This window comes from Lithobates pipiens, unplaced genomic scaffold (assembly GCF_037356315.1).
Source record: "Lithobates pipiens isolate NorthernLeopardFrog02 unplaced genomic scaffold, aLitPip1_a1.2 Scaffold_16, whole genome shotgun sequence".
In the NCBI taxonomy this organism is placed as follows: Eukaryota; Metazoa; Chordata; class Amphibia; order Anura; family Ranidae; genus Lithobates; species Lithobates pipiens.
In genome coordinates, this window is record NW_027507748.1 from 362,230,913 (window position 1) to 362,519,270 (window position 288,358).

At 44.0% G+C, this 288,358-nt stretch overlaps 1 protein-coding gene across 1 annotated transcript; it reads right to left on the reverse strand.

Moving 5' to 3' along the window:
- Window positions 1-4,249: 4,249 nt before the first annotated feature.
- Window positions 4,250-239,758, reverse strand: SPOCD1 (SPOC domain containing 1). Its single transcript, XM_077481969.1, has 14 exons — window positions 239,677-239,758; window positions 225,695-225,963; window positions 182,922-183,035; window positions 150,787-150,922; window positions 96,098-96,248; window positions 90,810-90,963; window positions 89,977-90,093; window positions 89,766-89,894; window positions 83,427-83,535; window positions 81,924-82,056; window positions 78,000-78,150; window positions 73,531-73,620; window positions 30,474-30,660; window positions 4,250-5,652 (listed from the first exon to the last, which is right to left on the reverse strand). The coding sequence occupies exons 2-14, from the start codon at window positions 225,941-225,943 to the stop codon at window positions 5,168-5,170; spliced, it is 2,205 nt and encodes a 734-aa protein (XP_077338095.1). The 5' UTR covers window positions 225,944-225,963; window positions 239,677-239,758; the 3' UTR covers window positions 4,250-5,167.
- Window positions 239,759-288,358: the final 48,600 nt, after the last annotated feature.

Sequence of the window (288,358 nt, forward strand, 5' to 3'; positions counted from 1 at the left end):
GCAAATTTTGTTTGGGTACAACATTGCATGACCGCGCAATTACCAGTTAAAGCAGCGCAGTGCCAAATTGTAAAAAGACCTCTGGTCATTGACCAGCAAAATGGTCCGGTCTGAAAGTGGTTAAATAGATGTTTTCCATAATAATGTACATACCTATGATAAACTACCAGCCATTTTGGGCATGTATTGATAGTTGGGCCTGATTTAATAAAGTCACCCCACCTGGTGGCAGGACTCATTACTGATGACAGATTTCAGTTACAAATCTAACAATTTCACTGTAATTTTGTTGCACTTCTTAGCCAGTTCCCATCAAATGACAAATGACAGCTGGGTGGGACATTTACCATTCTGGGTGGACATAATTTCACGTTCTCCAGGAACATGTCTTGCGTCCGCGCCATACTGTGTCACAATCTTTTTTTTTATAAATGTAATAAAAAAGAAAGAAAAATGGAAAATAAATATATTTTTTTACATACTGTTACATACAGTCAGTATCCCTGATCACCAGTTATATGATGACACTGTACTGCACTGGTGACAGCATGTACAAAAAAAAATATTAGAATTTCTGAATTTTCCAAAGCCTTGTGACAAAAAATTACAACTTCAAAAAACTTGCCTTGGGGGACATTTGTACTGTCCTGTCATTTTCTGGCCTCAAGAAATTAGATAGGTCCTCAGTACATCAGGAATAAGCATTTTTTTTAGGTATATATACCATAGCTTGTGAACTCTATAACCTTCCTATAGATTAAATAATAAACACTGATTTAGGTTATTTTCACCACAGAAATGCAGCAGAATACAGTTTGGCCTAAATTTTTGGAAAAAACATTATTTATTTGCAAAAGTTTATAACAGAAACGAAGAAAGATGCTTTTTTCCCCCCAAAAATTGTTGCCCTTTTTTAATGTATTTATAGCAAGCAATAAAAAAAAAAAAAACGCCCAAAAAAAAAAGCTTTATTTGTGTAAAAAAAATGATAAACATTTAATTTGGGTACAGTGTTGTTGTGTGTTGTATGACCGAGCAATTGTAATTCAAATTGCAACAGCACTAAAAGCTGAAAACTGGCCTGGGCAAGGAAAGGTGCCCACTCTTGAAGTGGTTAAAAAAGTTAGTAGTTGAGTCAGAAATTAAAGTGTTTGTTACCCCAACATTTCATATTCCTGATATGTGCCTTCTGTACCGTGTACTTGTATGTCTCCTGTTCACTTAGTATTGCTTCCTTTATGTGAAATCCTTGGTGTTCCTGCCAGTCTCTCTGCTTTCCTATTTAAACTGACCTCATTCAGCAGGACAACACACCGTGGTCAGTTCTCTAGCTATCCTGGGAACTCAGTGTACTCTCTTTCAATGATGACACTTGTCCTGACACCCACCCACTGGGAAGCTCTGCTTCTCCTCCCACCAGCTGAGAAGACATGAAGGTAGGTTAATTGGCTTCTATCCAAAATTGTCCCTAGTATATGAATGAGGACCTTGGATTGTGGGCTCCTTGAGGGCAGGGACCAATGTAAGTGTGCAATGTACAGGGATAGGGACAATTGTAGACACTCACTCAGGTTGAACTGGATGGACTGGTGTCTTTATTCAACCTTACTAACTATGTAACTAAGTAAGAACAGAGGGAATGTGATCACTTATAAAAAATGGAAAAAAAGTATTTATAAAGTTTTTTTTTTATATCTATTAAAAATGTTTTGCCTTCCATGTATTTTAAACTGAATGGTTTGTTTTACAAGGTGATCGTTTACAATCAATTTAACTTTCATTGGTCCAAAGTCTGAAATATGATTTGTCCATTATTAAAAATGTAATAAAAGAATAATGTTTATTTTTGCTATTGATGAGATAACACAATTAAGGACAACCTAAAGTTGCTAAAGCAGGACTAAAAGAATATATAAGCTAAAATTAACCTGTTAAAAAATAAAATTACAAAAATCAGCTTTTGCTCAAATTCAATCCAGAATTTTTTAGGCCCATGTCCCCTGAGCCCAGGTCCTGGACCCGCCCCAGTCTATGACTAGTGAAATAGAGAAGAAGCATAAGAGCTCCACTCTCTGTCACTCTGCTTTCTCCTCCTATCAGTACACTTCTTGTCAGTATGTGAACTGCTACTTATGATACTGCTTCCTCTCACACTCCAATATGATGCAATACTTTCTAACATTCATTGTTTTCCCTGCATCCCCGCTATTATTTTCCAAATCCTAATAATGATTCTTTCATATTTATTGCACGCATGGAGTACAAAATTGTAACACCGCATTACTAAATACGTAAAAAAAAAAAAAAATTAATTTCTGTTAAAGCCATTGCCTCTCCTACGAAAAGCAACAAAACTCAATTATTTACCATTCAACAAGGAAATCAGACAATTTTAAAAGCAACTGGTGACAATGATCTTCATTCATAAATGCAGGTTATTGATGTATTAAACTATTTATTAAAAGATTACTGCATTCAGTTTATGTTAGGTCTGTGCCCATGCACCAAAAAAAATTATGTTTAACCCTTTCAATACTGGGCACTTTTATCTCTTTCCTGCCCAGGCCAATTTTCAGCTTTCAGTGTTGTCACACTTTGAATGACTATTACGTGGTCACTGTACCCATATGAAATTGTTATCATTTTTGGTATGTATTAGCCACTGGATTATTAATTTTTGCCTAAACAAATGAAAAAAGACCGAAACATTTTTCTTGTTTCTGTTATAAAATTTTGCAAACAAGTTGTTATTCTCCTTCACTGATGTACGCTACTGAGGCTGCACTGATGAGGTAGCATTGATGGGCACTGATGAGGTGGCACTGATGAGTCTGCACTGATAGGCAGCACTGATGGGCACTGATAGGGGACACTATTGGGCATTAATAGGCAGCACTGATAGGCACTAGTAGGGGGAACCCTGACCGGTTTGTGGCTATGCAGCCCCATACACAAACTGCAATACACAGTGGGGTTGATTTACTAAAACAGGAGTACAAAATCTGGTACAGCTCTGCATAGAAACTAATCAGTTTCCATTTTTTTTTCTTTTGTCAAAGCTTAATTGAACAAGCTGAAGTTAGAAAGCTACCATGCACAGCTGCACTCTCCAGTTTTAGTTAATCAACCCCTAGTGTGTTCTGACACTTTTCTATTGAAACCAGCATTAATTTTTTCAGCAATTTGAGCTATAGTAGCTCTTTAAATGGATCAGACTATGTGGGACAGACTTCACTCCCTATCTGCATCAATGGTTGTCCATTACCCTGTCACTGGCTCACCAGTTTTCCGTCCTTGAACCACTTTTGGTACGTCCTGACTATTGCAGACTGGGAACATCCCCCAAAAAAAACTGCCGTTTTGGAGATGCTCTGACCCAGTATTCTAGCCATTAAAATTTCGCCCTTGCCAAAGTCACCTAAATCCTTATGCTGGTCATTTTTTTTTATTTCAATACATACATTTCAGGGAAGTTTTACTTGCCACCTAATAAACCCCATGCACTTTCAGATGCCAATGTAACAAGATAATCAAGGTTATTCACTTTATCTGTCAGTGGTCATATTGTTATGGCTGATCAGTGTAAATATAATGTCACATTAGCATAAGAAATGCTCTTATTATTGGAATTGTCTGTATTTGCTCCAGTATAAAACACATATTTATGGCTGCCCTAGCAGGTTGAATGAAAAAAAAAAAAACCTTACAGATCCCCACATCCTGTAATGTGGATGTAGGGATCTCTCCAGCTGCACTACTGTATTCTGACACTGGGGACTCTCCCCCCCACAGAATACACAGATCGAATGCTGGCTTTCCAGCAGGGCCATTTGACGGAAGGTCATCAGACTGGCTTCTGTTGAACAGAGAGGATTACAAACTTACCGAAATCCAATACGTGTATACCCAGATTAACACAGGATTCACTAAGGAGCCTGATTCCCATAAAAAAAATGAGCTGCTGAGAAGCTGCATAATCCCTTTAGCATTCTCTCAACTTTCAATTAGGCATTAGAAAATAGAAAAATATTGTTAAATCCCTGCAGTGAAAATTAGCAAACCTCTGTTTCACACACATTAAAACTGTCTGAATTCAGTTTAGCATCTGGAAGGGAAAACTATTGGAGAGAGATTTTAGCTTCCATTATTTTAAGTAACTGTTTATTTCTTTATTACTTAAATATGAATTATTACAAACAGGTGTAAAACTGAAATGTACATTTATGGAAAACAAATCACAAAACCGTGAACAAAGATATACAAAGTAAGAACATTTTCCAAACTTTTAATATAGTTGTTTTAAAACATGCATTAAAAAGCTTTTGTATTTGAGTCAAGATGAAAGGATCTTGAGTCAAGATGAATGGATCTTTTCATGTATGAATTAGGCAAGATCAAAAAGGTATAGAAACATTAAAGTGTATGTATAGGCAAAACATTTTTTGTAGTTTTGGATAAAGTGGTGAAGAATTAAAACCAATTTCAAGTTTTTATTGTGCTCTGTGTACTCCAATGGAGAGAATCACTCTATTTGTCCTGGATCCACAAACAAATACAGAGTCGGCACTAGCGGCATGATCTCCATGTTAAAGGTGCTTGCCCAGTCACAGCTGTGATCAATATAATATAACCAATATAAAAAAAAAAAAGTCTAGATGTCTGGACTCACAGTGTGATATTTAAAAAAAAAGCCTTCATGTAATATTTTCTAACCTTCAAACTGTCTAGAAAATCCCCAATAAAAAAAAAAGCCTTCATTCAATAATACCATAAAAAGCACACAGATGTACAAACAAGGGAGGGGGTTAACCCATTTCACACTTAAACTGTGCTTTATCAAGTAACTCTGCACTACTCCCGCCCCCCCCTGTACATCGGTGTGCTTTTAATGGTTTTTTAAAATGAAGGCTTTGCTTTTGGATTTCACAGGCATCCAGACTTTTTATCTTGACTCTATTTGTCCTACTGACCATGGTCACCAAACCTGAAAGAGAAAACATTTTTTTTAAATTGTGAGCTATCACTACAAAAACAAAGAAAACTTGGAAAGTGTACATTGTTTCCAGTAACAGGTAAGAAAGGAAATCCACTCACATTGTAGATACTTTCTGTCAATTACTGCAAGTCTTGAAATTTAAAGCATACCCCTCAGAATGTATAAAATCTGTTATTGTTGGAAAGGACAAAAGTTTGGTGGGCCATACATAGCTAATGGATCAAACATGGCAGGAAGATTACCACCAAAAGTATTGGAAGGTTGAAGGTTTGGTGCAATATTAAAGGTTGGCCAAAAGTGGTTAATTTCTGGTGTAAAATTTTGCTGGCCAGGAAATATATTTGGATTGTTATTCTGATCCTCCCCTGTCATGTTTTGAAAGTTATTATTTAACCTTACACCAAGGATGCTTATCAGTTCTTGCATGCCTATTTCCCCCATATCTGGGGTTTCCCCAATGTGCGGAAGTGCTCTAGGTGACAACTCCTCTTCTGCCATGTCCTCATTGTCCACATCTTCTAATAAAGATGAGAAGATGTCATCAGGGATATCAAATTCTTTTTGAATGGGATTGACCTTTTTAGGCACAGATGTCCATGATGGGTGGTTTGGAAGAAGAAGAGCCAGAAGCAAATGGGGATGGTCATCTGCAAGACCTATGAAAAATAAAAAATACATACAAATAAACAAGAGCAAGACCGCTATTACCAATATAGACTATGGTATGAATTGTAGACATACTAATAACAAGCAAATGCAGTAATTGGATATAAACTAACAATTACTTGCTATTTCTGCTGATCTGGAAATATATACCGTATATACTCGAGTATAAGCCGAGATTTTCAGCCTCTTTTTTGAGGCTGAAAGTGCCCCCCTCGGCTTATACTCGAGTCATCGCTGTCTGCCCGCTCGATCAGCGTGTCGAGCAGACAGACAGCGGCCATTCTATAATTCAAAAGCCGCGCCTCCGGCTCCGCCTTCGCCTGTGATAGGCGGAACACTGAATTTCCCAGCAGCCTGTGTTCCGCCTATCACGGACATCGTCTCATCCTCGTACTACGGACGAGGATGAAAGGATGTCCGTGATAGGCGGAACACAGACTGCTGGGAAATTGTGTTCCGCCTATCACAGACAGGGAGGCGCGGCATTTGAACAGGGGAATGGGCGCCGACGAAGAGCAGTGATCCTGGGACGGGACCGGACGGAGGCTCGGCTCGGGACGGGACGGGACCGGACGGAGTCTCGGGACGGGACCGGACGGAGGCTCGGGACGGGACGGGACCGGACGGAGGCTCGGCTCGGGACGGGACGGGACCGGACGGAGGCTCGGGACACAGGTAGGCTGGACACACAAGGACACACACACACACACACACACACACAGAGGGATGGATGGATGGATGAACACACACACAGAGGGATGGATGGATGGATGGACACACACACAGGGATGGATGGATGGATGGACACACACACACACAGGGATGGATGGATGGATGGACACACACACAGGGATGGATGGATGGATGGACACACACACACACAGGGATGGATGGACACACACACACACAGGGATGGATGGATGGATGGACACACACACAGGGATGGACAGGCATATCTCACCCTCGGCTTATACACGAGTCAATAGGTTTCCCAGTTTTTTGGGGGTAAATTGGGGGCCTCGGCTTATACTCGGGTCGGCCTATACTCGAGTATATACGGTAAGTAAAGTATTTATCGGCGTATAACAATTTTTTCCCCTTAAAATCAGGGGAAAATCGTGTTATGCGCTGATCCCCCGCCGATTGCGAGCCTCTGGGGCATTCTCGCAGACCCGCGTGAGCCACTGAGAATGGCCTTTTTTAAACTGCACCATTTTTAAACGGCAAGACTACACTGACATGTCTGAAAATGACACTGACAAGACTGCAATGACAAGGCTGCAAATGACACTGACAAGACTGCAATGACAAGACTGCAAATGACACTGACAAGGCTGCAGATGGACACTGAAAAGGCTGCAGATGGACACTGACAAGGCTGCAATGATGGATAAGGCTGCAGATGGACACTGATAAGGCTGCAACTTGGGGTGCGTGTTATAAGCCGATAAATACGGTAGCCCCTTATAGTCATGTTTAAACAGGATATATTGGAGAATATATATTCCCTTTCTCCTTATATTGCTGAGTAATTTGTGCCTGGAATATATATTTGTCTGTGAAAAAGAGGGGGGTGGGGGCACCACGTATAAAGAAAAGTTAAGCTGTTCTAGTAGGTCTTTCCTAACATTTTCTTAGTCACATCCTACAGCAAAAGCCATGGTCCACAGAGAGCTTCCAAAGCATCAGGGATCTATCTCACTGTTAAAAGGTATCAGTCAGGAGGAGGGTACAAAAGAATTTCCAAGGCATTCGATATACCATGAAACACAGTGAAGACAGTCATTAAGTGGAGAAAATATGGCACAATAATGACATTTCCAAGAACTGGACGCCCCTCCAAAATTGATGAAAAGACGAGAAGAAAACTGGTCAGGGAGGCTGCCAAGAGGCCTACAGCAACATTAAATGAGCACGTACTGGCTATATGGTAAACGTGACAACAATCGCCTGTATTCTTCATTCTGTGTGTATATATATATATATATATATATATATATATATATATATATATATATATACACAGTGCCTTGCGAAAGTATTCGGCCCCCTTGAACTTTTCAACTTTTTGCCACATTTCAGGCTTCAAACATAAAGATATAAAATTTTAATTTTTTGTGAAGAATCACCAACAAGTGGGACACAATTGTGAAGTGGAACGAAATCTATTGGATATTTGAAACTTTTTTAGCAAATAAAAAACTGAAAAGTGGTGCGTGCAAAATTATTCGGCCCCTTTACTTTCAGTGCAGAAAACTCACTCCAGAAGTTCAGCGAGGATCTCTGAATGATCCAATGTTGTCCTAAATGACTGATGGTGATAAATAGAATCCACCTGTGTGTAATCAAGTCTCTGTATAAATTCACCTGCTCTGTGATAGTCTCAGGGTTCTGTTGAAAGCGCAGAGAGCATCATGAAGACCAAGGAACACACCAGGCAGGTTCGTAATACTGTTATGGAGAAGTTTAAAGCCGGATTTGGATACAAAAAGATTTCCCAAGCTTTAAACATCCCAAGGAGCACTGTGCAAGCGATCATTTTGAAATGGAGGGAGTATCAGAGCACTGCAAATCTACCAAGACCTGGCCATCCCTCTAAACTTTCAGTTCAGACAAGGAGAAGACTGATCAGAGATGCAGCCAAGAGGCCCATGATCACTCTGGATGAACTGCAGAGAACTACAGCTGAGGTGGGAGAGTCTGTCCATAGGACAACAATCAGTCGTAAACTGCACAAATCTTCTCAAAGATATCCATAAAAAGTCTCGTCTAAAGTTTGCCACAAGCCACCTGGGAGACACACCAAACATGTGGAAGAAGGTGCTCTGGTCAGATGAAACCAAAATCGAACTTTTTGCCCACAATGCAAAACGATATGTTTGGTGTAAAAGCAACACAGCTCATCACCCTCAACACACCATCCCCACTGTCAAACATGGTGGTGGCAGCATCATGGTTTGGGCCTGCTTTTCTTCAGCAGGGACAGGGAAGATGGTTAAAATTGAGGGGAAGATGGATGCAGCCAAATACAGGACCATTCTGGATGAAAACCTGTTGGAGTCTGCAAAAGACCTGAAACTGGGACGGAGATTTATCTTCCAACAAGACAATGATACCAAACATACAGCAAAATCTACAAAGGAATGGTTCACAAATAAATGTATCCAGGTGTTAGAATGGCCAAGTTAAAGTCCAGACCTGAATCCAATCGAGAATCTGTGGAAAGAGCTGAAAACTGCTGTTCACAAACACTCTCCATCCAACCTCACTGAGCTCGAGCTGTTTTGCAAGGAAGAATGGGCAAGAATTTCAGTCTCTCGATGTGCAAAACTGATAGAGACATACCCCAAGCGACTTGCAGCTGCAATCGCAGCAAAAGGTGGCTCTACAAAGTATTAACGCAAGGGGGCCGAATAATTTTGCACGCCCCACTTTTCATTTTTTTTATTAGTTAAAAAAGTTTCAAAAATCCAATAGATTTCATTCCACTTCACAATTGTGTCCCACTTGTTGGTGATTCTTCACAAAAAATAAAATTTTTATATCTTTTATGTTTGAAGCCTAAAATGTGGCAAAAGGTTGAAAAGTTCAAGGGAGCCGAATACTTTCGCAAGGCACTGTATGTATATATATATATATATATATATATATATATATATATATATATACACATATACAGTGTGGATATGCTATATACATTACCTAATTAGTATACTTACATGCACCTATGTGTGTGTGTATATATATATATATATATATATATATATATATATATATATATGCATAGGTTTTTAACACCATATGTCCCTAATAATATATATGCCTTGGTTCCCACCATTTCACCTTTTTTATATAGTTCTTTTCATACATTTTCTATATAGTTTTCTCTTTTTGAGCCATACATACTCTCAACACTCTCAATCTTTGGTCTTCTGTTTGACACTTTGTATTTTTAACACTGGGTACAGTGTTGTATGGCCGCACAATTGTGATTCAAAGTGCATCAGCGCTGAGAGCTGAAAATTGGTCTGGGCAGGAGGGGGGTTTAAGTGCCCAGTAAGCAAGTGGTTAAGTGAGTTAGCAGTTGAGACCCTAACAACATCCTGGGGATAGGCATCAGTTAGACAAGACTTGATTCTAGATTTATTAAAGCTCATAGTTGAGAATAATTTTTCACACAGGTACGCACTCAGCCCCCCTCACATGTATATATGACACACACACATGTACACACATACAAACAGACACACATGTAGACAGACATGTATACACACATGTACAGACATGTACACACATACACACAGACATGTATACAATCCCCCCCCCCTTTTCACTTGTATAATAGCCCTTAGAATCACAATGTAACTCCATCATGTCAGCTTGTCAAATGTCCAATCTGAGGAGATTCAATACAGTGAGCCCAATCTACAGCACAGCAGCACACTGCTGCACAAACACTAACTTGGTGATTTACCCTCCATGCTGCTCTCTCGCATCTGTATGCACCTGAGTGGGCTGGGTCCACCCCCACCACTGATGAGGCTGATCACACCCCTCCCCAAGTCCCGCCCAATCACATTACTAACCAGTAACTGAGCAGCATGTTCCACCTCAGCAGGGTAGGATCACCTGCGGCCACGGGTGGGGGAGGGAAAATCATGCACCTGAGAGGGCTGGGTCCACTCCCACCATTGACTAGGCTAACCACACCCCCTTCCCGAGTCTCACCTGCGGCTTGTGTGATTTTCTATTGCGGGTCCCTCTCGCGCCACCAGCTGCCTGCTAAAGGGCAAGTGCTGCGGACGGTACAAGGGTCTCACTGGCCGGTACTTTGAGAACCCTGGTCTATAATTTTTATCATGGGTGTATTTTAAATGATAGAGACAGAATATCAACCAAAAATTCAATAAAAACACATGATACAAATGTTCAAAAGTTCAGTGAGTGAAAAAAGTATTTGATCCCTAAGCAAAACATGATTTAGTACATAGTGGAGAAACCCTTATTGGCAAGCACAGCGGTAAGACAATTCTTGTAGTTGGTAACCAGGTTTGCACACATCTCAGGAGGGATTTTGGTCCACTGTTCTTTACAGATCTTCCCTAAATCCTTAAGGTTTCTTGGCTGTCGCTTGGAAACTCTAAGTTCCTTCCATAAATTTTCTATAGGATTAACGTCTGGAGACTGGCTAGGCCACTTCATGACCTTAATGTGCTTCTTCTTGAGCATCTCCTTTGTTGCCTTGGCGGTATGTTTTTGGTCATTGTCATGCTGGGAGACCCATCCACGACCCATCTTCAGTCTTCTGGCTGAGGGAAGATAGTTATCATCCAAGATTTTACAATATATGGCCCCGTCCATTGGCACCTCAATGCGGCAAAGTCATCCTGTACCTTTAGCAGAGAAACAGCCCCAAAGCATAATGTTTCAATCCCCGTGCTTCACTGTAGGGGTGTTGTTCTTAGGCTTATAGTCAGCATTTTTCTTCCTCCAAACACAGCGAGTCGAGTTAATGCCAAAGAGCTAAATTTTTTCTCATCTGACCACAGCACTTTTCCCCAATACTCTGAATCATTTAGGTCAGGGGTCTCACACTAGTGGCCCTCCAGCTGTTTCTAAACTACAAGTCCCATCATGCCTCTGCCTGTGGGACTTGTAACTGTTAGTCTTGCAATGTCTCATGGGACTTGTAGTTTAGCAACAGCCGGAGGGCTGACTGTGGTCCCAACTGCCTTGAGATCATTCACATACTCCTCCCGTTCCCCAACCGATTTCTGAATGGGTGGATGTCTTCTGTGACACACAGGTCCTAGAAGATACCGCGCCCAAATTTCCCAGAAATCAACGTAAGGAGGAGAAGACGGAAGATCACCGCAGAATAGGAAGTGGCAGATTAGGACGATCTGCCTAGCAACAGGCATTTCTGGTGAGTTAAAGAGGAGCTGCACCTAAAAAAAAAATATTAAAAGCCAGCAGCTACTAATATTGCAGCTGCTGACTTTTAATAATATCACACTTACCTGTCCCAGGTTCCAGCGATGTCGGCGGCAGATAACGAGCGATCGCTCGTCTCGCTGCAGCCACCGCCGCCATCCTCTGTCAGGGAATCGGGAAGTGAAGCATGAGGGCTTCACTGCCCGGTTCCCTACTGCGCATGCGCGAGTTGCGCTGCGCTTCTCTTATGGTCCCCCGCTGTGTCTCTGGGAACTGTGTGTTTCCCAGAACACAACGGGGGGGGGAGCCATGCGGGGGTGGGCGGAGCCATGCGGCGGTCTGGCCGGAAGTAGGTGCAGATACCTGGATTATCCAGGTAACTGCACCCCCCTCCCCCCCAAAAGGTGACGATTGTGGCACCGGAGGGGGGGAGGGATAATACTAGCGGAACTTCCCCTTTAGGGTGAAGAACCGCTTTAAATTATTATTTTTTTTTTAGTTGCATTTCTATGTAATTTTTTTTCAGGGTGGACCTCCACTTTAAGTTGTTATATATCGCTTAGTCTCTTTACACACTGCCAAGCTTCAAAATGCATTTACGTCCGAAACACATTACTTAGCGATCATCTTTGCACCTCCCGATATGCAGAAGTCTTCCCCACTATTCGCTCAGGGGGTACAGCATGCATTCTACAATCCACCGCTGACTTTGGTTCTGGATCAGATCACTATCCAACTCTTCTACCTGCACTGGAGTAATACTGATCCCATTGTGGTCAGCTTACCCTTCCCTGGATTTCAGTAATACTGTAACTCAGATTTAAAATCCCGGACTTAGCTACTACAAGAACCAGACTTCTCTCCCCTACACAGCCCTCCTGCTGGCTGTGACTCCAGGTGCATCTCTCTATTAAAAGAAGACTGGGCCTCTGAGCTCCCTTTCAGCATAATACTACAGACCTTCTCCAGAATAGTAAGTCCAGCTATATTATTCATACATGTATTGCTATAGAGCTACAGCTTATTCTCTCAAAGCACCAGGTGTTTATTGATTTTGTTCTGTTCTATAGGCCTTATCTTACATTGTGTAATTGCTCAGCTTAGTTGTCTAAAGAACTCCTGGAAAAAGCATTAGTAATATTTTATTGTTATAAGTGTGGAGCCTTTGATTTCAGATACAGCTTAAAGTGGATGTACAGTACCTTCAAAAAGTATTCATACACCTTGGCATTGTCCACATTTTGTCATGTTACAACCAAAAACATAAATATATTCTATTTGGACTTTATGTGATAGACCAACATAAAGTAGCCGCAATTACAGCTGCAATTCTTTTTGGGGATGTCTCTACCAGCTTTGCACATCTAGAGAGCGACATTTTTGCCCATTCTTCTTTGCAAAATAGCTCAAGCTTTGTCAGATTGGATGGAGAGCGTCTGTTTTAAGAAATTTTCAAGTCTTTCCACAGATTCTCAATTGGATTTAGGCCTGGACTTTGACTGGGCCATTCTAAGACCTTGTACACACAGTCGCACATTCCGATTACCAAATCCGTCTGATAATTTCCGACGCATTTAGCAGAACTGGTGTTGCCTACACACGGTTGGACAAAGTTGGCGGAATTTCCAGTCGTCAAGAATGCAGTGACGTAAACCGCGTACAACGGGACTAGAAAAGGGAAGTTCAGCACCGTGTGCGGCACCCTTTGGGCTCCTTCTGCTGATCTCGTGTTTATCGCATGTTAGTAGAAGTTTGGTTGGAGATGATTCGCGCTTTTCAGATTTGTGCTTCAGATCGTTACTGCTCTACAGTTTGTGCTTGTGGGTGCGTATTTGCTTATCAGTGCGTGTAGTCAGTTCGCATTTGTTGGTCATTGTGGACTATATCTTGATATAGTACGCTTTGATTTTCAGTGCTTATTGTCAGCTCGTTTCTGGTTTTCAGTTCGTCCTTTTAGGCCTTGCTGTTTATCGGTGCTCTGTTAGTTAACCATTTTGAAACCAGGTTTCATGTACGTACTGGTTGTGGAGTTCGTGCTGTGCAGGGGCTTGGTGTTGGGCTTTTAGCTTTGACATAAGCCCAGTCCATGTACAGGGCGAGGAGGAGTTCATGGAGCAAGAATTGGTTGCTCCAGTGTGACCAATTCTCGCACATGCCTTTGCTTTGTGAGATCCGGGAGAATAATCCTGATGATTTCAGGAATTATCTCCGGATGACGGACCCATTTTTCACCGTCTGTTGGCTTTGCTGTCTCCTTATATGAACAGGCAGGATACCTGCATGCGGCAAGCCATCACTCCGGAGCAGAGGCTAGTGCCACCTTGCGGTATTTGGCGACAGGGAGAAGCCTTCAGGACCTCAAGTTCTCCACAGGCATCTCCCCCCCCCAGGCTCTGGGGATCATTATTCCAGAGACCTGTTCTGCCATCATACAGGTCCTGCAGATGGACTGTATTAAAGCGGGACTGCACTGCGGAAAAAAATCTTAAAAGCCAGCAGCTACAAATACTGCAGCTGCTGACTTTTAATAAATGAACACTCACCTGTCCCGGGGGTTCAGCTCTCAATGAAGTGGAGAGGGTTACCTGTCCAAAATATCCCACCCCCCAACTCGGGGTCCTACTATTATAATTACAAGGGGTATAATAGTATCGTGATGTTGGCGGTGGTGTCAGGGACATATGACTTCCTGTATGTGGACGTGGGGAAAAATAGCCGGATGGTGGAGTGTTCGCCCAGACGGAGTTCTACTGGCGTCTCCAGAGAGGCAGTCTGGGCTTGGCGTCTCCAGAGGAGAATGTGGAAGGATTCCCCTTCGAAGGACTCCCCTGCATCCATCGTGAATGAGGCATTTGCTCTGGCAAACCATCTGATGTGGCCTTTCCCGATGAGGACCCTCACCCCGGACCAGAGGGTCTTTAATTTCCAGCTGGCCAGAGCCAGAAGAGTAGTGGAGAACACTTTTGGGATAATGGCCAGCTGGTTCCACCTATTTTTTACTCCAATCCACATGGCGGAATATAAACTCAATCATATTGTGCTTTCGTGCTGCATTCTGCACAATTTTTTGAAGAAACACTCATCAAACTATGTGGCCTCAGTTGGGCCTGACGCAGACTTACCAGAAAATGCCAACCTAACGGCCCTTGAAGCTGGCCGTCCTGGCTTGCCCCCCCCCCCAAAGCGTCCGCAAATTCAGAGCTATATATATATGGAGTACTTTGTTGGTGGGGGGGGGGCATTAATATGCCAGACAATGTCTGAGAGGCATTTTTTTTACTACATTTTTCAAACTGCAATAATCTTTGTTTTCATTTACTGCTTGGGTTTGTTTTAAGGTGTCTCCCAGCTTTTTTTTTGGTTATTTTTTGGGCCTTTTTTTCTTCAACAGTGCAAACCCAATTTCTGTGCAAGATAAGGTGACAGTCTCTTCAGATAATATTATTATGTTGTGGGTCTGCTACACACACACACCTTGTTTTTGTTGTTATGTATGTATGTAGTGCATTACTGACAAAAATATTCAGCACCATGTGACATTTGGGTTTAGGTAAAGTCCATACTTCCCATCATAGTCGTTCCTCTTCAATATGTCCACCATCTCCAACATCTCTCCAAAAGACATATTTGAGGCCTTAAATCTTCTCCTTCGGGATCTGGACGTTTCTGGCTCCGGGTTTTCCTCGCCGTCCTCCTTGTTACTGGTATACTTTGTGCGCACCTGCTGTCTCTCCGCCATGTGCTCTCCCCACTGCGACGAAAGAGAAGGGGCGGGGAATAGACTAGAAAGAACGTCAGGGGCAGGCGGAGTTTACGCATGCGCACTGTATATAAACTGCAACACGTGTGTGTCATGCGTACGCGTGTGTCATGCGTACGATCTGTGAGCAGAGGGAGGAACTGACGCGGCGGTCGGTACAATTTTAACTTGGTACATCACTAGCCTATACTGCTTCTAGATTGAGGCCTATATTGGGACAAGATTAGGAGAGTTTAGCCTGACATTAGGGTTTGTCTTGCAGATAATATGGATGGGTTTAACGACCACAGCTTTCTCCCCCGTTTATTGACAAGTACAGGGAGCTGCTCTGTCTGTGGCAAGCTAAACATCCCCACTACAGCAACAAATTACAGAGGCGGGCAGCGATGGAGAAACTGCTGGAGTTGGTGAAGCCAGTGGTCCCCAGGGCAGATATCACCTATTTAAAAATGACAATTGGTGGCCTGAGGAGTACATATCCGAGGGAGCACAAGAAGGTGCAGGAGTCCATGAAAACTGGAGCTGCAGCAGATGAAGTTTATGTCTCCAGGCTGTGGTACTATGAGAGGATGCATTTTCTGGCAGACCAGAGTGAGGTCTGGGAATCAGTCTGCACTCTTCCTTCCAAGCTTCCTTCTACGCTTCATTCCACCCCTGCTGAGGCTTCTGACGCCCAACCTGGGCCTTCCAGTCAGGAAGGTGTGGAGGAGCCCAGCTTGAGCCAGGTATAGTATTGTTCTACATATATTTGGAGTAAAAGTGAATGATGTTAACTTGATTTTTGCTCACTAATTGCTGATTTTATAAAGTGTTTTACATATCAATAGACAGTAGTGGCCAAAATATTTGGGACAAGAATGAAAAATGCTTAGCTCAGAATGATAGTCTTTTCTATTTGTTAACAATTTGCAACCGTCAAGAGCTGAAAATTGTGTTTGATGAACCAAAAACTAAAACTATGTCCCTTTTTCATACACAGGAAGACCTCAGCCAGGAGGAGGGCGTGGAATTCGGCAGCCAGGAGGTGTCTGTGGAACGTAGCAGCCAGGAGGAAGCAGGGGTAAGTAAATGGCAGCCAAGAGGTGGGCAGGCCTAGGAGCCTGACACAATCACAAGTTCCTCCCCACTGCCTTCCACCCAAAAGGGCCAGAAAGGGTGGGAATGTGGAGGAGTCCGTGCTCAAGCAAATTGGGGAGGCTTCTGCAGCCCTCAAAGCCACCCCCACATTTCAAGAGGCCTTTGCTGCCTTGGCTGCATGCAAACTGGACCAAATGTAGGGGGGGCAACGCCCCATGTGTGAGGAAATAATTTTCTAAACTTTAAATAAGGGGTTGAAGGGCCAAATGACACAAAAAACCCACTTGTGCGACTTGGACCATGCTCCTCCTCCTCCTTCTGCCACACCTCCAGCACCACAGCCACAGCCTGGAAGGAAGACCAGAGAGTGATGACCTGGGTTCAGTCTGGTCTGACAGAAGATGCAGGCTCTTGTATGACCAAAGTTTTACTTCAAAAAGGACAGTTTATTTGTGAGTAGGCAGGTACATTTCAAAAATACAAAGTCAAATTAACAAGGGGCACCAACACCAAACAGGCTCCTAAAGATTAAAAAATAAAACAATAAAATAAAAATATAATAATGGTGTTGTGGTAAATTGAGACAAAAAACACCAAAAAAATTACGAAGATTAGCAAAATGTCAAAAAAGGAGATCTTGATTAAAAAACCAACCACGAAATTTAAACAAACAAAAAAAAAATGATTCGGGAGATCTGACGAATAAAAATATTCTATTCATGAAATCAGGGAAAAGAATAAAGAAATAAGTTTTGGAGAAGTGTGTGTGAATATGAGCAGCAAAACAACTTCATTCTTGTAGCATTATATAGAAAAAGAGAATGCGCTGCATTAAACAATTTTTAACATTGCAGTGTGACGAATGTGCTATATCGATTATGAATGCTAATTTTACCTGACCGAGCGCTTCCGTCTCAGAATTTATTCCGAGCATGCGTGGCACTTTGTCCGTCGGACTAGGCTACAGACAATCGGAATTGACACACATCGGATCATGTTGTCGGAAAATTTTAGATCCAGCTCTCAAACTTTGTTGTTTAGACATTCCGATGGAAAAAGTCAGATGGAGCCCACACGCGGTCGGATTATCCGACAACATGGTCCAATCGGACATTTTCCCTCGGAATTTCCGACCGTGTGTTCAAGGGCTTTCACATGAATATGCTTTGATCTAAACCATTTCATTGTAGCTCTGGCTGTATATTTAGGGTTGTTGTCCTGTTGGAAGGTGAACCTTCGCCCCAGTCTCAAGTCTTTTGCAGACTCTAACAGGTTTTCTTCGAAGATTGCCTTGTATTCACCTCATCCATCTTCCCATCAACTCTGACCAACTTCCTTGTCCCTGCTGAAGAATGACATCCCCACAACATGATGCTGCCACCACGTTTCACGGTGGGGATGGTGTGTTTAGGGTGATGTGCAGTGTTAGTTTTCCTCCACAAATAGCGTTTTGCTTTTAGGCCAAAAAGTTCAATTTTGGTCTCATCTGACCAGAGCACCTTCCTCCATGGCTTCTCACAAACTGAAAATGGGACTTCTTATGGCTTTCTTTCAACAATGGCTTTCTTTTTGCCACTCTTCCATAAAGATCAGATTTGTGGAGTGCACGACTAATAGTTGTCCTGTGGACAGATTCTCCCACCTGAGAGGATCTCTGAAGCTCCTGCAGAGTTACCATGGGCCTCTTGGCTGCTTCTCTGATTAATGCTCTTCTTGCCTGGTCTGTCAGTCACTCTTTTCATTTTCGGATGATGGATCAAACAGTGCTACATGAGATGTTCAAAGCTTGGAATATTTTTTTTTTTTAAATAATCTAACCCTGTGTTAAACTTCTGCACAACGTTATCCCTGACCTGTCTGGTGTGTTCCTTGGCCTTCATGATACTGTTTGTTCACTAATGTTCTCTAACAAACCTCTGAGGGCTTCACAGAACACCTGTATTTATACTGAGATTAACCTCCCTGGCGGTATGATTATTTCAGATTTTAGGTGCTGAAAGCGGTACCGTTATTTTGCATGTAAATTTGGCGTTTTATAGTGTAGTCCTGTAATTCTTAGGAATAACTCAATTAAATCTGTCCAAACCAGAGTCTAGTATACATCCCGGTATGATAAAGTTTGAAAAATGAAATCATAAATTATAATATAATAATTATACCAAATAATAATATAATAATAATAAAAATGATTCAATAATGTAATCAAATCAAAAACACTGAAATTTGCTCAGTTGCAGAATTGTCACTGTCATTACTTTTCAGTATTTGATGACGGATCTCCCCACAAATCGCTATCACTCAATTCTGCGAGTGATTCTAATTTATTATCGCTGTTTTCTAGCTGGTCTAAAACCATTTTTGATGTAAAGGGACAGTTTTGGTTGCTATGGACAATCTCCAGTTTCCAGGCATAAAGAACAGTTTTTAGAATATAAAACTGCATGCAGGGCACTGGAGAAACCACTAGGGACAAAGGGGATGTGAAATAATTACATACAGCAATGTAATCTGTAAGATTACATTATACCACATGTAATGTGTGTGTTTTACTTTTTGAATTTTGCGCCGTTCTCCATCCCCGTGCGTCACATTGCTCGCAGGGAACGGAGCTCGGTGATGTGATACATCGAGCGGAGGACGGCTCGCTCGTACAGTGCGGGGACATTGCTGGATCCAGGGGACAAGGCAAGTAAACTCATCCTGGATCCAGTGATGCAATCCCGAGTCTGTCTTGGGGTTACCGCTTTTGGTTCTGAATTTTCAACCCGAGCCAGACTCGGGAATAAAACTAGGGTGGTTAAATTACACACAGGTGGACTCCATTTACTAATTAGGTGACTTCTGAAGGCAATTGGTTCCACTAGATTTTAGTTAGGGGTTTTAGAGTAAAGGGGGCTGAATTCAAATACACGCCACACTTTTCATATATTAATTTGTAAAAAATCTTGAAAACCACTTATCATTTTACTTCCATTTCCCAATTATGTGCCACTTGTGTTGGTCTATCACATAAAATCCCAATAAAATACATTGATGTTTTTGGTTGTAACATGACAAAATGTGGAAAATTTCAAGGGGTTACTTTTTCGAGGCACTGTAAACCCTTTTCTATACCCAGTCAAGTTAACAGCCTCAGATACACAGAGATTAAACACATCTCCCTACATACGTTTCACATTTATATTATCTGCTGTCTTCAGCTTTCTATATTCTTTAGAAAGTGAACATTGTGTTAGAATTTTTATTTCCACTTTCAGCAGTGAGAGGGGCGTCTTGGCATACACTGTGTGACAAAAACAAACAAAGGCGCCTCTAAGTGCAGTATTTTTGTCTGTATTAGAGATTTGCTTTACTAGTGCTGCCCAAATGTTCTGAAACATCTGTTTGCCTGACTTGTATCTTTTCCACACTGCGGACTATATCTCTGGCCAGTCTTGTCATCCAGAGCGCCCTACATCCTTTATTTTGTTCATACACTGTGTGACAGCTGATTGGAGGAAATGCACACACAATGAAGTACTTGCAGAGCTGTACTGTGACTAGATCGCCTCTCTACTAATCTATTTATAGCAACCTCCCCAACACAAATTTCCAGCTACTTTTATTTCCCGTGTCGGAGAACTCGTCGGAAGTTATCATACTGATAACAGAGAAACAAAGCAGCAGTTATACACTGGACTTAGGGCTTTGGAGAGAGTTAAAAAAAACACTAAAGATATATTTGCCCAGGTCAAATTTAATGAATCGGGTTTACATCCACTTTAACCACTTGCCGACCGCCGCACGACGATGTACGTCGACAGAATGGCACGGGCAGGCATATGGGCGTACCTGTACGTCCCTGCCTTACCGCGGGTGGGGGGCCCGATCGAGCGGCGGTCGGTATCCGTGCAGGAGCGATCCGGGATGAGGGGGCGGCCATTCATTCATGGCCACCCCCTCGCGATCGCTCCTGACGAATGGGAGTGAAGCATTGCATCACTTCCTCTCCTGTAATGTAAACACAGGAGAGGAAGTGATGTAATCTCTCCTCCGTGTCGGTATTTTTTGTTCCGGCACCGAGGAGAGAGGATCGGTGAGTTGCACCAACACGACACTTCACAGTAGAACATGCCAGGCACACTCACACCCCCCCTTTACCCCCGATCACCCCCCAATTACCCCTGCCCCCCCAGTCACAGTGACACCAATTGCATTTTTTTTTTTTGCATTGGTGTCATTTGTGACTGTAATAACTGTTAGGGCAGTTAGGGTTAGCCCCCTTTAGTTCTAATGTACCCCCCTAACCCCCCCAATAAAGGTTTAACCCCGTGATCACCCCCCGTCGCCAGTGTCACTAAGGCTGGGTTCACATTGCAGCGGTTTATGAGAACGGATGTGATTCGCACCGCACTGCAGTGCAAATCACATCCGATCTCTGTGCGATTCGAGTTCAGCCATTCGCCGCACCCGCCGCAAATTCGCACGGGACCCTTTTTTTGGTCCGCAGCAGAATCGGATCGCATGGGTGTTCACACCATGCGATCCAAGTTTGCAGATCGCACTGCGATATGCGAACTGATCTGGGGGTGTCATTAACATTTCACTGACACTCCCAGCAGTTCGCATAGGGCAGTGTGAACTGCCGCCGGGAGGCATGCGATGCGGGAACCCGCCGCGGATTCGTGGCGTTCCCGCATCGCTCCAGTGTGAACCCAGCCTAATAAGCGATCATTTTTCTGATCGCTGTATTAGTGTCACAGGTGACGCTAGTTAGGCAGGAAGGTATTTAGGTTCGCCGCAGCTTTTTATAGCGCCAGGGACCCCCATATACTACCGCATAAAGCCCCCTGATTGCCCCCTAGTTAACCCTTTCACCAGTGATCACCATATAACTGTTACAGGTGACGCTGGTTGGTTAGTTATTTTTTTATAGTTTCAGGGCACCCGCCATTTATTACCTAATAAAGGTTTAACCCCCTGATCACCCGGCGGGTGTCATTTGTGACTGTAATAACTGTTAGGGCAGTTAGGGTTAGCCCCCTTTAGTTCTAAGGTACTCCCCCTAACCCCCCCAATAAAGGTTTATTTAAATTGTAATTTTTATTGAGAGAATTTTTTTAACAGAAAATGAAAAGATACAGAACTGACAATATTCAAAGAAAATCTGGAGTATAACATATTGGAAAGACTGATATAACCTCATGGTGACTACAGACATACAGTAGCAATGGAAGGATAAAAATAGATAACTGAAAGAAAACAAAGCAAAATAAAATGCAGAAAGGAAATAAACAACAGAAAAGTATTACGTAAAACATTATTAAAATAAAAAGGCTGAGAGAAAACATATATGTCGTAATGCAGGGGTTGGGGTCTTGAGCAGGTGCTTCAATAACGTGACTAATACCTGACAAAAGAGGGCTACATACCACTATAAATTTCCTCAGGATCCAATAAAGGTTTAACCCCGTGATCACCCCCCGTCGCCAGTGTCACTAAGGCTGGGTTCACATTGCAGCGGTTTATGAGAACGGATGTGATTCGCACCGCACTGCAGTGCAAATCACATCCGATCTCTGTGCGATTCGAGTTCAGCCATACAGATAGTATGGCTGAATTTGCGTCACACCCGCCGCAAATTCGCACGGGACCCTTTTTTTGGTCCGCAGCAGAATCGGATCACATGGGTGTTCACACCATGCGATCCGAGTTTGCAGATCGCACTGCGATATGCGAACTGATCTGGGGGTGTCATTAACATTTCACTGACACTCCCAGCAGTTCGCATAGGGCAGTGTGAACTGCCACCGGGAGGCATGCGATGCGGGAACCCGCCGCGGATTCGTGGCGTTCCCGCATCGCTCCAGTGTGAACCCAGCCTAATAAGCGATCGTTTTTCTGATCGCTGTATTAGTGTCACAGGTGACGCTAGTTAGGCAGGTAGGTATTTAGGTTCGCCGCAGCTTTTTATAGCGCCAGGGACCCCCATATACTACCGTATAAAGCCCCCTGATTGCCCCCTAGTTAACCCTTTCACCAGTGATCAACATATAACTGTTACAGGTGACGCTGGTTGGTTAGTTATTTTTTTATAGTTTCAGGGCACCCGCCATTTATTACCTAGTCTCACTAGTGTACCCCTAAATTTAGGGGTGTCTACTTTCCAAAATGGGGTCATTTGGGGGGGGGTGTGCCATCTTGGCATTTTATGGCCTTCAAAACTGTAACGCCCTTAGAAAGCCTGAAGGCGGTGCTTGGTTTTCGGGGCCCCGTACGCGGCTAGGCTCCCAAAAAGTCCCACATATGTGGTATCCCCGTACTCAGGAGAAGCAGCAGAATTTATTTTGGGGTGTCATTTCACATATGCCAATGGCATGCGTGAGCAATATATCATTTAGTGACAACTTTGTGAAAAAATAAAATAAAATAAAAAAGTTTGTAATTTTCCCGCAACTTGTGGCAAAATATAAAATATTCCATGGACTCAACATGCCTCTCAGCAAATAGCTTGGGGTGTCTACTTTCTAAAATGGGGTCATTTGTGGGGGTTTTGTGCCATCTTGGCATTTTATGGCCTTCAAAACTGTAATAGGTAGTGAGAAGTGAAATCAAAAATTTACGCCCTTAGAAAGCCTGAAGGCGGTGCTTGGTTTTCGGGGCCCCGTACGCGGCTAGGCTCCCAAAAAGTACCACATATGTGGTATCCCCGTACTCAGGAGAAGCAGCAGAATTTATTTTGGGGTGTCATTTCACATATGCCCATAGCATGTGTGAGCAATATATCATTTAGTGACAACTTTGTGTAAAAAAAAAAAAAAAAAAAAAAAGTTTGTAATTTTCCCGCAACTTGTGGCAAAATATAAAATATTCCATGGACTCAACATGCCTCTCAGCAAATAGCTTGGGGTGTCTACTTTCTAAAATGGGGTCATTTGTGGGGGTTTTGTGCCATCTTGGCATTTTATGGCCTTCAAAACTGTAATAGGTAGTGAGAAGTGAAATCAAAAATTTACGCCCTTAGAAAGCCTGAAGGCGGTGCTTGGTTTTCGGGGCCCCGTACGCGGCTAGGCTCCCAAAAAGTACCACATATGTGGTATCCCGTACTCAGGAGAAGCAGCAAAATTTATTTTGGGGGGTCATTTCACATATGCCCATAGCATGTGTGAGCAATATATCATTTAGTGACAACTTTGTGTAAAAAAAAAAAAAGTTTGTAATTTTCCCGCAACTTGTGGCAAAATATAAAATATTCCATGGACTCAACATGCCTCTCAGCAAATAGCTTGGGGTGTCTACTTTCTAAAATGGGGTCATTTGTGGGGGTTTTGTGCCATCTTGGCATTTTATGGCCTTCAAAACTGTAATAGGTAGTGAGAAGTGAAATCAAAAATTTACGCCCTTAGAAAGCCTGAAGGCGGTGCTTGGTTTTCGGGGCCCCGTACGCGGCTAGGCTCCCAAAAAGTACCACATATGTGTCATTTCACATATGCCCATAGCATGTGTGAGCAATATATCATTTAGTGACAACTTGTCATTATTCAATCGCTTGAGGCAAAAAAATAAAATATTCAATGGGCTCAACATGCCACTTATCAATTTCCTGAGGGGGTCTACTTTCCAAAATGGGGTCATTTGGGGGGGTTTTGTACTGCCCTGCCATTTTAGCACCTCAAGAAATGAGATAGGCAGTCGTAAACTAAAAGCTGCGTAAATTCCAGAAAACGTACCTTAGTTTGTAGATGTGACAACTTTTGCGCAAACCAATAAATATACAATTATTGACTCTTTTTTTACCAAAGACATGTGGCTGAATACATTTTGGCCTAAATGTATGACTAAAATTGAGTTTATTGGATTTTTCTAATAACAAAGTAGAAAATATCATTTTTTTTTCAAAATTTGCGGTCTTTTTACGTTTATATCGCAAAAAATAAAAATCGCAGAGGCAATCAAATACCATCAAAAGAAAGCTCTATTTGTGGGAAGAAAAGGACGCAAATTTTGTTTGGGTACAACATTGCATGACCGCGCAATTACCAGTTAAAGCAGCGCAGTGCCAAATTGTAAAAAGACCTCTGGTCATTGACCAGCAAAATGGTCCGGTCTGAAAATGGTTAATCTTCTAAATTTAGGTTGCATCCTCACCTTCTCAGAGCAGTTATAATGCAGGCTACATTTTATTTTGCCGTTTAGCTCTGTGTTGAAGACTGGCCCACTCTGTGGGGCGCTGAATGGGTGTAAACATGTCAGCCTTTAGCTTACTTCACAGGACCTTTGTTATTTGATGGTTTTCTGGTTGTTTGTTATCAGTACAGAACTGAGGTGGTAGAAGAGCCTGTCTGTGGGGATACTTCTTCTAAGACAAAGGGAAGACTGGAGATTAAGTGTATTACAAATAACCATCATTGACAGGTTCTCTTGAGAATGGTGTTTATCACTATAATCCTGTTTACCTGACAGCACACAGAACTAGAACCTGAATTTGACCTTGGTGTATTATGCCTATACAGTTTAACCCCTTAGCGCCGAGCGTATGCACATATGCGGTCTCGGATTTCAGGGTTTATACCGGGGTGATGCATGCAGCAGCACGCCTCCCACCCCACCATAAAGAGTACCTGTCACCACCTATTACTGTCACAAGGGATGTTTACATCCCTTGTGACAGCAATAAAAGTTATTCAAATTCTTCTTTTTTTTTTTTTTTTACAGAGACAATATAAAAAATAGATAAAATAAAGAAAAAATGTTTTAAAGCACCCCCTTCCCCATGAGCTCATGCAGCAAAGAAAACGCATATGTAAATGGTGTTCAAATCACACATGTGAGGTATCGCCGCAATCATCAGAGTGAGAGCAATAATTCTAGCCTTGGACTTCCTCTGTAACTCTAACCTGGTAATTGTTAATTTTTTTTAAAGCGTTGTCTATGGAGATTTAGTACCATATTTTCTCGTTATTCCACGAGTGTGCGCAATTCAAAGCATGACATGTTAGGTATCTATTTACTCGGTGTAACATCATCTTTCACAAAAGAATTGGGCTAGCTTTACTGTTTAGATTTTTTTTTTTTTTGTGTGTCTTTTTTCTATGTGATAGACCAACACAAAGTAGCACATAACTGTGAAGTGGAAGAAAATTCTAATAAATGGTTTTCCACATTTTTTACAAATAAATATGTGAAAAGTGTGGCGTGCATTTGTATTCAGTCCCCCTGAGTCACAGCTTTGTAGAACCACCTTTCACTGCAATTACAGCTGCAAGTCTTTTTGGGGATGTCTCTACCAGCTTTGCACATCTAGAAAGTGACATTCTTGCCCATTCTTTGAAAAATAGCTCAAGCTCTGTCAGATTGGATGGAGAGTGTCTGTGAAAAGCAATTATTTTAAGTCCTGCCAGATTCTCAGTTGGATTTAGGTCTGGACTTTGACTGGGCCATTCTAACACAGGAATGTGCTTTGATCTAAACCATTGCATTCTAGCTCTCGGTGTATGTTTAGGGTCGTTGTCCTGCTGGAAGGTGACTCTCCGTCTCAGTCTCAAGTCTTTTGCACACTCTAAGCCCTTGTACACACGGTCGGACATTCTGACAACCAAATCCGTTGGATTTTGTCCGAAAGATTTTGTCCGAAACTGTTGCATACACACGGTCGGACAAAGTTGTCAGAAAATCCGATTGTACATAACGTGATGACGTTATTTCGTTACGACGGGACTACGTTCAGGCTAGTAGCCAATAGCTTTGGTCTAGAAATTTGATCTGAGCATGCATGGCACTTTGTCCGTCGGAGTAGGCTACACATGATCGAAGTATGTCCGATCAGAGCATTTTGTCTGAAAATTTCACGGACAAGTTGGAAAACTTGGTCCATCGGATACTCCGATGAAAACAGTCTGATGGAGACCACACACAGCCGGATTATCCGACAAAACGGTCCGATAGGACACATTCCATCGGAATCTCCGACCGTGTGTACAAGGGCTAACAGATTTTCTTCTAAGATAGCTCTGTATTTGGCTCCATCCATCTTCCCATCAACTCTGACCAACTTCCCTGTCGCTGCTGAAGAGAAGCATCCCCATAACAGAATGCTGCCACCACGTTTCACAGTGGTGGTTCAGGGTGATATGCAATGTTAGTTTTCCACCACACATGGTGTTTTTCTTTAAAATTTTATACACAATTTACTAATTAGATTACTTCTGAAGGCAATTGGTTCTACTAGATTTTAGTTAGGGGTATCAGAATAAAGGGGACTGAATACAAATGCAGGCCATTAACCACTTTACCACTGGGCACTTAAACACCGTTAACCACTTGGGATCCGCGCTATTGCCGAATGACGGCATTAGCGCGGACCTAGATTGCCGGGACTACGTCTATTGACGTCGTCCCGGTTACGAGCGGCCTGCGCGCCCCCTGAGGGGCGCACGCGGCGCGCTCTGTGATCGGCGAGTCCGTGAGACTCGCCTGATCACCGATCCGTGTAAGGGGTCGATCCCGACCCCTTATCACGTGATCAGCTGTCAGCCAATGACAGCTGATCATGTGATAAAACGGAGCCGGTAATCGGCTAGTATTCCTGCTCGCGCTGACAGCGCGAGGAGAAAAAAAAAAAGCCGATCGCCGGCGGCCGTGTTCGGGACATCAGTCCCGATCACGGCCAGCAATTCAAGCGGACACCTGCCCCCTGCCAGTGCCCACCTGCCACCCGCAGTGCCATTCTGAAATAAAGTAAGTGCCCCCCTGTCAGTGCCACCCAGCAGTGCCCATAGTGCCCACAGTGCCACCCAGCAGTGCCCACAGTGCCACCCAGCAGTGCCCACAGTGCCACCCACAGTGCCACCCACAGTGCCACCCAAAATCTGCCTCAAAGGTGCTGCACCCCAGTGCCGCCCATCAGTGCCCAGCAGTGCCGCCCATCAGTGCCCAGCAGTGCCGCCCATCAGTGCCCAGCAGTGCCACCTATCAGAGCCACCTATCAGTGCCACCTATCAGTGCCCATCAGTCCCATCTATCTGTGGTACCTATCAGTGCCCATCCGTGCCACCCATCCGTGCCACTTATCCGTGCCACCCATCCGTGCCATCTTATCTGTGCCCATCTTTGCCGCCTTATCTGTGCCCATCGGTGCCGCCTTATCTGTGCCTATTAGTGCCGCCTTAACTATGCCTATCAGTGCCCACCAGTGCAGCCTATCAGTGCCCACCAATGCAGCCCATCAGTGCCCACCAATGCAGCCCATCAGTGCCCACCAATGCAGCCTATCAGTGCCGCCTAATCAGCGCACTTCAATGAAGGAGAAAAATGACCCGTTTGCAAAATTTTATAACAAACTATTAAAACATGATTTTTTTTTTTTTTTGCATCTTTTTTTGTTTGTTTAGCAAAAAATAAAACTCCGAGCTGTAACTAAATACCACCAAAAGAAAGCTCTATTTGTGGGAAAAAAATGATAAAAATTTCATTTGGGTACAGTGTTGTATGACCGCGCAATTGTCACTCAAAGTGCATCAGCGCTGAAAGCTGAAAATTGGTCTGGGACTGAGGGGGGTTTAAGTGCCCAGTAAGCAAGTGGTTAATAACCAGACCCATTTTCAGCTTTCGGTGCTCTCACATTTTGAATGACAATTACTCAGTCATGCAACACTGTACCCATATGAAATTTTTGTCCTTTTTTTCACACAAATAGAGCTATCTTTTGGTGGTATTTAATCACCGCTGGATTTTTAATTTTTTGTGCTATAAAAGAAAAAATACCGAAAATTCTGTAAAAAAATGAATTTTTCTTTGTTTCTGTTATAAAATTTAGCAGATTAGTAATTTTTCTTCATACATTTTGGCCAAAATTTATATCACTACATATCTTTGGTAAAAATAAGTACAAATTGGTGGATATTATTTGGTCTTTGTGAAAGTTATAGAGTCCACAAGCTATGGTGCCAATATCTGAAAATTGATCACACCCGAAGGACTGACGGCCTATCTCAATTCTTGAGAGCCTAACATGCCAGAAAAGTACAAATACCCCCCAAATGACCCCTTTTTGGAAAGAAGACATTCCAAGGTATTTAGTAAGAGGCATGGGGAGGTTTTTGAAGTTGTCATTTTTTCCTACAATTCTTTGCAAATCAAGATTTTTTTTCACAAAATTGTCATATTATCAGGTTATTTCTCACACACAGCATATGCATATCACAAATTACACCCCAAAACACATTCTGCTAATACTCCCGAGTATGGCCATACCACATGTGTGAGACTTTTACACAGTGTGGCCACATACAGAGGCCCAACATGCAGGGAGCGCCATCAGGGGTTCTGGAGCACCCAGGCCAATTCTGACATTTCTCTCCTACATGTAAAAATCATAATTTATTTGCTAGAAAATTCCATAGAACCCCAAAACATTATATATGTTTTTTAGCGAAGACCCTAGAGAATACAATGGTGGTCGTTGCAACTTTTTATCACACACGGTATTTGCGCAGCAATTTTTCGAACGCGTTTAAAAAAAAAAAGAAAAACAGTTTTGTGCTTAAAAAAAAAAACAGTAAAGTTAGCCCAAATGTTTTTGCATAATGTGAAAGATGACGTTACGCTGAGTAAATAGATACCTAACATGTCACCCTTCAAATTTGCACAAGCTCGTGGAATGGCGCCAAACGTCGCTACTTAAAAATTCCCATAGGCGACGCTTACATTTTTTTTTACTGGTTACATGTTTTGAGTTAGAGGAGGTCTAGGGCCAAAATGATTGCTCTCGCTCTAACGTTCGCAGCTATACCTCACATGTGTGTTTTGAACATTGTTTTCATATGTGGGCGGGACTTACGTATGCGTTCGCTTCTGCATGCGAGCACAAGGGGACAGGGGCGCTTTAAAAAAAAAACTTTTTTATTGTTCATTTTACTTTATTTATTTTAGTTTGACATTTTTTTCCCCCCAAAAAAAATTTTTTGATCACTTTTATTCCTATTACAAGGAATGTAAACATCCCTTGTAATAGGAATAGGCGTGACAGGTCCTCTTTACAGTGAGATATGGGGTCAATAAGACCCCACATCTCACCTCTAGGCTGGGAAGCCTGAAATAAAAATTCAAAAAATGGCAGGGTATTGCAGAGTATTGGCAGGGTATTAGGTATTGCAGAGTACTGGCAGGGTATGGCAGAGTATTGGGTATGGCAGAGTATTGGCAGGGTATGGTAGAGTATTGGCAGGGTATTGCAGAGTATTGGCAGGGTATTGCAGAGTATTGGCGTGTATTGCAGAGTATTGGGTATTGCAGAGTATTGGAAGGGTATTGCAGAGTATTGGCAGGGTATTGCAGAGTATTGGGTAATGCAGAGTATTGGCAGGGTATTGCAGAGTATTGGGTAATGCAGAGTATTGGCAGGGTATGGCAGAGTATTGGCAGGGTATTGCAGAGTATTGGGTAATGCAGAGTATTGGCAGGGTATGGCAGAGTATTGGCAGGGTATTGCAGAGTATTGGCAGTTAATTAAGGGGTTACATTTCGGTGAGCAGCGATGTGGGCACTGCAGATGCAGCCCACAGCGCTGCTGACACCGATCTCTTCCCCCTCTGCTGTACCAATCGGTACAGAGAGGGGGAGGGAGGAACCGGCGTCATAATATGTCATTTGACGGAGCGATCACGTGGTAAACGGCCGCGATGAGCGGGTCCTGTGGACCTGGCGGTCACGGATGCTCTCGAGTGCGCGCCCCAGGGGGCGCGCGAGAGCTGAATTATGGGAGCCCGTCAATTAACGGCCTCTCAGAGTTAGACAACCGCCCTGAAGCTGTTAATCGGCTATGGGCCGGTTGTTAAGTGGTTAATTTGTAAAAAAAAATTGAAAATCATTTATCATTTTCCTTCCACTTCACAATTATATGACACTTTGTGTTGGTCTATCACATACAATCCCGATAAAATAAAAAATTTTTTTGGTTGTGAAATGACAAAATGTAGAAAATTACAACAGGTATTTATGAGTACTTTTTTAAGGCACTCTACAAGCCCTTAACTTAATTTTGTCAGTTTTTTTATGTCATACCTGGTCCTCCCAATGGTCGTAGTTTTGGAGGGATTGGTTGGCGTGCTGGCAGTGGAACAACAAAGCCCTCCATTTTACAGGTCCCAATGATCCCATACCTCAGTTTGCGGTTCAAGTAGGAAAACAGTCGGCTATAGGACACAGCATCACTAGCTGTCCGTGGACATAGGCGGAGCAAACACATATCCTGCAAAGACACAAGAATGAATGCTGAAATTCACCATTTACACTCTAAGACTGAGGCCCCTTTCACACTGGGGCGGGAGCGGCGTCGGCGGTAAAGCGGCGCTATTTTTAGCGCCGATTTACCATAGTTTTAATGGCCGCTATCAGGGCGGTTTTAACCCACGCTAGCGGCCAAAAAAGGGTTAAAGCGGCCCTTTATTTCAATGGGTAGGAGCGGTTTAGGAGCAGTGAATACACCGCTCCAAAGATGCGGCTAGCAGGACTTTTTTCACCGTCCTGCTAGCACACCACTCCAGTGTGAAAGCCCTCCGGGCGCTATTTTTGGCTCTGTAGCACCTGAAAAATGCCCCAGTTTGAAAGGGGCCTAAAAGAGAATAATAGTATGACTTTCTAGGCTAAACTATTTTTTACAAAAAAAAAAAACCTTATATATAAAAATATAAAAGATAACAGAAAATATATAGTTCTTTGGAAATGTACTAGTTTACAGTATATTAAATGGGACGGTCAGATAATCTACAATTCAATGTTGGGCCGATGTTGCACACACCAAAGCAGCAAATTCCCCCCTAATAAATTATCCATAAGCGATAATGGAGAATTTATTGCAGGCAGCTTGACAACCCCATTTTATGTGTGTGAACAGGCTAGTAGTGGCTGTAAAGGAGGATGGCAGAAACTCCAGCCACTAATGCCCTAGAGATGTGGAAGCAATTTAAGCAGTAGACGTGTGCTGTAACAATCCAGCTTCTTTCCATCACTGATACTTACGTTTTTCATGGACTAAGCCTTAAACCTGAATTGAAAAGTAATTTTGATTCAAGTTTAGGTCTTACAGGTACTCTGGAATATTAATTGCATTGAAAGGAAATAGTGACTTGCACATAATTAAATGCTAGGTCAGCATACCATGAACCAAAGGTAAATGCTGTTTTCTTATCACATTAAAGGAAATCTGCTGCTAAAAGTACTGCATGCAGTATTTAATGATTCAGAACCTGATTTATAAAAACGAAAGTAAAAGTGGACGTGTCTTCACTTTTCACTTAAAAACTAGTATTTTTTTTTGTTGTAATAGAAATGAGCTTCTTTGCTTCCGTTTTCATGCATATGCCATATACAAGCTTCCAAACGTCACACTCACAAATTTTTGCGCTAGTGTAAATACTAAAGGCTGCCCGCGAAAAAGGGAATGATATGTTAATCCCCAAAGAATGTATATATAAAAGTAATTTCAGCGCCACATATATAATACAGCCTTTGCAGATAAACACAAAAAAAACTCAAAACAGTAAACCACGGTGACTCCTGCGTAATCAATTATCGAATACTGTATAGTGCAACTAATGCAAATAAATGTTAAATCAGTAAAATATCACGTGATCAATTCTCAAATATAGTCCTCCACATTTAATAGTCAATTCATAATAGTTAATGAAAAATAAATAAATAAAATAAACTGAGTATAGTGTGTTCTTCAAAAGTCCCATTCACCAGTCTTGCATAAATGTACGGGGATAAACATCCACCCTTATGTGTATCCTTCTTATATATAAATTCTTCCAGTGCTAATCTTGTCACTGTTACATTTGTTAAAAATAGGATTTTTTTGTACTCACCGTAAAATCCTTTTCTCTGTAGTTCACTGACTGACACAGCTCCTTTACTTAGACCATCGGGTTGTTACGCCACCTTCAGGAGAGGACTAGGCAGAACATTAACGTTAACATGTACAACAAAACCAGAACTTTCTAGTTCCACCCAAGGGGCGGTCCCTTAGGTAACAACCCCCCAGCCTGCATACTGCAGCCTCAGTATGTCAACAAGCAGTATAACGTAAAAAATAGGAGGGGAGGGTGCTGTGTCAATCAGTGAACTACAGAGAAAACAATTTTACGATGAGTACAAAAAATCCTATTTTCTCTTACGTTCACCGACTGACACAGCTCCTTTACTTAGACCATCAGGACGTCCCCAAGCAGTGTCAAAACGAGGGGTGGGTGGGAAACAGCATAAAAACTTCACCTGCAAAGGCATGTGGAAAACAGCATAAAGCTTCACCCACAAAAACAATGTGGGAACAGCATAAAAAATTTACTCGCCTCGGAATCTGCGGTAACAATGCAACAGTGCATTTACTTAAAGGAAACTGTGTTTGTAAAAAAAAAAGAAAAAAATTAAGTGCAATTGCAAGTTACACGGCTGCCTGCAAAACTTTGCAGCCAAAACAGACATCAGCCGATGCACTGACATCTACCTTGTAGAATTTCGTAAAGGTGTGAACAGACGACCAAGTTGCCGCTTTACACTTGAGCGACAGACGCTTGATGTCAGAAGGCCCAAGATGTTCCAATTGCCCTGGTGGAATGGGCCGTGACCAGGGGGGCACCTGCCCCTTCAAGGCGTAGGCCTGTACTACAATCTGTCTGATCCACCTGGAAATGGAGACCACATGCCTTTTTTCGGACCAGCCACCAAAACAAACAAAGTCTGACTTCCGAGAGAGAGAGAGAGAGCCGTAGCAGACAAATACACCCTTAGAGCCCAGACCACGTCCAAGGAATGGAGGGCCACCTCCTTAGGATGTCGGTTTAGGACACAGATGGTAAGACAATGTTTTCATTGATGTGGAACGCTGAAACCACCAAGAAGGTTGCAGACGCAACACCACGTTATCCTTGTGGATAACCAGATAGGGCGACTTGCAAGACAAGACCGCCAGTTCCGAAACCCTCCTGGTCGATGTAATGGCCACTAGAAAGACCACTTTCTGGGAAAGAGTCCAAGGAGGAATCTCTCTGATATTCTCAAACAGCGGTTTCTGAATCACTGATAACACCAGGTTCAGATCCCACGGGGGTAGCAGTGGACGCACCGGAGGAACTACATGTTGGACCCCCTGGACAAAAGTGCTCACTAAGGAGTGAGACGCCAGGGGTCGCTGAAAAAAGACAGCCAGGGCTAATATTTGTCCTTTAATGGTGCTTAAAGCCAATTTATGGTCTACTCCTCACTGTAGAAACAGCAGGATCCTGGATATAGAATAGGACAGGAGCGCAGACGCCATCCTTTCTCCTCAGATGTAGGCCTTCCAGGTACGATGATATAGCTTCCGAGAAGATTTCCATGTTCTCAACATAGTTGGAATCACCAAGTCCGTTAGGCCCTGGTTCCTTAGCACTTGGCTCTCAATAGCCATGCCGTTAAAACCAGCGATGGTAAAGCAGGATGGAGAATCGGACCATGAGACAGAAGGTCCTCTCGTAACAGCAATCACCAGGGGTGTCCGTCACCAGGCACACTAGGTCTGTGTACCAGGGAAGCTGAGGCCAATCTGGGGCAATCAGAATTACTGGAATCCCCTTGGTCTCCACTCTGTGAAGCAGACGTGGTAGCAGTTTTAGCGGAGGAAAGGCATAGATCAGCTGGTACTGACCCCACAGAGCCACCAGCGCGTCTGATGCATCTGCCCAAGGATCTCTTGTCCTGGACACGAATCTCTGCACCTTCCGCATCGCAGGCACAGTAGCCTGAACACCTCCGGATGCAGCGCCCATTTTCCTGGGTCCAGCATCTGGCGACTTAGGTAGTCCACCTGCCAGTTCTCCACTCCCGGGATGTAAATGCCGAAAGGGCTGGTACATGTTGCTCTGCCCACTGAAGGATGTGAGCGACCTCCCGTGCGGCGGCCGAGCTTCTTGTTCCTCCTTGTTGATTGACATATGCCACTGCCGTGGCATTGTCTGACTGGATCCTGATCGGATGCCCTCGAAGTCTCATTGACCATGTGGAGAGGCATAGCCTGATCGCTCGTAGCTCGAGCACATTGATTGGCAACTTGGATTCCTCCTCAGACCAGAGGCCCTGGGTCGACTGTACTCCCAGTACTCCACCCCAGCCGGTTAGGCTGGCGTCTGTTGTGATCACTGTCCAATTCAGAGGTAGGAACGACTTCCTGGACCGAAGTGCCGGGGATCTCAGCCACCAGAGCAGGGAGTCCCTGATTGACTGGCTCACCTGAATCTGCCGATCCAGGGATAACGGAGATTTGTCCCATTTCGTCAAAATCTCCTTCTGAAAGACTCTGGTGTGGAACTGGGTATACGGTACTGACTCGAAGGAGGCCACCATGAGTCCCAGGACTCGCATGCAGAAGCGTATCGACGACCACCTGCGGTTCATCAACAGTTTTACCGCAGCTCTGAGAGTCTGCAGCTTGTCTGAAGGGAAAAACACTCTCGCGTCCATGGAGCCCAGCAGTAAGCCTTGGTGCTCAAAGCGCTGAGTCGGTATGATCACCAACTTTTTTAGTTTCAACAGCCACCCAAATTCTTGCAGGGTCTGCATGGTGATCGCCACATCCTCCTCTAATTCTGAGACGGAAGATGCTCTCAGGAGGAGATCGTGTAGATAACCTACGATCGCGAAGCAACGCCAAAACTGGAGCCATACCTTGGTAAAGACTCGGGGGGCTGATGCCAAGCCAAAAGGGAGAGCCACAAACTAGTAGTGGGCTTCCCCAACTGCAAATCACAGAAACTTCTGATGCCGAAGGCATATAGGTATGTGCAGGTACGCATCCTGGATGTCCAAAGATGCCAGGGAGTCCCCTTGATGGAGTGCAGCGACTACTGAGCGAACTGATTCCATTCTGAACCTCTGTACTTTTACAAAGTAATTGAGGGCCTTTGGGTCCAAGATTGGACATACCCCTTCCTTTTTTGGGTACTACAAACATAAGGTACTATCACCCCGAGACTCAGCAGGTCCCTTACTGCCCCCATTAGGGCCTTTCGTTGAGCCGGGAGTAAGGGTATACTGGAGGGGAAGAATCTGTTTGATGACCAAGAGAGAAAATCTATTTTATAGCCAGAGGAAATCAGATCACAGACCCATTGGCCGGGCAGCCGAGAGGCCCAACGGGCTGCAAACTCCCGAAGGTGACCCCCCCACCAGAGTTGCGGGCGGGGGCAAACCTTCATGCGGTAGCACTTTTGCTTGCAGGCTTGCGGTTCCAGGGACGCTTTTGTCCTTCAGAGGTCGTCCTGACGGGCTGGGGACATTTAGCTGAAGCCCCGGGTGAACGAAAAAGCAGTTTCTGAGCGGAAAATGAGGGCCCTTGCCTACAGTGTGGCTCCTTAGCCTTCCTGGCCTGTGGGAGTAGGGTACTCTTACCACCAGTGGCATTTTTAATAATGTCATCCAATGAGGCTCCAAAGAGCCACACACCAAGGAAGGTTAAATCCGTCAGGCCTTTTTAAGATGCCTGGTCAACTGACCAGCATTTTAGCCAAATCAGGCGCCTAAGCATCACTGCTGACACTGAGGCCCTGGATAACAGAGGAAGGGTATCCAGACCCGCGTCACAAATGTACTTATGTCTTGCACTAACTGGTCTGCTAGTTCCACGCAGACAGGGGAAGCCTGTTGCTCCCCCTTCACGGTGCAAACGTTTTGCCCACTCAGTAAGTGTGTGTGTGACACAAGTGCAGATGCCAGTACTGGTCGCATTGCTGACCCCACAACAGTAAACAAGGAACAGCCACTGCCTCAGCCTTCCTGTCCGTGAGGTCCTTAACCTTGATACTGGGGGTCCACGACCGGAGGATCCGACCATTTTTTGAGAAGGCTCTCCTCAAAGGGGTAACGCACCGCCATGTATTTGGGGCCCGAAAAGGTCCGTTGCGGTCGACCCCATTCCTTGTATATGAACTTATCGAAATAAGTCAGATACGGAAACACCTTAGGTGTATGGGCTGGCTTACGGGACCCAAAAGGGACCACTACATCAGCAAAGCGATCTGCTGTATCCTTAATTTTCAAGGTATCATGCACAGCTGTGATAAATGCTCCAACAAGCGCTTTGTCACGCAGACCCGGACGGGGCCTCATCAATGTCCGATCGGTCCTGGTCAGCGTCCTCTGAAAGAACAGAGCAGAGGTCACCAGCCTCAGAGGGTCCAGAGTCTGCATCAGAGCTCTCCCCGGAGGATGGGGAGCCAGGGGGCGCTTTTTACCACCTTTGCGCCCACACACCACCTCCATCTTGGCAATGAACGTGTTAAGCTTCATGCACACGAGAAGCAGATGCAAACTCTGCTGGACACGTTTTTAAAAGCCGAAACTGGCGTTTAGAAACTCCCATTTTGTCACGATTTTTACCGTGATTTAGCGGCATTTTACCGCGTTTGCGTCTATAAGCGTTTAGTTAAGCTAACATCATAGACCCTCCCCAGCTCAAAAAACAGTATTATTAACTATTTCAGCAATTTTGTGAGACCAGAGTGAGTATCAGCAGCTGTGAGAGCAGCAGTGTACTTGTATTTAGCGTGCCACTTGCCACGGCACCTGCCACAAGTTGTGGATTGTCCACTTGCCACAACACCTGCCATGTCACTTGTCACCTTCCACAAGTTGTGGATTGTCCACTTGCCACGTCACTTACCACATCACCTGCCACGTCACTTGCCACGTCACCTGCCACAAGTTGTGGATTATCCACTTGCCACGTCACTTGCCACAAGTTGTGGATTGTCCACTTGCCACGTTACTTGCCACCTGCTATGTCACTTGCCACAAGTTGAGGATTGTCCACTTGCCACGTCACCTGCCACAAGTTGTGGATTGTCCACTTGCCCCGTCACCTGCCACAAGTTGTGGATTGTCCACTTGCCACATCACCTGCCACGTCACTTGCCACAATTTGTGGATTGTCCAGGTGCCACGTCACCTGCCAGGTCACTTGCCACATCGCTTGCAACAAGTTGTGGATTGTCCACTTGCCACGTCACCAGCCACAAGTTGTGGATAGTCCACTTGCCACGTCACCTGCCACAAGTTGTGGATTGTCCACTTGCCACGTCCCCTGCCATAGCACCTGCCACAAGTTGTGGATTGTCCACTTGCCACGTCACCTGCCACATCACCAGCCACAAGTTGTGGTTTGTCCACTTGCCACGTCACTTGCCACATCACCTTCCATGTCACTTTCCACAAGTTGTGGATTGTCCACTTGCCACGTCACCTGCCACAAGCTGTGGATTGTCCACTTGCCACGTCACCTGCCACAAGTTGTGGATTGTCCACTTGCCACGTCACCTGCCACGTCACTTGCCACAAGTTGTGGATTGTCCACTTGCCACGTCACCTGCCACAAGCTGTGGATTGTCCACTTGCCACGTCACCTGCCACAAGTTGTGGATTGTCCACTTGCCACGTCACCTGCCACGTCACTTGCCACAAGTTGTGGATTGTCCACTTACCATGTCACTTGCCACAAGTTGTGGATTGTCCACTTGCCACGTCACTTGCCACAAGTTGTGGATTGTCCACTTGCCTCGTTACTTGCCACCTGCTATGTCACTTGCCACAAGTTGAGGATTGTCCACTTGCCATGTCACCTGCCACAAGTTGTGGATTGTCCACTTGCCACGTCACCTGCCACAAGTTGTGGATTGTCCACTTGCCACGTCACTTGCCACAATTTGTGGATTGTCCAGGTGCCACATCACCTGCCAGGTCACTTGCCACATCACCTGCCACAAGTTGTGGATTGTCCACTTGCCACGTCGCCTGCCACAAGTTGTGGATAGTCCACTTGCCACGTCACCAGCCACAAGTTGTGGATTGTCCACTTGCCACGTCACCTGCCACAAGTTGTGGATTGTCCACTTGCCATGTCCCCTGCCATGTCACCTGCCACAAGTTGTGGATTGTCCACTTGCCACGATACCTGCCACATCACCAGCCACAAGTTGTGGATTGTCCACTTGCCACGTCACCTGCCACGTCACTTGCCACAAGTTGTGGATTGTCCACTTGCCAAGTCACCTGCCACAAGTTGTGGATTATCCACTTGCCATGTCACCTGCCACAAGTTGTGGATTGTCCACTTGCCACGTCACCTGCCACGTTGCTTGCCACAAGTTGTGGATTGTCCACTTACCATGTCACTTGCCACCTGCCATGTCACTTGCCACAAGTTGTGGATTGTCCACTTGCAATTGCAATTGTTTAAATTATTTTTTTTTCATGGTTTTTCACCATTTGCAATAATTTTTGAGATTTTTAATGTGAAAAAAAATAGGTCACCTTTAAAAACGCTTATAAATGAAAACGCGGCAAAACGCGGTAACTTTTTCGTCTGAACCCATTTTTTTGCTTCTGGAAAAACGAGGTTAAACGCAACTGCATAAAAACGGCAAAAAACTAGACTGTGTACATGGACACATAGGATAACATTGAATGAGTTCAGGGGCAGTTGAAAAAAGTGTCCAACTGCCTCTAAACACGCGTTTAACAGTTTCTCTTGTGCATGAAGCCTAAAGGACCACTGACAAAGCATCCAGGGGCACTGCACTGTCTGCAGGCGAACCGGTTGCAATTGCCTGGATTTCGGGCCATGCTGACCCTACCCTGTCTGCCACCTGTTGGGGACTTAGGACAGTGATGGTCCCACCCTTTAACTGCTGCAGGCTGAGGGGCCCCCACCGCAGGACTCACCCCCCTGACCGAGTTCTGCACTGTCCAACTAGGTGAGCCTGTGTCCTGTGTCAGCTCCCAGATGCTTGTGAGAGAAAACCATGCTGTGCTGAGCCCCAGAGAACAGTGCTGAGCATGAAAAACGTGTTTAGGCTTCAACAAAATGGCCGCCGAGCGTCCAGTACAAAGGACATAATCGCAGGGAAAATGGCTGCCGGAATACAGAAAAATTGAGTCTGACCATGCTTCTCCCTGGTCACACCAAAAATGGGCGCCGAGCACTGTATGCAATGAGAGACAGTGAAAACAGGCTGAGGAAATGGCAGAAAACAGCGCTACAGCGATCAGCAGACAACGACCTCCAGACACCCAGGAGAGAGACATTACAGACATCCAGGGCACAGCCAACCAGTGCAGCCCCCACCCAAGGTGAGAGCCCCTCCAGGGGGCCCCTGTCTATGTGGCACACACAGCTCAGCAGCCCATGCAGCATCACCCATGGGGGGGGAGATAGGGACAGGGAAGAGAGGGAGTTAAGGGACCCCTGAATCAACCTCCCAGGGAATGCCCAGCTGCTCAGCCCCACTGAGGCAGGGAGAGCTGTACTTACCAATCCTGACGAGCTGGGGAACATTCCATCACAGACCCACTCTCCGATCAGTGCGAGTGGCTGTTGGCCCGGCACACTGTAATGCAGACATCAGTAGCCCGGTCATATGTGTGCCCCGGAGCATTAAGCTCACCGGCTGCCCCTGGAGCCTAGGGGACATGTAGTGGCTGACCCAGCACGGAGCTCTGATCTGCACACGCTCGCTGACCAGGCTGGGGAGACTGCAAGGATAAGGGTATCCAGCCTGTCACCCAGCCGGCTGTTGATAGCAGATCACAGGATCTAAATCTTGCACAAAAGGCAAACTTCTGCAGAAGCTCCAGTATGCAGGCTGGGGGGTTGTTACCTAAGGGACCTACCTTGGGCGGAACTAGAAAGTTCTGGTTTTGTTGTACACGTTAACATGTTCTGCCGAGTCCTCTTCTGAAGGTGGCATAACAGCCCGATGGTAAAGGAGCTGTGTCAGTCAGTGAATGTAAGAGAAATATGATTTTATTATATTAATCAGACATAAAATTACACAGAACAATATTACAATAGTAGTTGGTCATAGAAATCAGATTACTGTCAGGTTCTGTCTTGAGTAGATATTTCTCAAACACATGCTGTTGGATACAATGGGAACATAGATACCATTGTTGTATTCAATTGACAGTTTGAATAGGCTATTGTCTCTATAGCTACAGTAAACAGGTAAGAGGGTCTCTCAAACTGAAAGAATGACTGTTAGTCGGTTTTTATAGAAAACAACCTGAGCTATACAATGGTTGCCAGGCATAAGCTGGACCCCAGTCATCATGGATTAAAGGGGTTGTAAAGGTAAATGTTTTTTCACCTTAATGCATTCTATGCATTAAGGTGAAAAAACATCTTACAGTCCCGGCGCCCCCAGTCCCCCCGTTTTACTTACCTCACCCCTCGAAAGTCCAGCGCTCGTCCCCCGACTTCCTTTCTACCGTTCAGCCTGGCTGCTGATTAGCTGGAGTGGATGGAAAGCAGCGCAGCCATTGGCTCGCGCTGCTGTCAATCACATCCACTGACGCGGAGCGCCGGGGCGGGGCCGTGTGATACAGCGAGTGGCTATAGCCGCCGGCTGTATCACGGGAGCGCACCTGCAGATGCTTCTCACCATGCGAGCTCGCTCGCATGAATGTGAGAAGCACCTGCAGGAGGAAGCAGAAACAGCCGCCGAGGGACCCCAGAAGACCAGGTTCGGGGCCACTCTGTGCAAAACGAGCTGCACAGTGGAGGTAAGCATAACATGTTTGTTATTTTAACAACAAAACAAAAATCACTTTACAATCCCTTTAACACCAGAGCAGGAGGAAGAATCTGTAATAAGTGAAAAAGAAGGTGCCTGGTCTCCAGGAGCACCTGATTACACCGTAACCGGAGTTAAGTAACTTTTAAGTGAATTTCTACTGTTACAGACCATAGGCTGTTTATTTGCTAGGCATTTTGCTTGTTATAGATATTTGTCTGTCTTGATTGTATTCCTAATATTGTAATAGTTTTGTATGTAGAGCATTTTTGTATAGTAGAAGTACATTTACACACTGCAGAGGTCTCAGCTTCTTGCTTATACCACAAAGATACCTTGCTAGATAGACGCACAACAATTTGGGGGCTCGTGCCGTCTGTGCTATAACTCAACTGAAGCAGACCTGTTTTTTTCTGTGGTGTGTTGTGTAGCTTGTGCTAGGTAAAAATGCTCCGTAAGCTGTTTAGGAAAAGAAAGGCTGCAGAGGGTTCTGGTGGCCAGAATTAAGTGTGCAGCTTACCTATCTGGGCCATAGACAATGAGTGGGAGCCTGTTGCTAAATAATTTGTAAAGTATGCTTCTCCCTTGAATATTGTAGATTTTAGCCTTAAGGGGTTGGATTTAAGTAAAAAAGAGAAGAGGACAGTGTCCACAGTGAGTTGGTACTTCCTTCATGCTAGTTACACTGAAACACATAGAAGGGAGAAGGCAGAGGCAGAAGTTAAGGTATTAAAAGACCAGCTAGCAGTTGCCTCAGAGTGTGTTTGTTCAATTGTTAGTCGGGCTGATGATTTGTAAGAGGGGTGTGCAGCCCTCATGACCAAATCAATTAATGCCTTAAAGTGCTTGTAAACCCCTTACAACCACTTTAACCTACAGGTAAGCCTAGATTAAGGCTTACCTGTAGATGCAAGAAATATCTCCCAAACCTAAATGGTTTAGGAGATATTTGCAAAAATAGTGGCACCGATGTCTACGGCGCGAGTGCACCTAGCGTGCCGTTTCTAGCGGCGATCATGCCGTTAGTGACGGCACCAGCGTGCATGCACGGGAGTGATGTCATCGAGGCTCCGGCCAGTCACAGCGCCGGAGCCGCGATATCCGGAAGTCACTCCGGGTATCATGACTGAGGTGGTGACCGAGGACCGCTGCGGGAGCTTCGATCTCAAGAAATTCCTAATTAGCTAGTACTATGCATACTAGCTCATTATGCCTTTGCCTTGCAGAGTGTCTTTTTTTTTAAGAGGCTTTACTTCCTCTTTAAGAAAAAGGAAGGGGGGTAAACCTGATAGTAAATGCCATTGTCACATTCCAAAACTAGGATTGTGAGGATGTGCTCTCCTCAAATGATAGTGAGGATGAGGAGATATTTCTGATGATGATCTGCTGGTGGGAAAGAAAAAGTATGCCAGATCTCTCATTACTAAGCATAGGAAAAGGCAACATGATAGAGAGGATATGGCAGATGGGGAAGTGCATTATCGCAACCCCAAAGATGTTACACAAACTGAACTCCATGAGCTGGCAAAACAATACAAACAAAGGTTGAGTTGTCTCCTATGCTTGTGGGATAAAGGGGCAGACAGTTTTGTTTTGTCAGGTAAGGAAGCAGTGGCTATGGGAGCGTTAACCCATGTGTCAGGCAATGCAAAAAGCCTGAGAGTTTAGTGTGAATTTTTTACTGTTAGACCTCGTGAGAGATGGAATAGTCCTGCTGACCTGGAAAATACCTACTTCTGGAGATCAATAGGAGAGGATATTTCCAGGTTACATGAGATGGGTTGTATAATCAGATTAAATAGGTTTACAGAATGGATGGGTCCAGATATGGAACCCTTTATGTCTGCTCTGTGCTCTAAACTGATGAAGTCTGCGCCATTTAATCTCAGAGCTTCTTTATTGTCCTTGCTGGGAGGCCTGGGATTAAACAGCACGATTCATGAAGTCACTATCCTTTTAAGCCAGTTGGGGGAGCTAGAGAAGACTAAAACAAAACCTGTCAGGGCAGTAAATAAGGTCAAGGTCAGACAGAAAGAATACAAGCAGAAAATAAATTTTACAGAGAAGAAAGGGAATGTGGGAGAGAAGACAGGAGGTGAAGAGAAAAACAGGCTAGTTATCTCTAGGAAAAGAAATGTGGGTTGAGCTATTAAAGGCAGGAGTACCTAAAGATGAGATAGATGGGATTTCTACTGCAAAAATGTTGAAGAGGTGGAACTTAAAACTGTCAGGGTTAGAAACACTACTCCTAGTGAAGATAACATCAGCCTAGATTTATAGAAAACAGAGCAGACCCCTCCTGTGTCTCCTGTAATAGCAGTGAGCGCAGTGACAGCAGCAGACCGATGCCCCTATGCACCTGTCACTGTATGGTGGGGAAGTCATCTTTTCCTACACATGTAATGGCTTTAGTTGACAATGGAGTTGAAGTTACACCTTTGCAAGGAAATCCTTCACATCACAAAGGAGAATTTATGTAAAAGGTTTGGGAGGGCAAACCATACCAGTAGTTAGGATAGCGGTGAAATTGGCTATTGGCAAGGCATCAGGATTTATGACAAATGTTTTGGTATCAGAGTTAACCGAAAAATATGCTTGGGGTGGATGTACTTCAAGGTCAGTCTATTCAAACTGAACGGGGTACATTCACATTCAGGTATCCTGATAAAGCGTATCTGGTTAGGGCGGGGAAGGCTGTGGTCAGAGTTCATGTGAAATGGACCCCTGTCTACATTCCTTCACCAGAGAAGAAAGTCAGACTCAAGCAGTACAGACTTCCTGGAACTGTTGAGAGTGGGGATCCTTAGACCTGCTGTAATTCCTTTCTCACCTCCGGTGTTTCCAGTAAAGAAACCTGATGGGACATATAGAATGACTGTGGATTACAGCGGCCTAAACAAAGCGGCTCCTCCACTGAAGTCAGCTGTACCTGATATGATCTCAATTGTTGAGAAAATTGTTAAAGAGGCAGAATATCATGCTGTAATAGACCTAGCTAATGCTTTCATTAGTGTCAAGACCAGTTTGCTATGTGGGATAGTACACTTCCACAATGCTTCCTGAAGACTATCTTCATTCTCCAACAATTTGTCATGGACTGATTTTGAAAGTTGCTGTGTTTCACTATATTGATGACATCATGATCTCTGGGACAAAAGAAGATGTAACTGAAGCACTGCACCTACTGATACAGCACTTGGAGAACAGAGGGTGGGCTATTAACAGAGACAAAGTCTAAAGACCTGCCACGGAGGTGAAATTCCTAAGAATGATGTGGACTGGGCCACAGAGGAAAATTATAGAGACAGTTGTGCAAACTATCTAGGCGCTTTCACCCCCTACTGCCAAAAAGGAGGCACAGAAGTTCATTGGAGTTGTGGGATTCTGGAGATCATTCACCCCACATCTTGGACTGATTCTGAGGCCTATATATAATGCTACCAGGAAAAAGACTGAGTTCTCTTGGGGTTCAGAGCAGTGGACCGCATTCATTGCTGCTAAAAAAAGCCATTTTGCAGCATCAGGGATTGGGACCCGTAAGACAAGGAGTACCATTTCAGCTGGATGTAGTGGAGCAGGATGGTACCATATCTTGGAGTCTGTGGCAGCCAAACGAAAATAAAGGACTGAGAGCAATACCCATTAGATTTTAGTCCAAACAACTGACAGGGGCAGAGAAAAGATACATGCCCCTAGAGAAGTACCTACTTGGGGCCTACACAGCACTTCAACATGTAGAGACTATCACAGGAAAGAACACAGTCACCATCCATTCTGCATTGCCAATAGCAGGATGGGTCAGAGATAATGAACTGACCACTTGGGCAGCTGCAGCCCAGAACCAGACACTGATGAAATGGAAGCGGTACCTTCAAGAAAGAGGGGGTATTGCAGCTGGGGATGTTAGAGACATTTCAAAACAGTTGGCAGAGCTTGTTACTTTTACCAGCACCCAGCCAAAAGAAGAAATTCCTATGCTGCAGTCATCCCCCATTCAAGAGGCTCCACCCTTTGAGTCTCTGTCAGAAGACATGAAGGAGTCAGCGTGGTTCACTGATGGTTCAGCCATAGTCGCCTTGTCTGGGCGTAAATGGACAGCAACAGCCTACAACCCAAGTACAGACACAGTCCTGCAGGAGACCGGAATTGGAGGCTCCAGTCAGTATGCAGAGTTGAAAGCTGTAGTGATAACTCTTCAGGAGGATCCTTCTTCCCATGTCACTATCTACACTGACAGCTGGGAAGTTTTTAAAGGAATGACAACTTGGATGCCCACGTAGAAGTCCAATGAATGGATGATTCATGGAAAGGTGGTGTGGGGAGGCAAGGAAGTCTGGGACTACATCTGGAAGCTCACTCCCACACCATAAGAGTGGGGCATGTTGAGGCACGTGTGCCCCTAGTCCCAGACTTTGAGAACTATAACAGAGTTGCAGATGAAATTGCCAAAGTGAAGGCAGTTGTGCCAATTGATCATGTCTTGATGAACTTGACCAACTAGGCCCACAAGCAATCTGGACATCTGGGGCAGAAAGCAACATATGCATGGGCACAGCAGAGAGGATTGCCTATATCCATGGACATAATAAAAACTATAATAGGGAACTCTACAGTGTGTGGAGAAGTCCGATAATGGCCATTTGTCAGGGCTGGGCTCAGCCCTTCCTTCTCTGAGCTGGCCGCTCAGCTGTCGGCTAATTGTCAGCTCCTATCTCTCCACAGTTACTCAGCTGTTGATGATATCCTGCTCGTCAGTCCTGCCTACTTAAGCCGTCCAGCCCAGAGAATCTCTGCCTTCGCCTTAGTCAACATCACAGAGATGCTCCGGTTAAAAGACTTGCTTGGCTGACATCCCTTCTGGCTCCAGATCCTGCTTGCTGTTTTACTACGCTCATCTCCGACTCCCTGGCATTTGGCTTGTCCGACTATCCGTTCCAGTTCCTGAAATCTGGCTATGTTTTGACTATGTTTGTTCTATTTACTTTTATTATTAAACAAGTGTGATTTAACTGTACTTCTATCTTGGTCTAATTTCATGGTTTCTGACAGTAGGCGAAGGCCATGAATTCAGAAGATACAGTCAATCTACTTGTTGATACAAAAACTAGAATAAAGAAAATCAACCAGCGCAAACACAAAATATAAAACCTAATACAGCAGCTTAAAAACTGAGGGTCAAAAGATCAAAACCCTGAAAAAGTCTTTATAAAAAGCAGTACAGCGCAAGAAAATAAAATGATACCACAAATAAAAACAAATTAGAGCTAGTATAGAACACAAAAGCAGTCCATGTTGTTCATAATGAGATTAGGTTGATCGGCATAAAATCAGCAGATATCCAGTGAAATGAAGTGATGTTCATATTATAAAGCCGACTGATGTGACAACTTCCACCACCGAGAATATTAGCCGCTCACCTCAACAAATGAACCCCTGAGTAAATCAGTCAGGTCAAAAACAGCAGTTCCCTGGGATATTGTCAACAGGATCACACACACTGGTAACAGATGTAATGCCGATAGCGTGCTAACTCACAAGATGTTCACCATCAACGCCAGGTACGATAGATACATAAAACAAAAGCAAAAGAGATCTACTGCTGTCTGTATGTTAAAAATACATTTATTTAAGAATATAAAATGTGCACTTACAGACAACGCACTGTGCCCCAGTGCGAGGCATGAGTGGCTAAAAGATACACTGAGTTTCCATGAGGATCAGCATGTAGGATGCGGGTGACATCATGATCAATGTCACGTGGTTTACATACGCGTTACATCCCAAGGGGACGGGACTTCATCAGCGGTGACTAAGAAAAGGAATGCCTTTGTTTCCAAAATAGCAATACACTAACAGGCAAGCAAAAACAGTGCATTTAATAGAAACACGACTGTAGCTGTACCAGAACATTGCTTAAACATAATAATAATTAAAAACATATAAAAAATGTGTAATGCCACGTACACACGGTCAGACTTCCCGACAGAAAAGGTCAGACGGAATCATTCCATCGGATATTACGATCGAGTGTGGGATTCATTGGGCTTTTTCTTTCAAAAATTCTGACAGACCAAGAAATAGAACATGTTTTAAATCTTTCAGACGGAATCAATTCCTATCGGGAAATCCATTCGTCTGTATGCTATTCCGACGAACCAAAAACAACTCAAGGACAGCTATTGGCTACTAATTGAACTTCCTTTTTCTAGTCCAATCATACGTGTTTTGTACGTCATCACGTTCTAAACGATCGGATCTTGATCATGTGTACGCAAGTCTGTTTCAGCAGAAAAATCGTCAGTTTAATCTGACGAAAAAAACAGTCGTGTTTGCGTGGCATCAGTCATCCCGCTTCAATGCTGATTCTCATAGATCACCCATCCTAAAATACAACAATACCAAAACAAAATTTACAACAATAAAAATAAAATTAAAAATGAAAATAAATATGAAAATAAAATAATAGTAAAAATGAAATCATGTCTACCGATCAGACATAAAACAATTGATGTCGAACTTGACATTCAAACCTCCCAGCACAAGAACCTTTGTCTCATGAATCCAATGAGATTCCCTTTGGCTAAGCTGGCATATGAAATTACCACCTCTCCAATGTTTTGTAACCCTTTCAATGCCCCAGAATTTGAGACCTCTGGGGTTTTGATCATGGACTAGCTTAAAATGCTTGGGAACATTGAGGGAGCATTCCAAGGCCTGTGAAACTCTTACCCTGGTTTGTAGGCTCTTGCTTTCTTCCCTCTGGCTCTAGACGGCCTGCCAACGGCAGGATTCTTTTGGCAGAACAATCTTCTATCCTGGGAGATGAACCCAGACTTCCCGTCTGTTGCTTTGGCATTTTCTGAATCAAATCAAGCTAAACTGCAAACAGAGACTGATCCTTAAAGGGGATCTTGCACCAATACTATTTGAACAAGGGATCCACCACTCAAGGCCTGAGCCATTAGGCTTGTCTCACTGTGATTGTGTTTAGTATCACTTGTGCAAGAGATTTAACAATGTTGATTGCAGCCTCCACCATAAACCCAGCCCTCAGCGCCAGGTTGTTAAATGAGGTGATAAACACGGCTTTACGAAATCGCTAGAAACATCTGCCAGAGATCACTGCCTTCTACTGATGGCTTACACACCCCTACTGCAGCCATATACAAAGTTTTCAGGTCTAAATCCACTCTCCTGTTGGGGACATCTTTAAGCAAAACCATGTCATCTAACAGCAGCAATACCTGCCTGGCCAAGCACAGCAGCACTACATTGAACACCGGTGGGTCCTCCAGGTGTTTAACGATCTCCCTTCCAAAGGGGTATCATTTGGCAAAACAGTTCTTGAAAGAGAACTTCCTTTCTGTCTGCTTCTATTCATCTTCAATAATATAATTTATTTCATAATTAAAAGGGAAGGTGAGCCCTTCCTTCGTTATGTTCTTGAAACAGCTCCTCTGTTATTTCTGCGGTTCTTCTGCCGGATTCTCCTGCGCCAAAACTTCTCTGAACTCCTTTAAGAAGGGCTGGATCAGGGTGAAGTCGAACCCTTTAAAACAGCCATCTTCTTCCTCTGCCGATGCATAGTAGCCCATTATGCTTTACCTTTGCAGGGAGACAAAGAGGAAGTAAACCATCAGGGTTTACTTCCTCTTTAAGTAGTGAAGTCATTTTAATATAAAATATACATAATTTGGTATAACCTAATATCTCACATCAAGCTGGTTTTTCCACACAAAACTGAGAATTACCCTGACCAGACAGCTATTACCGCTGCTGAATTATGACCGTTATCTTCTATCACAATTGCTACTAATTGGATCTATAGACTTTCTAAAAGCTATCAATATTCATTCAGGAAGAGTAATATCTCTGACTGAGTGTTTTTTATTGACATTTTAACTTCACACTTTAAATCCAACAAATGAAAACATGTTATCTAAAGCAGTGGTCATCAACCCTGTCCTCAGGGCCCACTAACAAGCTATATGTATTATCTTGGGGAGATGCAGATTAGAATACTGAAATCACTGAGCAACAAATGATATCACCTGTGATGCATTTCAGTTATCTTGCAAACCTGGCCTATTAGTGGGTCCTGAGGACAGGGTTGATGACCACTGATCTAAAGGTATAACAGGATGCTTCTTCAGACCAAAGATACTAATGTATTTATGTCAACCTAAAAAAAATATTTTGGTTACAGGGAGCAAAGCAGCTTTTTGTTTCAAGAAAGATCAAGGTTACAATTAGCAAATATCTAAAATTAAGCATATCACCACTAAATTAATACATTCAAGAATAGCAAGAATAAATCAAAATGTACCTATGTCAATTATGTTTTAACCACTTCAATACTAGGCACTCCCCCCTCTCCTGGCCAAGCCCATTTTCAGCTTTCAGAGCTATCGCTATTTAAATGACAACATTTTCATAATTTTGTTCCCACAAATAGAGGTTTCTTTTGGTGGTATTTGATCACCACTGGGCTTTTTATTTTCTGCTAAACAAATAAAAGACTAAAAATCTGGGGGGAAAAAAAGTTTCTGTTACAAAACTTTGTAAATAAGTATGTTTTATCCTTCACTGATGAGGCTGCACTGGCGGGCACTGATAAGGTGGCACCGATGGGCACTGATATGCGTCACTGATAGGTGGAACTGATATGCAGCACTGATGGGCATTGATAGGCTGCACTGATGGACACTGATAGATGGCACTGATAGGCATCCATGATAAGGAGGCACTTGCAGGCAGGGAAGACCCCCCCCCCCCATCAGAGGGGCAGCCAATCGACTCTCCTCTACTCGCGTCTGACAGATGCGAGTGAGGAAAAGACAATGTGTGTTTTTTCCTGTTTGCACCGTGATCAGCTGTGAATGGTGAGGGCTGATCATGTGGTAAAGAATCTCTGTCAGACACTCTTTACCTAGGTTGGAGTTGCGGTGTGTCAGACTGACACGCCGCGCCACCGATCGCCATACTGCGTGCCCACGCGGGCGCACGCTGGCTCGTTTTTCTGATCACGTCATATGACATCCGGATAACTAAACCACTTTTGCCAACGCCATATTGCTATATAGTGGTTAAAGAATCACTAAATAGGCTTCATAGAGCACTGAGCACATCTTGTCTCATTGCTCATGGTGTTAAACCGTTATGAAACCAAAAAACAAACAATTTAATATATTGAAGATTGTTTTTTTTCTCTTTTTTTCATCTGTTGATTTAAAGTGGTTGTTACCCACCAATGTAATTTTTCATAATCATCTCTGTTTTTTACTGTAATGGCCCCCTGTGACTGTGCTTTATGAAAATAATGCTTTTATACCTTGTTTACAGAGCACTGATCTCGGCTGACGTCAGTCAGGAGGAGAGGGAGAGAGGCGGCCCCACCCCCTGCATCTATCGGGCAAAGGGAGGAATGAATGATTTGTATAGACCTACATATGCAAACTAAATCGCCTCCAGGTGAGGAGAGAAGCGGTGGGTCAATGAGAGCAGATCAGCACTCTGTATACAAGGTATATACAACATTATTTTCATAAAGTAGTCACAGGGGGCCATTACAGTAAAAAAACTGAAGATTATATGAAAAATAAATAGTAATTTGAGCAGCAGGACAGGAGGGGGTGGCGTGAACACAGAGCTTTCAGGCAGAAAGGGGAGGGAGGAGCACACACAGAAGACACAGAGCAGGCTGCGGATGACTCAGGTGTCAGTACCTGGCAGCCATCATATATCAGCGCACAGGGGAAGTGCAGAACCAAGCACGATCAGCCAGGTATTACAGGTGTTACAGGGGGCAAAATGACACAGCACAAGCACTGTGCTGTATAATGTGCTTTAAGGGAACATTTTTTATTGGGTTAACAACTAACTAGTAAATCTGTTTCTTTTCAGTTTCCTTTAGCAGACCAGCATGTACAGAAAAGCGACAGTTATGCCGCGTACACATGATCAAACAATCCGGTGGAAAAGTCCGGCAAACTCAAGTCCGCCGGACAATCCGCCCGTGTGTAGCCTCTGGCGGACTTTTTTTTACCCAAAAGTCCGGCGGACTAATAAAGTATTTTTGCACTCCAATCTGTCTGCCGGACTCGCTTTTCGGCGGACAGTACGGGCGTGTGTGTGCTAGTCTGCCCTACTTTTGAAATGAGCGGACTTTTCCCGCGTCCCCACCCCCCTCCTGAGCAGTGCCAGGCCGCGTGCCCTCAACATGGGGGGTGCCTTGGGGAAGGGGGGGCTACGTGGCCCCCCCACCTCAAAGCACCTTGTCCCCATGTTGATGAGGACAAGGGCCTCTTCCCGACAACCCTGGCCGTTGGTTGTCGGGGTCTGGGGCCGGGGGGGGGGGGCTTATCGTAATCCGGGAGCCCCCTTTAACCGTAATCCCGAGTCTGGCTCGGGTTAGGAATTTACTGATAGGAACAGTAACCCTGAGCCAGACTCGGGATTGCTTCGCTGGATGCAGGGGAGGACACAGGGAGAGTTACTTACCTTGTCCCCTGGATCCAGAGATGTCCTCCGCTCTGTGTGATCGAGCTGTCCTCCGCTCGATTCCCAGTGCCGAATGCCGCCGAGCTCCGTTCCCTGCGACGTTACGAGCGGAGAACGGCGGCAAATTCAAAAAAGTTAAAGTACACAAAACACACACAGCACTGTAATCTTACAGATTACAGTGCTGTATTTCAAAATTACACACACCCTTTGTCCCTAGTGGTCTGCGCAGTGCCCTGCATGCACTTTTATATTATAAATACTGTTTTTTCTGCCTGGAATTTGGAGATTGTCCATAGCAACCAGAAAGTGTCCCTTTTTCAGTGTTTTAGGATTTGATTACATTATTGAATATTTTTTATTATTCTTTATTATATTATAAACTTTATCATACCCGGGATGTCTGCTAGACTCTGGTTTGAACATATTTAAGAGCGTTATTCCTAAGAATTACAGGACTACAATATAAGACGCCAAATTTCCATGCAAAATAAATTGTACCGCTTTCAGTACCTAAATCCAGACTGAATCATACCGCCAGGGAGGTTAATAAGGGGGCCCCTCGGATACCGGCCCCCCACCCTATGTGAATGAGTATGGGGTACAATGTACCCCTACCCATTCACCTGTAAAAAAAAAAAACACAACACACAAGGATTAAAATAGTAAAATTTAAATTGCACAGCTCCGGGGGACTTCCGTCTTCGGAGGTCTTCTCCCCGGGACTCCTCCGCTATCTTCTGCTAGCTCTTTTACTTGCGGAGGAGCCCGGCTTTCTCCTTCGCCGCCGCCCTCTTCTTCCGACTTCGGGGGTCCTGTCCCCTCTTCGATTCTTCTTGCCGGGCCACTGCGCCTTCTTCTAGCTCTTTTACAGGCAGTGGCCCGGTCTTCTGTCGCCGCCTTCTGTTTTCTTCTCTTCTTTTCTTCTCTTCAGATGTTGCTGTTCGGAATTTCGGCCAGTAAAAGACAGATGAGAGCTTTTCATCGGAAAATGCGACCCTGTATATGCTCCATTGGAATTTAGCTGGCTGAAATCCCACCAGCAAAAATTTGAGAGCATGTTCTCAATTTTCCCAATGGAAAAAATTTCTATTGGAAATTCCGATCGTGTTTATGCAATTCCGACACGCAAAAACTCATGCATGATCAGATTGAACTACGAGATGGAAGCTTTTGGCTACTGGGTATTGAACTTCCTTTTACTAGTCCCATCGTATGTATTGTACATCACCGCATTCTTGTTGTCGGAATTTGATGTGACTGTGTGTAGGCAAGACAGCTTGAGCGGAATTCCATCGGGAAAACCATCAGACCTTTTTCTGACCATAATTCCGATCAGGTGTACGCGGCATAATTCCTCACATACTGCCTATATGCATAGAGAAAGGTTCCAAATACTGCAAACCTAGCAAAGCCATTAGTAAACAGGTGAAGAAAGCCTCAGCCACCTTCATCTAAAGCCATGCCCCCAACATGTTTTACCCTGCCCAATCATGGAGGTCAAATGTTGGGGTTGGGGTGAAACACGTTAAGAGCATGTCTTTGGATGAAGCTGACTGAGGCTGCTTTCACCTGTTTACCAATAGCTTTGCAAGCTGAGATCTGTTTGTATCATAGCTCCACGAGCAGACAGCAGAATGAGATCTATTCAGATTATCTATCCCCCATTATTATTAACGTACAAGAGATTATTTACAGTAATAGTATTACACCAATCACTACCACTACCCTGATGCTTCTTTGAACGTTTAAAATTCTTTGCTCATGTTTATTTTTCCTATATTTCACTGGAAGCTGTATTATACTATAATAGAATAATAGAGTTTCATGGATTTGTTTTTAGTCATGCTTCTGTGTAAAATAGGGTTTAAGAGCATAAAGCCATATAAAGACCTCATCAGCAATACAATCACAACTTCCGCTATTGACTGGGCATGGGATGAAACACACCAATTGATAGTATATTCTCTCAGAAAGTCCCATCGGGGGAAAGAAACAAAAAACCTGGAGGTTTTGCAGAAATGATTTGCTTATAGATGATATTCATAAGCTAACAGATGTGAGATGTGAGACGGCTCTCTAAGTAGAAGCTCTGGATCAATATGTCTTAGAAAGCAAAGATCGTTCATGCTTCATGAGCATCACCATTCGGGAAATGAAAACCCAACAGAGATTTTGTAGGCCTTTTACAGTGTCACAAAGGAAGTAATAGGCAATCATTAGCTAATGAATCTCTGTAGGGCACTGGCTTATTTTATGGGGGCTAGGATAAACATTACACAGTCCATTCAATTCACAGGGTATTGAAAGATAAACATGCAAGTGTTACATTAGGACTGGACAATAAATCTAAATAATGAAAAAAAGAAAAAAAAAGAAAAAGGAAACCATCCAATGACCACTTGGAAGATTATATGTATATAATCTATACAGCAAGTGTTTATCCTTGCTACTGCCCACCCTGCAACACTGTTTATGATTAAATGTAAATTTATTTATTCATACTTAGATTATATTTCAATTACGTCTAGCCTACTCATATTAATATGAATGATCTTGAAGTTTGTACATGTACTTTGTATCAATCCTCACACTTACGTCTTGGAATTCGGTGTCACTTATTCACTATGTCCTGTGAGTAAGCACTGTTGTGTCACACATATCACAGAGCCTGCCTTCTGAACTACAGAGGTGCTGACAGTGAGTTTTAGGAGGCGGAGTCAGTACAGAAATCACTGCTTGCAGGTAGCCAGGTACCATGGGATATGTAGTCCTTGGAAGTTAAAAGTAAACAGTAGAGGAGAAGCTGCTAAGCATGTAGGGAATCCATGAAGTTGTGGAAAGAGATGATCAGCAGACAGGCAAAACTCACAACATGGAAGTATATTTTTCAAATACTTTTATATTGGATTATATTGGATTGTAAGAAATAACTATTGTTTATATTGTTTTTACAATACTGATGTTATAAAATGAAAGTGTATACTGTGATCATAGAATTATTTTAAAAAGTAAGACTGCAATTTTTTAGCCTCCATTTCTTTATATATTCTGTTACTTACATCCTGGCACTTGAACCTTAGGTACCTCTTATATCTTTCCTCAAAAATGAGGCATGAGATGTTCAGGCCTAATTTTTTGCTACAAAAATGATTAAAAATAACTCATTATAATACTGTTTTTGTGTATGATTTATAGAGAATGTGACTTTAATACGCATACATATAATAAAGTATACCGATGAGTGTCTGTATGCATTACATTGTGTAGTAAATGCAGTTTGTATGGTAAACCAGCAATATATTTGTTTCCCACTGTCCAGCTGATCTGCCTGCCACAACTGGTTGAACTAGATGGACTTGTGTCTTTTTTCTATCAGGCTAACTACATAACTATGTAAATATGTGTAGGATGGAAGACGGAGGTTTCAACAAGTTAGGTTTAGGACAAGCTACAGCACAGCAATGAGCACTTTTCTTTTTTGAAGTTTTTGTTCAGCTAACCTTCCAAATATCACAGATGCACTCTGGAGGGAGTACATTAATATTAGTATTTTTGGTGTTGCGTCAAGCTTTTGTTTTGCTAGGCATATTTGTTCCCATAGAGTGCAGTTGCAATTTAACAACTTCCCACCAGCAGGACGTCCATGGATGTCCTCGGGTTGAAGTAGTTATACCGCGGTAAAGCCTACACCTACAGGCATTATCACGGTATGGATTTTTTTAAGCCAGTGATTCTCTTTGTTGCAGAAGTGATTTGAGTGGCTAAATAGTTACTCGATTACTTCTGCAGGTACTTCTGCACCACCCTTTTGCCGCCTCCTTTCCCAGGCTCTACCGTCTGATCGCAGAGCCTGGGTTCACTGCGGTTGGCGGCAAAGGCTGCACGGAACAGACAGAGAGGAACTGACGTTGTTCCTCTTCCTCTGTGAAACCAGAAACTGTGAGCGATGAATATGTTGTCACTTCCGTTTGCGCCTCTTTTTTTTTTTTTTTACCAGGCACCAGAGGAGAGATTTGAGGTCTAATAGACCCCAGATCTCTCCATAAGGAGGACCTGTTTGGCCCCTTTTTTACAAGCACCCTTATATCTTATCAATGTATTAGCATCTCCCAATGTTTATTCATTTGTAGATCATCACTCTGACTGGTAGCATTTGGGGCCCATTGCCCCACTGGGGACTTTGTGTATGTGAATCTGGCCTAGACTGTGTTTTTTCTGTCCATCCGCCACTGAGCTCATTTGTACAGCTGCCACATCCAGCAGGAACTAATATGTTTTGTATATTATATATTCTCATCTGATTTTTGTAAGTACAGTGCCTTGCGAAAGTATTCGGCCCCCTTGAACTTTTCAACCTTTTGCCACATTTAAGGCTTCAAACATAAAGATATAAAATTTTTATTTTTTGTGAAGAATCACCAACAAGTGGGACACAATTGTGAAGTGGAACGAAATCTATTGGATTTTTGAAACTTTTTTAACTAATAAAAAAATGAAAAGTGGGGCGTGCAAAATTATTCGGCCCCCTTGCATTAATACTTTGTAGAGCCACCTTTTGCTGCGATTGCAGCTGCAAGTCGCTTGGGGTATGTCTCTATCAGTTTTGCACATCGAGAGACTGAAATTCTTGCCCATTCTTCCTTGCAAAACAGCTCGAGCTCAGTGAGGTTGGATGGAGAGTGTTTGTGAACAGCAGTTTTCAGCTCTTTCCACAGATTCTCGATTGGATTCAGGTCTGGACTTTAACTTGGCCATTCTAACACCTGGATACGTTTATTTGTGAACCATTCCTTTGTAGATTTTGCTGTATGTTTGGTATCATTGTCTTGTTGGAAGATAAATCTCCGTCCCAGTTTCAGGTCTTTTGCAGACTCCAACAGGTTTTCATCCAGAATGGTCCTGTATTTGGCTGCATCCATCTTCCCCTCAATTTTAACCATCTTCCCTGTCCCTGCTGAAGAAAAGCAGGCCCAAACCATGATGCTGCCACCACCATGTTTGACAGTGGGGATGGTGTGTTGAGGGTGATGAGCTGTGTTGCTTTTACACCAAACATATCGTTTTGCATTGTGGGCAAAAAGTTAGATTTTGGTTTCATCTGACCAGAGCACCTTCTTCCACATGTTTGGTGTGTCTCCCAGGTGGCTTGTGGCAAACTTTAGACGAGACTTTTTATGGATATCTTTGAGAAATGGCTTTCTTCTTGCCACTTTTCCATAAAGGCCAGATTTGTGCAGTTTACGACTGATTGTTGTCCTATGGACAGACTCTCCCACCTCAGCTGTAGTTCTCTGCAGTTCAACCAGAGTGATCATGGGCCTCTTGGCTGCATCTCTGATCAGTCTTCTCCTTGTCTGAACTGAAAGTTTAGAGGGATGGCCAGGTCTTGGTAGAGTTGCAGTGCTCTGATACTCCCTCCATTTCAAAATGATCGCTTGCACAGTGCTCCTTGGGATGTTTAAAGCTTGGGAAATCTTTTTGTATCCAAATCCGGCTTTAAACTTCTCCATAACAGTATTACGAACCTGCCTGGTGTGTTCCTTTGTCTTCATGATGCTCTCTGCGCTTTCAACAGAACCCTGAGACTATCACAGAGCAGGTGCATTTATACAGAGACTTGATTACACACAGGTGGATTCTATTTATCACCATCAGTCATTTAGGACAACATCATTCAGAGATCCTCGCTCAACTTCTGGAGTGAGTTTGCTGCACTGAAAGTAAAGGGGTCGAATAATTTTGCACGCACCACTTTTCAGTTTTTTATTTGCTAAAAAAGTTTAAAAGATCCAATAGATTTCGTTCCACTTCACAATTGTTTCCCACTTGTTGGTGATTCTTCACAAAAAAATTAAAATTTTATATCTTTATGTTTGAAGCCTGAAATGTGGCAAAAGGTTGAAAAGTTCAAGGGGGCCGAATACTTTCGCAAGGCATTGTATATTGTGTGATATATAGCACTATTACAATTTGTATGCAAGACAGCTGCAGTAATACAGCTATATCTGTCATAATGCTTACTTATACAATCTAGTTGCATTCTAGAAAAATAATACCCAGTATTTAACCCCTGAGGAAGGACTCTTAAAAGGTCCGAAACACGTTGGGTGTTATCACATGGGAGCTAACCTGGAATTGGATATGGGTAACTCTTTGGATGCCATGCTTTTGTACTAAAGGTATTCATATGTCATACACTAATGTCTGATTAATGTTGTACAGGCATACCCCACTTTTAAGTACACAATGGGTTTTATTTACTAAAGCTGGAAAGTGCAAAATCAGGCTCACTTCTGCATAGAAACCAATGAGCTTCCAGGTTTTATTACCAAAGCTTAATTGAACAAGCTGGGGTTCAGAAGTTCATTTGTTTCTATGCAGAAGTGAGCCTGGTTTTGCACTTTCCAGCTTTAGTAAATAAACCCCATTGTGTACTTTAAAGTTGGGCAAGTCTGTATGTACATGTTTATTTTTCAGCATTTTATCTTTCAATGATATTGATGTCCAAAATAAAAATATATTTTTTACTCTACATTATGCGTCTGCCTTCCATGCAGGGCTTATTGTGTACTACATGCACTTAGCTTTGTATGATTTTCATTCTGGACCTTGGCAGACTTTTTTAATTACACCCCATCTCCCCTAATTTGTATTCCTATATAAAAAATTGGGGTAAATATTTATTTTTTAAATTCATTAAAGTGTATAACCGCTGTGCAAATACTGTTTAACGTAAAAACAATTGTAACACCCATCATTTTATTCTATAGGGCCTCTGCTAAAAAAAAAAAAAAAAAAAATTATATATATATATATATATATATATATATATATATATATATATATATATATATAGTTTGGGAGTTGTAAGTCATTTTCTAGCAACATTTTTTACATGTTTACATGTAGGAGTGAAGTGGCAAAATTGGCCCGGATACAAAGTGGGTAAAGATCACCTGCTCACTAACATTTGAAGGCTGGTTAAGTGAAAATTCCCCCTTTTTTCCTCAAAGATAACAAAAAACCATAGAACTCTAAGAAAACAATTAATTGCACAGTGGAAATGCACTACACATAAAGGAACTGTTTTACGATCCAAACCATTTGTAACTATGTTTAGCAAATCCTGTGATCCAAACACCACTGAGACAGCAAAGTCAACATATGCACCACCTTTTAGGCAGCAAGCACTATAGCCTGACCTTCCATCCTCTCTCCCAGCCTGCAACTGGACAACTGTCTGATACCACAAAATGTTCATGCTAGTTCAAGTTAAATAATATTACTGTTTAAATGAATGCATACCTGAATTAAATAGTGGTTTTATATTTGCCTGGAGTTTGGCTTTAACATGCACTTGTATACTTTATTTAGAAATACACTTTACTTTCAAATAACTTCAGGCACCTTTGACTTTAATCCCAAATCTAGAATTTCATCTGATTGTGGTGATATGTGGGTAGGGATTAACATTAAAAAATGATCTTCACATTCTCTTCTATTTTTTCCTGAGGCTGCAGTGTATGACTGACAGCTAAAAACATAATAGGGTAAGGCAGCAGCCATTATTTGCAGTACACATGGGGACTTCCCATGGCAAGAAGTAACATTTGAAAAAGCCAAATAAGGAGCACAAAATATGGATTAATTTATAATGAATACAAAAGTTCCCTCGCAAACTTTCATAAAAACCAGCAAAAAGAAAACAAAAACAAGTATTGCATACATTTACAATTCCTTTGTTGAAGTCACAATGCCACATCAATGCACCTCTGTGAGAATTGTGGTGCCTAACACAACACTTTTTGAGTTCCCAACTATGGGATATACAGCATATAGCAATGCATAAACAAAGTACAGGTTATATGTAAGTCACATACCAGTTGCCCAGCACCGCTCAAAAGCAGCCGAAGACCATCAATGTGTGTCTGTACCATATCCAGTAAAAGCAACAATGACCTCCTCTCGGATCAATTCAAATTGAAAAAGGGGGATGATGCACAGAATTTGGACAGGACAATACACAGAACTATACAAATGTTCCACAGTACACTTTCAGCATGACATATGCCTGTGAAGGGTCATGTGTATTGTTTTGATGCAGGAAATGCATTGAAGACCCAAAGGGAAATGATTGGGTGCAAAACATGAGTACACTAATGCACATAACAAAGTGTAATCCAACATACCCGCATAGGTGTGGATGCAAACGAGGAAACTTTAAAGTGAACATGTCCTTTACCCATGTAAGTTCAAGCTAGTGGGGACATGTTTTCTTTTTTTTACTCCACTGCTTTGTTGTACAGCTGAATGTGAGAAAAGGAACTCATGTGGACTTGGAATCGGCACAGGACTAAGGACTCTTTACCACCCAATATGACAATGCTGGGTCCATTAGAAACTAATCAACAAGCACTAGAACTGCCAAGCATACTGCAACATCTACCGAGTCTGTGCAGTACAGAAAATGGAAAGACAGCATTCATTTCTATCTCATAAAATAAACTAGATTGGCTAAGCAACTCACATGATTGTTTAACCAGTTCCCGACCGGCGCACACCGTTGTACGTCGGCAGAATGGCACGAACAGGCATATTGGCATACAGGTACGCCCATTTTTAAATGCCGCCCTGCCATCGCGTGCGCACCGCCGGCGCGCTCACGTGCCGGTCGGGACCCCCGTGGACTCGATTGCCGCGAGGATACCCGCGATCGTCTCACGGGGCGGCTGAACGGGGAGATGCATCTCCTCGTTCTGCCTAGCAACAAGTGATGCTGATCTCTGCTCCATGCTCTGCTCCGATCGGACCCCCTCCCGCTGGATACGGCGGTCCGTTTAGCTTCAGGAGCGATCCGGGATGAGGGGATGGCCGTTGGTTTCTGGCCATTCCCTCTCGAATGCTCCTGGCGAATGAGAAGCTTCCTTCCACTGTGTATTGTATACACAGGCAGGGAGGAAGTGATGTCATTCTCCTTGGTGGCGGTCTTTTTGACCGGACTACGAGGAGAAGACAGAAAGTAAGTGTGCACCAACACTACACTGACATGTAGGCACACACAGGCACACAACCCCCCCCCCCACCGATCGCCCCCAATCCCCCCCCCCCAGTCACAGTGTCACTGATTGCAGTGATCATTTATTTACTGATCACTGCATTCAGTGTCAGTTGTAAAAGTAAAAACTGTCAGGGTAGTTAGTGTTAGGTCCAGGGTAGCCCCCTACCACCCCCCAATAAAGGTTTAACCCCCCGATTGCCCCTAGAGTTAACCCTTTCACCCCCTTTTGCCAGTGTCACTAAGCGATAATTTTTCTGATCGCTGCATTAGTGTCACTAGGTAGCTAGTTTTTTTTTAGGTTCACCGCCAGCTTTTTATAGCGCTAGGTACCCCGATATACTACCCAATAATGGTTTTAACCCCCTGATTGCCCCTAGTTAACCCTTTCACCCCCTTTTGCTAGTGTCACTAAGCAATCGTTTTTCTGATCGCTGCATTAGTGTCGCTAGGTAGCTAGTTTTTTTTTAGGTTCACGCCAGGTTTTTATAGCGCTAGGTACCCCGATATACTACCCAATAATGGTTTTAACACCCTGATTGCCCCTAGTTAACCCTTTCACCCCCTTTTGCCAGTGTCACTAAGCGATCATTTCTCTGATCGCTGCATTAGTGTCACTAGTGTCGCTAGGTAGCTAGTTATTTTTTTAGGTTCACCGCCAGGTTTTTATAGCGCTAGGTACCCCGATATACTACCCAATAATGGTTTTAACCCCCTGATTGCCCCTAGTTAACCCTTTCACCAGCGATCACAGTATAAGTGTCACTGGTGATGCTGGTTAGTCAGTTAGTTATTTAGGTTCCCCGTCAGGTTTTTATATAGCGCCAGGGACCCCCATATACTACCTAATAAAAATTTGAACCCCGATTGCCCCTAGTTAACCCTTTCACCAGTGATCACCGTATAAGTGTTACGGGTGACTCTGGTTAGTTTGCTTTTTATAGCATCAGGGCACCCACCATTTATTACCCAATAAAGGTTTAACCCCCTGATCACCCGGCGGGTGATATCAATTAGGTTTTAGGGTCAGGGTCTGCGTCGCCCCAGGCAGGGCTAGGTTAGTGCCAGTACCGCTAACACCCACATGCAAAGCATAAACCTCCCGTAGTGGTATAGAATCTGAACAGATCAATATCTGCTCTGATCAGATCTATACTAGCATCCCCAGCAGTTTAGGGTTAAAAAAAAAACGCATTATTAGCGGGATCAGCCCAGATACCTGCTGGCACCTGCGTTTTGCCCCTCTGCCCAGCCCACCCAAGTGCAGTATCGATCGATCACTGTCACTTACAAAACACTAAAGACATAACTGCAGCGATCGCAGAGTCAGGCCTGATCCCTGCGATCGCTAACAGTTTTTTTTGGTAGCATTTTATATTTAAATCCGGAAGGCAGTGCTTGGTTTTCGGGGTCCCGTACGCGGCTAGGCTCCCAAAAAGTCCCCCACATGTGGTATCCCCGTACTCGGGAGAAGCAGCAGAATTAATTTTGGGGTGTAATTTGACTTATGCCCATAGCATGTGTGAGCAATATATCATTTAGTGACAACTTTGTGCAAAAAAAAGAAAAAATTGTACAATTCCTGCAACTTGTGGCAAAATATAAAATATTTCATGGACTCAACATGCCTCTCAGTAAATAGCTTGGGGTGTCTACTTTCCAAAATGGGGTCATTTGGGGGGGGGGGGGTTTTGTGCTATTTTGGCATTTTATGGCCTTCGAAACCGTGATAGGTAGTGAGGAGTGAAATCAAAAATTTGCACCCTTAGAAACCCTGAAGGCAGTGATTGGTTTTCGGGGTGCCGTACGCAGCTAGACTCCCAAAAAGTCCCACATATGTGGTATCCTCGTACTCAGGAGAAGCAGCAGAATATATTTTGGGGTGCAATTCCACATATAACTATGGCATGTGTAAAGAGTAGTGAGTGCACAGCTTGCATAACAGTGTAAATTTGCTGTCCCCTCAAAATAACTCAACACACAGCCATTACTGTCTAAACTGCTGGCAACAAAAGCGAGTACACCCCTCAGTGAAAATGTCCAAATTGGGCCTAAAGTTTCAATACTTTGTGTGGCCATCATTATTATTATTATGTCCAAATTGGGCCCAAATACCCCCTTTTCCCTCCCCAGTGTCATGTGAATCGTTAGTGTTACAAGGTCTCAGGTGTGAATGGGGAGCAGGTGTGTTAAATTTGCTGTTATGGCTCTCATTCTTTCATACTGGTCACTGGAAGTTCAACATGGCACCTCATGGCAAATAACTCTGAGGATCTGAAAAAAAAGAATTGTTGCTCTACATAAAGATGTCCTAGGCTATAAGAAGATTGCAAGACCCTGAATCTGAGCTGCCACATGGTGGCCAAGACCATACAGCGGTTTAACAGAACAGATTTCACTCAGAACAGGCCTCGCCATGGTCGACCAAAGAAGTTGACTGCATGTGCTCAGCGTCATATACAGAGGTTGTCTTTGGTAATTAGACATACAAGTGCTGCCAGCATTGCTGCAGAGGTTGAAGGGGTGGGGGGTCAGCCTGTCAGTGCTCAGACCATACGCCGCACACTGCATCAAATTGGTCTGCATGGCTGTCGTCCCAGAATGACCCTTCGGGAATTTTTGTACGAAATCGGCTGTCGAAAGTTGTGTACACACTACGAACATTGTATGAAAATTCCTTGGACTAAAATGTTAGCCTGATTTTCTTATGGTATGTACGAGTCTTTACACTGAATCTACTGATATTTTGACAATGCACTGAAAGTAACATCAGATTATACCTTTTTTTTTATCATGCCCTTGGTTTAATTAACCAGATTTATGACAGCTATACTTCAAAATAAGTGTCTACGTCACATCTTGCCTCTTTTCAGTAAGTATTGCACATTTTTATAATGCTTATACCAAGGACCAGTTGTACACATATACATGTACACATATATTAACCACTAGCCGCCTGCCCACTTTCATATGATGGCGGGACGAGGCATCTATTATGTGATTTCCTTCCACTAGGGGGCGTTCGCCCGCCGCATCACAGGGGACCCGATGCGCGGGCTGCGATGTCCGCCGGGTACCCGTGATTGCCCAGTAACTGAGCAGGACTGTGGATCTGTGTGTGTTAAACACACAGATCCACGTCCTGCCAGAGGAGAGGAGACCGATGGTGTGTCCCTTGTACATAGGGACATCGATCAATCACCTCCCCCAGTCAGTCCCCTCCCCCCTACAGTTAGAATCACTCCCAGGACACACATTTAACCCCTTCATCACCCCCTATTGTTAACCCCTTCCCTGCCAGTCACATTTACACAGTAACCGATACAACCATTGAATACAACCATTAAATGTCTAAACCGCTGGCAACAAGAGTGAGTACACCCCTAAATGAAAATTTACAAATTGGGCCTAAAGTGTCAATATTTTGTTGGCCACCATTATTTTCAGCACTGCCTTAACCCAAGACATTTTGGACAATATAATGCTCCCAACCTTGTGGGAACAGTTTGGGGATGGTTCCTTCCTGTTCCAACATGACTGCGCACCAGTGCACAAAGCAAGGTCCATAAGGACATGGATGGGCAAGTTTGGGGTGAAGGAACTTGACTGACCTGCACAGAGTTCTGACTTCAACATGATAGAACACTTTTGGGATGAATTAGAGCGGAAACTGCAAGCCAGACCTTCTCGTCCACATCAACGCCTGGCCTCACAAATGTGCTTCAGGAAGAATGGTCAAACATTCCCATAGACACACCCCTAAACCTTGTGGACTGTCTTCCCAGAAGAGTTGAAGCTGTTATAGCTGCAAAGGGTGGGCCAACTCAATATTAAACCCTAGGGCAGTGATGGCGAACCTTGGCACCCCAGATGTTTTGGAACTACATTTCCCATGATGCCCACCTACACTGCAGAGTGCATGAGCATCGTGGGAAATGTAGTTCCAAAACATCTGGGGTGCCAAGGTTTGCCATCACTGTCCTAGGGACTAAGATGGTGCTGCCGTTAAAGTTCAAAACTTTTGGCAACATAGTGTACACACACACACTGCATATTTGGCCTAATTTTTGCTAAAAAAAAAAAAACCAAAACTATAGGGGAGATGGCGACAAGCTGAAGTTGGAAGCTGAATGGTTACTATGCACAGCTGCACCAGGTTCTGTGTGGACCAGTTTTAGTAAATCTCCTCCCCTATCTTTTCTGAAAACAGATGTACTTTAAACTAAAATTACTAAAGTCATATTTTATGTTGCACTATATTTGCACAAATGTCTATTAAATCTACATTTTCGGTAACAAAACAGACCAGAATTCATTTTAGTGCACACAAACATAAATCTGTCTACCTTTTTTTTTTGTAAAATATAAAAAAGAGAAGATGATTTGTGAAGTAAATAAGTACCAAATATGTCTAGTCTCAAAATTGCACGCGCCAGCAAAAAGGCTCACAATTACGATACCCATAATTATACCTAAGCAACACTTAAAAACCTTTACGGCTCATCTATTTAGAGTTAACTTAAATTATGGCTTTGGAATTTTTCATCTCTCTCTGGAGCGTGGGATGTGTTGATCAAACAGCGATTATGTAAGCAGCTGCGTCCTAGGTGCACATTTATGGTTCATATATTTAGAGTTAACTTAACCACTTCAGCCCAGGAAGGATTTGCCCCCTTCCTGACGGGCCATTTTTTGCGATACTTTAATGGACAATTGCGTGGTTGTGTGACATTGTACCCAAACAAAATGTATGCCCTTTTCCTCCCACAAATAGAGCATTCTTTTGGAGATATTTGATCACCTCTGCGGTTTTTATTTTTTACGGTATAAACAAAAAGAATAGTGTAAATTTTAAAAAAAAAACACAATCTTTTGTACTTTTTGCTATAATAAATATCCAAATTCTTTTTTTATAAAAACAAATTATTTCCTCAGTTTAGGCCAATATGTACTCTTCTACATTTTTTTGGTAAAAAAAAAAAAATTAAAAAAATCGCAATAAGAGTATATTGATTGGTATGTGCAAAAGTTATAGTGTCTACAAATTAGGGGATAGATTTATGGCATTTTAATTATTATTATTATTTTTTACTAGTAATGGTGGCGATCTTTATCAGGACTGCAACATTGCGGCGGACAGAACGGACACGTTTGACACTATTTTGGGACCATTGACATTTATACAGTGATCAGAGCTAAAAATAGCCACTGATTACTGTATAAATGTCACTGGCATGGAAGGGGTTAACACTAGGGGACGATCAAGGGGTTAACTGTGTTCCCTATGTGTGTTCTAACTGTGGGGGGATGGGACTGTCATGGGAAGGAGACCGATCAGTGTTCATACTTAGCATGAACACACGGTCTGTCTGTTCTCCCCTGAAAGAACTGGGATTTGTGTGTTTACACACAGAGATCCCAGTTCTTGCTGTCATGAGCGATCGTGGGTCCCCATCGGTCCCATGCATTGGCTCCGGGGACAAGTGGTGGGCGCCTGCTATGACGTCTTAAAGGAGCAACATACAGCTACGGTAATTTGCGCAGCCGTGCCAACCTGCCACAGTATAACTGCGGTGGCTGGTCGGCTAGTGGATAAAGCAGTATTAAATCCAAAAGCACACATTTATTAGATTGCAGCTCAGCAATTCTTTGATGTGATGTCTGGATTCGTTTTATTTTTTAAGACATTTTGCCTTTATTTTCACTTGGTGATTTGACCAGTAAGTCTGCTGTTTTTCAACTTCAGACCAAGCTGTCCAGAGAAAATTGTAGGTAGAGGGTTGAGACAAACTATTTACCACCGATAAGAGTGCTTACAATGGTCATCTTTAGTTCATCTATGTAAAATATTTATCCCAAAAGAAAAAAAAAAAGTTTGATGCAATTGCTTATGAACGGTTAGCTGGAGTTTAGCTTTACATTTTAGTCAAATCCATCTAAATTAGCTAGTCTAGCACTCCCCTCCCTCCAGGCTAATATTGCTACTTTCTAAGGCTGGATTCACACCTATGCATTTTTAGTGCTTTTTGCATTTTGCAGATTTGCACTACAGAACGTGTTCCATAGGAAACCATGGTGAATGGACTGTAGTGCAAATCTGCAAAAAGCAAAAAGCACAAAAATGCCTAGGTGTGAATCCAGCCTAAAGCTGTCTCTGCTCATACATCCACAATGCAGAAACTCTCAAGCTGGCTACACATTTTTTCTGGTATAATTTTCCTTCAGATTTACCAAAACCATATGAGGTCAAACCTAAACACTTTCAATTTGTATGCAATCAGGCACGCTCTTGCACTACATATCTGAAGGTAAATCTAAAGAAAATTGAACAATAAAAATTGCATAATGTATAGCCAGCTTAAGACAGGAAGTGTGTTACTGGCCCGATCATCAGGTGAAATAAAGGAAAAAAAGTCTAAAACAAAAAACAAATGCAGCCCCACATGTAAGGTTTAGTAATACTTTACATTTTCAGAGGTTTATTAGCAGCTGTGTCCCAAGCACACAATATTTTTACATGCTTGTTATGGAAGGGGGGGAGATACCCCTTTGAAATGTTTGTTTTTAATTTAATAATAATTTTATAAATTGTAAAACTTTTTCTTTTACTGCAGAAGAGATCAAATTGCCTGACTTGATACTTAGACCCCCAATCTTTGGAATGGCTAAAAATTTGCCTAGGAATAATTACCTTGACCCCCACAATCATTAAAACCTTTTCAGAGTACCGATCGCTTTAAAATATACCCATATATTTTAAATATCAGAAAATTTTCACAGGGAGATAAAATGATCTGCTCCGGATAACACCAGCAGCAAGTGCCTTGAGCATTTAGCTATTGATAATCTACACAGGCAGTGCTTTAAGGATCAGATAACTGTGATTTCAACATGAAGGCTGCCAAGTGTATACTACAAATGAGGCGTGGTGAGTAGATAAATAAGAAATGTTTGTGCCAAGAAAGATAACAAAAAAAAAAAGAAAAAAGAAAAAAACAACAAGGTTAAGAAGAAGCTTGTTATTGTATCAACATCATACAAGGCATTGTAAATTCTCACAAGAAAGGAAATTATACTGTAGTAGCATGCCTCTAATTCCATCCATATTTAATAGCATACAATGCATGCATAAAGAAAACACAAATAATGCCTGACATAAAGGGATTCTCTTTCCTAACCACTGTAGCTCTTGCATCTATATACCCCTTAAAGCAGAGTTCCACCCAAAAGTGGAACTACTGCTTTAAGTACTTCTTACCCCGACATGCCACATTTGGGGGGGTACCTGGTTTAGACTGGTACCCAGCTCCCACTTCCGCACCGGCCCGCCCAGACAACTCCTCCTCTCACCTTAAGTGGCCCCTCCCTCCCTGCAATCTTCTGGGTAACGTCACAGGTCCCAGAAGATTACATGGCCATTCACGACAAGCAGTGCGACCCACGCATGCTCACCCACCTGTGAAGCCGCAAGCCCACCATAGTAATGCCAGCAACGCAAACAGGCATGGGAGAGAGGAGCGAAGGTTTGGGCGCCTGCATAGCTGGACCGTGAAACAGTGTGTGTGTGTTTATTATGGTTACTTTCACTCTGGGGCCGTGCCGCGTTAGCGGTAAAGTGACGCTCATTTTAGCTGCGCTTTACCTGTTTTAGTGACGCTTTTCGGCCGCTTTTAACACCCGCACCCAGCTGAAGGGTTAAAACCACCATGTTGTGGTGCTTCGGAAGCACCACATGCATTCCAATTGGCAGGGGTAGTTTAGGAGAGCTGTGTACAACGCTCCAAAACTGCCGCAAAGATGCTGCTTGCAGGACCTTTTGTAACATCCTGCAAGTGCAACGCTCAGTGTTTCACACTCTGGCTTTCACACTCGGATGGCATGGGAGGCAGTTTTAGGTGCTTTACAGGCGCTATTTTTATATAAATAAATGCCTGAAAAACGCCTTCAGTGTGAAAGTAGCCTAAAAGTCAGCAGCTACACTTTTAGTAGCTGCTGACTTTCAATAAACACAAAACCAGTTGATTTTGTGTCACAAGGGGTGGGTTCTCCAGGTGATGTCACTGAATGGCCATGCCTAATGGCTATATAGGAAATGGCAGACAGCAGAGCTGACACAACGAAGGGAGCCTTTTTTTTTTTTCTTAGTGGGTCAGCGGCGGCGGAGGAAGAAGATATCACTGGAACCAACAAGAACCACTTTGTGGGACTTTAAAGGGCATAATCAACTACATATAAATATATAAAAAAAATTATAAACTTTATTGTTACATATCAACAATCCCTTTAAGTATATTTGGCACACTCAAGATACATACTGAACAGGGTGTGTATAATTACTAACCTGTATATGTAACAGGATATTAGACATAAGACCGCATTATTTGTCAAGACTCTCCAGACAGCCTCCCAGATGAAGCACCAGTGCAGCTTATATACCATCTGAACTATTCTACTCTGAGCAATTACATTATTCAAGTAAGCTGTGCTATCTGCACTGCTAGTGGTCAGGAATGCTAGGGTTGCCCTACAAGGTATAACAACATTATGTTCTAATTGGGTTAGGACTGGGCTGTGTATGATAAATAAAAGAGGTCTAATAAAAAAAAAAAAAAAAAAAAGAGTAACATTTCCAAAAGATCTATATCCTATACTCCTGCCCCTGTCCGTCCATCAGATGTTGACTGAAACATGTTCTGGGACTGTATTAAGGTTATAAACCCAATTATAAGAAGTTATATAAAAAGCCTTTAAATTAGCAGGCCTCTGTTTTAATCTATCAAATAATACAGACAATAAAAACTGCAAGGTTATGTAAACAAAAATAATAAGATAATTATATCTGCTGTAAAATTAACTTAGCAGCTTTCCTTCTTCTGTTACAAGAGTAATAAAACAGTATTAAAATCAGTAGGTTGAACTTGATAGACTATTTTTTTCAACTGTATTTACTACGAGTAAGCATCGACGGCCTGATTATTACAACCTATGACCCAACAAGGCCCACTCTGCCCCCTACAGGAAAATAAATGAATGCTTTCTGAGGTTGGAAGCCATCTGTTGCACAAGCAAATGTCCTGTTAAAAAAAAAAATCTGTGAGCAGGTGTGCTCCACCAATTTTCTACGTTAAAAAGTTAAGCAATCATGGTCGCACAACAATCATGGCTGGTTCCTACAGTTCAACAACTTACTCAAAGATGGGCATATATCTCTGTGCTGGTCATTCTTATATCTTGTGTTAAAGAAATCAAATAAATTTCACACCGCGCTCTAAGTACTCAAATATACATACATAAGCAAATAATAGTGGTGAAAAATCATAGGTGAATTCATAAAACATATGTGCTGAAGCACTAATGACAAATGTCCATATAATTTCCAAAGAAAACTGAAATTCAAATTAAATGTCCGGGAACCACCACCAAAATCTTCTATTAATGTGAGTGATGCGAATCCTTGCAAACTGGGTGAGATAAGGTCTTCCACCACCACCAGGCAAACAATCTACTCACCAGAAGAAATTGACACCCATTACAGGTAGTCAGACTAAGTGCAGATACCAATAGGAGTGTAGAGGTCGACCGATATATCGGCCGATATTTGCCGTTTTTTAAATAATCGGCATCGGCCGATTGTGTTGATAAAAAGCTGATTCTACAGCAGGACTTTGAAATGACTTCTGTAAGAAGTCAGTGTGAGTTGCCTGAGTCGTCATAGCAACACTTTCCTCCTCTCTGGGCAGGCTGCCAAGAAAAGAACTAAATGATACAATGTTTACACTTCTGAATGAATGAAGTCATCTCTGTGTAGAAGTTCTCAGTTTAACCATTTAAAGACTAAATCTTTTCTGACACTTGTTGCTTACAAGTAAAAATCCTGTATTTTCTGCCAGAAAATCACTTAGACCCCCCAAAAATTATAGATATTTTTTTAGCAGAGATCCTAGGGAATAAAATAGCGGTTGTTGCAATATTTTATGTCACAAGGCATTTGCACAGAGGTCTTTCAAATGCATTTTTTTGGGAAAAAAATACACCATTTAAAAAATAAAAATAAAATAAAAACAGTAAAGTTAGCCCATTTTTTTTTTTTTTGTCCAAAAGTTTTGACTACCCGTTTTTATTTAATATATAGGTTTTTTTTTTTTTTAATCTAGATCATACATACAAGTAAACTGATTGGAGGTTTGTTTTGTTTAATAAATGTTTAAAGCGGGAGTCCGCCGGGACTCCACGTTTTTTTTTTTTTTTTAAAAGCCAGCAGCTACAAATACTGCAGCTGCTGACTTTTAAAATAGTGACACTTACCTGTCCAGCGCGCCCGCGATGCCGGCACCCGAAGCCGATCTCTAGATCGACACTCGAGTGCTGCTGCCGCCATCTTGGGTATGGGAATCAGGAAATGGAGCCTTTCGGCTTAATTGCCCGGTTCCCTACTGCCCATGCGCGAGCCGTGCTGCGCAATGAGGATGGTCCCCGCTGCCTCTGGGATCTGTGTGTTTCCCAGCAGGCAGCGGGCACTTGCGGAAGGGGGCGGGCACTTGCGGAAAGGGGCGTAATGTACGCCCCTTTCCGCAGAGAGCTAGCCCGGAAGTGGGTGCAGTTACCTGGATTATCCAGGTAACTGCACCCCCCTCCCCCCTGAAAGGTGCCAATTGTGGCGCCGGAGGGGGGGAGGAATCCGATGAGCGGAAGGTCCATTTTAGGGTGGACCTCCGCTTTAAGTGTAAGAAATTTTCTGTATCACTTATGAAGGCTGCTTTCACACTGGAGTGGGCAGGCGTTGATGGTAAAACGCAAGTTTTAGCGGCTCTTGACCATCATTTTAGCGGTGCTATTTGGCTGCTAGTGGGGCACATATAACCCAGCTAGCAGCCAAGGAAGAGGTTAAATGCGCCCATGAAGCACCGCTGCCAAATCGCATTGCATGCGCTTCGGCAGTGGTGCCCATTCATATCAATGGGCAGGAGTGGTGGAGGAGCGGTATACACCACTCCAAACGTGCTGCTTGCAGGACTTTTTTTTTTTTAAGATCCTGCCAGCGCATCGCCTCAGTGTGAAAGCACTCTGTCTTTCACACAGACTGCAGGGGAGCCATTTTGCAGGCACTTTACAGGCGCTATTTTTAGCCCAAAAGCGCCTTAAAAAACGCCCCAGTGGGAAAGGTGTGTTAGATCAAGGGGGATTAAAAATAAATAAATAAAATAAAATCGGCCTAACATATCGGCCCAAAAAAATCGGCATCATATATCGGCTATCGGCCGCCATGATTTCTAAATATCGGCCAGAGAAAAACCCATATCGGTCGACCTCTATAGGAGTGTGCCTTCTGAAGGGAGAGACCGATCCAGGGCCCAGCATACTCACATGATTGATCATGTATTGAGAGATAACAAGAAGGAGCTCTTCATTGTGTATTATAAAAAAAACCTTTATAATAAAGGGGTTCTATCGTGGTATGAAATGTATTTGATTTCTTTAACACATCATTAGACCCTTGGTCGCACTACCAGCTGCTCCTTAAAAAAGTTATTTAGCACAATTTATATTTATTCACATTTATTGTTCTAAAGGGTTCGCGGCTTATAGGTATTTGCTATTTTTTTTCACATTCTTATATCTTGGTATGGTTCTAAAATCTAAAAATGTAAATAAAAAATGTATTATGCTTTCTTGCTCTGTACAATATTGCACAGGGGCAGTCCATTGCTTCACCTTTGGCAGTCCCCCAGCGCTCTCTTCTTCTTCCTGAGGGAGCCCCCATAGGAAGCCTGTGCAAGTGTGCTCCCAAGCTAAGCTGTGTGCATCCATAGACAACACAGCATGCCTTGGCCACGCCCCCGCATTGACTGACAGCAGCAGGAGCCTATGATTCTCACTGTTCACAGTCTCCAGTGATACTAGGCTAACACTTCTGCAGATGGGAGAGCGCTGGATCGAGAGAGGAGTCAGGTATTGGGGGGGGGGGGGGGGGGGGGGCGCTATATTTAGTATTTTTTTATCTTAATGCAGGGAATGCACTAAAGTAAAAAAAAAAAATAGAATTTAGAACGACTTAAAGTTAGTAGACAATGTAAAAAAATATCTGCCCTGTAAAAAATAACCGAAGGATTTAAACATAAATTTGTTACAGCTTCCTGGTATTCTTACTCCTGAAAAACTGAACATTTTAGGTTGGGTTCACCCTATTGCGAATTGGAATGCAGGCAAATCCGCATCCTCCAATTCGCAATAGTGTGAACCCAGCCTAAAATGTTCCGTTTTTCAGGAGTAAGCATGTCAGGAGATTGTAACCGGCTCTCAATGGTGCTGATTCACACATCTCCAGAGCATCTCCGGAGCTAATTGCACAGGAATCCTGTGCACCTTTTGGTCCATTTCAGGTCCGAATTCAGCCAACAATTCGGACTGAAATCAGACCTGAAACAGTGAACAAGGGAGGCACCAGACCCCTGCTGTGAGCCGCTCCGTACTACAGTGTGAACCCAACCTTAAGCCTCGTACATACGATCGGATTTTCGGCAGAGAATTGTGTGATGACAGACTGTTTGCCAAAAATACAACCATTAGTATTGCCTTCAGACAATTGTTGTCCAACTTTCCGCCAACATATGTTGGATGGCAGGCTAGTAAATTTTTGGCGGGCAACGGTCTGTTGTCAGATTTTCGTATCATGTGTACACAAGTCCATCACACAAAAATCCAAAGTACAAACACGCATACTCAGAATAAATGCTTACCAAACACATTAGCAGAAATTGCCCAAAGGGTGGCACTCAAAAGCTGAAATTCTACGTAATACGTCACTACACTTGTGTTTGTTGGGCGACAATTACATACCGTTTGTATGCAAGACAAGTTTCCAGCACATGCCCTTCGGACAAAAGTCTGGCGCTCTACTGGCCAACAATCCGATCGTGTGTAAGAGGCTTAAGAATCTTTCTTATAGTGAATTAGTCAGTACCTTAGTAGAAGCTGGCCAAATAAGGTCCACAAATTCCCACACAGATTCTGGACAGATGAAGCCTTTGGATGTGATGACATTTGGCAATTCCTGTACAAAACACATGAAAAAATGTAAAAGCTAGTCAAGGTAATATACAAACAGAATTAATATGGATGTTTTGGATTTTTGCCATTTCCAAACGGCCGCAGCCAGTGAACCCGGGAAGGAAACTGAGTGAAGATGGAAGCCCTGTCAGTGGTGACAGCTCGTCGTGATTTCGTTCTAAGGTAAGTATTTCATAATGTGCAGGAGGATTTTTTTTTTTTTAGGAAAGTTTACAACTGCTTTAATACTAGTTGCATTTAAAATACATGTATCCATTTGTATTTAATACATACGTAATGGCATTCATTTGTGTTTCGGCCTGGGGTACAGCCTTAGAGAAGAAGTAAACCCTCATGGGTTTTTCTTCCTTTCTTCTTCCCTGCAAAGTAAAGACATAATGTGCTAGTATGCATTGCATACTAGCACATTATGTGACACTTATCTGCAAACGAAGCACGCACCTTTATGCTGGAGGCCGCATCCATCTTTGCCCTTCTTCCTTCTGGGGCTGTGTGACTGACCGAAGCCGCGTGACATCACTCCCACACATTCGCGCCGGAGCCGCCGGTCACAGCACACACTGCTGAAGAAACAGCACAGGCGGATATTCCTTAAGAGCGCATGTGCCGATGACATCATTGGCGCAGTATACAGTAAATATCTCCTGAACGGCGCGCGTTTTAGAAGATATTTACAGTACCTATAGGTAAGCCTTATTTTGGCTGGAGTGGATTGGGCTTACTGAAATTTCACAGTGTAAGGCCGCGTACACACGGGCGGACTGTTCGCCCAACCTTGTCAGCTGAACAGTGTTTGGGCGGACAGTCCGCTCGTGTGTGGGCTTTCAGCGGACAGTTTCAGCGGACAGTTGGACGGACAAAGTCTTTCGGAAATTCCGAAAAACTGTCCGCTGAAACTGTGTTTGAGCGAACAGTCCGCCCGTGTGTGGGCCTGTCCGCTGTACTTTCGAAATGAGCGGACTGTTCCCGCTCGGAAAGTCCGCCCATTTCGAGCGCGTGTACAGGTAGGCGGGGCCCGCGAAGGAGACGTCGCGGGCTCCGCCGCCTGGAATGGGCTTAAAGGGGAACCCCAACGCCGAAAAAAATCGGCGTGGGGGTTCCCCCCAAGTCCACACCAGACCCTTGTCCGAGCACGCTACCCGGCCGGCCAGGAAAGGGGGGCGAGCGAGCGCGCCCCCCCTCCTGAGCCGTACCAGGCCGCGTGCCCTCAACATGGGGGGGTGCCTTGGGGAAGGGGGGGCCGCGCGGCCCCCCCACCTCAAAGCACCTTGTCCCCATGTTGATGAGGACAAGGGCCTCTTCCCGACAACCCTGGCCGTTGGTTGTCGGGGTCTGCGGGCGGGGGGCTTATCGGAATCCGGGAGCCCCCTTTAAGAAGGGGGCCCCCGGATACCGGCCCCCCACCCTATGTGAATGAGTATGGGGTACAATGTACCCCTACCCATTCACCTGTGAAATAAAGTACAAATAAAAACACAACACAGGGGGAAAAAATATTTTATTGCACAGCCGGGGGTCTTCCGTCTTCGGGGGTCTTCTCGCCGGACTCCTCCGCTATGTGTGTGTAGCTCTTTTGCCAGCGGAGGAGTCCGGCTTTCTTCCTCCCCGCCGCCGGCCTCTTCTCCCGACTTCGGGGGTCTTGTCCCCCTCTTCGGTTCTTCTGCCGGGCCACCGCGCCTGGTCCGGTGGCCCGGTCTTCTGTCGCCGTCTTCCGTTCTTCTGTCGCCGCCTTCGGTTCTTCTGCCGGGCCACCGCGCCTTCTTGTAGCTCTTTTACAGGCGGTGGCCCGGTCTTCTGTCGCCGTCGCCGCCTTCCGTTCGTGTTCTTCTTCTTGTTCTTCTTGTTCTTCTCCTGGAGATGTTGACTCGACGAGCTCTCCGGCCGGAATGCCGGGGACGCGCTGTGCGGTCACTTATATAGTGACAATGGGGCGGTGTCACATGGTATATGTCACATGGGTTGGTCACATGGGTTGATGTCACATGGGGACTATGACATCGTAAGGGGGCGGGGTCACCATGTGACATCAACCCATGTGACATATACCATGTGACACCGCCCCATTGTCACTATATAAGTCACAGCGCAGGGCGGCTCTGGCATTCCGGCCGGAGGGAGCGACGTGTCAACATCGCCTGGAGAAGAACAAGAAGAACAAGAAGAAGAACACGAACGGAAGGCGGCGACGGCGACAGAAGACCGGGCCACCGCCTGTAAAAGAGCTACAAGAAGGCGCGGTGGCCCGGCAGAAGAACCGAAGGCGGCGACAGAAGAACGGAAGACGGCGACAGAAGACCGGGCCACCGGACCAGGCGCGGTGGCCCGGCAGAAGAACCGAAGAGGGGGACAAGACCCCCGAAGTCGGGAGAAGAGGCCGGCGGCGGGGAGGAAGAAAGCCGGACTCCTCCGCTGGCAAAAGAGCTACACACACATAGCGGAGGAGTCCGGCGAGAAGACCCCCGAAGACGGAAGACCCCCGGAGCTGTGCAATAAAATATTTTTTCCCTGTGTTGTGTTTTTTTTTGTACTTTATTTCACAGGTGAATGGGTAGGGGTACATTGTACCCCATACTCATTCACATAGGGTGGGGGGCCGGTATCCGGGGGCCCCCTTCTTAAAGGGGGCTCCCGGATTCCGATAAGCCCCCCGCCCGCAGACCCCGACAACCAACGGCCAGGGTTGTCGGGAAGAGGCCCTTGTCCTCATCAACATGGGGACAAGGTGCTTTGGGGTGGGGGGGCCGCGCGGCCCCCCCCTTCCCCAAGGCACCCCCCCATGTTGAGGGCACGCGGCCTGGTACGGCTCAGGAGGGGGGGCGCGCTCGCTCGCCCCCCTTTCCTGGCCGGCCGGGTAGCGTGCTCGGACAAGGGTCTGGTGTGGACTTGGGGGGAACCCCCACGCCGATTTTTTTCGGCGTTGGGGTTCCCCTTTAAGCCCATTCCAGGCGGCGGAGCCCGCGACGTCTCCTTCGCGGGCCCCGCCTACCTGTACACGCGCTCGAAATGGGCGGACTTGCCTCCGCCTTACGTGGGCGAGTCCGTTCATTTCAAAAGTTGAGCGAACTGTTTGCCCAACCTTGTTCGTCAAACAGTCCGCTCGTGTGTGGGCAAGTCCGCTCATGCAAATTTTGAGCGGACTGTTTGACAAACTGTTTGCCGAACAAGGTTGGGCGAACAGTCCGCGCGTGTGTACGCGGCCTAACAGTTGGCAGACTGCATTTACACTGCACAAACATAATGTGGCATAACATGCTCTTTTTACACTCATAGTTTACAGCAAATGCAATAGGCACTTCGAAGAACTAGTTAGAATCTCCAACAATACTGATACGGCAATATTGATTCTACAAATATTTCAGTGACCATATAAAAGCAACAGACTGCAGTTAGTGTATTCATAAAGGTCACAGAACTTCAAAGGGAATCCAAACATTCTTAACAATTTATTGCAGGATATAAGGCAATCTTGACAATACCCTACTTAAAACTCAAATAAAATAATATGAATAAGTATGAAGTGTACAGAATAATTGCGATATGGATTTACTGAAAAATAGGATTTTTGTACTCACCGTAAAATCCCTTTCTCTGAAGTTCATTGACGGACACATTTTCATCTTGACCTTAAGGTTATATTGTCCATTTAGGAGAGGACTAGGCAGAAAGTGTTAAAAACAGGAACACTTGCACAGTAGCACCCAGGGGTCAGTCCTACTGGCTATAACTAAGGCTCTAGAGAGGGGTGATATAACCCTAAGGTCAAGATGAAGATGCTGTTTCCGTCAATGAACGAAAGAGAAATACACTCTAGTTTCAGTTCACATTATTAAGGAAAGCTAACCTGCAGTCTTCATAAACAGCATTGACTCACATTGCAGTATGATGTTAATACTGATACGGTTATACAAACTGTCATGAGCACTTCAAGAAAGGGGTGCATTATTAAGTCTAAATTACCAATATCTACATGGATAGGAAGCACCACATAATGACATTTAACTGAGCTATTGTAATTTGAATTGTTTGTTAAGAAGTGATGTGTTATGAAATAATTTACTCTAACAGATCTTTGAGTTTTTTATAGTCAATTGAAGTTCACTATTATAACAGTAAGTAAGTACAAGTGATTTATAGCCTACAGTAATATGTTTGACAAGAGGAATATATTAAAACTTAATTAAAGGAATAAACTAGCACAGATGGAAAACATAAAAATGTATTGCTTTTTATTATCTGAAATCCACTGGATAAATTCTAAGACAATGTATTGTAAAATATGTTTGGGTCTAAACAACTAGCTGTCATATCTTAAGAGGCACACAACAGTGGACACAGCAACAGTGTATTTAATGAAAGGCTCACCTGGCAAAGGTGGGTACTGTAACCAGACACTTGATCGGCTGTAACTTTGAACTGCTTTATCGAAAACATTTGGATGAATCCTTTCCAGATAGCTAGAGATATCCCTTGAGGTTCCACATTCAAATCATCTCTGGAAATAGAAAAATCATCTCTGGAAATAGAAAAATTATCATTTATTGACATGCATTAAAAGGGGGATTCATTCCAGAGCTAAAACGATAATTCTGGTCTGGTCGCACCTGGAGTATGCTGTCCAGTTCTGGGAACCAGTTCTCAGGAAAGATGTACTGGAAATGGAGCGAGTACAAAGAAGGGAAACAAAGCTAATAAAGGGTCTGGAGGATATTAGTTATGAGGAAAGGTTACAAGCACTGAACTTATTCTCTCTGGAGAAGAGACGCTTGAGAAGGGATATGATTTCAATATACAAATACCATACTGGTGGCCCCACAATAGGGATAAAACTTTTTTCTGGAAGGGAGTTTAACGAGACTCATGGCCACTCATTAAAATTAGAAGAAAAGAGGTTTAACCTTAAATTACGTAAAGGGTTCTTTACTGTAAGAGTGACAAGGATGTGGAATTCCATTCAACAGGCGGCGGTCTCAGCGGGGAGCATCGTTAGTTTCAAGAAACTATTAGATGAGCACCTGAACGACCACAGCATACAGGGATACACAATGTAATACCGACATATAATCACACACATAGGTTGGACTTGATGGACTTGTGTATTTTTTTGACCTCACCTACTATGTAACTATATTAGGTAGACCTTCTAATCGTATAACAACTAGCTGTATGTTACAAGTAGTTATGATGTAATCAATGTACATATCATAATACTACAGTTGGTGATGCACCTGAATAAATGCATAAACATTGTCTATTATGCAGAGGCATATACAGTTTATCATGAATCATGATTGCCTAATGAAAGCTGAACTTTTGTTGCCAGCGGTTTAGACATTAATGGCTGTGTGTTGAGTTATTTTAAGGGGACAGCAAATTTACACTGTTATACAAGCTGTACACTCACTACTTTACATTGTAGCAAAGTGTCATTTCTTCAGCGTTGTCACAAGAAAAGATAATAAAATATTTACAAAAATGTAAGGGGTGTACTCACTTTTGTGAGATACTATATATATATATATTCAACAGACCAAGTAGTGAGCACTCAATGGTACTTGAAACAGGTAAAATAATTTACAAAAATGTGAGGGGTGTACTCACTTTTGTGAGATACTGTATATATATATATATATATATATACAGTGGTGTGAAAAAGTGTTTGCCCCCTTCCTCATTTCCTGTTCCTTTGCATGTTTGTCACACTTAAGTGTTTAGGAACATCAAACCAAATTAAACAATAGTCAAGGACAACACAAGTAAACACAAAATGCAATTTGTAAATGAAGGTGTTTATTATTAAAGGTGAAAAAAAATCCAAACCATCAGGGCCCTGTGTGAAAAAGTGATTGCCCCTAAACCTAATAACTGGTTGGGCCACCCTTAGCAGCAACAACTGCAACCAAGCGTTTGCGATAACGTGCAATGAGGCTTTTACAGCGTCCTGGAGGAATTTTGGCCCACTCATCTTTGCAGAATTGTCCTAATTCAGTTACATTAGAGGGTTTTCGAGCATGATCGGCCTTTTTAAGGTCATACCACAACATCTCAATAGGATTCAGGTCAGGACTTTGGCTAGGCCACTCCAAAGTCTTCATTTTGTTTTTCTTCAGCCATTCGGTGGTGGACATGCTGGTGTGTTTAGGATCATTGTCCTGCTGCAGAACCCAAGTTCGTTTCAGCTTGAGTACACGAACAGATGGTCGGACATTCTCCTTCAGGATCTCTTGGTAGACAGCAGAATTCATAGTTCCTTTTATCACGGCAAGTCTTCCAGGTCCTGAAGCAGCAAAACAGCCCCAGACCATCACACTACCACCACCATATTTTACTGTTGGTATAATGTTCTTTTTCTGAAATGCAGTGTTCCTTCTACGCCAGATATACTTGGACACACACCTTCCAAAGAGTTCCACTTTTGTCTCATCGGTCCACAGAATGTTGTCCCAAAAGTCTTGGGGATCATCAAGATGTGTTGTGGAGAAATTGAGACGAGCTTTGATGTTCTTTTTGCTCAGCAGTGGTTTTCTCCTTGGAACTCTGCCATGCAGGCCATTTTTGCCCAGTCTTTTCCTGATGGTGGAGGCATGAACGCTGACCTTAACTGAGGCAAGTGAGGCCTGCAGTTCCTTGGACGTTGTTGTGGGGTCTTTTGTGACCTCTTGGATGAGTCGTCGCTGCGCTCTTGGGGTAATTTTGGGCGGCCGGCCACTCCTGGGAAGGTTCACCACTGTTCCATGTCTTCGCCATTTGTGGATAATGGCTCTCACTGTGGTTCGCTGGATTCCCAAAGCTTTGGAAATGGCTTTATAACCCTTTCCAGACTGATAGATCTCAATTACTTTCTTTCTCAATTGTTCCTGAATTTCTTTGGGTCTCGGCATGTTGTGTAGCTTTTAAGGATCTTCTGGTGGACCTTACTGTGTCAAGCAGCTCCTATTTAAGTGATGCCTTGATTGTGAACAGGTGTGGCAATAATCAGGCCTGGGTGTGGCTAGAGAAATTGAACTCAGGTGTGGACAACCACAGTTATAGTATGTTTTAACAAGGGGGGCAATTACTTTTTCACACAGGGCCATGATGGTTTGGATTTTTTTTCACCTTTAATCATAAACACCTTCATTTACAAATTGCATTTTGTGTTTACTTGTGTTGTCCTTGACTATTGTTTAAATTGGTTTGATGTTCCGAAACACTTAAGTGTGACAAACATGCAAAGGAACAGGAAATGAGGAAGGGGGCAAACACTTTTTCACACCACTGTATATATATATATATATATTCAACAGACCATGTAGTGAGCACTCAATGGTACTTGAAACAGGTAAAGAATCAAAATGTCTTTTTCTTTCTGAGAAAGGTGGGCTGCTCCCCACTGAAACGCTGCTGCTATGAAAGAATTTCTGAAACTAAGGCCGCGTACACACGCGGGGACTGTTCGGCCAACTTTGTCCGCTGAACAGTGTTTCGGCGGACAGTCCGCCCGTGTGTGGGCTTTCAGCGGACAGTTTCAGCGAACAGTCCGCTGAACAAGGTTTTTCGGAAATTCCCAAAAACTGTCCGCTAAAACTTTGTTTCAGCGAACAGTCCCCTCGTGTGTAGGCTTGTTCGTCAAACTAAGTTCCGCGCATGCTCAGAAAGGATTTACACGCCGAAAGTTATAATGCAGTGTATAGGACGTCGTATTTTTCGTCCCATCGTACGTGCCGTTCACGTCATCGCGCACGGTTTCAGCAAACTGTTCGTTCGTCGTGTGTGGCCATGTCCGTCCATGCTAATTTTGAGCGAACTGTTTGCTGAAACTGTTTGACGGACAAAGTTGGGCGAACAGTCCCCGCGTGTGTACGCGGCCTTAATCCACCTGTCTCAAGCTCAGTGCTACTTGATTTACTTATATATATATATATCTCACATCTGTGCGTTTAACTGTTTCCCTGGAGTTATGCCTTTGGAAAAAAAATGATGGATCTACATAGAAATATTCAGGTAAATCAGCAATTGTCCTGATTAGATTATCTACAGTATTTGTTGCATGATAACAGCATGTTTACCACAACTGTTAAACAATCTTGCTATGGTGGAAGTGGAAAAACAAATCAGATAACCACTGTACTTTGAAGATTTGACCAAGATGTAAAGTGCTATCAGGTAATCTTTAGAGGTTTAATCATTAGGAATGAATTGCTAGATTGTGTAATGTATGTAAAGCCTATATGCTATCACTGTTTATACTGCTTACACGTCTTTAAACTCCCTGTTAAAAAACAATTATCATCATTGTGAATACCCAACTCTTTCATGGTCTTGTTGATATTTTCTGTGTGAGAAGAAAAGTTTCCTGTACTATTGGTTTCCTTCTCTTTATCTTGATGCTTCCATGATGTCCACTGATTTATGTCTTCTTGATCTGAAGGTCTGATTTTTCCTATGGAACAGTGAGTTACAAACTTAGCATACAAATCAATAACCTAAGCACCTTTTCAAGTATTGTTACAAAATGAGTGCAACGCAATCACTATGCATTACTCATGTGTATGTACAATATCAATGTGACTACACTTTAATTGTCCATAATATTTGGTTCAATAAAGTCCCGAAAGAATAACTTGTATCATCTTTATATAAATGTGCGTATCACCGATAATAATCATGCTTGTGCCCAATAAACAATAATGTTCACCACAAGTGCTGTGCTCCTCCACCTTTCAAATTATCTGATTATCAGATACAAATGACTTACTTCACAGTAAGATTAAAGAGAGCCTTGCCCTTTAAGCAGGGTCACTACTTCTTATGTCACCAACAGGGATAATCTCCTCAACTCCACTTTACACCGATTTCTTCTTCACCATCAGTATTATTCATTAGTTTCATAGATTTCAGCTCAGAGAATAGAAAACAACTCTTGTTGCACAATAGGTCATAAAAATGAGTCTTCATTTATTTAAAAAGCAATATATCCACTCGCAAGATAAGTGCAACCCAGTAAACATAGAATCAACACTTCTTTAATACATAAAATTGCCCCCTTAGGAGATTTATTAGCATCAATACATGTAATGGAAAATCTTGACTTATGATCCGATTGTGAATGCTGAGGCCATATGGCCACTTTTTTGATGTGTTGCGTCACTAGACTGCGACTTTATCAAAGGTATTCACTAGACTGCGACTTTATCAAAGGTATATGGGTCACACAAAAACAAAGCAGACTGCCATATGTTGGACTGACAAACAGGGGGGTGAACAGCTGTTCATCCATTCTACTGACAAGCATGTCCACTGGAAAATAAACACTGAATGCTTTCATCTTACAGCAGAATATGTGGAACCAGTTTCGCTCCCCTTTATAACGCATCTGATCAACGTCCCAACCATCAGCACACTGCTGAAATCAAACTGTGGGAGGACTAGAGCATAATCATTCCAATATTATAACGGTTCCGTGTACTAGTAATTTACACCCTGGTAATTTTTTTGCAGAGTTGTCACCTTAATAATAATTGTGTAAGTTTTGCTGCAAAAAGCATCTTTTTGTATAAATGCTAAGGGTGAGAACAATATGGATTAATGCATGACTCCCATTTATTAAATATTTTAAATACAATGAACAAACATGGGTAGCAAATCCAAGCATCATTAGTTACATCCTATAAGAAATGTCTAAATACATTTATATTATGATAGTCTTTGGCTTCCAAATATGTATATGCTTGCTGTAGTTATTAAAAGTCTTAGCAATAACTTGACTAATTTATAAATTTGAGAAATAAAATTTATTATCTATCAGCTTACCCATGCAGATGCAACAGTTTACATCCAGCAGATGACTCTTGTGTTGGGAAGTGGTGTCAATATTTTCTTGGGGAATGACCTCTTGAGGTATTTTTACCAAAGATGTATCCTATGAAGATATTTATGTCATACTTAAAGAGGAACTGCAGCTTGCTCACATAATTTGTAATAAATACATCTTTGCCATTCCGAAGCTTCCCTCCAACCACTTTGCATATTATTTTATATATACTGCAATTCTTTACTTGCTAAATATGCTGCAGAAATCCCCCCCCCCCCCCCACCTGAGTCTGGCTGCATCCATGTTAACTGTGGACAGTTGAAGCTGCTGCCTGTTCACTTCCTGGATTTACACAGACACAGAGGCACAACTCCAGCTCTGCAGCTCTCACTGGCCCTCTTAGGACTCACCCCCCCCTCCCTTCCTGGCAAATAGGGATGAGCCCGATGTTCGCAAACAATTTGGGGTGTTCGCAGCAAATTCGAAAGCCTTGGAACATCCTTTAAAAGTCTATAGGAGAAATCAAAAGTGCTAATTTTAACCTCTTCGCGCCCGCCCTATAGCCGAATGACGGCCGTAGAGCAGGCGCTTTCGTCCGGGAGGCCGTCCCTTGACGTCCTAATGTTTACTTCCACAATGCGCGCGCCGCGGGTGCGCATCGGGGAAGTTCTGTGTTTGCCGTGTCCCCCGGAGACAGGCAAACACAGATCGCTGTAAACGGACAATCACAGTGGCCGTTTATAGCACGATCGGCGTGTCCAATGGGAGATGCTCTCATATGTAAACATATGAGATCATCTCTCAGCGCAGCTCTCCCTCCTCACACAGACAGCGTGTGAGAGGGAAGAGATGAACGGCTACAGCGGCCGTAAGTGTAAAAAATAAAAAGTTAAAAAAAGTGCCATCCTCCCCCAGTGCCATCCTGCCCCAGTGCCATCCTGCCCCAGTGCCATCTGCCCCAGTGCCATCCACCCCAGTGCCACCTGCCCCCAGTGCCACCTGTTAGTGCTATCTGTCCCCAGTGCTACCTGTTGTCAGTGCCATTTGTCCCCAGTTCCATCTGTCCTCAGTGCCACGTATAAGTGCCATCTGTCATCAGTGCCACATAGTGCCATCTGTCATCAGTGCCACATATTAGTGCCATCTGTCATCGGTGCCACGTATCAATGCCATTTGTCATCAGTGCCACCTGTCAGTGTCACGTGCCATCTGTTAGTGTCACATGTCATTAATGCCACTTATCAGTGCCATCTGTCATCAGTGTCACGCGTCATCGGTGCAACGTATTAGTGCCATCTGTCATCGGTGGCACGTATTAGTGCCACATATTAGTGCCATCTGTCATCAGTGCCACGTATTAGTGCCACGTGTCATCAGTGCCACGTATAAGTGCCATCTGTCATCAGTGCCACATATTAGTGCCATCTGTCATCAGTGCCACGTGTCATCAGTGCCACGTATAAGTGTCATCATTGCCACGTATCAGTGCCATCTGTCATCAGTGTCACGTGTCATTGTCCTGGTGCTCCAGGGCCTTCAAAAGTGTAATAAGTAGTCAACAAGTTAGATGTGTAATTTATGCTCCTAGAACACCTGATGGCGCTCCCTGCCTCTCTATGTGGCCAGGCTGTGAAAAAGTCCCACACTTTGGGTATTGTAATACTCAGGAGGAGTAGCAGAATTTTTTTGGGGGTGTCATTTGTGGTATACACATGCCATGTGAGAGAAATAACCTATTACAATGACAATTTTGTGGGGAAAAAAATTAAAAATCTTAATTTTGCAAAGAATTGTGGGAAAAAAATGACAACATCAAAAAGCTTACCATGCCTCTTACTAAATACCTTGGAATGTCTACTTTCCAAAAAGGGGTCATTTGGGGGGTATTTGTACTTTCCTGACTTGTTTGGGTCACAAGAAGCGAGAAAGGCCACCAGTACATCAGATGTGATCAATTTTGTGCGATTCGAACCACAGCTTGTAGACTCTCTAACTTTCACAAAGACCAAATAATATCCACTAATTTGGGTTATTTTTACCAAAGATATGTAGCAGTATAAATTGTGGCCAAAATGTATGAAGAAAAATTAATAATTTGCATAATTCTGTCACAGAAACAAAGAAATATGCGTTTTATTTCAAAATTTTCGGTCTTTTTTCATTTATAGCGCAAAAAATAAAAACCCCAGAGGTGATCAAATACCACCAAAAGAAAACTCTATTTGTGGGAAAAAAAGGACAAAAAATTGATTTGGGTACAGTGTTGCATGACTGAGTAATTGTCATTCAAAGTGTGAGAGCACCGAAAGCTGAAAATTGGTCTGGACAGGAAGGGTGTTTAAGTGCCCAGTAAGCAAGTGGTTAAAGGCTTATATGCATGGTATTGTCATAAAAAGTGTTTAGGGACCTGGGTCCTGCCCCAGGGGACATGTATCAATGCAAAAAGAAGTTTTAAAAACGGCTGTTTTTTCAGGAGCAATGATTTTAATAATGTTTAAAGTGAAACAATAAAAGTGAAATATTAGTCTATAGTATGTCTGTAAAGTGGCACATTTTTCCTGTGTTTAGAGCAGTCCCAGCACAAAATAACATTTCTAAAGGAAAAAAAGTCATTTAAAACTACTCGCAGCTATAATGAATTGTCGGGTCTCTGCAATACAGATAAAAGTCATTGAATAAAAAGTCATAAGATCCCCCCAAAAATCCATACCAGGCTGTTTGGGTCTGGTATGAATATTAAGGGAAACCCTGTGCCAATTTTTTTTTTTTTAAATGGCATAGGGGGGTCCCCATCAAAATCCATACCAGACCCTTCAGGTTTGGTATAGATTTTAAGGGGAACCCGCGCCAAAATTAAAAACTATGCAACGCAACCTGACAGGCCACAAGAAAAGAGGGGGGGGCGAGAGTGCGCCCCCCCCCGAACCGTACCAGGCCACATGCCATCAACATGGGGAGGGTGCTTTGGGGTCTCATCCCCACATTCCTTGCCCGGTGGTTGTGGGGGCTTATCAGAATCTGGAAGCCCCCTTTAACAAGGGGACCCCCAGATCCCGCCGGCCCCGTTTGAAATTTGGTAATGGGTTCATTGTACCCCTGCCATTTCACAAAAAAGTCTCAAAATTTTAAAAACCAAAGAGACACATCTTGGGACAAGTCCTTTATTAAAAATAAGTCTCACAAAGTCCATTCATTTTCTTCTCTCGCTCTGCCAACGGACTGGAAAAATAAAATAAAAAGGATTCGCCTCCATGGGAGGCACCCGCCTTATGAGGCTTCAGCGCAATAACAGTTCTTTTATAACTGAGGGCAGGGCCACATGGTGACATACTCTAATGGCTTCCCCGTGGCATCAGAGGGGACGGGGCCACCAGTTTACGTACCTGGGTGGCTCCGCCCCCTCTGGCGCATGGCTTCCCCGTGGCGTGGGTCAACCTGGTACGTTACCATTTGGCCCGCCCTCAATTATAGAAGAACTGCCATTGCGCTGAAGCGTCATAAGGCGGGTGCCTCCCATGGAGGCGGATTTTTTTATTTTATTTTTCCGTTCTGTCGGCGGAGCGAGAGAAGATGAATGGACTTTGTGGGACATTTTTATTTTTTAATAAAGGACTTGCCTCAAGATGTATCTTGTGTTTTTTTTTTTTTACATTTTGACACTTTTTTGTGAAATGGTAGGGGTACAATGTACCCGTTACCATTTCAAATGGGGGGAGGGGGCGGGATCTGGGGCTCCAATTGTTAAAAGGGGCTTCCAGATTCCAATAAGCCCCCTGTCCACAGACCCCTACACCCGCCAGGCAAGGGTTGTGGGGATGAGGCCCTTGTCTCCATCAACATGGGGATAAGGTGCTTTGGGGGGCTACGCTCTCTCGCCCCCCCCCCCCCCCCCTCTTTTCCTGCAGCCTACCAGTTGAGTGCTCGGATAAGGGTCTGGTATAGATTTTTAGAGGGATCCCTACACCATTTAAAAAAAAAATTGGAGCAGGGTTCCCCTAATATCCATACCAGACCTGAAGGGCCTTGTATGGAATTTGGGGCGACCCCGACGCAATTTTTTTGTTACATTTTGGTTCGGGGTTCCCCTTAATATCCATACCAGGCCCTTTGGGTCTGGTATGGATTTTTGGGGGGACCCCATGCTGTTTTTTTCAATGACTTTTATCTGTATTGCCGAGACCTGACAATTCATTATTGCCGCAAGTAGTTTTAAATTACCTTTTTTCCACTAGAAAAGTCATTTTGTGCAGGGAAAACACGGGAAAAATTTGCCAATTTACAGGCATACTATAGAAACCCCCCGGTACGAAATTTAACGGAATATTTCCTTTTATTGTTTCACATTAAGTATTATTAAAATCACTGCTCCCAAAACTTTTTTTTGCATTGATACATGTCCCCTGGGGCAGGTCTCCAAACACTTTTTATGAAAATAACTTGCATACTAACCTTTAACCACTTCTGCCCTGGAAGAATTTACCCCCTTCATGACCAGAGCAATTTTTGGCACTGTGTCGCTTTAAGTGACAATTGCGCGGTCATGCGACGTGGCTCCCAAACAAAATTGATGTCCTTTTTTTCCCACAAATAGAGCTTTCTTTTGGTGGTATTTGATCACCCCTGATTTATTTATTATTTTTTGCGCTATAAACAAAGAGCGACAATTTTGAAGAAAAAAAACCGTATTATTTGTTACTTTTTGCTATAATAAATATCCCCCAAAAATATATTTTAAAAAAATGTTTTCCTCAATTTAGGCCGATACGTATTCTTATACATATTTTTGGTAAAAAAAAAACGTAATAAGCGATTATTGATTGGTTTGCGCAAAAGTTGTAGCGTTGACAAAATAGGGGATCGTTTTTTTTTTTTAAATGGTGGCGATCAGCGATTTTTATAGTGACTGCGACATTATGGCGGACACATCGGACATTTTTGGGACCAGTCATTTATACAGCAATCAGTGCTATACAAATGCACTGATTCCTGTGTAAATGACACTGACAGTGAAGGGGTTAACCACTAGGTGGCAGTGTAGGGGTTAAGTGTGCCCTAGGAGAGTGTTGCTAACTGTGGGGGCGTGTCTGTGTTTTACAGAGCACTGATTTCTGCTCCAATCACAGGGAGCAGAGATCAGTGTCACTGTTGCTTGGCAGAACAGACAGATGCTTGTTTACTTTAGCATCTCCCCGTTCTTCCTCTCCGTGAGGCAATCGCGGGTATCCCTGCGGCGAACGAGTCAGCGGGACCCACGACCGGACTCATGGAGCTTTTTCCGCAGGCGTGCGAGCGTGCCCCCGCCGCCTCCTAAAGGACAACGTACAGGTACGTGATTTTGCCTGTACGTGCCCTTCTGCCAACGTATATCGACGTGAGGTGGTCGGGAAGAGGTTAAAATTAGCACTTTTGATTTTGCACATTCGTGTCCCATAGACTTTAATGGTGTTCACGTGTTATTAGTCCTAATGTTTTCAATAATTACTGGTGTTTCATTTCAGGTAACCCTATAAATAGAATGAATAGAAAGGTTATTATTAGCTGTATTACTTTATCTTATATCTTGTGTCATGTTCTTTGTCCCCTGGTTGTGTATTTCACAGCCATTCATAAAATGACCTAAATATTTTAAAAAGATCATAAGTAGCACCTTGGCAAGTACATTTACACAGTGGCAAGAATTTGTGAACACCCTACTGGACAAAGAGGGAACAGAAAGCCGTTTCATTGTGCGTTGTGGCTCAAATACTACCAGCTGCCTTATTAGTATACAAAGAATTACTGCAGATAGACAAAAAAGTAATTGTCTCAAACTGTATGCATCCTGCATACAGGCTGCAATGATTGATTCTCTAATAATGGACAGTATTTGAGCTATAAGAAGTTCCGGATTTACAGTTCGCTCTAAGTGCACAAATTAATCATATCCAAATCTTTGCTCTTTAGGCTGAACTTCAGGCAAACAGCTATCTACACAGGTATAATACACATGCGAACTTGTTTTACCTACAAAAGGCTTTGTAATTCTGTACATCCAGTCATAGGATCTAGGCTACACTACAGTTACAGCAAGTAATATAGTCTAGTCAAATACTCCAGTCTATGATGGGACACGGCACACTGATGAGGTCACCCCATGCTACCCAAATGAAAGCATGTTTCTTGTAAGCTACATAGCCCAGGTTGGCTCAATGTGGAGGGGCTTTAGATAGACTTCAAAATATGTAGCAGCAAGAATGCGAAACTGATAGGTGGTATCAAAAAGGACTTTTCAGGTGAAGGTTGCTATAATACCTCCAGATGTGTACTCTCTGGAAATACACTTGGAATCATCTACTTACAGACAGATCTTCCAAAGTGAGGAACTCATCTAGTGGTGTTTCAATTTCAATAAGTCCCTTATGTGTGAGTTTAATCTTCTGCTGATTGGGCTGGAAATCCTTCTCAGCTTTCTCAATGATCTCTAGATTCTAGGGGAAAAAGATGATGGCATTTATATTTAGCTATAAAACAACTTGTTCACAAACAATACATGGAATGAGAAAACCTTACATGTCGTATTTCTTGGTTTCTCCAGTTGGACAACTCCTGCCCAGCCATTTGTGTAGTACTCATCTGAACAAGGCATTGTGGCGTGATCTCACCATGTATAACACGTTGGAAAAATATCTAGAAAAGAATGAAGAGCTTTGATGTAAATATCGAAGTACACTCATGCAATTCACAAACAGCTTTTATTCAACGCGTTTAAAAAAAGTTCTTATTTTTATGTACAACAATCCATAGCAACATGTCAGAATCCATCTTGGGTGACCTCAGCAGAATTAATTCTGCTAATTGATAACTGCACTTAAAGTGGTAGTAAAGTATTTTATTTTACTTGTACCTACAGGTAAGCCTATAATAAGGCTTACCTGTAGGTACAGTGAATATCTCCTAAACTTGCAGTGTTCAGGAGGTATTCACACTGCATGCAGCTGATGACATCACCAGCATATGCGCTCTGAAGGGACAGACAATCAGATGGCCGGAGCACGTGAACATGGAAGGAAGACCAGGTGAAGATGGAAGCCCTGTCAGCAATGACAGTGTTCCCCTGAAAGACTTCGTTCTAAGGTAAATATTTCATAATTGTCTTGCAGGGCTTCTTTTTTTTTTTTTAAAGGTGCAATTTACTATCCGCTTTAAGAATTAAAGGTCTTTATCAATGTTAACAGACCCATAGCGTGGAGTATTGGATTGACTGCTTTATCAAATTATGCCAAAAACTGGATAATATGCAAAAATAAAATCAGTGTTAACTTAGATTTGTCATTTATTTGTAATGCATATTGTTTCAGCCACTGCATGCAAAAAATTATTTTTAACAGAAATATGGAATGTACCTTATTATTGGGGTCTTTCAGATTGAAGATCAGACTTCTGTACTTATTTTTGTATCTTATTCCAGTATTACAATACAAGTCAAACATTTCCTGCTCTACAGTTTTTGCCAGGTTTTTCACAGTTTCCTCCTGAACGTTTTCTGTCTCTTGGATCCTGCAGTATCAGTAAAAATTGTTATATATTTTTATCTGGTTCAATAAATTTTTATTGATTTTACAAATATAAACCAAAAGGACAATCAAAGAGGGTTGTAAGCATGACATTTGTGTAGTTAACCAGGACATAATAAACACTGTTTTCCAACTTAGCTTTAGAACCACTGTGGGAAAAATTATCACTTTGGGATTCAGTAGGTAAAATTCCTGTTTTTTTATTTAGAGGACTACCTACATAGAACAGGACTTTTGTATGCACCGTATAATCCTTTTCTTATGCCAGCCATTGACGGTTGGAATCCCGGACGGTTCAGCAAGACCCCGACATACCTATGTATGGGCAGGCTGAATGTACTCAGTTGATCAACTTGGGTACAACCAGCCTGCCGGATTTTACATACAATTATCGCTAGTGGCTGGTATAATCGCTACCAATAATCACTGACTTCGGGGGGGGGGACTTCCCAGGGGAATACAATGGCTCGGCTGCAGGGAATCCCCCGTCAACACAGACTGTGTTGATGGGGAAATCAAGCAAATTTCTTTCCTGCATCCCGTGGTTACAGGAAAGAGTGGGTGAAGCCGTCCTCTCCAGGAGAAGACAGTGATTATTGCTAGCAGCCGCTAGCGATAATTGCATGTAAATCCAGAAGGCTGGTTGTACCCAAGTTGATTGATTGCCATATGCTGTTTTAATCTCGGCCAGTTCAGCTAGAACAGGGCCGAGATTTGAATCATGTATGGTCTGCCATAGTCAGTCAAATAATACCCCTCCCACTCCCATCAGGAAAACCATGGCCAACCTGATAAGATTCCAAAAATAATTTTTACACTTGAAGCAAGATATTCAGCACCTTTAGATCCAGAATGGGGCAAACATTACATGTCTTTAGATCCAGAATGGGGTGAATACCCGAATTGAAAAAGAAAGGCAATAACATTAAATTACAATGTGACTTGTGTCAGTTGTATACACTATATTATTTTATTTACTATTTTTCCCCAGAAAAGTGGAGTTACCCTTTAATGGGGGAATGCATTAGGGAAAAATATTTACTGCCTTTAGAACCACTTTAAATCTAGGAGTTATATCAGCAAATCGAGGTTCCTTGGGGTTAGTCATCGAGATCAGAGTTGACACAGTTAAGCAGGTAATGCAGAACAGTGTAGGTGGTAGATGGGTAATGTAACTGTAACAACTCTTAATTTATTATTGAAGAAAGCTGAGTTTCTTTACTATTATGCCAGTAATTTAGTGATCATAGATTTACCTCAGCAGAATTCTATAATGGGCCATATATACAGTGGTGTGAAAAAAGTGTTTGCCCCCTTCCTCATTTCCTGTTCCTTTGCATGTTTGTCACACTTAAGTGTTTCGGAACATCAAACCAATTTAAACAATAGTCAAGGACAACACAAGTAAACACAAAATGCAATTTGTAAATGAAGGTGTTTATTATTAAAGGTGAAAAAAAATCCAAACCATCATGGCCCTGTGTGAAAAAGTGATTGCCCCCCTTGTTAAAACATACTATAACTGTGGTTGTCCACACCTGAGTTCAATTTCTCTAGCCACACCCAGGCCTGATTATTGCCACACCTGTTCACAATCAAGGCATCACTTAAATAAGAGCTGCTTGACACAGTAAGCTCCACCAGAAGATCCTTAAAAGCTACACATCATGCCGAGACCCAAAGAAATTCAGGAACAATTGAGAAAGAAAGTAATTGAGATCTATCAGTCTGGAAAGGGTTATAAAGCCATTTCCAAAGCTTTGGGAATCCAGCGAACCACAGTGAGAGCGATTATCCACAAATGGCGAAGACATGGAACAGTGGTGAACCTTCCCAGGAGTGGCCGGCCGCCCAAAATTACCCCAAGAGCGCAGCGACGACTCACCCAAGAGGTCACAAAAGACCCCACAACAACTTCCAAGGAACTGCAGGCCTCACTTGCCTCAGTTAAGGTCAGTGTTCATGCCTCCACCATCAGGAAAAGACTGGGCAAAAATGGCCTGCATGGCAGAGTTCCAAGGAGAAAACCACTGCTGAGCAAAAAAAACATCAAAGCTCGTCTCAATTTCTCCACAACACATCTTGATGATCCCCAAGACTTTTGGGACAACATTCTGTGGAGCGATGAGACAAAAGTGGAACTCTTTGGAAGGTGTGTGTCCAAGTATATCTGGCGTAGAAGGAACACTGCATTTCATAAAAAGAACATTATACCAACAGTAAAATATGGTGGTGGTAGTGTGATGGTCTGGGGCTGTTTTGCTGCTTCAGGACCTGGAAGACTTGCCGTGATAAAAGGAACTATGAATTCTGCTGTCTACCAAGAGATCCTGAAGGAGAATGTCCGACCATCTGTTCGTGTACTCAAGCTGAAACGAACTTGGGTTCTGCAGCAGGACAATGATCCTAAACACACCAGCAAGTCCACCACCGAATGGCTGAAGAAAAACAAAATGAAGACTTTGGAGTGGCCTAGCCAAAGTCCTGACCTGAATCCTATTGAGATGTTGTGGTATGACCTTAAAAAGGCCGTTCATGCTCAAAAACCCTCTAATGTAACTGAATTAGGACAATTCTGCAAAGATGAGTGGGCCAAAATTCCTCCAGGACGCTGTAAAAGCCTCATTGCACGTTATCGCAAACGCTTGGTTGCAGTTGTTGCTGCTAAGGGTGGCCCAACCAGTTATTAGGTTTAGGGGGCAATCACTTTTTCACACAGGGCCATGATGGTTTGGATTTTTTTTCACCTTTAATAATAAACACCTTCATTTACAAATTGCATTTTGTGTTTACTTGTGTTGTCCTTGACTATTGTTTAAATTGGTTTGATGTTCCGAAACACTTAAGTGTGACAAACATGCAAAGGAACAGGAAATGAGGAAGGGGGCAAAACACTTTTTCACACCACTGTATATATATATATATATATATATATATATTTATTTATATATATATATATATATATATATATATATATATATATATATATATATATATATATTATACAGTATATACAATATATATTTATTTTTTACATAGTGTCACCAGAGCAAGTGATTACCTCCACAGCAGTTACCATGTCCCTGATCATCACCACACCAGTGCAGTTTTAACCCCTTTTCCATCTGCTGCCTGAGCCAACCCTTTGCCTGTTTGCTGACCATGTCTCTGCCTGTGGCCTGAACTGACCCATCTGCATATTACATTCCTGCAAGACACCAGACCAGTGGACATGGCATTCCTGGGGGCATCCATGTACTACTAGTAGGCTAGGCTTGCTCAACTTATAGGAACTGGGATTGCTATAGGTGATGCTTCTATAGGTGACTCTACACTATGCTATATTCCCTGACCATGGGTACAGAGGTGACCATTACAGTACAATTGGTTGATTTGAATGATACACATGATACAATCCAGAATATGTCCAATACATATTCAGTCTAGACAGTGAAAAAGTCTCACACCATACTATCACCATACTTTGGAGGACTAGTAGAATGTGTTTTGGGGTGTATGCCCATGCTGCATGTGAAACATATCTTATTAAATTTACATTTTTGTGTAAAAAATGTATTTTCCACATTTTCCAAAAAATGGCAATAAAATTAAGCCTTCAAAAGACTAACCATGCATTTCTGGTTGTTTCTACTGTCCTGGTGCTCCAGGGCCTCCAAAAATGTGATAGGTAGTAATTAAATTAGATTCATGCCTAGAGGTGCTCCTTGGCTTTTGGCACTTCTATATGGCTAGGCTGTGAAAAAGTCTCTCACGTGTGGTATCACCATACTCGGGAGGAGTAGCAGAATGTGCTTTGAGGTGTAATTCTAAGTACGCCCATGATGTGTGTATGAAATATTAATTGACAACTTTGTGTAAAAAAATTAATTGTAATTTTCTTTCCTGAATTTTCCAAAAACTTGTGGTGAAAAATGCATTTCATAAAATACCTTGGAGTGTTTGCTTTCAAAAATTGGGTCATTTTGTGGGTGTTTCTACTGTCCAGGATCTCAAAAAATGTGATAGGTAGTCAGGAAATGAGTTGCATAATTTACATGTAATGTATGCTTCTTGAAAGCCCAAAGGTACTCCTTGTATTTTGAGCTATTCTATGCATCTAGGCTTTGAAAAAGTCTAACACATGTGGTATCCCTAAATGTGGGAGGCATAGCAGAATTTGTTTTGGGGTGCAATTATAAGTATGCCTATACAGTGATCAGTGCACTGATTACGGTATAAATGACATTGGCAGGGAAGGGGTTAACACCAGGGCGTTCAAAGGGTTAAATGTTCCCTAGGGAGGTGCATACCAACTGTGTGGGGCATTGCCACTTAGCTGATTTACAAGATCTCTTTCCTTTTCTGACAGATCCACCGCTTGCCTTGTTTACACAGGCAGGCAGCTGATCCATCTCTCCTGTGAACGATCAGTGGACTGCAACAGCCATTGCGGCAGCCAGACCCGCTGATTGGCTCCTGTTATGTCCAATTATAGAGGGAACGGCACCACGCGCTCCCAAAACCACGTGCATGAAATCACGTATCTGTACGTGATTTTGCGCAGCTCAGTCGCCCTGCCGCAGTATATATGCAGGAAGTGGTCCAGGACTGGTTAAAGTGATGGTAAACGATCACTTAGTAAAACAACCCATTCCGTTTAAAATAGAAATGAGAGGCAAAACATTTGTGTATAGAAGACATTCCCTCTTTTCTGAGCTGCATAAGAGCTGGGGGGAGGAGAAGCAGCAGCAGCACACTGATCTTCCCAGTGTATTGCTGTGCAGCAGGGGTGTATCAGGGTAGGTCTGATCATTGGAGGAGAGTTCCCAGCATAGCTAGAGAACTGACCACTGTGTGGTCTCCTGCTTAGTGTGGTCAATTTTTAATAGGAAAGCAAGGGGAATGACAGGAACACCAGGGATTTCACATAAAGGAAGCAATACAAAGAGAACTGGATACTCGCTCATACAATTACATGGTATAGCAGACACATATCAGGAATATGAAGTGTTGGGAGAAACAAACGCTTTAATATATTTCCAGCCTAATACAATATAATTTGTTTTTGAGTATTTGAATGAAATGTTGTGCAGTATCATTTACATTTTCTATTGTACCTGTTTAGCAGGGCATCGCTGAGTCCCTGTACGAATGTGTCCCGGATCTGTGCTTTTGACACTGCTGAGGCCTGCTTATGGGATGCTGAGGTTTTCTCTTTGCTATAAGGTTTCTTTCTAGGTGTTTTTTTGCTTTGGCATAATTTTGAACCTATGTATGGAAAAACAAAACAAAATCATTGTTATAAGTTATTATGCCTCTTTCACACGTTTGAACCGATCAGGTCCGCCTGTCCATCTTTCAGGTGGACCTCATTGCGACATCCATTGCCCTCTATGGAGAGGCAGATGTCAGCAGACATGTGTCTACTAACACCCACCTGGCATTCAATCCAACAAAATCCACTAAAAACAGATGGGTGTTGAACGCCAGTGGGCCAGATCAAATGACAATTAGATGGAAAGGGACATACAGTCCCTTTTTATCCGACCGCCCCATGGAGGAGAGGGGGCTCTGTCTTTGTCCGCTTTGCATAGCGGAATCCCCCACTGAGCAGAGCAGATGGATCCACCCCATGTGAAAGGGGCCTAAATAGAAAAAAATAAGGCTAACAGTTTAGAGAATACTTCATTCAACTATAACAACTGAAAACATCAAATGGATGAAATAACAACAAAATAACAATTGGCATGGTGGTCAGCAGAGCAAAGTACACCAAATGTTATCCTTTATCTAGAGCTACATTATGAAGTTTGACTACATGGAGTACTAAATGATCCCTGAAACCCATTACTACCATGTTCTGTTTCTGCCCACCAAACAGTATTCCAGCTACATTTCAGCCTTGCTTTTTCTGCTTCTTAGTGGTTCTAAAGGCAGAAGGTTTTTAATTATTATAATGCATTCTATGAATTATGATAAAAAATCTTGTGTATGCAGTAGCCCCCCTAATGCTTACCTAAGCCCCATCTCGATCCAGCGAGAACCTCTGCTGCCCGGCATTCTCTCCTTCTGATGCCACTGGCACCCGCTGCTGTCAAAGTCATTGAGCTAATAAGGAGAGAGAGAGGTCGGTGCTGAGCCATGGCTCCGTGTCTGAATGGACACACAGAGCAGTGGCTTGGCTTGGGTGCCCCCATAGCAAGCTGCTTCCTGTGGAGGCGCTCGGCAGGAGGGAGAGGCCAGGAGCAGCGTCGATGGACCCAAGAACAGGTGGATCTGGGCTGCTCCGTGCAAAACCACTCCAAAGAGCAAGTAAGTATAACATGTTTGTTATTGTTAACAAAAAAATAAGGCTTTAGTATCACTTTAAACACAAAGGGAGAAGGAATGTAACTCCTATGTTCAGCCAAAAAAGTATCAGAGACATCAAGTAAATAAAATCAGTTGCATTCTCCTGTAAATGGATACCAAACTACTGTACATGCCCCCTCGCTGTACACACTGCCCTCTATACACATTGTCCCTCTTCCTGTACACACTGCACCCTGTACACATTGTTCCCCTCCTTGTATACATATTCCCCCCCAAAGTACGCACTGCTGTCTTGTACATACTTCTCTCTTTTCTGTACACACTGCCCCCTCTTGCAGTCACTGTCCCTTTTCCAGTGAACAGTGCATTTCTGTACACATTTCTCCACACCTGTACACGTTGCCTTCTTTAACCGCTTCCCACCCGCCCTATAGCCGAATGACGGCCTTAGAGCGGGCGGCTTCCTTCGCCTGGTCGTCCCTGGACGGCCTGGTGTTTACTTCCGCAATGCGCGCCGCCGCGGGCGCGCATCGCGGAAGTTCTGTGTTTGCCGTGTCCCCCGGGGACAGGCAAACACAGATCGCTGTAAATGGCCAATCACAGCGGCCGTTTACAGCGTGATCGGCGTGTCCAATGGGAGATGATCTCATATGTAAACATATGAGATCATCTCTCAGCGCCGCTCTCCCTCCTCACACAGACAGCGTGTGAGAGGGGAGAGAAGAACGGCTGCAGCCGTCAGTGTACAGAAGCAAAAAAAAAAAAAAAAAAAGTGTAAAAAAAAAAGTTTAAAAAAAAGTGCCACCCTCCCCCAGAGCCATCCTCCCCCAGTGCCACCCCCCCCAGTGCCATGCCCCCCCCCAGTGCCATCCTGCCCCAGTGCCATCCACCCCAGTACCATCCGCCCCAGTGCCATCCTCCCCAGTGCCATCCGCCCCAGTGCCATCCTGCCCCAGTGCCATCCGCCCCAGTGCCATCCACCCCAGTGCAATCCACCCCACCCCAGTGCCACCTGCCCGCAGTGCTATCTGTCCCCAGTGCCACCTGTTGTCAGTGCCATTTGTCCCCAGTGCCATCTGTCATCAGTGCCACGTATAAGTGGCATCTGTCATCAGTGCCACGTGTTATTAGTGCCACATAGTGCCATCTGTCATCAGTGCCACGTATTAGTGCCATCTGTCATCAGTGCCACGTATCAGTGCCATTTGTCATCAGTGCCACCTGTCAGTGTCACGTGCCATCTGTTGTCAGTGTCACGTGTCATCAATGCCACTTATTAGTGCCATCTGTCATCAGTGTCACGCGTCATTGGTGCCACGTATTAGTGCCATCTGTCACCGGTGGCACGTATTAGTGCCACGTATTAGTGCCACGTGTCATCAGTGCCACGTATTAGTGCCACGTGTCATCAGTGCCACGTATTAGTGCCACGTGTCATCAGTGCCACATATTAGTGTCATCTGTCATCAGTGCTACATATTAGTGCCATCTGTCATCAGTGCCACGTGTCATCAGTGCCACGTATAAGTGTCATCATTGCCACGTATCAGTGCCATCTGTCATCAGTGTCACGTGTCATTGTCCTGGTATTTCAAAAGTGTAATAAGTAGTCAACAAGTTAGATGTGTAATTTATGCTTCTAGAACACGTGATGGCGCTCCCTGCATGTTGGGCCTCTCTATGTGGCCAGGCTGTGAAAAAGTCCCACACATGTGGTATTGTAATACTAAGGAGGAGTAGCAGAATTTTTTGGGGGGTGTCATTTGTGGTATACACATGCCACGTGAGAGAAATAACCTATTACATTGACAATTTTGTGGAGAAAAATAAAAAAAATGAAAAATCTTCATTTTGCAAAGAATTGTGGGAAAAAAATGACAACATCAAAAAGCTCACTATGCCTCTTACTAAATACCTTGGAATGTCTACTTTCCAAAAAGGGGTCATTTGGGGGGTATTTGTACTTTCCTGACTTGTTCGGGTCACAAGAAGCGAGATAGGCCACCAGTACATCAGATGTGATCAATTTTGTGCGATTCGCACCACAGCTTGTAGACTCTATAACTTTCACAAAGACCAAATAATATCCACTAATTTGGGTTATTTTTACCAAAGATATGTAGCAGTATAAATTGTGGCCAAAATGTATGAAGAAAAATTAATAATTTGCATAATTCTGTCACAGAAACAAAGAAATATGCGTTTTTTTTCAAAATTTTCGGTCTTTTTTCATTTATAGCGCAAAAAATAAAAACCCCAGAGGTGATCAAATACCACCAAAAGAAAGCTCTATTTGTGGGAAAAAAAGGACACAAAATTCATTTGGGTACAGTGTTGCATGACTGAGTAATTGTCATTCAAAGTGTGAGAGCACCGAAAGCTGAAAATTGGTCTGGGCAGGAAGGTGTTTAAGTGCCCAGTAAGCAAGTGGTTAAACACGTTGCCTTCTTTAAAAACATTGCTCCCCACCCTGTATACACTGCCCATCTGAGATACTGGTACTTTGCCTATTGCAAAGTGCCACTTCTACTGGACTTTTCCCCAGTGCATTCATAAGGAGGCTCTAAGTCAGCTGCTCTCCTCTCATACTCCAGGGATCAAGATTCAACCTCCTAGCCTGTCTAGATACAGATTCCCAAAGAACAGACGTGGGCCGCCAACCCAAACCTTCAGCATCTCTACAAGAAATGTTTATCTATTTGCTGCTGTGTGCTAGTGCACAATGATGATTGCTGGCTTCCAAGGAAATGAGACAGGTACCAGTCACAGCCTTCTGAGTTCCATAAAGCAGCTTGAGATCACTATACAGGAATTGCAGCAGCCGCTCACATGACATGAACACACATCGGGAATGTGGAACACAGCCTGGTCAGGAGATATGCATCCATAACACATGAAGGCTTCTGCATAAATCATAACAGGAACAGGAAAATGAAGTAACTTGTGTAGATCATAGCACATATTATACATTTACCAACTATAATTAGTGGCATCTACAGGTTAGAGGTATGAAGACTTCAACTGGTCTCCCAAGGAAGTGATAAACACCATATTTACCTCCAGCATTTACTTCAGAGCCAAATAGAAGGCATGAAAAAAACAAGTGTTCCTCTGCAGATCTCGGTAACTCTATTTCAGTGATGGTGAACCTTGGCACCCCAGATGTTTTGCAACTGCATTTCCCATGATGCTCATGCACTCTGCAGTGTAGTGGAGCATCATGGGAAATGTACATTTTGGCTAAGATCAAGTGTAGTATGTGTTCTTATCAGTTGCCAGGAGGTGGCGCTTGTTTCCATCCCTGCTCTACGGCGAGGTGGAGCAGGGGTGGCGGTTGCTATGCAAAGCCTGCTGGCGTGAAGGTAACCTGGAGTGGTTCGTAGCCAAAAGGGAAGACTTCTGATGAGGATGGAGAACCACTGGTCGGCGCCAGGGGAGGGGACCCTGGCCTCCTGGTCTGGATTGGGGCAGCTCTAGCGCTGGTCAGTTTTTCGGGAGGGAACGTTGGTTCCCCTTTCTCCCACCGGGGGAACGGCCATTACTTCCCGAATGTAATTAGGTAGGAGTGATGGGAGCGAGGGTGAGGTCTGATGGCAAAGGGCTCTCACTAAGCTCCTGGATCTCCATGCCTTTCTGCCTGGGGTGGGGGTTGCTGTGGTCTGGGCTGGGGGGTCGGGATGCTTTTGAAAAGTCTGTGGTGATGTGCCCCTGAGGTGGCAGTTCACTTTAAAGTTTGGCACCAAGGTCACTTCACCATAACACGTCTTTTCACACCTGCCTCTGCCAGAGGGCCTGGTCATTATGTTACACAATGGCCACCTTTTTCACTCTCCTCTTCACTATCCCTTCCCCACTTTATTTATTTATTTTTGTGTGATGCGTCACGTCTTTGTTTGTCACTGTGCACGTGTGATGAGTAGGGTGTTGGTCCTCGGGCCAACCCTGAAAGTCTTGTGAGTGGGTGGACATAGGCCTTCTGGCTTGGTTCGTCATCTTTCTCTGGGGGGTCTCCCTTCGGGGGAGCCCCAACCAAGTACCTGGGTGGGTCTGTTTCGGCAGACCTTCCGGAGAAAGACGGTCGTCTGGTTTCGGCCAGATGGGCCATGTATGGTACCTCAGTCCCCGTCTGGAGCCTAACGCCCCGGGGGATCATGGTAAGGTCCTTCCTCGTGGAGGACAGTCGTACACCCGTTGCACATTTTTGTGTTACACTCTTAATGTGTGTGCACTTTTTTTGGCACCGGGTGGAACATCTGGGGTGCCAAGGTTCTCCATCACTGCTCTAGTTGTTGTGGTCAACTACACTGAATTACACACCACAAACAAAATAATTCATCCTTCAGGAAAAACTCCTTGCTTCTACTGTGGTCATTTCAATACAAAAATACAGGAACATAAAGTCTTTGAGATCTAAAAAGAAAGTCCAACATGGTTGCACTCAAACATTTATTAGCTCCTGTGTACTCTACTGTAAAACCCCCAAAGCTTTCCAGTGCCACACAAACAGCCTCATTAAACAGATGGGGGACACAGGGTCACTGCACTGATTGGTTATCACAGCGATTAAATGGTACTATATACAGTACTGGTCCCTCCCCTTCCCCTTAAAGCAGGGGAACGAGAGAGATTGTGTAAATAAGAATGGGCACTAGTGACCTTTAAATTAACCCCCCACCTCCCTTGCCCTGGTCCATCTGAATATTACCCCCTCACCTCTATCCTGCCACTGTATGTGAACAGTACATTGACCCTTCGCTGCCTCCTCCCTCTGTGTATGACCTGCACGTTAATGACACTAGATGACCATTACCAACTCCATGTTTAACAGCCCAAAGTACCAGCATGTTTCTTCATTTCCAGAAAACTGTTTAAAAAAAAGAGTAATTTCAGGGGTATGAAGAGAGTGATGTATTTTTTGTAATCCATCAGAAATTAAGTAGGTGGGACTGACAACTTAACATCTCCAAATACACTGTGTTGTCAAAGAAAAAGAAAGAGAGGTGAGCAAACTATATTTTTAGCACAACAGTTGTTTTCTGTACTTGTAGCATGTTGTTCTAAATTAGAGTTTTAAAAATGTTGTCTTGACAAACACTTTAACTGGTTACTGACCGCTGGCTGTCAAATGACGGCCAGGTGGCGCAGCTAATTTGGCGGGAGGCCGTCATATGACGGCCTCCCGTTAAACAGGGAATGCACGCGATCGTGCGTGTGCATCCCTGTTTCTGCGGTGCCGCCGTGTCACGGAGACACCGCTCTCCACCGAAGGGGGTGAACAGCCATTGGTTATGGCTATTTACCACGTGATCACAGATGGTCACACCCCGACTGTGCACGGCGCATGCGCGCGATCGTGAGCCACCGAGTACCTGTCATGGTCCATCAGGGTACCCGAGTACCTGTCACGGTCCATCAGGGTACCCGAGTACCTGTCACGGTCCATCAGAGTACCCGAGTACCTGTCACGGTCCATCAGAGTACCCGAGTACCTGTCACAGTCCATCAGGGTACCCGAGTACCTGTCACAGTCCATCAGGGTACCTGAGTACCTGTCACAGTCCATCATGGTACCCGAGTATCTGTCACGGTCCATCAGAGTACCTGAGTATCTGTCACGGTCCATCAGAGTACCCGAGTACCTGTCACAGCCCAACAAAGTACCCGAGTACCTGTCACGGTTCATCCGAGTACCTGTCACAGCCCATCTGAGTACCCGAGTACCTGTCCCAGTCCATCTGAGTACCCGAGTACCTGTCACAGTTCATCTGACTATCTGTCACAGTTCATCTTAGTACCCGAGTACCTGTCACAGTCCATATGAGTACCTGTCACTGCTCTTCAGAGTACCCAAATACCAGTCACCAAGCCATCAGAGTACCTGTCACCAGGCCATCAGAGTACCCGAGTGCCTGTCACCAGGCCATCAAAGTACCCGAGTACCTGTCACCAGGCCATCAGAATACCAGAGTACCTATCTCCAGCCCATCAGAGTACCCGAGTACCTATTTGCAGCCCATGTCTCATAAAACATACGTTGGGGTGTTTGCTTTCCAAAATGGGGTCATTTTGTGGGTAATTTCACTGTCCTGGTGCTCCAGGACCTTCAAAAGTGTGATAGGTAGGAATGAAATGAGATGTGTCATGTATGCTCCTAGAACACCTGAACATACTACTTCAATGTTCGGCCTCTCTATGTGGCCAGGCTGTGTAAAAGTCCTACAAAGGTGGTATTGCCATACTCGGGAGGAGTAGCAGAATGTGTTTTGGGTTGTAATTTTTGCTATATACATGCTATGTGTTAGAAATATCTTATAAATTGACAATTTTGTATAAAAAAAAATGCGTTTTAATTTTTTTCCACATATTCCAAAAACTTCTGGAAAAAAATAAACCGTTCAAAAGACTCATTATGCCTCACAGATTATACGTTGGGGTGTTTGCTTTCCAAAATGGGGTCATTTTATGTGAAATTCCATTGTCCTGGTACTCCAGGGCCTTCAAAAGTGTAATAGGTGGTTGAGAAATGAAATGCATAATTTTTGCTCGTAGAACGTCTGAAGGTACTACATCAATGTTGGTGCTCCTGTATGTGGCCAGGCTGTGTAAAAGTCTCACACATGTGGTATCGCCGTACTCAGAAAGAGTAGCAGAATGTATTTTGGGGTGTAATTTGTTGTATGCATATGCTGTGTGTGAGAAATAACCTGATAATATGACAATTTTGTAAAAAATAATAATAAAAAAAAATCTTAATTTTGCAAAGGATTGTGGGAAAAATTACAACTTAAAAAACTCACCATGCTACTTACTTGATACCTTAGAATGTCTACTTTGTAAAAAGGGGTCATTTGGGGGGTATTTGTACTTTCCTGACTTGTTAGTGTCTCAAGAAATGAGATATACCTGATGTACTGAAGGCCTGATCAGATGTGATCAATTTTCAGCGATTGGCACCATAGTTTGTAGACTCTATAAAAGACTTTTTAAAAGCCAGCAGCTACAAATACTGCAGCTGCTGACTTTTAAAATAGTGACACTTACCTATCCAGCGCGCCCGCGATGTCGGCACCCGAAGCCGATCTCTCAATCGTCTCTCGGGTGCTGCCGCCGCCATCTTGGGTATGGGAATCAGGAAGTGGAGTCTTTCGGCTTCATTTCCCGGTTCCCTACTCGCATGCGCGAGTCGCGCTGCGCAATAAGGATGGACCCGCTGCCTCTGGGATCTGTGTGTTTCCCAGCAGGCAGCGGGGACTTTCGGAAAGGGGCGTAATCTATGCCCCTTTCCGCAGAGAGCTATCCCGGAAGTGGCACCTTTCAGGGGGGAGGGGGGTGCAGGTACCTGTACAGTACAGGTATCTGCACCCCCCTCCCCCCTGAAAGGTGCCAATTGTGGCGCCGGAGGGGGGAGGATTCCAATGAGCGGAAGGTCCACTTTAGGGTGGACCTCCGCTTTAAAGTGGTTGTAAACCCTTACAAACCACTTTGACCTACAGGTAAGCCTAGATTAAGGCTTACCTGTAGGTCCAAGCAATATCTCCTAAACCTATATGATTTAGGAGATATTTGCCCGAAAACGGGCACTGCTGTCTACGGCTACGGCGCACTGAGCGCGGCATTTCCAAGAATGGAGCTGCCGCGCGTGTCGACTCCCGTGCGCATGCGCGGGAGTGATGTCATCGCGGCTTCGCCGAATGACAGCGGCGGAGCTGCGAGACACCACCAGCAAGATGGATGCGGCGGACTACAGGGGACAGCGGCGACTTCGCTGGCTCCTGTGTCAGGTAAGTGACACATAATGGGCAACTATGCATAGTAGTCCATTATGCTTTGCCTTTGCAGGGAATGAAAGAGGAAGTAAACCCATCAGGGTTTACTTCCTCTTTAAGACAGAAACAAAGAAAAGGGCATTTTTTTCACAAAATTTACGTTTTATTTTATTTATAGCACAAAAAATAAAAAACCCACTAGTGATTAAATACCACTAAAAGAAAGCTCTATTTGTGTGGAAAAAAGGACGCAAGTTTCATATGGGTACAGTGTTGCATGACTGAGTAATTGTCATTCAAACTGTGAGAGCGCTGAAAGCTGAAAATTGGTCAGGTCAGAAAGTGGGTGTAAGTGCACTGTATTGAGGTGGTTAAGGAACCTGTAGCATTTACCCCGGCAGCCCTTACCATAGGGAGCACAATGTCCTTCCATGATTATGGAAGAGGACATAACTCGAGGTAAGAAGTAAAACACAGAACTCAAGTTGACATTATCTTTATTGAGGATGAGACTGCCAGCTCCGGGATACTCCTAGCCAATGTGTTATTTCTTCCGGAAAGAGGTCAGCTTTTCAGAAATGTTGCTCTATTTCCTGCTTTGCTCTGGAATATGTGCTCCTGGGAGCCAGATTGTTCTTTCAGATAAATCAAGAACAGAATTTCCATTTCCAAATTATGTCCTCTAGTGGCAGCCAGAAACAGCATGCTTACAGCAGGAATGGGTGCAACCACGGAGCCAAGCCAAAGCTCTAGAAATAAATGTTGTACACTGTAGTTACTCCATTTAAAGCCACTATTTATGTTAGATTAAAGTATCAGTAACATAGACTGACAGTCCCTATTTTTACAGCCGCAGACAAAAGCTGGAATACCAGAATAACTCAGGCAATGCTCCAGTAGAAGATTGGGGCCAGACTTCTAGACACTATGACCACATTTTTGGCGATCTAGCAACCCCGGGCTGACCAGTTTTTTGCCCTCTGGTTTTGACACAGCTACTCCACCTGCAAGGGGCATGTCCTGCATTCCTCTCATGCTACTACATCCTCTCTCCCCCCCCCACTTATTTTTCTTTCTGTCTTGTGCTGATCCCTCCAATCCTACTTCCCCCTGACATTCATCCTTTCAACCATGCGCATGGGTGACCCTCTGTTTTATGTTTGATAATTTACTCTTAGGCCGCGTACACACGCGCGGACTGTTCGCCCAACCTTGTCCGCTGAACAGTGTTTGGGCGGACAGTCCGCTCGTGTGTGGGGCTTCAGCGGACAGTTTCAGCGGACAGTTGGACGAACAAGGTCTTACGGAAATTCCGAAAAACTGTCCGCTGAAACAAGGTTTCAGCGGACTGTTCGCTCGTGTGTAGGCTTGTTCGGCCAACTAAGTCTCGCGCATGCTCAGAAAGGATTTCCACGTCGGAAGGTTGCATTGCAGTGTATAGGACGTCGTATTTTTCGTCCCGTCGTACGTGCCGTTCACGTCATCGCGCACGGTTTCAGCAAACTGTTCGTCCGTCGTGTGTGGCCATGTCCGTCCATGCTAAGTTTGAGCGGACTGTTTGCCGAAACTGTTGGACGGACAAAGTTGGGCGAACAGTCCGCGCGTGTGTACGCGGCCTAAGGCTTGGTTCACACTACTGCAACTTGAATGTCACACGACTTTGCCAGGTGATTTGCTGGCGACTTGAGTACTACTTTGATGAAACTTAATGCGACTTTGTCTTGTGCGGGTTTGCAGAGATAACAGTATACAGGAAGATACAATGCACTACGTAGGTACTATTAATGTGGATCCGACTTGGAGGCGACTTCTATTAAATTCTATGGGCACAAGTCGAAAGCTGCCTTGAAGTAGTACAGGAACCTTTTCTAAAGTCAGGGTGACTTCAGTAGTTCCAATTAAGACTCTCATTGACTAAAATGGGATTTCATATGTTATGGGATTCGGGGTCTCACAAGTCAAATCCCAAATTGCGGCAGTCTGAACCGAGCCTGACTTTGAGATACACAGTATGTTCATCTCTATACTACGGTCTAAATAATCTTTCGGAACTTATATGCCCTATCCTAACAGATGTAACCCCTAATGTTTGTATGAACCCAATTTCAATAAAAACACTGAACAAGATAAAAAAAGATTACACAGTAAATACCCGGTGACCCTGTCAGTTCATAATACCTCTTCAGAGTGGCAGTAAATTCACTTTTCTGTATTGTCACACTGTCTGCGCATGTTTTATACTAGATAAAAAATTGTTGAGTACATATTATTTTGACTGCAATTTTGTAAATATTCTTGTATTGGAAAATTGATAGATACTACATTTACTGTAGATCAATATTTCTTCTCATCCCCTAAGTCTCTCTATGAAAGTAAATGGGTATTTATCTATCAATAAATACCAAATCTATCACAAAGGAAGCTTTAACCAGTTCCCAACCGGCGCACGCCGATGTACATCGGCAGAATGGCACGGGCAGGCATATTGGCGTACAGGTACGTCCAATCTTTAATGCCGCCCTGCCATCGCGAGCACGCCGGCGGCGCGGGACCCCCGTGAGTCCTGTCGCAGGTCCCGCGGACTCGATCGCCGTGGGCATACCCGCGATCATCTCACGGGACGGCTGAATGGAGGAAATGCCGTGTAAACAGCATTTCCCCATTCTGCCTAGCAACTAGTGACGCTGATCTCTGCTCCATGTGATTGGAGCAGAGATCCGTGTTCACTAAATGAAAGCCCAGCCCCCACACAGTTAGTAACACACCCCTAGGAACACTTAACCCCTACACTGCCACCCACTGGTTAACCCCTTCACTGCCAGTGTCATTTACACAGGAATCACTGCATTTATACAGCAGTGATTACTGTATAGATGACAATGGTCCCAAAAATGTGTCCGCCGCAATGTTGCACTCACAATAAAAAAACCTGATCGCCGCCATTACTAGTAAAAAAAAATAATAAAACATTATTAATAAAAAACTATCCCTATTTTGTAAACGCTATAACTTTTGCGCAAACCAATCAATAATCTCTTATTGCGATTTTTTTTACCAAGAATATGTAGAAGAATACGTATCGGCCTAAACTGAGGGAAAAAATTTTTTTTTATATATTTTTGGGGGATATTTATTATGACAAAAAGTCATATTTTTGTTTATAACGCAAAAAATAAAAACCGCAGGGGTGATCAAATACCACCAAAAGAAAGCTCTATCTGTGGGGAAAAAAGGACGCCAATTTTATATGGGAGCCACGTCGCACGACCGTGCAATTGTCAGTTAAAGCGACACAGTGCCGAATCGCAAAAAGTGGTCTGGTCTTTGACCAGCAAAATGGTCCGGTCTGTAAGTGGTTAAAGTGGTTGTAAACCCTCACATATACCCAGTGAAGTGAACAGCCTCAGATGATACACAGCGATGAAACAAATGCTCCTACATACGTTTTACTTGCAGCTGTCTTTTCCTTTCTACACTCTTTGTTGGAAAGTGCAGATTTGTGTTAAAAATCTTTCTTACTCTTTCAGCAGTGGATGTGGAGTCTGGGCTTACACTGTGTGAGAGCTGATTGGAGGAAAGGGATACCCCCTCCCCATAGGCAGAGGAATGAAGGAACATGCAGAGCTGTATTGTGGATAAATAAGCTCTCTGCTTTTCTCCTTCTAAGCTTCCTTCAGGACACACATTTTTAGCTACTTTTATCTCAACTGTTGGAGAACGTGTCAGAAGTGACTCTGCTAATAACAGAGGAACAAAGCACCAGAGAGAAATAGCACCTGGAGCTTTGGAGAGAGATAAGTAAACACTACAGATATATGTACTTAGATTACATTTCACGAAAGCGGTTTGCAACCACTTTAATTTAGATGGTGTTTATACAAAATAAAAATCCATTAATAGTCAAATAGGAAAAGCAGCTTCTAACCTCTGACTGCATCTGATGTTTACACTAAAAAAAGAAATCTAAGTATCTTATACTATGATGGTAGGTTTCTATATTGCCACAATTTACATATGCTACTTGCATCTAATTAGAAGCAGAGATGGTCCATATTGTGCTAAATCAAAACAGAATGGAACAAATTGTAGACATTTCTTTGTGGTCGGCCTACAAAACAGCCCTGGGAACATTCGATAAGAAGCAGAAAACAATGTTTTAGAAGAATAGTCATGCAGTTTTAAGTCTGCTTGAATGAATTATGCAAGTGTTTTCTGACATTAGTTTGGTGCAATTATGTCTCATGGTTTATATTCTCATTAATGGGCATACAATAAAATACTTGTTTTATATTGCCTGTGCCCTCTGGTGAAGAATTTTATGACTTCATTGGCGAAGGAGAAGAAGATATTGAATTACAGTGGGTAAAATAAGTATTGAACGCGTCACCATTTTTCTAGGTAAATATATTTCTAAAGGTGCTATTGACATTACATTTTCACCACGTCTGTAACAAGCCAAGCAATCCATTCATTCAAAGAAACCAAAACAAATACGTTCAGAAATTAAAGAGGAACTGCACCTTTTAAAAAATATATTAAAAGCCAGCAGCTACAAATATTGCAGCTGCTGACTTTTAATAAATTGACACTTACCTGTCCCAGGGTCCAGCGATGTCGGCGGCAGATGACGAGCAATCGTTCATCTCTCTGCTGCTCCCGACGCCATCCTCTGTCAAGGAATTGGGAAGTGAAGTATTGCGGCTTCACTGCCCGGTTCCCTACTGCGAATACGCGAGTCGCGCTGCGTGTCTCTACTGGTCCCCGCTGTGTCCTGGGAACTGTGTGTTTTCCAGAACAAAACGAGGGGGGGGGGGCATCTGCAGCGATCTTGTCCCGGAAGTGGGTGCAGATACCTGGATTATCCAGGTATCTGCACCCCCCCCCTCCCCCCTGAAAGGTGCCGATTGTGGCACCGGAGGGGGGGAGGGATCAGATGAGCAGAACTTCCACTTCAGGGTGGAGGTCCGCTTTAAGTTATGTGTGGGGGCTTGACCAGGTGTGATCGGGGAAGGATGTGCCTTCTCGGAGCTCCAGCTAGCCTTCTGAACATTACATGGATTTCAGCCTGTTTGACTGACCTCGATCCGGATCTATACCTTTATTGCACCTAGCGGAGACCTCCAGGAACAAAAGGATCCCATCCAAAAAGCTGAAGGAGCAGCACTCACAGCCACCGTTCGATCAGAGGCAGCTCCATTCCCAAAACAGCATGGCTGCTAGCTCCGCCCACACCATTTGGGTTCCTGTGTCCCCTCTCACAGTGCGCCAGGCTGCAGAACTCGAGGATGGAGCTACAGAAGGGCAGTGTGTCCCAGAAATAAGGGATCTCACCACAGTTGTCACCAGAGATTGAGGTGGATGCTGCAGCCATTACCGGACTGATCCTGGAAGCCATTGCAGCATCAAAATCTGAGCTCATGGGCCGCATTTATTTTCTGGCCTCAGACTGCAACCTCATACACAATTTGGACAAAATCAGAGGCAGACACACCACGGCAGAGGATTGCATCTCTGAGGTGTAGGATGTTTCCCAAGGCTCACAACTGGCAGAGATCAGAGATATGGTAAGATCGCTCCAACACAGAGCAGATGACGCTGAGGACAGGCAGAGAAGGAACAATGAGAGGCAGCTACGAAGGCAGTAACATCAGTCCATAGACTAGGCCACCAGAATTGTTGGGAAATGGCTTAAATTAGTTGATTCTTCCCAGGATGGCCAGCTGCCTTGGGAGAATGGTAAGTCTGGAGCACAGCGGTACAGAGACACTCTGGGAAAAAGCAGCGGTCACAAGGTTAATCAGGAGGAACATGGACCTGAGCAGCAAGAATTTTGGCACCCAAAGGAGAAGTAAGACTTGTACGAACCGTAGCCAAGATACGATCAGGAGGAATCATAGGAAACGGAACCGACTCCGACTTGGAAGTGGAGGAAAATTGTCACGACAAGGCATCAGCCCTTACATTCTTAGTACCGGGTAAGAATGAGATAATGTAATTAAAGCTCGACAAGAAAAGAGCTCATCGCGCCCTTCTGGGAGAGAGTCGCTTAGCCTCAGACAAGAATGTAAGATTCTTATGGTCAGTAAGAATAAGAACAGGCACAGTGGTACCTTCAAGGAGTTGTCTCCATTCTTTCAGGGCTAAAATGATTGCCAACAGTTCTCTGTCACCAATCTCATAATTGCACTCAGCAGGTGACAATTTCTTGGAAAAGTAGCCACATGGATGCATGGCGCTCTCAGAGTTAGGACGTTGAGACAGAAGGGCGCCAACTCCAGTCTCAGAAGCATCAACTTCTAGGATAAAAGGCAACGTAGGATCAGGATGTGCCAACACAGGAGCAGAAACAAAGGCAGCCTTGAGAGTCTCAAAGGCCTTAATGGACTCCGGAGACCAACTCTGTGGGTTACCGTCCTTTCTGGTCATATCAGTCAGGGGCTTTGTCATGGTTATGCAATAGAGTTTGTCTGCTTACCTGTTTCCATGTGTTCATCTCTAGAGACCAGCCGACCCTCACCTGACTGCTTTTGTAATCCATCCTCTGGCATGACTCCACCCTAGCTCCTATCAGAGAACTCTATATTAACCTGTGCACTGCAGGCCAACCCTGCTGATCAACCATTGTGTATTCCTTTGTGTGTTTAGCTTCATGTTACCTGCCATGTGCTCTTCTGTTGTTCCGTTACCGACTTTGACATGTCCTTGACTATCCCTGTTTGCCTGTGATCTTGACCTATTGGCGTGTCCCTGACTATTCCTGTCTGCTTGTGGCCCCGACCTTGGCTTTATCCCTCACTATCCCTATCCTCCTGTTGCCTACTGTGGGTGCGAGCTGGGGGACCCTGGGGGTCGCGACCTGGAGCCAGTTGCAGCCAAGTCCATCCTCACCACTAGAGGCTCTGGTGAACATCTGCTGGCTCTTAGACTCCGCGCCCCAGGGAATCTTACGCTCTAACCTCGGTGGGATCTGTCTCCGTCCGCAGCAGTCAGCCTTAGGGTCCACAACCTTGCGGTGCACTCCTGATCCCTACAGTGTGCATCTGTCACCTCGCCTCAAGGTGACCTGACAGGCTTAACCAGAGATGAGAAGTTACGAATAAACTTCCGATAGTAGTTGGCAAAGCCCAGGAAACGCTGCAGAGAACGTAAACCCACGGGTCGAGGCCACTGTAGGACTGCCGAAAGTTTCTCTGGGTCCATCGAAAAACCAGCAGTGGAAATGACATAGCCCAGGAATGTAACCTGTTCACGATGGAACTCGCACTTCTCCAGTTTACAATAGAGATTGTTCTCTCTTAGTTTCTGAAGCACACGACAGACATCTGTGTGGTGGCTCTCCAGGGACTTGGAAAATATGAGGATATCATTGAGATAAACCACCACACACAACTGCAACAAATCTCGGAGGACATCGTTAATAAATTCCTGGAAAACTGCCGGGGCATTACAAAGGCCAAAAGGCATTACCAGGTATTCATAATGGCCTGTTCTGGTATTAACCACTTAAGGACCGCCGCATGTAAATATACATCAGCACAATGGCATGGACAGGCACAAGCACGCACCCATACGTGCCTGCCTTCCAGCAGGTGGGGGGTCCGATCGGACCCCCTCTCGCTGGCTGCGGTGGTCCGTTTCACTTCAGGAGCGATCCGGGATGAGGGGATGGCCATCCCCTCTCGATCGCTCCTGGCGAATGAGAAGCTTCCCCTGCCTGTGTAAGTGTAAACACAGGCAGGAGGAAGTAGTATTACTCTGCTCGTGGCGGCCTTTTTGACCGGAAGGCGAGGAGAGAAGACATCCAAGTAAGTGCACCAACAGTCACCTGACACATAGGTACACAAATCACCCCCAGTCACCCCCCCAGTCACAGTGTCACTGATTGCAGTGATCATTTATTTACTGATCACTGCATTTAGTGTCAGTTGTGACCGTAAAAACTGTCAGGGCAGTTAGTGTTAGGCCCCTTTAGGTCCAGGGTAGCCCCCTACCCCCCAATAAAGGTTTAACCCCTTGATTGCCCCCCTCAGTTAACCCTTTCACCCCCTTTTGCCAGTGTCACTAAGCGATCGTTTTTCTGATCGCTGCATTAGTGTCACTGGTGCCGCTAGGTAGCTAGTTATTTTTTAGGTTCACCGCCAGGTTTTTATAGTGTTAGGTACCCCCATATATAACCTAATAAAGGTTTTAACCCCCTTATTGCGCAGAGTTAACCCTTTCACCAGCGATCAAGTGGGTCTTTACCCTCCTTGTCTATGGTAATTAAGGTGGATTCCATCCAGATTATTGGTCTGGATTTCCCCTTCAGCAAATTCTGGCTTTGTAACCACCAACAGAGGCTTTGAGACACTCTTGAGGAAAGCTGCATTGGCAAGGCCAAAGCCTGGATCGTCTTGTTCCAAGCAGAGAGGATTCTGTTTTGCAACAGTCTTGAATGGAACTGGGCATAGGTGACTGCTTCGAATGAAGCTACCATCTTTCCTAACAACCTTATGCAAAGGCGAATTGCTTTTGACCTGCTGGAACTTTAAATTTTTTGGTGATTTTTTTCTCAATAGGATAGAGAACTGAGAATCTCTTTGGAGGGAGAAAATGCTTATCCAAATGATCACATTCAGTATAAATAAGCTTCTCTAGTAATGTGTGGACTGGAAACACATGCACTGGTTGTGAAGGTTTCAAGGAACCCAAAGAAGAAACCAGACTTTCAGCTGACTCTGTTAGGGGTAAGCATGAAAGTGGAGCAAACCATACCCGTAAGTATTTGTACCTCAGATTGTGAAGCTGAAACTTCAACTGTTGTTTCCTCCGCAGAGGAGTAATTGGTTTGTTTTTCCCGATCGTTTGAGGTTAATACCTCATCCTGTCCCCACTGTTCCCCTGGTAAGGGGTTTGGAGTGGCAGAGAGGGATTTAGCACACTTCTTATCCCCTTTAATGGAGGATGCGATTAACGCCACTAATCTTCCTTCTAAGCCCCGCAGGGAAGTGGAAAATGCATCTTCAGTCACGTATACTGGGGCTGAAGTGTGAGAAGCAGTTGCATCCCCAATGGCTTCCAATGACTCACTCTGGCTTGCCATGTCAGGTATCTCCAGAGAGGATGACAATGTGGAGGCATGTCAGGAGTTCCCAGCGCCTGGGGGTGGTTTTGGTGCCTTAGTACAGGGCTCGACAAAACCTGGGCGCCAGGTCGCATTTGTGACTAGAATTAGCGACCTGGCACCTGGGGCAGCACAGCTGGGGGTATCCTGTCTCCGTGGATTCCCCCGGCGTGATCGCGTCGGGCTGCGCCGCCGGCGGCCGGTAATTGAGCCCCCGGCTTTGAGGCCTTCTGTGATCCTATGGTTCCTTCTGGAATCTGGCGCCCTCTTGTGGTGGCCGTTGGAATTACAACCAGCAATGCTATGCTGGTTGTAATGCTGGAGCGTGCCCTGCCCTTCTTCCCTTTACTTAGAATCCCTAAACTATATATATATATATATATATATATATATAATTTTTTTATATATATTTCTAACACCCTAGAGAGTAAAATGGTGGTCGTTGCAATACTGTCTGTCACACCGTATTTGCACAGCGGACTTACAAGCGCACTTTTTTTGGGGAAAAAGTATTTATTTAATAAAAAAATAAATAAGACAACAGTAAAGTTAGCCCAATTTTTTTTTATATTGTGAAAGATAATGTTATGCAGAGTAAATCGATACCCAACATGTCATGCTTCAAAATTGCGCCCGCTCATGAAATGGCGACAAACTTTTACCCTTTAAAATCTCCATAGGCGACGTTTAAAAAATTCTACAGGTTGCATGTTTTGAGTTACAGAGGAGGTCTGGGCTAGAATTATTGCTCTTACTCTACTGATCGCAGCGATACCTCACATGTGTGGTTTGAACACCGCTTTCATATATGCGTTCGCTTCTGCACGCAAGCTTGGCAGGACAGGGCGCATTTAAAAAAAATTTTTTTTTCTTATTTTAACTTTTATTTTTATTTTTTTCACTGTTCTTTTAAAAAAAAAATTTGTGTCACTTTTATTCCTATTACAAGGAATGTAAAAATCCCTTGTAATAGAAAAAATCATGACAGGTCCTCTTATATATGAGATCGGGGGTCAGAGAGACCTCACATCTCATATTTACACTAAAATGCAATTTAAAAAAAATTCGTCATTTGAAAAAAATAAAACAAATAAAATGTCCCTCTAAGAGCTATGGGCAATGACATGGACACAGGTGGGGGGCTGGGGGCTATCTTCCCCTCACTCGTCTCCATGTCAGGCCAGGGACAGGTCCAGATCGCCGTCACGGACCACTTTTTTAGCTGGCTCCTAGATTCCAAGCAAATTTGTCAACCCCTGCCTTAGTAGTAAGCCTTGAAGCCATAGTGCAAAGAACAAAAAGAAAGGTAATCTAAGAACTGTTCTATTTATTTGAACAATAGTAGGAATACAGTGGTGGCATAGAATGATCTAATGCTAAAACAATACGTTTCTTCCCCTCTACTGCAAATGCCTGTGTAAACCCCTCACGTGCATCAGCGCTTCTGTGTCCTGTGGCAGCCTTGCAGACAGTCTGTTTCCCAGAGTATCAGCTTTAGGCTCGGTTCACACAGGGGCGACTTGTCCAGGCGACTTAGCCGCCTGACAAGTCGCGCTCCGTTCTGTACTATGGAACCGTACTAATAGGAGCGACTCAAGTCGCTCCGACTTAGAAAAAAGGTTCCTGTACTACTTTTGGGGCAACTTCAGGCGACTTGCATTGACTTCTATACAGAAGTCGTTTTGCAAGTCGCCGCTGAAGTCGTTTGCAGGTCGCGTCTGTGAGTCGCGCTGCAAGTCGTGCCGCCCCTGTGTGAACCGAGCCTTAAGCTTTTCCTTGCTGCAGGATACTGCTGTAAATAGACAGATCCAAACTTCACCCATCACGGCGGACAGCGTGGTTAAACCTTCAAAGACTGGGGCCCTTTTAGTAGGAGTTCCACTTATTTGGACCATGTATAGCACCCCTCAGGACAGCTTTAGGTAATGTAGCAAGACCAAAAAGAGTCCAGCCCACAAAGAGTAGCGTTACAGGCAAAACCTCCTTCTATGCAAGGCCCGGGTACCATCCTGGAGCTGCAGTGGCGGGATGGATCCGGTTGTGGAGGCTTTTTAAATCCAGCTTGGATCCCTCCTGGAGCTCTGTAAAGCACATCTTCACTCGTGCCAACACCTTTAGACACTGTCGAGAAAAACCGAGGTACTCCTGGAAGAAGGAGGGGTTAAATAGGGGGGTCAACTTCCTGTATTGAGTGTGCCAGTGTCAACACCTGAAGGTAGCTATAACCCACTAAGTAAATACTTAAAGTGCAAGTAAACCCATGGATTTAAAGCGGTAGTAAACCCGCAATTTTTTTTTTTTTTTTTAAACCTGCAAAGCAAAAGGCATAATGAGCTAGTATGCACCGCATACTAGCTCATTATGAAATACTTACCTTAGAACGAGGCCCCGACATCTCGCCCGATCCACGCCGAGGGAGCCGACATGCTCCCTCGGCGTCTCTTCCGGGTATCGCGGTTCCGGCGCTGTGAGTGGCCGGAGCCGCGATATCGTCACTCCCGCGCATGCGCGCGGGAGATTTAAATCCGGCCGGACGAGCGCATGCGCCGCTGCAGTCAGCGGCGCATACCGAGGGGAATATCTCCTAAACCGTACAGGTTTAGGAGATATTTTTTTTACCTACAGGTAAGCCTTATTATAGGCTTTCCTGTAGGTAAAAGTTAAAAAAGTGGGTATACAACCACTTTAAACAGTTAAAAAAAAGGCATGCCGGGAATGCTAACTGCACATTGGTTGTGCTCTCAGCCAAACTATCAAACCATCCAATGGCTGGTGTCATAACGAATCACATGTGCAGCACCATAGCAGTTGAAGATTAAACAAAGGCAAAGATGGCAGCTTCCTTGACTGAAAACGATAGGGGAGTTTACTTCCACTTTAAGGTCTGTGTCCTATGATGTACGATAAAGAAACATCTCATGATAGGTAAAATCCAAGAGCTCTCTCTCAAGACCTTTGCAACTTTATATTTCCAAAACATACTGATGGCATTGGTTACAGAAGGATTTCTAAACATCTGAATGTTCCAGTGAGCACTGTTGAGGCCATAATCCAAAAGTGGAAAGCACATAATTTCACCTTAAACCTGCCAAAACCAGGTGCTCCTTGCAATATTTCTGATAGAGGAGTAAAACATATTATCAGAAGAGTTTTCCAAGAGCAAAGGACCAATTGTAGAGAGCTTCAGAAATCCTGGAATTAACCGATACAAGTAATGGACTCAACCGCCATGGCCTGTATGCACGCTCACCACGCAAGACTCCACTGCTTTAGAAAAAGCATGTTGAAGCTTGTTTAAAGTTTGCTGCACAACATTTAGACAAGTCTGTGAAATACTGGGAAAATATAGTCTGGTCCAATGAGATCAAAATTTAACTCTGTGGATGCCGTAATACAAATAGGGCTGCAACTAACGATTATTTTCATAATCGATTAGTTGGCTGATTATTGTTTCGATAAATTAATCGGTTAATACACTTAAAAAAAAAAGTGGGTCAAATTGACGCTCATTTTCAACCACAGTGATGGGAAAAATTTGGAAATAATAGAAAACTCTTGGTCAAAGGAATTTTCAGACAGATGTATGTGGTTTTTGTTCAGAAATGAAGTGGAAATTTCAAAAAAATTCTTTCATTCAGCGAATGTACAAAGATTTTTCATCTGAATATTCTCACCTGAAAAATTGATCCGCGAGGCCAGCATAAGGCTCGGTACACACCTATGCAGTTTGCTTTTGATCTGTTTCTGCAGTGCTTTTTGTTGTGCGTTTTGATTTTTGCACACATAATTTTACTGCAATTTGCGGTTTTTGCATTTTTTTTGGGCAGATTAAAAAACACAAATTGCTGCAAAAATGCATTACATTCTTTTCTGAAGCTTCTCCATTGAAGTATATTAAACCAAAAAAAGCACCGTTTTGCGTTAAAAGTCCCTGACCCTTTCCAAATATGCAGCGGCTGAAAAAAGCACAAATATGAACGTGTTCCATAGGAAACCATGTAAATGAACTGTAGTGCCTTTCTGCAAAAATCACCAATAAACATATAGATGTGAACCAGGCCTAAGATGTTTAGTAGCATAATGGGGTTAAAAAGACTAAAATTAACCCTTAAGGCCGGGTTAACACCGCTGCGATGCGGGAACGCCGCAAATCAGCGGCGTTTTCCCGCATCGCATTACTCCCGCCGGCAGTTCACACTGCCCTATGCGGACGGCTGGGAGTGTCAATGATATGTTAATGACACCCCCAGATCCGTCCGCATATCGCAGTGCGATCTGCCGACTCGCACAGGAATCGGATCGCATGGTGTGAACCCCTATGCGATCCGATTCTGTTGCGGACCAAAAAAAGGGTCCCGTGCGAGTTTGCTGCGGGAGCGATGCGAATTCAGCCATACTATCTGTATGGCTGAACTCACATCGCTACGGAGATCGGATGTGATTTACGGTGCGAATCACATCCGGATCTCCCCCCGCAGCAGTGTGAACCCAGCCTTATAGTACAAAAAAGCAGATAATCACTACTAGAAGGGGTTCATGTTTTTACTGTAGAACAGTGAAAGTAATATTTGCAGTAGTGGTTATATTTTTGTACTATAAAGGGCTCATTTTAGTTTTTTTTTAACCCCATTATGTTACTGGCCGATTACCGTATATACTCGAGTATAGGCCGACCCGAGTATAAGCCGAGGCCCCCAATTTACCCCCAAAAAACTGGGAAACCTATTGACTCGTGTATAAGCCGAGGGTGAGATATGCCTGTCCATCCCTGTGTGTGTGTCCATCCATCCATCCATCCCTGTGTGTGTGTGTGTCCATCCATCCCTGTGTGTGTGTGTCCATCCATCCATCCATCCCTGTGTGTGTGTCCATCCATCCATCCATCCCTGTGTGTGTGTGTGTCCATCCATCCATCCATCCCTGTGTGTGTGTCCATCCATCCATCCATCCATCCCTGTGTGTGTGTGTGTCCATCCGTGTGTGTGTGTGTGTGTGTGTGTGTGTGTGTGTGTGTGTGTGTGGCCTTGTGTGTCCAGCCTACCTGTGTCCCGAGCCTCCGTCCGGTCCCGAGCCTCCGTCCGGTCCCGTCCCGTCCCTCCGTCCGGTCCCGTCCCGTCCCGAGCCTCCGTCCGGTCCCGTCCCGTCCCGAGACTCCGTCCGGTCCCGTCCCGTCCCGAGCCGAGCCTCCGTCCGGTCCCGTCCCAGGATCACCGCTCTTCGTCGGCGCCCATTCCCCTGTTCAAATGCCGCGCCTCCCTGTCTGTGATAGGCGGAACACAATTTCCCAGCAGTCTGTGTTCCGCCTATCACGGACATCCTCTCATCCTCGTCCGTAGTACGAGGATGAGACGATGTCCGTGATAGGCGGAACACAGGCTGCTGGGAAATTCAGTGTTCCGCCTATCACAGGCGAAGGCGGAGCCGGAGGCGCAGCTTTTGAATTATAGAATGGCCGCTGTCTGTCTGCTCGACACGCTGATCGAGCAGGCAGACAGCGATGACTCGAGTATAAGCCGAGGGGGGCACTTTCAGCCTCAAAAAAGAGGCTGAAAATCTCGGCTTATACTCGAGTATATACGGTAATCGATTATAAAAATAGTAATCGATTAATTTCATAATCGATTAGTTGTCAATTAATCGGTTAGTTGTTTCAGCCCTAAATACAAACCATGTTTGGAGGTCAAATGGCACTGCACATCACCCCAAAAACACCATATCAATAGTGAAGTTTGGAGGTGTGAACATCATGGTATGGGGCTGTTTTTCAGCATACAGAACTGGAAAACTTAATTTCATTGAAGTAAGGATGGATGGAAAAATGTACAATGACATTCTTGATAAAAATCTGCTGCCATCTACCAGGATGATAAAGATAAACTGAAGTGTGGACATTTCATCAAGACAATTCCAAACACAAAGCCAAGGAAAATCTCAATTGCTTTTAAAGAAAAAACAAGCTGCTACAAAGGCCCAGCCAATCACCTGACTTGAATCCTATAGAAAATCTATGGAAAGAACTAAAGATCAGAGTTCAAGAATTGACTGTGTGTGGAATAATGGGGCAAAATCACACCTGAGCAATGCATGCGACTAGTTTCTCCATACTGCAGGCGTCTTGAAGCTGTCATTACCAACAAAAGATTTTGCATCATGTATTAAATACATTTCAGTTAGCGTGTTCAATACTTTTTTCCTGTGTCAATCCATTGTATTACACATAACCTAATTTCTGGACTTATTTCTTTTGGATTCTTTGTATATATGGATTGCATGGGTTGTTACCGATGTGGTGAATATTTCATGTCAATAGCACCTTTAGAAATATATTTACCTATACTTATTTTACCCGCTGTATACTGTGCTTTACACGTGATATGGAAGACACTAAATTGCTATGACAGATACTTAAAGAGAAAGTAAACCCTGATGAGCTTACATCCTCTTTCATTCCCTGCAAAGGTAAAGCATAATGGACTACTATGCATCGCATAGTAGCCCATTATGTGTCACTTACCTGACACAGGAGCCAGCGATTTGTTACCGCTGTCCCCTGTAGTCCGGCGCATCCATCTTCTCGGTGGGTCTCGCAGCTCCGCTGATGTCATTCAGCGAAGCCGCGGTGACGTCACTCCCGCGCATGCGCACGGGAGCCGCCACACGCGGCATATTCGCTGTTGACGGTGCCGCGCTCAGTGCGCCGCTGTCTACGGCGCCAGCGCCGTAGACAGCGGTGCCTGTCTTTCGGCAAATATCTCCTAAACAGTGTACGTTTAGGAGATATTTCTTGGACCTACACGTAAGCCTTAATCTAGGCTTACCTGTAGGTCAAAGTGTGTTGTAAGGGTTTACAATCACTTTAAAACTGAGATCAGATCTTATATATATATTAGGGCTGTTACTGATTAAAATTTTTGTGTTCGATTAATCGTTTTGTTTTTTTATTGATTAATCAACTTAATTTCAATTAATTATAATGCACATACAGATCCAACTACGGTACTTTTAGCTGGTCTCCTTGCATTGCAACTCTGCATTAGTCAGTGGTAAATGTGGTATACACTATATACAATCACCCCACACTAGTTAGTTTCCACAATCCATGACTTAACTTCACAGTTCACACAAATGTTTTAAATTCAAACTGTAGCACTGACATAAGTCATTTCTTTTTCCACAGTAGTGTGACAATCTTGCCACCTCCGGTCTAACTAATCACTCTCACCTTATGGCATGGACCCCTGTGCAAACAGGTGGTCATGTAAGCAGGTATCAAAAGGGTTAAAAACGGACCATGAACTTCTCTCACGTCTCCTTAGATCAGGGCTCGACAAACCCCGGGCGCCAGGTCGCATTTGCGACTAGAATTCGCGTCCTGGCGCCTGGGGCAACACATCTGGGGTATCCTGTCTCCGTGTGGACCCCGAACTCTGCCGTGCGATTGCATCGGGCCGCGCCGGCCAGTAAAATCTTTCCGTAGTCTGGCGCCATCTTGTGGTGGATGTTGAAATTACAACCCATGCAATAATGCTAATCGAGCTTCAAAGCCCTGCCTGTTTTTCACTGCCCGCCCATTTCCTTCCCAAAGTGAAGAGAACAAAGTGATTGCGGGCGTCATCTGACACCTTTTGCCCAAAGATGAGTGTGGTGGCTGGTAAATAGCTTCATATATATATATATATATATATATATATATATATATATATATATTTTTTTTTTTTCCATAACAGCTTTTATTTATTAATTTTTTTTAAGGAAAAAAAATTAATTTTAATTAAGGAAAAAAAAATATTATTTGTAATCCTACCTGCTTGGCCCCTTTCACAAGGGCTGTCTGTTTAGGTTCACCTGTCAGTTTTTCAGGCGGACCTGATTGAACCCTTAGCGGGGATATGGCAGTAAATAAGCGGGAATATGGCGGAAATAAAAGAAGTCACATTCTTTTGTTAACCACTTCGTACCCGCGCTATAGACGAAAGAGGTCTACAGCGCAGGTCTACAGCGCAGACACCAATTGCTGGGAGGGCGTCCCTGGACATCCTCCTGTTTACTTCCCCTCTGCACGCCGCCATGGGCGCGCATCAGGGAAGTTCTGTGTTGGCCGTGTCCCTTGGATACAGCCAATCACAGATCATGTTAAATGGCCAATCACAGCGGCCATTTAGCACTCGAGCGGTGTGTCCAATGGGAGGTGATCTCATATGTTGGGGGCTAGGGTCTATCTTCCCCTCACTCGTCTCCATGTCAGGCCAGGGACAGGTCCAGATCGCTGTCACGGACCTGGCTCCTAACTTTTTTAGCTGGCTCCTAGATTCCAAGCAAATTTGTCAACCTCTGCCTTAGATCTCAGCAAGGATGCCAGGTCATGGGTAGAAAGAAACAATCTAAGTGCTCGTGTTAGTTCCATAGGGCAGCAGCAGGTGAAATCATGCGTAGCTCCTCCCCCGTACCCATTACGTTCAATCAGAACTCTGACGTCACCGGATCCCCGACGGAACTCCCTGAAGACCCGGAAGCCGGCGGAGAGGTGAGTACCGCTCAAAAGAATTTTGATCGTTCAAAAATATTAATCGATTAATCGGGGAAGTAATCTTTAATTTACACAGCCCTAATATATATATATATATACACACACACACACACACACACACACACACACACACACACACAGTAACTCACAAAATGGGCTGGTCAAGCATGTTTCCAGACCTAACCCCTATTGAGCATCTGTGGGGCATCCTGAAACGAAAGGTGGAGGAGTGCAAGGTCTCTAACATCCACCAGCTCCATGTCCATGAGGGTTAAGGCAGTGCTGGAAAATAATGGTGGTCACACAAAATATTCACACTTTGGAGCAAAGTGTTATTTCTTCAGGTTTGTCACATGAAAATATATAATAAAATATTTACAAAAATGTGAGGGGTGTACTCACTTTTGTGAGATACTGTGTGTGTATGTGTGTGTGTGTGTGTGTGTGTGTGTGTGTGTGTGTGTGTGTGTGTGTGTGTGTGTGTGTGTTACACGGCCAACCTATTAAATCATAATTATGTTTTACAGCACAGCATAGTCAAATTTTATTCCCCTGCTTGCTGGCTGGGCAAGTGAGATGATAAGGTCATTCTGCTCCTTATTTTGCTGTCTCCTTCTGTAACTATATACAGTGTCACCCAATGTGCACAGTAGAGTTTGATTGGTTAGTCTCTCTCTCATTGCCAGACTCTTTGCCTACAGGGACTTGTCATAAAGAAAGAAACACTAGTTTAATATAAGAAACACATGCAATTATTTTTAATGACTATATAACTTTTTCAATTGTGTTTTATATCTGTCTATAGTTCAGCATTTTAACCTCCCTGGCGGTATGATTATGTCAGATTTTTTATACTCAAAGCGGTACAATGTTTTGCATGGAAATTTGGTTTGGTTTGGTTTTATATTATAGGCCTGTAATTCTTAGGAATAACACACTGTCCAAACAAGAGTCTAGTAGACATCTCGGGTATGATAAAGATTGAAACAAGAAATCATAAATTAGAATATAATAAATAACTATAACAAATAATCATATAATAAAAATGATTCAATAATGTAAGCAATTCAAAAACACAGAAATGTACTATCGCTCAATTCTGCAAGTGATTCTAATTTATTATCGCTGTTTTCTAGCTGGTCTAAAACGCTTTTTATATAAAGGGACACTTTTTGGTTGCTATGGACAATCTCCAGTTTCCAGGCAGAAAGAACAGTATTTATATTATAAAACTGCATGCAGGGCACTGGACAAACCACTAGGGACAAAAGGAACGTGAAATAATTTGATACAGTAATGTAATCTGTAAGATTACTGTGTACTGTATGTATTGTGTGTTTTTAACTTTTTGAATTTTGCGCAGCGCTCCCCCCCTGTGCGTCAGAACGCTCGCAGAGAACGAAGCTCGGCACTGATGAATCGAGCGGAGAAACACCTTGCGCACACACAGCGGGGCGACATCGCAGGTTCCTGTGGACAAGGTAAGTAACTTTGCCTGGATCCTGCCATGTGATCCTGAGTGTGGCTCAGGGTTACCACACTTGGGAATACCACTAAAGAGGTTAATATACATATTTGGTAATATGGTGTATCTATACATTACTAATCCTGCCTAAGTACAATATACTTGCTTTAGATCAGCATACCCAGTCAAGGCAACATAGCCTACACTACCTCAGGGAGTCCTCTGGTACTTTTTGTAGCTAGAGTAAGCCCACAGCTTCTGCACCAGGTTGCCTGCTGATATAAGGTGAGAACAAGGGGATATAATTAGTATGGGGAAGAGTGAGATCAGATAGGACTTAGGGCTGGTTCACACTGATGCGATGTGGGAACCCTGCAAACCCACTGTGGGTTCCCGCATCGCATGTTTCCCGGAGGCAGTTCACACTGCCCTATGCTAACTGCTGGGAGTGTCAGGTAAAAGTTAATGACACCCCCAAATCAGTTCACATATCGCAGTGCGATCTGCAAACTCTGACAGGAATTGGATAGCATGGGTGTGATTCTGCTGCAGACAAAAAGAAGTCTGGTGTGAGTTTGATGCAAATTCAGCCATACGATCTTTATTTTCACTGCAGTGCGGTGAGAACCACATCCAATCTCTGACATCGCACCAGTTTGAGCTGGTCCTAAATCTCAATTTCAGTAAGGCTTCATGTACACAAAGCCTACTTTGACTGCCAGCGGTCAAAATGTTCCTATCCTGAACTCAACTTTTTCCCCTAATTGCAGTAGTTCCTAAACTATCCTAAATGCCTATGTGTACATTGACATATAGGCTTTATGAGGTTGAGTTTAGGAGGTTTTTACAAAAAAAACGGTAAAAGCTCCTACACTCAAGTTTATGAGCTGTAGTGTATATGAAGTAATGTGTCAAAAATAACAGCATCACAGAGATGTGCTTTAATGAACTGCTGCTGCTCTAATTATTGTAGAAAACAATCAAAAACAATATATAATGATAAGAGTAGCGCTAGTCCACACATTAACCTAAAAAACTACAATCTTAACCGCTTAAGGACCACCTCCTGCATATATACATCGCCAGAATGGCACGGCTGGGCACAATCACGTACCTGTATGTGGCTCTTTAAGTGCCCAGCCGTGGGTCGCGAGCTCCATGACCGTTGCCGCGGGACCCGATCGCCGCTGGTGTCCCGCGATCGGGTCATAGAGCTGAAGAACGAAGAGAGGTCTATGTAAACAAACCTCTCCCCATGCTTCCTACTGTGGCTGTCACCGATCGTCTGTTCCCTGTTATAGGTAAAAACGATCAGTGATGTCACATGCCAAGCCACGCCCCCAATAGTAAAAAAAAAAAAACACAAATGTCAAACATAACCCCTCCCCGCCCTCTGGTGGTTAACTCCTTCACTGCCAATGTGATTTACACAGGAATAAGTGCATTTAAATAGCACTGATTGCTGTATAAATGACAATGGTCCCAAAAATGTGTCAAAAATGTCTGATGTGTCCGCCATAATGTAGCAGTCACAATAAAAATTGCTGATCACCGCCATTGCTAGTAAAAAAAAAATAATAATAAAAATGATATAAACTATCCCCTATTTTGTAAACGCTATAACTTTTGTGCAAACCGATCAATAATTGCTAATTGTGATTTTTTTTACCAAAAATATGTAGAAGAATACGTATCGGCCTAAACTGAGGAAAAAAACTTTTTTTTATATATATTTTTGGGGGATATTTATTATAACAAAATGTAAAAAATATTGAATTTTTTACAAAATTGTTGCTCTATTTTTGTTTATAGCGCAAAAAATAAAAACCGCAGAGGTGATCAAATACCACCAAATGAAAGCTCTATTTGTGGGGAAAAAAAGGCACGATTTTGTTTGGGAGCCACGTCGCACGACCGCGCAATTGTCAGTTTAAACGCAGTGCCGAATTGCAAAAAGGGGTCTGGTCCTTTGGCTACAAATGGTTCCGGGGCTTAAGTGGTTAAAGTGTAACTTTGGTCTTTTTTTTTCATCTTTCCATCTATTAAACCTTCTGCCCTTGTTGTTTTAACTTTGGATAGTAAAATATTTTTTTTCTGCCAGTGAATACCTTATACAGCCCACTTTCTGTTTCTTGTCTGGTAAAAAGCCTAGGCTTATGACATAATGCACAGCTCTCTCTCTCTCTGACTCCTGTGAGAGTTTTCCAGGAAGGGAGGGGGGATGAGTCATAAGAGGGCCACTGAGAGCTGCAGAGCTGGATGTGTGCCTCTGTGTAAGTCCAGGAAGTGAACAGGCAGCAGCTTCAGCTGCCCACAGTTAAAATATTTGCAGCCAGAGGGATATTTCTGATGCATATTTGGCAAGTACAGAATCGCAGTATACATAAAATAACATGCAAAATGATTGGAGGAAAGCCTCAGAATGCCAAAGAGGTTTTTATTACAAATTATGTGAGCAGACTGTCATATAAAGTCCCAAACCTTTCCTCAGATTGCTTAATTTATCTGAATATTCAAGTCTGTTAAACGAAGAATAAACCATTTACCATGGCAATCCTTCTCTTTCAAAGCTGAAAAATATTATCAAAGAAGCTTTCAGGTTATCACAATAAAGATGAAGTCTCGAATTCCATGAATAGAAATCAAATAATTCTAAATATCTCCACTTTTCTTCATTATACTAAGTGACTATAATTAAAAAAAAAAAAAAACTTTCTGTGTTATAAAGAAAAATGCTGAGGTAGAAAGAAAATAATGAATACCCAAACACGTAACTAAAGATACAAACAGAAGAACAATAAGTAACAAAAAGGTAATACTTAATTCTAATGCCTTTCCGAAGAAACATAGATTCACATCTCGTATGTCTACCTAAACACCATTGATATGTGTTTCTTCAAAATGGACACAGAAAAAAAATATGGCTTCACTTGATCATTTAGCCACTTTCCTGAGTTTACTTTAATGTTCTGCACAGTAGTGAATCAAAAGCTCAAATCCTTTTTTCATAAAAGGAGCACTTACTCTTGCAAGAAAGCAAACAGGTATGTTTGGTGTATATTTTTTCATAAAGCCCAGATGATTCCTACTTGTAATCTTGTTATCTGTCCCTGTGCAGTGGATTCAGTCAATATGTCATTTTGATGTTATCTCTATGCTCTGTTTGTATTTTATTGTTCCTGTCTATTTGGGTCTTAGTTTCTTGCTATTTGTACATGCTGTGCTTGTTTACATTCTTCATAACCAGAAACGAAAAGATAAAAAAGAAATGTTATGAGACCCAAGACACCAAAGACTATGTAAGTTGATTTAGAGACAAGGGGGAGAGGTTAGCAAAGGCCATAAGATATAGAAACTTTCACCAAGGACTAGAAAAATGGCCTAGGGGAATGAAAAATGAGACAAAGACATCTGATTAAAGCAGTATTAAGCCCAAAAACATCATTTTAATATATTACAGCTTACCAATAATTAAAAGAGGTGGCTTCATTAAAGGAGAAGTACAGCCAAAGCTTGTTTGACTGTACTTCCCCTGTGGATCACAGAAGTGCAGATCATTCTGCACGCCTGTAACCTGTTTTCAGCTAACAGTGGACTGTAGCCCACAGTCGGCTGGAGCTGGAGAGACAGACCAGACTCAGGAAAGATCGCGACCATATGGTCAGGACCTCCCCACAAGCCTAGACCAGCATCTGGCTCAGCCTCTCAGCGAGCCAGCGCTGAGAGCCCGAGCCAGCCGCTCCCATCCCCTCCACAGTGATCCAGCAAGCACACGTGCGGGAGGGGGAGGGGTTAACTGACAGTCACTAACTTTCTGTCAGGAGCCATGAAACAGACGGGGCAGCAAAAGCTATTACTACTGCGAGTATCCCGCTTACAATACGCCAAACAGCACAGAGACAAGCCTCAAACTTCCTGGCACAAAGTCATTTGGAGTGATGAGACCAAAATTGAGCTTTTGACCACAACCATAAACACTACATTTGGAGAGGAGTCAACAAGGCCTATGATGAAAGGTACACCATTCCTACTGTGAAACACGGAGGTGGATCGCCGATGTTTTGGGGATGTGTGAGCTACAAACACACAGAAGATTTGGTCAGAATTGATAGCAAGATGAATGCAGTATGTTATCAAAAAATACTGGAGGAACATTTGCATTCATCAGCCAGGAAGCTGCGCATGGGACGTCCAACATGACAATGATGCAAACACAACCTGTCATTGGCATCTCAGTCTCCTGACTTCAATATCATTGAGCCACTCTGGGGAGATCTCAACCATGCAGTTCATGCAAGACAGCCCAAGAATTTACAGGAAATGGAGGCTTTTTGCCAAGAGGAATGGGCAGCTTTACCATCTGAGAAGATAAAGAGCCTCATCCACAAATGTCACAAAAAAACTTCAAGCTGTCATTGATGTTCAAGGGGGCAATACACGGTAGAGCTGCACGATTCTGGCTAAAATAAGAATCACGATTTTTTTGCTTAGAAGATAGATCACGATTCTCTCATGATTCTCGCAGCGTAACATCATCTTTCACATTAAAACAAAAAAAATTTGCAAACTTTACTGTTTTATTTTTATTTTTTTATTATTGAAGTGTATTTTTTCCCAAACAATTGCATTTGAAAGACTGCTGGGCAAACACAGTGTGACATAAAATATTGCAGCAATTGCCATTTTATTCCCTAGGGTCTCTACTAAAATTATATATATATATATATATATATATATATATATATATATATATATATATATATATATATTATATAATTTTTTCTTTTTTTTTTATTAATGTTTGGGGGTTCCAAGTAATTTTCTAGCAAAAAATATTGAATTTAACTTAAAGAGGAGAGCCAGTTTTAAAAAATTTTTTTTAAAAGTCAGCAGCTGCAAACACTTAATAAGCAGACTTACCTGTCCAGGGCGCCCGCTATGTCGGCTGCCCAAGGCTGACCCGTCCCTTGGCTCTCGGGTCCCGGCGCCGCCATTTTAGCTAAGGGAAACAGGCAGTGGAGCCTTGCGGCTTCACTGCCTGTTTCCTACTGCGCATGTGCGAGTCGCACATCGCTTTGTGAATGGGGCGTGCTGTGTTCTGGGACACACAGTTCCCAGAACACAGCGCGACCCATTACCCAGAAGATGCCGCACGGAGGAGAGAAGACAGAAGATCAACGTGGAGGAGGATTTTTTTCTAAATTTTAATGTATTTTTGTTTTTCAGGGTGGCCCTCCACTTTAAGAAAGAAGTGTCAGAAAAAGATTTAGACTTTAAGTGGTTAAACTTCCTGCATTTACAGTGGTTGAAAGCTTGGCAGACTGCCCAGATTATTTGTTTACACAAGAAGTTCTATGCCTTTGATCTAAGAAATTAAGTTACAATGTTTCATGCAAGTTCTAAATTTGGCAGATTGCCCGGGATTCTTTATTTTGACAGCTGAGTGAGCAGATAATCTCTCCACTTGTTTATATGAAAGAATCGCCTATTCTCAGTGGGAGAGATCGTCAGAGGAGAGAATCGAGATCGTGTTTTTTTAATGATTAATCGCGCAGCTCTAATACACGGTATTAAGAACTGGGGTATGTAAACTTTCGAACAGGGTCATTTGATCAGTTTCTGTTGTGATTATGAGTAAACACAGTTGATTGATAATAAATGGCTTCAGCCAAACACTAATCACGAGTGAAAGAAAAGTTTTTGTGTTATCGTTCATATACTCTGAAAAATGGCCAAGAAATCATAAATTCTGCCAGGGTATGTAAACTTATGAGCACAACTGTATATATAATCTTATGCCAATGTGGAGCTTTCTACATTGGCAAAACTATCAGACACCTGTGGAAGAGGATGAAAGACCACATGTACTGCTGAGTTTCAGACCTTTTCTATAGGGGATACTCTATACATTTATTTCCTTCCCAAATTTTCCAATGTGAATATATGTTCCAAAAACTCCACGCCTTTGGTCTCCGTGGCTGTAATCTTCGCTGGTTCTCTTCCTACTTATCCAACCACACCTTTAGCATTTCTTAGAACTCTACTTCCTCCTCTCCTCTTCCTTTCTCTGTCGGGGTCCACCAAGGTTTTGTTCTTGGACCTCTCCTATTTTCAATCTACACCTCCTCCCTGGGTCAGCTGATAGCCTCCCATGGCTTCCAATACCACCTCTACACTGATCTATCTAAATCTATTTCTCTACCCCTCAGCTCACTCCCTCTGTCTCCTCATGTAACACTAATTTACTATCAGATACATCAGTCTGGATGTCAAATCACTTCCTCAAACTCAATCTATCCAAAACCGAACTTATAATTTGATCTCTCTGTTAAAATTGATGGCACAACTATAAGCCCATCCCCACATACCAAGGTTCTAGGTGTAGTCCTGGAATCTGAACTCTGCTTTAAGCACCATGTCCAATCACTGTCCAAATCTTGCTGCCTCAAACTCCACAACTTCTCCAATTTATGCCCCTTTCTAACCAATGACAAAACAAAGCTCTTAATTCACTCGCTGGTCATCTCTCACCTCGACTACTGCAACTCCCTTCTCATTGGCTTACTATTGTCTATCTCCTCTTCAATCCATCATGAATGCTGCTCCCAGACTCATCCACCTTACCAATCATTCTGTGTCCGCTACCCCTCTCTGTCAGTCCCTCCACTGCCTTCCGCTCATCTAGCAAATTAAATTCAAAATACTAACAACTACTTATAAAGCCATCCACAATTTATCCCTCCTGTATTGATTTGTAATGTAAGTGTACTGTCTGTCCTCATTTGTAAAGCACTGCGCAAACTGTTGGCGCTATATACTGTAAATCCTGTATAAAAATTATCTCTATGTATTTATGTGCTATGAACTTATGCCAGTGTTCTGACAGATACAGTGCGCCTATCGAAAAGTGTCCGCTCTGAACTGCGCAGGCACAGCGCTTGCGCAGTACGGAGCACAAGGAGATTCGGAAAATCTCAGAAGATGAACGGCGTCTGCGCCGTGAGTCCAGGTGCAAGCCCCACCATCCAAGTGGACATAGGGCTGCACATATTAGAGGGCCCCTCGCGGGCTCGCTTCGCTCGCCACGCTTCGCTCGCCACGCTTCGCTCGCCACGCTTCGGGCACAGCCTTGCTTCCCTCGACTCTTTTTATTCTAACTCTATGTCCACTTGGATGGTGGGGCTTGAACCTGGACTCATGGCGCCGTTCATCTTCGGATATTTTTGGAAACCTGCAGACACTATCCGACGGGGGACACTATTTGACATGACACCGGCTTTGCAGGGACTGCATTATCTATGGGTTGCATTGTGTGATGGCCCCCTTTTATACTCCCATTCCCCCCCCACCCCTTTTTTACTACACTTATGTTTTTGTGTAAGGATATGAATATCCTCCCCCTCCTTTTCTCCCCCCCCCCCGGTCTTGTATTGCCTCCATCTGATGCCCTTTAGGAACGGCTGTTATTTTGCCTTATGTTTGTTGGCGTCAGGTGCGAGGAGGTGTGACGGTTACCACGTCATTAGATGATGTCATCCGACGGCAGCGTCTTTTAGTGTTTTTTCTTTATCATGTATTGTTATAAATAAAACATACCTTTTTATACTCATTACTGTCCATTGTGCCTCTAAAGTCCAACCTTGGGCTATTTATATGCCAAATCTCTGTTTGTTCACACTAGAAAAGGTAATTGGTAATTAGATAATTGGATGTGCCAATATGTTTAGGGTCTGAAGAGGTGAAAACAAACTCACAGCTGTAGTAGCAGTTTTGTGCATTAGGCTCTGGGTTTTGATCTGGGCAGCTGTAGAGCCACCTGATCACTTATGCAAGACAGACTGACAGACACGTTACAAAAGACAGACTGAGATAAGTTCTGCCAGAACGTTGTCAGGGCTGGCTTAGCCCTTCCTTCTCTGGGCTGGCCGCTCAGCTGTCGGCTAATTGCCAGCTCTCTTCTCTCTCCACAATTACCAGCTGTTCCTGATGATGCTTGTCTGACCTGCCTACTTAAAGCTTTCCAGTTCACTTCCCCTCTGCCTTTGCGTTGGTCACATCACTAGAAACCATCTCCTGCAGTTTGTTTAAAGACTGGCTTGCTGACATACCTTCTGGCTCCTTATCCTGCTTGCTGTTGCTCTACTTGGATCCCTGACTTCAGGCCTGGCTGACTACCCGATCTGGTTACTGGACTCTGGCTATGCTTGACTACGCTTTTTCTATTTACCTTTTTATTTTTATTAATAAACAATTGTGATTTAATTGTATTTCTGTCTTAGTCTGATTCATGGTTTCTGACAAACGTGAAACAAACATAACTCGGTCTGTCTCACACACCGACTGCCAATAAAGTCAAGATAGCTGCTATGTTATCATGCAGTGCCAGCTTTACCTAAAAATAGCCCAGCATTTCAATGCCCACCTCCCCACGAGGAATATCAGCATGTTGGGAAACATCCCATGCCCAAATGCTCCTTCATCCCTTCTCAAGTAGATATGTGGCAGCTCCAGAACCAAAACTTTTTTTGCGTTGTGAAAGGTACAGATACCACGATGAAGGCAAACTACATCATGTGTGTGTGTGGAGGGGCAAGGACACGCCCTGAAGCTGAATGGCTTTCTGTTATAACCACTTGGCGACCAACCCCCTGCAATGTACTGAGAGCGAGTTGCCACTGTAGGCAAAGGGACATAACCATATGTCGCTGGCTGCTTTCGGGTTTAGGACGCATGCAAGTGTGACCCCCCCAACACCCACTGTAATTGTACACAGTGGGAGCCTGTCAGCTAGTCCTGAGCCAATGATTCAATGCCCGGGACATGCTGATCACAGCCCAGAGCTCTTTGTTGGTAAATAATACAGAGCTCTGTACTGAGAGAACCATCTGTCAGTTTATAGGAATGAGAAACTGAGAGATCAATAGTTAAAAGCAGTGTACACACATAGGCACACTTTTAACCCCTTGATCACTCTAGATGTTAATCTTCCCAGCCTGTGTCATTGGTACAGTGACAGTGTATGGTATTATCACTGATCACTGTATTAATGTCACTGGTGTTGTCAATTGCGGTTAGTCAGTTCCCCGCCGCACTCTTGCAGTCCCATTATATGTCTCTGATCACCGCCATCAGTAGTATAAAATAAAATAAAAATTACAGTGTACAGTTGTGCTCATAAGTTTACATACCCTGGAAGAATTTATCATTTATTTGGCCATTTTTCAGAGACTATGAATGATAACAAAACTTTTTTTTCACTCATGGTTAGTATTTGGCTGAAGCCATATATTATCAGTCAACTCAGTGTGTTTACTCTTACATCATGATCACAACAGAAACTACCCAAATGACCCTAATCACAAGTTTGCATACCCCAGTTCTTAATACCGTGTATTGCCCCCTTTAACATCAATGACAGCTTTAAGCCTTTTGTGATATTTGTGGATGAGGCTCTTTATCTTCTCAGATGGTAAAACTGACCATTCCTCTTGGCAAAAAGCCTCCAGTTCCTGTAAATTCTTGGGCTGTCTTGCATGAACTGCATGTTTGAGATCTCCCCAGAGTGGCTCAATGATATTGAGGTCAGGAGACTGAGATGGCCACTGCTGAACCTTCACTTTACTCTGCTGTAGCCAATGACAGGTTGACTTGGCCTTGCGTTTTGGATCACTGTTATGTTGGAATGTCCAAGTACGTTCCAGGCGCAGCTTCCTGGCTGATGAATGCAAATGCTAATCCATTATTTTTTGATAACATACTGCATTTATCTTGACAACAATTTTGATCAAATTTCTCTTTGCATCCTGAACAATTTTCCTGGCAGTTGTGGCTGGAATTTTAGTTGGTCTACCTGACCGTGGTTTGGCTTCAACAGAACCCCTTATTTTTCCACTTCTTGATTAGAGTTTGAACACTGCTGATTGGCATTGTCAATTCCTCGGATATCTTTTTAGATCTATTTCCTATTTTATACAGTTCAACAACCTTTTCCCTGCAGATCCTTTGACAATTCTTTTGCTTTCCCCATGACTCAGAATCCAGAAACCTCAGTGCAGCACTGGATGAAAGATGCAAGGGTCTGTCAGGAATTCAGAAACTCACTGACCTTTTATACACACGCACACACAGACACTAATAAAAAGCAAACAGATCACAGGTGAGGATGGTTACCTTTAATAGCCATTCAAACACCTTTGTGTCAACTTGTGTGCATGTTATCAGGCCAAAATCACCAGGGTATGTAAACTTTTGATCAGGTTCATTTGGGTAGTTTCTGTTGTCTTTATGATTTAAAAAGAGTAAACACAGTTGATTGATAATAAATGGCTTCAGTCAAACACTATGCACGAGTGAAGAAAAGTTTTTGTGTTATTCATAGTCTCTGAAAAATGGTCAAGAAATCAAATTCTGCATGGGTATGTAAACTTATGAGCACAACTGTATATATACCATAGTTTGTAGGTGCTATAACTTCCATACAATCCAATCAATATACACTTATTAGGATTTTTTTATCAAAAACAAGCAGCAGAACACATTTTGGTCAAAATTTATGAATAATTTTAATTTAAAAAATAAATTAATTATTGGATATGTTTTATAGCAGAAAGTAAAAAATATTTTTTTTTTCAATTTCGGTCTTTTTTCGCTTATATATAGCAAAAAATAAAAAAGGGGGTAAACTCTTCTGGAGCTCAAGTGGTCGCTTCTTGAGCATCAGATTCAGTCCTTCAGCCATAATAAATCAAGCGCTGAACACTGTTATTGTTGATCCTGGTGTCAGAATGTAACAAATCTGGTTTTGGGAGCAGAAAGTATCACACTTAATATTTTGCAAAAGGACTCCAGGGGTTGCGTATTCCTAGCCCCGAGTTTTTTTAACCTGGCTTCTAACCTTGTTCTAAATGAGATTTGTCCTAAACCTACACTAGATGCTTTTCACAGGGGGCAATATAAATACTGGCTGGGCTGTCTACAATTATCAAATCTATGGTTTTTGCTGGCCATAATAAAAATAACACCCACAAGCAGGTACAAAAAAGGAATAACATGTTAACTGCTATGCAGTTTGTTTACACTGGGTATGCTTTTCAGACATAAGCTGCTGTTTTGATATGTAGCTGTGGGTAAAATATCAGTAAAGGTCAATTCTTTTTTGGCTTATGATCGCCCATTATTCCATTTCATGCACAATTTAAGCAGAGCATGTATTCAACGCTTTACTGAAGGCAATGGAAAATGTATGTTAATTCCTGCTGATATCAAACACAGATACTGTTAATGGCAAACAGTCTATCATTCAGAAATACAAATGCATTGAAATGTCCCTGTATTGTTTACACGGAATGCAACACATTCTGTGATCGAGTGTGTGTGTGTGGGGGGGGGGGGGGTTGTCAAATAAATAACAGGATTCTCACCCCCAGCTTACCAGCTTACAGAACAAGTTGCAGTCTATGACAGCAATACAATGACTAATCTGAATGGAAGAGACAACAGTAGGGAGGTCATTGGAACTTCTTTAATGTGCTGAAAGGTTAGACCCAATAAAAATAAATTATAACTAAAAACAAAGCTTTGTTAAGGAGTGGAGAGACACCAATTAGGGAGATGTACCCTTTCTATCTGTACTGTTTACTGTTATTTAAGTGAAAATGAAAGAAAATCCCAATTTTTATGTTTTTCCCCAAAACAATAACAGGAGGAATTCTTTCTATAGGGGACACTAGTTCTGGTGACACTGGTGGCAACAAGGAACTTCCTCACTTTTGCCACAGATGGGGAAAATACTGACCGGGTTATAACCATCCCTTACGCTATCCAAAATTAAAAAAATAGAATTTTTTGTACTCAGCATAAAATCCTTTTCTCTGTAATTCACTGACTGACACAGCTCCTCTCAGACCATTGGGTTGTTATGCCACCTTCAGGAGAGGACTAGGCATGACATGGTAACATGTAATATTAAAACTAGAACTTTCTAGTTCCACCCAAGGGGCGGTCCCTTAGGTAACAACCCCACAGCCTGCCTTGCAGCCTCAGTACGTCAACAAGCAGTATAACGCAGAGAAAAATAGGAAGGGCGGGTGCTGTGTCAGTCGGTGAATTACAGAAAAAAGGATTTTACGGTTAGTACAAAAAATCCTATTTTCTCTTACATTCACCGACACAGCTCCTCTCTAAGACCAAGCAGACGTCCCCAAGCCTAAAACAAGGGGTGGGAAAACAGCATAAAACTTCACCCACCATGGCATGTGGGAACTAGTATAAACTTTATCCACAAAAACGACAGCGTGTGGGAATAACTAAAACTTTTTTACCTACAAAAAAACAGGGTGCTCCTCAACTGAGAGACACTACCTTCAAACCGCACCAAAACTGCGGTAACACATGCAACAGTGCATTTACTTAAAAGTACTGCGCTTTGACCAAAAAAACAGGAAAAAGTGTAATTACAATTGCAATTATGCAGCCGCCTGCAAAAGTTTGTGGCCAAAACAGGCATCAGCCAACGCAACGACATCTACCTTGTAGAATTTTGTAAAGGTGTGGACAGATGACCAAGTCGCCGCTTTACACATTTGAACGACAGACGCTTGATGTCGGAAGGCCCAAGACGTACCAATTGACCTGGTGGAGTGGGCCATGACCGGAAAGGGGGGCACCTGCCCCTTCAAGGCATAGGCCTGTACTACAATCTGTCTGATCCACCTGGAAATGGTGGCCGACAAGACCGCCATGCCTTTTTTCAGACCAGCCACCGAAACAAACAAGGATTCTGACTTTCGAAAGGGAGGCAGACAAATACACCCTCAGAGCCCGAATCATGTCCAGGGCAGGAAGGGCCACCTCCTTAAGATGTGTCGGCTTAGGACACAGAGATGGTAACACAATGTCTTCATTGATATGGAACGCCAAAACTACCTTCAGCAGAAAAGACAGTTGCAGACGCAACACTGCCTTATCCTTGTGGATAACCAGGGCAACTTGCAAGACATGGCCGCCAGTTCCAAAACCCACCTGGGCGAAGTAATGGCCACTAGAAAGACCACTTTCTGGGAAAGAGTTAATAGAGGGATCTCTCTGATATTTTCAAATGGAGGTTTTTGAAGCGCCGATAACACCAGGTTCAGATCCCACGGGGGTTAACGGCGGACGCACCGTAGGAACTACATGTCGGACCCCTTGAACAAAAGTGCTCACTAGAGAGTGAGACGCCAGGGGTCACTGAAAAAAGACAGCCAAAGCTGATATTTGTCCTTTAATGGTGCTTAAAGCCAATTTCTGGTCTACTCCTTGCTGTAGAAACAGCAGGATCCTGGATATAAAAAAGGAGCACGGACGCCATCCTTTCTGCTCACACATGGAGATGTAGGCCTTCCAGGTACGATGATATATCTTCAGAGAAGAAGATTTCCATGCTCTCAGCATAGTTGGAATCACCGAGTCCAAAAGACCCCGGTTTCTCAACATCTGGCTCTCAATAGCCCTGTCATTAAAACCAGCGATGGTAAAGCTGGATGTAGAATCAGACCGTGAGACAGAAGGTCCTACCGTAACGGCAGTCGCCAAGGGGCGCCCCACACCAGGCGCACTAGGTCTGTGTACCAAGGACACTGAAGCCAATCTAGGGCAACCAGTATTACTGGGATCGCCTCGGCCTCCACTCTGCGGAAGCAGACGTGGCAACAGTTTCAGCGGAGGAAAGGCATAGATTAGCTGGAACTGATCCCACAGAGCCACCAGCGCGTCTGCCCAAGGATCTCTTGTCCTGGACACAAACCTCTGTACCTTCCGATTGAGACGGGAGGCCAGAAGATCCACGTCTGGTGTGCCCCATAGCAGGCACAGTAGCCTCAACACCTCCGGATGCAACGCCCATTCTCCTGGGTCCAGTATCTGGTGACTTAGATAGTCCCCCTGCCAGTTCTCCACTCCCGGGATGTAAATGGCCCGACAGGGCCGCTCTGTACACTGAAGGATGTGAGTGACCTCCCGTGCGGCGGTCGAGCTTCTTGTTCCTCCTTAGAGATTGACGTATGCCACCGCCGTGGTGTTGTCTGACTGTATCCTGATCGGACGCCCTCAAAGTCTTATTGACCATGTGGAGAGGCCTAGCCTGATCGCTCTCAGCTCGAGCAAATTGATCGGCAACTTTGATTCCTCCACCGACCAGAGGCCCTGGGTCGACTGAACTCCCATTACTCCACCACAGCCGGTTAGGCTGGCGTCCGTTGTAATCACTGTCCATTTCTGAGGTAGGAACAACTTCCCGGACCGAAGTGGCGGGGACCTCAGCCATCAGAGCAGGGAATCCCTGACTAACTGGCTCACCTGAATCTGCCGATCCAGGGACAACGGAGATTTGTCCCATTTTGTCAAAATCTCCTTCTGCGGGACTCTGGTGTGAAACTGGGCATACGGTACTGCCTCGAATGAGGCCACCATGAGTCCCAGAACTCGCATGCAGAAGCACAGCAACGACCACCTGCGGTTCATCAACAGTTTTACCGTGGCTCTGAGAGTCTGCAGCTTGTCTGAAGGGAGAAACACTCTTGCTTCCACGTAGTCCAGCAGTAAGCCTAGGTACTCCAAATGCTGAGTCGGTACGATCACTGACTTTTTTAGGTTCAACAGCCACCCAAATTCCTGCAGGGTCTGCATGGTTATCGTCACATCCTCCTCTAACCCTGAGGCGGAAGATGCTCTCAGGAGGAGATCTTCTAGGTATCCCACGATCGCGATCCCACTTTGCCGCAGCAACGCCAAAACAGGAGCTAATACCTTGGACTCGAGGGGCTGATGCCAAACCAAAAGGGAGAGCCACAAACTGGTAGTGGGCTTCCCCGACTGCAAATCGCAGAAAACTCTGATGCCGAAGGCATTTGGGTATGTGCAGGTACGAATCCTGGATGTCCAAGGACGCCAGGGAGTCCCCTTGATAGAGTGCAGCGACTACCGAGCGAATTGATTCCATTCTGACCCTCTGTACTTTTACAAAGTAATTGAGGGCTTTTAGGTCCAAGATTGGACGTACCCCTTCCTTTTTGGGGACTACAAACAGGTTTGAGTAGAACCCCTGGAAACAGTACCTGTTCTGGAATCGGAACATCACCCATCGATTCAGCAGGTCACTTACTCCCCCCAATAGGGCCTCCCGGCGAGTCGGGAGTACGGGTATGCTGGAGGGGAAGAAACTCTTTTGCGGCCAAGAGAGGAACTCTATCTTGCAGCCTGAGGAAATCAGATCGCAGACCTATTGGTCGGATAGCTGAGAGGCCCACCGGGCTGCAAACTCCCGAAGGCAACCCCCCACCCGTGTTGCGGGCGGGGGCAAACCTTCATGCGGTAGCATTTTTGCTCACAGGCTTGTTAGGCTTGCGGTTCCAGGGACGCTTTTGTCCTTCAGAGGTCATCCTGTCGGGCTGGGGATGCTTGGTTGAAGCCCCGGGCAGAAGAAAAAGCCATTTGTGAGCGGAGAATGAGTGCCCTTGCCTACGGCATGGCTCCTTAGCCTTCCTGGCCTGTGGGTGTACTCTTATCACCTGTGGCATTTTTAATAATGTCATCCAATGAGGCTCCAAAGAGCCGGTCCCCAAGGAAGGGAAGATCTGTCAGGGCTTTTTTGGATGCCTGGTCAGCAGACCAGCATTTCAGCCAAATCAGGCACCTCACCACCACTGCTGACACTGAAGCCCTGGATAACAGAGGAAGGGTATGCAGAGCTGCGTCACAAATGTACTTCAGGCCTTGCACTAGTTGGTCTGCTAGTTCCACGCAGACAGGAGAAGTCTATTGCTCTCCCAATTCGTGGTGCAAAAGTTTTGCCCACTCGGTTAGTGTCTGAGACACAAGTGCGGATGCCAGTACTAGTCGCATAGTTGACCCCACAACCATAAACAAGGAACAAGCCACTGCCTCGGCCTTCCTGTCCGTGGGGTCCTTAAAGGCAGGAGTCCCCTCTACCTGAAAAAAAGTAGTTATTTATTTATAGTATCAAAAGCATGACAATATAGTTAAAACAACATGAGCTCCAGTAGGAAATTAAAACTAAACCGAAAATACACTTGCAGACAAGGAATTTTTTTTTCCATAGCAACATTAATGATAAAAATTTGGCAATTTGAAAAGTAAAGCTGACGCGTTTCAACCCAGAATACAAGGGTCTTCTTCAGAGGGTAAGTCAGCTAAAAGAGATATATTATAGGTACACATGTCAAAATTATATTCACACAGTAACAGAAAAAGTAGGTGCCGTATGGTGCAAGCATGTGATATAGTTACCCAATAGTGTTTATTCCACTGGAAGAGTACTCTTAGGAAGTAGGAAATAAATAACTACTTTTTTCATTTAATATTGCATCAATTATTTTACTTTGCTGCCTAAAAACCCCACTTTGGGGGAAACTTTCCTTTTCTCTGTGGTTACTTTGTTTAACCTGGTCCACGACCGGATGAGCCAACCATTTTTTGAGAAGGTTCTCCTCAAAGGGGTGACGCACCGCCATTCCTTGTATATGAACTTACCGAAATAATTCAGATACAGAAACACCTTAGGTGTACGGGCTGGCTTACGGAACCCAAAAGGGACCACTACATCAGCAGAGGGATCTGCTGTATCCTGAACTTTCAGGGTATCACACACAGCTGTAATAAGTGCTCCAACAAGTGTTTTATCGCGCACGGACCCGGACAGGGACTCATCCTCACTGTCCGATCGGTCCTGGTCAGCGTCATCTCAAATGACAGAGCAGGGGTCACCAGCCTCAGCGGGGCCCAAGTCTGCGTTAGAGCTCTCCCCGGAGGACGGGGGCGGGGGCTGCTTTTTACCACCTTTGCGCCCGCACCCCGCGTCCATCTTGTCAACGAACATGTTAAGAACCACCCTGATAGAGTTCTGCGCTGTCCAGCTAGGTGTGCCTGTGTCAGCTCCCAGATGCCTGTGAGAGAAAAGTGCGCTGTACTGAGCCCCCGAGGACAGTGCTGAGCATGAAAAACGTATTCAGGCTTCAACAAAATGGTCGCAGAGCGTCCAGTACAAAGGACATAATCACAGGGAAAATGGCCGCCGGACTACAGCAAAATGGAGTCTGACCATGCTTCTCCCTGGTCAAACCAAAAATGGCCGCCGAGCACTGTATGCAATGAGAGACAGTGAAAACAGGCAGAGGAAATGGCGACAAACATCGCTACAGCGATTAGCAGACACAGACCTCCAGACACACAGGGGAGAGGCCCCTGTCTATGGCACACACCGCTCAGCAGCCCATGCAGCATCTCCCACAGGGAGGGGGGAAGGGAAGATAGGGACAGGGAGAGAAGAGAGGGAGGTGAGGGACCCCCGAATCGACTTCCCAGGGAATGCCCAGCTGCTCGGCCCCACTGAGGCAGGGAGAGCTGTACTTACCAGTCCTGACGAGCTTGGGAACATTCAATCACAGACCCACTCTCCAATCAGTACGGGGTGGCTGCTGGCCTGGCACACTGACTCAGACATCAGTAGCCCGGTCATATGTGTGCCTTGGAGGATTACGTTCACCGGTCGCCCCTGGGGCCTGGGGGGCATGTCGTAGCCGACCCAGCTCGGAGCTTTGGTCTGCACACGCTCGCTGGCCAGGCTGGGAAGAATTCAAGGATAAGGGTATCCAGGGTGTCACCCAGCCGGCTGTTGTTAGCAGAGCACAGGATCTTAATCTTGCGCAAAAGGCAAACTTCTGCAGAAAAAAAACACAGACCGATGAACCCACAGGGTTCTTAGGTCCTCCTTCACTAGGCAGAAAAAAGCCGAGGCTGCAGGAGGCAGGCTGGGGGGGTTGTTACCTAAGGGACCACCCTTTGGGCAGAACTAGAAAGTTCTGGTTTTGTTGTACAGGTTAACATGTTCTGCCTAGTCCTCTCCTGAAGGTGGCGTAACAACCCAATGGTCTAAGAAAGGAGCTGTGTCAGTCAGTGAACGTAAGAGAAAAAAACTCTTAACTATTGCGTCATTATGCTGAAACTTCCAGAATCTGAGAGAGTTCATTTTGATCTCATTTCTAAATTTTTACACCAAATTTGGAAGGATAAATCCCTTCCAATCCAATTAACAAAATTTGAGATCTGGTGTGAACAAGCCATGGAACAAAAGGGAGGAATTTCTGTGATCTACTCGTGCCTCACTCACCCTACAGCTAAATCCTCCTATATAGAGGCCTGGGAAAATGATCAATACAGTTGGGACTTAGAAATCTGGCATACTACCTACTCAAAATCCTTCAGGAGAATTCTTAATCTTTCCCTGATGGAAGCTGACATTAAGGTTATAACCAGGTGGTATATGACCCCCACCAAGCTTGCTACCATATATCCAACTGCAGATCCAACTTGTTTAAGAGGTTGTCAATTATTAGGGTCGATGGTTCATATTTGGTGGGGATATCCTAGGATCCCATTTTGCAACAAAGTTTTTAACATGATATTTAAGGAGACTGGTCATCAGATTCCTAGAACCATTCTTGTAGCTCTTCTAAATGACCACATACCTCTCATTCCCAAGCACACACAAAAATTAATTCCCTTCATACTCACAGGAGTCAAGCTTATAATAGCGAAAACTTGGAAGAAACCTAGGCCCTACTTGTCGGAGGTCAGAAGAAAAGTTTCCTGGATAATGACCCAAGAAAAATTGACCAGCATTTTAGCCGACAAGACTCTACAGTAGAAAATGTGGGACCCTTGGGCTAAATATATAAGGATTTCTATTTTGCATGGCGCCACACTGGCTCTCTCCTTCTCAGCATTAGAAGATACGGGTCTATACGATCTTTCTCTTCTCCTCCTCTCCTCTTTTTCTGTTCTTTTATTTATCTGCTTTGAGGATTCCTGGTAATGACACTGGAGGATATTTATCTCCTATTTTATTTTATTATATTAAAAGTTATACATAAGTTTATCTTTTGTTCCTTCCTGTTGGACTGAACATTTGAGAAAAAACATTTTTTGACCTGGGGGTGGGGTCATTAGGGGTGTGGTGAGTTAGCCCTCTCTGCAAAGTATGATCCCTATAGGGATGCTGCGGGGATGGGAATGCCTCTATTTCCTGGGTGCTCTCCACCAAACCGGTTGGCTTAGTAAGCTTGTCCAACGGGAACGGAATATTCCTTTTCATATTGTCCCTAATTGTTATTAGCTTATTGTCGTGAACTCGTCTTTTCCCAGAATTTGTTGTTAATGAACTTTTAAACAATTATTAAATGTATTGAATTGTATTCTATATATCTTGAAAATAAAATATTTTGAAAGTAAAAAAAAAATCTCTAGCAATCCACACCAAACTGAGCATGTGCAGCCCGTCCCCTGGCTTTGTATTATCAGGAATTATTTTAGGGACTGTGGAAGAAGAAGAGAATCAGAGAAGACAGAATCAAACAGCCTTTTCACACAACACAGAGGTAACACAGTGAGTATAACGAGCAGGCTTTACTGCATATACAAACTGGCCTTACAATTGGGGGTTTAAAGTGGTTGTAAAGTCAGAAGGTTTTTTTATCTTAATGCATTAAGATAAAAAAACGTTCTGTGTGCAGCAGCCGCCCTCAGCCCCCCCTAATACTTACCAGAGCCACAGCAGTGGTGCCATTGTCAATCAAAGCCAGTTAGCCAATCAGGAGAGAATTGGGCAGAGCCAAACCAGGGCTCTGTGTCTGTATGGACACAGGGAGTTGCGATTCGGCTTTGGTGCCCCTATAGCAAGCTGCTTGCTGTGGGGGCACTCGACAGGAGTGAGGGGCCAGGAGAGCCGAAGAGGGACCCGAGAAGAGGAGGATCTGGGCTGCTCTGTGCAAAACCACTACACAGGGCAGGCAAGTATAACAAAAACGAGATTTTAAAATCGCTTTAAGTCCCAGAGAGACAAACGTAACTTCCTGCAACCCTTAATACAATTCAAAAAAATGTGTTTAGAAAGCACACCTTTGCGACATACACACTCTTCAAGACAGCGAAAGGTACATAAGTTCTCTATCTCAAAGACACAAGCGGCTGGATTTAAGATCATGAGCAAATCAGTCACAACTGTTCTCTAAAAAATGTTTCCATCCGGTTCCTCACAAAGTACCTGTTGGAGGTAAATGCCTATGTACTCTTTTACATACTCTTCTGGGATTGCACAATTATGAAACCATACTGGCTGAAATTTAAAGAGGAGCTCCAGTCTCCCCCCCCCCCCCCCCCCCCAAAATTTAAAGTCAACAACCAAAACTACTCGGTTTTAGGGGTTAAAACAGGTGTTCCATTTTAAGCTGGCCATAGATGGATTGAAATTCGGCCAGTCCAAATATTAATCCATGTATGACCACTCCTGCTGGATAGAAGTCAATCTAACAATCAACTTCTGTTGAATAGGCGTGTTGGAAAAAAATTCTCAATCAGGAGCAGCAGCCAATAGGCTGCAGCCTCTGATCAGTGTATTCCAACAGTAAAGGAATCCCACTGTCAAAATAGAATGGCACAGCAAGGAGGATTGCTCCATTCACCTGCTTTGTTTCAATGGGAAAATATGTTTTTGTTTTTGATCAGCCTATGTGTCAGGAAGGGCATGCCAGCACCCAAGATGGCTGCCAAAGAAGACGACCTGTTACCTCTTCATGTCAGGAAGGGCATGCCAGCACCCAAGATGGCTGCAGAAGAAGATGACCTATTACCTCTGCCCCTGTCAGGATGCCATTGGTGTGCACGCACCATGTGACAGCTTTGTCCGCCCAAACAGGCTATTTAAACTCAGCCAGTTTCCAGGCTCAGTGCTGTCTGCTCTACAGCGTTCCCTGTGTAACCTGCAATTAGCTACCTGACTTCTGTTCCTGTTGTGACCCGGCTTGCTTCCTGACGTTCCTGTTTCCAGCCTGCATCCGACCCCGGCTTGTCCCCCACGCCGCACCTGCCTGCTCCTTCTGCTACTCCGCTGCCAGCCTGTTGACGACCCGGCCTGTAATCTGATTCTGCTTCAGCCCCTGTTCCTGACGTGCCCGTTGTGTATGACCCGGCCTGCCTGTACTTGCCTTCTCTTCAGCCTTGAGGGTGCCACCATCCCTTCTGCTGCATCTGCACTCCCGCCTGTGGGGATCAGTTTTCTACTTGTTCCAGCTACCTGCCTATCACTGCTCTGGGATTTCTACAGACACATCTACAGCCCGGCCGAGTGCTCCGATCCAGCTCCAGGTTCAGCGATCCCACCAGGCACTCGTGCGACTCTGCATCTTGGTGCTTCCTGTCAGCTCTATCAGGGTCTCCAAGTCAGAGTTGTAAGAGAGGCCGTCCTCTGCATATCAGGCTCCATCACCAGGTACGTGACAGTAGCAGACAGCTATGTCCGAGCCTGTGCGAGGACCCTCTCCTATGGAGGAACTCTGCCAACACCTAGCCGGATTAACCCAAGCCGTAAAAGACTTACAACAGGGTTATACCCAGCTGGAAGGCCAAATACAGACCTTGTCTGCCTCTGCTCCTGCTCAAGCACCTTCCACTTCTGGGATGTCAGCAACCCCCGCAGTTGTTATGCTACCACCTGAACCCAGAGTTCCAAATTACTGAAAAGTTCCAAGGAGAACGCAACAAGTTCAGAGCCTTTCGCAACGCATGCGAACTCTATTTTTCGCTACAACCACGCACCTTCTCCCTGGAAGCCACCAAGGTCGGGTTTGTCATTTCCTTGCTTCAGGGGGAACCGCAGGCCTGGGCCCACCGGCTCCTTGAACAAAAGGCCACATCTCTGATGGACTTAGCCTATTTTTTTGGAGCCATGGCTCAGTTATATGAAGACCCCCAGCAAGCCGCTACTGCGGAAGCTGCTCTTCACATGCTTTGGCAGGGTCGCAGGGCCATGGAGGACTATGTTTCTGAATTTAACATGGCGATGGAGTTCCGATACCAGCTGGAACGATGCTGCCCTGCGTTACCGGTTTCGCATTGCCCTTTCTGATCAGCTCAAGGACGAGCTAGCACGAACAGGTGTTCCTTCTACCTTGGAGACACTTATAAATTTGTCAATCCAGATTGACCGTCGCCTAAGGGAACGTAGGTCGGAACGAGCCACCGACCAGTCACGCCCAGTATGGATGCTTCCAAGAGTGCCTGGTTCTTTCAGTCCCACTTCACCTGCTCCTGCCGTATCCGCTTCAGATGCATCTGAACCCATGCAGCTTGGTCTCCTCCGCCCTTCTTTGACTACGGAAGAACGCCAGCGCAGACGCCAGCTAAATCTTTGCCTGTACTGTGGAGGATCAGGACATTATGTGAGGTCTTGCCCAGTCAAAATCCGTAAGTGCCTCTCAGTTACATCCGCTTCTCCTCCATCTCTACCCAATAACTCTGCTCATCTTGCTCTTTCCATTTTGTTGCAGCTCCCAGGAGGAGTTATCAAGACTCCCGCTATAATTGACTCTGGAGCTTGCAGCTGTTTCATAGATTTAGCTTTTGCTGCCAAACATCACATTTCTCTACTACCCAAGGCTCAGAGACTTTCTGTACATCTGGCAGACGGATCCACCATTAAATCTGGATTGGTTACTCATGAAACCATCCCGTTATCCACCACCATTGCCAAGAACCATCAAGAGCTTCTACGCCTAGATGCCATTGCCTCCCCTCTGTTCCCAATCATTCTGGGTATGCCTTGGTTAAAAGCTCATAACCCTCACATTAACTGGGTTACGGAAGAAATCAAGTTTCTTTCCCCCTATTGCCTTCAGCATTGCTGGCAAGAGAATCATCAGAACCTGCTGTGCATCGATGTGGAGTCCGAAACTCGCCAAGTTGTTCCAGTGGCATACCACGACTTTTTGGACGTTTTCAGCAAAAAGGGGGCAGAAACACTTCCTCCTCAAAGGGACTATGACTGTCCAATTGAGCTCCTCCCTGGGGTTGAAGTTCCTTTTGGCAGGATCTTTCCTCTATCTGAATCTGAACTTGTTGCTTTGAAAGACTACATTGATGAGAACCTTAAAAAGGGGTTCATTCGCCCTTCCACATCTCCTGCCGGTGCGGGGATCTTCTTTGTAGAAAAAAAGGACCACTCATTACGCCCCTGTGTGGACTACCGTGAACTTAACAAGATCACTGTAAAAAAACGTTACCCTCTTCCACTTGTGCCTGAACTATTCCAGCGACTCGGTACGGCCACTATTTTCACAATATTGGATCTTCGGGGTGCTTATAACCTGGTTCGCATACGAGAGGGGGATGAATGGAAGACGGCGTTCCGCACACGGTTTGGGCATTTTGAATACCTCGTAATGCCCTTTGGACTTTGCAATGCTCCCGCTACTTTTCAGCACTTCATCAACGATGTCTTCCGAGATTTCCTGGATCTTTTTGTTGTCGTTTATCTTGATGATATACTAATCTTCTCTCCCTCTCTAGATCACCACCGTAGTCACGTCAAAAATTTATTGAGTCGCCTTCGACAACACGGACTTTATGCAAAACCATAGAAATGCGTATTTGAACGCCAAAGCATCCAATTCCTGGGTTTAATCATTTCCACTGAAGGCATCCAGATGGATCCCCAGAAGGTTACAGCCATCCTGGATTGGCCTGCTCCCATTGATAGGAAGGGTGTCCAACGTTTCGTGGGGTTTGAAAATTTTTATCGAAAATTACTCAGAAATTTTTCTGCAATCATATCCCCCATTACAAGTTTAACCAAGCAAGGTACAAGATTCTCTTGGTCTCCGGACGCTCAGAAAGCTTTTGACACCCTAAAAAGACTTTTCACATCTGCATCTGTCCTGAAACACCCTGATCCAGCCCTGCCCTATGTCTTGGAAGTAGATGCCTCAGAAACAGCGGTCGGAGCAATATTATCTCAGAGGCAGGAAGCTAAGGCTCTACTGCATCCAGTTGCTTTTTTTTCCCGCAAGCTGTCAAATGCTAAAAGGAACTACGACGTCGGGGACCGTGAACTCTTGGCCATCAAAGCCGCTCTGGAGGAATGGAGGTACCTGCTAGAAGGGGCTGCACACCCAATCTTGATCTATACAGATCATAAGAACCTTGAGTATTTAAGAACAGCAAAAAGATTGAAACCTAGACAAGCCAGGTGGGCACTATTCTTTTCTAGATTCACTTTCCACTTAACATTCAGGCCGGATCGAAGAATACAAAACCCGATGCGCTATCACGCATGTTCAGCAAACCTGAAGAAATCTCATCTCCCGATACCATTCTATCCCCTGGGAACTTCATGTTGCTTCAAGGAGAGTTAATAAAACAAATTAAACAAACTCTAGTAAGGAACCCTTCACCAGCTGGGGTCTCTCTACTGGCAAAGGATGGGCTACTTTAACACGAAGACAAGGTCTTTGTGCCGGAAGACCTCCGAATGGCCATTCTGGGGCAATGCCATGATCATGTGCTGGCAGGTCACTTTGGCATTGGCAAGACAACTGAATTAGTACAACGGACATTTTGGTGGCCGGGGGTGGAGAAAGATTGTAGGAAATATGTAGAATCTTGTACCACTTGCATCCGCAATAAAACCAGCAGATCCAGAGCCTGGGATCTTCTAAAACCCTTACCAGTTCCCAGTAGACCTTGGAAGATGATCTCAATAGATTTTATTGTAGAACTCCCCCCATCTGAGGGCCACAACACCATTTTTGTAGTTGTCGATAGGCTGTCTAAGATGGCACACTTCCTGCCCATGAAGGGCATACCATCTGCTCGAGAAACAGCTCAAACCTTTGTCAAGGAGATCGTAAGGCTTCACGGAATTCTGGCCAAAATATTGTGTCCGACCGTGGGGTGCAGTTTACATCCAGATTCTGGAGAGCCTTATGTGATTCGCTCGGGACTGAACTTTCATTTTCTTCTGCATATCACCCACAAACGAATGGGCAAACAGAGAGGACTAATCAGACCCTCGAACAGTACCTGCGATGTTTCTCCTCATTTTCTCGAGACGATTGGGCTTCTCTGCTTCCCCTGGCCGAGTTTTCTTATAACAATTCAGTACACTCTGCTACAAAGCAATCTCCATTTTTTGCAAACTACGGTTTCCACCCTTCTTTTTTGTCTAATACAATTCCAGATTCCCCTGTACCAGCTGTTTCCGAAACTATACATTTCTTCAACGCCAATAACAAACTGCTACAGGAAACAATGGCCAAGACACAGGCATACAATAAGAAAGTTTTTGACAGGAAAAGAAGAGGAGAATTGATCTTGAACCCTGGTGACCAAGTGTGGCTAGCAACTACTAATTTGAAACTGGCCTGTCCCTCGAAGAAACTGGGCCCTAAATTTATAGGACCCTTTCCGGTGAAGAGACGGATCAATGAGGTTGCGTATGAATTAGAGTTGCCTGAGTCATTTAGAATCCAACTTTGTTGAAACCTGCCATTCCTGACCCCTTTCCAGGACGAAGTTCCGGCCCGCCTGAACCTGTAATTATTGACGGGGAGGAAGAGTTTGAGGTAGAAACAATCTTAGACTGCAGGAAGAGAAGAAATCAGATCCAGTTCCTGATAAAATGGAAAGGGTATGGGCCAGAGGACAACTCCTGGGAACCCGAAGGTAATATCCATGCCCAAGATTTGGTTCAGGCTTTCAAGAACTCCCATCCTGACAAGTGGGCCAAGTTGGGCATCCAGAGGCTGCCCTTTGGGGAGGGGCAGTGTCAGGAAGGGCATGCCAGCACCCAAGATGGCTGCCAAAGAAGACGACCTGTTACCTCTTCATGTCAGGAAGGGCATGCCAGCACCCAAGATGGCTGCAGAAGAAGATGACCTATTACCTCTGCCCCTGTCAGGATGCCATTGGTGTGCACGCACCATGTGACAGCTTTGTCCGCCCAAACAGGCTATTTAAACTCAGCCAGTTTCCAGGCTCAGTGCTGTCTGCTCTACAGCGTTCCCTGTGTAGCCTGCAATTAGCTACCTGACTTCTGTTCCTGTTGTGACCCGGCTTGCTTCCTGACGTTCCTGTTTCCAGCCTGCATCCGACCCCGGCTTGTCCCCCACTCCGCACCTGCCTGCTCCTTCTGCTACTCCGCTGCCAGCCTGTTGACGACCCGGCCTGTAATCTGATTCTGCTTCTGCTTCAGCCCCTGTTCCTGACGTGCCCGTTGTGTATGACCCGGCCTGCCTGTACTTGCCTTCTCTTCAGCCTTGAGGGTGCCACCATCCCTTCTGCTGTATCTGCACTCCTGCCTGTGGGGATCAGTTGTCTACTTGTTCCAGCTACCTGCCTATCACTGCTCTGGGATTTCTACAGACACCTCTACAGCCCGGCCGAGTGCTCTGATCCAGCTCCAAGTTCAGCGATCCCACCAGGCACTCGTGCGACTCTGCATCTCGGTGCTTCCTGTCAGCTCTATCAGGGGCTCCAAGTCAGAGTTGTAAGAGAGGCCGTCCTCTGCATATCAGGCTCCATCACCAGGTACGTGACACTATGTCATCATTGGCCAGCCTTACTTTTGGCATGCATTTTCGCCACACACCTTATTCATTCACTTGTTCCCCCAGGAATGCTATGTCTTGCATATAAGAACCCCAAAAATGAAAGGGAGAATATACACACATTCAACAAACTCACTATAATTTGGTCTCCACAGAGATATATATTTGATGATAAAAAATAAAGATAAAAAAATAACTTACTGTGTGCCTTAGCTGACCCCTGCTGGTCGTCTCTTCCATCTCTCTCATTAGGCAGGACTGGACAACATGGCTCAGACAACTCTGAATCATTTTCACATATAATTGGATAGTTTTCATCAACAACTGAATACACACTCTAAAAGTAAAACAGGTATATAATTTAGAGACTTGCTGTATTCTTAACCTTAAAGAGAAAACCCAACTTTTCACACAAAAAAAAATATGCTATCCCTATGCTAATAGAATGCTACAGTACATAGGCTGTCTTTTTGCATACATTAAATATATATTTAGTGTATACAAAACTTATAGTCAGAAAATTAAGTCTTGCTAGTTCACTTCATGCTGGCTGCTTTTGCAGGTATATCTACAGTATTGCAGAGATAAATATGCATATCCTTCTTGTAGTATAAATGAATGTAGAACTCACATAGAAATACTAAGAGGGAGTTGTCTAAAAATTAGAACAAAAACAAAAAACAGGAAAGATTTAACACTCCCAATCACAGTTAACTACACAAAAGTTATTATTCAGGTGGTCCGTCTAGTTACAAACATCCGACTTACAAACAACTCCTACTTACAAACGGAGGGAGACAACAGGAAGTAAGAGGAAATCTACCCCTAGGAAGGCAAATTCTCTCCTGTAATGCCCCATACACACTACCAGATTTTCTGCTGAATTTTCCTTCAGATTTACCAAAACCATATACTATGGGGTCAAACCTTAGGAGTTTTAATGTGTATGCAATCAGGCAGGCCCTTGCACTACATGGTTTTGGTAAATTTGAAGGAAAAACTCAGCAGAAAACTGATAGTGTGTATGGGACCTTGGGCCCCATTCACACCTGAGCGTAGCGTTTTCAGGCAGAGAAATCTCACGATTTTGCGGCTTTTTTACAGTGATTTTGCCACATTTTTTACGGGGTTTTGCCACGATTTTGTGCAGGGCAAAAGGTCACCCATGTAAAAAGCAGAAAAATGCCCAAATCTGCCAAAAAAAAAGGTTCCAGATAAAACTTGTTAGAGCTTCAGGCGTTTTGTAGCTTCTGGCTTCAGGCGTTTTGGAGTGGAGATGTGAACCATCTCCATAGAGAATAATAGATTTTTTTCCCCTCCAGCTTTTTGTAGCTTCAGGCTTCAAGCTACAAAACGCTCAGATGTGAATGGGGCCGTATGCCTTGTACACACGGTCGGACATTCCGACAACAAAATCCATCGGATTTTTTCAGACGGATTTTGTGCCAAACTTGTCTTTCATACACACGGTCGGACAAAGTTGTTGGAAAATCCAAACGTTCGGAATGAGGTGACGTTCGTTGTGTATGACGGGACTACATAGAGGCTAGTAGCCAATAGCTTTGGTCTCGTAATTTTAGCATGCGTGGCACTTTGTCCTTCAGAATTCTCTACAAACGATCGGAAAAAGTCTGATCGGATTTTGTTGTAGGAAAATTTTAGATCCAGCTCTCAAACTTTTTCCGTCAGGGTTTTCTGACAAAAAAAGTCAGATAGAGCCCACACACAACATAATCCGATCGGACCTTTTCCATCAGAAAATCCGACCGTGTGTACAGGGCATTAGCGTTATTATGGGAAAAAGGTGTCTCCACTGAAGATTTATCACCAGTCCATGTTTTCCTAACAACGCAAAATTTTGAAAATCCAATTGTCATTGGGACATAAAGTGAGGTAAAATCTTCTGAACAGGGGCACAGACAGCAAAACAAATGTTACAGGGGTGATAACCCTTCCCTATGTTATCCAAAAATCTTAAAAATGGATTTTATGACTGGAGCTACACTTACAAAATGTACCTGTTCCAACTTACAAATTTAACTTAACAACAAACCTACAGCCCCCATCTTGTTTGTAACCTGGAGACTGCCTGTATATCAGTAACAAAATTATTTCAGCATAAAAACACTAGGCAAGCCCCCCTAATATAAGCACGTACTCCACCTCCACACCCTGCATAAAATCTCCCCAAAACCAACCCCACATGGAACCACCACACACTAAATGCAAGATGTACGGCGTGGAGGATACAGCCCCACAAGGGAGCTGGCCTACCCTACCCAAGCAAACCACCGGCAGATAAGGGCCCTAACAACCACCTCAGCATAAAAAGAGTCAAGCACCACTGTGGGGGGTGTCACACCTTAAAGTCACTATGGACGAATGGGGCCCTTCACCACAGTATGGCAAAAACCGCCACCCTAAGGACCTGCCCGCAGTTACCCACGTGACCCAGCAGCTGTCAAGGAGCCGTCAAAGGGTTAGTGCAAATATCTGCATCTGTGACATAAACTCCTGGAGAAAGTGGCCAACATGATAATGAATATGACTTGCAAAGGGTTGTAGCAAGCGCTACTGGTCCATCCTGGAGCATGTGATGAAAAAAAGCTCACTTACAGGCAGCTACTAGGAGCTGTATTGTCCATACATGTAATAGTGTAACCAGCAACAAACGAAGATAGGCAGTAATGTATGGGATAGCATTAAATAGATCCTGATGTATAGGCTGATTGTTGTATTAGGAAGACTAATACATGATGTATAACGTGGCTTGAACACCCAGGGATGGTTCCAAATTTATTAGGTACCTCTCCATGTGTTTGTTATGCAGCTATATGTAGAAAGTCAAGTATAGTGGTGTCAAATGTACTCACAGCCCTCCGTCCGTACTGGAGCAAACAAGCCACCTCCCAACTCATGCAAATCATCCACAGATAACTCGCAGCAACCTAGATCTCCATGCCTTGTTGAGTTGGCTGGTCTGGGTGACAGCGGCCCAAATCTCCAATCACATGGACAGTCCGGTATACTGCGGGTTAGTCCGGTATAATAAGCATTGGTTCTCCTGGGGTAAACAGTGGTTGGGCCATCTGTAGGGGGATCGTCACTGCATCTATGTCTACATGTTTCATTCCGCCCATCACAACTAAACCAGGACACAACATGGGGTGAGGTGCTTCCTTTTGGGGTTAGCTTTGTGGAGAGTGGTGTAGGGGAGATTTTATGCAGGGTGGGGAGGTGGAGTACGTTCTTATCTTAGGGGGGCTTGCCTGGCTTTTATGCTGAATTATTTTTGTTACTGATGTATTTTGTAAAGTTAACTCTTCACAAGTGAAGTGAAGTTAACTCTGATAGGGAATGTTGAGCCTTTCCTATTTTTGTTTTTTGTTATAGCTACATTATGTAAAACATTAAAAATACATGCTTATGCTGTTTAAGATACAGTAATATGCTCTCTCACCCTGCTCTGCACATGCTCAGTTGCTTTCCACTTTTAGGCATTTTTTGGCACTGCCGAGTTTGTAGAAAAAGTGGAACTTCCAGTTTAAGTACTCCTTGCCCCCTTACATGCCACATTTAGTATGTAATTTTATTTTTTGGGTGGGGGGGTACCTACTTTAGAGATGGACTTCCTGTCCCACTTCCATCTTCAGGCCACCTAGACGACTCCTCCTCTCCCCCTAGGCGGCCCTCGCTCTAGGCAATCTTCTGGGCCACGTCACAGGTCCCAGAAGATTGCCTGCCCACTCGCAGAGTGCAGCGTGACTCACGCACGCGTAGTGCATGCCCAGCCACAAGCTGTCAAGGCTGGGTGCCCACTGTTCCAATGACGGCGCCGCAGAGAGGAGGGGGAGAGAAGCGAGGCTCCATGTGGCTGTTTTTGTAGCTACTTTTTGTAGCTACTGACTTTTAATAAACTGAAAAAAGCCTGGAACTCCGCTTTAAAGCGGAAGTAAACCCATCGATTTAACAGTTTCAAAAAACAATTACATTTCCGGTGTTTTATCAAGAAGTGGTCATCGAATAGTGCCCACATATGTGCAGGACGGAGCCGCACTTCAGCTGATTTGCCGATCAGCTGGAGTGAAGTGACCAGGGCACAAGCATACATCGTAGGAGTCATCTCTCAATGGGAGATACCATTTCACAGCTACAATTGAAACCTATACAAACAGCGGGGGGAGACCATAGTTCTCACATTGTGCCTTGCTGTTGCTGGGCGGCTTTAGAGTCTGCCGATGGTCTGGTTTTGTCTGTGGCAGAGCGGGTTTGCTGTGTTGAATGGGCGGTTTGCCTGTGTGAAAGGTCAGGTTGTAGCACAGACAAAACCAGCCCTTCAACAAAGCCAGAAGCCGCCCTCCAGCAGCAGCGATGCACAATCTGAGAACTACGGTCTCCTCCGCTGTTTGTATAGGTTTAAATTGTGCCTGTGAAATGGTATCTCCCATCGAGAGATACCTCCTATGATGTGCGCATGCACCCTGGTTACGTCAGCCCAGCTGATCGGCAAATGAGCTGTTGTGCTGTTCCGTGCGCAGTACATACCGAGCACTTCTGGACAGAATACCGGCCCGTGCCAGGAATGTAACTGTTAATTTGTTTGTTCTCTCAACCACTTTCTTGTACTCTCAACCAAACTGTCAAACCTATGAGATCAGCAGGCTTGCCGCTGCTTTTAGGCTGGGTTCACACTGCTGCGGGGGAGATCCGGATGTGATTGGCACCGCAAATCACATCCGATCTCCGTAGCGATGCGAGTTCAGCCATACAGATAGTATGGCTGAATTTGCATCGGTCCCGCAGCAAACTCGCACGGGACCCTTTTTTTGGTCCGCAACAGAATCGGATCGCATGGGGGTTCACACCATGCGATCCGATTCCTGTGCGAGTCGGCAGATCGCACTGCGATATGCGGATGGATCTGGGGGTGTCATTAACATATCATTGACACTCCCAGCCGTCCGCATAGGGCAGTGTGAACTGCCGGCGGGAGTAATGCGATGCGGGAAAACGCCGCGGATTCACGGCATTCCCGCATCGCAGCGGTGTGAACCCGGCCTTAATATGCAACATCTAAACAGTCAGAGTTCTAAGTACTGTATTTCACTATATAACCTCAATTTACTGTTAAAAATAAGTTTAAAATGTAAAACTCCAGTAGGTGTAATAAGATGTCTGCCCTGTCACGGACAAGGAGGAGGCAGGGCTTTGTTACACTGGATGACCGCCGAGTAGACGGCATGATACATCGCTGGAGATCAAGGTACATGAGGCTGCAGATGGACACAGTGAGGCAGGGAGATGGGCAGAGCGAGGAATGCAGATGGGCAGAGCGAGGAATGCAGATGGGCAGAGCGAGGAATGCAGATGGGCAGAGTGAGGCATGCAGATGGGCAAAGTGAGGCTGCAGATGGGCACTGTTGACCCTCTTTTCCACTTACAGTTGCTGCTGCATTTCTCACCCTAGGCTTATACTCAAGTCAATAAGCTTTCCTGGTTTTTTTGTGGTAAAATTAGGTGCCTCATCTTATACGTGGGTCGGCCTATACTCGAGTGTATACGGTACCTGTTTTTTGAAACCGTTAAATCCATGGGTTTAGTTACACTTTATGATTTACTGCTGTCCAGGGGGCTTTGAGCTTCAAGAGGAGGGCCGTTTAAAAAAAAAAAAAAAGTCAGCAGCTGCAAACACTGCAGCTGCTGACTTAATAAACACACTTACCTGTCCAGGGCGCCCGCGATGTCGGCCGCCCGAGGCCGACCCGTCCCTCGGCTCCCGGCGCCGCCATTCCCTCTAAGGGAAACAGGCAGTGGAGCCTTATGGCTTCACTGCCCGTTTCCTAGTGCGCATGCGCGAGTCCCGCAGCACTTTCTGAATGGGACGCGCTGTGTTCTGGAACACACAGTTCCCAGAACACAGCGCGACCCATTACCCAGAAGACGCCACGATGAGGAGAGAAGACAGAAGATCTCCGCGGAGGAGGAAGAGGAAGATTAGGATTATGTGCCTAGCAACAGGCATTTCTGGTAAGTAAAAAAAAAAATTTTTTTCATTTTTTTTTTTTTAGATTTTTTTGTAATTTTTAATATTTTTTTGTTTTCAGGGTGGCCCTCCACTTTCAGCAAAATTGCAGCCTTCAGCAAGAAGAAACAGGACCAATGCTGGAGACAATATACAGCACACACCAATGTTGGTAGCATAATTATTAATGTGGAATGTATGTTCTTTGCTAAAGAACATATTATTTTATCAAGTTGTTATGGGTAAAATTACGCTTTAAGTGTATATACAATTATTTTGGATAAAGTGGGGATAGGTTAGAGGTGATGGAAACTCATTTAATGAAGATATTTGTCTAATAACAACAGTCAAATCGACATTCGTTTTCGACCACAGTAATGAGAAATGTCAAAGGAGCAGGATAGAACAATTTTTTTGAACAAACAAGATTTACTCTCAATTCCTGTTTCATCTTAACCATTCAGCCTCGGGAAGGATTTACCCCCTTCCTTACCAGGCCATTTTTTGCGATACGGCACTGCGTCCCTTTAACTGACAATTGCGTGGTTGTGCAACTCTGTACCTAAACAAAATTAATGCCTTTTTTTCCCCACAAATAGAGCTTTCTTTTGGTGGTAATTCATCACCTCTGTGGTTTTTATTTATTGCGCTATAAACAAAAAAAAGTGACAATTTTGAAAACAATATTTTTTACTTTCTGCTATAATTCATATTCCAAAAAATATCCAAAAAAACAAATTTATTCATCAGTTTAGGTCAATATGATATAAGCGTATATTAATTAGTTTGCACAAAAGTTATAGCGTCTACAAATTAGGGGAAAGATTTAGGGACTTTTTAATATTTTTTATGTTTTTTACTGGTAATGGTGGCGATCTGTGTTTTTTAGCAGGACTGTGACATTACGGCGGACAAATCTGACCCTTTGAGACCAGTGACACCAATAGTGATCAGTGCTATTAAAATGAACTGATCACTGTATAAATGTCACTGGCAGGGAAGGGGTTAACTCTAGGGGTGATCAAGGGGTTAACTATATTCCCTGGGAGGGGTTTCTAACTGTATGGGGAATGGGCTGCCTGGGACAAAAGAGAGATCGCTGTTCCTGATCACTAGGAACAACTGATCTCTCTCTCCTCCAATCAGAATGGGGATCTGTTTGTTAAATTTTTTATTTTTTTTTATTTTATTTGTTTAATTTTTTTTTTAATTTTTATTTTGCTTTGCACTTTTTACATGAATGAATCTGGGAAATGCTGTATTAAAGAGGAGTTCAACTTTAAAGTGGTTGTAAACCTTTACAAACCACTTTGACCTACAGGTAAGCCTAGATTAAGGCTTACCTGTAGGTCCAAGCAAGTCCGAAAACGGGCACCGCTGTCTACGGCGCATGCGCCGTAGACAGCGGCGTGCAGGCGCACTGAGCGCGGCATTCTCAGCGACGGAGCTGCCGCACGTGTCAGCTCCCGTGCGCATGCGCGGGAGTGACGTCATCGCGGCTTCGCCGAAAGACAGCGGCGGAGCTGCGAGACCCCACCAACAAGATGGATGCGGCGGACTACAGGGGACAGCGGTGACTTCGCTGGCTCCTGTGTAAGGTAAGTGACACATAATGGGCTACTATGCGATGCATAGTAGTCCATTATGCTTTGCCTTTGCAGGGAATGAAAGAGGAAGTAAACTCATCAGGGTTTACTTCCTCTTTAAGCACGCCTCGTCCCCTTACATGCCACATTTGGGATGTCATTTTTTTGGTGAGGGAGTGGGTACCTGGTTTTGACAGGTACTTCCTGTCCAACATCCTGCTTCCATCGTCTCACCACCTAGGTGACTCCCCCCCCCTCTCCCCCTAAGTGGCCCCTCCCTCTTTGCAATCTTCTGGGACACGTCACAGGTCCCAGAAGATTGCTTGGCTACTAGGAGAGCACAGCGCAACTTACGCATTAGCAGTGCGCACCCGGCTGTGAAGCTGCAAGCTGTCACAGCTAGGTGCCCACACTTGAAATGACGGCGCCGCAGAAAGAAGGGGCAGAGGAGCGAGGCTTCAGGCGGCCGCATCGCTGGACTGTGGGACAGGCTACAAAAGCTGCTGACTTTTAATAAACTTACAAACGAGTGGAACTCTGCTTTAAAGTGAAAAGGTTTTTTTTTTTTTTTTAAATAACAAACATGTTATACTTACCTGCTCTGTGCAAGGGTTTTGCACAGAGTAGTCCCGATTCTCCTCTTCAGGGGTCCCCCGGCAACGCGCCTTGACTCCTCCTCTTCGGCAAGTGCCCTCACAGAGAGCCGATTTTCCTGGGGGTACCCATGCGGGCGCGCTCCCGAGTCCTGCTGCTGCATCCATTGACAGACAGCAGGACTCGGCCCCGCCCTCGGCTCCTGTGTCACTTGATTTGATTGACAGCAGCGGGAGACCATGGCTCCTGCTGCTATCAATCTATCCAATGAGAACCCGAGACATCGGCTGGAGCTGCTGGACTCATGCTCATCGATGGAATGATCGGGTTCAGGTAAGAAAAAGGGGGGGCTCTTGGGGGCAGCTGCAGCACAGAAGGTTTTTCACCTTAATGCATACAATGAATTGTATGGACATGTTATGTCCCTTTGACACAGGGTCTCTCAGGGTGTTGCTAGCAATGCTGCCAGTATCTGCTCAGCAAGTTACACATAGGCTGGATGCATTTCTTAACAAGGGAAGGGTTTATTACTCACTCAAAAAGCGATGTACATTCTTACATATACAACAGGTCTCCTTCTAAGTATCATGCTGCTGCTTCCAGTCCCACACACACTGTGAATGACTTCCTGGTACAGCCCCTCCCCCAGCATGCATCAGGTGAAAGGGGTTAAGGGTCACAGTGATTCTGCATAAACATTACACCTCCTCTTTTTCTCGAAGAAAAAAAAATAAAACAAAAAAAAAAATATATATATATAACAACAGAACAAATGCACAACACATAAAATACTCTACACATAAAGAACAAGGCAAACAGGATCAGTTCAGCAAGTAGTATCTCCAACTCAGTCCTGTGGCTCTCGTAGCACTTCAGGAGCCCTTTTTCTCAGTTTCCTGTCCTGTAAGATTTCAGTGCTTTGCCAAAGAGGAGATTGATGTCTTTGGCGGGCAGACTTACGAAGTGGCATAGCAGTGGCATAGCACTGGAAGGGATAGCGTCGGTCAAGGGTTCTGGAGATGTCAGTGGGTGTCCAACAGACCAATCAGTCTCTGCGACTAAAGGCACATGTCCGAACTCCCCAGGAATATGGTCACCAACCTTTTCAGGGTTTACTTATAAACTTGTGGGATCATGCCAGACACCATGCCATATGTCACCAGTAGAGCCCTGAGTAGACTCTGGTGGTTGGTTAGAAAGAGGGGTCGGGTTTGTCTTTAGTGTTCGGCAAATGCGCTTCCTCAATTGCGAAAGGTGTCGAACATAAATGCCATTCTCCAGACGAACAAGGTACATTCTTCTTCCAAGAGGTCCATCAATTATGCCAGGAAGCCAATGAGGCAAAAGTCTAATTCCGAAACCATACAAGATCACCGGCACGGAATCCAGGACGGCCTGGTGGAGGAGGTGTTGGTGACTGTTCCTGTGGACGGACTAAATCCAGTTTGGTGCGGAGATGCTTGCCAAACATAAGAAAAGCAGGAGACAGCCCAGTAGTGGCGTGTTTTGTGTTTCGGTACATGGTCAAGAAGTCCAGCAGCTTCTCCTCTGACAGTCTTATCTGGTCCAGAGTGGACAGTAAGTGCTTCTTAAACGTCTGCACAAACCGTTCTGCCAGCCCATTCGAGGCTGGGTGATAAGGAGCTGTTTTGTAGTGTTGGATGCTCAAGCCACTGAGGAAGGATTGAAACTCATGCGATGTAAATTAAGTTCCTTTGTCTGAGACTATGGCTGTTGGCAAGCCCTACTAAGAAAAGAATGATAGCATCTGAGGTAGTAGAAGGCATTTGAAATACCTCTGGCCATTTTGAATGTGCATCTACCACAAACAAATACATTTTACCCTGGATTGGGCCAGCAAAATCAAGATGGAGTCTTGACCACAGGTCTGTCGGCCACGGCCAAGGTAGCAGGGTTCTTTTCTTTTGGGGTCGCTGAGCTTGACAGCACCCAGAACATTGAGCCACATAATCTTCAATTACTTTATCCATTTGTGGCCACCAAACATAGCTCCAGGCTCGCTGCTTCATGCGCACCACGCCAGGATGGCCTCATGCAGTATCCTTAGCATGGTTGGTTGCAAATACTGAGGTATAATCACTCTATTGCCCCACTGTAGGCAACCAGCATTAGTCACAAGCTCACATTTTCAGGTAAAGTACGGACGAAATTCACCTGGGACTTTCTCTGGCCATCCAGACTGAACAAACAAGAATATCTGAGACAGGAAGGGATCTGTGGCTGTATGTCTGGCAATTAGGGAGGTGGCCCAACAGGACCGTGGCCTGTGTACTTCCCCTATGCGCATGTCTCTAGGTGGATGGTGTCCAATTGGTAATCTGGAAAATGCATCTGCATTGCCATGGGCCTCATGGGAGCGGTATCTGATAGAATACGTATAACCTCCCAACAATAGAGCGTACCTTTGTAATCAAGATGTGGGTGTTGTAGAAATTCCTTTCTCAGGATTCAGTATGGACAACAGAGGTTTGTGGTCAGTGATAAGGGTGAACTCCCATCCATAGATCTACGTGTGAAATTTTTTTGTGGCCCATACAATGGCCAAAGCTTCCTTGTCTATCTGGGAGTAATTTTTGTTCTGCTGAGGTTAAAGACCTAGAGGCAAAAGAAATGGGGCGCTCCGTGCCATCTGGCATGACATGGGAATGCACGGCACCCAGTCCATAAGGTGAGGCATCACAAGCCAAGGTGACGTGTTTCTTTAAATCGTAGTAGACCAGAACCTGAGAGGACAGAATGAGCTCTTTAGAAAGCCAAAAAGCTTCTTTACATTTGTCTGTCCATATCCATTTAGCTCTTGTATCCAGTAAGCGATGTAACGGGTAGAGCTGGTGTGCTAGGTTCTGCAAGAAATGGTGGTAGTAATTTAGGTAGGACCTGAGTTGTGTGACATTCTGGGGAGTAGGGGCATAGGTAAGGGCTTTAACCTTTTCTTCAGTAGTGTGTAACCCATGTCGGTCCACAGTGTGGGCACAAAATTCCAGTCGAGACTGGGAAAATTCGCATTTTGAAAGATTGGCATGTAAACCATACTATTGGAGTCTCTCTAGCACAGTTTCAACATTCTTTCTGTGTTCTTCATCAGTGGGACCAGTAATAAGCATGTCATCTAGTAAACACTGTGTGAAAGGTATGCCTGCCGGGACCTCATCCATTATCCGCTGCCAGATGGCTGGAGCTGGGGCTATGCCAAAAACCATGCGGTTATATTGGAATAATCCTTTATGGGTTTAATGGTCAACAGATGGCGTGAATCTGCTTAGAGGCTGGCTTGTCTGGAGAAATTAAGTCTCTGAGAGTGCCATATGCAGCCTGACCCAATGCTGTGAGGAAAACTGCAACTTTCTTTTCTACAGCCACACTATTTGCTTCCATATACTGCTTACTTCCATATACTTCTTAACCAGGGATACTCACTTAGAAAGCGATGTACATTCTTACATGAGAAGTCATATACAACAGATCTCCCTCTAAGTATCATGCTGCTGCTTCCAGTCCCACACATACTGTGACTGACTTCCTGGTACAGCCCCTCCCCCAGCATGCATCAGGAGAAAGGGGTTAAGGGTCACAGTGATTCTGCATAAACATTACAGGACACAAGCAGCAAAAACTAACCCTATAGGAATTTTAACCTCTCCCTACTCTATCCAAAATGAAAACATGTTTACTTTTTCCATAAATTTTTCCACTTTTGCCATACTGCTCTTCTACTACCTGACCTGCCATAAATGGGTACATGTGCCAATAGTGCGAATGGGTACATGTGCCAATAAGAACAGCCAATCTCCCCATTCTGCCTCTCTGTGGGGCGATCGTAGTTGGCTGGTAGACATCGCTCTGCTCACACTATCTCATGCACGGACCGATGTACAGGTACATTGGTTTGCGCAGCTGAGCCGCCTTGCTTCAGTATATCTGTGGAAGGCGGTCAGCAAGTGGTTAAAGGTGTAAAAATATTAACAAAAAGAGCAAAAAAAAATAAGTTTTAATTATAGTTTGTTTACAAAATAGAAGTTAACAAAAAAAATCAACAGGAAAATAATAAATAAATGGAGCAGAATAGGGACTTAATTAAGGCTAATTAGAGTAAATTAATGGTTAATAAGGGATTAAACAGATTAAACAGAGGAACATTTAATACATTTTTTTTTACTTGACAGGTTGCTTTAAACTGACTTCATCTGCAGATTGAACCTAATCCCTTTGATCTGTAGTTGAAGAAACAGAAAAATAAAAAAATAAACAATGTGTCATGGTTATGCAGTAATCTTTTCTGTCAGCTTACCTCTCCTCATGTGTTCAGACTAAGAGCCCAGCCACTCTCACCTGGCTGTTTTTATAGCCTTTCCTCTAAGCATGGCTCCACCCCAGGCCCTATTAGGGAACCCTATATTAACCTGTGCACTGCAAGCCAGCGGTGCTGCTGAACCATTGTATATTCATTGTGTGTGTGGCTTCCTGTTTCCTGCTTGCCGTTTGCACTTATTTTTTCTCTGTTACCGACCTTGGTGTGTTTTCGACTAATCCTGACCTTCGTGACCCTGACCTTTTGGTGTGCCCCCCGACTATCCCTGTTTGCCTGTGACCCTCAACTTTTGGTGTGTACTCTGTTGTTCCTGCCCTGACCTTTGCCTTATCCCTTGCTATCCTTGTTGCTCCAGCCTGATGCTTCCTTCTCCTGTAGTCTACTTTGAGCGTGAGCTGTGAGACCCTAGGGGCTGCAACCTGGAGCCAGACTGCAGCGAAATCCATCCTCACCACTAGAGGCTCTAGTGAACGCCTGCTGGCTCTTAGACTCAGCGCCTGGGGACTCTATGCTCTAGCGCCCACTGGGATCTGTGTTAGTGATCCAGTATACCTGCTTCCTGAACCTTTTTGATAAAAAAATTTCACAATAAGCGATTATTGATTGGTTTGCGCAAAATTTATAGCGTTTACAAAATAGGGGATAGTTTTATGGCATTTTTATTAATAATTTTTTTACTAGTAATGGCGGCGATCAGCGATTTTTTTTTTATTGTGACTGCGACATTATGGCGGACACATTTTTGGGACCATTGTCATTTATACAGCAATCACTGCTATACAAATGCACTGATTCCTGTGTAAATGACACTGGCATGAATGAATGAAATACTTGTATAGCGCACAATGCGAACTGAATCGCCTCTAGGCGCTGTGGCGAGCTTTGATCATCTGCTAAAAGAGGAAGGTCTTAAGTTTTTTCCTAAAAGCCAGGTGATTTTCTTCCAGGCGGATGTTGATTGGTAGAGCATTCCATAGCCGAGGCCCTTGGACAGCGAATCTCCGATCCCCTTGGATTTATACCGGGCTTTGGGCACGAGGAGGAGGTTTTTGTTGGCTGATCGAAGACTGCGGTTTGGTGTGTAATGATTTATTTTCTCCATTAGGTATTGCGGAGCTTCTCTATGCACGCATTTGTGGGTGAGGCAAAGGGTCTTGAACGTGATCCGATTTTTTACGGTTAGCCAATGTAAGCTCCTCAGCGAAGGAGAGATGGATTCCCAGGTTTTCCTGTTATCAGCCGTGCCGCCGTGTTTTGGATCAGTTGTAATCGCGCAAGTTGATATTGTGGTAATCCTATGTAAAGCGAATTTGCGTAGTCCAGTCGTGAATTAATGATTGTTCCAACTACCACTGCTTTGTCATTCTTTGGGATAAAAGGGATGACTCTGCGAAGCATGCGCTGCAGATGGTGAGATCCACTGACTACAGATCTTATTTGCGCATCCATTGACAGTTGTGCATCTAAAATAACCCAGAGACTCTTCGCTTTGGTCTTTGGGGAGATAGTCTACCCAAAGACGGTTGGTGGAGACCAGGAGGTTTTGGTTGCGGGCTTATGATTTGGGTGTAAGATAAGAAGCTTTGTCTTTGATTGGTTCAGCTGGAGGGAGTTAGTGGTCATCCAGTCCTCTATTGATTTGAGGCAGTTTTCAAGTTGTTGTTGGTGATCTTTTATTCCATTGATCCGGAAATAAAGTTGCGTGTCGTCAGCGTAAGAGTGGAAGCAGAGATCTGAGCATCTGATGATTTGAAGGAGTGGGCGAATGTAAATGTTGAAGAGAACGGGTGACAAAGGAGAGCCTTGAGGGACTCCGCAGGTGACTGCCCGAGTTTCGGAGAGGAATTTTCCTAGTTTCACTGTCTGTGACCGATTTCCTAGGAAGGACGTGAACCATTGGAGATCTATGTCTTGGACTCCGGCTACTTCTGTGAGGCGGACGAGTAGAGTATTGTGATCTACTGTATCAAACGCTGGCAGTGAAGGGGTTAACCAGGGGTGGCAGTGTAGGGGTTAAGTGTGTGCTAGGGGCGTGTTACTAACTGTGGGGGGCTGGGCTCTGTGTTAGTGAACACTGATCTCTGCTCCAATCACAGGGAGCAGAGATCCATGTCACTTGTTGCTAGCAAGAACGGGGAGATGCTGTTTGCAACGGCATTTCCCAGTTCTCCTTCCCTGTGAGACGATCGCGGGTATCCCCGCGGCGATCGAGACCGCGGGACCCACGACCGGATTCACGGAGGTCCCGACCGGCACGCCCCGGCAGGGCGGCAAATTCAACTGGATGTACCTGTACGCCAGTTTGCCTGTCTGTGCCATTCTGCCAACGTATATCGTCGTGCGCTGGTCGGGAACTGGTCAACAACAAATAATTTTCAGCTTTTTTTTTTTTTTCACATTTCAGCTGTCAGTGGGGGAATCCCGCTGACAGCTAAAAGAACCCAGCCTGAAATTATTGTTTTTTGCTATTGGTGCATTTGCATGAGTACCAATACTCATGTAAATGCTTAGTATTGGCTTTATCGGTATCAGGGCAACCCTAGCAAATAGCATATGTGTGGATGGGCAGGGCCTGTACAGTATATTAGTGAATAACGGTAATTTTCTCCAGTTGCCTGTCCAGTCTTCAAATAACTTTAATGCCTGCAACTAAACTGCCCAGCTAACAAAATTCCAACCTTCTAATTATAACTGTAAGAAATTGTAACAAAATTTAAGAAACAGTGTAAAGTATAGCATTGGAGGTTATTTACTAAAGGAAAATCCACTTTGCACTGCAAGTGCACTTGAAAGTAAAGTCCTTGTAGATCTGAGAGGGACATGCAAGGAAAATAAAAAACAGCATTTTAGCTTGCACATGATTGGATGATAAAATCAGCAGAGCTTCCACTCATTTCAGATCTACCCCTCAGATTTACAGAGACTGCACTTCCAAGTGCACTTGTAGTGCAATGTGGATTTACCTTTTGTAAATAACTCCCATTGTGACTTAACCATAAAAGTATTTTTGCACTGTGTGAACCCCTGGATGCTGCACACTGACAGTTGGAATACACAACCATAAGCAATACCTATAAACACACAGGTGTGCTTCCTTCAAATGTCACATAAATAAATAACTGCGAATAGTGACCACAATACTCCAATTGTGAATATATATTAAATAAATGTATACAAAAATGTGAAGCAATTAAAATACTCAAACCATAATATTATATATACTGTATGTGTGCAAACAAATGCATGTCACACAATGTATAAAAAAGATGCATGCATAAGCTCAAAACGCTCAATGTATTAACCTCATGGACTACACTTTTTGTATTTTTCATGCGTTGTGTGACATGCATTTGTTTGCATACGTCACAGCTCAGCAGATCTGGACTATGTAAACAAATTCAGATTCCAAGATGAAAAAAGATGATCTATTTTGTGCTCCAAAGGTTGTGGAACTAAAAGTCCCTTTACATTACAAAACTGAAAGCCGCAGGCAAAACTCCCAGAAGCAAAGGCATGATGGGATTTGTAGTTTCAGCACACCTGGAGTGCCGAGGTGGCCTACCCCTACTATAAAGTTGCAAGGTTGAAGTGCAACAAAGATCATAATGGTAGTAGGAATGGGATGCAATATGCAGGGAAGGAAGATTCTGAGACAGGGGTTTATTATACATTTTTATTCTTAACCTCCCTGGCGGTATTCCCGAGTCTGGCTTGGGGTGAGATTTCATTACCATAAGCGGTATTCCGGAGCTAGACTCAGGATCGCATCACTGAATCCATGGAGGGGTTAACTTACCTTGTCCCCTGGATCCAGCGATGTCTCCCCGATGTGATTAGCGAGCCGCCGTTTCTCACTCGATCTGTGATAGCGCAGAGCTCTGTTCCCTGTGAGTGTTGCGATGCACACGGAGTTCAGCGCCAAATTCAAAAAGTAAAAAACACAGTATAGATATAGTATACTGTAATCTTACAGATTACAGTACTGTATCAAATAATTACACGTCCCCTTTGTCCCTAGTGGTTTCTCCAGTGCCCTGCATACAGTTTTATATTATAAATACTATTCTTTATGCCAGGAAACTGGAGATTGTCCATAGCAACCAAAAAGTGTCCATTTACATCAAAAGTGGTTATAGACCAGCTAGAAAACAGTGAAAATAAATTAGAATCACTTGCAGAATTGAGCGATAGTGATTCGTGGGGAAATTCATCATCAAACACTAAAAGTAATGACAGCGACAATTCTACAACTCGGCACATTTCAGTGTTTTTGATTTGATTACATTATTGAATAATTTTAATTATTATTATTATTTGTTATCATTATTTATAGTTATTTATATATATATATATATATATATATATATATATATATATATATATATATATATATATTATAATTTAGGATTTTGTATTTCAAATTTTATCATACCGGGATGTTTATTACACTCTTGTTTGGATGGATTTAAGTAAATTATTTCTAAGAATTACAGGGAAACAATATAAAACGCCAAATTTCCATGTTAAATAATGGTACCGCTTTCAGCACCTAAAATCTGAAATAATCATACCGCCGGGGAGGTTAAAGTGAAGTAAACCCTATCGTTTTCAGCCAAGGAGGCTGCCATCTTGGCCTCCCTTTAATCCTTAACTGCCATGAAGCTGCACATGTGATCAGTTATGACACCAGCCATTGGATGGTTTGACAGTTTGGTTGAGAGCACAACCAATGTGACAGTTAACATTTCCGGCATGCAGGGAATGTAACTGTTTTTTCAAACTGTTAGATCGATGGGTTAACTTCCGCTTTAAGATTCATACATTTTTTCTAATTGCATTCAAAATGATAACCCCCTCAGAGAAGCGTTTCCCCGAGGGGGTTACCTTGCAGGTGCACCCCGAGTACAGCATTTGCGTCTATTGATACAGAATGCTGGACTGGGCCCCGCCTCCTGCGTTATTGGGTTTGACAGCAGCGGGAGCCAATGGCTGTGCTGTTATAAATCTACCCAATCAAGAGCCGGGAGCCCGTGGAGAAGGATTCAGCGCTTCCCCACTGACTGAATGAAGGGGTTCAGATAAGTAAAATGGGGGGGGGGGGCTAGGGGCCGGTGACTGCCAGGTTTTTTTTCTCTTATCCTATCCATTAAGGTGAAAAAACACATACCCTTACAACCCCTTTAATATGTTGTAAAAACATTTATAAACAAAATCCAAAATGTTTCATGTCCTGGTTTGCATATTCGCTTCTCCACCTTCACAACTAAAGTGTGTAAAAATGTAAAACATTTACATCTAATGATCTCAACAATATGTCATTTTAAAATAAACTGCTTTTCCATTAGCCTAGACATCCTAAAATATTCACCTAAGATGGTACTCTTAAAATAGTAAGAGCCGCGGTTATTGATGACTGAGCACGAGACATGGCAAAGAAACTGTGCTCAGGGATTCTGTCCAGCAGCAATGTTATTTTCTTCCAGTGACACTTACTGCTTAACAGCTTGTTTTGATGGGCATTCATTTATGAAATATGCTTTTTAATTTCTGGCTGCTGCACACTGTCATATTGCACTGTTATCATGACCCTCCCATTTGTTCCATAAACTGTTCTAATCCCTGCTGTACAGTTAGTAGATCCTACTGAGCATGAAGAAGCTAAACACACAAAGTATATGCCAAGTACTCCTAGGAAACAGCAGAGTGTGTAGCAGCATGGAAGATAATAAAAAAAGATAGGATGGTGGAACCACGCTCAATGCCTAGTTAAGATGCTTATGTATGAATATCATAACACTACTGAGTTTGCTAACGTAATGGAATGGTGACTCTTGTTTAAAGCATATGCTTAAACAGTAACACACTGATGAAACGCATTCTTTAAAACTGAATTTTATATTTTTTGGAGGGTACAGCATCAAACACATTAGGTATGTGTAATTGTGTGTATCCCATTACCTGCAGGCAGCTGCTTCTGGTAAAAAATCCACCTTTCAGTGCTTCCTTCAGAGCTACTGGATTTTGCCTTAAGGCTCGGTTCACAATGATGTGATGCAAGAAACGCACAGGAACCGCTGCTTTTTCTGCATAGCACCACATAGCAAGCAAGCTGTTGCAGGTGTCAATTATCAGTGTCAACACCCCAAAAGCAGGTCACAGAACACTGTGTATTTGCTAGAATCAAATCGCATGGGTATTAACACCTATGTCATCTGATTCCAGTGCAGCAAAAAAAAAAAAAAAGGCGCCTGCACCATGTTAATGCAGATGCGGTGTTGATTTTTGTCTGACAAAATGACGTCCTCGAATCGCTTTGCACAAGAATACAGTGTGATTCCTGTGATGCATTTCATCAGTGTGAACGCAGCCTGAGTGGTTGTCTTCTGGTGTTGTATGGGTTTAAAGCAGCCTCTGATAGTGAGGAAGGTTGTGCCACTCACCCACCCCCTTCTGCCCTCTCTGCCAACTCTGCTTATATTACCACTCTCCCACAATGAGTTGAATTCTGTGGATTGAGGAGGAGCTGCTGAATGACAGGATCTGCACCACCTATTCAGTAAACATGATCTTTTGTATCAGAGTAATAATCCAAGCAATATGAATGGCGTAGAGAGCGGAAGGGTGCGGTTGAGTGGCACTACTTTTCTTGGCAGCAGAAGCTGTTAATTGATACAGCACTGGAAGACAGATGCTCTGGGAAGTATCGGCAGCTCTAAAACAGGGATCTCCAAACTACTTACCCCCCGCTGTTGCCGAACTACATGCCCCATGAGACACTGTAAAACTCTGACATTCAGACATGACTAGGTATGATGGGAATCATAGTTCCCGAACAACTGGAGAGCAATAGTTCAGGGACCCCTCCTCTGAAGGGAGGCTTTTTACAAGAAGCAGTCAAAAAAATGCTCCCTGATATGCTACAACTACAAGGCAAGACTGTTTTGAAGTCTGGGCAAGGTGCCCCCACTATAGAGGGTCAACGTTTGCCCCTACCTTATTCTAGACATGTACCTGTAGGTGATACGATCTTCTCAGTATGTTCATGCAAGTCCTGTTTATCTATGTATTTTTCACCTAAGGGTGTCTCGACCCCAAATTGTTAGTTACTACATGTTACTGTTTAGGCACTTGGTATGTTATATGATTCTTGCTGCTTATCCTTAAAGAATAAAAAAAAAAAGAAGTAGTCGACTGCAGGTTAAAGGATACACATCATTACTCATAACTAGGGATGCACCGAAATTTCGGCCCCCGAAACATATCGGCCGAAAATGGTGTTTTCGGCAAAATGCCGAAAGGAAAATCTTGCCGATAATGGGGCCGAAAATGGGGGTGGGGCATTGCTGGGCTCCGCCCCCTGGTGCCGCCCATTCCACTGGTGTTTTCCTTGTCCGTCCCCAGTCCTCTGTCCTCTTTTCGTCCCGCCCGACAGTGCAGTGATCTCCGTGTGTCACGGAGCTGTGCATTGAATTGCCTGGGTGGCTGCAGTAACAATGTCCCGCCTCCTGTGACAGACGGTACACTGATCCAATGGCAGGACATTGAATCAGTGTGACGTGATTACAGGAGGCGGGACATTGTTACTGCAGCCGCCCGGGCAATTCAATGCACAGCTCCGTGACACACGGAGATCACCGCTCTGATTCGGGCATGGGTAAGGCTGCATTTAGACACTGGCAAGCTGCATGAGGGGGAAAGAGTGTGCCCAGGGCAAGCATTGCAGAGTTTTGTCCGCGGCTAAATCACACGTTTTTTGTGCCCACAGTGCTGCTGCATCCAAAAGTCATTTGTTTGCCTCTGAAACTATCCACCTCTGGCCACTTGTGTGAATGTAGCCATGCTATATAACACCAGGTCACAGGACAAAGGCTGTACTCCCTTTATTGGCCATATAATAAAAAATAATAATAATCTTGATTTTGACCCAGCTAGGTTTTTATCTCCATGTGATAGAATGGGGAAGGGTTAAGTTATTGCTAGTAGAGGTAACGATATGAGCATTCCCAATAGAAGTCTGTTGGAACTGAACCAGGTAGCTTGCTTGGGGCCAGTTCACACCAGATGCAGTTCCGTGTGCCTGCAGTATCTGACCATCTCCTGTACCATGCCTGCAGTCTCTGACCATCTCCTGTACCATGCCTGCAGTCTCTGACCATCTCCTGTACCATGCCTGCAGTCTCTGACCATCTCCTGTACCATGCCTGCAGTCTCTGACCATCTCCTGTACCATGCCTGCAGTCTCTGACCATCTCCTGTACCATGCCTGCAGTCTCTGACCATCTCCTGTACCATGCCTGCAGTCTCTGACCATCTCCTGTATTATAGAAGGTTATTTATAAAAAGGGTTCGGCGCCACTGTAAATTTGCTCAAAAGGGGTGTGTACATAAAGTAGAGGTACACCTCCACCATTAGCCTATCACAGATCCACAAGAGGTGTCATATACCAGATCCTATCCAAAGGAGTGTATATATGAGTTACACAGGAGGAGAAAGGAAAGGGAAGTACATAAATAACCCCCCTAAAGCTAGCTACTACTAATATGCAGAATATAGAAAATAAATACACACTCCCAACAGTAATATACAACAATTCCTGAACACAGCCAATCAGGTACCACAGAAGATGGCTATAAATTAGACCAAGCTTGACTACGTAGACGCAAAACTAGACAACTACGTAAGCAGCGGGAATTAGTAATATGGTAAATAACATATGCATAGCGTGCAGAAGTGATAAATACGTGGTAAATAATAAAATATTAATATGCCACTAAATTAATAAGTGTGTTGAAAAGTTAACACAGTGAAGTTAATTGCATGAATAAAAAATAGAAAATAAATAAAAATAAAAATACGGTGACCATACAGTGTAATATACCCTCAAATAAATATGTGATGATACCAGGAATGTATATCCGTAAAAAAGGAGATATTACATAAATAAATAAATGTTAAATAAATTAATGTGATAAATATTACCCAAGAAAATGCATATAAATCTCAAAGTTAGCCCCAGATAATCTATTAAGAGCTATAAATGCAGTCCAAAAAGTGAAAAAATATATATTACTAATAAAAATTAAAAATTAGTAATTAATAAGTCCACAGATTCTTCACAGTAAAAAAAGTGCAGTAGGTGAAAAAGTGACTGGTGCCCAGGAACACATTTTCAGGTGACTTTTGTGCTCACCCCCTTTAGCTCCCCACTCACCGAAACTATGAGCCCACACAGGGCAGTCAGGCCCGTAGATATCACACTGCTGACGTAGATGCGCTGATGAAAGATTATTTGCAGAAATTGTAGTCCACTCAGGTCCTGATTAGCAGGTGAGGCTGATATTGGTATTCAGAGTTTCCTCAAGGAGAAAAGAAGGGGGGAGGATTCCATAGTGTAGTAATTCCAACAAAGGTGTGTAGTTTTAAAAAACCATAAGCTTTTATTCGCACATCGGTATCCAGACAAAGATGTGTTTTGCAAAAATAAAAAATATAATAACAAAAATAACAGAAGATATGTATATAAAATGAGCTAAACTAAAAAAAAGCATTCACAAAAAATACCACACAGAAAACCATTCGGGGGTATATGATGTACCACCCCAGTATGACACAAAGGGTATGGTATCAGTTCCAAGAAGTAAAAAATATATATATGATGAAAACCAAAAATAAATTTGAAAAATAAAGCTGAAAATAAAAATCAAAAAATGCAGAAAAAATGCAAGATGTAAAATATAAGTCTATATATATAAAAGACTCGTACTGTACACAGAGTGTAGGTGGCTAAACATATATGCACCTCTCCAAAGCCATAAGCCCTATAACGAGCCCTGGTAAGAAGCTTTTTAAGGCGCTGATATTAGAGGATGTTAAATACTGGACAGCAGGGTTAGATGGACAGGGGGGTTCAGTACATCCGACCAGTCCCTAAAACAGTCCACTCCGTTCAGAAAGGCTAAAGACTGGGGGTATGGAGATAACTCCGCCGTCGGTCCTCACACGGGGGTGTAGCGCTACCACCTGTATGAAGGCTCGCAATGCCCAGCTTTAGCACGGGAGCAAGCACGTATGCAACCGTACCTAGCGTGCGTTCCGTCCTGCGTTCCACCTAACACACGTGACAATGCGGAAGTGGCGTGCGTGATTGCGTCATACGCGTTTCGTCATAAGACGTCCTCAGTAACGTCTTATGAAACACATCTTTGTCTGGATACCGATGTGCGAATAAAAGCTTATGGTTTTTTAAAACTACACACCTTTGTTGGAATTACTACACTATGGAATCCTCCCCACTTCTTTTCTCCTTGAGGAAACTCTGAATACCAATATCAGCCTCACCTGCTAATCAGGACCTGAGTGGACTACAATTTCTGCAAATAATCTTTCATCAGCGCATCTACGTCAGCAGTGTGATATCTACGGGCCTGACTGCCCTGTGTGGGCTCATAGTTTCGGTGAGTGGGGAGCTAAAGGGGGTGAGCACAAAAGTCACCTGAAAATGTGTTCCTGGGCACCAGTCACTTTTTCACCTACTGCACTTTTTTTACTGTGAAGAATCTGTGGACTTATTAATTACAAATTTTTAATTTTTATTAGTAATATATATTTTTTCACTTTTTGGACTGCATTTATAGCTCTTAATAGATTATCTGGGGCTAACTTTGAGATTTATATGCATTTTCTTGGGTAATATTTATCACATTGATTTATTTAACATTTATTTATTTATGTAATATCTCCTTTTTTACGGATATACATTCCTGGTATCATCACATATTTATTTGAGGGTATATTACACTGTATGGTCACCGTATTTTTATTTTTATTTATTTTCTATTTTTTATTCATGCAATTAACTTCACTGTGTTAACTTTTCAACACACTTATTAATTTAGTGGCATATTAATATTTTATTATTTACCACGTATTTATCACTTCTGCACGCTATGCATATGTTATTTACCATATTACTAATTCCCGCTGCTTACGTAGTTGTCTAGTTTTGCGTCTACGTAGTCAAGCTTGGTCTAATTTATAGCCATCTTCTGTGGTACCTGATTGGCTGTGTTCAGGAATTGTTGTATATTACTGTTGGGAGTGTGTATTTATTTTCTATATTCTGCATATTAGTAGTAGCTAGCTTTAGGGGGGTTATTTATGTACTTCCCTTTCCTTTCTCCTCCTGTGTAACTCATATATACACTCCTTTGGATAGGATCTGGTATATGACACCTCTTGTGGATCTGTGATAGGCTAATGGTGGAGGTGTACCTCTACTTTATGTACAGACCCCTTTTGAGCAAATTTACAGTGGCGCCGAACCCTTTTTATAAATAACCTTCTCTGATTCTGGTTGCATCCCCTTAGGGGGTAGTAACTTTTAGGGTTGGCGACATTGGCTGTGAGTCCTTCTATTTACACCTGTATCTCATTTGAGCCTCCGTATCGCGGCCTGGGATCTGTAAGATCTGAGCATTTTTTGATCTCCTGTATTATGTCTGCAGTCTCTGACCATCTCCTGTATTATGTCTGCAGTCTCTGACCATCTCCTGTATTATGTCTGCAGTCTCTGACCATCTCCTGTACCATGCCTGCAGTCTCTGACCATCTCCTGTATTATGTCTGCAGTCTCTGACCATCTCCTGTATTATGTCTGCAGTCTCTGACCATCTCCTGTACCATGCCTGCAGTCTCTGACCATCTCCTGTACCATGCCTGCAGTCTCTGACCATCTCCTGCACCATGCCTGCAGTCTCTGACCATCTCCTGTACCATGCCTGCAGTCTCTGACCATCTCCTGTACCATGCCTGCAGTCTCTGACCATCTCCTGTACCATGCCTGCAGTCTCTGACCACCTCCTGTACCATGCCTGCAGTCTCTGACCATCTCCTGCACCATGCCTGCAGTCTCTGACCATCTCCTGTACCATGCCTGCAGTCTCTGACCATCTGCTGTATGAAAATATTTTTTAAAAACAGTCATTTTCGGTATCGGTGCTGTTTCGGTATCGGTTTCGGTTTTCGGCCTAGTGTATTTTTCATTTTCGGTATCGGTTTCGGCACCAAAAAACCCATTCGGTGCACCCCTACAGTCATAACTAATGTTTTTAGTGCTGTATCCTGAAAAAAAAAAAAAAAAAACTTCAGATTAACCACCTTAATACAGTGCACTTACACCCCCTTCCTGACCAAACCAATTTTCAGCTTTCAGCGCTCTCACAGTTTGAATGACAATTACTCAGTCATGCAACACTGTACCCATATGAAACTTGCGTCCTTTTTTCCACACAAATAGAGCTTTCTTTTAGTGGTATTTAATCACTAGTGGGTTTTTTTATTTTTTGTACTATAAATAAAATAAAACATAAATTTTGTGAAAAAAATGCCCTTTTCTTTGTTTCTGTCGTAAATATTTGCTAATTAGTAATTTTTCTTCATACATTTTGGCCAAAATTTATACTGCTACATATCTTTGGTAAAAATAACCCACATTAGTGTATATTATTTGGTGTTTGTGAAAGTTATAGAGTCTACAAACTATGGTGCCAATCACTGAAAATTGATCACTTCTGATCAGGCCTTCAGTACATCAGGTGTATCTCATTTCTTGAGTCAGGAAAGTACAAATACCCACCAAATGACCCCTTTTTACAAAGTAGACATTCCAAGGTATTAAGTAAGTAGCATGGTGAGTTTTTTTAAGTTGACATTTTTTCCCACAATTCTTTGCAAAATTAAGATTTTCTTTTATTATTATTTTTTTTACAAAATTGTCATATTATCAGGTTATTTCTCACACACAGCATATGCATACAACAAATTACACCCCAAAATACATTCTGCTACTCTTCCCGAGTACGGCGATACCACATGTGTGAGACTTTTACACAGCCTGGCCACATACAGAGCACCAACATTGATGTAGTACCTTCAGACGTTCTACGAGCAAAAATGACGCATCTCATTTCTCAACCACCTATTACACTTTAGAATGAGGTCATTTTATGGGAAATTCCATTGTCTGGTACTCCAGGACAATGGAATTTCGCATGAAATGACCCCATTTTGGAAAGCAAACACCCCAACGTATAATCTGTGAGGCATAATGAGTCTTTTGAACGGTTTATTTTTTTCCAGAAGTTTTTGGAATATGTTGAAAAAAATGAAAACGCATTTTTTTTTACACAAAGTTGTCAATTTATAAGATATTTCTAACACATAGCATGTATATAGCAAAAATTACACCCCAAAACACATTCTGCTACTCCTCTCGAGTATGGCGATACCACATGTGTAGGACTTTTACACAGCTTGGTCACATAGAGAGGCCGAACATTGAAGTAGTACGTTCAGACGTTCTAGGAGCATAAATGACACATCTCATTTCATTCCTACCCATCACACTTTTGAAGGTCCTGGACCACCAGGACAGTGAAATTACCCACAAAATTACCCCATTTTGGAAAGCAAACACCCCAACGTATGATGGGCTGCAGATAGGTACTCGGGTACTCTGATGGCCTGGTGACAGGTACTCGGGTACTCTGATGGCCTGGTGACAGGTACTCGGGTACTCTGATGGCCTGGTGACATGTACTCGGGTACTCTGATGGCCTGGTGACAGGTACTCGGGTACTCTGACGGCTTGGTGACTGGTATTTGGGTACTCTGAGGGGCGGTGACAGGTACTCAGGTACTCATATGGACTGTGACAGGTACTCGGGTACTAAGATGAACTGTGACAGGTACTCAGGTACTCAGATAAACTGTGACAGGTACTCAGATGAACTGTGACGGGTACTCAGATGGACTGGGACAGGTACTCAGATGGACTGGGACAGGTACTCAGATGGACTGGGACAGGTACTCAGATGAACTGTGACAGGTACTCGGGTACTCAGATGGACTGGGACAGGTACTCAGGTACTCAGGTGGGCTGTGACAGATACTCGGGTACTCTGATTCGCTGTGACAGGTACCCGGGTACTCGGATGAACTGTGACAGGTACTCGGGTACTCAGATGGGCTGTGACAGGTACTCGGGTACTCAGATGAACTGTGACAGGTACTCAGGTACTCGGGTACTCAGATGGGCTGTGACAGGTACTCGGGTACTCAGATGGGCTGTGACAGGTACTCGGGTACTCAGGTGGGCTGTGACAGGTACCCGGGTACTCGGATGAACCGTGACAGGTACTCGGGTACTCCGATGGACCGTGACAGGTACTCGGGTACTCCGATGGACCGTGACAGGTACTCGGGTACTCTGATGGACTGTGACAGGTACTCGGGTACTCTGATGGACCGTGACAGGTACTCGGGTACTCTGATGGACCGTGACAGGTACTCTGGTACTCTGATGTGCCGTGACAGGTACTCGGGTACTCTGATGTGCCGTGACAGGTACTCGGGTACTCTGATGGACTGTAACAGGTACTCGGGTACTCTGATGGACTGTGACAGGTACTTGGGTCTTCTGATGGGCTGTGACAGGTACTCAGGCACTCAGATGGACTGTGACAGGTACTCAAATACTCTGATGGACTGGGATTGACAGGTACTATGAGGGGTGGTGACAGGTCCTCTTTATTGGGGGGGGGGAATCAGTGTGATTGGTGTACACTGTAGGCGGTAACAAGATGTTACCGCAATCTCCTCCTCACACTCGCATGCGCCGTGCACAGTGGGGGTGTGACCATCTGTGATCGGCCGTGACTTCATCACGGCCGATCACGTGGTAAACAGCCATAACCAATGGCTGTTCACCCCTTCGGTGGCGAGGGTGTCTCCGTGACACGCCGCCACCGAGGAAACCGGGATGCACGCGCACGATCGCGCGCATTCCCTGTTTAAGCGGGAGGCCGTCATTTGACGGATTCAGTAACTCCTACCAACTAGTATTGTAAGATCATAAACCTTACCTTTCTGTACTAAAGCTAAGCAGTGCTAAGACACCTCCCCTACCCTCTCACCCCAAACTGAACACTTATGTGTCCTTAGTCTCAGTGAAGTCTGAATATAGACAGAAATAGATGGGAATGCCTCAGGCTGCATATGAAAAAAATCCATACTGGGTCAGTATCTTATGTGTGTTAGTCTCATTGACTGAGAAAGTAGTCACTTCAGATCGGATTCAGAAGAATGTCCATATAACACTACAAAAAGTCTGACTAAACTAAAGTACTATTTATCATTTAAAGCGGAACTTCACCCAAACAAGGAAGTTGACACGAACGTATGGGGCCTTTATTCATTAGGCCCCTCTTACCCTCTGCCCTAAAATACCAATATCATGCCCTATACTCAATCTATATCCTTTCACCTTAGGTATAATTCATACACATCTACCCCTGAAGAGCGAGCTAGGACTCGCGAAACATGTCGGGCACACCTGATGTTTGTATGCTATGCGATTGTTCATACACAAATGTACCATTATTACTATTATTATTTTTATTCTACCCATTTATATGTACTCTGTATGAATTGGCTTTCTCTGATGACATTAATGCAGGGCTCGACAAACCCCGGGCGCCGGGTCGCATTTGCGACTAGAATTAGGGACCTGGCGCCTGAGGCGGCACAGCTGGGGGTATCCTGTCTCTGTGCACCCCTCCGGCGTGATCGCGTTGGGCCACGCCGCCGCCGGCCGGTGATTGAGGCTGCGGCTTTGAGGCCTTCTCTGGTCCTATGCTTCCTTCTGAAATCTGGCGCCCTCTTGTGGTTGCCGTTGGTACGACAACCAGCAATGCTAATGGAGCTTCCCCTGCCTGTTTTGACTGCCTGCCCATCTCCTTCCCTTTACTTAGAACCCCTAAACATTATATATATTTTTTATTCTAACACCCTAGATAATAAAATGGTGGTCGTTGCAATACTGTCTGTCACACCATATTTTCACAGCGGACTTACAAGCGCACTTTTTTGGGATTTTTCTTTATTTAATTAAAAAATAAGACAACAGTAAAGTTAGCCCAATTTTTTTTTATATTGTGAAAGATAATGTTACACCGAGTAAACTGATACCAACATGTCACGCTTCAAAATTGCATCTGCTCGTGGAATGGCGACAAACTTTTAACCTTTAAAATCTCCATAAGCGACGTTTAAAAAATTCTACAGGTTGCATGTTTTGAGATACAGAGGAGCTCTAGGGCTAGAATTATTGCTCTCACTCTACCGATCGCAACGATACTTCACATGCATGGTTTGAACAACATTTTCATATGTTACTCACATATGTGTTCGCTTCTGCACGCGAGCTTGGCGGGACGGGGCGCGTTTAAAATGATTATTTTTCTTATTTATTTTAACTTTTATTTTTAATTTTGTTCACTGTTCTTTTAAAAAAATTGTCACTTTTATTCCTATTACAAGGAATGTAAAAATCCCTTGTAATAGAAAAAAGCATGACAGGTGTTCTTAAATATGAGATCTGGGGTCAGAGAGACCTCAGATCTAATATTTACATTAAAATGCAATTTAAAAAAAAATTGTCATTTGAATTTTTTTTTTTTTTAAATGTCCCTCTAAGAGCTATGGGCAATGACTTGGACAGGTCCAGATCACCGTTACCAAGCTGGCTCCTAACTTTTTTAGCTGGCTCCTAGATTCCAAGCAAATTTGTCAAGCCCTGCATTAATGCATGTAATACTTTTACTAATAAATATATACTGTATTTACTGTTTTATTGGCTTAGCGGTGCCCACATCAAGTCCCAGGGCGAGATTTTTCCTTTTTGAAACAAGGAAGTTCCGCTTTTCCGCCTCCTCCTTCCCCATCCTCTATTCATTTTGGATACCTTTTGTCTTTTTGGGGGGAGGCAAGTACCTGATCTTGACAAGTACCCACTCCCACTTCCGCTCGGATGGACTAGTTTGCCTCTTTTGCTTGTATATCACAGGTCTCAGAAGGCTGTAATACCATTCATAAAGTGCAGTGTGACTCACAGCGGAATGTTTACTATGAGCATCCGGCTGTGAAGTCGCAAGGATACACAGCCGGGTGCCGATAGTAAACATTCCGGCGCTGGGAGAAAACCGGTGAAAAAGCGGTTTGGGTGGCAATAAACAGGTGAGTGTCTCCTTTTTTTTAAAGTCAGCAGCTAATTTTACAGTCGGAAGATCCTCCTTAAATTAAAGAAACTACAATATGGCATGGTTATATTAGGGAAAAATGAATGCACTGCTGAGAAGAAATAAAAATGCAGAAATTAATGAACAAAGTACTTCATTGGCCTCCAAAAATTTGTGCTATCCTCTAGTTTTTGTACACACTGAATTTCAATCAAATCAGACTGAATGGACCAGCATTTGTTCTGTTGGAGGGCCTGTCAGCAACAGACAAATCAACAACTATTCTCAATCTACTTTTGTCGAAAGAGCTGGGGGAAAAATAGATGCAGACACCGCTTGGGTATTTTGACAGCTGGAGGTGCTGTTTGTTAGAATACATTACCCGCAGTGGGAGATTTGTCCATTTGCATTTTTAGGGTTAGCTCACACCAAATGCAGCCCAGTGCGTTTTTAATCTGCGTTAAAAATACATGTACAGTGTTTTCCATGTATTTCCAATGTCTTTAGTTCACAGCAACGCAGTTAGTTTTAATGGAGTCAAGAAAAGTAGAACCTGCTGCATTTTTCTGTATGGAATGCAGCAAAAATGCACCGGAAAGCACTTAAACACACCAAAAATGCACACTGTCCTGAATTTTTAAGTGTCAAAATAAAAAAATTAAAAAGAAACAAAAATGTACTGGAATGCACTGAAAACGTATCAAAAACATGTAAAAGTGTATACAAAAATGCATCTGGGACGCATTAATTGTGGTGTGAACCAGCCCTCAACCTGTATGGAGGAATCTGTTTCCACTCTAGGTTTCTATCTATATGAAATCTATACATATATGGCCAACTTAAGGGGTAATAATATTACAAATACCAGGGCTTGACAAATTTGCTTTGACTCTAGCAGCCAGCTAGAAAAGTTAGGAGTCACGTTTTTTTTAACTAACAAATCTTACGGGTGGAACATGTAACATGGTCCCGAAGGTGAACTTATCCTTTAATTCTTTCACAGCCAGAGCTGTTTTTGCGTTTGTTTGCACACGTTTAAAAAAAAAATTGAGGCCTGAAGATTATATAAAACCCCTAAGCATTATATATTTTCTGAACGCAGACAACATAGAGAATAAAATAATGGTATTTTCAATTTTTTATGTCACACGATATTACCGCAAAGGTCTAGGAAACACAGCATTTCAGTAACAAAAAAAACACATTAAAAGTAAATTTTAGGGGGGGGAGGGGGAATGCAATAAATTGCACAATAAAGATACCCAACATGTCAAACCTTAACCCATTCCAGACGAGCGTACACAGATGTGCGTACTCGGGTTTCGGGGGTTATACTGGGATGATGACCGCAGCTACAGGCATCATCCCGGTACCGTTGTTTCGAGCGGGCGATTGGCTATCCAGGGATAACAATCGACGTGGCTATAAGCCGCTCGGTTGTTATCCCAGAGGAGCGGGAGGGGACATCCCCCCCCTCCCGCCACCTTCTGCTGCTGTTCCCGGGCCTCCCGGTGGCACGGGAGACCCGATCGACAATCCGCCGCTTCTGGCAGCTAGGGACAGATTGGAATGAAGCTGGAAATGGCTTTGTTACAGCCTCCTGATTGTAAACATGGAAGCGACGTTACAACGTCACTTCCTGTCTACTCAGCTGCCAATAGCACCGGTTTAAAAAAAATATACAGTATTCAGAATCGCCGAAAATGGTGATCTGAATACTTGGAAGTGCAAAGGAGGGATTGAAGGTCTTTTAGAACCCCCATCCCTCCATAAAGAGTACCTGTCACCACCTATTACTGTCACAAGGGATGTTTACAGTCCTTGTGACAGCAATAAAAGTGATCAAAAATTTTTTTTTTTTTTAAACACAAGTTAATAATGTAAAAATAAATAAGGGAAAACATTTTTTTTTTAAAGCGACCCGTCCCCGCGAGCTCACGCAGCAAAGAAAGCGCATATGGAAGTCGCTCCCGTATATGTAAATGGTGTTCAAATCACACATGTTGCGCGATCGCTGCAATCGTCAGAGCAAGAGCAATATTTATTTTTTGGTAACAGGTTCTGTTTAATGAGGCATGCAAGGTCTAAAAGACCCTGCATGTCTCCCCTGTGCTCCACTGAATGAAATGCAATGCACATTGCACTGCATTAAATTCCCTCCCAGCCTTGATGGGCCGGGAAATTGTCAACGGAAACCCGGAAATGATGTTACATATCAATTCTGGGTCAACAACTAGAAGGGGAGGAGAGCGGACATGTGTCCGCTGTCCTCCCCCCCCCCCCCCTTGCTGGCACCTGCTATGTTGGTCCCAGGCCCGCAGATAGGCAAGCAGAGCCTGGGATACACAGTAGGGAGGGGGTGCTGGGGGGGGGGGTCAATTTACCTTTCCTTTTTAATCTGCATTGCTGTAACTTTTTGTAAAGTTCAATGCAGCATCCTACTTCCTCTGCCAACAGGCCAGTTAGAAAGCACAATGTGATTCGCGCATGCGCAGTAGGGAACCGACTGTTTCCCTCATTACAGATGGCGGTGGCAGCACCTGAGAGCCGAACGGAAAATTGGCTGGGATGCCGACATCGCAAAATCCCTTGACAGGTAAGTGTCCTAATAGTAAAAGTCAGCAGCTAAAGTATTTGTAGCTGCTGGCTTTTATTTTTTGTAAAAAAAAAATTTGGGGGGGGGGGGTGGTTTTTTACAAATTTTTATCAGACACAGAACTTTTCTTACCTCGGGACTTTGCTGTGGCTGATCGGTAGGGCTTTCAAGCTCATCTAATATCTGTGTTTTCCTGCAGTCTGCATTCCATGACCCCAAAAGTCTGCAGGATTGTCCTTCTTGCCTCTGCAACAAGCATTCAACATATGTTCAGGAGAAGCTAGTTCAAACTACTCATATACATAAGATGGTATCTACTTAGTCCTTTAAAAGACCTCTCTTCAATAGTCACACATACATTAGAGCTGCACGATTCTAGCTAAAATGAGAATCACAATTTTTTTGTTTAAAATAAAAATCACAATTCTCCCACGATTCTCGCAGCATCATCTTTCACATTATACAAAAAAATTGGGCTACCCTTAATGTTTTTTTATTTTTTTTTATTCACTGCAGTGTATTTTTTCCCCAAAAATTGCATTTGAAATACCACTGCGCAAATACAGTGTGACATAAAATATTGCAACAATTGCCATTTTATTCCCTAGGGTTTCTGCTATCAAATATATATATATATATATATATATATATATATATATATATGTTTGGGGGTTCCAAGTAATTTTTTAGTAAAAAAATATTGATTTTAACTTTGTAAGACACAAGTGTCAGAAAAAAGGTTTAGGGCCCTTTCACACTCACGTGTCCGTGTACGGGCTCCACTTTTCTCAGCGGGGGATTGCTCCGTCGATCCCCGCTGAGCAGGCAGATGACAGGTCGGTCTCTGCAAACTTTGCAGGGACCGACCTGTCAGAGCGCCGCTCTCCTCTATGGGGGATCGGATGAAGATGGGCCGAAAAGTCCGTTTTCATCCGATCCAATCCACAGACGGATGAAAAAATAGGATTTTTGTACTCACCGTAAATTCCCTTTCTCTGTAATTCACCGACTGACACAGCTCCTCTCTTAGCCATTGGGTTGTTATGCCCACCTTTGGAGAATACTAGGCATTACTTGTTATTTAACACACTGAACTTTCCAGTTCCGCCGGGGGCGGTCCCTTAGGTAACAACCCTCCAGCCTGCCATGCAGTCATCAGTACGTCAACAAGCAGTATAACATAAAAGAAAAACAAGAGGGGCGGGGAGCTGTGTCGGTCAGTGCATCAGCCGATACAATGACGTCTACCTTGTAGAACTTGGTAAACGTGTGAACAGATGACCAGGTCGCCACTTGACATACTTGAGCGGCAAACGCCTGGTGTCCGAAGGCCCAAGACGTTCCGTTTCCCCTCGTGGAGTGGGCTGTGACCGGAAAGGGGGCACCTGCCCCTTTCAAGGCGTAGGCTTGTACTACAATCTGTCTGATCCACATAGAAATGGTGGCCAACGAGACCACCATGCCTTTCTTTGGACCAGCCACCGAAACAAACAGCGAGTCTGACTTCTGGAAAGCGAGCCGTGGCAAACAAATACACTTTCAGAGCCCGAACCACATGCAGAGCGTGAAGGGCCACCTCTTTAGGATGTGTCGGCTTAGGACACAGAGATGGTAACACAATGTCCTCATTGATATGAAACACCAAAACCACCTTTGGCAGGAAGGACGGTTGCGGACGTAACACCACTGTCAGGTCACCTTGAGGCGGGATGACAGGTGCACACCGTAGGGAACAGGAGTGCACCGCAAGGTTGTGGACCCTACGGCTGACTGCTGCAGACAGGGGACAGATCCCACTGGGGTTAGAGCATAAGATTCCCCTGGGGTGCGGAGTCTAAGAGCCAGCAGGTGTTCACCAGCGCCTCTAGTGGTGAGGATGGACTTGGCTGCAACTGGCTCCAGGTCGCGACCCCCAGCTCACACCCACAGTAGGCAACAGGAGGATAGGGATGGGTGAGGACAAAGCCAAGGTCGGGCCACAAGCAGACAAGAATAGTCGGGTACACGCCAAAAGGTCAGGATCACAGGCAAATAGGGATAGTCAAGACACGCCAAAGTCGGTAACGGAAAACAGAAGCAGAGCACACGGCAGGAAACAGGAAGCTAACACACAAAGGAATACACAATGGTTTATCAGCACTGATGGCCTGCAGTGCACAGGTTAATATAGGGCTCCCCGATGGGGCCTGGGGGTGGAGCCATACTTGAGGAGAGGTTATAAAAACCACCAGGTGGAAGTGGCTGGCCTCTAGTCTGAACACATGAGGGAGGTAAGCAAACCACAGGAAGTCACTGCATAACCATGACAACCACCTTATCCTTGTGGATAACCAGGTAGGGCAGGACAAGGCCGCCAATTCCAAAACCCTCCTGACCAATGTAATGGCCACTAGAAAGACCACTAGACCACTTTCTGGGAAAGAGTCAACGGAGGGATCTCCCTGATATTTTCAAATGGCGTATTTTTATTTTATTGTTTTTGTTATTTATTTTTATTTTTACTTTCAATAATTTTTATTTGACGGAAATATGCAAATTACAGGATAAGAAAGTTACATTCGCAGAATATCCGTAACAATACAACATATGGTAGCAAAAATTACAAATTGCCATAAAACAAGTAATAAACAGAAGTAAGATGTCATTAAATCGTAGGATCAACATGACAGACCAGAGATATTAAAGGAGGTCAACACCTTGCTCCGTGTACCCCAAATGGGAACACACTGTACACAGGAGCAAGGGAATACTCCCATGTAAAGGGTAGAAATGATGTTGAACGTAGTAACATCTCCAGTATATTCAATAGGTGTGATGAGAAAGGCAATTCGCCTTATGGAAATAAAACAGTAAAACCTGAGGATTAATGGCGGGGAAGAAATGTCAGGATGTGAAGAACCAGTAATGACCAGGATATATATTTAAGAGGAAGGGGGAGGGGGAGGGGTGGAGAATGGCGAGAGAGGAGAGAAAAAAAAAAAAAAAAAGATGGGAAAGGTACATGAGGCCGCATGTGACATGTTTCTCTCACTAAACGGTATGAATGTTTAAGGGTTTACAGGCATGGTCGCTTCATACCCAAATGCGGTTTTTTGAAGCCCCGATAACACCAGGTTCAGATCCCACGGAGGTAATGGTGGACGCACTGGAGGGACTACTGAGCGAACTGATTCCATTCTGAACCTCTGTACTTTCACAAAGCTATTGAGGGCTTTTAGGTCCATGATTGGACGTACCCCTTCCTTCTTGGGAACAACAAACAGATTTGAGTAGAATCCCTGTAAACGTTCCGATTCCGGAATCGGTACAACCACCCCGCGATTCAGCAGTCCCTTACTGCCCCCAAGAGGGCCTCCCGGCGAACCGGGGATATGGGTATTCTGGAGGGGATGAATCTGTTTGGTGCCAAGAGAGAAGCTCGATCTTGTAGCCTGAGGAAATCCAGATCGCAGAACCATTGGTCGGATAGTCGAGAGGACCACCGGGCTGCAAACTCCCGAAGGCGACCCCCCCACCCGAGACATGGGTGGGGGCCAAACCTTCATGCGGTAGCACTTTTGTTTGCAGGCTTGTTAGGCTAGCGGTTCCAGGGACGTTTTAGTCCTTCCGTGGTCGTCCTGTTGGGCTGGCGTTTGGCCGAAGCTCCGGGCAGACGAAAAAGCCATTTGTGAGCGGAAAAAGAAGGCCCTTGCCTACGGCGTAGCTTCTTAGCCTTCCTGGCCTTTGGGAGTAGTGTACTCTTACCACCTATGGCATCTTTAATAATGACATCCAATGAGGCTCCAAAGAGCCGGTCGCCAAGGAAGGGAAGATCCGTCAGGGCTTTTTTAGATGCCTGGTCGGCAGACCAGCATTTCAACCAAATCAGGAGCCTCAGCACAACTGCTGACACCGAAGCCCTGGATAACAGAGGAAGAGTATCCAGGGATGCATCACAAACATACTTAAGGCCTTGCACTAGTTGGTCTGCTAGCTCCACACACACATGAGAAGCCTGTTGTTCTCCCAATTCGCGGTGCAACAGTTTAGCCCACTCAGTGTCTGCGACACAAGTGCGGATGCCAGTACTGGTCGCACAGTTGACCCAGAACCGTAAACAAGGAACGAGCCACTGCCTTGGCCTTCTTGTCCGTGGGATCCTTTAATGCAGGAGTCCCCTCTACCGGGATAGTGGTTACTTTGTTTAACCTGGATACTGGGGGGGGGGGGGGTCCACGACCGGTGGAGCCGACCACTTTTTGAGAATGCTCTCCTCGAAGGGGTAACGCACCACCATGTATTTGGGGACTGAAAAGGTCCGTTGCAGTCGACCCCATTCCTTGTAAATTAACTTGTGAAAATAAGTCAGATACGGGAACACCTTAGGTGAACGGGCTTGCTTACGGGACCCAAAAGGGACCGATAACTCAGCAAAGGAATCTGCTGGCTCCTGAATCTTCCGGGTATCACTCACAGCTGTGATAAGTGCTCCAACAAGCGCTTTGTCGTGCACGGATCCGGACAGAGAATCATCCTCACTGTCCGTACGGTCCTGGTCAGCGTCATCTGACACGCAAGAGCAGGGGTCACCAGCCTCAGCGGGACCCGAGTCTGCGTCAGAGCTCTCCACAGAGGACAGGGGGGAGTGGAGGCCACTTTTTAGCACCTTTGCGCCCATGCAGCACCTCCATCGTGGCAACAAATGAATTGAGAACCGCCGACAAGGTGTCCAAGGGCACGAGCAGTCCGCAGACAACCCGGTTGCAATTGCCTGGATTTCGGGGGAAGAAACACCAGTTTCTGAAGCCATGCTGACCCCACCCTGTCTGCCACCCGAAGGGACTTAGGACAGTGACAGTCCCACCCTCTTTACTGCTGCTGGCTGAGGGGCTCATTTCTGCAGGACTCAACACCCTGAGGGGTTCTGCGCTATCCAGCAGGCAGTGCCTGTAGTCTCTGTTGGCTCCCAGGTGCAGAGGAAACAGCTCTGTGTCGGTGGAAGCAGCTGCTAATGGTGCTGAAACCGTTCTGAAGTGTGCTCAGGCTCAAAGAAAATGGCTGCCCAGCGTCCAGCATGAGGACATAAAATACAGGGAAAATGGCCGCCAGAGCACAGGAGCACATGCTGCCACTAGCGTTCAGGCTTCTATAAAATGGCCACCGAAGTCCAGTATAGGGACAATCACAGGGAAAATGGCCACCAAAGCCCAGGAGAGCATGCTTTCCCATACCCACACCTAAGATGGCAGCCGAATGCAAGAACCATGAGGAACAGGGAGAGAAACAACATTCCATTACAGACCCACTCTCTGATCGGTACAGGGTGGCTGCTGGCCTGGCACACTGTGATGCAGACATCAGTAGCCCGGTCATATGTGTGCCCCAGAGCATAAAAGCTCACCGTCCACCTCTGGAGCTGAGGTTTCATCGTGGCAGGCCTAGCACGGAGCTGCAACCTGCACACGCTCGATGGCCAGGCTGGGGAGACTACAAGGATAAGGGTATCCAGCCTGTCACTCAGCCGGCTCTTGATAGCAGATCACAGGATCTAAATCTTGCGCAAAAAGCCAAGCTTCCGCAGAAAAAAAAACACGGCCCGATGGGCCTGTCAGGGTACCTAGGTCCTTCTCCTTCACTAGGCAAAATAAAACTGATGACTGCATGGCAGGCTGGAGGGTTGTTACCTAAGGGACAGCTTCCTGGGCGGAAGTGGAAAGTTGTGTGTTAAATAGCATGTAATGCCTATTATTCTCCTAAAGGTGGGTGTAACAACCCAATGGCTGAGAGAGGAGCTTTGTCGGTCGGTGAATATAAGAGAAAGAAGGTTTTCCTCCATCATCAGAAACGGAGCATAGAGGAGACTGATGTCATCGGATGTCAGCGGATGTTCATCTGCTGACATCCGCTATCCCATAGGGATACATGTACGTCCGTTTTTTATCCAAAAACAGATGAATGAAAAAACTAACATACGGTCCATCCGTGTGAAAGGGGCCTTAGTCTTTAAGTTGGAAAACTTCCCTTATTTACATAATGAAGTTCATCCCTTTGATCTAAAAACTAAAAGTTACAATGTTTATAGCTAACTACCAGCACAGACAATGTTGTGAAAAACTTGGCAGGCTGTCCAGCTTTTTTTCTTTTGACAGCTGAGAAAGCGGAAAACTCTACACTTGTTACATGAATGAATCAGAAAATTCTGCATAGAGATCGTGAGGGGGGTTGAATAGAGATCACATTTTTTTCATGATTAATTGTGCAGCTCTAATATACAGTACATACAATCTAATTTTCAAAAACAAGCATGCATTTGTATGTGAACAGTTCTGACCAAAGTCACTAGCACGTATCATCACTGCCAATGAAAGATAAAACAATGCAGGACTAGATGTAAATTACCAAATGGCCAACCTTGCTGCTTCTTTGTCACTGAAAAATACCAAGGCGACAAACGTGTCTGGATGTGTGAACGTAGCAGGTAAAGGTTAATGGCTTTTTATAACTATAAAATGCTCTTAGAAAAATCTTTAACCACTTGCTTACTGGGCACTTAAACCCCCCTCCTGCCCAGACCAATTTTCAGCTTTTCAGTGCTGTCACACTTTGAATGACAATTGCGCAGTCATGCTATACTGTACCCAAATTAAATTTGTATAGTTTATTTCCACAAATAGAGCTTTATTTTGGTGGTAATTGATCACCTTTGGGTTTTTTATTTTTTGCTAAAACAAATACAAAACAGTTTTATATTTTATTATAAAATTTTGCAAATAGGTAATTATTCTCCTTCATTGATGTACACTGATGAAGCTGCATTAATGTTCACCAACAAGCTGCATTAATGTTCACCAACAAGCTGCATTGATGGGCACCGACAGTCTGCACTGATGGGCACTGATGAGGCATCACTGGTGGACACTGAGGCGTCACTCAGAGGTGGCACTGGTGGGCACTGAGAGGTGGCACTGGTGGGCACCGAGAGGTGGCACTGATGGGCGGCACTGAAAGGTATTGATAGATGGCACTGAAGGGCACTAATAGGTGGCACTGATGGACAGTGATGGGCACTGCTAGGTGACACTGATAGGCAGCACTGCTAGGTGGCACTGATGAGGCATTGATTGGCATCACTGGTGGGCATTGATAGGTGGAACTAGTGGGCATTCATAGTTGTCACTGACATACACTTATGGGCACTGATATGCACTGTGTGGGCACTGGCAGCTGGCACTGGCAGGCGGCACCAGTGGGCACAGATGAGGCAGCTGTGCCTCTTCCTCTTTGGGACCGATGTCCCTTACACAGAAGCCAGTAATCAGCTTTTTTTTCTCCCCACGAGCGTGAGGAGAAAAAAAAAACGATTACCGATTTTCTGTTTATATCACTTGTTCAGCTGTCATTGGCTGACAGCTGATCATGCAGTAAGGAGACGGGATCGGTCCCATACTCCAATCTGTGATCACCCAAGTCTCATTGACACAGCACGTGCCCTGCAGGGGTGCGCGGGGAGCATGCAAAGGGGAAGACATCTATTGATGGCCTTCCGGCAATGTAGGTCTGCGCTTTGGCCAATATTCGGCTATAGCGCAGACGGGAACAGGTTAAAGCTAACTGATCCATTTATGGAGTGCAGTAAAAAAGCACAGATTAACATGAAACCCCATACTGGTAAAGATTGTGTGCAGGCATGGCTTAATGAAGATGATTGCTGTTATTAAAATGTGTGTATTGCTGTCAATTTTCCAACCTGACAGTTACCAGCTTAGAGTAAACCTGTTTCCAGATCATACACAATAAAATATTTACATATACTGAAAAAAAAATAAAAGCATTTTGAAACAAGCAACTCATCTAACTATGTATCTATTTTCTTACAGAGGAAATCGTTTAAAAAAAATAACATTTCTCTAGCCACACCGGAGAAAATAATTATTTGATGATGATTTAAAATGAAGGGTCTATAATTTTTATCATTGGTGTATTTTAAATGATAGAGACAAAATGTCAACTATAAATCTATAAAAATTGAGTTGTAGTTCAGTGAGTAAAATGAGTCTTTGATCCACAAGCACAACATGACTTAGTACTTGGTGGAGAAACTCTTGTTGGCAAGCACAGAGGTAAGATGTTTCTTGTAGTTAATGACCAGGTTTGCACACATCTCAGGAGGGATTTTGGTCCACTCTTCTTTACAGATCTTCTCTAAATCTTTATGCCGTGTACACACGACTGGACTTCCGGCAGAAAAGGTCAGACGGAATAATTCCGTTGGGTATTATGATCATGTGTGGGCTTCATCTGACTTTTTTCTTCAAAAATTCAGACGGACCTAGAAATAGAACATGTTTTAAATCTGTCCAATGGAATCAATTTCTATCGGGAAAACCATTCGTCTGTATGCTGGTCTGACGGACCAAATACGACGCTAGGGCAGCTATTGGCTACTGGCTATTGAACTTCCTTTTCTAGTCCCGTCATATGTCATCACGTTCAAAACTAACGGACTTTGATCCGTTTGTGTGTGGGCAAGTCCGTTCGGTCGGAAGTCCGTAGACCTCTTCTGCCGGAAAGTCCAGTCGTGTGTACGCGGCATTACGGTTTCTTGGCTGTCGCTTGGTAACTCAAAGTTTCAGCTTCCTCTATAAATTTTCTATAGGGATGGCAAGGCCACTCCATGACCTTAATGCGCTTCTTCTTGAGCCACCCCTTTGTTGCCTAGGTGGTATGTCTTGGGTCATTGTCATGTTGGAAGACCCATCCACGACTCATCTTCAGTCTTCTGGCTGAGGAAAAAGGCTCTCTAAAGATTTTACAATACACGGCCTCCTCCATTGGCCCTTAAATGCAGCAAAGTCGGCTTGTACGTTTAGCAGAGAGACAGCCCCAAAGCATGTTTCCACCTCTGTGTTTGACTTTAGGGATGGTGTTCTAATGCCCTGTACACACGGTCGGACATTCTGACCACAAAATCCATCGGATTTTTTCAGACGGATTTTGGCCCAAACTTGTGTTGCATACACACGGCCGGACAAAGTTGTCGGAACATCCGATCGTTCAGAACGAGGTGACGTTCGTTCCGTACGACAGGACTACGTAGAGGCTAGCAGCCAATAGCTTTGGTCTCGTAATTTAATCAGAGCATGCGTGGCACTTTGTCCATCGGAATTCTCTACAAACGATCGGAAAAAGTCCAATCGGATTTTGTTGTCGGAATATTTTAGCTCCAGCTCTCAAACTTAGGCGTATTGTTAACAATTGTTTCTTTTGTGACTTGAGATCATTCACAAGCTCCTCCTGTGTAATTCTGGGCACTTTTCTCATGATCATCCTTACCCCATGAGGTGAAATCTTGCATGGAGCTCCAGACTGAGGACGATTGATGGTTATTTTTTATTTCTTCCATTTGCGAATAATCGCTCCAACAGTTGGCCCCTTCTCACCAAACTTCTTGCTAATGGTCTTGTAGCCAATTCCAGCCATGTGCATGTCTACAATCTTGTCCCTGACGTCCTTTGACAACTCTTTGGCCTTGCCCACGATGGTGAAGTTTGAATGGGAGAAAGATATTCTGTGGACAAATGTCTTTGATACACATAACAAGTTGTTGTTCGGAGGACCTTCTTAAATCGGTGTTCCAGCCACAAAAAAATTTTTTTTAGAATTCAGCAGCTACAAACCCTGTAGCTGCTGACTTTTAATGAGGACACTTACCTGTCCAGGGCGCCCGCGATATCGGCCGATCTGTCCCTTATGTGCCGGCGTATTATGTGCCGTTACGTATTATGTGTCGGCGCTGCCATCCTCACTAAGGGAAACAGGCAGGGAGCCCTGCGGCTTCACTGCCCCTTTCCTACTGTGCATGCGCGAGTCCCCCGGTGATTTCTGAATGGGCGGCTGTCTTCTGTGACACACACAGGTCCCAGAAAACACCGCCCCCAAATTTCCCAGAAATCAACACGAGGAGGAGAAGACTGAAGATCACCGCAGAATAGGAAGTGGCAGATTAGGACGATCTGCCTAGCAACAGGCATTTCTGGTGAGTATGTAAAAAAAAAATTATTCAGGGTGGACTTCCACTTTAAATTGACAGGACTAATCTGTGTACCACATGAGCACATACTGTAGCCAGTCTGTGGAAGCCAGAATTATTGTTGTTGGTAGGGGATCAAATATTAATTTTACACACTGAACTGCAACTCAATTTATAACATTTGTATCATGTGTTTTTTCTGGATTTTTGGTTGATATTATGTTTCTATCATTTCAAATACAACTATGATAAAAATGATAGACCCTTCATTGCTTTGTAAATGGGCAAACTTACAATATCTGCAGAAGATCAAATAATTAATTTCCCCATATGTCAAAGGCTAATCAGAATAAATTGAATTTCAGAACAAAACGAGAGATACACCAACGGGTGCAAATGTGTATGCTTTGTCTTAAAGATCACAGTGCAAAGAATGTTTCAAAAGACTTTATTGGGAAAGTTGAAATTTACAGGTTAAAAAGACGTTTGCCTTCACCTACACTTTTAATAAGAGAAGGGGTATAATAGAACATCCAGATCATGCTTTCTATCAAAGTAGTTTTAATTTCACATATATTCAATATGGAAAGGTTCACTTAAAGTGACTGTAAAAAGTTATTTCCTATAAGATAAAATAAAAAACAGGTTTATGCTTAGCTGCTCTGCAATGTGGCCCTTCCCTTCTAGGGACCCCGCTAGTGCTGCTCCTCCTCTTCTTTAAGTGCCCCCGTAGCAAGCCGGCTGCTGTGGGGGCATTTGTGGGGGCACGCTTCCAGGCCAGGCTGTGTCTATAGGCACACAACAGAGTGGTTTGACCCTGCCCCCTGTTCTCACTTCACTGATTCTGACAGCAACAGCAGCCAATGGATCCCTCTTCTGCCAGAGCCTCCAGTGAGACCAGAAGAGAAGAGAGGAGCTGCAGCAGACAGGCACAACGCTGGATCGAGAATGGACACAGGTAAGTGTAGAAGGTAGGGCTGAGGGGACCTGCTATTGAAATATTTTTTACCTTAAATTACCCCCCTTCTCCAAGGTCTTATACTCATCTTTCTATGATCATGGCAGTTTACACAATGTGGCCCACACAGAACTGCATAGGCACTGCTGGAAATCCACCTAGCCAGTCTCAAAATGAAGGCTCCGTTTAACCCTTTGTGGCCACTTATGCCAGCAGCAGCAGTGGCATTTAGACCCCTTTCACACTGGGGCCGCCCGTGCATTCGTGGTAATGTGCCGCTCATTTTAGTGTTTTACTGCTGTTTAAGATGCGCTTTTTGGCCACTAGTGGGGTGCTTTTAATCCCAAAAAAGGCACTGCCCATTCACTGCAATGGGCAGGGGCGTTTTGGGAGCGCTGTATACAGCACTCCCAAACCGCCCCAAAGATGCTGCTTGCAGGACTTTTTCTAACGTCCCACAATCGCACAGCCCGTGTGTGAAAGCACTCATTGCAATGAATGGGAGGCGCTATTTCTAGCGCTAAAATGTCTGAAAATTGCCTCAGTGTGAAAGGGGTCTCTTATACACACCCCAAACTGTCTTATTTCTACTGGAACTGTTTTTGACAGCTCAAATTGGCCATTCTACAGGTGCGGTAATATGCCACACCTCTTGTAACGCCCCCCCCCCCCCCCCCCATAGCTGGTGTCATCGGGTGCATATAGGATGATTGGTGAACATCTCTTTGCTAGTCATCTCTGCAGTCAATGACCATTAGGGCATTTTCACACTGAAGCGCTGGGGTGTCGGCACTTTTAACCCCCACTAGTAGCCGAAAAAGGGTTAAAAGCACCGCTGCAGCGACACTTCGCTGGCGCTGCCTATTGATCTCCTACAGCGCCTCAAAGATGCAACTTTTTTTAGCGTCTTGCCAGCGCAACACTCCAGTGTGAAAGCCCTCGAATGTTCACACTGGAGTGAGAGGAGTGGCGTTTTACAGGTGCTATTTTTAGCAATATAGCTTCTGCAATGCGCCTCAGTGTGAAAGTGGCCTTAAAGAGAGTCTGCCACTTCCATTGGGCTTGTCAGTCCCTATGCGCTAGCAGTAAAATTAAGTAAAAATTGCCCCCCCCCCCCCCCGACACCTATGCTACTTTTGACTACCACCTCCCCACCACTGTTTCCCTGGCCAGTCTGTGTCCTTCTACTCATAGTGGCCATCAGAGTGTTAAATCTGCCTTGCTGGTCCAGTGCTGTTGCAGTCTGCTTGTTTTTTGTTCTTTTTTGTATTTTTTTTTTTATTCCACTTTGATATACCACACGAACTATGTCGCCTCTTTCTTGCTGCCGATACCTACATGCATAGCTTGCCTGTCTGGGTCTGCTGGGCCTCCCACCAGTGTACGCTGGATACATGCTCATAATAGATTTACAATGCTGGCTCAGCACCCTCCGGTTTGGCTCCTCTGGACTCCGGGTGCTTGGTATGCATATTCATTTTACTAGGAATTGTCAACTGTACACATCTGCCCCCCCCCCCCCCCCGCATACTATGGCATCCCTTAAAATTGTAACCTGGAATGTCCGGGGTCTCAGTGAGAGGGCCAAGCATTTAGCGGTCCTCTTCCACTTCAAAGCTCAGCGTGCGGACATCTCAATTTTTGTTGAGACTCACCTGGCAGGTCAGAAGCAGATGAGTCTCAAAAAACCCTGGGTGGGATGGTTATACCAAGCCCGCACACCACTAACTCCCGAGGGGTTGCAATTCACATTGCCAACGGTGCAATTTTAGCTCCACACATTACAGTCGGACCCCCAGGGCCGGTCATTGTTCCTGCATGCTACCATTGGAGGCCTGGAGATCCTCCTCCTGGCTTTTTACATTCCCCCATTTCAATTTACTGTGCTGCAGCTGGGGGTGGCTTTCATGGTCCAGCATCCTTTAGTGCCCGCCGTCTGAGCAGAAGATTTCAACATGGTCATTACCCGAAGCCTAGACAGACTGAGCCTAGCTGCCCCTTCAGCCTCTCTACCTTGTACCACCAGATTTGGGAAGTCCCTTCCAGAATTTGCCCTCACCGATACGTGGAGACACAAACACCCAACACAATCACGTTTCTGATGCTTTACCCCCTCACGTTTACCTATGTCCTGTATAGACTTTCTTTCTTGCCCTCTCCCTCCTTCCTTGCCTTTTAGAGGCAGGCTTCGACACTAGAGTGCTCTCTGATCACTCCCCATACTGGATCACATTGAGGTTACCTGCTCCCCCTGTGGTTCAGATCTGGAGACTGAACCCATTCTTGCTCGATACCCTGTCTGACTTGGACACTATCCAACTCGAGTGGGAATATTATTTCCACACAAACGATGGCTCTGCCCCGGTAAGTTCCGTATGGGAAGTCTTCAAAATACACGCCTGCATGATCCTCTCCATGAGAATCAATAGACACCACACCACCTCTAAATTACTACTCTGCCAGGCAGAGGAACATTTAAACACCTTTGAACAGGTTTTCCAGAACGGCCCAACAGTTGCCAACGCCTCCATTGTACGAATGCAGACTAGGCTCACAGATCAACGACACTTCAAGAAGGCCAAACAGGGCATCTTCTTCAGCAAACAACGTACATTTGAGCATGGAGAACGCCTATATGGCCCATCTAGACCACAAACCCCCAATGGTCGTTTCTCTACAATCAGCATCTGAAGCCAAGATTACAGACCCTGACCTAGTGGCCGAAGAGTTCAGGACCTTCTATTCTGACCTGTACTACTCTAACTTTCGTCATTCCAGTGATGTGCTGTCGGCATTCCTGCAGAACATTGCCTTCACTACACTCACCCCCTCCCAGGTCGCCCAGCTCGAAGCACCTATCACCACTAAGTGTATAGCGGAGGCCCTGGCACAACTCCCCACATCCAAGGCACCTGGCTTGGATGGACTTCCCCTCAAATTCTAATACTAATTCAGCGAGACCCTCATCCATAAACTTTGCACGCTATATACACGCATATATATTCAATACAAACACACTCCCGACAACCATGGGCGAAGTCCTCACCGTCTTTATACCCAAACCAGGCAAAGACCCGTCTTTCCCTGAATCACACAGGCCCATTTCTCTCCTCCAATTAGACATAAAAATACTTGCTAAAATCCTAGCCCTGCGCCTTAGCTTAATACATCCCAATCAGACTGGGTTTATGCCAGACAAAAACACGGCTTTTAACCTCAGGCGGCTCCATATGAACCTATATATGAAACAGTAAAGTTAGCCCAATTTTTTTTTGTTTTAATGTGAAAGATGATGTTACTCCACAAGAATCGTGAGAGAATCGTGATCTATCTTCCAAGAAAAAAAATTGTGATTCTCATTTTAGCCAGAAAAGTGCAGCTCTACTGCACTATGCAAGTTCTTTTACTGATTTACAGTGCCTTGCGAAAGTATTCGGCCCCCTTGAACTTTTCAACCTTTTGCCACATTTCAGGCTTCAAACATAAAGATATAAACATTTTATTTTTTGTGAAGAATCACCAACAAGTGGGACACAATTGTGAAGTGGAACGAAATCTATTGGATTTTTGAAACTTTTTTAACTAATAAAAAAATGAAAAGTGGGGCGTGCAAAATTATTCGGCCCCCTTGCGTTAATACTTTGTAGAGCCACCTTTTGCTGCAATTGCAGCTGCAAGTCGCTTGGGGTATGTCTCTATCAGTTTTGCACATCGAGAGACTGAAATTCTTGCCCATTCTTCCTTGCAAAACAGCTCAAGCTCAGTGAGGTTGGATGGAGAGCGTTTGTGAACAGCAGTTTTCAGCTCTTTCCACAGATTCTCGATTGGATTCAGGTCTGGACTTTGACTTGGCCATTCTAACACCTGGATACATTTATTTGTGAACCATTCCTTTGTAGATTTGCATCCATCTTCCCCTCAATTTTAACCATCTTCCTTGTCCCTGCTGAAGAAAAGTAGGCCCAAACCATGATGCTGCCACCACCATGTTTGACAGTGGGGATGGTGTGTTGAGGGTGATGAGCTGTGTTGCTTTTACGCCAAACATATCGTTTTGCATTGTGGGCAAAATGTTCGATTTTGGTTTCATCTGACCAGAGCACCTTCTTCCACATGTTTGGTGTGTCTCCCAGGTGGCTTGTGGCAAACTTTAGACGAGACTTTTTATGGATATCTTTGAGAAATGGCTTTCTTCTTGCCACTCTTCCATAAAGGCCAGATTTGTGCAGTGTACGACTGATTGTTGTCCTATGGACAGACTCTCCCACCTCAGCTGTAGTTCTCTGCAGTTCACCCAGAGTGATCATGGGCCTCTTGGCTGCATCTCTGATCAGTCTTCTCCTTGTCTGAGCTGAAAGTTTAGAGGGACGGCCAGGTCTTGGTAGATTTGCAGTGGTCTGATACTCCTTCCATTTCAAAATGATCGCTTGCACAGTGCTCCTTGGGATGTTTAAAGCTTGGGAAATCTTTTTGTATCCAAATCCAGCTTTAAACTTCTCCACAACAGTATTACGGACCTGCCTGGTGTGTTCCTTGGTCTTCATGATGCTCTCTGCGCTTTCAACAGAACCCTGAGACTATCACAGAGCAGGTGCATTTATACAGAGACTTGATTACACACAGGTGGATTCTATTTATCACCATCAGTCATTTAGGACAACATTTGATCATTCAGAGATCCTTGCTGAACTTCTGGAGTGAGTTTGCTGCACTGAAAGTAAAGGGGCCGAATAATTTTGCACGCACCACTTTTCAGTTTTTTATTTGCTAAAAAAGTTTTAAATATCCAATAGATTTCGTTCCACTTCACAATTGTGTCCCACTTGTTGGTGATTCTTCACAAAAAATTAAAATTTTATATCTTTATGTTTGAAGCCTGAAATGTGGCAAAAGGTTGAAAGTTCAAATACTTTCGTAAGGCACTGTATGGCATGTCTTTATGTATGTCAATTGGATTGATTCGCAATTGTAGTGCCTGCCTGTTGCACTATTCACCTGTATGTTCATATATTTTCTATGCTTAATAAACGCTGTTTTGATTATAAAAAAAAAAATTAAAAGAAAAACATTACAGATGTTAAAGCCCGCGTAAAAAATATGCGTCAACACTGCCTGAGTACAAAGATGACAATTGCACTAAAAATAACGGCGGTTTACCTCCAACGTCCCCACTGCCTCAGTGTGAAAGTGCCCTAAAATTGTGTCTTCATGTGCAACAGTGACAAACTACAGTACCCAAAATTTGGCACTTTGGCCACTAGCCAGGCACTTTTAAGGCGATGAAGGAGTTAATAGCGCCCGTGTAGCACTGCTGCCGAAAGCTTTGCAGGCACTTAGGCGGCGCTGATTTCAATGGGCAGGGGCGCTTTAGGAGCCAAGTCTCAATATGACACTAACAACACTGTCTTTCACATTAACGTTACCCAAGAGTGGACAGGGAGTACCTATAATTCAGAAGCATCTTACTAATTATACTTAAGTTGCAATACTGACATCTGTTTGTTGTAACATCGAGAATACAAAAGATTTTTGATCTTGCGTTACCTCCAACCTAGCTAGCCTAATACTATTATTATACAGGATTTATATAGCACCACTGGATGGCAACGTAGTAGGACTGCCTGCTGACACTATTTCTACACTGTTCAGTTGCTTGGAGAACAGTCAATCCCCCTCCTCATGTCACCTCCCCATACAACTGCTTCACCTACGCCATCCCTGCATGGCGCCGCTACTACATCTGCTCAGTAGCCCGCTACAGCCAACACAACTAAAGTGCTTGAGGCTATCTCAACATGCCAGACGACTCTGATGGTGAAAATAGAGGAGGTGAAGGTGGGCATATCCCTTATCAGGCAAGACATGTACAAGCTCTGGGACCAGGTCACATAGGTGAAAGCCCTGATCAGCCATGTAGAGAATAGACTCCATCCCCCTACAGCACATCTCTGAGGCCATGCAGTACCAGATCCAACAGCTCACTCAGAAACAGGACGATGTTGAGGACCGTGCCTCCGATTCATTGTCCTGCCCGAGCGCTCAGAAGTCTCTAACCCAGCTACCTTCTTGGAGAACCTGCTGACCACTACCTTTGACAGGGTAACCTTCTCAACCACCTTTGTGATGGTGAGTGCACATCACATGCCAGCTCGACAGCCCCTGGTGAGTGCACCTTCCCGTACCTTTATAGCTAAACTACTGAATTATATAGATAAGGACTTTGTTCTTTGGCATGCCAGGCAAAAGGGCAACATCCACTTTCAAAATTTTAGAGTGTCGGTATTCCCAGACTTCTTGGCAAGAAAAAAACACTCCCACTTCACAGATGTCAAACAGCTCCTTCACATTCATCATCTGAAGTACACCATGATGTTTCCCATCCGCCTAAAGGTGGTGGGTGAAGATCAGGTGGACTTTTTTAAAGACCCAAGCTGGCTTTATCCTGGCTTGATCATTGTGACAACAGGCCTTTTCCACCTGTTGCCTATGCTGGGGATAGATGACTCTCCTGTTAGAGCGGGCATTTTTTGCCAAATACACTTGTGTTTATTTGAATTGGGCACCTTGTTACCTTTGCTCTCCAAACCTGGCATGGGTGCCCTAATCCCCATTGTTAGAAAACCTAGCAGCCGAGCCCCTGGCCATTTTACTTACAATGTACCGCGATATCTGTGGTTCCTGTTCAGGTCACCTTGTGGAAACCATGGGATTGTATGCAGATGACATAATACTTTACCTGGAGGATTCCAGCCCGTCACTGCATGTTATCGGGGAGTTTGGGGTAGACTCTGGGCTAAATCCCAAATCCTCCCTTTAGATTTATACCCCCCCCCCCACAAGTAGCTCCACTAATCTCTCGCTATGTAGAGAGGTATCTATCCAATATCTGGGGGTCCAGATCACTAATAGCTGAAGGATTTTATTGTAAACAATATTGAACTGTTATTCACTACTTTTAAGGTTCACACGCAGTCTTGGGTGAGACTTCCTCTAGGGGTTACAGGGAGAATACACCTTGTCAAAATGATTCTTCTACCCAAGTGCTTATATATATATTTTGGCACTCCCAAGTGCTACTCATGCTTAAAATCTTTAAAATCATTGATCGGGGTTTGGGTAGACATAAACTGCCCTGGCTTACACTTAAGAATCTGACCACTGTGGGAAAGACTGCCCTATCTGACTTACACTCCTATTATCTGGCAGCTCAACTGTCCCACTTTTACCACTTAGATAAGACTGAATCTGACCACTACCAGACGTTAGTTTGCAGACAGTCAAACCAAGTGCTATACTCCCCCCTACAGGTGATCGAGTGGGTGCGCAGTCGGAATCCTTGACTTCACACAAGCCTTTGCTGCAACACCATACGTGTGCCTGGGAGCTTTCCCTGAAATAGATCAGCGCTGCTGCTTACCACATGCACATTCCCCTAATGCTGTGTACACACGATCGGACTTTCCGGCAGACTAGGTCCGACGGTCTTCCCTACTGACTTTTCAGCGGAGTTCCGATGGACTTTCCGAAAGAACGGACTTGGCCATACACTATCACACCAAAGTCCGACGGATTTGAACGTGATGACGTACCACCGGACTAGAATAAGGAAGTTCATAGCTAGTAGCCAATAGCTGCCTAGCGCCGGTTTTCGTCCGTCGGACTAGCATACAAACAGATTTTTCGACCGGACTCGAGTCCGTCGAAAAGATTTGAAACATGTTCTAAATCTAAAGTCCATCTGATTTTTCAGCAGCAAAAGCCCACACATTGTCGAATTGGAACAAATCTGTCGAAATGTCGTGTATACACAGCATAAGGCATCATCTTCAGTTATCTGAACTTACTTCCATCCCTAGTATTGATTTATGGGACTCTAAAGGGGTCCTCCACCTTCATCAGGTACTCACACCTACAGGCCCAAGGACATTCCAAACCCCGAAAGAGGAATTTGATCTACCGAACCATATGTTATTCCGCCATGCCCAATTCCCAGACACAGTTCCTACTCTCCACTTCTCAAAGGTACGGAATCCAGGTACGGAACCCACCAAATTGATTTCTGCTTTGCATACCCCCACAGCTACCTGCATAGCCTATAGGGCCAAATCTCAGTGGGAGCGAGATGTTGGGATTCTGGATGACAGGGAGAGTGGGATGAGGTGCTGGAAGGCACCAAATTTGCTTCAAACAAGTTATCTGATTAATGCAAACTATATATTATACATAGAGCGTATCTCCACTCCAGGTCTCTAGATATCGCCCAGACCGCAGCTACTATGTCTCAGATGCTTAGATGCTGCAGGCACCCTTTTTCATATGCAGTGGACCTGCCGGTAATACAAATCATTAAGTTCCTGCATGAACGGATGACTGGATGATTTGTCCACTCCAAATAGACCCTAAACCGTTTTAAGTCAGCCTCCTTCCAGATCCTGATGCAGACAAGTTTTTTAATGTTTTTCTACATGAAACTCTATTAAGTGCACAGAAGCTTGTAGCGCGTCACTCGATGCAGGCTGCTCCCCCTACCTTTCAAGTCTGGTTGACAGAGTTTAACTCTACACTCATGCACAAAAACTCTCTTGGTAAAGGTTGCTCCTTGAAAAATAAAATCTGGGATAGATGGCTCAAGTAACCAAACACCTGTGCTGTATGATACTGCCCTGGGGGCTCTGTGTCTTCTATTCAATATTTAGCAGTTTCCCACACACACACACACATATATACAGGGCTCGACAAAACCCGGGCGCCAGGTCGCATTGGCGACTAGAAATAGCGACCTCGCGCCTGGGGCAGCACAGCTGGGGGTATCCTGTCTCTGTGGACCCCCCCAGCGTGATCGCGTCGGGCCGTTCCGCCGGCGGCCGAAAATTTAGGCCGCGGCTTTGAGGCCTTCTGCGGTCCTATGATTCCTTATGGAATCTGGCGCCCTCTTGTGGTCGCCGTTGGTATGACAAACCAGCAATGCCTCTGCCTGTTTTATATTACCTGCCTCTTCTTCCCTTTATTTAGAACCCCCTAAACATTATATATATTTTTTATTCTAACACCCTAGAGAATAAAATGGTGGTTGTTGCAATACTGTCTGTCACACCGTATTTGTGCAGCGGACTTACAAGCGCACTTTTGTTGGGAAAAATAATTTAGTTAATAAAAAAATAAGACAACAGTAAAGTTAGCCCAATTATTTTTTATATTGTGAAAGATAATGTTACGCCGAGTAAATTGATACCCAACATGTCACGCTTCAAAATTGCACCCGCTCATGGAATGGCGACAAACTTTTACCCTTTAAAATCTCCATAGGCGACGTTTAAAAAAATTCTACAGGTTGCACGTTTTGAGTTACAGAGGAGGTCTGGGGCTAGAATTATTGCTCTCGCTCTACCGATCACGGCGCTACCTCCTATGTGTGGTTCGAACACCGATTTTATATGCGGGCAGGACAGGGCGCGTTTAAAAATTATTATTTTTTCTGCTTATTTTAACTTTTTTTTTTCCCACTGTTCTTTTAAAAAAAATGTTGTGTCACTTTTATTCTTATTACAAGGAATGTAAAAATCCCTTGTAATAGAAAAAGCATGACAGGTCCTCTTAAATATGAGATCTGGGGTCAGAGAGACCTCGGATCTCATATTTACACTAAAATGCAATTGAAAAAAAAATTGTCATTTGAAAAAAATTAATAAAATGTCCCTCTAAGAGCTATGGGCAATGACTTGGAGACGGGGGGGCGGCGACGGCGGCGCTGCTATCTTCCCCTCACTCGTCTCCATGTCAGGCCAGGGACAGGTCCGGATCGCCGTCACGGACCTGGCTCCTAACTTTTTAAGCTGGCTCCTAGATTCCAAGCAAATTTGTCAACCCCTGCATATATATATATATATATATATATATATATATATATATATATATATATATATATATATATATATATATACAGTGGTGTGAAAAAGTGTTTGCCCCCTTCCTCATTTCCTGTTCCTTTGCATGTTTGTCACACTTAAGTGTTTCGGAACATCAAACCAATTTAAACAATAGTCAAGGACAACACAAGTAAACACAAAATGCAATTTGTAAATGAAGGTGTTTATTATTAAAGGTGAAAAAAAATCCAAACCATCATGGCCCTGTGTGAAAAAGTGATTGCCCCCCCTTGTTAAAACATACTATAACTGTGGTTGTCCACACCTGAGTTCAATTTCTCTAGCCACACCCAGGCCTGATTATTGCCACACCTGTTCACAATCAAGGCATCACTTAAATAGGAGCTGCTTGACACAGTAAGGTCCACCAGAAGATCCTTAAAAGCTACACATCATGCCGAGACCCAAAGAAATTCAGGAACAATTGAGAAAGAAAGTAATTGAGATCTATCAGTCTGGAAAGGGTTATAAAGCCATTTCCAAAGCTTTGGGAATCCAGCGAACCACAGTGAGAGCCATTATCCACAAATGGCGAAGACATGGAACAGTGGTGAACCTTCCCAGGAGTGGCCGGCCGCCCAAAATTACCCCAAGAGCGCAGCGACAACTCATCCAAGAGGTCACAAAAGACCCCACAACAACGTCCAAGGAACTGCAGGCCTCACTTGCCTCAGTTAAGGTCAGCGTTCATGCCTCCACCATCAGGAAAAGACTTGGCAAAAATGGCCTGCATGGCAGAGTTCCAAGGAGAAAACCACTGCTGAGCAAAAAGAACATCAAAGCTCGTCTCAATTTCTCCACAACACATCTTGATGATCCCCAAGACTTTTGGGACAACATTCTGTGGACCGATGAGACAAAAGTGGAACTCTTTGGAAGGTGTGTGTCCAAGTATATCTGGCGTAGAAGGAACACTGCATTTCATAAAAAGAACATTATACCAACAGTAAAATATGGTGGTGGTAGTGTGATGATCTGGGGCTGTTTTGCTGCTTCAGGACCTGGAAGACTTGCCGTGATAAAAGGAACTATGAATTCTGCTGTCTACCAAGAGATCCTGAAGGAGAATGTCCGACCATCTGTTCGTGTACTCAAGCTGAAACGAACTTGGGTTCTGCAGCAGGACAATGATCCTAAACACACCAGCAAGTCCACCACCGAATGGCTGAAGAAAAACAAAATGAAGACTTTGGAGTGGCCTAGCCAAAGTCCTGACCTGAATCCTATTGAGATGTTGTGGTATGACCTTAAAAAGGCCGTTCATGCTCGAAAACCCTCTAATGTAACTGAATTAGGACAATTCTGCAAAGATGAGTGGGCCAAAATTCCTCCAGGACGCTGTAAAAGCCTCATTGCACGTTATCGCAAACGCTTGGTTGCAGTTGTTGCTGCTAAGGGTGGCCCAACCAGTTATTAGGTTTAGGGGGCAATCACTTTTTCACACAGGGCCATGATGGTTTGGATTTTTTTTCACCTTTAATAATAAACACCTTCATTTACAAATTGCATTTTGTGTTTACTTGTGTTGTCCTTGACTATTGTTTAAATTGGTTTTATGTTCCGAAACACTTAAGTGTGACAAACATGCAAAGGAACAGGAAATGAGGAAGGGGCAAACACTTTTTCACACCACTGTATATATATATATATATATATATAAATATATATATATATATATATAGTATCTCATAAAAGTGAGTACATCCCTCCCATTTTTGAAAATATTTTATTATATTTTTGCATGTGACAACACTGAAGAAATGACAATTTCTGCAAGGTAAAGTAGTGAGTGCACAGCTTGTATAACAGTGTAAATTTGCTGTGCCCTCAATATAACTCAACAAACAGCCATTAATGTCTAAACCGCTGGCAACAAAAGTAAGTACATCCCTAAGTGAAAATGTCCAAATTGGGCCCAAAGTGTCAATATTTTGTGTGGGCATCATCATTTTCCAGCACTGCCTTAACCCTCTTGGGCATGGAGTTCACCAGAGCTTCACAGATTGCCACTAGAGTCCTCTTGCACTGCTTCATAAGGACATGATGGAGCTGGTGGTTATTAGAGACCTTGCGCTCCTCCTCCTTCCGTTTTAAGATGCCCCACAGATGCTCAATAGGGTTTAGGTCTGGAGAGATGCTCGGCCAGTCCATCACCTTTACCCTTAGCTTCTTTAGCAAGGCAGTGGACATCTTGGAGGTGTGTTTAGGGTCATTATCATGTTGGAATACTGCCCTGGGGACCAGTCTCCAAAGGTAGTGGATCATGCACTGCTTCAATATGCCACAGTACATGTTGGCATTCATAGTTCCCTCAATGAACTGTGGCTCCCCAGTGCTGGCAGCCATGACTCTCCCATCAAAATGCTTGACTGTAGGCAAGACACCATCTGAATCAAATAAGTTTATCGTGTTCTCATCAGATCATAGCACATAGTTCCAGTAATCCATGTCCTTAGTCTGCTTGTCTTCAGCAAACTGTTTGCAGGCTTTCTTGTGCATCATCTTTAGAAGAGGCTTCCTTCTGGGATGACAGCCATGCAGACCAATTTGATGCAGTGTGTGGCATATGGTCTGAGCACTGACAGGCTGAACCCCCCACCCCTTCAACCTCTGAAGCAATGCTGGCAGCACTCATACATCTATTTCCCAAAGACAACCTCTGGATATGATGCTGAGCATGTGCACTCAACTTCCTTGGTCGACCATGGCAAGGCCTGTTCTGAGTGGAACCTGTCCTGTTCACCATGCTGCAGCTCAGTTTCAGTGTCTCAGCAATCTTCTTATAGCCTTGGCCATCTTTATGTAGAGCAACATTTCTTTTTTTTTTTTTTAGATCCTCAGATATATAAATAATATATATATTATACAAGCTGTACACTCACTACTTCACATTGTAGCAAAGTGTAATTTCTTCAGTGTTGTCACATGAAAATATATAAAAAAAAATATTTACAAAAATGTGAGGGGTGTACTCACTGTTCTGTTTGACATCCCACCCTAGATGGAAGCATTGTTACATGTAGGCCTCCTGTGGTCCCTCTGTGGTGCCCCCCCCCCCCCATGCTCACCTGTCTACATGTTGACATTGCCTGTTTCCATTGTTTTTCCTGTCCTCAACACCCACTATCTACTTGAATGTTGATGCTATGTGATTATATCATTAGGCTCCATGCACACTGAAGCTGATAAACTGCAGTTTATTGGAGTTTGGGCGTTTTTTGTAAAAGCCCATAAACTCCACTCTATGTTAGCCTATGTGTCCATGCACACATGGACGTTTTTCAGCTTTAATGAGCAGTGGAGTTTATGGGCTTTTTTCTGAACGCCAGAAATTCGCGTTCAAAGTGCCGTTTTTCAGCGGCAAAAAACGACAAACGCTCATTAACGCTCATTAACGCTCATTAACGCTCGTTCATTAGTGTTCGGCATTCTATTTTTCAATGCATTGTGGGATTTTTGGAGTGTCCTCTGTGTATTTTTATAAAAAACGCCCATTAACGCTAACGCTGTAAAACGCTCATTAACGCTCATTAACGCTAGTATAAAACGCTGTTAAAAGCAGGTTTTTCAACCAGCGTTTTCTGCCAGCAATCTGGCGTCCAGAAATAGCTTTTTTGAGCTTCAGTGTGCATGGAGCCTTACTGTACATACCCTGACGGGATCTGATTGTTAATTGTGCATTGCAATGTAATACTCTGGACACTACCTATGTACGTTCTGATGGGTACGACGCCATGCTATTGGTTCTCTTTTACAATAAATTAGTTTTTTGGATAAAAAAAGTTACCTAATGAGCACACTGATGCTGCTAAATTTGTACTAAGCATCTGTGTATAAATGGGCTCTGCTTGTAAAAGAGTTAAGAGCAAAATAAATGCCATTTAATTAGTTGTTTAGAATTATAACCTTCAAGGATTATGTCACCTAATCAGATCTGCCTTTTCTGAGAGCAATCATACAAAGTTTCTCAAAAACTAATTTTAAAACACAGCAGAAGTTGCTTCTCGGTTATTTGCATCCATTTAATTCAACAAGCATTCAAGTCTATCTATTTACTTGTTCCGCAAATCAAACAATGTTTTTTTCAAGGTGCAATTAAAATGAATGCTAAATTGTGGTTCACAAGCTTGTAAATATGGGTCGGTGCATTGAAAATCTTTCTTTCCTAATTGCAAAAGCCATCATGACCTTAAATATTGATGTCTTTGCAACAAAGATTAACCTAAATAAAGGTAAGACAAGAAAAAATATAATACATACATAAAATACAACTTTGACACCATTTGCCTGGACAAAGTCTTCCTCCTGAGTCATAAAGAGAAGACATGCTGTAATGCAGCGATATTACCAAGTGACATCATGTAAATGAGTTAACCCTCCTGACAAGATGTAGTATAATGCAGAGAAGAAAGGGGTAAGCAACTGTCAAATAAACAGCTTGCAGTTTCTTTATACGATGCATTAAAGGAACACATGCGGTCACTGAAAAACAATGACATATTACCAATTAGGGCCCCTTGTTGAACAGGTTCATGTCACAGAAAACATAAAAATTGACCATCTATCCATTAAGTTACTTAAATTTGACCTTTTATTCTCATCTTTGCACATGTCGCCTCCACAATATATACCATACATACCACTACATGTACAAATGTGTACGATCAACATTTTCAAATCACAGTTAAAAGAATGCTGACATTAGTGATGGTGAAAAAAATAGAATTAATGTGTTTATTCCTAGAACAGCTATTAGGAATTGAAAGCAGACCTTGCAAATCTTGACTATAGCGCCTACACTGCCCTTGTTATAAAACACTCTCCTTACACCGCTGGAATGCTTACCTGTCAGCTGGTGCAGGCTAGTTGCCACCTTCTCCTTCATTTTTTTTATCTGCCTAGCACAGACCCCTGGCCAGCAGGAAAATAGAGGTAGCAGTCACTGAGACCCCTTTGTGAAACTGCACCAGCCAACGGGTGCCAATATATATACTACTATAATATATTTAATATAATATATGTACTGTATATTTCTATGTTTGCTGCTGTTAATGAAAAATCAGCAGGCATCCTTCCATCAGTAAATCAACTGATCCTTCTACAGTATATAAGTCATTAGACCATCAAGAATGCATATATTTTGATAATAAGATGCACATCCATAGTTTAACACATGCTGTGCAAACAATTACGCCTGGAAATGGGTTTAATATCCTTACAACTTTGAGATAATCTCATAGTTATTACAATAGTTAGTTGATGCACAGTTAAATACAGTCTTAATCTTGGGAGGGTAAAAAAAAAAAAATAGTAGAGCTATTCATCCTGTGTAACAGCATGTACATTCATTATGTGTGAATGGGGCAAATCAAATATTATTAGGCTGTTTTCTCTCCAGGTCTGATGTTATTCATACAGAACAGAGTGAATTATCAAAATATGGCCACTAGATGAAGCTGATGATAACAGAAAATAAAAATGTATTTACTGTGATTGTCAGCTCCATCTAGTGGCCACAACACAGTATTTTTTCACTAACCACTTTAACCACTTAAGGACCGCCGCATGGCAATGTGCGTTGGTGCAATGGCACCGACAGGCACAAGCACGTACATGTACGTGCTCACCTTCCAGCGGGTGGGGGGTCCAATCGGACCCCCTCCCGCTGGATGCGGCAGTCCGTTTCGCTGCAGGAGCGATCTGGGATGAGGGGATGGCCGTTGATTTCTGGCCATCCCCTCTCGATCACTCCTGGCGAATGAGAAGCTTCCCCCGCTGTGTATAGTAAACACAGGCAGGGAGGAAGTGATGTCATTCTCCTCGGGGCGGTCTTTTTGACCGGACTACGAGGAGAACAGTGAAAGTAAGTGCACCAAACACTACACTGACATGTAGGCACACATATGCACACAAACCCCCCCCCCCCTGATCACCCCCCCGATCCGCCCCCTCCCCCCTCCCCCTCCCAGTCACAGTGTCACTGATTGCAGTGATCATTTATTTTCTGATCACTGCATTTAGTGTCAGTTTTGACAGTAAAAACTGTCAGGGCAGTTAGTGTTAGGTCCAGGGTAGCCCCCTACCCCCCCCCCAATAAAGGTTTAACCCCCTGATTGCCCCTAGAGTTAACCCTTTCACCCCCTTTTGCCAGTGTCACTAAGCGATCGTTTTTCTGATCGCTGCATTAGTGTCACTGGTGCCGCTAAGTAGCTAGTTATTTTTTTAGGTTCACCACCAGGTTTTTATAGCGCTAGGTACCCCGATATACTACCCAATAATGGTTTTAACCCCCTGATTGCCCCTAGTTAACCCTTTCACCCCCTTTTGCCAGTGTCACTAAGCAATCATTTTTCTGATCGCTGCATTAGTGTCACTAGTGTCGCTAGGTAGCTAGTTATTTTTTTAGGTTCACCGCCAGGTTTTTATAGCGCTAGGTACCCCCATATACTACCAAATAACGGTTTTAACCCCCTGATTGCCCCTAGTTAACCCTTTCACCCCCTTTTGCCAGTATCATTAAGCGATCGTTTTTTCTGATCGCTGCATTAGTGTCACTGGTGCCGTTAGGTAGCTAGTTATTTTTTTAGGTTCACCGCCAGGTTTTTATAGCGCTAGGTACCCAGATATACTACCCAATAATGGTTTTAACCCCCTGATTGCCCCTAGTTAACCCTTTCACCCCCTTTTGCCAGTGTCACTAAGCGATCATTTTTCTGATCGCTGCATTAGTGTCGCTAGGCAGCTACTTATTTTTTTAGGTTCACCGCCAGGTTTTTATAGCGCTAGGTACCCCCATATACTACCCAATAATGGTTTTAACCCCCTGATTGCCCCTAGTTAACCCTTTTACCAGCGATCACCGTATAAGTGTCACTGGTGACGCTGCTTAGCCAGTTAGTTATTTAGGTTCCCCGTCAGGTTTTTATATAGCGTCAGGGACTCCCATATACTACCTAATAAAAATTTTAACCCCGATTGCCCCTAGTTAACCCTTTCACCAGTGATCACCGTATAAGTGTTACGGATGACTCTGGTCAGTTAGTTTGCTTTTTATAGCATCAGGGCACCCGCCATTTATTACCCAATAAAAGTTTAACCCCCTGATCACCCGGCGGGTGATATCAATTAGGTTTTAGGGTCAGATAGGGTCTGCGTCGCCCCAGGCAGCGCTAGGTTAGTGCCCGTACCGCTAACACCCACACGCAAAGCATAAAACTCCCGTAGTAGTATAGAATCTGAACAGATCAATATCGAATCTGATCAGATCTATACTATCGTCCCCAGCAGTTTAGGGTTCCAAAAAAACGCATTGTTAGCGGGATCAGCCCAGATACCTGCTAGCACCTGCGTTTTGCCCCTCCGCCCAGCCCACCCAAGTGCAGTATCGATCGATCACTGTCACTTACAAAACACTAAACACATAACTGCAGCGTTCGCAGAGTCAGGCCTGATCCCTGCGATCGCTAACAGTTTTTTTTTGGTAGCGTTTCATATTTAAATCCGGAAGGCAGTGCTTGGTTTTCTGGGTCCTGTATGCGGCTAGGCTCAACAAAAAGTCCCCCACATGTGGTATCCCCGTACTCGGGAGAAGCAGCAGAATTTATTTTGGGGTGTAATTTCACTTATGCCCATAGCATGTGTGAGCAATATATCATTTAGTGACAACTTTGTGCAAAAAAAATAAAAAATTGTAATATTCCTGCAACTTGTGGCAAAATATAAAATATTTCATGGACTCAACATGCCTCTCAGTAAATAGCTTGGGGTGTCTACTTTCCAAAATGGGGTCATTTGGGGGGGGTTTTTTGCTATTTTGGCATTTTATGGCCTTCGAAACTGTGATAGGTAGTGAGGAGTGAAATCAAAAATTTGCACCCTTAGAAATCCGAAAAGGCAGTGATTGGTTTTCGGGGTGCCGTACGCAGCTAGGCTCCCAAAAAGTCCCACATATGTAGTATCCCCGTACTCAGGAGAAGCAGCAGAATATATTTTGGGGTGCAATTCCACATATAACTATGGCATGTGTGAGCAATATATAATTTAGTGACAATTTTTTGTAAACTTTTTTTTCTTTTTTGTGTCATTATTCAATCACTTGGGACAAAAAAAAAATATTCAATGGGCTCAACATGCCCCTCAGCAATTTCCTTGGGGTGTCTACTTTCCAAAATGGGGTCATTTGGGGGGGTTTGTACTGCCCTGCCATTTTAGCACCTCAAGAAATTAGATAGGCAGTCATAAATTAAAAGCTGTGTAAATTCCAGAAAATGTACTCTAGTTTGTAGACGCTATAACTTTTGCGCAAACCAATAAATATACGCTTATTGACATTTTTTTTACTGAAGATATGTGGCTGAATAAATTTTGCCCTAAATGTATGACTAAAATTGAGTTTATTTGATTTTTCTTATAACAAAAAGTAGAAAATATATTTTTTTCTAAAAATGTTCGGTCTTTTTCCATCTATATCGCAAAAAATAAAAATCGCAGAGGCAATCAAATACCATCAAAAGAAAGCTCTATTTGTGGGAAGAAAAGGACGCAAATTTTGTTTGGGTACAACATTGCATGATCGCGCAATTACCAGTTAAAGCAGTGCAGTGCGAAAAGTCCTCTGGTCCTTAGGCTGATAATTGGTCCGGGGCTGAAGTGGTTAAGCTATGAACCATTCTCCAGCTAAAGGACCAGGCCCCTTTTTGCGATTCGGCACTGCGCAGTTTTAACTGACAATTGAGTAGTCATGCGAAGTGGCTCCAAAACAAAATTGGCGTCCTTTTTTCCCACAAATAGAGCTTTCTTTTCGTGGTATTCGATCACCTCTGCGGTTTTTATTTTTTGCGCTATAAACAAGAATAGAGCGACAATTTTGAAAAAAAAAAGCAATATTTTTTACTTTTAATAATATAATAATAATAATATTTAAAAAAACATATTTTTTCCTCCATTTAGGCCGATACATATTCTTTTACATATTTTTGGTAAAAAAAAATAAAAAAAATCGCAATAAGAATTTATTGATTGGTCTGCGCAAAAGTTATAGCTTCTACAAAATAGGGGATAGTTTTATGGCTTTTTTATTCATTTTTTTTACTAGTAATGGCGGCGATCAGCGATTTTTATTGTGACTGCGACATTATGGCGGACATGTCGGACAATTTTGAGATATTTTTGGGACCATTGGCATTAATACAGCGATCAGTGCGATTAAAAATGCAATGATTACTGTAAAAATGTCACTGGCAGTGAAGGGGTTAACCACTAGGGGGCAGTGTAGGGGTTAAGTGTGTGTGTTTTTTTTTTACTGTACGGGGGCATGGCTTGGTGTGTGACATCACTGGTTGTCTTTCCCTAAAACAGGGAACAGACGATCAGTGACAGGCTTACTAGGAAGCACAAGGCCTAGCAGCCAACTTGGTGCTTACTTAGGAACAAGTCCCTGCCACAGATGTTGTTGTAGAAATGTACAAGATAATGTCTCTGCCACAGACGTTGTTGTAAAACCCGTAGGAAAACTAAGCTTGAGAACACTTGTAGGATACCTGGATCTTTCAGCCTGCTTGCATGCACAAGACCGGATTCTCTCGGTTACTTCAGCTCTTCCAGGCTCTTGCTAAGAAAACCAATCTGTACGTGGTGTTCTTCTGAAGAGTCCTCCCCTGGAATGCTCGAAGTACACTGGGTCTCTCCCTAACCGGAGACGGCTAGCCAGCCCAGAGACATTAAATTCGGGTGGATCCGCAGCTCCAGGCCATAGCCTTCCTGGTGGCTGGTCATAAGGACCAGGACCGTGTAGTCAGCACATCATACTGGACCAGAACCCCGAACCACGTAATCTCCGCACCTTAAGTACCCTCTCCCAGAAAGCACAGCGAGAACGCCCCTCCCACTGGGCAGGCTCCGAGAGAGTAACTTAGGCACCTGACCAGACCATAGTTCCATGCCTGCCAGAAGAGACAGTGTCCCCTCTGGCCAGGCTGAACATCCCACAGTCCAGTCAGACTGATGCTGAAGCCCAATTTAGATAATTACACCCAAACCAAACTGCAGTTTAGGCAATGTTAATTTTAGAAAAACCGCATAGCGCGTGCTCTTCAGAAGCCGCCGCTACACATACATATAAACAAAGGCTGCACATTGGATGTCCTGGTTGAGTGTGAGAAATATGCTATTAAGTGACAGCTGTGTGCAAAGAATATAAATTAAAATTTCATATGAGCATAAAAAGATTTACCATGCCTCCAATTAAATATGCTGGAGGGTCTACTTTGTAAAAGGGCTTAATTTGGTGGCCGCTTCTCTATCCTGCCACTTCAAGGCCTGAAAGAACTTGATAGGTAGTCCGAAAATCTCATGAAAGATTGATGCCCATTGAAAACCTGAAGGTGCTCATTGAATTTTGGGCCCCTATATGCATCTAGGCAATGACAAAAACACGTGGTATCGCTATACTCTAGAGGAGGAGAAGAATGTGCATTGGTTTGTAATTGTAAGTATGCTTATGCTGGGTGTGAGAAATATCTTGTTAAAATAACCGTTGTGAAATCAAATAGTATTTACTTATGCGATTTTCTAAAAAATGTTATTTAAAAAAAAATACAACTTTAACCACTTCAGCTCCGGAAGCATTTACACCTTCTGACCAGAGCACTTTTTGCGATGTGGCACTGCGTTGCTTTAACTGACAATTGCGCGGTCGTGCGATGTTGTACCCAAACTAAATTTACGTCCTTTTTTTCAAACAAACAGAGCTTTCTTTTGATGGTATTTGATCACTTCTGCGGTTTTTATTTTTTGCGCTATAAACAAAAAAAGAGTGCCAATTTTGAAAAAAACGCATTATTTTTTACTATTTGCTATAATAAATATCCCCCAAAAATATATAAAAAAAACTTTTTTTTCCTCAGTTTAGGCAGATATGTATTCTTTGACATATTTTTGGTAAAAAAAAAAAAAAAAAAATCGCAATAAGCGCTTATTGATTGATTTGCGGAAAAGTTATAGCGTCTACAAAACAGGGGATAGATTTATGGCATGTTTATTAATAATTATTATTTTTTACTAGTAATGGCGGCGTTCAGCAATTTTCATTGTGACTGCGACATTATGGCGGACACATCAGACAATTTTGACACATTTTTGGGACCATTGGCGTTAATACAGCAATCAATGCCATAAAATTGCATTGATTACTGTAAAAATGTCACTGGCAGTTAAGGGGTTAACCACTAGGGGGCAGGGAGGAGTTAAGTGTGTCCTGGGACGTGTTTCTAACTGTCTGGGGGATGGGCTAGCAGTACAGGTACGTTACTTTGCCCAGCCGTGCCATTCTGCTGACGTATATATACAGTCGGCGGTCGGCAAGCCTGCTGCCGTCCATATTTTGCTAACACTTGTTATCAACCCTTGACTTGTTATTCAACTACGCTTCTCCCTGATCCCAACCGGCAACTGCGCATTACTGACCTTTGGCTTGTTTACTGACTACGCTTCTGTTTGATCCCTACCTGCCAGCTACTGGACCCCAGCTTGCTCACATCCTTGTGGGGCGATCCTGAGGACCTGTGACCTGGTACTGACAGGCAGAAAAATCCATCTCCACCATCACGAGCTTTGGTAAACAACGGTTAGTACTTTAACTCAGGTGAGCCCACGTCATCCACCAGGGTGACTGCCTGTGTACTGCTAGTCGATGGTAGTCCCACTACTGCTACAGCAACTGTTCTTCCAGCCTTACCCCTTATCGTGACAAGCCCTGAATATTATTTAAAAATACACTCACCGGCCCCTTTATTAGGTACACCTATTCAATTGCTTGGTAACACAAATTGCTAATCAGCCAATCACATGGTAGCAACTTAATGCATTTAGACATCTAGACATGGTAAAGTTCAAACCGAGCATCAGAATGGGGAAATAAACGCCTTACACACCTGGGAGACAGACGCTTGATGTCGGAAAGCCCAGGAGGTTCCAATCGCCCTGGTGGAATGTGCTGTGACAGGAACGGGGGGTACATGACCCTTTAAGGCATAAGTCTGAACCACGATCTGTCGGATCCACCAAGAGATGGTGGTCGACGTGACCGCCAGACCCTTTTTCGGACCAGCCATCAATACAAAATAGAGATTCTGACCTCCGGAAAGGAGCCGTAGCAGACAGTAGGGCCTGGACCACGTCCAGGGAATGTAAGGCAACTTCCTTCGGATGTGTCGGCTTAAGACATAGGGATGGTAGATCGATGTCCTCATTTAGATGAAAAGCCGAATCCACCTTCGGAAGTAAAGAGGGCTGCGGACGTAGCACCGCCTTATCCTTGTGGAGAACCAGGTAGGGAGACTTGCATGACAAGGCCTCAAATTTAGAAATTCTCCTGGCAGATGTAATAGCCACTAGAAAGACTGCTTTCTGAGAGTCAGCAAGAGAACCTCCCTAATATTTTTCAAATGGTGGTTTATGAAGAACCGATAGCACCAGATTCAGATCCCATGGAGGCAGCAGTGGTCGAACAGGAGGGGCTACATCTAAGGCTATTGTCGAAACGCGTCAACTTCATTGTTTTATTGCCACTCTGATGTACCAAAAAACGACACTTCAAGGATTACAGTGTTGCCGGCTCTTCTTACTATGGAGGGGCTACGTGTCGAACCCCTTGCACAAATGTACTCACCAATGAGTGAGTCGACGTGAGGGACTTTAAAGAAGGCAGCCAAGGCAGATATCTGCACTTGATGGTGCTTAAAGCAAGTTTCTGATCTACTCCTCACTGCAAAAACAGCAGGATCCTGGAAACATAGTATGTGCACTGACACCACCCCATCTCCTCACACATGAAGATGTAGGCCTTCCACATACAATGATAAATCTTCCACGAAGATGACTTCCGTGCCCTCAGCATAGTGGAAATTACAGCCCTCGGTCCCTTAGTACCTGGCTTTAAAGAGGAAGTAAACCCTGATGGGATTACTTATTCTTTGTCTCCCTGCAAAAGTAAAGCATAATGGGCTACTATGCATCGCATAGCAGCCCATTATGTGTCACTTACCTGACACAGGAGCCAGCGATGTCACCGCTGTCCCCTGTAGTCCGGAGCATCCATCTTCTTCCGGGTATCGCTGCTCCGGCCACTCACAGCGCGGGAGCAGCGATGACGTCATTCCCGCGCATGAGCACGGGAGCCGCCACTAACGGCATATCGCCGTTAGCAGCCGGCGATAGTGCGCGCAAGCTCCGGCGCTGTGAGTGGCCGGAGCAGCAATACCCGTAAGAAGATGGAAGACGCATGCGCTGTAGACAGCTGTCACTTTTAAATAAATATAGTAAATATCTCCTAAACCATGTAGGTTTAGGAGATATTTCTTAGACCTACAGGTAAGCCTTAATCTAGGCTTACCTGTAGGTCTAAGTGGTTTGTAAGAGTTTACAACCACTTTCAACAGCCATGCCATTAAAACCAGTGATGGTAAAGCAGGATGAAGTATCGGACCTTGCGATAAAAGGTCCTCTCGTATCGGCAGCCGCCAAGCAACATCCGCCACCAGATGTACTAGGTCGGTGTACCAAGGAAGTCAAGGCCAATCCAGGGTAATCAGAATCACCGAAACAGGCGTGGCAGGAGTTTTAGTGGGGGGAGGCATAAATCAGGCAATAATGCCCCCATGGAGCCACCAACGTGTCTGACGTGTCCGCCCAGGGGTCTCTTTTCCTGGAAACAAACCTCTGCACCTTCCACATCTGGTGAGCCCCACCTTAGGCAAATGAGCCCGAATACATCCGGATGCAACGACCATTCCCCTTGGTCCAGCATCTGGCAGCTTGGGTAGTCCGCCTGCCAGTTTTCTATGCCCGGAATGTATACGGCCGACAGGGACAGCACGTGCTGCTCTGCCCACTGTAGGATGTGAGCGATCTCCCGTGCTGCAGCCAAGCTTCTTATTCTCCCTTGATGGTTGACATACGCCACCACCGTGGTGTTTTCCATCTGGATCCTGACCGGACGCCCCTGTAGCCTCTTTGACCATGTGGAGAGGCACCACCTTCCAATGGAGAGGAAGTAACGATTTCCCGAACCACAGGGTCGGAGATCTCAGCCACCAGAGCAGGGAATCCCTGACTAACTGGCTCACCCGAATTTGATACCAATAAAAGAATATATAGAAGAGCGCCAAATTAGTAAAAAGTGCATTTATTTTATACAATCAATAAAAGTCTCACTTACATCCATAATTATTATTGTCCTCTGTTTGATAATCAAATCACTGTTCCCCTTCGCTGGTGCTGCTACTGGATCAATCCTCCTCCACAGCACGCTAGGGGAAGCTCCGCTGTGTTCTGTGATGCACAGAGACACAGACTGGCTCGTAGACAGCGTTCTTCTATATATTCTTTTATTGGTATCCTATTCATGAGATGACTTCACTCTAAAGAAGCAGCTGCCGCAGGTGATTGTGCACATACATCCCCCATCCTCTAAGGACAGCAAGCAACCTTTCTGGATTTTCAGCAAATTCCAAGTACTGTTTTCTCAGATAACTTTCTAAAAAAAATCTTGCTTTGATAAAAACTGTTTTTGAATTTATTTTAATGAACGATACAGACTGATCTGAAAAGGACACACCAGTATCTTTTAAAGCACTAGTATCTTGTGTTGTTTTTTATCACCCGAATTAGATAATCCAGGGATAACGGAGATTTCTCCCATTTTGACAAAATCTCTTTCTGCAAGACTCGAGTGTGAAATTGAGCGTACGGTACCACCTCGAAAGTGGCTACCATGAGATCCAAGACTCACATGCAGAAACGTAGCGACGACCACCTGCGGTTCACCAATAACCTCACCTTACCTTGGTGAAGACCCAGGGTGCTGACGCCAGGCCAAAAGGGAGAGCTACAAATTGGTAGTGCTCTTCCCCGACTGCAAATCGCAGAAACCTCTGATGCCTGAGGCATATGGGTACATGTAAGTATGCATCCCTGATGTCCAAGGATGCCAGGAAGTCCCCCTGATGGAGTGCAGTGACCATAGAGCGAACTGATTCCATCCTGAACCTTTGCACTTTCACAAAGCTGTTGAGGTCCAGGATTGGACGTACCCCCTTCCTTTTTGGGTACTACAAACAGATTGGAGTAGAATCCCTGAAACCTATCCAGCGTCGGTACAGGTACTATCACCCCGGGTGATGGGCGGAGGCAAACCTTCATGCGGTAGCACTTTTGCTCACAGGCTTGTTAGGCTTGCGAGTCCCTCAGTAGTCGCCGTCGGACACGGAGCGTTTTGCTGAAGTCCTGGGGCGGGTGAAAAAGCCTCTTGAGTGGAAAATGAGGGCCCTTGCCTGTGACGTGGCTCCTTACTCTTCCTGGACTGTGGGAGCAAAGTGCTCTTCCCACCTGTGACATTCTTAATAATGTCATCCAACAAGGCTCCAAATAGCCGCTCACCAAAGAAGGGTAAATCCGCAGACCAGCATTTCAGCCAAATCAGGTGCCGCAGCACCACTGCTGAAACTGATGCTCTGTAGAGCAAGGGAAGCATATCCAGGGCCGCGTCACAGACAAACTTAAGGCCTTGCACTAACTGGTCTGCTAGTTAGGGGTAATGCACCGCCATTCTTTTTGAGACCGAAAAGGTCCGGTGCAGACTTCCCCATCCCTTGTATATGAACTTATCAAAATAAGTCAGATACGGCAGGGCTCGACAAACCCCAGGTGCCAGGTCGCCAATGCGACAAGAAATCGCAACCTGGCGCCTAAGCTGCCACCAGCCCACTCACTACTGATGCCCCAGAAATGCAGCAGCATTAACACTGACTGCCGTCCTCCTCCCTCCTCCACACTCAGCGGCGCGCGCTAAGTGTGTGAAACTGACAAGCAATGGAGAGAGGAGGATCTGTCAGATTTCAGCTTGATGCCGGTGTGGGCGGGACCCAGCAACTATCAAACACCAGCCAATGGAATCTGGGCAGGCCGCTATGTGTATGTGGCCCCGCTCCTTTTCTTAAGCAGCCCAATCGTTGGCCGGTGTTTGATAGCTGCTGAGTCCCGCCCACCCCGGCCGGGTCCCGCCCACCCTGACATCAAGCTCAAATCTGACATATCCGCCTCTCTGTTGCTTGTCAGTTTCACACCCCGGCTGGGTACCGCCCATTCCGACATTAAGCTCAATTCTGACAGCTCCTCTGTTACTTTTTAGTAACAGAGTGCTCCGTGTGAAACCTGCCAGTGCCACCTGCCAGCGCCAACCCATGGCATCTGCCAGTGCCAACTAGTGCCACCGCCAATCAGTGCCACCTGCCACCGCAAATCAGTGCCACCAGCCAGTGTCAGTGCCACCACCAATCAGTGCCACCTGCTAGTGCTAACCAGTGCCACCGCCAATCAATACCACCTGCAACCACCAACCAGTGCCACCTGCCACTGCCAATCAGTGCCACTGCCAATCAGTGCCACCTGCCACCGCCAATCAGTGCCACCTGCCAGTGTCAGTGCCACCTGCCACCACCAACCAGTGCCACCGCCAATCAGTGTCACCTGTCAGTGACAATCAGTGCCACCTGCCACTACCAATTAGTGCCACCTACCAGTGCCACCTGCCAGTGCCACCTGCCAGTGCCACCGTCAGTCAGTGCCACCTGCCAGTGCCACCGTCAGTCAGTGCCACCTGCTAGTGCCATCTGCCACCGCCAATCAGTGCCACCGCCAACCAGTGCCCCCTGCCACCGCCAACCAGTGCCACCACCAACCAGTGCAACCTGCCACCACCAACCAGTGCCACCTGCCACCACTAACCAGTGCCACCTGCCAGTGCCACCACCAATCAGTGCCACCTGCCAGTGCCATCGCCAATCAGTGCCAACTAGTGCCACCGTCAATCAGTGCCATCTGCCTGTGACAACTAGTGCCCCCGCCAACCAGGGCCACCTGCCACTTCCAAACCAGTGCCACCTGCCAATCATGTGCCACACGCCAGTGCCACCGCCAGTGCCAATAGTGCCACCTGCCAGTTCCAAACCAGTGTCACCTGCCAATGCCAGTGTCACCTGCCAATGCCAACCAGTGTCACCTGCCAATGCCATCTGGCAGTTCCACGTGCCAGCCAGTGCCACCTGCCACCGCCAATCAGTGCCACCTGCCAGTGCCAACCAGTGCCACTGCCAATCAGTGCCACCTGCCACTACCAATCAGTGAAACCTGCCAGTGCCACCGCCAATCAATGACAACTAGTGCCACTGCCAACCAGTGCCACCTGCCAACACCAACCAGTGCCACCACCAATCAGTGCCATCTGCCAGTGACAACTAGTGCCGCCGCCAACCAGGGCCACCTGCCATCACCAACCAGGGCCACCTGCCACTTCCAAACCAGTGCCACCTGCCAATCAGTGCCACCAGTGCCACCTGCCAGTGCCAATAGTGCCACCTGCCAGTTCCAAACCAGTGTCACCTGCCAATGCCAGTGTCACCTGCCAATGCCAACCAGTGTCATCTGCCAATGCCATCTGGCAGTTCCACGTGCCAGCCAGTGCCACCTGCCACTGCCAATCAGTGCCACCTGCCAGTGCCAACCAGTGCCACTGCCAATCAGTGCCACCTGCCACTACCAATCAGTGAAACCTGCCAGTGCCACCGCCAATCAATGACAACTAGTGCCACTGCCAACCAGTGCCACCTGCCAACACCAACCAGTGCCACCACCAATCAGTGCCATCTGCCAGTGACAACTAGTGCCGCCGCCAACCAGGGCCACCTGCCATCACCAACCAGGGCCACCTGCCACTTCCAAACCAGTGCCACCTGCCAATCAGTGCCACCAGTGCCACCTGCCAGTGCCAATAGTGCCACCTGCCAGTTCCAAACCAGTGTCACCTGCCAGTTCCAAACCAGTGTCACCTGCCAGTTCCAAACCAGTGTCACCTGCCAGTTCCAAACCAGTGTCACCTGCCAGTGGCAACCAGTGCCACCTGCCAGTGCCACCTGCCAGTGCCAGCCAGTTCCATTTGTTGCCAGCCTTACTCTTTCTGGTCAGCCCATAACCCTGATGTAACAGCGTTTCAATGGAGTTATTGACTGGGTGCTCCATTGTGAGTTAGGGATAGGGGGTGAAAATGAGTGGCCTTACCCCGGGAGCTGACAAACCATACCACTCTAAAAAAAAAAAAAAAAAAAAAACTGGCTCCTAACTTTTTTAACTGGCTCCTAAATTCAAAGCAAATTTGTCAACCCCTGAGATACGGAAACACCTTAGGTGTACGGGTTGGCTTACAGGACCCAAAAGGGACCGCTACTTCAGCAGAGGATCCTGCTGTATTCTGAATTTTCAGGGTATCACGCACAGCTGTGATAAGTGCTCCAACTAGCCCTTTGTCTTGCGCGGACCCAGACGGGAAATCATCCTCACTGTCTGATCGGTCCTGGTCAGCGTCCTCTAACACATCAAAGCAGGGGCCGCCAGTCACTGCCGGACCCGAGTCAGAGAGTCAGAACTCTCCCCGGAGGACGGGGGGCAGGGGCCATTTTTTACCACCTCTGCGCCTGCACATCACCTCCACCCTGGCAACAAACGTTTCAAGGACCACCTACAAAGCATCCAAAGGCACTGCACTGTTTGCAAACGAGCCGGTTGCAATAGCAGGGAGATCTGGGGAAGAAACACCAGTTTCTGATGCCATGCTGACCCACCCTGTCCACCACCCTTGGGGACTCAGGACAAGATGCTCAATCCCACCCTCCTAGCTGCAGCAGACTGAGTGGCCCCAACCGCCGGACTCACCACCCCGACCAAGTGCTTCGCCGTGCTGTTACAGGAGCCTGTCCAGTGTCAGCTCCCAGGTGTCCAGAGAAAAAAAACGCGCTGTTCTGAGGTACAGGAACCAGCACTGAGGAGAAAAACCTTGCTGAGGCTACAAAAAATGGCCGCTGGGTTCCCTGTATAAGGGACAATCACAGGGAAAATGGCTGCCAAACTTCGGGAAAATGGCTGCCGACCATGCTTTCCACAGGGGCTTACAGAAAATGGCTGACAATAACTGTACACAGAGAATGAACAGAGATAATGGCGGCAGACAGCGCTTTGGCGGCAGCACATACAGAGCCCACCGACACCAGCAGAGAGACCACAGACAGACCAGGGACACAGACAGCCAGCGCAGCCCCAATCCAGGATCAGAGCCCCCCGGAGGACCCCTGGCTTAGGTACACACACCGCTCAGCAGTCCAGTCATGCAGCATCCTCCACAGTGGGGGGGAGGTAAAGTAGGGACAGGGATAGAAGAGAGGGAGGAGAGGGACCCCCTAATCGACCTCCCAGGGAATGCCCAGCTGCTCAATCCCACCAAGGCAGGACGAGCTGTACTTGCCATCCGGACAAGCTGGGGACATCCCATCGCAGACCCACACCCGAGCAGTACGGGGTGGATGCTGGCCACGGCATACTGTGACAAAGACATCGGTAGTCCGGTCATATGTGTGCCCCAGAGCATTGTGCTTACCGGCCTCCACTGGAGCCTGAGGGGCATGTCGTGGCCGACCCAGCGCGTAGCTAAGGCCTGCACATGCAAGATGGCCAGGCTGGGGAGACTACAAGGATCTAGATTATCCAGCCTGTCACCCAGCTGAGTGTTGCTAGAAGATCACAGGATCTTAAAATCTTGCGCAGAAGGCAAAAATCCAGAAAAAATCCCCAGGACCGGTAGGGAGCATAGGTCCTTCGCCTTCACTAGGCAGAAAAAAACTGAGCTGCAGGAAGCAGGCTGAGGAGTTATTACCAGAGGGACCCTCCCCCCCCCCCCCCCCCCCCCGGGCGGAACTGTAAAGTTCTGCCTAGTCCTCTCCTACAGTCAAGATTACTGGAGCTGTGTCCGTCAATGAACGAAAGATAAATCAGATATTTAACCCCCAGCACTGCAACATACACCACATGCACTGGCTGCCACTCTATAGTGCATTAGGTTGCCATGCACAATGAATGGATCAACAACAAACCACACTTACCATTGCTATGTGCTACAGTAATACACAGAAATATGTGTTTTTCTGCGTGTTACTCTAATGCACCAATCTGTGATTATTCGCTGCTAAATGTGCATTTTTCAGAAATGCGGTTGGATAAGGGACAAGCTTGATAACAGCCCTGGCATCCCTGCAAACCACTAAAAGCAATAAAAACTGTGATGTTTGTCAGACCAGCTGGTCTCTAAAGGTTCCCAAAATTAGTTTGTTATAATGGCAGATTAGACTGTTTTAGAGAATATGAAAATAATTACCCTATATACCAGGAGCAAAAACAGTCTGAAAGCCAACCAATATCTAATTAGCATTGATCAGATATCAAACTGCCAGGATGATAGATGTACTCATATAATGACCACATATGTTAGTGAATGCTTTTTTTATTTCCATTTTCATAACAGTCTACCACATTTTTCATGTATACTTTGAATGCGTACTTCTCATGAACAATGGATTAAAGTATAACTAAAGGTAAAACATTTTTTTTTTAGCTTTGGATAGAGTGGAGAGGGATAAAAATGCTTGTCAGGTTTTTATTGCTGTCTGTACCCCAGTTAGGGAGATTCATCCTCTCTTTTTTTCCTGTTTACCATTATCATTGTAAGTGAAAGTAAAAGAAAACCCAAATTATGGGTTGTCCCCAGAGAAATAATAGAGGGAAAATGCTCCAATGGAGACACTAGTTCTGGTGACCTGGGGGTCCCCATGGAATTTTTCTCTCACTTCCTGTTTGGTTATGGGACAGGAAGTGAGGGGAAATCTCCAAAATGGGACAGAGAAGGCGAAAAAAATCTAACAGGAGTTATACTCTATCCTTGCTCTACACAAAATAACAAAAAAAATGATTTGCCTATAGTTCAACTTTAAATTCACAGCATGGCTACCACAACATCTGCTCACACATAATTTCAGAATGCATAGTCACATACCAGAAGTGTCTGTGAATTAAATTATAGAGGTTATTGTCAGCTATTTAGGCTGGGTTCACACTGCTGCGGTGTACGAGATCGGATGTTATTCGCACCGCACTGCAGTGCAAATCACATGCAATCTCTGTGCGATGCGATTTCAGCCATACAGATAGTATGGCTGAATTCGCATCGCATCCGGCCCAAACTCGCACAGGACCCTTTTTTTGGTCTGCAGCAGAATCGGATTGCATGGGTGTTCACACCATGCGATCCGATTCCTGTCCAAGTTTGCAGATCGCACTGCGATATGCGAACTGATTTGGAAGTGTCATTAACTTTTCACTGACACTCCCAGCAGTTCGCATAGGGCAGTGTGAACTGCCTCCGGGAGGCATGCAATGAGGGAACCCGCAGTAGATTCGCAGCGTTCCCGCATCGCAGCAGTGTGAACCCTGCCTAAAGGAGAATTAAACTTGAAATGTAAAAAATTCTAGGAGTTAGGTATTTATGGTAGAAGAAACACTCTACATCTCTCCTGCCATAAAATCTATTCCCCGACTCTTTACAAATTGTATAGTGGGAACCGTGCACACATATGCATGGGAGTTACATCATACCAACAAATCAAGACAAAGACTCCAGACCCAGGAGCCAAAAGCACCGGCGAGAAAATGATGGGAATGTGGACGGTTGAATTGCTGGAGCTGGGCACTTTGTAAGGTAAGCAAGCCATAATGTGCAGAAATGCTGTGCATACTTTCACATTATGTGAAGAGCTCCAGCTCCAATCACTTGAGTCCCCAGCACCATTTTAAAATGGCACCCCATCTCCATGGTTTCTGAGGCCCCGTCTGCATTAGTACTGGAACCATTGACTGTCAATGATAGCTGGGGTTCAGCGCTAAGCCCAGGAGCTAAATTGTGCATCTGGGCTTTCGATCTTGTGCTCCATAGGAGCCCCTTTTACAAATTGTTGGGAACACAATGCTTCTACAATGGTGGAAATCAAAAGAGAGCTAAGGAAATGGAGATGAAATACGAAGCAGAAATACAAATAATGCCAATGAACGGAAGTATGGAACATAAGCTCATAAAACTTACTTTTTTAATGGTGGTGATCAAGTTTGTGTAAAGTGAAGCTTTATCCAAATCTTGAGAAACACGCCTATTTGTGGAATTCTTATTCTTCTGGGTTTTATGTGGAGGTACCAACTCTGACACAAACTGTACATCAGAGTCAGAATCATCGGATGTGTGTACTAGAGATTCCAGGCCGAATTTATCAAACAGTCCCAATGGACTGCTACAGTCACGCTCCTGTGGTAATTTCAGAACGCTTGGAGGATCCATGTCCACACTTCCAAGTTTCTCTGAAATATATATGGTCATGGTTAAATAAGGCACTAATGGATAGGTACTTCATATTAATCAAAACAATATATGATTTTTTTTTTTTTTTTGCAGACAAATATAATTCCGATCTGTATTTAAAAGGATGTTCTTTACAGGGTTCATTACCCCCAGGGTGAGTATAAATCCATGATTATTTAACCACTTCAGCCCCGGACCAATTGTCAGCCTAAGGACCAGAGGTCTTTTTACAATTTCGCACTGCACTGCTTTAACTGGTAATTGCGCGGTCATGCAATGTTTTACTCAAACGAAATTTGCGTCCTTTTCTTCCCACAAATAGAGCTTTCTTTTGATGGTATTTGATTGCCTCTGCGATTTTTATTTTTTGCGATATAAATGGAAAAAGACCGAAAATTTCAAGAAAAAAATATATATTCTACTTTTTGTTATAAGAAAAATCAAATAAACTCAATTTTAGTCATACATTTAGGGCAAAATTTATTCAGCCACATGTCTTTAGTAAAAAAAATGTCAATAAGCGTATATTTATTGGTTTGCGCAAAAGTTATAGCGTCTACAAACTAGAGTACATTTTCTGGAATTTACACAGCTTTTAATTTATGACTGCCTATCTCATTTCTTGAGGTGCTAAAATGGCAGGGCAGTACAACCCCCCCCCCCCAAATGACCCCATTTTGGAAACTAGACACCCCAAGGAAATTGCAGAGGCATGTTGAGCCCACTGAATTATTTTTTTTTGTCCCAAGTGATTGAATAATGACACAAAAAAAAAAAAAAGTTTACAAAAAGTTGTCACTAAATGATATATTGCTCACACATGCCATAGTTATATGTGGAATTACACCCCAAAATATATTCTGCTGCTTCTCCTGAGTACGGGGATACCACATATGTGGGACTTTTTGGGAGTCTAGCCGCGTACGGTACCCAAAAAACCAATCACTGCCTTTTCGGATTTCTAAGGGTGCAAATTTTTGATTTCACTCCTCACTACCTATCACAGTTTCGAGGACCATAAAATGGCAAAATAACACAAAACCCCCCCCCAAATGACCCCATTTTGGAAAGTAGACACCCCAAGGAAATTGCTGAGGGGCATGTTGAGCCCATTGAATATTTTTTTTTGTCCCAAGTGATTGAATAATGACACAAAAAAAATAAAAGTTTACAAAAAGTTGTCACTAAATGTTATATTGCTCACACATGACATAGTTATATGTGGAATTGCACCCCAAAATATATTATGCTGCTTCTCCTGAGTACGGGGATACTACATATGTGGGACTTTTTGGCAGTCTAGCCGCGTACGGGACCCCGAAAACCAATCACCGCCTTCAGGATTTCTAAGGGTGCAAATTTTTGATTTCACTCCTCACTACCTATCACAGTTTCGAAGGCCATAAAATGCCAAAATAACACAACCCCCCCCCCCCCCCAAATGACCCCATTTTGGAAAGTAGACACCCCAAGAAAATTGCTGAGGGGCATGTTGAGCCCATTGAATATTTTTTTTTTGTCCCAAGTGATTGAATAATGACACAAAAAAAATAAAAAATAAAAAAAGTTTACAAAAAGTTGTCACTAAATGATATATTGCTCACACATGCCATAGTTATATGTGGAATTGCACCCCAAAATATATTCTGCTGCTTCTCCTGAGTACATGGATACCACATATGTGGGACTTTTTGGGAGCCTAGCTGCGTACGGCACCCCGAAAACCAATCACTGCCTTCAGGATTTCTAAGGGTGCAAATTTTTGATTTCACTCCTCACTACCTATCACAGTTTCGAAGGCCATAAAATTCCAAAATAGCACAAAACCCCCCCAAATGACCCCATTTTGGAAAGTAGACACCCCAAGCTATTTACTGAGAGGCATGTTGAGTCCGTGAAATATTTTATATTTTGCCACAAGTTGCAGGAATATTAAAAAAATATATATTTTTTTTTGCACAAAGTTGTCACTAAATGATATATTGCTCACACATGCTAAGGGCATAAGTCAAATTATACCCCAAAATAAATTCTGCTGCTTCTCCCGAGTACGGGGATATCACATGTGGGGGACTTTTTGGGAGCCTAGCCACGTAAGGGACCCCCAAAACCAAGCACTGCCTTCAGGATTTAAATATAAAACGCTGACTCTGCGAACGCTGCAGTTATGTGTTTAGTGTTTTGTAAGTGACAGTGATCGATCGATACTGCACTTGGATGGGCTGGGCGGAGGGGCAAAACGCAGGTGCTAGCAGGTATCTTGGCTGATCCCGCTAACAATGCGTTTTTTTGGAACCCTAAATTGCTGGGGACCGTTAGTATAGATCTGATCAGTCAGATATTGATCTGTTCAGATTCTATACCACTACGGGACAGTGACACTGGCAAAAGGGGGTGAAAGGGTTAACTCTAGGGGCAATCAGGGGGTTAAACCTTTATTGGGGGGTGGTAGGGGGCTACCCTGGACCTAACACTAACTGCCCTGACAGTTTTTACTGTTACAACTGACACTGAATGCAGTGATCAGTAAATAAATGATCACTGCAATCAGTGACACTGTGACTGGGAGGGGGAGGGGGGCGATCGGGGGGGGGGGGGGGGTGGTTGTGTGCCTATGTGTGCCTACATGTCAGTGTAGTGTTGGTGCACACTTACTTTCACTGTTCTCCTCGTAGTCCGGTCAAAAAGACCGCCCCGAGAAGAATGACATCACTTCCTCCCTGCCTGTGTTTACTATACACAGCGGGGGAAGCTTCTCATTCGCCAGGAGTGATCGAGAGGGGATGGCCAGAAACCAATGGCCATCCCCTCATCCCGGTTCGCTCCTGCAGCAAAACGGACTGCCGCATCCAGCGGGAGGGGGTCCGATCGGACCCCCCACCCACTGGAAGGTGAGCACATACATGTACGTGCTTGTGCCTGTCGGTGCCATTGCACCGACGTACATTGCCATGCAGCGGTCCTTAAGTGGTTAAATCCGTTTTTTTTATTTAAATCTTTTTTTTTATGTTAATAAAATGCTTTTGGAGTAAAAATCATTCTAAAGATAGCTTTCTATTTAAGATACAATTATAGTTTAGTTTATTCAACATGAAACGGAGCTTAATTATGTAGCATGAGGCTGTATATTCTGCAATATTTACATTTTTGGGAAACGCATTCAATGAATCCAAGCTCAGCAAGGTGAGATAACATGCACTGCATTGATGCATTCACACTATTTCACAGTACCCATGAGATAAAACAAAATTCAGGAATAATAGGATTTTTGTACTCACCATAAAATCCTTTTCTCTGAAGTTCACTGACTGACACAGCTCCATTAATCTTGAGCGTAGGGTTATCACACCACCTTCAGGAGAGGACTAGGCAGAACATGTTATAGATGTGAAAAAAACAACTTCACAGTTTCGCCCAGGGGCGGTCCCTCTGGAAATAACCCCTCAGCCTGCCTCCTGCAGCTTAGTACATCAACAAGCAGTATAATGTAAATCAATAGGAGGAGAGGGTGCTGTGTCAGTCAGTGAACTTGAGAAAAGGATTTTACGGTGAGTACAAAAATCCTATTTTCTCTTTCGTTCACTGACTGACACAGCTCCATTAATCTTGACCGCAGGGACGTCCTCAAGCAGTGTCATAACGAGGGGTGGGAACAGCATAAAAACTTCACCCACAACCAGAAAAGTGCTCCCTAACAGGGGAGTCACCCTCTTATCTAGCCGCATCAGAACTAGTGGCCAACAATGCAACAGTGCATTAATTCTCAAAAGTAACTGTAAAGAGTGCAGAATTGCAACATTACACGGCCACCTGCAAAACTCTGCGGCCAAAGCAGGCATCAGATGATGCGCTTACATCCACAGAATTTGGTAAAAGTGTGAACGGACGACCAAGTCACCGCCTTACACACTTGAGCGACTGGCGCTTGATGTTGGAAAGCCCAAGAGGTTCCAATTGCTCTGGTGGAATGGGCCGTGACAGGAAAGGGGGGGCACCTGCCCTTTCAAGGCGTAGGCCTGTACCACAATCTGTCTGATCCACCTAGAAATGGTGGCCGACGAGACCGCCATACCTTTTTTCGGACCAGCTACCGAAACGAACAGTCTGATTGTTCCGGTTTAGGACACAGAGATGGTAACACAATGTCTTCATTGATGTGAAACGCCAAAACCACCTTTGGCAGAAAAGAAGGTTGCAGACGCAACAGCACCTTATCCTTATGGATAACCAGATAGGGCAACTTGCAAGACAAGGCCGCCAGTTCCGAAACCCTCCTGGCCGATGTAATGGCCACTAGGAAGACCACTTTCTGCGAAAGAGTCAACAAGGGAATTTCCCTGATGTTCTCAAACGGCGGTTTCTGAAACGCCGATAGCACCAGGTTCAGATCCCACAGGGGTGAATGTGGACACACCGGAGGAACTACATGCTGGACCCCTTTAATAAAAGTGCTCACTACAGAATGAGATGCCGGGGTCATTGGAAAAAAACAGCAAAGGCTCATACTTGTCCCTTAATGGTACTTAAAGCCAATTTCTGGTCTATTCCTCGCTGTAGAAACAGCAGGATACTGGAAACGGAATAGGTGCGCGGACGCCACCCTTTCTCCTCACACATGGAGATGTAGGCCTTCCAGGTACGATGGTATATCTTCCGAAGATTTTCGTGCTCTCAACATAGTTGAAATCACAGAGTCCGACAGGCCCCCTTTTCTCAGCACCTGGCTCTCAATAGCCATGCCGTTAAAACCAGCGATGGTAAAGCAATATGGAGAATCGGACCTTGACACAAAAGGTCCTCTTGGGTAGTCGCCAGGGAGTGTCCGCAACCAGGCGTACTAGGTCCACGTACCAGGGGCGCCGAGGCAATCAGTATTACTGGAATCCCCTCGGCCTCCACTCTACGGAGCAGATGTGGTAGCAGTTTTAGCAGAGGAAAGGCGTAGATCAGTCAGTACTGACCCCATGGAGCCACCAGCGCGTCTGACGCATCTGCCCAAGGATCTCTTGTCCTGGATACGAATCTCGGCACCTTCCAATTAAGACGGGAGGCCAGGAGATCCACGTCTGGTGTGCCCACCACAGGCACAGTAACCTGAACACCTCCGGATGCAACGCCCATTCTCCTGGGTCCAGCATCTGGTGACTTAAGTAGTCCGCCTGACAGTTTTCTACTAGAAATGGCCGACAAGGCCGGTACATGCCGCTCTGCCCACTGAAGGATGTGAGCAACCTCCAATGCTGCAGCCCAGATTCTTGCTCCTCCTTGATGGTTGACATATGCCACCGCCGTGGCGTTGACTGACTGGATCCTGATCGGACGCCCTCGTAGTCTCATCGACTATGTGGAGAGGCATAGCCTGATCGCTTAAAGCTCAAGCATATTGATCGGCAACTTGGATTCCTCCCCCGACCAGAGACCCTGGGCCGACTACTCCGAGTACTCCACCCCAGCCGGTCAGGCTGGCGTCCGTTGTGATCAACGTCCAATGAAGAGGTAGGAAGGACTTCCCGGTCCAAAGTGCCGGGGAACCTCAGCCACCAGAGCAGGGAGTCCCTGACTGACTGGCTCACCCAAATATGCTGATCCAGGGATAACGGAAATTTATCCCATTTTGTCAATATCTCCTTCTGCAAGACCCTGGTGTGAAACTGGGCGTGCGTTACCGCCTCGAAGGAGGCCACCATGAGGCCCAGGACTCGCATGCAAAATCGCAGTGGCGACCATCTGCGGTTCATCAATAGTTTTACCGCGGCTCTGAGAGTCTGCAGTTTGTCTGAAGGGAGAAAAACTCTCGCTTCCATGGAGTCCAGCAGTAAGCCTAGGTACTCCTAGCGCTGAGTCGGTATGAGCAGCGACTTTTTTAGGTTCAACAGCCACCCAAATTCCTGCAGGGTTTGCTTGGTGATCGCCACATCCTCCTTTAATTCTGAGGCGGAAGATGCTCTCAGGAGGAGATCGTCTAGGTAACCTACGATCGCGATCCCGCGTTGTCGCAACAATGCCAAAATTGGAGCCAATACCTTGGTAAAGACTCGGGGTGCTGATACCAAGCCAAAGGGGAGAGGCACAAACTGGTAGTGGGCTTCCCCAACTGCAAATCGCAGAAACTTCTGATGCCTGAGGCATATGGGTATGTGCAGGTAGGCATCCTGGATGTCCAAAGATGCCAGGGAGTCCCCTTGATGGAGTGCAGTGACTACTGAGTGAACTGATTCCATTCTGAACCTCTGTACTTTTACTTACAGGTCCAAGATTGGACGTACCCCTTCCTTTTTGGGGACTACAAACAGATTGGAGTAGAAACCTTGGAACCTTTCCGACTCTGGAACAGGCACTATCACCCCGCAGCTTAGCAAGTCCCTTACCGCCCCCATTAGAGCCTCCCCGCGAGCCAGGATTAAGGGTATGCTGGAGGGGAAGAATCTGTTTGGTGGCCAAGAGAGGAACTCTATCTTGTAGCCAGAAGAAACCTTCATGCGGTAGCACTTTTGCTCGCAGGCTTGCGGTTCCAGGGACGCTTTTGTCTGTCAGAGGTCATCCTGTCGGACTGGGAGTGTTTAGCTGAAAAAGCTTCTTTTGAGCAGAAAATGAGGGCCCTTGCCTACGGCATGGCTCCTTAGTCTTCCTGGCCTGTGGGAGAAAGGTACTCTTCCCACCTGTGACATTCTTAATAATGTCATCCAACAAGGCTCCAAAGAGCCGCTCACCAAGGAGTAGATCCGTCAAGGCTTTTTTAGATGCCTGACCCGCAGACCAGCATTTTAGCCAAATCAGGCGCCTCAGCACCACTGCTGACACTGAAGCCCTGAATAGCAGGGGAAGCATATCCAGGGCCACGTTACAAACGCACTTAAGGCCGTGCACTAACTGACCTGCTAGTTCCACGCAGACAGGAGTAGCCTGTTGCTTCTCCAATTCACGGTGCAAAAGTTTTGACCATTCAGTAAGTGTCTGCGACACAAGTGCTGTGGCCAGTACTGGTCGTTTTGCTGACCCCACAACCATAAGCAAGGAACGGTCCACTGCCTCGGCCTTCCTGTCACTAGGGTCCTTAAATGCAGGAGTCCCCTCTACCGGATCATGGTTACTTTGTTTAACCTGGATACTGGGGGGGTCCTCGACCAGAGGAGCAGACCATTTTTTAAGAAGGCTCTCCTCAAAGGGGTAACGCACCGCCATGAGAAGGTCCGTTGCGGGCTTCCCCATTCCTTGTATATGAACTTATCGAAATAAGTCAGATACGGAAACACCTTAGGTGTACGGGCTGGCTTACAGGACCCAAAAGGGACTGCTACTTCAGCAGAGGAACCTGCTGTATCCTGAATTTTCAGGGTATCACGCACAACTGTGATAAGTGCTCCAACTAGTGCTTTGTCTTGCACGGACCCAGACGGGGACTTATCCTCACTGTCTGATTGGTCTTGGTCAGCGTCATCTTAAGCAACAGAGCAGGGGCCGCCAGTCTCAGCGGGGCCCGAGTCTGCATCAGACCCCCCCCCCCCCCCCGGAGGACGGGGGGCAGGGTCTGCTTTTTACAACCTTTGCGCCCACACACCGCCTCCACCCTGGTAACGAATGTTTCAAGGACCGCCGACAAAGCGTCCAAAGGCACTGCACTGTTTGCAGACGAGCCGGCTGCAATTGAAGGGAGTTCTGGGGAAGAAACACCAGTTTCTGAAGCCATGCTGACCCACCCTGTTTGACACCCTTGGGGACTTAGGACAGGTGCACAATCCCACCCTCCTAGCTGCTGCACACTGAGGGGCCCCCACCGCAGGACTCACCACCCCGACCGAGTGCTGCGCCATTCAGTTACAGGTGCCTGTGTCCAGTCTCAGCTCCCAGGTTTCCTGAGTGAAAAAAAAACACGCTGTTCTGAGCAGCAGGGACAAGCGCTGGGCATAAAAACCACGCTGGACTACAACAAAATGGCCGCCGGCCGCCCCTGTATAAAGGCGGCACTGGTGGGCACTACTCAGGAGCTACGGGTTGAGGCTCCACTGATGGGTGGCCCTGATGGGCACTGATAGGCGGCATGGAGAGGTGGCACTGATGGGAACTGATAGGTGGCACCGATGGGCACCTTTAGGCAGCACTGATTGGAAGCACTGATGGGCAATGATATGTGGCACTGGTGGACACTGATAGGTGGCACTGGTGGACACTGATATGTGGCACATTCGGGTGCTCAGATGTCTTCTGTCCCTCTAACGGAAGCTACGGCTTCTTTTTCCTTCATGCTGACAGCGTGAAGAAAGAAAAAAACGATAACCGACATCTGCTTAATTCCTTGATCAGTTGTCATTGGCTAACAGCTGATCAAGTGATAAAGGGCCTGCTGTGTTTGGCCCTTTATCGATCTATGATCAGCCGAGTCTCACAGACTATCACAGAGTGTGCCACCCAGGAAGTGCAAGAACGGGAGAATGTCTATGGAGGCCCTCCTGGCAATTTAGGCCCATGCTATAGCCGTCTTTTACTATAGCGCGGGCTGCAATTGGTTAATTGATGGAACAGCTTCCATAAATGCGTTAGAGGGATGGAAAGGGTGGGCAAAGTTGACACTTTTGACTGGTGCCTGTGACAGGTTCAGAGGCTGTATTAACCCCCTCAGCACTGGAAAATTACCGCTGCAGGGGTATAAGGGCAGAAGAGGAAAATTTCAGCCTTGAGGCTGCGTTCACACATGAGCGTGTTTTTACTGCAGTTTTGCCGCGATTTTGTACAGGTCACCAATGTAAAAAACAGAAAGACGTCTGTTCCACAGAAGCTCATGTTCTTTTCTGAGCTTAAGGTGTTTTTCAGGCGTTTCAGATGTGAACAGGTGCCATTAAAATGAATGGGACTTTGTTTGTTGGGCGTTTTTCAGGCATTTTATCTGGTGATTTACGAGCGTTTTATGAGCCGAAAACGCTCAAGTGTAAATGCAGCTTGAAAGCCAACACCAGCAAGAGGGACCATTCTCATTCAATGGAAGTACTATCCTTTGTGCTGATTTAAAAAAAAAAAAAAAAATTACCTATTAAAAAAAAAAAGTTAACCAAAGTTTTATCAAAACTGTGCATAGGGCAGCCCCTTTCACTTAGATGGGCTGCCCTAAGTGCGATAAACGCATTGAAGAAGCTCCTGCACCTTTTTTGGGTGCAGAACTTGACAAATTTGTTGGCCGCATTTGAGGTGGCATTAAAGCATAATTAACCAGTTCCCGACCAGCGCACGCCGATGTACGTCGGCAGAATGGCACGGGAAGGCATATTGGCGTACAGGTACGTCCAATCTTCAATGCTGCCCTGCCATCGCGAGCGCACCGCCGGCGGTGCTCGTGTGCTGGTTGGGACCTCCGTGAGTCCGGTCGCGGGTCCCGTGGACTCGATCGCCGTGGACATACCCGCGATCGTCTCACGGGGCGGCTGAATGGAGAAGTGCCGTTGTAAACAGCATTTCTCCATTCTGCCCAGCAACTAGTGACGCTGATCTCTGCTCCACGTGATTGGAGCAGAGATCAGTTTTTACTAAATGAAAGCCCAGCCCCCCACAGTTAGTAAGACACCCCGAGGAACACTTAACCCGTACACTGCCACCCACTGGTTAACCCCTTCACTGCAGGTGTCATTTACACAGGAATCACTGCATTTATATAGCAGTGATTTCTGTATAAATGACAATGGTCCCAAAAATGTGTCAAAAATGTCCGATGTGTCCGCCATAATGTCCCAGTCACAATAAAAATCGCTGATCGCCGCCATTACTAGTAAAAAAAAAAAATTATTAATAAAAATGCCATAAAACTATCCCCTATTCTGTAAACGCTATAACTTTTGTGCAAACCAATCAATAATCGCTTATTGCGATTTTTTTTACCAAAAATATGTAGAAGAATACGTATCGGCCTAAACTGAGGGAAAAAAAAGTTTTTTTACATATTTTTGGGGATATTTATTATAACAAAAAGTAAAAAATAATGCGTTTTTTTCAAAATTGTCGCTCTATTTTTATTTATAGCGCAAAAAATAAAAACCGCAGGGGTGATCAAATACCACCAAAAGAAAGCTCTATTTATGGGAAAAAAAGGGCGTCAATTTTATTTGGGAGCCACGTCGCACGACCGCGCAATTGTCAGTTAAAACGACGCAGTGCTGAATCGCAAAAAGTGGTCTGGTCTTTGACCAGCAAAATGGTCCCGTCTGTAAGTGGTTAAAGGCAACATATTTTTTTTTTTTTTAGTTATGGACAGTGTGGATAGGGATTAGAACACCTGTCAGGTTTTTATTGCTGTCTGTGTCCCTGTTAGGGAGATTCACCCACTGTATTTGTCCTGTTTACCATTATCATTAAAAGTAAAAGTAAAGAAAGTCCCACATTTTGGATTGTCCCCAGAAAAGTAATAGAGGGGAAATCTTCCCATGGTGACACTAGTTCTGGTGACCTAGTGCTCCTGCTTCTATCAATCTATCCAATGAGGGCTCGAGATGTGCTTGTCGCTGGAACGATCGGATTCAGGTAAGTAAAAGGGGGGCTCTGGGGGGAGCTGCACCTCAGGTTTTTCACCTCAATGCATAGAATGCATTAAGATGAAAAACCTTGAGACTCTACATCTCTTTTAAGGCTGTCAGCAGATCGGCTTCTACAATCTTGACAGTGCTTAAAAATGGAGTGCAATTAAGCATGTGCAGAGCAGGGTGAGACGGCATGTTACTGTATTTTAAACAGTATAGGCACTTGTTTTTAAAGAAGTCCAGCCCGAGCTCGTTTGGCTGTACTTCCCCTATGGGCCTCAGGAATGCAATTCCTTTTGCACTCCTGTGACCCATTTTCAGCAGAGAGCAGGCTGAAGTCTGCTCTCTGCTGACTGACATCACAGATATCAGTCCCCATCCCGACAATGGGAGTCTGGATCCGCCAGGTGCCTGGACTTATATCTGCCTTGGCCTCTTAACGAGCCGCTGAGAGCCTGAGACAGCCGATCCCCGCCCTTCCACAGTTCAGCACTCCAGTGAGCGCGGAGGAGCAGAGCAGGAGAGCTGCCGATTGACAGTCTACAGCTCTCTGCTCACATAGGTGTCCATTTATGAAGCAGTGATCAGTGGCGATCCAGAGGATCGCTGCTGATCACAGCCCATAAACAGTTTATAAACCAGAGATAATCAGGGGAGAAGTGTTTGAACTTGTTCTCCCGCCGATTATCTCCGCACACTGAGAATCCTCATAGACTGACACAGTAACGGCCAGTTTATGAAGCTGGGATCTCAGCGCTTCACTGGTGATCTGTGTCAGAATTCACACTCCCTGATTCACCAACTCAGAGGTGGAGAATCAGGGAGTGAAGAGAGAATGTGGGGGGATCTGAGGAGGAAAGAGGAAGATAATTAACTTCCTTATGCCTCGTTCAGACCCCCCAACACTGTAACCATGTCCCCCTGTCATATTTATGTGTATACATATATATACATATATAATGTGTATATGTATATATATATATATATATATAATGTGTGTGTATATACATGTATATATAATGTCTGTGTGTGTATACATGTATATATTATGTTGGGGGACACTTTATTTTACTAACATTAATCACACCGCGTGTCAGTGTATTGAGCTGTGATAATTTATCACTGCTTAATAAATTGACATCTCTGTGTATCGGTGAATTTCTAGTACTGTAATCTCGTAAAGTCTCACGAGATTCCAGTATTAGGGGCCGTTCTCCAGTGTTAGAAGCGTTTGTAGATCGCTTCACTCCTCCAAGGGTGAAGCGATCTACTCCGCTTTATAAACTGGCATACAGAGGAAAAAGATCTCCTATGTGAATGCCGGAGAATGAAGCAGTGAATAGATTTCACTGCTTCATAAAAGGACACCATAGATCTGAAAACCAACCATCGGTGATGTTAGATAGCTCGGTTCTCAGTGAAGAGGCGCCAGGCAACAGATATAGCATTGGACCCATGATGCATCCACCTAGTTAAAGCGGTTCTTCACCCTAAAGGGGAAGTTCCGCTAGTATTATCCCTCCCCCCCTCCGGTGCCACAATCGGCACCTTTCGGGGGGGAGGGGGGTGCAGTTACCTGGATAATCCAGGTAACTGCACCCACTTCCGGCCAGACCGCCGCATGGCTCCGCCCACCGCCGCATGGCTCCGCCCCCCCGTTGTGTTCTGGGAAACACACAGTTCCCAGAGACACAGCGGGGAACCAGCGCAGCGCAACTCGCGCATGCGCAGTAGGGAACCGGGCAGTGAAGCCCTCTTGCTTCACTTCCCGATTCCCTGACAGAGGATGGCGGCGGTGGCTGCAGCGAGACGAGCGATCGCTCGTCATCTGCCGCCGACATCGCTGGAACCTGGGACAGGTAAGTGTGATATTATTAAAAGTCAGCAGCTGCAATATTAGTAGCTGCTGGCTTTTAATATTTTTTTTTTTTGTGCAGCTCCTCTTTAAGTATGAATAGGGAAAAAAAAGAAACCTATACGTCTTTTTTAATCTTTTACATAGCTATACCTGCAAAAGGGGTCAGTCGGAGCTCATATAGCGGGACTTCATTTTCTGACTAACGTTCCACTTTAATCTGTAGAGATTTCCTTTCCCTTCCTGTTTTAGCTATGGTACAGGAAGTGAAGGGGAAGTTCTGCACAGGCCAAAGATGGTAAAAATAAACCTTACAGGAGTTGTAACCTTCCTTTACTTTATCCAAAATGAAAAAAAAGTTTTTACTTTAATGCCCCGTACACACGATCCGATTATCGGACGAATGATCGTCCGTTTTTTTTCTTTTTTTTTTGCATGCTAATCTCACGTCAAATCTGATGAGTTTACGAAAGTCACGAAAATTACCGCATGACAAAAAAAAAATTCAGAAGTGATGTCATGTGTTGTAATGCATTTGTATTGCATTTTCCAAAGATAGCTGTACTGATTAAACAAAAATCATACGATCTGGCATCGTACAAAAAACATTTCCGTGCATGTCCGATAGAATAATATCGGATGAACTGTTCTGATCAGCTCTGGAAAGCTCTATACGAACGATCCGATTATCTACAATCGATTTGAATTCTGCATTTTTTTGTATGATTTTCGGATCATGTGTACGGGGCTTAAGACACGTAGCTTCTGTTCAAATAGCCTGTTGGGAAATGTTCGCACTATCAGCGCTGCAGGTTATGGCCGGCAGTGCTGATCAGTGTATTCTAAAGTCAGGAAAGTCTCCCCACTGGCAGAAAACAAAGGCACTATTGGATGGAGTCCTCTATCCACAAGTATGTGGATGGGGGAATTGAGTCAGTTCAAAAACGCAAAAAGTGACTGATGTATGACCAGTGTGACCTTGTGGGTGTGGGGTAAACATGCACGCCCTCCAATGCTGGGCTCACCAGGGAATGGTGAAGATGGCAGTTTCTGGATGCCATGGGGCACTGGTCCAGGCAGATTTCTATAGAGACAGGTGAACAGAACATGCCTGATGTTGGTAGACATACTGTAAACACACCTAATAGACCTAGCTGGCACCCTGCATACCTTGACATACTGTACTGATGATTCTACTATTATACCCAGGATTACTAGACAGCCCATACATGTATGTAAGACATACATATGTATGTAAGACAAGAGGGTGTCAGACACCCTCCCTAGTGATGGGAGAACACCCAGCACACTTATACAGTAGTTATACCCGCCACAAGACCTTGTCGCCAGCTCCTTACCTTAAATTGAAGAATAAATCTCCAAACTTATCCAATTGCTGTTGCTGCGCAGTTTCCCTGTCCCGTACAGTGGGCCGACCACGTGACTACGCTAAGCTCCGCCCTCGGAGAGCAGCTTGAGTGATGCGGAAGATGGCTGTACTAGGGGGCGGTGCCTTGAGCGCAGATATTAGTGCGGGTGTGCAGCCTGGCCGCGTGCTCTATACCTCATAGGCCTACTTTTATAATGGCTTATTCAGGTGGAAGCAGCGTTACAGTAATAATAGGCCGTACCAGTTGCACTCTTACAAATATATCAAGCTAATAATCATCACAAAGAAATAGACATGAAACAAGGCCAATGGGGACATCCAGTTTGAAGGATAAAGAAACCCTGTCAGTGGTGGCTGCCACTGTGCCATCAATTGCAGCCACTGTGCCAAATGCTGCCACTGTGCCCTCAAATGCTGCCACTGTGCTATCAGTTGCAGCCACTGTGCCTTCAAACGCTGCCACCGTGCCCTCAATTGCAGCCACTGTGCCTTCAAACGCTACCACTGTGCCCTCAAATGCTGCCACTGTGCCATCAATTGCAGCCACTGTGCCAAATGCTGCCACTGTGCTATCAATTGCAGCCACTGTGCCAAACGCTGCTGCTGTGCCCATCAAGCGCAGCCACTGTGCCAAACTCTGCCACTGTGCCATCAAATGCTGCCACTGTGCCCATCAAATGCAGCCACTGTGTGCATCAAACACTGCCACTGTGCCAATAAAACCTTGCAAGTGTGCCCATCATATGCTGCCAGTGTGCCAATCAAATGCTGCCAGTGTGCCCATTAAATGCTGCCAGTGTGCCCTTGAATGCCCCCAGCGTGACCCCCGCCCGCTTGCCATCTGCCCGGCACTTACTCTGTCTTGGCGGGACAGCGGGTGACATCGACAAGCAGGGTCCTCCATGCGTCTCCTGCTGTATTCATCTCCCGTCCTCTCCTCCTGCTGGGCGTCCAATAGTGGCACCTGTCATTTCAGCCAAACAGGTAACAGACCCGAGCACCTAATTAGTGGAGAGGCGGTTTAGTGTTAGGAAAGCGAATATTCATTCGCTTTTCTAACACACAGCTGAGTGACTGGCGAGCGCCCAGCATGGCGCTCGCCAGTCACCTTTTTTGACGCTTGTTAGAGTCTATGACTCTAATCAGGTGCTTCAAAAACACCCCCCGCCGCTGTAATTTAGGCACCCTGCGTTCGAAAAGGGGTTGGATGCCTGAAAAGCGGCGGCAGCCATAGATAGAATCATGCAATGCATGAATCTATCTATTGGTGATAGAGGGGTGGCAGGAGAGAGGGGGGGGTGCCTGTGTGTCCTTAATGCACAGGCCGCCACTGAACCCTGTAGTAGCATTTAATTCCAGTAACAAAATTAAGGAAAAAGGCAAATACCCATACTAGATTTGCTCTTAGACCTCTTTCACACTGAGGTGGTTTTCAGGGGTTTTAGCGCTGGAAATAGTGCCTGAAAACCGCCTCCTATTCAATTCAGTGTGTCTTTTCACGTTAGTAAAAGTCCTGCAAGCAGCATCTTTGGGGCGGTTTGGGAGCACTGTATACAGCACTCCAAAAACACTCTTCCCATTGAAATGAATGCGCCCAAAAAGTGCTCCGTAAGGGTGCTTTTAACCCCTTCTTTGGAGTTAAAAGTTCACCACTAAGACCCCTTTCACATTCTGGATGCGTTAGGGCTAAAGCGCCACCCGTTTTGGCGCTTTAGCGCTATTTAAGCTATGCTTTTCGGCCGTTATCTGACCACTTTTATCCCCAAACAAGGGGGAAGCTCTGCCCATTAAATTCAATGAGCAGGATGTTTTCGGAGCGCTAAATACAGCACCCCAAAACCACCCCAAAGATGCTGATTGCAGGACTTTTCCTAATGTCCCGCAAGCGCACCGCCCAGTGTGAAAAGACATACTGAAATGAACATGAGGCGCTTTACAGGCGATATTTCTAGTGCTAAAACGCCTGAAAACTGCCGCAGTGTGAAAGGGGTCTAAACAGCGGTATAGCGTGTCTAAAACGAGCAGCACTTTAGCGCTAACGCGGCCACGGCCCCAGAGTGAAAGGGGCCTTAAAGAACTCAGGGAGCAAAAATTGAGGAAGGGGTTAAAATGCACATTATGAGACCAAGTGACTATAAATTGAGTTGAATAAAGAAAAAGGCAAGAAAGGAGTAAGGCCCGGTTCACACCGGTGGGCTGCAGTTTGCGTGCGGTTTGATTTATCCATGTTCTGCACGCTCACATTTGACTTCTACAAGGGTCCTTTCACCCAGAACGCAGTTGGATGCATTTTAAACTATACTCCAACTTCATAGACAGCCCAAGGTAATCCTATGGGCATAGTTCTCTTAGCGCTATATAAATCGTGTATACTAATAATAATAATAGTTCAAATCATTGCAGTTCAGCGCAGTTTACAAAAAGTAAAGCATGCTACATTTTTCTGCACCACAAATGCAGGGAACACGCTCCTTTCAAGTGGAGTTCCAGGCTAAATTTAAACTAGGTCAATCGGAACCCAATTCTTTTTGCTATTGTGTACCTTTTTTATGTTTTCATGCAGGACGTCCGTCCTAGCTCGCTGCGGCAAGGTACGTTGTCACCCACAGCTCCTCGTCCCCCAAACCCCCCCCCCCCCCATTGCCTTTCTGGGACCTGTGTGTGTCCCAGAAGATGACAGGGCCATTCAGAAAGCACAGTGCGCCTCACACATGTGCAAAGGAAACCGACCTTAGTTGCAATGCCGACACCTGCACCTGCGCTGATGGACGAAACGGCTTAGAGGGGCAGACATCGCGGGATCCCTAGACAGGTAAGTGTCCTTATATTAGAAGTCAGAAGCTACAATATTGAATTTTTTTTTTATCAGAGGCTGGAACTCCGCTTTAAGCCAAGAAAGCCAAGTCCAAAAACCTATAGAAAAATGCAGTGCAAACGCATTCAAGTGCACACCAAACATGCATCGAGAGAGCTTCAAATGCATGTAAAAATGCAGACAAAAACACACCGTTATGTGCAATTTGGTGTGAATGGGCCCTTAGACCCTGCGATTTCATGAAAGTGCGTTCTGCATGCAGTATCTTTGATGTGCTTTCAGAAAATGCACAGTCTAATGGAAGTCAATGAGAGTGCACCTAAAACCACATGCAAAACTCAGATAAATCGCTCTGCTCCCAAATCGCAGAGGGCCCATTGACACCAGTGACTACGTCAGTAACTGAGCATTTTTTCCTTGTACCTATGCATTCATTAAAGAGAAAGTAAACTCTGATTGGTTACTTCCTCTTTGATTCCCTGCAAAGGTAAAGCATAATGGGCTACTATGCATCGCATAGTAGTCCAATATGTGTCACTTACCTGACACAGGAGCCAGCGAAGTCACCGCTGTCCCCTGTAGTCCGGAGCCTCCATCCTCTTGGTGGGTCTCACTGCTCCGGTGCTGTCATTTGTCGGAGCCGCAATGATGTCACTCCCGCGCATGCACATGGGAGCCGCCACTCGCGGCATATCGCCGTTAACTGCGGCGTGCTCAGTGGACAGTGGTGCCTGTCTTTCGGCAAATATCTCATAAACCGTGTAGGTTTAGGAGATATTTCTTGGACCTACAGGTAAGCCTTAATCTAGGCTTACCTGTAGGTCAAAGTGGTTTGTAAGGGTTTACAACCACTTTAAATGCGCATTTTACAGATAAAGTGTGTTTTTCTATCTGCATTTGTGCTATGAGGCCACTTCCCTCTTCTTTCTTTTCCTTGGGCTTCTATGAGTACTGTGATGTGTTGCAGAGCATTTGCAGGTATTTTTTTATGTTTGCGGTTTGGAAAAATGCAGCTTGCTGTACTTTCCTGCACTGCAATGGTGTGAACTACACCCATGGGATAGCCTGGATTTTGGGCTGTCTATGCAGTTGGCGTGCAGTCCAAAATGCATCCCACTGCATTAGGTGTGAAAGGGTCCTTAGAGAGGAATAGGAGAAATCCAGCAGAGGGAAAGAAGAACTTTAGGCCTCCTGCCCACCGGACATGTTTTTTGATGCTCCTAGGAGAATTTGGCAGGGGGGTTTTCCTGCCTCTAAATGCCCCTGCATGTTAGCCTATGTGTCTGTGCACACATAGAAGTTTAGAGGCAGAAAGAAAACCCACAGCCAGTGCATTCAGAAGCAGCAAAGTTTTGGCAAAAAAAAAAAAAAACGATTGAGGCACCTAAACGCGTGTAACGCATCTAAACGCGACTAGTTGCTAGTAAATTATTATTCTGGCCAATGAAACTAAACCGCGTTACATTAGTTTACAAGCGTTTTTGATGCCAGGAGGAAAGAAGTCTAGGAGTGTTAGTAAAACGTCCAGTGTGTATGAGGCCCAGGGACTGAGGACTTGCCAACACCCCAATTCTGAGTAATATACAAGCAGAGAACAGTCAACTTGAGAAGTTTAACATAAGTGTGATTAAAAGAGAAGTTCAGGGTTTACAAAAAAAATAAAAAGTGTATACTCACCGATGGTGGATGCAACATCAATCTGATGTTGCAATTGTTCCCCCGCCACCTCTGCACTGAGAACTAAGCGATCAAATGCCATTGCTGGCTCAGTTCTGCCCTCTGCTCTCAGCAGAGCTGTCAGTCACGGAATCTCTGCTCTGCCCCTCCAGTGCTCACTGGAGCACCAGGCTGGGTAGTGTAGGGAGCAGCTGGCTCAGTCTCACAGCAGCACAGCTGAGAGGCTGAGCCAGTTGCCGGTCCAGGCATCTGGCTGGATCCCGACTGTAAAGGTCTAAATATCTTTCCTCAGCCTAGACTGGCTAAGTGATGTCAGCCGACAATGGGCTTTAACCCGCTGTCGGCTGAAAATGGGTCACAGGAGTGCAAAACAAACTGTGATAGGAGAAGTATAGCCATAAAAGCTTTGGCCATACTTATCCTTTAACCACTTCTGTACCGCCCATCGCACATTTACTGCGGCAGGGTGGCCCGGCTGCGAAACACAACGTACCTGTACGTGGTCTCCTCTTCCGAGTCTGGGTGCGGACACCACCGGCGACCCGCTCCCACTGTGATTGGACACAGCGGGAGCCAATCAGTTGGTCCGGCAGACACGATGTCCACCAGGACCTACCGATCGTTGATAAGAGAGGCAGAACGGCGGTCTGCCTATGTAAACAAGGCAGAACGCTGTTCTATCATAGAGGAATATGGAGATCTTGTGTTTCTGTTAAGCAGAAACAAGGATCTCTGTTTTCCTCCAGCTAAGCCACCCCCCACACAGTTAGTAATCACTCCCTAGGAGCACACTTAACCCTTTGATTACACCTGATGTTAACCCCTTCCCTGCCAGTGTCATTAGCACAGTGAGAGTGCACTTTTTTAGCACTGATCACTATATTAGTGCCACTGTATTAGTGTCATGGGCCCCATAAAGTGTCACTTTGTGTCCGATTTGTCTGCTGTAATGTCGCAGTTCCATGTAAAATCGTTGATCGCCGCCATTAGTAGTAAAAATAAAAATGCCATAAAAACATCCCAGTATTTTGTAGAAACAATAACTTTTGCACAAGTCAATCAATATACGCGTATCGGGATTTTTTGTACCAAAAATATGTAGCAGAATACAAAGAAATTCAATTTTTTACATTTTTTTATTGGATATGTATTATAGCAGAAAATAAATTTATTTTTTTTTTCCAAGATTGGTGATCAAATACCACCAAAAGAAATCTCTATTTGTGAAAAAAATGGATTGAAAAAAAACAGCATCAATTTTGTTTGGGTACATCATCTCACGACCACGCAATTGTCATTTAAAGCAACGCAGTGCTGTATCGCAAAAAATGGCCTGGTCATGAAGGGGGTGAAATATTCCGGGGCTGAAGTGGTATGGCAGTTTGGAGTTTTTCATAGTACCCATCATCCTCTGCTTCACTTCTACAAGATTATTTCTCGGTTGTTTCCAGGCTTTGGCAAGCATTTACCTGGCTGCCAAAATGGCAAACTCCACCAGCTTCTGCTCATGTTTTTTTGGGTCCAGAATGGGTCTGTGTAGCAGAAGCTCCCAGGAGTTATGGTTGAGATTGATATTTAATACAGTGAGGATTGCATTGTAAACTCCTATCCAAAAATGGAAAGCACTAAGGCAGGACCACCAGATATGAAGGAAGGTACCTAGCTCCCTACAGCTGCGGGAGCAGGTCGGGGCGCTAACAGCAGGGCCGGATTAACATAGGGGCTATTGGAGCTGCAGCTGCAGGCCCCTTTCTCAAGATAGGCCCATTTGGGGGGTAGGTAGCTAAATACCCACTCCAGCACTGGTTAACATATGGGGCTGCTATCATCTATGGTTCCGGAGATACGGGGCTCCTTGCGCAGCCTGTCAGAAGCTACATACAGAGCGGCCAGTTTAAATACAAGCTGGAACACTCTGCAGCAGACTGAGAGGATGACCTCACAGTGCTTACAATAATTATTTGTATATTACTTATGATAATTAACCCCTTGCCACCTGGGCCCATTCTGAGACTTCTCTCCTACATTTAAAAGTCATCATTTTTTTATGCTAGAAAATTACTCAGAACCCTCAAGCATTATATATTGTTTTAGCAGACACCCTATGGAATAAAATGGTGATCTTTGCAATTTTTATGTTACACGATATTTGTGCAGCAATTTTTCAAATGTTTTTTTTGGAAAGAAACTGTTTCATTCATAAAAAAAAACCACTAAAGTTAGCACGATTTTTTGTTGTGTACTAAGTGATGATTTACATTTTTGTACAGGTTACATGTTTAGAGTTACAGAGGAGGTCTAGTGCTAGAATTATTGCTCTCGCTCTAACGATCGTGGCGTATGTAACCTGTGTGTATCTGGCTCTGATACTAACCAGTGCCTACCCAGGGACTGACTAGTATCTCTCCCCAGCCTGTCCCCACACACCCTCTCACCTGCTGACCTGTGAATGGGGCAATCACTCCCGCAGTGTTATTGTGTTCTGCCAGTGAATACAATGATTAGTGTTGCTAACTATAGCTGGCAGCACTGATTGTTTTTGAGGAAAACCGACAGGCTGGTTTTACTCAAGTCGGATAATAGGTTGACTTGTGTAAAACCAGCTAGCCCATACATAGATCGACTACGGCTGGTCTCTGTATGGCCTGCTTAACCATCCTTCCACAAACCTTTACATTTTTCCTTCCCAGATTACTTCATCCTCCTCTCCTATACATAGTGCCCACTGTCATACTCTCCACACTTCTCTCCTATACATAGTGCCCACTGTCATACCCTCCACACTTCTCTCCTATACATGATGCCCGCTGTCATATCCTACACACTCCCCTCTTGTACATAGTGCCCGCTGTCATACACTTCTCTCCTGTGCATAGTGCCCACTGTCATACTTTCCACACTTCTCTCCTGTACATACTGCTCACTGTCATACCCTCCACACTTCTCTCCTATACATAACGCCCGCTGTCATATCCTACACACTCCTCTCTTGTACATAGTGCCCGCTGTCATACACTTCTCTCCTGTACATAGTGCCCACTGTCGTACACCCTCCACACTCCTCTCCTATACATAGTGCCCACTGTCATACCCTCCACACTCCTCTCCTGTACATACTACTCACTGTCATACACTCCATACTCCTCTCCTATTCATAGTGCCCACTGTCATACCTCCAACACTTCTCTCCTATACTTAGTGCCCACTGTCATACCCTCCACACCCCTCTCCTGTACATACTACTCACTGTCATACCCTCCATACTCCTCTCCTATACATAGTGTCCACTGTCATGCCCTCCACACTTCTCTCCTATACATAGTGCCCACTGTCATACCCTCCACACTTCTCTCTTATACATAATGCCCACTGTCATACCCTCCACACTCCTCTCCTGTACATACTACTCACTGTCATACCCTTCATACTCCTCTCCTATACGTAGTGCCCACCGTCATACCCTCCCTCAACACTCCTCTGCTGTAATTACTGCTTACTGTCCTACTCTCCACACTTCTCTCCTGTACATAGTGTCCACTGTCATACCCTCCACACTCCTGTACATATTGCTCACTGTCATACCCTCCACACTCTTCTCTTATACATAGTGCCCAATGTCATACCCTCTGCACTCCTCTGCTGTGCATACTGCCCACTGTCATACCCTTCACACTCCTCTCCTGTACATAGTGCTTTCTGCCATACCCTCTGCACTCCTCTCTTGTACATAGTGCCCACTGTTAGACCCTCCACATTCTTCTCCCTCACCTGCACATACTTCCCCTCTTTTATAGCATCCATACTCCTCCCCAATGCCTCTTACCCACAAAAACTGTCCTTTAAAATTATACTGAATATCCTCAATGTTACCAGCTCTAGAATGGGCACAGTTTTGTCAGTTCAACTAAAGGAAATCTCACAGTCCTCATATTTATTCTGCCCCATTATTAGTACTTATTTAATTTTGTAATTACTATTGTTATGTGTAGAGGAACATAGGGGATGTCAGCTACTCTAAATATAACACTTGTAAAAAAAAAGCGTCCCTGAAAATATTTTTTAAATGTTGACAACTATGCACTTAGGGCCACAGGGTCAGTAGGGGGCCCCATGAGAGGCTCCTGTGATATTAAAGCGGTAGTAAACTTTTCTAACATTACTACTGTTTAGAGGCCCTGGGGTAGGTTGTGCCATAATGTACAAGTATGCCCAGCATATTAGCACATTAGGGCACACTTAAATTGTCAGACTGAGCCCTCCAGTGCTGTGCTATGATCAATCCGGCAGGGCCCGGGCACTTCCATCTTCACCCGGTCTTCCTTCTGGGTTCTGTGCCTTCAGTCACTTGCCTTGGCCAGGCTGCGTTGATGTCATTCCCACACATACTCATGTGCATCCTCTTTCTCTCACCCCCCCTTTCTCTCTCATCCTCCCTCCCTTACCCCTCACACCTCTTTCATCCCCTTTCTCTCTCTCTAATTTAATTTGTTATAACAAAAAATAGTTAGCATTTTTATTTATTTATTGTTTATAAAAGGCCCCACCAAAATCCTCAGCACCAGGCCCATGATGTTCTTAATCTGGCAATGGCTAACGGAAAGATTTGGGCGGTACCAGGGACAGATTTAGCAATATGGTCTGGTGTCATATATCGACACGATAGAACCTTGTATGCATTCTCCTCAGCCAGTATACTCAGGGGCGTAGATAAGGGGGAGGTCGGGGTGTTCACCCCCCCCCCAGGGCAATAATGAAATGCATGTTGTCCCTGCTCTGAAGCCGTACATGGTACCAGTGACAGGCAGCACTGCAGTCAGTGGCACACAGAGTGTAATAATTCTGCTGCAGCAAGTGAAATAGATCATTAGGCATACTCGTGTAGCACTGACCCCCGAAGGAGCGGCTGGTTTTCCTGGGCTCACCGTTTACCTTCTCCACCTGGTAGCTCATCGTTCTTGTCTAGGGGTTCCCGAGGTTGATGGCCCAATAACTGCAGAGACCGACACTTGAATTCCTTTAGGAATTTTTATTTGCATAAAACATTGAACAGAAACACAGTCTCTCAGTTGGGAATAGAGGGTTTGGGTAGGAAGCGCAGGCACTTTGGGAACTGCTGACAGTTAATAAATGTCTCTCTTTAAGTAATTCAGGGAATAGCCACTCACAGCTGGATATTTCAACTGTTGGACAAATCCTGGTTTATGGATTTAACAGCCAACAAATGATTCAAACTTAACAAAGTCTCTGTCATAAACTTGGTTGTAAAGCTTTAGACGAACACAGAAAGTCTCTCACAGGAACTTAGTTGTAACCGAAGGATGAAATTAGGAACTTTCTAAAACTACCAGTATCTTGCAGCCGGTCCGGCGATACCGTAAGATTCAATTCGTGTCCATACAGCTCAGCCTCCAGGCTCTTACCGAGCAGCCTCGTGCGTGGCCCTCTTCCGAAGAGTCCTCCCCTGGTTGCATGTTGAGTTGCTGGGCCTCTCCAAAACCCGAGACGGCACCGGACCACTTTAGAATCCTCCCTCCAGTTACTGTGCCTCGGACTAGCCAGTTCCGAGACTCGGAAACTGATGGATCTGCACCCCAGGCCATGAGGGCCTCTGGGGGCTGGTCAGAAGGACCAGGACCATGGAGTCGGAACATACTTCTGGACCGGAACCCAGAACCTCGTGACTTCAGCACCTTAAGTACCCTCTCCTGGAATACACAGCAAGACAACTGATTGGCTCAGAGAGAGAGATTGGTACCCAATGCGTCCAACCAGACTGTGTTCCAATGCCTGTCAAAGGTGTTACCTACACCTCTGACCAGGCAGCGCATAGTAAAGCCCAGCCAAACTGATGCCAAAACAACAATTTAGTTCAATTAACCCCAAGACTCAACTATAGTCTTAGGAAAAAACTAAATTTACAGACATAGCACTTACTCTTCAGGAGTACCGGCGCTAAACTCACAAATATGTTGTGGTACACCGCCAGGCTGGTCTATTGGGCCCAGGCTGAAGGCTGACAGATCTATCACCAGGTAGCACAGTGGGAGCCGATGATGCGTGTAGTCCTGCCCACTGCACAGCGTGTATTCCCATTGGCTTGCAGTACCACTCCCACCTTGGGCTTGGGAGAGGAGCTTTGCCTGGGCCCTGGAGCACAGAGAGCTTGTAAAGTGCTGTGTAGCTGCCGGCCCCCCACATGGATGAACTTCTGCTATCCTGTCCAGGTATGTCCCTCTTTCTCTTCTGGCCTAGTCTCAGAGAGTGTCCTCAGACTTACCACTTCTCAGACTGCTGTGCTGCTGTTGGCATTCTGCTGTTCATACTAGGTAATTGAGTCAGTGAGAGACTGTCTGTGATTTTGTGTGGCAACTGCCAAAGTATGTGATTGAGGCTGGCCTGGCTAAATTTTGCATTTCTTGTGTTACTGACAGTTGACTGAGGCTAAGCTGAGTTTTCTATTGCTTGTGTTACTGACAGTCCAGCTTGGCACTGGCAAGTTTGTTATGGTGCTCCCCAAAAGAAGGTTGCAAATGCAGTGTTTGTCTGAACCAGATTGCATGGTTGGTTTTCAAAAAAAAGTGCCTGCACTTCTTTGTTGCAATGTGGTGCGATTCAGCCCATTCATAATGGGCAGAGCGAACATTCTTTAATATTACTTTGTTTTATGCAAGAAAAGCTATTGCCCTGTATTGGAAGAAGCCTTTCCCATCCACATTAGTATACTGGAAACAACTGCTTAATAATAGTCTACCGTTACATCGCGACACATATATTGCTATATGGATTCAATTTATTATTTATGATATGATTTGCTAAAGATATACATAAGGCTGATATTGCAGTGATTGAAAGGTTTTATGTTATGTTCTAGATAGTAATTTCTTTTAGTATGTCACTAATTTACCTATCAGATAGGAAAATGGTATTGTGATAAAATGAGGATCTCAATGACGAATATATATTTTGATTAACGTGTATTGTGTTTTGTACTGTGTATTGTATTTGTGTTCGTTTTTGTTGATTTAAAGGGAAAAAAAAGCAATAAAGAGATTTATAAAAAAAAAAAAAAAAAAAAGTTAAAAAAGTCAGTGAATGCTCTGTCTCAGTAACTCTGTTACTTTTACAGTGACAGTCTCTCAGTGATTCTGTTTTTGAATTTGTTTTATTTTTTTCTGACATATTGGTGTTATATTTTTCACTTGGATGTTATAAGTTGCACGTAAATACAGGTTGAGAAAACAAAAACTGTGTCTGTTTTCATTTCAGGCTGCAAATCTAATTTCTTAATACCTGAAAATGCCAGCACAGTACAAATATCCTCCAAATGCCCCCTTTTGGAAAGTAGACAGTCCAAGGTATTTAGTTGGAAGCATGGTGTGTTTTTTGAAGTTGTAATTTTTTTCAAACTTTTTTTGGAAATTAAGAAATTTTAATAATAAATTGTTCATATAAAATATATTATATATATATATATATATATATATATATATATATATATATATATATATATATATATTATTTTTTTTTTTTTTTACATAATGTGACACCTCATCCATTTAAACCCAAACACATATGAATTACACAGGTTCTGAGGCTAGTTTAATGCAGATGTGGCACCAAGTGAGATTAATTACCACCTTAATCAGCCACAGAACCGGTGTAATTAATATGTGTTTGGGTTTAAAGGGATGAGGTGGCAACCCTAACTGTGACCAGAAAAATACAGTGTTACCATAGTGATCAAGTTTTGTTTTACACATTATGATTGCTTATAGCAGTTTATTTTGCTACTATAAGCAAATGTTTTTACTCAATGAAAGTGTGTATTCAGTGTGTATTGCTGTGATTAGCTGTGATTGGCCACAGCTAATTACATGGTACAGATGGGTTGTGATTGGCCTGTCTTTACCATGTGATCACTGTAATCAATCACAGCTAGCAACACAATTATACACAATGAATAGCATGAAATTGTTTACAATTGTCATGTAGATCACATGGGATTGGTCACAGTGATCACATGGTATCAGCAGTGGGACGTTACAGTGATCGTCATCGGCCATATCCGGTGGACACAGTGGGTGACATATTGCCCCAAAGCGTAGCTGCACAAGGTGCATTCTAGGGAGGACGTCATATGACATCTTCCCAGAACAATAGGGTTCCCGCCTGGTTGTCATTTTACAATGGCTCGGGCAGGAAGCAATTTGATTGCAGTAAATCCAGGTGGGTTTACACTCTGTTCTCCCTAACCAGCCAAAATTCAATTCACTGCAAAGTATCAAAAGCAAATATATAGCACACAATATAGTACTGTATATACTATATATACTGAAACCACATTTGCCAGGGGCTGGACTACAGAAACATGGAGGAAACATTTCCCTTTTTACAATCAGTTTACTTTTTGTTTTTGACCACAATAGTTATTACAGAACCATATGATTGCTTATGTAGCACTGATGTTATAACTCTGGAACCAGGAAATCCTAAATAGGAACCCCAGGAAATATAATTGAAAAACTTTGTTGGGAGCTCAATGCTTCTGGTCTCTGCACATTCTACTTCCTGTTCCTACTATTTTATGTTAATGCATATTATTAAGGGCTAATCAACAGAGAGCAATTCATATTTTAGATTTATTGATCTTTTATAGCATTTTTATCTTTGTTTCCAACTTTGCAGAACTTATGATGGAGACACAAGAGCACAGCTTTAACAACCTTTCCGAAGTCAAATAGTTTTTTTTTATTTTTTTTGGGGAGGTTTTTTTTTTATTTTTTTACAATTAAGGCAGCATCTGCTTAAACACCAATAATAAGAGAATTTAACAAGACTGGAATTAATTAGCCAGGGAAATTCAGCGGGATGTCCTTGTTTCCCACTGTATGCCCTTGTCCTTGATAAGGTTTAGAAATTAGAACAATCCTCTCTCTCCCTCTTCCTATCTCTTGGGAGAAGAGCTTTGAAAGGTAAATCCTACAGAGCAGTATATGCAAATATCCCATAGCTTTGAAAGTGTTTTCATTCTGACATATGCAAAAAGAAGTGCTTTCAAGCGTCTCGCACTTCATCCTCAATGAATCTCATCATCTTGACGTATATTTAGGCTTTAAAACTAAGCAGAAAACAGTGTCTTGTGAATCTGTTAGATGGTAACCTCCAATTCTCCTCTTTTTAGTGCTACTACCCACCAGCGTCAGTCTGACATTTACATTAATATCAGAGACAAGTATTGTGAAGTCAGATATCTTCAATTAGCGTGCATGAAGCCTAAAAAAAGCAAAAAAAAAATATGTGACAGCATAAACTAAGCACTTGTCTGAAAATGTGCACGCATTGGTTTTCATTAATAATAAGGCCATCTGTTTTTATGTTACAACGTGTTACTATGGAATTTCCTCCTAGTAACTTCCAGTCATGCTGTGTGATGCTGTTCACAAATGCAACGTTATCTGCAAAGTAGTTCAGCAGATACCTACCCCGAAATAAAATCCCCCAAAAAGTCACCATGGCAATACTATGCATGGACATGTTATGTGCATACTTCAGAATGCTCTGTAAAAGCATGCTAGACCTATTATGTCAAGCCAGCACACTCAAGCAATCAGTAAATGGAGGAGCAGCATGCCAAACTGAACATGGCTATGCTAGGCTTCTGGTGTATCGCTACGCCTTTAAAGGAGAAGTAGGGCCAAAGTTCTTTTGGCTCTACTTATCTTGTGGATCACAGGAGTGCAATTCGTTCTGCACTCCTGTGACCCAGATTCAGCTGACAGCGGGCTTAAGCCCACTGTTGGGTCACATCAGTAAGCTGGTCCAGGCTCTGGAGAGATACCGACTTTAATGTGCCACTGGGAGACGGAGCCAGCTGCTCCCACCCCTTCCACAGCCTAGCATCTAATGAGTGCTGGAGAGGCATGGGATGCAGCGGATGACTAAAAGTCACCGGCTCTGTCAGAGATGTTACCTGGGTGGTCGCGTGCTGGTGTGCGCCGATGTGCGGCGGTGCGCGCTGGTGTGCGTGTTCCTTTGCGCGCGGTGGTGTGCACTCCTGCGGGCGCTGGTGCGCGCCGGTGTGCGTCCATGCATGCTCCTGCTGTCGCCGGTACGCGTCGATGCGTGCCGGTGCGCGCTGTTGTGTGCGCTTCAGGTGACGCTGGTGTGTGTGCTGGCGCTCGGGCGCGCGCGCGTGCGGGCGCTTGGTGCCAATCGGCCTATTTAGGTCTGCTGCTTAGTCCACTCAGATGCTGCCTGATCAACAGCTTCCCAGTTCCTGTTCCGTTGCCTGTATCCTGCGTTTCTGCTTCCTGATCTCCTGACGACCCGGCTTTCTCCTGGACACCCCTGACCTCTGCCTGCACCTGACCTCGGCCTGTTCTGACCTCACTCCTGCCTGCTCCTACTGTACCGTTGCTGCCCGCCTGTTGCTGAACCCTGCCTGTACCCAGACCTGCCTGCTCAGTTCCTGCTCTGCACCTAGTTTTGCCTGTGTCTTGCCTATACCTGCTGCTTCGGAGTTCCCCGCAGTTTCCTGCTCCTGGATCCACACCACAGGCTCTCTTACCACTCCGCACTCTCAGCCACCTGTCTACTCTATCAGGGGTTGTAAGTCGGACACGTACAGGAGACCACCCTCTGCCCAAGCGGACTCACCGGTCTGGTAAGTGCTAGTCTGACAGGCTCCCTGCTCATGGAAGACCGAGAACTGAGAGGTCAGTGGTCGTTGATCGCTTAGTTCTTGGTCTTAGAGGCAGCGGGGAACAGATACAGCCCTCCCATGTGTACTATACTTTGAAAGTTAGGTAAAAATTGGGGCAGAATAAAAAAGAAAAAGATTTACAGTGCCTTGCAAAAGTATTCACCCCATTGGCATTTTTCGTGTTTTGTTGCCTCACAACCTAGAATTAACATGGATTGTTTGAGGATTTAAATCATTTAATTTACAGAACATACCCACAACTTTGAAGATTTATTTTTTTTATTTTTATTTTGAAGCAAACGAAAAATAGGACAAAATAACAGAAAAAGTCAACGTGCATAACTATTCACCCCCCTAAAGCCATTACTTTGTAGAGCCACTTTTTGTGGCTATCACAGCTTCAAGTCACTTTGGATAAGGCTCTATGAGCTTGCCACATCTTACCACTGGGATTTTTGTCCATTCCTCCTTGCAAAACTGCTCTGGCTCGTTCAAGTTGGATGGTTTTTGCTTGCGAACAGAAATGTTTAAGTCTGACCACAGATTTTCTATTGGATTGAAGTCTGGGCTGGACTAGGCCATTCTAACACATTTACATGTTTCCCCTTAAACCACTCAAGTGTTGCTTTAGCAGTGTGTTTGGGGTCATTGTCCTGCTAGAAGGTGAACCTCCATCCTAGCCTCAAATCACACACAGAGTGATACTGGTTTTGCTCAAAAATATCCCTGTATTTAGCACCATACAACTTTCCCTCAACTCAACTCAACTTTCCCAGTCCCGACTGCTGAAAAACATCCCCACAGCATGATGCTGTTACCACCATGTTTCACTGTGGGGATGGTGTTCTTTGAATGATGTGATGTGTTGGGTTTGCGCCAGACATCGTTTTCTTTGATGGCTAAAAAGTAACATTTTAGTCTCAGACCAGAGCACCTTCCTCCATACATTTTGTGAGTCTCCCACATGCCTGTTAGCAAACTCAAAAAGTGCCATTTAGTTTTTTGCTGAAAGTAATGGCTTTCTTCTGGCCATTCTACCATAAAGCCCAACTCTATGGATCATAGGGCTTATTGTCGGAGTATGTACAGATACTCCAGTCTCTGCTGTCTCTGCTGTGGAACTCTGCAGCTCCTCCAGGGTTATCTTAGGTCTCTGCGCTGCCTCTCTGATTAATGCTCTCCTTGCCCGGTCTGTGAGTTTTGGTGTGCGGCCGTCTCTTGGCAGGTTTGCTGTTGTGCCATGTTCTTTCCATTTGGTTATGATAGATTTGATGGTGCTCCCAGGGATCATCAAAGATTTGGATATTTTTTCATAACATAACCCCGACTTGTACTTCTCATCAACATTGTCCCTTACTTGTTTGGAGAGTTCCTTGGTCGTCATGGCAGTGTTTGGTTAGTGGTGCCTCTTGTTTAGGTGCTGAAGCCTCTGGGGCCTTTCAAAAAGGTGTGTATATGTAATGACAGATCATGTGACACTAAGATTGCACACAGGTGGACATCATTTCACTAATTATGTGACTTCTGAAGGTAATAGGTTGCACCAGAGCTTTTTATGTGCTTCATAACAAAGGGGGTGAATACATCCGCACATGGCAATTATCAGTTTTTTATTTCTGAAAAATAGTTTTATGTATATATTTTACAAATTTTACTTCACCAACTTAGAATATTGTGTTTTAAACAATCACATATAATTCAGATAAAAAAAAAACATTGAACTAAAGGCTGTAATGTAACAAAATAGGTAAAAAGCCAAGGGGGTGAATACTTTTGCAAGGCAGTGTATCCGATTATGATTTCAACCGCTTGCCAACTGCCTCACTACGATATACGTCGGCAGAAGGGCTCATACAGGCAGAATCACATACCTGTACATTGCCCTTTAAGAGGCGAGCCCGCGGCATTCTCCGTGAGTCAGGTCACGGGTCCAGCGGACTCCATCGCCGCGGGGATACTCGTGATTGCCTCACGGGGAGGAAGAACGGGGAGATGCTTGTTTGCATTAGCATGTTCTGCGTAGTGATAGTGTCACTGATCTCTGCTCCCCGTGATCGGAGCAGAGATCAGTAACGGGTCACACACAGCCACGCCCCCCACAGTTAGAAACATGCCCCAGGACACCCTTAACCCCCACACTGCCAGCTAGTGGTTAACCCCTTCACTGCCATTTACACAGGAATCAGTGCATTTGTATAGCACTGATTGCTGTATAAATGACAATGGTCACAAAAATGTGTCAAAAATGTCTGATGTGTCTGCCATAATGTCGCAGTCATGATAAAAATCGCTGATCGATCACTGAGGAAAAATATTATTTTTTATATATTTTTAGGGGATATTTATTATAGCAAAATGTAAAAAAAAATAGTTTTTTTCAAACTTTTCGCTCTTTTTTTGTTTATAGAGCAAAAAAAAAAAACCGCAGGGGTGATCAAATGCCACCAAAAGAAAGATCTATTTGTGGGGAAAAAAAGGATGTCAAGTTTGTTTGAGAGCAACATCGCAGGAAATGTAATGTTAAAGAAACGCAGTGCCGAATCGTAAAAAATAACAATTAATTAAAGAAAAAGTAAAAAAAGTGCAAATATTTTTTTGCACAATATTGGCACAATATATGAGCACAATCTCTTTCCGACACATTGTAATTTGCTTTAGAAAGTATTACATGGTTTTGTTTTTCTTCCTTTTTTTTTTAAATATAACTTCTTCAGGGACAGTGTCAAATAAAGACAAGACGGACACCTGGATTGCAATAAAAAGCTTTATTTGACCTTCTCATGCATTATGGGCCACATGATTTGGTGAGAATGTAAAGAACTTTTTAAAGGAAGAATAAAACTGATACTATGGGACTGTATTATGACAGGTGGGAGACAGCTGCAGCAGTGTATCAATGCTGCGGCCAACTAGGTGCATAGTTATGTGTTTTTTTTTCACACTTTTAAAAAAATTATATTTTTTGTAAATAACAAACCTGGTATGCTTACCTGCTCCGTGCGCTCCAGGCTCCTCCTCTTTTTGGTGTGCAACCATAGGAAGCTGCTTCCTATTATGACACAGCTGCAGGCTCAATCTCGAGCCACGCTGTCTGCATCTAAAGATACGGACAGTGCTGCTGACAGCAGCAGGAGCCAATCACCCTGTGAGGAGGAAGAGAGGCACTGATCTCAGGCATATCACTGAATTAACTTTGTGCTCAAATATAAGGGGGGAGGGGGCTGGGGGGTTGCTGCATGCAGGTTTTTTTTCCTTAAAGTGATTAAGGTAATTAGTTTTTTTAAGAGAGGGAAGAGAAGAGCGGCAGATGCTTACAGAGCTGAATCAAATGAGGGCTCAGGTAAGTAAAACTTTGGGGGGTGAGGCGGGATACTGACACTTAAACCTAAACACCAAGGAATGCATTAAAGCGGAGGTCCGCCCACCACTGCAAAAATTAAAGGCCAGCAGCTGCACATACTGCAGCTGCTGACTTTTAATAACTCGGACACTTACCTGTCCTGGAGTCCAGCGATGTTTCTATCAGCTGTCAGGTGTTACTGCCTCCATTGCTAGTAAGGGAACCCAGCAGTGTAGCCTAACTCTACTGCGTACGAGCGAGGCTCTGCTCTTCGCTCCTACTGGCCCAGTGGCCGGGGGGAAAGGAGGAGGGAGCCCCAGCGATTACACAAATACCTGCGGCTGAGGCTCCCAGAAGTGGGGACAGGATACCTGTGAAAGGCAGGTATCCTGTCACCCCTCCCCTTGAAAGGTGCCAAATGTGGCACCCTAGGGGGGAAGAAGTACAACGAGCGGAAGTTCTACTTTTGGGTGGAACTCCTCTTTAAGGTAAAAAATGTTTAGACTTCACAATCACTTTAATGCATATAATGCATCAGGGTAAAAAACCTTCTACCTTTACAACCACTTTAACCACCTCTCGCCCACGCTATAGCCGAATGACAGCTACAGCACGGGCATTAATTGCCGGAAGGCCATCAATAGATGTCCTTCTGAGCATGCGCTGTTGGCACTTCCCTGCCGAATGCCTGCAGCACGATCTGTGATCACCGAGTCTATGAGACTATCCTAGGTCATCTATATTCCCATATGACAGGGTTTCACAATCTGAAGACAAGCATACTATTTTGCAGAATATTATTTGATTTGTTAGACACCAACCATGATATTGATCTAATGTACAGTATATTTATCTTAGGATGTCTAATGTGTCCCATTAGCTGCCTGAACCGTGTACTATAGGTGATTGGAATCTTTCTATACATTAGTGTACTATAACCACTTTATATGAAGGTAACTCCTTACTGTAGTAGTTATGGAATATAAATTAAAGTTGAGAGTTTAGGATGTTTGAAAGCTAGGTCAAGAACCTCAGGTGCACATATGTATTAATGAGCTTCATACCAGACTATTTATAACGGGTTCATTAACAATTTTGATACATGTGAGTGCAATGTTTGAAGGTTTTTTTAATGATTTTACCAATACATTTTATTAAACATGATTGCACTATTGGAGTGTTCTTCTTTGTTTCATATACATGGAAGATGTGTCATTCACAATTTTGAAGACCAGCACTAGTATCCATAACCCTGAGGAGTACATTGCCTTTCAGCCGAGCATGAGTGTGAGGCAATTAATGTCGGTGGGTGCATATCCTATGGGGATTTGGTAACACAAGCTGACCGCGGTGTGGTGTGGAGGCTACATATCGACATATTTATCATGGACTATCATTTGTAGATATGTTCATTTTTGGACTTTATTTGAATGTTATCACTTATTTATTCACTGGGTGCTTTTTTTCACTTGATTGTTTAATGTGTGAATCTATTTACTATATAGCACCACCGTTTACCATATTATTTTATATACTGGTAGGTCTGCGATTATAACAGGGTCATTGATGACAAACCCTAATGACAAACCCTCGTCAACAGTCCTTTGAAGGCTCTACTAAGGAATTCCTTTCAACTCTGCTGTCAATAGGGTCTTAAGTGGGACTGGATTTGTCAAATGTGTCACATTCCCTGGCTGCCTAGCCTAGACATGAGATTTAAATCTGACCTTTTTGTTACTGACCTGAGAATACTGGGAGGAAAAAAAAAAAAAGAGGATGGCACAGTTTTTACTACTACTCCCCCATTCTCTCCCCAAAATGTGGGATTTGTCAGACATCACTATCATCACACCCTTCTGTACTACAATATTATAAAACATGGTTTCGATTGTAGCTTGGATTTCCTTTCAGCTTGAGCAATCTCCTCTGACTACTTAACAAAGACACCCACAATACTGCAGGATATTTCTATGCTTTAGGAAGGGTCGCAAGGTCAGTGCCAGAAGTTTTAGTTTCAAAAATTTGACTAGAATTCACAAGATATAAATGTGAATGATTCAAAGCGTTCCAGTATTAGAGATACTATATAAATATACATGCATATACACACGCACACACAATACTGTGCAAACATTTTCGGCAGATGTAAAAAAAAATGTTTTATTTTTATCAATTAACAAAATAGAAATCAAATCAATATTTGGTGTGAGTAGCCAAATGATAGCTCCCTGAGGTGTTATTATACACAGTGGGGAAAATAATTATTTGTTCCCCTGCAGATTTTGTAAGTTTACCCACTTTCAAGGAAATGAAGGGTGTATAATTTTTTTTTATCATAGGTATACTTTAAATGATAGAAAATCAACCACAAATCCAGAAAAACACATTTACTTGGTGGAGAAACCCTTGTTGGCAAGCACAGAGGTAAGATATTTCATGTAGTTAGTGACCAGGTTTGCACACATCTCAGGATGGATTTTGGTCCACTCTGTAAGGTGAACTTACCCAGGTTCCCCCCCCCGGTCCCGCAGACCTGTACCACCGCAATCTCCAGTTCTAAGCCCCGGTATATCCGTGTCAGGAGCCCGGGGCTTAGAAATCCTCTGAGCTGAATGTCTGGGAGACAACATTTTGGAGCATTCTACTTGGTCAGTGCCGTCAAATGGACGCCGCTGATCAATCAGCAGCCGCATAGCCCGCCCTGTCAGCTATGCAGAAGATGTGAGGATGGAGACAGGATTTCTATGACCCGGGATCCTGGAGCGGATATACCGGGGCTTAGAACCAGTTTGCGCGGTACAGGTCAGCGGGACCGGGAGGTGGGACCTGTGTTATTTCACCTTACAGATATTTCTGTAAAGGTGAACTTACACTTTAAGGTTTCTTGGCAATTCAAAGTTTCAGCTCCCTCCATAAATTTACTATACGATTAAGGTCTGGAGACTGGCTAGGCCACTCCATGATCCTAATGTGCTTCTTCTTGAGCCACTCCTTTGTTGCCTTGGTGGTATGTTTTGGGTCATTATCATACTGGAAGATCCATCCACGATCCATCTTCAGTGTTCAGGCTGGAAATACATTTTGCAGACAGGTACTCTTTCTCCTTCATTGATGTACACTGATGGGCATCAATAGGCGGCACTGATGGGCACTAAAAGTTGGCACTGATAGGTGGCACTGATGGGTGGAACTGAAGGGCACTAATAGGTGGCACTGATAGCTGGCACTGGTGGGCTGCAGTGATGGGCACTGGTAGGTGACACTGATGGGCACCACTGGTGGTCAATAGGTGGCACTAATTGCTGGTACTTATGCACTGATTCATGGCACTGTATAGGCACTGGAAGGTGGTATTGGTGGGCACAGATGAGGCGTCTTCACCTCTTTGAGACTGATGTCCCTTGCACTGAAGCCGGTGATTGGCTTTTTTCACGCTAACAGCATGAGAAGAAAAAAAAATGATTACCAATCGTCTGTTTACATCACGTGATCAGCTGTTATTGGCTAACAGCTGATCACTTGGTAAGGGGCCGGGAGCATGCAAAGGGGATGATGTTTATTGAGGTACTCCCAGCAAAGTAAATCCGCGCTGTAGCCATTGTTTGGCTATAACGTGGATCTGAAGGAGTTAAAAATGGTAATAATAAAAGACATATGATGAATGAAATTGCAAAAAACTAAAATTGCAAAAAAAACTATACAAAAATATATAAAGATGATCTGTAAACAATAAGGACCAACAACAAAAGAAAGAAACTACGACAATACAACAATATGACTAAAAATAAAGAATTACATGCTGGGTTGGAAATAATCAGTATATAATGTAATGCTGTCAACCATATATAATAACTAAAGGGGGGGAGACATGTATCAAGGTCTTATTCCATAACAGTATGGATATTGAGATCCTCATTTATCCAATGAGGGGAAAGAGAATTTAATTTATAAATCCACATGGTTTTTCTTTTATACAGCAATTTTAATCGTTCGTTATCTGTGAGAGACCCCTTCGGTATATGCTCAATAGCTAGTACTGTCAGAACTTATAGTTCTTCCTATGGAAAGTAGAGAAATGGCACGGTATACTACATTCACCTTTTTCTTTTATAATGAACCTACGGTGTTTCCCTACTCTGGTACATAAAGTACTTGTCGTTCGATACACAGAGTAGGTTACAAGGACATTTCAAAACATATATCACAAATTTAGTTGAACATGTGAATTGTCTAATCGAATAAACATTTACCAAAGTTTTCCAACAATGAAGATTGACCATGTGGAACAGAAGGTGAGACAACCTATTTAAAAAAAATGAAAAATGCCCACCCGATTATCAAAAGAACCTCTTATTTCTGTCTATTTATTGGACATAAATTTGGGTATACTGGATACAACCATATTTTTCAAAGTCTGGGCCCTTCTGTAGACCACTTGGGGTACAAAAGGAAGAATGAGGACCCAAAGTTGGGTTAGACTGGTGGATATGCCAGTGTTTCTTCACAACATTGGCAATCGCTCTAAAATTATTATTAAACCCAGTGATCAAACACCCTTTGGTGGAGGAGTTTTTTGGGTCTACTCCTAGCGTGGTTCTGCAAACAGGATTCATAAACCTCTGTGAGGGTACCCTTTTTCTTTGAACTTTGAACTTTTCAGTCAGTGTATGGCTCTGAAGTGTATAGTCCTGAGGCTTAGAACAGTTCCTCTTTAACCTAAGAAATTGGCCTTTAGTTGTATTATTTTTCCACGCCAGGTGGTGGCAACTAGCATAATGAAGGTAAGAGTTGCCACCAACTGGCGTGGAATGATTCCTGGTGATAATGGTACCAGCATCATGTAATAACTCCAGATCTAAAAAAAACAACTTAACTGGATCAATCACATGGGTAAAGCTCAGTCCCAAGTCATTACTGTTGCAATGAGCAACAAAGGACAAGAACAGTTCTCTGTCACCATTCCATATAAGGAGCACATCGTCGATGTGTCTCCCATAATAAATAATATGTCTAAGGAAGGGAATATTTTTCAAAATAAAATGCTCCTCCAACAGTCCCATGGTGATGTTCACATAGAATGGGGCGAAACTAGCACCCATCGCCGTTCCCGTAGTCTGAAGGAAGAATTTATCAAGAAAGGAAAAATAGTTGTGTTCTAAACAAAACTTCGTACCCTCCACCAAAACTTGGGCCTGTCAGGAATTCATATGCGACTCTATACCTAAAAAATTATTTAATGCCCTAAGGCCCACCTCATGGGGCATAGAAGTGTAAAGTGAGGATACATCAAGTGAAGCCCACATGTAGTATCCCACCTATAGTCCCAGAGCACCTCTATAATGTGACCCAAGTCCCTGATATAAGAAGGAAGTTGTTGAACAATGGGCTGTAAAAAACAATCAATGTATTGGGACAATCTACTGATGATACTATTGGTACCTGCCACAATGGGTCTACCAGGGGGATTCTAGAGGGATTTATGCACTTTGTGTAGGTGATAAAAGTATGGGGTACTACAAGTAGTGGGTAGGAGCAAAAGTCGCTCCTTTTTTATTAAGTACCCCATCCTTGCTAGCCTCATTTATAAGATCCCTAAGATCAAGTTGGAATTCAGGGAGAGGGTCTTTGAGTAGTACCCTATAAGTATCTGCATCCGAGAGGAGCCTGTAGGATTCCACAAGGTAGTTCTTGCAATTTTATATAACAAGACTACCACATTTATCGGCTTATTTAATTATAATGCTCGAATGGTTCTCCATTCGAGCATTAGGCATGACATTCAACGTGGGTCAAATTAGACTTTGGATGAGACTGGTTATTACACATATGAATGAGATCCCTATAAACAACCTAATAATATGTATCTATATACAACCATTTGCACTGAATTGGGTAAAATATGGAAGTGGGCCGGAACCGAGTATGCTCTATAGGCAGATCAAAGCAGACCTCCAAAGTTTGGCTATCAGTGTGTCCCTTCAACCATAATTCCCAGAGACGCTGAAGGGTAAGAGCATCAACAGTCCCTAGGTCTGATTCCATGGATATAGACTCTAGAATGGCCTGATTTGTGTGGGTATTTTTAACATAATGATGCTTCACAGTTAAGTTCCTGATAAACCGATTAAGGTCTTTGAATAGACTAAATTTGTTAGCAAAGATGCAAGGGGCAAAACTCAGGCCCTTTCTGAGTAAGGACTGTTTGGCTTCATCCAAAATATGGGATGACAAATTATAAATTTTGGTACTGTAGGAGGGATTTATTGGTGTTCCTTGCGGTCTTTTTTGTTCTGATGTCGTCTTTCCCCACATCTACAGTGGTGTGAAAAAGTGTTTGCCCCCTTCCTCATTTCCTGTTCCTTTGCATGTTTGTCACACTTAAATGTTTCGGAACATCAAACCAATTTAAACAATAGTCAAGGACAACACAAGTAAACACAAAATGCAATTTGTAAATGAAGGTGTTTATTATTAAAGGTGAAAAAAAATCCAAACCATCATGGCCCTGTGTGAAAAAGTGATTGCCCCCTAAACCTAATAACTGGTTGGGCCACCCTTAGCAGCAACAACTGCAACCAAGCGTTTGGGATAACGTGCAATGAGGCTTTTACAGCGTCCTGGAGAAATTTTGGCCCACTCATCTTTGCAGAATTGTCCTAATTCAGTTACATTAGAGGGTTTTTCGAGCATGAACGGCCTTTTTAAGGTCATACCACAACATCTCAATAGGATTCAGGTCAGGACTTTGGCTAGGCCACTCCAAAGTCTTCATTTTGTTTTTCTTCAGCCATTCGGTGGTGGACTTGCTGGTGTGTTTAGGATCATTGTCCTGCTGCAGAACCCAAGTTCGTTTCAGCTTGAGTACACGAACAGATGGTCGGATATTCTCCTTCAGGATCTCTTGGTAGACAGCAGAATTCATAGTTCCTTTTATCACGGCAAGTCTTCCAGGTCCTGAAGCAGCAAAACAGCCCCAGACCATCACACTACCACCACCATATTTTACTGTTGGTATAATGTTCTTTTTATGAAATGCAGTGTTCCTTCTACGCCAGATATACTTGGACACACACCTTCCAAAGAGTTCCACTTTTGTCTCATCGGTCCACAGAATGTTGTCCCAAAAGTCTTGGGGATCATCAAGATGTGTTGTGGAGAAATTGAGACGAGCTTTGATGTTCTTTTTGCTCAGCAGTGGTTTTCTCCTTGGAACTCTGCCATGCAGGCCATTTTTGCCCAGTCTTTTCCTGATGGTGGAGGCATGAACGCTGACCTTAACTGAGGCAAGTGAGGCCTGCAGTTCCTTGGACATTGTTGTGGGGTCTTTTGTGACCTCTTGGATGAGTCGTCGCTGTGCTCTTGGGGTAATTTTGGGCGGCCGGCCACTCCTGGGAAGGTTCACCACTGTTCCATGTCTTCGCCATTTGTGGATAATGGCTCTCACTGTGGTTCGCTGGATTCCCAAAGCTTTGGAAATGGCTTTATAACCCTTTCCAGACTGATAGATCTCAATTACTTTCTTTCTCAATTGTTCCTGAATTTCTTTGGGTCTCGGCATGATGTGTAGCTTTTAAGGATCTTCTGGTGGACCTTACTGTGTCAAGCAGCTCCTATTTAAGTGATGCCTTGATTGTGAACAGGTGTGGCAATAATCAGGCCTGGGTGTGGCTAGAGAAATTGAACTCAGGTGTGGACAACCACAGTTATAGTATGTTTTAACAAGGGGGGCAATCACTTTTTCACACAGGGCCATGATGGTTTGGATTTTTTTTTCACCTTTAATAATAAACACCTTCATTTACAAATTGCATTTTGTGTTTACTTGTGTTGTCCTTGACTATTGTTTAAATTGGTTTGATGTTCCGAAACACTTAAGTGTGACAAACATGCAAAGGAACAGGAAATGAGGAAGGGGGCAAACACTTTTTCACACCACTGTACCTCTGTATATTTTCTTTTTCATTTTACAGGGGTGGTGAGGGATTTCTCTAAAAAAAGAGGGACCATCAGAATTGGGATCAACCTCACAGTCCAGTGAATCCGACGGCTCAAACTGTGGTAGACCCAAAGTGGTGGCCTCTGGACAGATCTCATTCAAGGTCGAGAGGGGACTGAACCTATTGGCAGTAGGGATAGAGAGACACAGCCTCTGTGTAGGGTGAACCTAAAACTTCAAGGATCAGGGTATCCTTAGAACAAGGACCTATGTTGGATATCACATCAAGGCTTGGTGTTGCTGTGTCACCTACTAGAGTGTTGTGTGGGGAACCACTGTTTATAGTGTGTATTAAATTGGGAATGGATGTGGGCAAAGACCCAGATATAATACATGCCCTCTGAGAATCAACTAAGGCCAGAGTGCATTTAGTACTATTGGGAGGGGCAGTATTAGATCGAGACCGATTATGATTATTACTGGAATGGGGGGGGGGGGGGCATGTTGGTTATTATTTTTATTATTATTATTTTTATTGGTCTGTTTTTTCTTGTTTACATTTTTTTGGCGGGGATCTTTCTTTCAATAATTGGTTCTAGATGAAACAGACTTTAAAGGATGTTTCTAGTTAAAAAACATTTCCCTCTTTATAATCTCTCAAACTTCCCTAATTTTTTATGCACCAATTTGTCTCAAATTTCTTAATATTTTGGATGAGGACTTGGTGCTATTGTTCAAAGAGGCAAGCTGTGGCAAAACCTTGAATGAATCTTTCATGGTCACCCACTAGTTTCTTAGCCTTTTCCAACTTCCTATCTCTCTGTTTAATAATAAGCTGGATCCACCTATTAGTGCAAATCTCTGAAAAGAAATGCCAATCTCTTTTCAAGTCCTTGTCTAGAAAACCACATTTTTTTTTTATTCTCAACCCTCTAGGAGTTAGTTTGATTTAGAATGCAAAGTTAGTTTGCATTCTAAATATTTTTCCAAAATGCCTGGCAAAACAAATGTATCCAATGGTTGGACTAGTACCCCTAGATGCCTGAAATGAACCAAACAAAAGGATTCAACCTGGTGACTATCAGGAGTCATATTGGAAAAAAAAAAACACAGACACAACGATACAAAGACACAAACTCAAACAGATGACGCCTGATGTGGTAAGATGACTATACTAAAAGGAAAAAATTATTGTTATTGTGTAACACAACCAGGTCTGTGCTTAAGTGGATATCAAGTGCCATAAATTGCTGAAAAAAAAATGGGTACATAGTAATCAAACAATCCTGGATTGTGTTAAATGGATAAATAATGTGTGTTTAAAAAATGAGTCCAGTCTTTTGGCTAAAATAACTTCTGGTAGAATAAGACAAAAATTATATTATGATGTAATAAACTTGGAGAAACAAACTGCAGCCATGGAGAGGTCCAAAAAACACTAGAAACAAAGGAGCCAGGCGCAAGGATGTATTCAGTCAAACTTGTAAAAAATAATAAGTAATAAATAAATAATAAATGTTGTTTCTGGCTGCTGCTCCCAAACTCAAAAGACCAGAGAAGAACAAATAACATCAACAGAAGGAGTGCAGTTCCAGTAGAATAATGAGAAGTAAAATTGAATGTAAAAGTCACAGACTTTCATTCCAAATAGAAGAATCATGTACCAGAAACAGTATATTAAAAAACAATGTAACAAATTTCCAATGATAAAACCAAAAAGGAAGGAGTGTGCCCTGTGAACACTGACTCACGGCTTTCGTACGATCCCTGCAGAGCTGAATAGGATGGATCGTAGTATGAGGTGGGCCTTAGGGCAATAAATAATTTTTTAGGTATAGAGTCACATATCAGTTTCCGGCAGGCCCAATTTTTGGTGGACAGTGCAAAGTTTTGTTTAGAACACAACTATTTTACCTTTCTAGAAAAATTCTACCTTCAGACTAGGGGAATGGCGATGGACGCCAGTTTCGCCCCATACTATGTGAACATCACCATGAGGAGCATTTTATTTGGAAAAATAATCACTTCCTTAGACATATTATTTATTATGGGAGGTGCATCAATGATGTGCTCCTTATATGGGATGGTGACAGAGAATTGGTCTTGTCCTTTGTTGCTCATTGCAACAGTAATGACTTGGGACTGAGCTTTACCCATGTGATTGATCCAGATCAGTTGTTTTTTTTATATTTGGAGTTGTTACGTGATGCTGGTACCATTATCACCAAGATTCATTCCACACGCTTATCTTCATTATGCTAGTTGCCACGACCCAGCGTGGAAAAATAATATACCTAAAGGCCAGCTTCTTAAGTTAAAGAGCAACTGTTCTAAGCCTCAAGACTTCAGAGCCATACTATAACTGAAAAATTCAAAGAAAAAGGGTACCCTCAAGACCTTGCCACAGAGGCTTATGAATCCTGTTTGCAGAACCACTCTAGGAATAGACCCAAAAAAACTCTCCCACCAAAAGGCGTAAGAGTCATCACTGAGTTTAATAGTATTTTTCGAACTATTGCCAATGTGAAGAAACACTGGCATATTCGCCAGTTTGACCCCACCTTGGGTCCTCATCTTCCTGATGTATCCCAAGTGGTCTACAGAAGGGCCTGGACTTTGAAAAATATGGTTGCACCCAGTATATCCAAAATTATGTCCAATAAATCGACAGAAATCTGTTCCACATGGTCAATCTTCATTGTTGGATAGCACTGCGAATGTTTATTCAATTAGACAATTCATCACATGTTAAACTCCATTTGTGATATATGTTTTGAAATGTCCTTGTAACCTACTCTATGTGGCCGAACGATACGTACCAGAGTAGGGGAACACCATAGGTCCATTATAAAAGGAAAAGGTGAATATAGTATACCGCATCATTTCCCTACTTTCCATGGCAAGAACTATAAAGTTCTGACAGTACTAGCTATTGAGCATATACTGAAGGGGTCTCTCACAGATAACAAACAATTTATGTTGCTGTGTAAAAGAAACCATGTGGATTTATAAATTTTATTCTCTTTCCCTTTATGGTTTAAACAAGGATCTTGAACTCCATACTGTTATTGAATGAGACCTTGATACGTCCACCCCCCCCCCCCCCCCCTTTAGTTATTATATGTGGTCAACAGCATTACATATTAAACTGACTATATCCAACCCCTCATGTCATTCTTTATTTTCTTTTATTTTTAGTCATATTGTTGTAGTTCCTTTCTTTTGTTGGTGGTCTGTATTGTTACAGATAACCTGGTATTACTGCTTTATATATTTTTGTAGTTTTTTGCAATTTTAGTTTTATGCAATTCCATTCATCATGTGCCTTTTATGATTAATATTTTTAATTGTGTTTACCTATATAGTCATTTTTGGACTCTCAGCATTGTCCTGTTAATATATTGACAAAGGATAACCTGCATGGGACCGCTGGTTTGTCCCACCTGCTTACATTTGTATTTAAGTCCAGGTTTTCACCAGGCTTTGATCATGTGACCAAAGGGGTTAATGCCCGAAACATGTAGTCCACCTGTGATCAAGCTCCAGGACTATCCTCCTCCCCTTCCCTGCCTTGCGATCAGTGATCAGCTTGAGATTGTTTCTGCGGTTGCAGCTGCTGGCTCGTGTACAAACTCGGCAGCTCTGCTTCTCTCCTTGCTGCTTTACATTGCCCACACTGCACAGATTCACCGGCTGTTATCTGCCAGGGAAGCAGCCAATCAGGCCGATATGTCATATGACATATCGGTCTGATCGGCTGCATTGGAAAACAGAGGAGAGCTTTGGTGTCCTAAAGTCCCCAGATTCTCGCCATAAAGAGGACCCGTTCCACCCCATGCTGGCACAAGGGATGTTGTTCATCCCTTGTGATAGCAAATTAGAGACAGTGTAAAATGTGTTGCCTCTCACCATAGGAAAAATTTAAATATGTAAAATATAAAAGATAATGTTACATTGAGTAAATAAATACCAAACATATCATGCTTTATAATTGCGTCTGCATGTGAAACGGCGACAAACTACGTTACCTAAAATTGTCCATAAGTTTGCAGCAATACCTATATGTGCATTTTGCATTTGTGTGCCAGTATCACTTTCAGTTTCGTTAGTCACAAGGGAGATCGGGCAAGGATGTTCACCATCATCTCTATGGGAAGCAGATCTGACCGTTTACAGTGCTCCCGGGTTCCCTGGTTGGACTAAGAAAACCCGGGAACAGTGGTTTTGTGACCTTCTAAGAACTGTAAAACTGCTCAGATCACTTTTACTGCAAAGCCAAATACCAGCTGAAAAAGTAAAAAACAAAACAAAACACTGTACCAGGATCATGTCTGCAGCTATGATCCTGGTATAACCACTTGCTGCCCAGGTCGTTAATATATAGCTTCTGGGCAGCAAGAAGTTAATCATTCTGCATAGTGCTCTTCATCCAGGAAATTTTTAGGATTTCGTGCACACTGCTGTACTATATATCATGCATCAATCTTTTGGCCCTACTTAAGTACATAAGCCTGATGCACAATTTTATGAATACACACCCTTTAAAATAGTGTGGCCTAACACTGATTCCTTTAATAGAAACCACTTGTTCTTACGAACTGAATTTTGAGCCTATAAAAAAATACTTTGTTTCCAAAACATAATCCTATTTAAAAAGGCTGATGACATTCTGTGCATGAGATATCCAATTTGTATGCCTCTCTTTTTTGACGACTTGTATCAGGAATGCTTCCCCGTTTGAAAATTGACTCCTATTAACTCCAAAAATAACTCACAGCTCAGTTTGGAACCGTGGTACTAACAATTCGATGTTAGTACATCGATCCCCCTGCTGTGATATTGTGTTCTGCTCTGATGCTTGACCCGATAAGTGGCAGGGGGCCAGTACACCCAGCATTCTCAGTGTAGCAGGGGGGCCGGGCAGCCTCACAGATGATTGGTGCGGCGGTGGAGACAGTTACAATCACCAATCTCCCTGTATAACTTTTCTGACAGCTGCTTCTCCTCTACTCCCATGGCTGTCAGGGAGATCAGTGATTTTAACTGCCCACACCGCTGTACCAATCATCCCCAATTGTCCCCTGTGTCCTCCTCGGGTCCCCCCCTCGACTTGGATTTATCAGGATGGAGAGCGGAGAAATCAGTCCGTGATCACTGACTGTCCATTCATAACTGAGCATTGTAAATTGTGTCTCCCGTCCATTCATCTTCATGCAGCTGAGCCTACAGAGAAAGGGACTGGGGAATCTGTGTAATTAGTCCCTTTGCTTGTCTCAAAGGGGAGATGTCAGGGGTCTGTTTAGACAGGGTTGATGAAAAAAAAAAAAGAGAAAAAAAAATAAAAAAAGCAAAAAAATAAAAAAAATTATATATATATATATATATATATATATATATACACACTAAGTTCACCACTTCTTTTATAGAAGGCGCAACACTTGATTTCCACTTCCGCTCTATAACCAATCTGGCTGCAAAGATAATGTGCATCACTAAAGTGCGGCTTGAGGGGGGGGGGCAAAGATCCATATTTACACTCAAAAGGGCCTGTTCCGGTTTGAGAGGGTTAAGGATCCCAGTCACTTTCACTATTAGCCTACCCATAGCTCTCCAAAAGCTGTGAAGAGCTACACAGTACCAAAGCACGTGTGCCAAATTTCCCACCTGTCCACGACCTCTCCAGCATAGGTTAGCATTTTTATTCCTGAATTTTGCTATTGTATAGGGTGTCCTGTACCATCTCAAGTGGATCTTTTGGGCAGATTCCCTAAAGTTTGAACATCTGGAATGCATGTAATTAGTTTTAACTGCTCTTGCCCATTGCTCAGGGGAAATCGTTACATTTAGATCTCCTTCCCACTTAGATAATTGGTTTTGTGATTTCCAGATGTAGTTTACTGTGAAGAATGTTGTAAATTCTTGTGATGCCCTGCTTGTGCCTAAAGTGCGGTTGCCACATTTCCCAGATTTGCTCTGGTAGTGTGAGGAAGTGCGTATTAGTTGTGGAAACTAAGCTCGTTATTCTGGCACAATTAAAGAATTCCATCCTAGGCAATGTGGTGTGTGATTGTAATGTCTCAAATGATTGTATCCTCCTCATTCCACTAATTCATGGACTTACTCAATCCCATGTAAAGAATGACAATGTCGTTATTGGTACAGGTATTTCTCTCTATTTATCAGTCGTGCTATTGTGTTTGTTGAGGTAATTCCATGCCTGTAAGGTGCCCTCAATAGTGGGATAGGTTTTATACTGTTTAGTGTCGCCTAATGCTGTTGCATATATAAGCCCTGTTATATCCCCCTGAACCACTTGTTCTTGTTCGCCTGTTCGCCTGTACGCCAATGTTTCTCTTCTGGGGAATGGAACCAAAATTGGAGTTGGTCTAATACAGCCGCCATATGATAGTCCTTAATATCCGGGACCCCCATGCCCGCTTTTCGATGCTTGATAAGAATGCTATGAGGACATCTCGCCTGTTTACCCTTCCAAATAAATTTAGCTAGTAATCTTTGCATGCTTTTATAGTAAGTTGCTGGTAATTGAATTGGAAGAGGCCTGAACAGGTAAAGAAGTTTAGGGAGTAGGAACATTTTTATATGCTGCTAGTCTGCCTGACCACAAAAGATGATATTTTTTCAGTCTGGTTAGCTCCTTCTCAAAACTCAAGAGCAGGGGTTCAAAGTTATTTTTAAAAAGATGTGTGAGGGAGCTGGACAACATTACTCCCAGGTTCCATCGGCACCAAGTATAGGGGAGTGATTGTTGAATCAGTTTCTGATCCCCAGGGTCTACCTCAATAGCCAAAATGCTGGATTTTGATGCATTGATCCTATAGTATGAGATTGCATTAAAACTTTCCAAGACTTCATGAACCGCTTTCAGGGACTGAGCCAGATTAGTAAGCGACAATATGACATCGTCTGCAAATAATTTTATGGTATGTTTACCCGTGGTGATACCATCTATTTGAGGGTGGGTCCTAATCCTCTCAGTCAAAGGCTCCATCATAAGGGCAAAGATCACGGTTGACAAAGTGCACCCCTGTCTTGTCCCATTTGAAATACAGAACTGTTCAGAGAACAGGCCCTCCGCAAACACATGAGCAGAGGGGTCTGAATAAAGAGCTGTAATGGCGGAGAGGATCTGACCCATAAATCCAAATTTCGAAAAGGACCGCCGAAAGATAGGCCCAGTTATGGCTTGCCTGCCCACCACAAACCCCACCTGATCAGGTTTTACCAGTGCTGGTAACAGATGAGCTATCCTATTCGCCAAAAGCTTGGCATAAACCTTCAGGTTCACATTTAAAAGCTATATGGGCCTGAAATTTTGAGCTGTATCCGGCTCCTTTCCTGGTTTTCATAGGGTGATAACTGTAGCTTATAACATTTCAGGCGGAAATGAAGCAGAGGAGGCAGTAGCATGGAACACCCTCTGCAATACTGGTGTGAGAATATTTGAATAGTGTTGGTAGTACTCCGAAGAGAACCCATCTGGGCCAGGTGCCTTGTTGGTAGGCCACTGTTTTTTGGATCTCTATGAGTGAGAATGGGGCAGTGTAGCTAACTCAGCTGGTTGTAGAGCAGGCAGCTTAATCTCCTGGAGGAATTTCTCTATATGTTCTGGTGTTGGTTGGGGTGTTGTGTTGTCTTCATGTAAGTTGTAAAGGCTGCTGTAATGCGTCAGCTATCTCCTTCAGGTTAGTAAGTTTGGTGCCGTTTGTGGGGTGGATTCTTTGTTTAAAAACGTTATCTTTGACTCGGTTGGCTAATAATTTCCCCGCTTTGTTGCCATGTGTGTAATAGTTTGCTTTGAGTTTGTGGATGCTGCGAGCATGCTGGGTTATTAGCAAGGCGTGAAGAGTGTTTCGCGTGTCCGCCAATTTGTGACAGGAGATGGTGTTTGTTTAGGGTTTCTAAATCTGCAATTTTTTTGCAAGATGTCGTCCATACGCTGCATCCTCATCCTCCTCAGCCCCACACTCTTTTGAATCAATAGGCCCCTTACAAATGCCTTATGGGCATTCCATAATGTAAATGGGTTTGTCATCAGTATCATTATTATCAAAAAATTATTGCAGTAAGTTAGATATGTCCCTTATCACGACTGGGCCACTAAATAGTTGTAAGTCATTACATGTTTGCACGGGTGGAAAAGACATTGTCCCCCATCCTAATCGATATGAGGGCGTGGTCTGTCCATGTTATGTTTCCAATCTCTGATTTGGTTATCTTTTGTAATAAGAATTTATCCACCAAGAAAATGTCTATTCTGGAATACAATAGGTGGACCTGTGAGAAGAATGAAAAATCTTTTTCCGTGGAGTGCTGGCATCTCCATACATCATACAAGTTGGCCGCTTTTGTAAAGTTGGATATGGTATGCCTGTTATAAATTCTGGACGAGATGTTGGATATATCCATTTGTAAGTCTGAGATCGCATTTAGATCCCCACAAAGAATTGTATGACCTCTTCACTTTTTGCACTTTTTTTTCAGAGTTTAAGAAGCGTACTTGCCTGGTATTGGGTGCATAAGTGTTGATTATTGTGTACATGACATTGTTAAGTTCGCACACCAAAATAATATATCTCCCATCTTTATCACAATGATCATCCACGTATTTGAAGGCAACTGAATTCTTAACCAAGATGGCTACTCCTCTCTTTTTTGAAGGTGCATTCGAGTAGTATATATGAGGGAATCTTCTACGGGTCATTTTTGGATGGTTACCCTCCTTGAAATGAGTCTCTTGTAAGCAGAGGACGTCACACCCCTGAGAGAGAGCTTCCTTCCATAACATAGAACAAAAAATAAAAAATTTCCCAGGGACTATACAGGTGGGGGTCTGAATATGTGCAGCAAGTACAAAGGTAGTACAAAAGTAATACATTTTATTAGAATAGTATACAAATAGACACATTAAAAACAATATATTGCACAATTCATATAGATAAATCTATAGATCATGATATGGAGGGGTCTAGAGTATGAGACCACAATTAAACATGATACATGGAATACCCAACATGTTTCGGAACTTTGTTCATTTGTATAGTTCCTTCTTCAAGGGTTTTTTGATAAACTGTAAGATCTAATATAAAAATACATAAGTATCAATTAGTCAATATCACAAATGTGAGACAAATGCATAGTGTGAGGGCAGCATCGCATATGGTAAATATTGAAAAACAGCAAAAAAACACTTACAGTATAGGCAAATTGCTGTATAAATTCTGCATCGCAGGCAAATCTTTAGATAACCAAGATACAATAGGTATCACTCCATCGGTCCGGTCTCCATCATTATTGCCGAAGAATAAGTGAAAAAATGTATATAGATTGCAGGATGCTCCGATGCATACAACAAAAAAATAATTATTATTGAACACGGGGCCACCCAGGTGCAGTAGGTCAAGGAGTCCTCAAGAAACATAAATAAATAGGAGGGACAGGAGTTCCAGAGCGATACAATATATAATAATATAGCATCAAATTTTGAAAAAGAATACCTAGGAGTGTAGTGAGATATATGCTCTAAAAGTATGATTGGTATTCATTGCGATAAATGAATGTAGATAATGCCACATCTCCAGGCTATATTTTTATAACGATACATGTATGATTTATTTAATAATTGACTGCAGATAAAGCAGTTTAGTAAAGCAAGTAAAGGATGTAACTAATAAAAGATAAAAGTACAAGTATCAGAACAGAAAAATAAAGAGCACTTACTTATGCTGGTAGCATTCAGAAGCATTCAGTCTGGTTTTGATACACAGTCTGGGCATGCAGCAACTGAATGCTAATTGATGTCAGATTTATATAGTGATTCAACCAGGTGTGTAATGACAAAGCCTGCCCCTGGAGGGGGCAGGTATAGATGCTGAATGGTTGTGAAATGTGAGTCTCCCGCCTTACCACTCCCCCAACTCTAAACTCCCCGGACAAGTGTCAGCAGAGGATATGTATTTGGGGGTAACTGTGTCCCCAGCGGGGCAGCGTCATCAGACGCAGCAATGTCGGAGCGCCGCCGACACGAGACGGATGGGAAGAGGCGTGAGGCCGAATGGCGATCTTGAGTACGCATGCGCAAGGAAGGCATCCCACCTCGCACGCGCAACCGCCAGCAATGAGTAAACATCAGCGACGGGAGGCGTGTATGCGCGAGAGAAAGAACACATCGCACACACGCATCAGCCAAACAGGTCCCACAACTACCACCCGACAAAAAAATTGGCCCCAAGACTAAAAGAAAATGTCAAGGGGCCCCCCCGTGTCGGGGGGACACCAAAGAACCCAAAGCACAAAGGCAAAAAAAAAAGGGGGGAGAAGAGGGGGGAGACCAACGAATGGAGTGAACCTGCAAAAAACAATACAGTAATTAATTGGTTGAACATTATTTCAAGTTGTAATCTGACAACAGTGACTAACCATAGAAATAACCATTAATACAATTAAGCAAAATGTAAGCATCAGGTTATTTCACAATAAGGGAGGAGAGGACAAGAAAAGAAAAAGAGAAAGCTCCTTGACTAAAGATCACCTTCATATCCTCCTGATGTAAAGCCCTGTAGGAAGGGTTTGAAATTGAAAATTTCATTTAACCCGGGAGGTGATGTAGCATTCAGGTTAGAGATCCATTTCATTTCCCGTTGGAGATGAATTTCATTCATATCTCCTCCTCTTGGGTTTTGATGGAGTCTGTACAGGATTAGCACCAAAATCTTCGGAAACCGAGTATTATGAATGGTGTCAACATGGCGGCCCAGAGGAAAATCTGGGTTGCTACTTTTCATCGCCGCTATATGTCGGTATAGTCTTTTACATAATTTCTGGATGGTTTTACCAACATAATAGCAGCCACACTCACATTGTAGTAAATATACCACAAATGTAGTTTGGCAATTTGCGTAATGTTTGGTGATAAAAGGGTCAACCATTAGGAAGTCATGGATTCCTGTCTGTGTTGATGTACCGACAATAGCCGCACACCCCACAAGGGAAAGTACCCAGAGTGTTACAAGGGTCACCTTAGGTCAGGCCTTTAAACTCGCTTTTGACTATAGTATCCCCCAATGATGTAGTTCATCTAAAGGTAATGAGTGGGTTCGGAGGGACAAAAGGGCCTATAACCGGGACATGCGTTAGGATGTGCTAATATTTGTTTACAATTTGCTTCACCTCTAAATCTTCATCGGAAAACATGGTAATTATCCGAGTATATGAGTTCTTATTAAATGTATCTTTTTTCCGGGGTGCTAATAGTGCTTGTCTATTTGCATTATTAGCTTTATGTAAAGCCCTTTTTAAGCATCTGTGGCTATATCTTCGTTCCAAGAGGCAGCCCTTTAGAGCTTTTGCTTCTCAGATAAAATCCTCATTCCCTGAGCAATTACGCTTAATCCTTAAGAACTGGCTGAAAGGGATGGCGTTCACTAAAGATCTTGGGTGGAAACTATTAGAATGTAATATCGTGTTGCCCGATGTGGGTTTCCTGAACAGTTTACATAAGAAAAGATATTATGAGGACCTTTGAAAATTTCACCATCTAAAAATGTTATAGAGGTAGGGTTAAATGACATTGTGAATTTTAAATTGAATCGGTTACAATTTAAGGCAGTTAGAAAATTAGAAAGTAAATCCAGGGGGCCATCCCAGAGGACAAAGATGTCATCGATGTACCTGCGCCACATAGTAATGTGCTGCAGGTACATAGAGAGATCACTCAAAGTTCTTTCCCATTCCCCCAGGTACAGATTGGGGTAGCCAGGGGCACAACAAGTGCCCATGGTTACGTGCTGCACCTGGAGGAATTGTTGTCCACCGAATCCAAAGACATTGTGCTCAAGTATGAATGACAAAGCTGACAGGATAAATTCATTGAATGGTTTTTCTGAGTCATTGGCTGTTGATAGAACTTTTCCAATACATGATATTCCTTTGTCATGTGGTATAGAGCTGTACAATGCTTTGACGTCAATGGATACCAAAACTGTATTTTCCATTACTTGAACCCCATCAATCGTTTGTACCAGATGAATCGTATCTCTTACATAAGAAGGTAAAGAGAATACAAACTGTTGAAGATGTTCATCTACCACCTTAGAAAGATTTTCAGTAATGGATCCGTTGCCTGATACAATTGGTCTACCAGGGGGATTCACATTATTTGTATGGATCTTCGGAAGAGAGTAGCATGTCGGAATAATAGGAAAAGGGGTCTGGATGAATTTCCATAGTTGGTTGGAGATTATGTTATTGTTGAGTGCTCTATCAATGAGGATATAAAAGTCCTCATTGAACTTATTCACAATTCCTGGTTCAATAGGTCTGTACCAATCAGTATTAAGTATTTTAGAGCACATCTCAACATAGTTATCATTGTCCATCAGGAAAATGTTACCACCCTTATCTGAAGGTTTAATAGTCAGATTAGGGTTAGTGGATAATTCCTTTAACGCAGCCTTTTCATTGAGTGTTAGATTGTGAGGTGTCTTAGTTTTGATATTTAATTTCTTTAGGTCTTGAGTGATTAATTTAAGGAAGGTAGCTATGCTATGATTAGAAGTCGGCGGAGGGTAAAGACCTAATTTTTTCTTTAGTTTACTAGCTGCTGGCCTAGCTGGAGATGGATTGGGGGATTGTTCTAATAGAGCTTCCTAATCAATAGTATCAATCAGATCCTAGAATCACTTTCCTCTAGTAATGAGTTAAGGTTCGCCAATGCTTGTCGTTTGCTTAAAGACTGGGCAACCGTTGGATCTGAACCTCCCTTATCAAACATGCTTTGTAAGTGAACCTTGCGGGTCAAAAGATGTAAATCTTTTATGATTTCAAACTTATCCATTTGTCGATTTGGACAGAATGTGAGCCCCTTGGATAAAAACAGAAATCTTATCCTTTGAAAGAGGATGTGATGACATTAAACCGTGATGTCATGATTTGTTGTACATCTATAGTATTATCTAAGTCGGAGGGGGTCCCTGAACTCCTACGTTTTTTGGAAAAAATAAGTTTGGGATTTTGACATTAGATGATGCAGCTACATCCTGTCCATTGCTACCTTTGTTGCTCTGGCTAGGAGTGCCACTTTGAGGTTGTGAAGGTGGCATAGCCACTTTGGTCAGTGTTTTTCGTGTATGGTGTCTCTGTTTAGGTTTTCCCTCCATGTTATCCACATCTGTGTCTTTTAGGTTGTCTAAGTCGTGAGCTTTGTCTAGCTGATGACTGTGACACAGTAGAAGAGACAGATGAGGTATCAGAAAAATCTGAGTGATGGTGGTCTCGTATAGGGTTACGTGGATTCATTATAGTATTGGCATGTTGTTGCCATCTATATGCTCTGCCTCCATGAAAGGCTTGTTTATCCCATAAATACTTATTTTCCTTTTTGGATAGAATAGTTTTGTTAAAAGACTCAACATGAAATTTTAGCTTATCATTAAGTTCAATAAAGGAAGGGTGAGTATTTAACATGTTAATTTGTGTGTACAACTTGTCTATATTTTTATCAAATATCAACAAGTCGTCTCTTATATTCCCCAATAAGTAACTCCATCATCTGGTTAGAACAACCTTGTAGGTTTTCTTCCCAGGCTGTTTTGAAAGCAGGGTCAATGTTTTCAAATGATGGAAAAATTTGAATCCGGAGACCCAAGGGGTTCAAACCCTCCTTGATATACTCCTCAAAAGTGCCAGTATAACAAAGATTTATTTTCCAACCCTTCCATAACATGTCTTTTTTGTGGGCTGTTTGACGTTTAGTGAAGTTATGTTGAAATACATCTTCAAATTTTACTCGACATTGTAGAGTTTCTATCAGGCTGGGATGTTTCTTAAAGTAAGTAGTCTTACCTTTGCGAGGTCTGTTAGGTCTTTGAGGTTGTTAATGTTCAAGTATAAAGTTCAGTCCCAAATGCAGTCTGGTCTGTTATGCCTTTCAGGAGCGGTGATTCGCAGAGAATGTGGCACGTAAGCAATCAAATTGTGAGGCTACAAGGAGAGAAAATTGTAACGGTTTACAAATTACTCAACTAGGGTATAACTTAAGCACTGTATTGCTTCAGTGCTGTACGGTATAAAAACTTTGCGATTCTTTAGAATCTGAGCAGATAAATTACTGCCAACTTCGGGGGTTGTGAGAACATTTGGCCGCCTGGTGGGTCATCCAGAACATAATATCCGAACAAGAATGGTGAGACAGCATGTATAGAGTCTTGTTTCGGTCAGGTGTTTGGCAACTCCGATGGATCATGCTGGTGTTTGGAGGTCTTTGGGTCTGGAATGATGATTTTCCACTTCTCCAGCAGTCGTATGCCCTCCTCTTGTGAGTTAATGCAATGGTCTTGATCTCCTTTGGTGATCACTAACATTGCAGGGTAATTCCATCTGTACTGGATATTATGGTTCCTGAGAGGCTTAGTAATCGTCAAGAGATTGCGTCTTCTTTGCATGGTATGGCCTGAGAGGTCAGCAAAAAAGGACAGTCCTTGCAAGCATTCTGGGGTATGCTCACCCCGTCTGATGGTGTACATTTGTTTATCTTTAACCCTGTAATAGTGAATCCTGGCTATAGTGTCCCTGTGAAGTTTAGCTGGTATATGTTGCGGCTTAGGAAGTCTATGTATGCGGTCAATGACCAGCTCTTTCAGGGGTAGATCTTGGAGGACTTCCTTCATAATGTTAGCCAGGTAAGCCATCAGCTCGTGGAGTTTGACCGATTCAGGTATGCCTCTTATTTTAATGTTGTTCCTTCTGGAACGGTCTTCTAGGTCAGCAACTTTTGCTTTGAGCCATGATATCTCATTGTCATGCTCATTGTGTGCGTCCACCATGCTGTTGAAAGTTTCGGTGAATTTCCCCATTTTGCTCTCTATATGGGCAACTCTGTTGTTAACCTCCATGACTTCTGACTTGCACTGTTTCATGAGTTGCAGCATGTCAGTATGTATAGCACTTCTAAGGGATACAAGCATCTCCTTTAGTGTGGAATCCATGACAGGCTGGTTATTGGTAGGAAATGCAGCTATGACATCTTGAAATTGTAATGTGTCATCAAGCGCTGTGCCTGCATCCCTTTCTCCCTTGTGTACTGTATCATGCATCAGTTTTGCTTTTGATTTAGCAGAGCTGTTGGTGCTCGAGGCTGTGTGCTGCGATTTGTGTCTGCCCGTGTGTTTCCCAGTCCTCCGCTGCACTGTCCGCTGACATGTGGGGAGAGCCCTGTGTTCCACCGGCGCCATCTTGGCCACTAGAGCGGCCTGAGTGCGGATAAAAATCTGTCATTTTCTGGGGCTGTGTCCTCTCCCTCCTCCTCCGCATGCTCAGATTGTGCCCCAGGTGTTCCGACTGCTTAGCCCGCTGTCCGTACGAGACCCTTGTCACTGTGGCCTCTGCTGGATGATCCGTTCAGCGAGGAGCTGGAGTCTCACACGTCCATGCTCCTTGCGTGCCAGCTCCGCCCCCTCCATTTTCTTATTTATTGCATTATATTATATATTTTTTGCACTTTAATCATGAAGGTCATGGTTTGACAGTGCTACACAATTTGATTTAAAATTTTATTATGAAGTTATACATTGTTGTGAGAGCGGCTGTTGGTCATTGATCATCCGTGTCACTTACATAGTTTGGTTTACTTTATATGCACTTAGTGCAATAACACTTATTTACTACTTTGGTGTGTTCTTTAGCTTTCATGATGCTGTTTGATCACTAAGGTTCTCTAACTAACCTCTGAGGGCTTCACAGAACAGCTGTATTTATACTAAGATTAAATTACACACAGGTGGACTCTATTATCTAATTAGGTGACTTCTGAAGGCAATTGGTTCCAATATCCTTTTTTTTTTATTGCCACATGTGAATGGTTATACAATAGAACATTCGGCAGTTGACAGTCTTCAAAACATAGGACAAATATACTTAACAGAAAAAAAAAAAAAGGTTCCACTAGATTTTAGTTAGGTGTATCAGAGTAAATGGGGCTAAATAAAAATGCATGCCACATTTTTGAGATTTTTTTCGTAAAAAAAATATTGAAAACCATTTATCATTTTCTTCCACTTCACAGTTATATGTTACTAAAATACCAATAAAATACAATAAGTTTTTGGTTGTAACATGACAAAATGTGGAAAATTTCAAGGCACTGCACATCCCATTTCATTTAACACCACTTTCAATTTGTGAAATTAAAATCCAGTGTTCAGTATTCGGTGCCAAGGATTAGAACCTCCATAGAGGGTATGTAGGTGAAACCTCAGGCATTCAGGTGCTGGTGCCCCCTTTGCTATTGATGTGTGTTGTCATCATGCCAAGGTCAGTAGAGCTCTCTAAACCCCTCAAAGTTATAGATGCCTAGGAGTCAGGCAAGGAATTTTAAAATCTCAAAGATTTTAAATAATCATTCCACTCCACTGTAAGGAAAATAAATAATCTAAGGCTCCACGCACACTAGCGTTTTTTTTTTTTAAGCTCCTAGAACAGTGATGGCGAACCTTGGCACTCCAGATGTTTTGGAACTACATTTTCCATGATGCTCATGCACTCTGCAGTGTAGCTGAGCATCATGGGAAATGTAGTTCCAAAACATCTGGGGTGCCAAGGTTCGCCATCACTGTCCTAGAAGCTGTTAGCATTTTTTTTTTCTGATCCTAAAAGCTAAATAGTGTTATCCTGTGTCCATACACGCTACTTTAGGCTATTAGCATTTTTTGAGTTTCAGCATCTAGGAGCAGAAAATAATTGTTTTTGGAAAAAAAAAATGTTTGGAGCGTTCTTCCACCAGAAAAAAAAAAAACATTGCTAAAAATACTAGCAGCGTTTTTTGTTGCTTTTTCCCCCTTAACCGCTCAAACTGGGTGCAATTTTAAAGTGGTGTGATTTGGTCTAATTGCGACTTCAGTGAGATTTCTGATTATTTAAATGTACTGTGACTTGGTTATATCCAATCAAAAAAGTACAGTGACGCATAATTTATCTTCCTTCTAGCAACATTGCTGACAAAGAAAACAAGGAAAAAAAATGCTTGCCCCTCAAAATCCTTGCCAGACCCCTATCCGAGCATGCAGGCCAGGAGAGGCTGGCGACTACCCCAAACTCATTCACCGGAGGCCCTTGTCATTAACATAGGGACAAGGTGCTTTAGAGAGGAACCACCATGGTGAAGGCATGTGGCCTGGTATGGCTCAGAAAGGGGGGGGCACTTGCTTGTCACCCCCCTTTCCTGGCCTGCTGGGTTGCATGCACAGATAAGGGCCTGGTATGGGTTTTGGGGTGGGGGGGCAATAAAAAAAAATTGTGGTGGGGTTCTCTTTAAAAACCATAGCAAATTTTGCAGTGCTTGATATGGATTGAGGGAAACCTCCACTTTTTTTTATTTTATTTAACTTGGCAGTTTACATACAGCGGTCAACGGGGAACCCACTGCTTGTTTTGTAGGAAAACATTGGAGCAATATATCAGTTTGCCAATAAAAACATAAAGTATAGGCAAAGACCAGGCCTTCTTGAACAGGTTGTGCTAAAGAGGGATCAATGAGTTTGGACATAGTAACAGTAGACATTGCTGCCGCAAACCAAAGACAGTATTTTCAGGAAAACCACCTCATAACTGTGAAGTATGGTGGTGAAAAGGTTAAAGTTAGGGGACACTTTCCTGCTTCAGGGCCTGGGCAACTTGCAGCCATCAAGTCAGCTACACATATTGCCTCATATCAAAGTGTTCTTTATTTGAATATGAGGCCACCTGGCTAAAAACTGGTGTTGAACTGCAAAGGAGTCTTTCAACACAATAATCATTCAAAGCAAACTAGCAAAGTTATCAATAAATGGCTCAAAATGAAATGAAATATTAGACTTGATTTGATTGCCATTGAAATTTTGTAGACAAATGTATGCAAGGTAACCCACAAACATTTTGCAACTGAAATGTTACATGGAGAAGTTGGTCAAGAATCTAATGGAGTTGATGTCAGACTGGTAGACAGTTACACAAAACTGCTTGCAAAAAGTTATTACCGCTACAGATGACAATACCAAGATGATTGTTCATCTGCAGCACGGCAGCATCTAAGACAATGTAATGTATACCTCTGACTGCTAGTCTCACAAGATTTGGAAAGAGATTTGTGGATGTCACAACTGTGCTGCTCTGGTTCTCCTTGCTGCAGAAGCTGTACCTGGGGATCTGCTGTGCAATGGTCTCTCTGCTTCTGCACTCTGGATCTGTTGTCTTCTACTGCTGCATTATTCAGCCATCAGGGTGGGGGTCTGCTCTGATGCAGGGAAGCAGAGTCCTGCCACAAAATGACAGAACAGAACAAGGCATAGTAATTCATAAGGGAGACCACAGTGAATGGCTACTCTTTGCCTTCTGCCTGTCTTTGTTTGGGCAAAGCTTCCAAGAAGCTTAAAGAGGAATTGCACTCTCCGCTTACCTGCTGCTGAGATGACCATACTTGAGAAACTCATCCACAGAGGATCCAGCGTTGTCCTGCTGACAGATTCTTCTCTGCAGTCACCATATTACTTTGTGATGTCATCGGCTTCTGCACTTGCTCTTCTGGGTTTTGGCACAGCCTATCGATAAGACAGCGCTAGGCTGACCCCCCCCCCACCCCCCCCCTCCGTTGGTAAATGGCATGACATGCGGGGCTCCTGGGGGCTCCCTGGATTTGAAAGTCATATATCCCAGGAGGCGCTGGGGGCACTGATGTCATTCATTCACCTAGGCAAATGATGGCGAATAGAAAATATCTAGGAACTCTGCGCTAGATCAAATGAAATAAACAAGCAGTTGCTTAGTAAATGGTGATATTAGCCTGATGATGAAAAATTTAAGTAAGCATCACTAATAATACACAAAGCAAAGAGTAATGTGACAAACATATCAAAGGCATATAAAGTAAATATGCAAACCATAAAGGACCAATCAGGTCAAATTAGAGTCCATATAAACTTAACCAGTTAAACTTAACCAGTTCATAAAGTGCAAAAAAAAAAAAGGTGATTCAAAAAAGGTGCAATAAAGATGGGGATACCACCAGGCATATGGTGTTTTCAGACAACTCTTACCAGGTCTAGCACCAAAGACTATAATGGTCAAACGTGCATGTATTTCTATATGAGAAACCAACATCAAGTGTCTAGCAGAAGTAAAACCACTCAGCATTGGATCAAGACATCAAACCAAAAAGAAGAGGACGTGGTTTATTATTGTTTATTACCAAATAAAAGCTTCATATACTCCAATAGAGCGAGATTCTGCGAGATGGCAGTGGTCTGAATCCTAAAAAAAATTAAAAAGACATATGTGCAGCGGAGTGTGGGTGGGATGCAGAGGAGCCAAATCAAATAAATGGATGGAGACACGCTTTAAAGTTCCTCTTCGATAGACCCTGTCCCCCATTTTATTTATTTTCCCTCATAGTAGTTGTCATTGTACGTGCAGACAACTTATTTCATATCCCAAATATTGGGAAAATGCTTCTGGGTGGTTTTTTTTTTCCAACATGTCAGGGGCACTAAGCAGATCTTCATTACTGATCTCCCACACCTGTGCCCACTCCATACATGTACAAATGTTAGTGGATCAGCAGCAAGCTCAGTGATGTCTGTATCGGTTGCTGAGGTAATTTTTCTAGATATAGAACAAGTGATGGCAAAAATGTAAATAGAGCAATATGAGGCTGTTTGTAGAAGGACCGGAGGTTGCACATGGCATGGAAAATGAAGGAGCTGGCCTTCAAAGACAGGTGCTGATTTTATCTTGAGGAGAGTCACAGGGATAGCAATCCCCCAAGACCCTAAAATAGCGCTTCTGAATCATAGAATCGACAGCACTCCCAAACACACACACAAGCTTTGATCTTCATGTTTCTAGGAGCCAAAATATCTTTGGCAAGGGCCTGGAAGAAACTCAGGGTGTCTATCCAGGCGACAAAACACAAAATCTCACAAATAATGACCCAAGAACACATGACAGCAATACTCTTGGATAGGGTCTGGAAGTCTGAAGCCATTTGGGAGCCTTGGGCATTGTATACCAAGGTCCCACTTTATCCAGGTCATATCTCACCCTGAACAGTCTCTCCACTGGATGTCTACTGTCCTGTCTCCCTTTACGTCTCCTCCCACTCTTCTTCTTTTCATCTTTCATCTCTACTTCCTACCCCGACTGCTCCTGACAAGAAGGGAAATTCAGGAGTTTTTCAGATTTCATGCACAGCACATACAATTACGCTTTAATTGATTAAAGATGCTCCCAGGATACAGATACCATTAGACACGGAATAAAAGCCTCCTAAGAGGACAGGGTACAAGGTCATGTTACATTTCTGTATATAAAATGAGAAGGGGGTACCAAGACGCCCATCTGGCCCAGTACGAGCTGAGCGGGTCGCAGTGTGATCCCATTGGGGTGACCTGCAAGGTCCTCTGGAGCCACCATGGTATGGGAACGTCTCTTGAGTTCTCTACAGAACCATCTCTTTATTGTTCTAAACCCTGGTCCTCTGGATAATATTTCTCTTTTTTTTGTCCGGGTTTATTTCGGTTGTTTTTTTTTTTTGTTTTTTTTAAAGGAGGCTACTGATGCATCTATATTGACAAATATTAAAGGTCATACTCTGTTATTTGGAAACATTGAAGGCTGATGATACATTGTGTATGTTTTTGTCCTTTTTGATAAGGCCATGTTGGCCCTAATACTGAGCTAACATTTGTAATATCTTCTGTACCTTTATTGCAAAAATCTCAATAAACATATTGAAAGAGAAAATCAGTGCCTGTGTTTTATAACGTAAGAAATCACTTGAGCCTGTTTCGTCAACAGAGCCTTGGCACGCTTTATTCAATAGTGAGCATATGTACAGGTATGGAGGAAGTGTGTACACTTGTATTCTACACCTCAGGGAATTGTTGATTTGAACAGCATTGAAACAGGGGAGAAAAGGTGCAGAGCAAGTTTTCAAAATTAGAGCATGGACAGTGGAACCTTGGATCACAAGCATAATTCTTCCAGAAGAATGCTTTTAATCCAAAACACTTGTATAGCAAAGTGAATTTGCCCATAGAAGTCAATGGAAAAGCAGATAATTTGTTCCACAGTGACCACATGCGGTTCTGCGTACCATAGAAGTCAGAGGTGGGGGGTGCCGGAGATACTCAGAAACACTTGGAAACCCTCAGAGAGGCTCCGAAACACTCGGGAACGGAGTGTTTCAGAGTGCATCCAAGTAACTCGGCATGTCTCCAGCGCCCCCACACCTCTGGCCAAATGTGGTACTGCACGCTGCAGAGGCTTGAATGCTGCTCGTTTTGCGAGACAGCGCTCAGGACTTATAAAAAATAAAATAATAGCTCGTATTGCGAAACGTTCATTAACCGCATTACTCGCAATCTGAGGTATTACTGTATAATAATTGAATTTACCGTCTGCTTTTTCCTTCTGAGCGTTAATTAGAAAGATGTGACGATAGGGTTTATTTAACCACTTTCAGACCGGACCATTTTGCTGGTAAATGACCAGAGGTCTTTTTACACTTTGGCACTGCGCTGCTTTAACTGGTAATTGCGCGGTCATGCAATGTTGTACCCAAACAAAATTTGCGTCCTTTTCTTCCCACAAATAGAGCTTTCTTTTGATGGTATTTGATTGCCTCTGCGATTTTTATTTTTTGCGATATAAACGTAAAAAGACCGCAAATTTTGAAAAAAAATGATATTTTCTACTTTTTGTTATTAGAAAAATCCAATAAACTCAATTTTAGTCATACATTTAGGCCAAAATGTATTCAGCCACATGTCTTTGGTAAAAAAAAAGTCAATAATTGTATATTTATTGGTTTGCGCAAAAGTTGTCACATCTACAAACTAAGGTACGTTTTCTGGAATTTACGCAGCTTTTAGTTTACGACTGCCTATCTCATTTCTTGAGGTGCTAAAATGGCAGGGCAGTACAAAACCCCCCGAAATGACCCCATTTTGGAAAGTAGACCCCCTAAGGAAATTGATAAGAGGCATGTTGAGCCCATTGAATATTTTATTTTTTTGCCTCAAGCGATTGAATAATGACAAAAAAAAAATTTTTTTTTTTTTTTTACACAAAGTTGTCACTAAATGATATATTGCTCACACATGCTATGGGCGTATGTGAAATGACACCCCAAAAT

What these genes read in the sequence shown, in the direction of transcription:
- SPOCD1 (XM_077481969.1), bottom strand. Translation starts at nt 225,943, where the DNA reads ATGGATCCTCCAAGCGTTCTGAAATTACCACAGGAGCGTGACTGTAGC. An exon ending in TGATCACCACCATTAAAAAA is followed by an intron (nt 183,036 to 225,694) that starts GTAAGTTTTATG and finishes TGCTTGTTGCAG; the next exon opens with AGGCAAGAAGGACAATCCTG. An exon ending in ACAGTACCCACCTTTGCCAG is followed by an intron (nt 73,621 to 77,999) that starts GTGAGCCTTTCA and finishes TGTTTTGTACAG; the next exon opens with GAATTGCCAAATGTCATCAC.